The sequence below is a fragment of the Sphaeramia orbicularis genome, chromosome 16, assembly GCF_902148855.1.
Source record: "Sphaeramia orbicularis chromosome 16, fSphaOr1.1, whole genome shotgun sequence".
In the NCBI taxonomy this organism is placed as follows: Eukaryota; Metazoa; Chordata; class Actinopteri; order Kurtiformes; family Apogonidae; genus Sphaeramia; species Sphaeramia orbicularis.
In genome coordinates, this window is record NC_043972.1 from 19292194 (window position 1) to 19563481 (window position 271288).

Sequence of the window (271288 nt, forward strand, 5' to 3'; positions counted from 1 at the left end):
ACTACAGATCTAATTAGAATCAAATCTGACTTTAATAAATGAGTGATTAAGCCTGAATTATTAACGTTTCAGCCGGCAGTGACAGTTTCCTTTTTAGTTTATGGCGGGAAAAAAATCACTTACTATCTTATTACATCCTATTATACATAAGATATGAAAACTGACATGATTTTTACTCAAACTGGAAATAGCAAGAATATCCCTAAATTCTGGGTTTATTATAAAATCTTTCTGATATATACAGCCATCAATTACTGTCTATAGACATCATTTTCGCCCTCCTGCTGTTTTTGACCCAATTCAATATTCAACATCTCTAAATTAATTTAATGGCTTTCCAGATTTAACATTGAAATCAAGGTCAATGTAAAGTTATGTCACAGTTTCCAACATTTTTCTTGATTTGACTTATACTGGTGGATCCAAAATTTTATTTCAACAGTTTAGGCTCAAATTTGACCCAGAACACTGAACCACTGAGGTTCAGTGGACAAAACTTTGCACTTACATTTTGACATATTATGGGTCACTTCATCCAATTCATCAAATTTGAGGATAAAACATGTAATTTAATTTATTGGTGTTTTGACAACTATAAAATCTTGACCCAACCTAATACGTAAGGATTAAAAAAAATAAGGGCTCCAAACTTTTATTTTGAAAACCAGCATTCATTCAGTAAGCTAAAAGAAAAACAATTATCCAAGTGTCTGCCTTTAAAGTCTCTGAAGTCTTGGAAAATGTTTTATAGCGTTACATTTATTGCGGTATTTATTTTCTAAAAATGGCAAAATACAGAAGCCTTTTTTCCACTTTGTTTGATCCGTTTAGATTGAAATTCCTTAGTATTATTCCTTTCAAATACATTAAATGTCAACCATGCATAGAAAAGTACTAGTTTATGCACATCAGAGATAACAAATTAACAAAATGGAAATATAAAAGATCTAACAAGGCAACACAGACATAAAAGTGAAATTACACTGTGACAAAAAGACATCATAAAGTTTTGACTTCTGCTGTGAAAATGTCCTTTTCTTCTGCTACTACTTTTGCCAGGATATTTTAATTCAGTACACCTCAGTGGTAAATTCTGTACATTTTACTAAAAGTAATACATTTTCCAAATACAGATTTTCATTCCTGTCCTATTAAGTGCTTAGACGTTACAGTTTGTGCAAATACATGTATTAATTTAAAAAGTTTGCAGAATTTTGCAAAAGCAGAAGTGTAAAATCCAGTTTGGTCAGTGTGAAATTAGTTGCATCATCTCACAAACAGAAAGCTGGGAGCTGCCAACATTTCTGTTTTGATTGTGACGTACAATCCACCATTTCGTGTTTATATATCATCATGTTTATACGCTTTCTAACAACCAAACCATTAGGAATGTTTGCATAAGATGTGGCTGATGGCTTTGTTAAAGACCATAAATCATTCACCAATACTTTACATATGAGTCTAAAATTAAAAAAAAAAAGAAGTTTGAAGTTTCCACCATGTAAAAATCCCCTTTGGTTGGTATTTCCACTTTTCCAGTTTGGTCACTTTTGTTGTTTTTTTGTTTTAGTTAACCCTTAATCTTGTTAAACTGCTCTCTTTGTACCATACTCTGTTTTTTTGGATGCACGTTGCTCCTTTCAGAAAGTTCAGCGCCAACAGGAAACGATAGAGACAAGTGGGAACGACATGAAACAAATGTCCTGATCAGACTCAGATCTGGGCATAAATCTATCTTTTAGCGCCTTCTGAACAACTGCAGACTGAATAAACAACTAAAAAGTAAGAAACCCATGAGTATTTTGTTTCCACCTGAACTGCATTAAATAGAATAAACAGCGACTGCAGCAATTTGTCACAACCTGACGTCTTGTTCTTATTAATCATTTCAGCTGATGTCAAAGTCATTGTAAGTGATTTATTAAACATCATCAGGCCCCAAGTTTTATTTACATTTCCTAAAATCAGATTAATATATAATAAAAAAAAAAAAAAGTAAGCACACAAATCTACAGTTATATCTGATTTATTAGTTTAATGCTTTTGTATTTTTACATCCCACTGTTCAGTGCATTTTACTTTATCAAATGGTGAAGAGTAACTAAGTACTCTTTTCTTTATTTGTGTATTGTATTGCTTTGCTTTGCAGCTATGTCCTTGTACACCACTACATCTCAGTTCAGAAAATACTGAACTTTCAAAGCCACTAGATTTGTTTAACAGCTTTAGTTCTCTTTAAACAATCTCCTTCCTGTTCACTGAAAACTGGAAACAGACCAGAAAACATGAAAAGCTGACTTTATAAAGAAATGTGGTTCTGACAGGACAGTAACAATACAAACACGACTCATTCATGATGCATTAATGTAGATTAAACTACCACCAATTTGGAAAATAGTTCAAAGTATATTTAGATGATAATACTTCAGTACGTTTACATAAAGGGGCTATGTGTAGTAGCTTTTAGCCCTTAGCGTTGAGACACTATTAGGTTTTAATCTGTGGTCTTTTTTTTTTTTTTTTTAATCACTGTGTATAGTGTTTTATTGTTTTATGTATATTTATGGAATTTGACTAAACTGTTTCTATCTTATAATTTAATCATGCTTTTAGATGTAAAGTACTTTGGTTTTCTTCATGTGTTGTAATAAACTTTGATTGACTGATTGATTGATTGAAGTATTCAAAAATTACCTAAAATTATCATTAGTGTTTAGAGTAAAAAGTTCTGAAGTTCTGCCAAAGATGCAAATATGTTGGATTGCAGAAATATGAATTAAATGAATTTACACTGACAGGCCGGTGGATTTATGTGACCACTAGAGGGAGTAGTGAGTCATTCTGCTGGTCTCCCATGGTGAAGTAAACTAACACCACTGGGCCTTTGACTAAAGCAGGGGTGTCAAACTCATTTTAGTTCAGGGGCCAGATTCAGCTAAATTTGATCTGAAATGGGCCGGACCAGTAAAATAATAACATAATAATATATAAATAATGTCAACTCCAAACTTTTCTCTATGTTTTACAGCAAAAAACGTTAATTTACATTATGAACAGGTTTACATCTACAAACTGTCCTTTCAAAAGATTTGAATAACATGAACAAACTGAAAAAATAAGTGTAATTTTAACAATATTCTGCCTCAGTTTGTCATTTACACATGTACATTATAACTTACAGATCACAGTGGATCTAATTCACAAAACAATGAGTAACAGGCAGAATATTGTTAAAATTGTACTTGCTTCTCTTAAGACATTTCAGGTTATTCGCTTTTTTTTGCAAAATGATACTTTGTTTTAGTGTAAATACATGAAAATATTTACATTTACAAAGAGAAACATTTGGAGTTGTTATTATTTTTATGTTATTATGATAGTATTTTACTGGTCTGACCCACTTGAGATTGAATTGGTCTGAATGTGGAACCTGAACTAAAAGGATTGTTAATATCTTAGTTTAATTTTTGCATTTCACAAATTCATCCCAAGGGCCGGACTGGACCCTTTGGTGGGCTGGATTTGGCCCCCAGGCTGCATGTTTGACACCTGTGGACTAAAGCATCAGAAAGTGACCAGATGGGATGAGAACCATTAAGAAACAACTTTTAGGGTCAAAGTGAGAAAGTCATAAAAGCTAGGAATACTGTTGTTGTTTTCTCTACATGAAAAGAATGGAGTTTGATGCTGAAATGTCAGTGTTTCTTCTACATGGGTGAGCTTATTATGTGATGTTATTATCTTTGCTAAGTTGCCATCCATGGTTGAGACTTTTATTTCTATTGACAACACAAACTATACAGAAAACTGAGGTGATTTATGGTTTAATTGTGGCTGTTTTCTGTCTAACCGAGCTAAGCTAACAGAGCTATAATGTAAACTATCAGCTGATGCTGATTACATTATATCAGAAACATAGAAAACTGAAGAGAAAAAGGGACTTTGTTTTTTATCAAATGTATCAGTAACTGAACATAAACCTTGAGTCTCCATCCACTGTCATTGATCCAACTCCATGGGTTTTACAGATGAATCAAAGTTGTACAAGATGACAGTGTTTCCACGGTAACTACAGAGCCCCTGAACGTCCAAATGGGTCATATCCGATGACAATGAAAAGATGAAAAACTGTATTTTACACCAATTATTTACATGGATTGATAGGATTAGTGGTTCAACAGGTATTAAACAGTTTACATCAGTGGATTATTTTGGTTAAAGGTGGATGTTTGGTTCTTCATGGGTTAACATTTTTTGGGGTGTTTTTTTTTTTTTTTCAATGATGATGTGGATTGGAGACAGGAAACAAGAGTAAAGAGATGGGTTATGACTTGATGACTTGCAGCAAAGGTCAAAGGTCATCCAGGCAGGAAGTTGAACTAAAGGCAGAGGAGTTCTTGGTCTCCAGCTGCAGTGGAGGAAGTGCTGAGATCATTCACTTAAGTAAAAATAGAAATAGTATAAAAGTACTCTCTTATGAGAAAACATCCTGCTTAAAACCCTAAGTATGTTAGCATCAAAATACATCTAAACTACTGAAAATAGAAGAACAGAATGACCACTTTCAAAATAAACCATATAAAAGTATTTCATTAATGTGCTCATGTTGAAATTTTCTACTAAAAATAGGCAGCTGTAAATAAATATAAATGTAGTGGAGTAAAAAAAAAACATAAAAGCAGTCTTTGAGATGTAGGGGTATAGAGGGATAAAGCTGCAGAAAATACAGATATTCATTAAAACCTGTACTTAATGAAATGTACTTCAATACAAATTCTTCCACCACCAGTTTCAGACCACATTTAAGCCTTGAACTATTTTCATGAAACTGAAAAATTTAGAGTACCTCATCTTTTTTTGGAAAACGGAGGCATTTTTGGGAGGGATTTACAAGATAAATGTGAAAAACCTTGTTCATTTTGTAAGATCATTATGTTTTTAATATTACATTTTAATCTGCAAAATGACTGGAAGTTGTAGCTAAAGCTAAAAGATAATTGAGGGCTTGATGTGTAATATTTGTCTGGAAACACAAGGCCGTGCGGGAGCAAAGCAGCATAAAAGAGATATAATTCAGAACAATGACAGGAAAGAGGTGCAAAGGTTTTAACACTTCTCTCCACTCTGATATTTTCTTGTACACTCCATTTCTTGTACACTCCATTTTCTACAAACAAAACAAACATCTGAAATACTGGAGTCAAAAGCACAGGTCACAAGTCAAATAGGATGGAAACTGTTGGTGGGATTTTTATGCTGTGCACAAAAATAAACAACACACTTTCATTCAGCACAAAAAGAAACTGAGGTAGAAATTCCTTATGAAAAGTCCAGTGTTGCATTCATAGCCTTTATATAATCACACTTTCACCTTGTCATGTACTATTTCAGAAATTAACCCTGTATTTTCATGCTGTTTATAGAATGTTTCCCATGATGCACTATGTTTAATTTGTCTTACTTTACTGAGTTGAAAACACTGATATAGATATAATTCAACTTTTTCCTCTGCAGTAACATCCTTTACATATGAGGAGTTCTGTTCCTCTCATTGCTCTTGCTGTTTTTCCAACTAAAACTGAGTCACTACTTCAAATCCAAACTCTTACACTGCAAGTTAGGAATGATTTAGTCTACTTTTTATTTTATCTTCACAACTAAAATTATTTCACACTCTGAACCATGTGTTAACACTATACAGGGTGAGTCAGAAAAAACGCTCTTTCCATTTAAAGAAATTGTACTGCTAAAACGGAAACACTGATTTTTCTTTTGACCATACAGTCATATTGATGTGGTTATTGAGCATGTCTGGTGATGTAGTCATAGATTTATTGCATTGCATAAGAGAGAGAAGGTCCATTGTTTATTGGGCACTGAAATACCTGCCAACACAATGTATGCCACAGTGAACAAACTTGAAATTGACAACAATTACAGGAGTCGGGGCTTTGCTTTCACACTCAGGACATAGGCCTACATGACAGTGCCCAGGGAGTTTTCATCATGGCAAGACCACAGCGATTGCAGGTATTATTTCCTCATTGAGTTGTCTGTTTGGGTCAGGAGAGAGAGTGACCACCTAGATCCCCGGACTTGACCCCCCTTGATTTTTTCTTGTGGGGGTATCTTAAAAACCGTGTGTATCAGACTGTTCCACAAACTCTTCAGGAACTCCGAAATCGCATCACGGCTGAAATCCAAGCCCTACGACGAACACGAATGGCGAGAAGAGCTGTGTTAGAGATGCGACAACGAGCACAGATTTGCATCAATCTGAATGGTAGCCAGGTTGAAGGTCGTGCCGGACGATTTCGTTGAGACAAAACATTTTGATGGCGAGTAAACATGCTGTAATGGTTGACAATTTCAATTTCATTCACGGTGGCATAAACTTAATAACCATAAATCAATGATTCAATCACCAGACATGCTCAATAACCACATCAATATGACTGTATAATCAAAAGAAAAATAAGCATTTCCATTTCAGTGGTACAATTTCTTTAAATGAAAAGAGCGTTTTTTTCTGACTCACCCTGTATTGAAAGAGAACACTTCTGACATATTAGTGTTTCTCTGCAGAACATTTTGTGCCTTTCAGTTTATTGAAAGTACTTACTTGAACCACCTCAGAAAGAACAAGTTTGAGGATATACGTCCACTGTCGCTGCATCAGGGCCTGAAATCCTGAGACATGATGATGACTCTCGGCTGCCAAAATCTGATCACTTCATCCTTCAATCCAAAAGAATTTTTAAGGTTATTTCAAGTCAATGTTTCTTAGATATCATTTACATTTATATTCAACATATCATTTACATCTAAACACAAGTGGTGCCAGGCACAACAAACCCCGCCCCTCGCCCATATTGTAGCTTATTTTGGCATCAATCCAGCTGATGTCATCATGTCTATGTGTGTGGTGATGTCACCATATCAGTTGCCTCTATATATGTGCCAAGTTTGAGGTACACTGAAACAAAATTTGTGTTTTTATAGATATTTGAAATTTTGGCCATTATAAGTAAATGGGAGAAGACTTTTTTTTTTTTTTTTTTAATTAATAAAAAATGTGAACTTTGACCTACTTTTCCCAAAATGTAAACACATCTATTCTGGGTCACTGGTAATCTGTAAACCCAATTTGGTCTGAATTCAACCAAAAGTTTTGCTGCTACAGACATGCAAAATGTTGCCCAATATAAGTAAATGGGAAAATAAAAAGATTAAAAAAAATAATTCATAAAAAATCTAAACTTTGAGCTACTTTTCCCAAAATATAATGACATCTAGTCTCAGTTACTGGTAATCTATGATTCCAATTTGTTGTGAATTCAACCAATAGTTTTGCTGCTAGAGACATTTGAAATTCCACCTATTATAAGTAAATGGGAAAAAAAATGTATTAATTAAAAACTCATTGAAAAAAATTTTAACTTTGACCTACTGTTCCCAAAACGTAATCAGATCTATTCTGGGTCACTGGCAATCTATAAACCCAATTTGGTATGAATTTAACCAATAGCTTTGCTGCTAAAATGTTAACAAACAAACAAACTGAACCAAAAACAATACCCCTTGCCTCCCCTTTTTTTTTGGGGTGGGGGGGTGGGGGGGGCAGTAACAGGCACCATATGACAATAATCACATCTAAAAAGATAACAGAATAATCTTTAGTCCCATTATATAATTGAAGATGTCTGGTTTTACATGCATAAAACATTGTTTCTCCATTGAATTCTGAAGGTCCATTGAATTTATTGGCATCGATTTAGACAATAAGACCTACCTAAGATCTATGTTCAGTCACATGCCTCCACTTTTCTTCCATCATAATCTGTTATGGCCACAAATTTGAGGACAGCGTAACCTTGACCTTTGACCTCAAATACAAATGAGACAAACAGATAAACAACCTTATTGAGCAGTAGATGCATCTAAAAATACAGTACTTTTTTTCAGCAAACCCTTCAGTTCTAACTCTTTATTACGCTGTCTGATTAAGCATTAATACTTTGTAAAGAAAAAGTGCAAAATATTTGAAAATTTCTGCAAATGTAATGTTTTTTGGAGATTTTTTTTTTTTACAGCCATTTCCACTTGCACTTGACCTTTAAAAAAAAAACAAAAACAATTCCTTCTTTTATTTTACAATGCACTGTATAAAATACTAAACACAAACATACCCAGTGAAAAAACAATTATTTTATTTATGTTACCCATATATTTGCATACACATACTCTGAAATATATTAACATTTAAGATCTTAGATATAGTGAATACAAATATCCCCAAATCCATGTATATTGTCATATATGTGCAAGATTATAGAACACTCCCTAAATAATTTCTGCATTCATATGTTACACTATCAGATCCATGTACTGTACAGTTAATAAATATGGCCTATTTCATTCATTTATGTCTTGTGACCGTCATTCTCCAAACCCTGAGCTAACGTGTCAGTACAACAGCAACATAAAGTCTGCAGAGTTTAAAGTGCACATGGAATATTTAAAAATATTAGCTGTTTGATATCATTGCTTTATAAAATCTGGAAATAGCTCATGAATGAAATAGTACATCCAGATTAACTGTTGAATAAATACAGTATGTCGCATGACTTTATATCCCCTCTGAAACAGTTAAAACTGCAGTTACCCAAAGGCAACATGGGAAAAAAAAAAATTAAAATACAAAAACTGAACCTCTAACTGTAACGATGAGCATCCATCCAGATTGTCTGTTAAGGAAAAAATAAAAATAAAAACACATTCCTTCAAAAGAAAAGGCTCACAAGAATAACATAAAACAGATTGATATTTATAAAACCTTGAGGATTAAACTGTGCTTTCTCTGAATATCTACAGAAACGGCCACTTTTCACTGCATGCTGTAGAAAATATAAAGTGGTTTTCTGCCTGCAGAAAGTTTTCTTCTGGCAAGCAGGAGGTTTACAGTTTTGGATTTCCCTTTTCAGCTTTAAATATGTGAATATGTCCGCGAGTTACAGTAGATGCAGGACAAGGGCTTTATTTTATGGCTACTATTTTTCAGCTAGCGAGACAGTATCTCCAAAAATACATTGTTTAAACATTACTGTAAATGGCAGAACTATCAAAACTGTCCTTAATCATCAAGCTTCGAAAGCTTTTTCCTTTAACACGGGCCTGATGTTCATAAAGGAGCAGTTTCAACATTTTGGGAACATTATTTGCTTAGAAGATGGAAAGAAATTGAGTAAAACAACTGTAAAATCTCTCTTTTAAGGTTGTTTCTATCACCTTCTTTATTGTATTGTTGTGCCACATTTATACCATCAATTTGCTGATGTATTTTGTGCAGTGACGTGATGAATTAATGACTTCTGTGCAGTTTCCAGCAGCTGAACTTGTGTGACATAACTTCTTTCTTTAGAGTCAGAACAGGTTGGCTGATCTATAACTTGAACACACATTACGAATTTTCTGTATTTAGGAATCTCTTGATCAAAATAATAGCGCAAGATGCTATGGCACCAATGCAGATCCACCACTTCCTTTCTTACCTTTCACAATAAGAGCCATAGAGACGTGCACTATGTCATCAAACCTGGAGACTACACTGCACTACAAGACTGGATTTGAGTCATTCAGAACATTTCTCTGAGAGGTAACTCAATAAAAAAACCTACAGTTTAATACATGTCCTGTTTAAAAACATGTATTTATGGTATTATCATTACATTCTAGTTGAATAGACCATAAAGTAATTTAAGTAAAGAGGACATGACACCATTAACAGGCCATCAAATGAAAAAAACATAGAAACACAGAAACATAGGCCTAGTTGTTTTTAGATACATTATGTAGATTTGCTAAATACTGTGTGTTTAATAAAGGGTTTTTGGTGAAGAGACTCTCATTCTCCCTGACTGTTCACTGTTTGACACTGTGGACTTTCCTGAACAGTCATTTTTCATCTCAATTCCCAAAATGTTGAACTATTTCCTTAAATAAACTGGATTTTTAGATGCAGAGTTGTATCTGAACACAACAGACCATACATAAAAATGACCATGGCAACATTACGTTTTCCCCAAAAGTGAAGCCAGTGTGTCAGTTATTGCAATTCTCATCGCTTTTTAATCACACCAAGTCAAATATACATACATCAGATAACTTTTTAAAACAACCAGACAGAAATAATAACCTGAACACACATCAGCCAGGTGAAATCTACCTAATAAGACAGGAATCACCATAACTGTCTGTGTAATAGTGTGAACTAGACTGGATCAGCCGGAGGGATGCATATGATGGTGCCATTCTGAATTCTGAAAGTGTTTTCAGATTTTTTTTTTACATATCATTCCTTTTAGGTGACACAAAAACCTTTTGTAACCATGTGTTTTAAATCAGGGCAATCCAGAGTTTTGTCAAGCAAAAGTAAGCATAAAAGTAAACAAGCAACTTAACCAAGTCAGTCTAACTAACCTTTCACACATAAATAATAATACCTTTCAGATTACAATCGATAATTGTGATGAATAGTTTACCAACGAATGCACTTTCATTTTTAGCACCTTACATTTTTATGTTGATACATTTTATTATTTAAGTAAAAAAAGGAAATAACCAGCTAAAAAATGGTAGAAAGAGAGATCATGCTTTCTGAAAACTGTGAAAAATACCTTAAGATTATTGCTTCCTCTTAGTATTTCCTCTTACTGATTCCTTTTACTACTCTTACTTTCCTTCTTGCGCAACAAAAATTAAATCGAAAGCTGTTCAGTTGTAGTACTATATTCATTGTGAATATGCCTGTCATGTCATTAAATATCAGGGGTGCTTTAATGTATTTAAAATTATGATTTTATAAACTTTATTGCGAAATAGTGAAAATTTACACCACCATAAGTGCTGTCATTTTGTTTTGCAGTTGATGTAGTGAGAAAAGAAATCAGTTCAAATTGTAGATTAAATTTTTTGCCCATATCAAGCAGCATTATGTAGAAAATGTATTTGCTCTTAAGACAATATTTAATAATAACTGGAAAAATAACTGATCTTGAACAATCAATTACAACAGATTCTCTCGGACTGATCCAGTCTGGTCACTTCAAATAGGTGTCATTTCTGACCTATAATGCAGCCAACCACCAGGAGGCGGTCAACACATTTTGACTTCACTTTCAGGGAGCTACCGTGTCCATCTTTATATACTGTACATCATATGATTCTTGTCGGCCCTTCTGAATAGTTATGGCTATTTAATAATGCACATCATCGCTTCTCAGTGAAACCAGCCGCTCTGAGGAGGAAACACTGGGAAAAAAACTGTACATTGCTCCGTCCCTTGGTAAAATTTTTCAACTCTCCCTAAAAGTAAACAAAGAAGTTTAACAACAACCTCCATGACAAAACAGATCAGATATTACAGAACAATATAAATCACTACTTTATGTGCTTTTCTAGTCAACAAACTGGAGAGACAAAGGTGGAGACGAAATAGCAAAGACACACACAGACGTTTCCTTTTTGTTGACGCGGTGTCTCCACAACAGAACAGATAAGAAGGGAGAGGAATGATCAAACGTCTGTTCTTTGAGCTCTGAAAAGAGTGCTGTAAGTCTGCGATGTGCTTGTCACCACGTTGACCAGTCACACGTGAGATTTGACCTGTGAGGACGGGTGTTACCTGCGTGACTCCTCTCGAAGCTGCCGAAGTGTAAAGCACTCACGTGGACAAATTGTGCTTCCACACCCAAATGCAAAACAGTGTCACTACACCGCTGTGCTCATCTCCCAAACAAGTGAAAGTCACAGTGTGTCGCTGTGTTTTGTGTCCCCGTGTGCACTGTGCGCTCTCTCCTCTGCCCCACCTGCCCCGGAACTTGCCTATTTGTACAGCAGTGGGATCTGGCTGTTGTGACAGTGGTTGCGGCTCATCTTGCTGTCCGCCGGGTACAGGTTGGACGAGTTGGAGAATGAAGGCGGTAGGGAATGATTGTCCGTGGTGGGGTTGGGGTATCCGGGCGGAGGCAGCAGGGACTTGGGATCCTGCTGGGACGAGGGCAGCGGGGCGTTGTGGTTCTGATTCTGTCCTGTCGAGGGTCGGCGGCGGTTACGTAGAGCCTGACGCTCAGCCAGCTGGTTACGCAGCGCAGATACACGTTCTTCTTTCTGAGGACACAAGACAAGACTTGGTTGCAGACATGACAAAACCTGGTGTTGCTACACTAATCCTTAACCCTGTAAAGCACAGGTGTCAAACTCCGGTCCTTGAGGGCTGGTGTCCTGCATGTTTTAGAGATTTCTCTCTTCCAGCACACCTGGTTCAATTAATGATCAGCTCATCATCATGCTCTGCAGAAGCCTGATAATGATGTAACAGCTTCCAGGCCTGATGGAAGAGGGAAGTATCTGAAACATGCAGGATACCGGCCCTCAAGGACCTGAGTTTGACACCCCTGCTGTAAAACCTGAATCATTAAATCATTGACAGAAAATTCCAGTTGTTTGAAATTAGAGCCTTTATTGGTCCTTCTGAACAACCAAAAAAAAAAGTTTTTTTAAACATCAATTTTAATGTGTGAGTTTCAATTTTGTATCATATTTGATCTCAGTGCTCAAACATTATCATTTTTGAACAAACAAAAAACCATAATATAACACAAATATGTCTAACAAATTGGTAATTCCTTTTCAAATTTGGCAAAGTTCTGCCTCCTTTCTCCTTAATGACAATCTTGTAGTGTCACTGGAAAGGCCTCTGGTGAACAAATTCCTCCCCCCTGGTGGATTATCCATGTATTGCATGTATCTAATTGTATATATCAAGTTTTTCAAGAAAAAAAGGACATCACACTGATCATGTGAAGAGCTTCAAAACTCATGTATCAAATATGACACGTTTGGCGTTATAGGGTTAAAAGAGCATTAGTCTGGGTGTTTTGACTAAGGCTGTTTTACACATTTAATCTAGATTCTGATTTATTCTTCCCTGATCTGGTATTTATAATCTCACCATTGCCCATCGACAAGGGATGAGCAATGTGCATACTTCTGGCATCAGATAATTAAAATGTAGTGCTAATATACCTATATCTACCTTATATACATATATATAAGTGTATTTTTCACTGCATCTGGTATTCACTATAAACTAATATCAACACTGCATATTATAGTTTATTGCAAATATGATGGATATATATGCATTATTTGCTAAAACAATAACAAAATAATACAGCATAATTCTTAAATGAGAATTAGTCCGGGCCCCCTCGGTTCATTTTTGATTTCCAAAGAGTGTTATAAGCAAACTCAGACCAAGATATCCCTTAACGCTATTGAACAGATCTAGAGCCAATCAGACATGGACACAGACAAAAGCATCTGACCTGTCTCATATCAGGTAAATAAATGGTTGTGATTAGCTTTATTCGATCTACCCTCAGTGGAAATCAGTTTTAATGCAGTGCCAGACTGATGTGCCGGCACAAATGAACAATTGCTCCCAGGCAGAAGTATCTGGTCCGCAGGCTACAGATGACACATTTGTGCTTGATTGTGTTTGATTAAAGTAATCAGTACTGAAGCTCAAAGAGGCTATGATGTAGTTCATTTAGAACCTCTACAGGTCATGCCTAACATCGCCCATTAGCTGTTCTATAATCACTATAAATCACAGCTTCTTCATTATGGAAGCACACAGAAACCAAATGTGCAGTAATGTAATGATAACAATCTCTTTTCTGCTGAGTAATGTAGATATTCAGAGATATTTAGCATTGTGATTCCCAAGCAATACAACGATGCAAAGGAAACACACAAAGAGATTGTTCTGATTGGTAACAATTAACTGGATATCAGTTAACAGTGCAATTGTGGAAGTAGTGTTCAATTATAGTGGTTCTTGTTTTTGCTAGTAGAAGGCTGTTGGAAGCTGTTTTAATTTTATAATGCGAGTAAGTGAGGATACTGCTCAAGCATCTTCTTTCATTACAATATGGGACCAGAATGAGGAACAAATGATGAGTGTGATTTACACGTCTATGTGTGTTCAGACCTGGTATTAACTTGTGCCCTCAATGATCTGAGCTGTATGTGTATGCAGTGAGCATACACTGAGATCTAATCAGACTAACCTCAGAGTTGGTTTGGGACTTATTCTTTAAACAGTGAACAGATTAAAGAAGTAAGGGATGGTTATCATTAAGATGGTTTTATCAGTGCTACCTCTCTTATCGATACTTTTGTTGATCTAATGATTTAATGGTATTCTTAATGGTCAAGGTCAAGGTAAACTTTATTATCCCCAAGGGACAATTTGTTCTACAGCCAGCAGTATCACACGGACAACAAACCAACAATAAATACAATAAATAATCCATTAAAAACAATAGCACCAACATTACAAAGAATGGTTCGTATTTTAGGTTAGGCTTAGGTTACAGTTTAAATTGTGAGCACAATTATTTGCTTTATTTTCTCATTTGTAGCTTATTCTTATATAATTAATACTTAATTAATGCTCTTTATTAGGAAAGTTCAAAAGTTAAAAAAAAAGGAAAGTGTAAAAGCATCGTTTTAAATTAATGAATTATTTATTGTATAAGAAAATAGTCTTGCATTCATCATTTACAAATATAAAACTGAATGCAGGGTTGTCTGTATTATGACAGTGGTTTTCTTGCAGCTCCCTGATCTCTAAGCCTCCTGACCGACAAATCAGATGTTAATGCTTTGATCATTTCACATTAACCCTTTATCGGGCAAGTGACTATTTTTGGTTATTTCCACACACATTACCAGACATTGACAGCAACAGTTCCAGTGAGGACAGTGAGTCAACAATCTCAGGTCCAGTGTGGTCTACAGGGTCTGTAAGGTCCACCTCTGCATAAACAGTGAGTGTACCTGCTTTGTTAGGTACCATGAAGTAATGGTACTAATGTAAGGAATGATGTTCAAAGGGATAATGTGGATGTGGACAGGGGTCTGGATCCGCACTTAATGCTGGTCTAATGCTCTAAAAGTGATGTTCTAACGCTCTAAAATACATGTTCCTTTCACCGTACATGTATTTTTCTTGTATTTTTTTATTTCTGTTTCTTGGAATTATTATTTTTTGTCACATATAGGCAAGGAACCAAATACAGTAACTTCACTGACCTTTATTTTCTACATGACAATAAATTTTTTTTTTTAATTTCACAAAAGTAATAAAGTCTTGTTTTCCTCCAATAACATACTAAGGTCTTTGATTGTTCTATAAAGGGTTAAATTCATGATTCGACCCATAACAAAGAAAATCAGTTGCTGCTAATCACTTTTAATCATTGATTCTTGTTTATATTTGTCTTTCAGGATGCTAGTATTGAGGTACATAACATAAACAAAGCAACTGTTCATTTCTCCATCTCGTACTTGACACATTTTCACTAGATTTTATGACAGATAATAGTCACGTTTCTGCCCAAATATGTAAAAGACTTGTTGAAATGGTCAAAGTTCTCCTACTGACATTGATGGTGGATTGATTCCTTTATATCAGCTTTTCCAGTGAGTAATAGGCAAGAAAACCTTCCACCTTAAAAGCTGCTGGTAGCCTTTAAGCTGCTCAATGAATAAAATGTGAAAATTAAATAATGTAAAATCCAGTCTGGTGAACTTGAAATCTATACTTTACAAGCTTACAGATGGGCTTGTTCATTACGTATGGAGTTGGGAGGTGAGATCAAATCATAAGTAATCACTGGAGACGTATGTGTAGATGCACTTTAAAGCCAGGTGTGAACAGATGCTGTAGAAAAAGCAGACGTTAATGCAGTGTGAAGACAGTGGAGGTGGGAGGATGTGTAGATTTCATGGCTACTTATTAATTATGCTTTTGTCAGCTTGGGTCTCTGGTTCACACTAGATATAATTCTGGGTCCCACGTTCAAAATATTTTAGAGCCCTAAGCCAAAAATGAACTTGTGAACAGCAAACCAATTTAATTGAATAAAGATGAGGATATGATTTGTAAGAACAAATAGTTTCTAATCATGAAATTATCACCTAAATCCTAATTCAGCACAGTGTGTTCATTTGCGAGGTGTGAAAAATTAAAACCGCAAATACGCCAACTCATATATTATCATTACACATGCGCATACATTATGGGAATGTGTACTTTCGATGTATATCAGTCTGTATAATGTGTCTGCCTCCAGGCTGAGCTGAAAAGTTAATGTGGAAGTGTAAATATTATGTGTTGCATTCAAATGTGCATATATTTCCGATGGTATGTGGGTTTTCACCTCCTGGATGATCTTCTGCAGCTCCCGGTTCTCTCTCTCCAGCTGTCGGGACTTCTCCTCGTCATTGTTGTTAGTGGACGAGCCAGTTTTCAGGGTGTCCTGCTGCTCCGACTGCCATTCCCCACGGGTGATCAGACGCCGCATCTGGACCAAAATGAAAAAAAAATTAATTAAAAAAAAAAAAAGATAGGACACAAATGCAGAATGAATAATGCACCCCATGATACATAAACACTTTTAGCCAAATCTGTCACACTTGTCAGAAACTTAAAATGTTATTGCAACTGGAAGAGAATTTAAAGATTTGATTATTTCTTTTTTTTTTTTTTTGTTCGGTGCTGTGCCGTTCCCACTGTGCACCTCAAGAAATAGACATTTAAGCAGTAGGGATGATATTGTGATGCTTCTTCCTGGGAATTTCAGTTAATGAAGGTTGAGTTTCTGTAGGTGGCACTGCACGGCAATCACGAACATTAATGCTTCTATTAAAGATGAAGAACACTGTGGCTGCTGTCTGACAAGTAAAGAGTCCGTATCTACCACATACAGGGATCCAAACAATAAAAAAAAAGACTACTGTCATTTGCAGAGGTGGGAAGTAGAGTTTTCATGCAGACTTATTTATGGATACGGCGCATTTATTCCTTCTGGGAGCTTTTTACTTTTATTCAAAACAAGCATCTGCACTTTATACTCCTTATGTATTTATTGGGTTATTAGTGCTGTTTTAATCAAAATTAAAACATATTTCAACAAAGTGGAAGCAACATGAATACAGAAAAGATACATATGACAAAATAACGAGACAAAGCAATATGAATAAATAGATGTAGAAGTCCTAAAAAGATGTAGGATAACAAAAATTACAAAAATGACTATATATGTATAACAAGACACAAATGTAAAATATGTAACAAAACATATGATGTAAAGAAATGTGACAAATTAAAGATTAAGGCAAACAAATGTAAAAGATGTAGCAAATTTTCCTTAAAAAAATGTAACAAGACATAACAAAATAAAAACTATGTTAAAGATGTACAAAGATGTAAACGACATAAGAAAACAAAAATTATGTAAAGGACATAGCAAGATGTAAAAGATGTAAAAAAACAAAAAAAAAAACAAAACAAAAAAACAATTATGTCAAATATGTAACAAAACTAAATGGAATTAAATGAAGGATGTAACAAAATGTAGAAGGTGTAACAAACATAAAGAATGCAACAAAACAAAAATTTGTGTGAAAGATGTAATTAAACAAAAGTTATGTAACAAGATGTAAAAGATGTAAAAGACCTAATAAAACAAAAATAACATAAAAGATGTCACAAGATATAAAAAGACAACAGAAAACTAAAGAATGTAAAAAAAAAAAGTCAAAGATGTAAGAGAACAAAAATGATGTAAAATATGTCATACAATAGATAAGATATAAAAGATGCAAAACAAAAATAATGGAACATTTCTTACAAAACACGAAAGGCAACAAATATAATGTACAATACATAATATGTAACAAGGTGCAAAAGACAGCAAAAGTTACAGAAGAGCTATATAATGAGATGTAAAAGAAATAATAAGACAAACTTAAATTACCTGACAAAATATAAAGGACATACGGCAAAAAGGTTAAAACTGTAACAATAGAAAATGCAACAAGAGGAGCTAACATGACCTAAAAAGATGTAAAAGTCAACAAGACCTAAGAAGACAAAAATGATGTTTAATGCATAAAAACACATAAAAGATGGAGCAATGAAACAAAAAGCAATGAAACAAGAACGAGACACATATTTGTATTCTCTTTGATTCCATGATGTAGTGCTTATCTCGCTCCTTTTCTTTAATTTAATGTCATGTTCTTTTCCTGTGTATTATAAGCTTGCAAATAATGTCCTTCAAAGCCCTACTTGTGACATTTATCCTTTTAACATCTTTCAAAGCCTGGAATTTTTCCATTTTTCTGCAGTAAAGAAGATGAGTCACTACATCTACTTCCACCACAGCCTTTTGTTCCTGCACTTCTGCTGGAGTAAAGAATGTGTGTACCTTTTCCACTTGGACTCATTCATTGTTGCGACCAGTCTAATACTGCAGAGCACATTTTGTGAGTTTATAATGCAGAACGTACAGAGTAAAGTTCCAGAGTTGGTTCGTTTTCGTGCTGCATGCAGAGCAGGCTGGACTGAGTCAGGAAAGAGCCTCACATAAAAGCTGGCTGCCGTCAAACAGCCATGTCCATTCAAGTCCAGCCAGAATGTTTTTCAGCACTTTTTCATTCCAATAGAATAGTTTGAACAAGTTGGTATTCGCTAATGTGTGTGCATTTTAAGCCTGCTAGTGATAATCTGTATCAGTGGGGTTTTTTTGCCTCTGCCTAGCAAGCCCGGATTAACCATATGGGCAACTGGGCAATTGCCCAGGGGCCCGCGACCTCTGAAGGGCCCTGGGTAGCTCGGGCATAACGAAAATATCTGGTTATCTTTTGCTTATAAATGAAACTGTCCGCTGCCCGGAGCCTTTGCACTGCACAGAAACCCTGCTCCTGCTGTCTGTGACTGTGAGCTGAGACCCTTTCCTCATTGGTCAGTCCAAAAAGCGAATCAGCGGTGACGCAAATCAACGTGTGTGCACTGAGCAGGATGTGAGACGTCAAGAACTGCGCAACATACGCGACGTACGCGAATCAAAACATTGCAAACATGGAGAAGCAGCTAAGTGGAAGCGCCAAACGAAAATTAAAAAAGGAGAGGGACATTAAAAAAGCTGAAAATTGGCCTTGACAAGAGGCTATAGTGGTGCATTTGTAGTTCTTCGAGCATTTACACATTTGTACATCAAAATGCATTTGATGATAGTTAGATATTGAAGTATGGGGTATATTTACATATATTCCTGGAACTTATTCTGTATTTTGCCAGATTATAGGGATCCTGGGGTTGTGATGATGGGCCCTTGAATATTGTTGCCCAGGGTACAATGAAGTATTAATCTGGCCCTGCCGCCAAGGAATGACGGAGGTTACGCTTTCATTGGGGTTTGTCTGTTTGTCTGTTAGCAAGATACCTCAAAAAGTTATGGAGGGATTTTCATGAAGTTTTCAGGAAATGTTGATACTGGCACAAGGAACAAATGATTACTTTTTGGTGGTGACTGGGGGGGGGGGGGGGGGGGCTGATCTGCCTTGGCGGAGGTCTGAGCTGTCCAAGTGCTTTTCTAGTTAATTACTTTGGTTGTTTTTGTTCATTTTGTTGCTCATTTTCTCCATGTTATTTATTATTTTGTAGATTTTCTTATTTGTTTTCTTCATTTTGTTCATTTTATTTATTATTTTACTTGTTTTTGTTCATATTCTCGTCTTTTTTCCAATTTCATTCAGTTTGGGGCTTATTTTGTTCATGTTACTTATTATTTTGTTGATATTTTATTCATTTTTGTTCCTTTTATTCATTACTTTTGGCTGTTTTTGTTCATTTTGTTGCTCATTTTCACTTTTTTTTGTTTTACATAATTTTAGTCTATTACATCCTTCCTTTTTCATGTTATTACCTACACCAAGTGTAACGGTGTAGGTTAGGTTTTCAACAGGGTTTGCCTGTCTGTTAGCAAGATAACTCAAAAAGTTATAGATGGATCATGAATTTTTCAGGAAATGTTGATACTGGCACAAAGAACAAATTATTAAATTTTGTTGGTGTTGGGGGTGGGGCTGATCTGCCTTGGCAGAGGTCTGGGCTCTCCAAGTGTTCTTCTAGTTTTTTCATAAAACTTCCAATAAGACATCTTTGATCACAGTGAATGTATTGAATTCATAAAGAAACATGAAAGAAATGCATTAAAAACAAAGTTGTAATTTATCTCTTTTTGAAACACCAGGTTTAACAATTCATGATGTGGCTGTAAAATGTCACAAAATGTTAATTTATGCACACATTCTCCTCCTCTCATGATTTATAGTGAGTGTTAGGCCTAAAGTGAATTAGGTTGTGGTGATTTGTTATTCTTAAAAAGTGGGTCCCTGGAAAAACGTAGGGAAACACTGCTCTATATGAGTGAGTGTGTGTGTGTGTGTGTTTGTGTGTGTGTTCAGCTGCAAAGTTGTGTTGTGCTGAGTAGAGAGTCGCTTTCACTGTTTGACAAATATGAGAGAAATAACTGATGACAAACACATGAAGAATTGCATTGATCGCACAGACAGACTGGGGATATCCTCATTAGACGGACTGCTTCAGAAAACGTTGATGGCAGCAACTTGACAACTGTGGGGTCAGCTTTAAAAGATCTTGTGAAAACTACTTTTTCCATAGATGTTTGATGAGAGAATGAATGAATGATCTTCATTTAAAGTGTGTTTTTCACAGCAGATCAATTTTTAAGACGGTCCACAGACACTCACATTCTGTCATTCTACACTTTAAAATGTTTTTTTGTTTCATCAGTTTTCTACATTTTAATTTGATGCAACTTATCAAAAAGATAAATGTCGGTTCAGGCGGTTTGCATCTAAAACCAGTTTAAATTCCTACACTAGATCAGACCATGAAAGTGAAAAGTGACTGAACTTTATGTAACAGTCCTGCTTCATTTCAAATTGAATCTCCTCCCTATCTTAGACATTTAAAGCAGTTTCATGTAGTATTAATCTATGTAGAATTTCCTGGCTCTCAACAGCAGGGGGAAGTCACATACCAGTAAAGGCTTAGAACTACCAAAACCACCAACGAACCACCTGTATGTATCCACAGACTGTATCACTCACTGAATAAAGTATAAAGCTCATTGTTTACACACATTTGTATTATAAAATCATCAAGATTTCTGCTTCAAACTAAATAAAGGCTTATTTTGACAGTCGCTCATAACACTGGGTCTTATAATCTTCCTGTGCTGCATCAGCTGATAGTTTACATTAGAGCTCTGTTAGCTTAGCTCTGTTTTTAGACAGAAAACAGCCACAGTAAAACCATAAATCACCTCCACTTACTGTACAGTCTGTGTCGTCAATATCTCCGCTAAAGATCTGTTTGGAATCGTCCAAACAAGGTCAGAACAGTCACAGTTTAGTCAGTTTAGTAACCGTGGAGCAACCAATGGCAACTTAGGAAAGATAACATCCCATAATAACTTCATACCTTCATAAGCCTCATAATCAAACTCACCCGTGTAGAAGAATCACTGACATTTCAGCATCAAACTCTTTTTTTTTCATTAAGAGCTGTGTTCAGTGGTGAAAATCACAACTATTCTTAACACTCTAAGGATAATTTTATGTCACTTTTACCCCTTGGCAGCAAGGTTATAATAGTTTTGGATTTTTCATAATAGTTTAGTTTTATTTAGTTTTGACTTTTTTTTCTCTAATTCAGTTAGTTTTAATTCGTTTTTAGAGCAGGTTTGCTAGTTTTTATTAGTTTTTGTTATTTTCTAAATGCTTAGTTTTAGTTTAGTTTTAGTATTAATTTTAGTTTTGTCGTATCTTTTATCTTCTTCGCCGTCGTATTCAAATAAATCCCAGACAGGACTCAGCTGTTTTCTCCCAACTTTAGTCTCCATGTTTCCAGGTAGAGTGGGGACCAGAAAATGACTGTAAACCACAAGTGACCACAAGTGACGGACCGTTTAATATCATATGGTGCCAGCAGCTAAAATTGCTTGAGGGAAATAAATCGATTTTATATCAATCCGACACTGACAAAGACGAAAACAAAGGGAATTTTATCCATAATTTTTATGTTTCAGTTAGTTTTATAAGCACACAACACAGTTTCAGTTAGTCATCATTTTTTTCTTTTAATTATGTTTTTTATTTATTTCAGTTAACGAAAACGTTTTTTCAATTCTAGTTTTCGTCATTTCGTTAGTTTTCGTTAACGATAATAACCTTGCTTGGCTGAGGGGTACTGTAATCGTTTTGTTGTCTGTCTGTCTATTCAACAACATAATTGCATCATCTGAAGAATGCATTGAGAAATCTGCACCAAATTTTATACTGTGGATGCATCTTGGTATGGAGCAGAAGCTTGTTGAAAATGGATAACCTTGACCTACTTTTTCAAGGTCAAAGGGCCTTGTGCCTTATGCAGTTATAATATCTGAGTACTTCCAAATATAAATATGTATGTAATAAGTTTTACACAAAGACAATCTAATCTAAATTATAGGGCAGTAACTTTCAACAGAATCTTACACTATATTTGGTTGAGGGGTATTAAAAGTGCGCAGCATGTTATGGTTTAATATGCAAAAGTAGAAACACTGCATATAGCCTGTTTAAAGTTACAGTTCACCTCCCCAAATGATTGAACAGAATAAGTTCCTTGATACAATATGCAAAGTCATTATCACTGCACCTCAAGCTTAGTTCTGCCCATGTTAATTGCAGAGGGTTACAAATTAAACTGGATAGAAACTGGGGGCCAAAAGGAAATCATCCTACGTTTTGACATTCCATTAAACCATAAAGACCCAAACATCCACCGTCGACCAAAAGATTCTACTGATCTAAACTGTTGATCCACTAATCCTATCAATCCATGTAAATAATTGGTGTAAAATACAGTTTGTCATCTTTTCATGGTCATCAGATATGACCCATTTGGGCTGCGTAGAGGCTCCGTAGTGAACATGGAAACACCGTCATCTTCTACAGCATTAATTCACCAGTAAAACCCATGGAGTTTGATCAATGACAGTGGATGGACACACTGTGTTTATGTTCAGTTAATGATAGATTTTACTGAAAAAGTCACTTTATCTTCATTTTTTTGTGTTTTGATACAATAACCTTTGAATTCACTCTGACCTTTTATGAACATCTACATGATCAGTCAATTAAATATAGGAAAATAGATGATTTTCACATGGAAAAAAATGAAAAATTCAGAGGATAATATTATAATGAATTGTGATAAATCACTTTGGAAAGGTTAAATAGAGAAAAACGTATTTGGGAACTGACATAAAAGTTACATTGGGTCTTTATGGGTTAAAGGAAACTTTGGCTCAACATTATTCTTTCCTTTGAAGAGACGATTCTGAAAAGCATCCATTTGTTCTTTTTTTTAGGAGTGCTGAGTTGAGACAGGTGTATTTTCTTTGCCTTTGTAATCAAGAGTGGAAATCTGACTTCAACTTGAAGAAGTGACGAAAATACAAATGCCTGCAAATACTGCTGTCATATTTATTTCTGCAAAAAATAGTTGCCCTGCCAGTTCTTTTGTGAACGTGCCACTGCCTTGATCGCTCCATCTTGACTGTCTGACTCAATGCCAGTGACTCTCAGTATGTGAACATATCTTTAAAAATAAATTGGGAGGCCCCGGTGTTGACGAAATACAAACAAGCCAGAGAGTTTTTGAGAATAATAATAAGAATAAAAATAATAACAACAGATTCAGCTAGACATTTGTCTGCTTTTAGCACAGCACCAAACCCAATTATGGAGACAGGGTCTTTATCCCTTGGTTTGTGTATTTTTTGTTATAACAGTTTGTTGATCTGTGGTCAGTTGGTTGTGGTCTGTGTGTATGGACTGTATGAATAAGCTACAAATTAATTGGCCTTCTGGGATTAACCCTCAAGGACCTAAACAGCCAGTGGCGATTAAAAGCATCAAGTGATATAAAATGTTTAATATCTTCTGAAGCACTAATCCTATCAATGCATGCAAATACTTTGGGTAAAATGCAGTTTTTCAGCTATTCAGTGACACCACATATGGCACGATTGGACGTAAAAAGGCTCTGTAGTGAACGTGGAAACATCATGTCATGTTCATGCGCAATAAATAATGCGAGATATTTCCCTAAAATGCACTAAAAACAAAGTAATGAGCCTGGTCTGAAAATATATTGGGCAAAAAGTCACCTAATTTAACATCTTTGGAATTGGTTACTTCCCATATATTCAGTAAATTAACAGAAGCCACTTTTTTCTTTTTTTCCAACCCATATAAAACACAAGATATGTAATTCTCCGTCTTTACAAGAACTCTTAACCTGTTTATAATTGCAAAGGTAAAGTGATTCTATAACACAGTAACACTCCTCATGTTCCTGTTCCTGGACTGTAGGACACACACACACACACACACACACACACAGTTCACATTGCACTTTACCCTTTGCACAGACTCATTCATTCATTGCCTCCGCCAAGGAATGGTGGAGGTTATGTTTTCATCGGGGTTTGTCTGTCTGTCTGTTTGTTTGCAAGTTAACTCAAAAAGTTATGGACAGGTTTGGATGACATTTTCAGGAAATGTTGATACTGGCACAAGGAAATAATGAGTGCATTTTGATGGTGATTGGAGGGGGGGGGGGGACTGATCTGCCTTGGTGGAGGCCTGTACTCTCCAAGAGGTTATGTTTTCATTGGGGTTTGTCTGTCTGTTTGTTTGTTTGACTGTTAGCAAGATGATGCAAAAAGTTATGGACGGATTTGGATGAAATTTTCAGGAAATGTTGATACTGGAACAAATAATACAATTTTGGTGATGATGGGGGGGTTGTTTGTCTGTCTTTTAGAAAGATAACTCAAAAATTTATGAAAGGATTTTGATGAATTTTAAGGAAATGTGGATACTGGCACAAGGAACAGATGACTAAATTTTGGTGGTGATTGGGGGGGCAGATTTTTTGTTTGTTTGTTTGTCATGCCTGTTAGGAAGATAACTCAAAAAGTTATGGAAGGATTCTGATGAGTTGATGATTTGGTGGTGATGGGGGGGCTGATCTGCCTTGGTGGAGGTCTGTGCTCTCCGAGTGCTTTTCTAGTTCATTCATTCATTCATTCATTGCACAGACTCTCTAAACACTCTCTTGCACTGACTCCTTGTGGAAATTTAAAGTAGTGATACAGCTGGAAGCTGTAAATTTCCTTATGGGATGAATAAAGTATCTATCTATCTATCTATCTATCTATCTATCTATCTATCTATCTATCTATCTATCTATCTATCTATCTATCTATCTATCTATCTATCTATCTATCTATCTATCTATCTATCTATCTATCTATCTATCTAGTTATTTTACCTTTCCCATTGGCTGTGTACTCAGTGTCTTTGTGAAAACATCTGTTGACCTTAGTTTTACTCCACTAAAAGTGTACGCATCAAGTGTGTGAAGTTGTCAGTCGTGTGTCAAAGCACCTTGGGAACAAAAAGCACCACCAGAGTGATGTAGGCAGAGAAGACGATTGCCAGAGAGGCGAAGGCGAAGGAGGCATCCTGCTGCGAAGACAGAATCATCGTCACCGGAGCCGTGATCAGGCACAACACCTGCCGGAGGAGAGAGATGCACCGTCAGAGAGCCACAGAGGAAACACAAGAAGAAACAAAGGAAGAGGAAGAAGTGCAAGAGAAAGTACAGAGAAAGCAGGGGGGGGGGGGGGGGTTGAGTAGAGGAGGAGGAGGAGAAGAAGTCAGGAGAGTGAGAAGGGAGGCGAATCACATCCATAAAAGCATTAGGCATCTGTTTATCATTCCGGGGAGGGCTCCCATGTGAAAACAGCATTAAAAAGTCATGACTGATGTGGAAACGGCACGCTGACAATCACCACATTGTCATCTCATCAAGACCTGGAGCTCGGAGCTTAGCAATGAGGAAGCAGCTCTCTTTAAAGACACCATTAACTATTGACTTCATTGCTAAAGTGAATTGTGTGCATCATAATGTGAAATGTTAGCAATAGGATTGTCTAACATTATGGAGTCGTGTGATGGACTAAGTGTGTGAGTTCTCCCAGTCATTTAACGCCTTCATAAATAAACATGAATGATTGATCGACAATAACTGCTGCTGGGTGAATCTGAGGTAGAAATTGATTAAAATGCTTCCCCTATTTTTGTTTTGCATATGTATCATCACATCTGAGAGGAGTATTTTGTCCAAATACTCAGGGAATCTGCACTGCTAGATCTTATTAACTTTTAAAAAGAAAAGAAGCATCTTAATCAGATTATAGCTCAAACAAACATTATGAAGTAAAGGAGTTTGTCATTTATTTGTGCATCACAAATTACAAATTTACATGTAAAAAAAACAAACAAAAAAACCTGCGGGAATCACATTTGTTTCTAAAAAAGTTGGCAATCACTGGTGGCGATTATATATAATGAGGTAATTACACAGTTTCTGACCCTAAAGTATCCTGTTGTTCACATGAGCTGTGTTTCCATATAATTGTCAAGTGAATCTGAAGAGAACTTTGTGAACCTGAGTCTCACAAAAAACAGAAAAAAAGGATATTTCCATTAACTGATTTAGAGTGAATGAACAAGGCTGCATGGTGTCAGAGGCTGGAGACAAAAGCTTTATGGCTGTAATTACCAGAGTAGAACCAGTCAAGCACTCTGTTCTTGTTTTCCATCAAAAATGGCTGTGGAGTTTTGGACATGCCCCAATATCACTACCTATTGGACTCAAACTTTAGAGGCTTTGTCTAAATTTTTTAACAGACAGCTCCCTTCAGACCAGTGGTTCCTAACCTTTTTTGGCTCATGACTCCATTTTAACATCACAAATTTCTGGCGACCCCAGACATTCAAAACGGAGACAGTTTTTTGGGTTTTTTTTTGCTAAAATTAATTTATTTTTGATCATGTAACAGTTTGCTGTACTATGTTGCAAATAAACGTTAATTTTAGATGATATTTAGTCTATATAAAGTATATTATTATGGACGGAGGCAGAAAAGCCAGGTGTAGATTACTGCACAAAGTGAGAATTTTATTTTCCTTGGTCAGGATATGTACAGTCAGTCCAGCTTGGATTTACAAGGCTGACAATTAATACTGAGAAAACAATAACTCAAACTATGAATTATGAAAGAGCTGCAGCATCTGAAACTGACCACAATGTGAACAACTGATGTGTGGATTTGTTACTGGTATTATTTGTTATAGGTATTATTTGTGCGAACGTGGTATACGATATTTTATTCATGCTTTCTTAAATTCATCATTTCATAGGTCTTATGTATTTCATTATTGTGTTTTTTTTTTTTGTAGTTTTGTTCGTTTTGTTTTTTTTCTCTCTTCTGCCCAGTTTACTCAGTTCTGGTTGTAGTTACTGTTACCACTATAATTGTCTCCATGGTTGCTACTGTTTGTATTGCTGATACTTTCTTGTGAGGGTCTTCGCCACCTTCTTCTCTCTTGTTCTCTCCCCTTCTTCTACCCCCCCCATGTCAGGTCCGGCCAGGTCAGGTTGAAATGTGGTTCAACAAAACTCATAATAAACACAGCAGAATATCAAAGGGCGCTTCATATACTTTATGAAGTTACCCTTGACAAAGCAAATTTGTTAAGCACCAAAAGGAACCAGACTACCATTTTGCTGTTAGGACGCTGGACAAGACAAGTAGAAAAAAAAAAAAAAAAAAGTAGTGTGAGATACTCCCTGGCAAAATGTCCAAATAAAAGAGGATACACAAGCAAAGGTGTCAGAAAAATGGGCAATGATGACTGGGAGTACAGTTGGTGTCGGCTGCTGCCTTATTGGTATAGACAGCCGCTTGTCAGCCAGCTGAGCCCATTAAAAGGACAAAAAAAAAAAAAGAAACCGACCACAATGAACATTTGACAGATAAACAGTACCACAGTGCTTCAGTTTCAGCTACAGAGTTTGTCATGTCTTTAATGTATTGGGACTGTCTCTCTCAACTCACCATATAGTTTTTTTTATTAGTAATTATTCTTTTTATTTTAATCAATTACAAGAAATTTCAGGTGACCCTATTTGAATTCCAGGCGACCCCACATGGGGTCCCGACCCCAAAGTTGAAAACAGGAGTAGACCTTAGTACTAAACAGTGTTGTTTTGAGGTTTGTGACACTACTGCCCAGAAGCCTTATTTTGTTAAACTGCAACAAAAATCCTCCAACTCATCAGGCTCTGTTGAAAGACAACACATACATTTGGAGAAAATCTAATTTTCACTAAAAGATAATGTAAAGTTATTTTACTCAGTTTGGCAGCCCTTTATAGATTACTTTAATATTAAGTAAGTCTGGGCAGCCCCCCCCCCCCCACACACACACTTTTTTTTTTTTTTTTTTTTTTTTTTTTAAATGTGTGTGCGTACATGTGAGTGTAGGTGTAGTCTTCTTGTTCTCACATCACATATACTGGATACTGTATATGACTTTTTATATTATCATTGTTCTAATTTCAGTAAAAGATTTTTTTTTTTTTTAAATGGCTGTGGAATAGTCTGGTCTCATCCCCCCATGTTACCTTCTGTTACTACCAGGTAATAGACCAAATATAAAGATGGACGTTGTAACCTCCTATGTGAAAATGAAGCCAAAATCCTGCTGTAACAGAAGCCGCCATGTTGACATGTGACACAATTTGTGCAGCAGAGACAGGACGATATGACATCTGCCTGACAACCACCTAACTGGTTTCTGGATGCATGTGATAGTCAATACACATGTCAGTCATCCATTTTTATGACATGCTATCTTCATGATTTCCCCAGCTCTATTTTTTGTTCCATGTTTTCTGCCAGGTTTTTCATGACTTCCTTGTCCTCTGTGTTGTCCCACTTCAGTACACCCTGTCCTGTCTCCATCAGTCTCCTCCTTCCTGGTCTCACCTTCTCCCCTACAGTCTCCAGACCATTATCTAAATATACCAATGACCTTAATTTTATTTCCCCTCCAGTACGTCATCATCTACATCCATATATGCCCATCCTCTATTCCTTATGTTTCCCCTTGTGTTTCTGTTTCTGGACTTTGACACAGTCTTTTCACTTGGCCTTCGATATTAGTTTAGCTTTTATTTAATAAATCCTTTTAGTCCTCGCATCTGAGTTTGCATCTGGGTCCTCCACTCTTTGCAAACCTGACAAAAATAATGAACAAGACAAAAAGATTACAGTCACCTTTGAGACATTATACTGTGTATTTGAAGGTTTTTTGGTTTGTTTTAATTCTATAATATTACATTGACTGGCATTGACATGTTTTTGGGGAGTGGTCACTCTCTCCATCCGTCCATCCATCCATCCATCCATCCATTGTTATTCCATTCCATTTCATTTTAATTTGTCTAAGTGAGTGTGAAAGAAAGAAAGAAAAAAAAGATAAAAAGAAAAGATAGATAGAAAGAAAGAAAAGAAAGCAATCCATACATTCATCTATCGTTATTCCATTCTATTTTAATGTGTCTAAATGAGTGTGGAAGAAATCCAGCCATCCATCCATCATTATTTTCTCTTAATGTGTTTGAGTGTGAAAGAAAGATAGAAAGAAAAGAAAGAAAGAAAGAAATCCATCCATCAATTATATTTTATTTTAATCTAAGTGTGAAAGAAAGAAAGATAGAAAGAGAAGAAAGAAAGCAATCCATCCATCCATCCATCATCCATCCATCCATCCATCCATCATTCTATTCTATTTTATTGTGTCTAAATAAGTGTGAAAGAAAGAAAAAAGAAAGAAAGAAAGTAGAGTATAAAGAAAAAAAACCAAGACACAAAGAAAGAACCTGTTGAAAGAAATAAAAGCAATAAAGTATCAGAAGAAAAGAAAAAATACCTGTCTGTCCATCTGTATTAGGTAGTATGTTCTATAAAATGTGCAGTTAAAAACAAACACATAAAACATTTTTCTTCTGTTGATTAAAAGACAGAAACGTCAGCTGAAGTGACAGAAACACCTTTTTCACCTCCAGACGTTTTACATCCATTTGAAACTTACACTGTGTCAGAAATGTCAGCAAATGGCAGTGGGTGTTTGTCTAAAGTGGCTAAAATGAGCATAATGGCAGCTATTTGAATGGAAAGTGCATCCTAGGTGCTGCCGTTTAAGATGATTCACTTGCTATTAAGAGCCACTGGAAAAAAAAAAAAAAAAAAAAAACTATGATGGTTGACATGCCACTGTACTTTAGCGCTCAAATGGATACCTTTACCTGGAACTGGGCGAGGTAATAGCACTATACACAGCTCTGCGTATGTGATCTCAAACACACATAAGATAACAATCTACCATTTCCTCTCTTTGCATATCCCCAGTGCTACAGCGCTGTAGAGCATTCAGGTACACAATAAAACTGTACTTTAGGTGCAGGAAAAGTGTGCTGCTTACTATACTTTATAGATTTTATTCATTTATTCCACCTGGAAGTCCAATTGAGAAAAAGTTTCCATTTTACAAGAGCTATGAGTGCTAGTATCACAGCAGCACAGCATCAAAATGTATGATTCATTCGAAGCAAGCTACTTTTGCTGGCAGCAATACGATTTGGACAGAAACGTGTCCGGGGATCTGCATGTTATAGAATAAAATCTCAAGGCACACTTGTGGAAAAGCCTGAATATTTTACCAAAAGCGTATTTCTGTCTCATTGTACCCCTATCGGTAATCCCAGCGTTTCATACTATATCATCAATATGTGATGCTCTGTGTAGATACCGTTGTGACCATAGTGAACTTCCTCCAGGGATGAAAAAACATTTTACTTGAGCCTGACTCTGAAATCCGACTAGCTGACAATCATCAGTGAACATTTTTTTTAATCTTTTATAAGAGCCAAGGAAATATTTTAATGAGATGTGCTGTCAGGTTGAACCAGTTATCGACTCAAATAAGAAAAATACCCCAACAGAGGCGTGAAAGGAGGATTAGGTTATCTATGAATCCCATTAACTGTTATCAACAAGTTCCCCCAAGAGGATGGCGCTTTTAAAATGTCTTCAAACACTGGTTTAAATTATGCAAAAAACACTGGATTATGTAATAACTTGACGAAATGCAATACGTTTTCACTTCATTCCGCAAGAACCAAAGTTATTATTGTTAATGAAAACTAGCAAAATAATGAAAACTAGGTCCGAAAAAAAAAAAAAAAAATTATATTCAGTCAAGTAAAAAATTAAACGAAGTTTAAACAGAAATATGAATGAGCTGAAACTGTAAAGAATGAGAGAAATGCCTTTTGTTGTTTGCGGTTTTATCATTGTTTTTCGACTGGATATAAAATAAATCAGCATGAAACCTCTTGTGCTTAACACATCATGATATTACTCATCTGTGTTGTAAAAGCGTTCTGTACATTTTCAGTATATAATAGTGATGTGTGTTGAATACGTTTTTGAATCCCTGACAAATAATTGTAATAATAAACTGTAGTGGAATTTTTTTGTTCCCTTTAGACATTTATTCTGCATTTTATGGTCGAGAAATCTGGTCTGTGCACTGGCAGTTAACAGTTTTGGGTCCTAATTCAGGAGGCTCGTTTTGCAATATAGCATAATACTTACTGAAAAAGCAAACTTGAGTCCTTAAAGGGGTCATATTTTGCTAAACTCACTTTTATTAATCTTTCGTTCATTTATTTTTGTATTTGGACCCTAACAGTTCAAAAAGTTTGAATTTGAACCCTCCAGGTGCTGCAAAGGTATCTTTATTTTCACTTTGGCAAAAATCAAGTGGATTTCTACAACCCGATTCAAATCCTTCATTTGTTACGTCTATAACTCGTTATGTTACGACATTTACACATATAAGGTCAAGACCTCTGACGAACATTTCTCCGAGTACGACATAATTGTTTGTCAGCAGCAGCAGTTGTAGTCCATGCTGGAAATATGTCCAAACTTCAAGCCAATTATCTAAAATGTTCAGTTGTTGGTTGTATTAATGAACATAAGTGGCTGAACAGAACAGAGCAGCACAGCCAACAACCTCGAGGGGGTGGGGCCTGAAGTGGCTCATTTGCATTTAAAGGGCCAGCGCTCAAAACAACCTTTCTGGTGTCATTACTCAGAAATAGGGTTGAAGATGGACCTGTGGAGTTGAATTAATGAAGAATTCAGGCCCAAGCGTAGCATTTACAGTTTATGTAGACCACAGGGAAATGTTTGAAAATGCATAATTTCATTTTTTAAAAAAAACAAAATATCACTCCTTTAAGGTGAGTAAAACCTCTGAAGATGGTGAGAAGGACGGCATGCATTGCAGCTATAGTGAGGAACATTGTTCTGTCCTCCAATAGGCTCAATAGTTATCTGTAAGTAATGGGATATTTACAGTGACGTGACGAGTAAAAAACAATTTGCAATTACTGCAAATAGAGCACAATTGTAAACAGGAAAAAAACTGAAGTAAACCTAAAGAAACCCACTTTAAAACAATTAAAATTAAACAAATATTGACAATAAAAAGCATCAATCAATTGCATTTTGTAATATTAACATCTTTGAATACATTTCTCTGCATTTGTACTTCATTTGTACATATTGTGGCTGTTATCATGAAATATGACAGCTGTACTTTTAGCAGCTCAATCAGCTGAACAGTGAAAAACCTGATGCTTTCCGATGACATTTTTGTGGTGCTCTGTCAGAAGACCTTGCAGTGACCAACCTTGCAAGAGATTAAAGCGTAAATGAGTTTTTCAGGTCCACTTTTGACATGAAGTCCCTGAGTCTGGCTGTATTCACATAAATATGATAAAAAGTTGACCCTCTGATCTGAAGTCCCTGAAATTGGTTGCATTTGCGAGATAAATACAATAAAAATCGGACCTGGTACCGTGAAATTTAATTTACTTCAATTGGGAAGAAAAAATAGAACTTGTAAAGGTGAAAAAGTTTTGTCACATTCTAACATAATATGGTGTTTTTACATAATGAGCTGTTTCACTGGTAAAACATGATAAAAACCAGGAAGCAGGTTATGAACACCATAAATCTGTGCATCCAGACGAAGTAATCACACAGGCAGCGGTATTGATTAACTCCCAGCAGATACACAACAGCCATTTTGTGCCATGGGACACTAAAAACCTGATTTATTTTCACTTGAACATGCTACACCGTGCTCTTTGCAGAGGAAGCAGTAAAGCATGCAGCGCGGTCCGGAGGCACAAGTTTAAGTGTGACAGTGTCGTTTCTTTTTCGGACTCACAGCTACGTTGTAAATAGCCATCCCCACGGCGCGGTGGTCATTGATCTTCTCGGTGGAGACAGACTTGGTCTCGTAAGCCAGAAATATGCCCAGCAGCAGGAGCAGACCCTTGTAGCCGTAAACCACACCTACAGAGGAAAAGAGGCAGAGAAAGACGATGAAACACTGGAGGCACAGGATCCCCAGCCTTGTTTGCATTCATTAAAATACGGATGTTTTTAAGGCAGTGATAATGAAAGTAACGAGGAGTCACCACATACTGTGACTCTATTACTGCAGCGTCGACAAGATCTTAACATGGCATCTCAGCGCACAGCCGGTGTGACTGATTATCTGCTTTTACTAACATCGATAAACACACGAAAGCACATTCGCTATTCACGTTTATTAGTGTTTTAGTTGCATGTGTGCTCAGTTTACTGTGCTGTGGGAAGAGGCAAAGTGTTTTTAATAAAAGCACTTTGGGCTTTTAAAGTGAAGAGGGAGATATATTCTTGTTTGTTGCACATTAAAAAATACAACTGTTATTAAAGATAAAACATAAAAACACAACATAAAATAAAAAGATTCTTGTATGCATACAAATAACTACATGTCCACCATAACCATACTACAGGGTGTGTAAAAAAAAAAAGTAGACTCCCAGAAAAAAACATACAGCATAACAACATAACATAAAACCAAAATGTGACATTTTGAAAATCTGGTCAAGGGTCAAAACACAGTAATGTCCTGTCAGAGAGCGAACTTTAATTGATTGCCATTCCAACATTTATTTCAATATAAAGTAGCTCCTTGTTTTGGATAATCCCTTATGGTCTAACTAAAGCAAAAATGAACTTAAAAGTAAAAATGTGGGTCATTTAGCAACACTAATCTGTAAAATTGTCTTTAAAATATCCCGTCAGAGAGATCTCAAATATCGTGTTTTGACCCTCATATGTGTTTATTGACCATGTAAATCTCCTTTAATTGACACCAGTGTCCTGGGTCAGTTTTCACGCTTCAGTGAACAACGCTAATTTGAATTGTGCAAAATAAAAGTCTTTTTGCGCGTGGAAGAGTAAGGGTTAATATGAGATCTGTCGCCATGGATGACAAGTTCCACTGGTCTTTTACTTTAACTGATTGCCATTCCAACGTTTATTTCAATATAAAGTAGCTCCTTATTTTGGACAATCCCTTATGGTCCAACTAAAGCAAGAATGAATTTAAAAGTAAAAATGTGAGTCATTTAGCAACACTAATCTGTAAAATTGTCTCTAAAATGTCCCGTCAGAGAGATTTCAAACACCGTGTTTTGACCCTCATATGTGTTTATTGACCATTTAATTCTCCTTTGATTGACACCAGTGTCCTGGGTCAGTTTTCAAGCTTCAGTGAACAACGCTAATTTGAATTGTGCAAAATAAAAGTCTTTTTGCACGTGGAAGAGTAAGGGTTAATATGAGATCTGTCGCCATGGATGACAAGTTCCACTGGTCTTTTACTTGGGTACATAAAACAGGAAAAAAATAACTACATTGTTTTTGCATTTATTGCCATTTTATCTGTTGCACTTTGGTAAAGGCATCCGGAACCAATTTCTTTGTAACTTGGAGTACAATGACAATAAAGCCTATTCTCATTCTCATTCTATTCTCACATGTTAAACCCCTACCACTGATACAAAGATTTCACACATCAGTGAGAAACTGGAAAATTCATAGCAAAATTTGTTCAGTGAGTTAAGATTTGGATTTACAGTTAAGGATTTTAATTGGAGGCACACATTTCCAGCACGTTTAGTCTTTCACATGGGCCCCGTTCCTTGCCATGCAAATTTGTGCCCTCCTCAACATATCTGCGTGGTTATTGGTCTGTTTCTAACAAATGAAATTACCAAGAGGGAACACCCAGATGATGCAAGGAATTACATAAGCTGACTGAAATATTTCTAATTTCAAATAGCTCAAAACAAGTTTAAAGAATCCTCATTAACAGCATTAACCCATGACAGACTCAAACCTGTCATCAATGTGAAATCTTTGCATCGATGGTAGGGGGTTAACATGTAATTATTTTTTTCCTGTTTTATGCATGTAGGTAAAAGACCAGTGGAACTTGTCATCCATGGCGACAGATCCCATATTAACCTTTACGCTTCCATGCGCAAAAGACTTTTATTTTGCACAATTCAAATTAGCGTTGTTCACTGAAGCATGAAAACTGACCCAGGACACTGGTGCCAATCAAAGGAGAATTACATGGACAATAAACACATATGAGGGTCAAAACACAGTATTCGAAATCTCTCTGGTGGGACCTTTGAGAGACAATTTGATGGATTAGTGTTGCTAAATGACTCACATTTTTACTTTGAAATTTATTTTCGCTTTAGTTAGACCATAAGGGATTATCCAAAACAAGGAGCTACTTTATATTGAAATAAATGCTGGAATGGTTATTATTTTGCACAGTTCAAATTAGCGTTGTTCACTGAAGCATGAAAACAGACCCAGGACACCGGTGTCAATCAAGGGTCAATAAACACATATGATCAGATTTTCAAAATGTCTTTGCATTTTGGTTTTATGTTGTTTTTTCTGAGAGTCTACTTTTTCTGATACACTCTGTATAATTAGGACTGCAACTGTTTTCATTGTTTAATCTCTTGATTTTTTTTTTTTTTTCTTAGTTTAGTTTAGAATATGCAACAAGACAAAGCAATCTTACTTAGTCCTTAGAAATAAAACAGGTAGTAAGAAGTCATGGGAAAAAAACAACTTATACATATACATGACTTCATTTGCTCATTCGAAAAGGACTGTGAGGAAATATAATTTATTTAATCCCACCCCTTCTCTATATAACAGTCTATCCTTTAGCTTCCTATCAGCATAATATATGAAAAGTCAATTCCCTTAGATCTTTTCTAAGTAATTAACCTCACTTAATCATCTTCACATACACATACACCCATATTGACATACCAGAAAAATACATAAATAAATAAGTACATACACACATAAATCCTAGATTAGTTTACTGAATCAGTGATTAGTTGTTTGGTCTATAAATGTCAGAAAATGATTTTTAAAAATGCTGATGAGTGAGGACAGTTTACTAGTATTTCTTGCTAGCCTCAAGTAATTAATCATTTCAGAGGTCTCAGGTAAATTGGACAAGTCTGTGTTTTGTAAAATAAATTTCATTACAAATTACCTGCCCTACTTTAATCAAAATCTTTCACCTAATTTGAGGTGGGATATCCAATATTTTTTTTCTCTGTGCATTTATTTCATGGTTGATTTTAAAAAGTTTGAAGTTAAAGTTATTCAGGAGGCCCGTGTTGCATTAAAGTGTGAGTAACAACTGAAAATACATCTGAAATCCCTCAGAGGAGCGACACCTCAAAAGATGATGAGATGGATGAGATGCATGACAGCTACGGTGAAAAGCATTTTTCTGTCTTTCAACAGTTATCTGTAAATGGTGCTCATGAATGTGACCTCAGGGAATAATGCCGGTAAATATGAGTAAAAAGAAAACTTTGCTGATCCCATGTGATTGCACCACATGAAAAACGAGGGATTAATTTCTAAATCACCGTGGTTTACAGGTTATACTCATCTCAAACGAATAGGGCTAAAGACACATTTGTTTTCTTCTTTAACATGTGACTGAAACTACATCCACATTGAGGATAGTTATATTTCAGCAAAGTGGGTGGATATCAAGAGGTTTAAGGAGAGTGTTTTATACAACACTTCACCTGTAAACCTCCAAACAACTGTGTCTCCATTACCTTGACTCCTCCTGAATAAATTCCAACCTGTGCGCATGTATGTACTTTCGATTTTTTCCTCTTCAACTCATTATTCAGCAGGATAAGGAGGAACATAAGTGTCATGGGAAGTATTTCATTAACGCTAAACGCAGGAGCTGTTGTGTCACGGCTCTGATTAAAGAGCAGCAGCATGCTACCTAAAATCACACACTGGGGTTGGATTACACCACCTTTGTTCGGTTCACTGTAAACAGGCAAAGGCGGAATAATGAGGATTCTCTCGACTTAATGGTGATAGAGAAAATTCTTAGTCTAAAAAGGCCTTTTGAATGAAACTGTCATAGAGGTAGAAAGCCATGAATTGTAAAGCTAAAAGGTCAATTTTGTAGAAAACCACTCAGGACAAAGAAAAGAGAATTGCAAAGAAAAGAGAATATAACTGAAAGAGAGAAGCTGGGAATAAAAGGGAATCTGAGACTGAAGACGTTTGACACATCTTCAGACCGGCCATTGTTTCTTTATACCGCCTGATATTAAAGCACCAGCTTTTCTTCTCTGAGAAAGGAAATGCTATGGGGCAATGGCCCAGTTTGTGACCCACATTATTATTTGAATTTCAGCACCATTATACTTTCATAAGAAAGACAGCAGAGAGAAAGAGAGACATACGGACAGAGAAAGAGAAAGACTGACTGCGTGGGCTGAGAAAAAAAAAAAAAAAAAAAAGAAGAGAGGAATGAAATGTTAAAAGGGTGGGGGCTGTGAGGGGGCTGCGATATGAGGACTGTTTAATTCAGAGTGAATGGCAGTGACATGTGCAAGTGTGCATATGTGGTAGCATATGTGTCAGAAGATATTCCAAACCAGAGCAGGGCAGAGTGATAAAGAGACAGATTGAGATAAAAAAGGAAAAAAAAAAAAGAAGCGAGAGGACAGATACCGAGCCACGTGTTCATCTTCTCTGAGCTGCAGTGCTCCAACAAGGGCTGAATCAGGACATCCAAATCTTCTTTAGGGGCCTCTTTGGTGAACTTCTACTCATAGGAAGAAGAAGGAAGAAGAGAAAAGAAGGGATAAAAGAGGGAGGGAGAAAGGGAGAGATAATAAGAAATGATGAGACAGCAACACACTGGGGATGGAGGCAGGACTGCACCGTAAGCACAAGCCTAACTGACTGTGTGGTTGATCCCCTCGGGTAAAGAGGTCGTCTTCCACAAGTGAGTTATAGATGGCTGAATTAATAGTATCAGATATTCAATAAATATGAAATATAGCTATTCAGAAAGTCCATATTAGCCTTTACTGGAGATAAAAGTCAAAGTGCAGAACTTAGAACATCACAAAGCCACATTTTCACTCCTTCTTACATTTACTACACACCACAGAACAATGAAATGTTGTTAATTCATGCATTTTGAAGTTGATCTTGAACATAAATATTAGCTGTTCATGTTACAGATGTGTGAATAGCAGTTATATGCACAGGCAATGTGCTTATCTGCAGATAGGACAGGATGGGTAATGAAAATTAACATTCTGATTAATAGCGGATGGGTTGAGGGTGTGAAGTAATACATGATTAATGAGGGAAACATGAATTACATTGTTAGAAAATGTGAACATATTGTTTTCTCCTAAGGGGGCAGTTTTTATTCTCAATAGTTAAGTCACAGACATGAACTAAATTGCCATCTTCCTTCATCCTAAGCTCAATTTTTTTTTTTTTTCATGTTATACGGCCATGATTTGTGTGCAGTCTCTCAAAATGGCATCGTGATAACATATATGTCAATAACTACGATTCGATTTGGACATTTATCCTCGATATGGACCCATCTAATATCTTATCATGCAGAGGAAATGGTAGATTTTGATGATTAAATTTCAGATGGCACCAGCAGGAAAATATTTGCACCAAAGTAAACATGTAGTAAAAAAAAAAAAAAAAAAAAAAAAACTCTACTGAAAGTCTTTGCTGCATTTTAATGTCATTTTCAGATGCCAGGGATTTTCCTTCTCTGTCAAATATTTCGACATCCTTTTTAGAATGTTCTTGTCAGATGCTAAAGGGTTTATGGTGCCATAATCTCCTTATTTCTTCACAAACCTTAACAAATGCAAGTTTCTGATTTAACAATACATGTGGAATTAAAAAGATAATCAGTAAATTATAACTTTTAATACATCGGCATACATCTGTCATCACTTGTTGTTGTTTCACCTTAGTATTTTTTAAGAATTTCATGCTAAACTCCCAGTAACTGCATGACATTTAGTTATGTAAAGTCATATCTAATATACATATGGTTTTTCCATCATGTGTCATCTCTACATGCAGTAACTTTAAAAATCTGAGCCTAAAAATAGCAAAGAACCTATTTATTCCATTCTCATTTTCAGGATATCCTCTGTGTGGTGCATTGTCAAATTTTAATCTGCCATAAATATAAATATTGATTAATAAGATCAATATAGTATATATTACCATTAGTTTGCAGGTTATTTTAAAACTTATTGCACTTTCCTCGTCTGCTGATTATGTCTCATCTGCGTTTAGCTCCTGTAACATACAATGATTTCATGTCTACATGTGAACTGCCTTTTTCATTCCTCTGAAGTGTCCTCTGTCTATTTACATTATCTATGCTTCACTTCTTGCCATTTGAGCCATTCTTTTTTTATCTTATCCTTCATCTTTGTCCTTTTTTTTCCCATTTCTGTCTGCATTCCCCTGAACCAGCTTTGGATGTTGTTGTTTTATTGATGTTTTAATGGCTAATTTAACTTCTGGCCGAGGGGCAACCATTGAAAATTAGTCATTTGATGAATTTGCACTGTCTTAAAATAAATAAACAAATAAAATAAACTGTTCAAAGACACCGTTTTATAAATGGTCTATCTTTTATGAGTTTCATGGTTTCGTCTCGGCTGTTTTACAACAAAAACTCCACAGGGCACCTTCTCTTCTGTTAAATCATCCCTCAGAGCTAGAATGTGCGGCTAAGAAATACTGGATGTGGCAGGAGTTTAGTGATCTCAATCACCTGAGTGGTTACCATGGTGATGGTGAGAGGTAATCTCTTGAATTATGTTGTGCATATTCATTGATGGATATATGGGTACATTTCTGTGCATCCATCCCCTATTGTTATTATACTGGTTTGTTCTGTTTTTTTCTTGACTTTCTTCTTTATTTAAACTGAGACTCTAACAACAGAAGGAGGAGCGAACTGTACAAAGAAAACAAAGAAAAATATTGATTAGTGATTTTAGGCTATAAATACCCTTGATTGGGCTGTCTAATAGAGATTAACATGGAATTCAGAGCTGAATTCCTCCCCATTCGGTACACAATGTGTGTTACCAGCAAGGCAAGGCAGACAGAAGCCTCTGCTGAATGTGCTGAGGTAAAATATATGTCACTTGTTTTTAAATAAACCCAAAAATACAGCAATGTCTAAAGCTCCTTATACTGTTTTTAGAACTGAAATTTCAGCTCTCGTTAAGACTCTAAGGCTTAGCTGGAGGTAAAGCAACATGTAGAATAGGACATTTTTGTCTATGTTTAGATGTAAAACCTGTCTAATGGAGTTTTTACAGAGACAAGGTCTTTACACACCTGACATTCTTTTTTATGTTACAACCCATAGGCGGGTTTATATCTTTGTGGGTGTGTGTATATGTCTGTGTGTGAGCGGATTATGTTTTGCAGGTGTGCAGCCTAAAGTCATCCACGGATTGGACCAGCCAGCCAGAGGCGGACCATATATGTAACAGAATCTGGGGCGGTCCTCCACTTCCAACCCCATGTGTCTTCGCCTTCTTTTTGTTCGTGAATGTAGCAGTAGAGGTGAGCTGCTGATTTCTTTGCCTTGTTTTCTCCTGTTTTCCGTAAGTTGGCAGGTCAGACTTTGTATTTTCTGTTCCTTTTCTTTTCCAGATCAGCTTCGCTTCTTTAGTTAGTAAAGTTATGTTTGTTATTTTGGCTTTGGCCCACCCCAAAGACCAAACTGCCATTCTGTTCGAGTTTTGTATTATATGTCTTTGTATTATGTTGTAAATAAATCGCATGTTTAAGTGCACAACCCACGTCCTGGGGGTCTCTCTGTGGCTTGGGAGTGAGGGAAAGAGGGTGGTTCATTCATGCTATGCCCTAAGGTCCCCTAGCTGGGGCATAACAGATTACAAATCAAAACTTTTTTTCAAACAGCTGTTCAAGTCGTGAGTACTTTCACATAAAACCTGGACATTTCATACCAACATTAGATAGATAGAGGCTACAGATGAGACTCCAGGTGATGTTGAATCCATTACTATTTCTATTGAATGGCCTGGTATGAGTATATTGGAATCTTTTATTGGAAAAAGTGTCACAAATATGACCATCAGTGAAAATAGCTTTAATGCAGGGGTCTCAAACTCATTTTCTTTCAGGGGCCACATTCAGCCCAATTTGATCTCAAGCGGGCTGGACCAGTAAAATGATAGCATAATAACCTATAAATAATGACAACTCCAAATTTTTGTCTTTGTTTTAGTGCAAAAAAACCCAATTAAATTATGAAAATACTTACTTTATAAACTATCGAAAAAAACAAAACAAAACATGTAAATAACCTGAAAAAACTGAAATTTAAATTAAAAAATTAAGAAAATTGAGTGCAATTTTAACAGTATTATGCCTCAACTTATAATTTCTACATGTGCATTATGGATCGGATCTACAAAGACACTAAACACTTAGTAACAGGCAGAAAATAGTTAAAATTGTGCTTAATTTTCTTCAGACATTTCATATTTGTTCAGGTTATTCACATTTTATTGTTACAGGACAGTTTGTAAATGTAAATATTTCCATAATTTAATGTTATTTTTTTGCACTAAAACAGAAAAAATTTGAAGTTTGTATTATTTATAGGCAGAATGTAATATTATTTTTCTCACATCAAATCGAGAAGAAAATATGGAGTCATTATTTCTTGCAGGTTATTATTATATTATTTTACTGTAGATCAAATTGGTCTGTATGTGGAACCTGAACTAAAATGAGTTCACCAGCCTTGACTGTGCAATTTTTGCACTTTGTTAATTCATCCCACAGGCCAGATTGGAACCTTTGGCAGGCCGCATTTAGCCCCCGGGCCGCATGTTTGAGACCCCTGCTTTAATGCAATATATTTGTGGGGTAAATATTTATTTTGTCTCCTTTTCAGACAGATCATCAATATATGTCCAAACGTTTCAGACAATATTAAGCATGCCATTCAACTATTTTACACATAACATTGCAGTATGGATAGTATTGATTGATTCATAGCATTACTGTTGCTAGGCTAGTCTCTTTTATGGTGATCCTCTAGCATCCGTCTGCACTAAAAGTGTTCAGCTGGTGCAGAAGTCTATGTAATGTGTATGCTGCTGAGGTTGCAGATGTCTAAGCAGTAAACCTATTATTACACAGATGTTTTGCAGAAGCTACAATACAAAACAAAAAATTAGATATCTTTTATGTGAATATATTCACAACGATACTATGGTGAAACATACTCAGCTATGTCAGTCCCATAGTCTTAATAGGAAACGCTACAGCTGTTAGAGATGTATGCACAGTTGGAAGACGTGGAGTGGTGTTTACTTCATTAATGAGAACATTTATTTCATGTTTCGTCTAGCTACTGTTTAAATATGCAGCAATTTTATTTTAGTTAAATAACTTCAATAAAAGCCATCACACCAGACTCTCAGCTCTCCAGAAACCTAAGAAAAACACTGTTAATTTGGTTATAACTCGCCTGCATTTTACAAGAGGTGAGAAAAATTATGATTCAGATTTTGATTCTGTCTCAAAAGATTTCCCAGCTCTTGTTGGAAGTTGGATATTCGACTGACATTGAGTTCAAAAGACCTCAGTCAGTGGCCACCCATCTATCCTGTGTGCTGACAATGTTAATACCCTGCTACACACATACTCAAATAACAGGGGTTACATCAAGCCTACAGTGACTGCGTTTTATGTTCATTCATTAAAAAACGTGGCAATTGCAGTGAACAGAAGGTCTGCAGTGTTTTAAGCTCATTGATTTAATACGGAGTGACAGTGGGCTGCTGAGAACTGGGGTTACAACATTATTACAACAGTAGAAGACGCTCATGGTGCAGTCGTTTTGTTTATGTTCCTCTATTCATAAAAGTGGCAAAAAAAAAGTGATGTCTGCATGCAGTGAACATGAGCATCTTTCATGTTTGCCTTGGTCACCATCTCTACCGACTTTAGAAACTTACAGACAAAAACAAAGAGCTTCCATCATTATTACGTGATACTTCTGTCAGTGCTGTTATTGCAACATGCAGTTAGAATTTGGAATGTAGACGGATAAGCCAGTCAGTACAATACACACTATAATGAAGCCTGGAAAGGACTAAAAGCATCATGTCCACGCCACATTGGACTTTTTTTAAATAGCCATTTTCCTCAACACCCTTTTTTGACCTCTGTTAGAAAATATTTCTGTCACACTAGAACACTGAAAATGACCCCAAACTGCAGCAAGCCATAGTTAGTGTTAGCTGTGGACACTGTGAGCCTTTCAAATCACAATAATGGTTACTATTAATTTTGCATGCAGCAGATACAGAGGCTTTAGCTTGTCATGATGTTGAGTAGAAACAACAAGTTAACTTATAAGCTTAACTTAAAGGTAATAATTTGGGTTGTTGAAGCACTTTCTACTCTATAATATATAGTGTGTTCATTCTGTAATCTGTTCTTCACCACAACATAGGAACGTGTGTCCATCTCCAAACGTGTCAGTAATGACTGCAATCTACTATAGGCCACATTGGACTTTTTTTAAATAGCCATTTTACTCAACACCCTTTTTTGACCTCTGTTAGAAAATATTTTTGTCACACTAGAACACCAAAAATGACCCCAAACTGCAGCAAGCCATAGTTAGTGTTAGCTGTGGACACTGTGAGCCTTTCAACTCATAATAATGGTTACTATTCATTTTGCATGCAGCAGATACAGAGGCTTTAGACTGTCAAGATGTTGAGCAGAAACGACAAGTTAACTTATAAGCTTAACTTAAAGGTAATAGTTTGGGTTGTTGAAGCACATTCTACTCTATAATATATAGTGTATTCATTCTGTAATCTGTTCCTCACCACAACATAGGAACATGTGTCCATCTCCAAATGTGTCAATAATGACTGCAATCTACTATAGGCCATATTATGCCTTAAACACCTCTGTGACCTATATATATCCTATGTTTCTGCCATGGTTGTGTTTCAAACATAGACATATACAGGTGCAAGGTCACTGCACAAAGCAACAATATGCAGGTATAAACTGAGATGTGATGCCATTGTTTCTTCATCTCCTAATTTTCCCTGTCCACAGACTGTAGACACACACAAATCTCTATTTTAGAGTTATAAATTGCTGCTTTTGTGTGGATGACAGGCCGAAATGTAGATATAAATTTCGTTTTGCAAAATATCTGTATTAGTGTGGACAGGGTACTAAATCATGGGAGCTGAAAAATGATAAGCGATTCTGAAAATTTGGGATCCCAACAACCCTGCCAAGAAGCAAATGTAAAGATTTGAGCCATAAATTTTACAGTTACATTACAGCTCTTTACTGGGATTTGTACCGAGACATGATATGAATCCTCAGTTTAATTTCTGGTCTTTGAGCATGAGATGAATCAGAGCGAAAGAACATTTGCACAAATGAGGCCCAGTGTCTCTTTGCTGCGTTATTGACTGATGACGGCGGCTGCGGCATCTGTGCAAATGGGCGATGACACACAAATTATCTCATCTGTCTCTCGTACTCTACCTCGACCGTAATGTGCAGAGGATCCACAATCTGCCAGATCATGAGTGACAGGAAGTCGATAGCCAGCAGCACTCCAACTGTTGCGTAGAGTTTCCACGGCTCCAAGTGTTGCTGTGGGTTTAAACACACACACACAAACACACACAACAATCATCACTATCCAAGGGCATCACGAGCTAGTCCACAAACAAAGACAAACAACCAGGACAAATAATATGACAGGCGTCCTTGTGATTTCTGGATGACTGGGCACGAATTGTCTTTCAGAATGTGTGTGTGTATATATGTGTGTGTGTGTGTGGTTGTGTGTGTGTGTGTGTGTGTGTGTGTGTAAAAGTCAGTGTGTCCAAGTGTATTTTGAGAGCAGTGGGCGTTGTGCGTGTTTGTGTGCAGAAAGCAGCAGCAGCAGCTATATTTGTGCTGCCACCTGAAATCATCATTTATACACACATACACACACATTACGACAGTGTTTTTGTGTGGACGCTTTCCGACTCAACCAATATCAACTCTATTATTCTTAACTTAAGCTATTATGGGAGCAATACAGGCGTAACGGAAAAACAAGCTGCAAAAATGAGCTCTCCTCTTACTCAACCCTCTCGCTCCACACATCTTTTTTATTTTCGACCACGGCGGCTTTCTCCCAGCACCTCCAACATAGTAACAACCATTCAAGCATGCAATGGCTGAAACTGAGAAATAAAATAAAGAAGAAAACACATTACACACAGAGCCGGGCGCCTCTTCAGTTGATTCGCATGAAAAATGATTTGAGAAGTGTTCATTCTTCCCTCGATTTCTCAGAGTTTCTTTAAATACTCACACATAGCTCTCTGGCAAATTGCCCTTCTGTGGACATGAAGAGAGTTGAAAGTCAACCCGATTCGTTGTGCTTTGGCTCAAATAATAAACCCCCGGAAGGTTGGATTTCTGCATAGAACTTTAATACTCATCCATATTCATAAATATCCCATAAATGGCTTAATCTTATTCTTCTGATTAGGTCTTAGAAATTCCCACAACACATCACAGTCTGGCAGTATCTTTCTGGCTCCAGGATACACTATCGTTGAGAGGAGGCAGACGTACATACATAACACCAAACACATTTGCTCTTAAATGTATGAAAATGCAAAATAAATCTGATGACGTGGGCATTTGGCGTCTCAATTTCAATCTGTGCTCATGTGTAAAGTACAGTATCTATGTCGGTATGTGTCCACCACCCTCATCCCTGTACTCTCACTCTGACTCTCGGCAGTGAATGATGCCGAGCTGGCCTCTTAGAAGCTTATTCTACCAGAAAGCCCGCGAAGTTTCTAACTATTTTTTATCAGGCTGCACCACACATGCTGCGTGGCCTTGCCTCCCTTTTCCATTCCTTCTCTCCTCCCCTGAGATCGCTGAGAGGCTTATCCTCCCTCCCTCACTTCCTCCCACCCTGCCTGACTGACTGCCTGCCTCCCTGTCTGTCGACCTCCATCCATCCTCCGTACCTTCTTCTTCTCCTTCTTCTCGTCCTTCTTTGTGAAGAGAGTGTGGACCCACCAGATCTTGGTGAACATGCTGCCGTACGCCAGACTGAAGCCGAGGCCGAGCAGCCAAAGTCGGAACTGGAGGAGACGAGAGAACAGGAGGAAAGGATGTTAGAGGTGGTGGTAAAGATGATAGGAGACGGCAAAAGGAGACAAGATTGGACTGTAGGTGACAGGACAAGGGTGAGGAGAAAATAAGGGAAAAAGAAGAAGGCTAGAGGAGATAAGAAGATGGGAAATGAGGTGAGGAAAAGGAAAGAGATAAACACACAAAGTGGAGTTCGACAGCAAAACAGGACAGTTGAACGCAAGCAAGTGAGAAAAGTAAACACGACTTTATTTATTATAAGATATTTCACTCCAGGTGGAAGCACAATGTGCTCCACAAACTGTGAAGTATAAGCTGCAGCCACACAAAACTGGACCAAAAGTGCAGAGATTCTCTTTTATTAAGTGCCAAGAAGAAATGCGGAAAAAAGAAAAAAGGAAAGGGACACATAAGGAAAGGGAAAAGGTAAGGCCAAAGAAAAGGGCAATGATAGCAAAGAGGCAAGGAAGAGACATGAATACAATGGAAAGGGAAAGAAAAGGATGTAATGAATAAATAAAGCGAGGAAATGACAGTAAAAGGAAAGGAAAGGGCAAGGGACAGACAGGAAAAGGGAGAGGAAAATGAAAACAAAGGAACCACACAGAGGACGGATCTGACAGGAAAGGAAAGGGAAATAGAAGAAGGTGGAAAAGGGCAGGGAAAGGAAAAGCAAGATAAACGGGAAGAGGCAAGGAAGTGGCAAGAATCCAAAGGAAAAAAGGAAAGAGTAAAAGGAAAAGAAATGAACAGAGAGAAAGAAAAGACAATATATGGGGAAAGGAAAGGAAAGGAAAATAGAAGAAGGTGGATATTGGCAGGGAAAGGAAAAGCAAGACAAATGGGAAGAGGCAAGGAAGTGGCAAGAATCCAAAGGAAAAAAGGAAAGAGTAAAAGGAAAAGAAATGAAAAGAAAAGAAAAGAAAAGAAAAAGAAAAAAAAGGAAAGGAGTAGTGGAAAGAAAACTTATGGGGAAAGGAAAGGAAAGGAAAGGAAAGGAAAGGAAAGGAAAGGAAAGGAAAGGAAAGGAAAGGAAAGGAAAGGAAAGAAAAGAAAAGAAAAGAAAAGAAAAGAAAAGAAAAGAAAAGAAAAAAGAAAAGAAAAGAGAAGAAAAAGAAAAAAGGAAAGGAGTAAGTGTGAAGGCATTAACAGAAACCAGAGAGGAGAAGGAGACAGAAACAGTGAAGGTGAGATAGTCAAGGTGGGTGATGCAAAAAAGGTAGATGATAAGACAAGATGCAGAGTGCAACCAAGAGAGGCAGAGAGAGATAAAGTGGGTTTGAGGAGATGTGGAGATTGCAGAAACATAAAAATGAGTCAGAGCTGAAGGTCAGAGGAGACAGAAAGAGGAAAACCGGACAGAGACAAAGAGCAGGAAAATGACAGAATTGGAAATCTCCCCCTCACCTTCACAACACAAAGACTCAACGGGTGACAGAGAAATACTCCCACCCCTCATTAGTGCAGGGCTTCCATCGCCTCTGCTGTTCTGGCTCTAGCTGATCCGGTGTGAGCCACCGAGTGCCAGAATACTTTCAAATACTTCACAAATATCTGTGTTGAGCCAGTGTACTTGATCACCCATAAAGTGTACGTGTTTAAAATCCTGAAGCGTCCACTGATTGGTTTGCAGGTGTCAGTTCAACAGAGGCAGAGGATTTTCAATTATCAGGGCATCATGACTAAAATCAGCTGCAATTTCATATTGGCGAAACTGACTGATGTAATGGAACACTATGAAATATTTGTGGCAGAAAGCATCATCTACAGATAACAGCCTCTTATCTTATTTTTTCCGATGCTAACATATACATATTGTTACCTGATTTAAATATTATGGTCTTTTCATGTGGTTGACTGTTGATGGCACCAAATCCCCTTTGTCAACAATAGGTTTAAAGGGGCTATCTATATTATAAAAGCTAAGTGGCCCCTGTGTATGTGTGTGTGTGTGTGTGTGTCTGCTTTATAACTGAAAAACTGGAGAGAACTAGCCTTTGCCTTTTGCAGTACTTATATATTTTGGGTCATGGATCAGACAGGCCAAAACAGCTTATTGATACGGCCAATACTTTTTGAGTTATGAGTTGTTTTTAACATTACAATGGGCTTACAGGTGGCCTGCAGATAAGTCCATTCACAGCTGCAAATGGGGAGAGGGGCGCTGGATCTGGATCAACGGAATCACTGGGTCACAACGGGAGAACCAGGTTCGGCTGTGATCACACACTAACAAGGTCGGTCTGGTTCTTACTGTGGCCTGGTTCCACTCCGCCGATCCCCGATCAGACCCGGCCTGTTAACATTTCCCTCCGGACCACCCCCGCTCACTGTAACATGGTGACGGACCATTCTGTGCAGACTCTGATGAGATGGACCGGAGTTGAGTGGATCCGAACACAGAACAACAGTGGGTCGCAATAAAAAAATCACATGCAGTTCTGCGTAAAAGTCCACGTCGATGTCAATACAAAACTAAATGAGGGCCATTCTATTTCTTCCTAATCTGTGTGTTACAGCAGTTAGATTAGTCAAGTTATCAAGTAATGTGAATGTGATGACATCTTACAGAAATGATGTAAAGACCTTTCAAACACATATAGAAGGTAACTATGAATGCATTCTTTCCTGTTACTTTTGATTTCAATACAAAACAAAATGAGGGCCATTATATTTTTCGTAATCTGTGTGTTACACCAATATGCTTAGCTCTGCTCCCCATTTTATCAACTCTACTGCTTCTAGAACCTGTGGATTCCCACGGGTCAAGGCGCTAGTATGTACTATTTCTACTTTGAATTATTTTTTAGAATTACCTAAAAATATGGTTAGATTGAATAAATGAAAAAGTTCTGCCAAAAATGCCACTATATTGGATTGTAAAGATATGAATCAACTTCATTTACAGTGCTGGGTGGATTTACATGACCACTAGAGGGAGTAGTGAGTAACTCAGTGTCCACTCACAGTAGAGAATCACTACAAAACAACATTTTAGAGTCAAAGAAAGTGATAAAAGCTAGAAACAATATCCATGGTTTCACCAGTGGACACAGCTCTGAATGAAAAGAATGGATTTTTAGGATGGAATGGCACCGTTTCTTTTACACAGCTGAGTTTCATTATGAGGCTTATGAAGGTATAAAGTTATTATGGGATGTTATCATTTCTGAGTTGTCATTTGTTGAATCCACAGTTCAGACTCAACTGTGACAGTTCTGACTTGGTTTGTTCAATTCCAAATAGATCTTTAGCGCAGTTATTGAAAATCCAAACTGAACTGAAAAATGAGGTGATTTGTGGTTTTACTTTGGCTGTTTTCTGTCTAAAAACAGAACTATCATGTAAACTATCAGCTGATGCAGCATGTGAAGATTTTAAGACGTAGTGTGATCGGGCCTTTGTTGTTGCTGGACCCAGATTATGGAACAACCTGCCTTTGTATATTAGACAGGCCTCCTCGTTGCCCATTTTTAAATCTCTTAAAACCCACCTGTTCTCCTTGACTTTTTAACACTCTTGCAATGTTGACATTTTGTTTTGGTTTTCATATTTTAACTTGTTTTATTTATTTGATTTTATCGTTTCTTAATGCTTTTATTAAGTTTCTTTATTGTGCTTTTAGTCTTCTGTACAGCACTTTGGTCCACTGTGGTTGTTTTAAAGTGATTTATAATAAAGTTGGATTGGATTTGGAGTGACTTAAAATAAGTGCCTATGAGTTTTAATTTAAAGAAGAAAGCTTGAGGACACCAGAATACAGATGGGTGGAAACTGAGCTTTAAACTCTATTCATTGAGTGATGCAGTCTGTGGACACACAGTGTTAATGTTACTTGCAGCTATTTCATTACAATGAAATGAATCAGTGTATAAATGAATGTGATATGGATTAGTGCTATTATACTGAGCTACCTCTAAGTGAAAGGTTGTGAAAATTTAGAGCAATATACGGCAAAGGGCTTTGTTATTGTTTAAATTGAAAGATGCTTTGCTGCATGTATTAACTGTCTGATAGTATCTTTTAACAGTTGATTACATTGTCTTACTTTCCATGGTGCGTGTCTAGTTTTGTTTAAAGTTTGTCTGAATAATACTGTCTTATATAATTTTTTTCCCACCATCGTGTTGCTCTTTCTGATTTTACTCTGCTGTGTCTGTGCTAATTTTGAATGTCATTCTGTTGTTTTACTGGCAAATTCAACATCTGGCCAAGGGATATCAATTGAAACACACTGACACATACGGTATTATTGACTGATGAGCACTGAACCTGAATAAATAAACAGATAAAGCTGTATGATCTGAAATCCGAGGAGAAAATTGCCATAATTGTGTGCTGTCTAAAGCTGAACAGTGATCGATAATTACAGCTAAATTTACGACCTACCCGAATGAAAACAAAGTCAGCTCTCAGGGGTACATTTTCTACACCTGAAAACAGAGTCCGCAAGGGGGTAACATTCTTGTTTCCTCTCAGATCACTTGAATTACAAGATACTGAAAGGTAATCATTGAATTTTTGAAACTGAAAAAAGCGTCACTTTCATTATTTTAAATCATTACAGCCATTTTTTCATTTTCTACAAGTTAACATGTTACTGTAATCACATTAGATTTTTAGTAACACAGACTTTTAACAGCTTACTTTTCCTATATTCAATCACATTACAAAGGCTGATCATTATGTAACTTTCATTACAAAAGGTTGTCAATCACCTGCAAAAATGGTGAATACAAAAAAACAGCCAAAGTGCCTTCTCATGGATGCTTTATTCAGGTGAGAGAACTAAATTGTCAGTAACGTCTACTTTTTTCGAGGTGGGATATTTGCACATTAGTCCAATTTTGTTGCATGAACGGACAAGAATGTCAGAGTGCAAACTGTGCCCAGAAACAGCTATCCATGGTGAACACAACACCAGATCTGCCAAAGCACCTGTGAAAGCATTATGCAAAAAATAAAACTGGAAGTGAAAAACCTCCAGACCCAGAAAGATCAAGCTGAGCCGACCCCAACCGAGCAGCAAAACGTTGATTTACAACAGGCAATAAAAGCAGAGATGAAAACACCTGTGGCATAAAAGACAGAACTGGGATATGCTTTTCTTTTAGGATATGGATATGTGCAGATATATGTAAGGTTTACTGTTGTTTAATGTAATGATGATGAAGTGAGCAATGACTTTTTTGAGTTACAATTAGGGCTGTCAAAATTAATGCTTTAACACAGATTAATCCATCATCATGATTAATCTGATTAACAATTTTAATGCAATTAACCCATCTGCAGCACAGAATGACTCTGCCAATGACGTCTCTGCCAACACATTTCAGCAGTTTGTCCAAGTAGAGTTATCATCACACATACACAAATGGGCTGGTAGTGACAGGCAGCAGAACCAACCCATAAAGATGGAAGACGCTAAACAGCACATTGGCCCTCTGGATGGAAATATAAGTGCAAAAAAAATAAGATGGAACAGTTGTTTCAAGTTGTTTTGTTGAAACTGCTGAAGGTGTTTAATAAAAATGCATACTTAGCACCATTAAAAATTCACAATCCGAACATGTGGTGTAATTTCCAGATCTGATTTGCTCAGGTGCCTATTTTGTATATGTTGCTCGCAAGATGAGTAACACAGTTAACAGCTGTATTTTTTTCATTTCTGACACACGTGAGGTCAGCGTTTAGACCAGGGGTGGCCAACCCTGGTCCTGAAGAGCCACAATCCTGCATGTTTCAGATGTATCCCTCTTCCAGCACACCTGACAATCGTTATCAGGCTTCTGCAGAGCTTGATGATTGGCTTATCATTTGAATCAGGTGTGTTGGAAGAGGGATACATCTTAAACATGCAGGATTGTGGCTCTCCAGGACCAGGGTTGGCCACCCCTGGTTTAGACTAATCCCTTAATGTTGGACATTGAGTCGAATCTCTTGTACAGAGTCACGCTTGACTGGTAACTTTAGGTGTGGTCAATAGCCGATACAAAGGCAGCTTAAAATGCCACGACTTATGACACAACAGACAGAACATGCCATTGGCATGTTACGAGCAGGTCTGAGCTGTGGTGTAGTCGCTTGCCATCTGCGCTGTATAGTCAGTCGTCTGAGTGCTAGATCGGATAGGATCCCCCAGGACAGTTACATGCGTCGTCACTGTACTGTTTGTTTGGCAGCCAGAGGTGGACACACCCGATATTGAATGATTACACTTTCAATTTCTGAGTACCTGTATTCAGTGACTGAATAAACATGTTAAGCTGATAAAAATTTGTCCACAATCTATTCTCTAATGACCAATGCTTCCCTCTTTAATGTGAAGGTAACCCCAAACCAATTAATAATTTTAACAATTTTAATTTTAATAATTTTACTCCGCAGATCACAATCTGCGGAGTAAAATCGTGTAACAAATTGTGTGTGGAGATAAAACAAATAGCAAACATAATTCAGTTTAAAAAAAGATATGAAGAAATGATTCTTGAGAGGTACAGTATTTAATAATGACAATGAGGCCTGTTTGTTTATGGATGATGTACTGATAAATATGCTGTAATTCTTGAAGAAAATGGTTGAATTGTTGAGTCTGTTTGTATGACTGTACTGCCATGATCATATTGTTGTGCGTAATTCAGTTACTGCATTAAGTATTTGTTTTGTAGTATTTGTTCGATGTTAAAATTAGGAAAATAGTATTGTTTGATTCTTGTATCAAGTTAGTGATAAAGGTGTAAAAGCACTGAGGAAAGTTTATACTTCTTCCTACTCCTTTTCGACCATGAAAAATTCAGACTTGTATGTGCTTGAAGATAGATTCTGTCCATTTAAATGTTTTATTTTGTTTTATTTCATTTTATTTTGTTTCTTTGCATGTTTGAAATAAATAAATAAATAAATAAAATAAAATTAATCTAATGTATTTCCAAATATACATATTTTTCTGACCTGTGTTTTTTTTAATGGCGCTAAGTATATATTCCCTTCTTTCTTGAGTCTGTTTGCTCATGCAAAATGAAACACGATTAATATAGATTAAAAATGAATGATACTTAATTGTGATTAATTGAAATGAATCCACAGCAACCCTGTGATTAATCTGATTAAAAATTTTATTGTTTGACAGTACTAGTTACAACCCAAACACTTTATTTTATTCTATTATCATTTATCTGTATTAAAACTTAAAAACATCACACAGACATTATCCTCAGTTCACCATAATAAGAGATGCCTGAAAACAAATTCTTTTCATTACTTTTTGTATTACTACTGAGCAATTAAAACTATTTTATGTGTATATTACAGTAGACTGGATGAGCTTATTTCCAACTACTCTGTGCCACAACACTTGTCACAACAGGGATGGCATTTTGTTTTTTGGATTATCAATGCAAGAGTGACCTTTTTTGGACTGAATGGGTACCATATTGGAGTGCTGTAACCAGGTGTTCTAATAAACCTCATTTCCCCTCCGCTGTTACCTGGCAGACGACAGGGAACTGCGATCTATGGACGTGGTGACCATCAATCCCCAGCGGAAAAACTGCAGCCAGAGCCATCATACAGCCAACTGCTGTCATGTTGTTCAGGTACGGCTGAGAGTTCTGAATGTACCTGAAACACAGACACATTCACAAGGACATAAGCAAACACATTCAGAAAAAATGTAGGACACTTCTTCTTATAAGATCAGTAAGTTTTATTACAAATCCAGTAGCCTTTATATCCTTTATATTAGTGTGCTAACTGCCCTCATCCTGTTACATTACTGTCTAATTATCGCTTTGTTTGGTTATAAAAAAGAAATGACTGCATTAAAAATCATCTCCCTCTGGCTTCTTCCAGATAATTTTGCTCTGTCATCTATTTGCTTCACTGGTTGACGACGTGTTCATAACTTATAGTTGTTTTGTTGGCCTCAATCAGTTGATGAGTTTGTAAACTTGGAGTGTTTTCCTCTGGGTTTAGTTTCTTTTCATGCTGAAAAATCTAAGTGAAACAGAATGCATCACTAAAAACCACATGAGAACATTCACTCCTCTTGAATCTGGGGCTGAGCTAGAAAAGTAAATACAGGAAGAAGGTCCTGCTTTTTGGACATGGATGTATTAAGAGAACTAGTTACTAAGAAACTCAGGCTTGTCGTCATTTCCCCCTGTAACCTAAAAATCCTTTTCCCCAAAGACCGCAATGATAAAAGAGATGTCTGTAAAACTGCTGACAAGACACCTACAACTGCAAACACTCAAATATTACTTTGTATACAGTTTAATCTCCTTATTGGCAGCTACAAACAATGGGTATTTAACCCATAAAGACCCAAACACCCACTGGCAACCAAAATCATTTACTGATATAAAAAGTTAAATCCCTGTTGATCCACTAATCCTATCAATACATGTAAATAATTGGTGTAAAATACAGTTATTCATCTTTTCATGGTCATCAGATACGACCCATTTGGACATTCAGAGGCTCTGTGGTTACCATAGAAACACCATCATCTTCTACAACATTGCTTCATCAGTAAAACCCATGGAGTTGGATCAATGACAGTGAATAGAAACATCTGATTTATGTTCAGTTAACGATATATTTTACTACTACATATTTTATTGTTTTTGATATAATAACCCTCAACTTTAATTTGAGCTTTTATGAACATTACATGATTAGTTAATTAAACACAGGAAAATACCTAGTTTTAACTGAAAAAAAGCAAAATACAGCAGATAATATTATAATAAGTGGTGATAAATTACTTAAGAAAGGTTAAAAATAGAGAAAAAATAATTTATTAACTGCCAGAAAATTAGGTCTGGGTTTTTATGTGTTAAACTTCAGATGTCAAAATCGGCGACCTGGCAGGTTGTGACCCCAGGAAGACGCAGGTGAGGCCAGTGACTGAAATGTTGGTTCACATGTGCATTGGACTGCAAAACATGGAAGTAAACCTGGAAGGCAGAAAATGTCCTATTGTGTGCACCAGTGATAAACTTTGAGGTTTGTCCAGTTCTGTTAGTACATCCATGGTCCCACATGCAGAAAATTTTAAAACAATACAATCAGGTGCATCCTTATGTTTAGATTAAGCCATTAAGATCTATATTATAAATACAAAAATAGTAGGACACATCATATCTACAGCTTGTAGATAAAAAAGATGAAAAAGATTTTTAAAAAATGTTCATGTCAGTTGTTAATTATTGCAATAAACCTAAAATCAATATGTCTTTTATCATTTAAAGCCTTTTTTTTTATGAGTGAGAATCTAAAAAAACAGGCAGTTACTAGCAGGTTAAAAGGATAATTTATGATCAGAACATGACAAATGTGACAGAAATCAAAAGGTAAGACATTAAATAAAATTGGTACTCACATTTTATAGAGTGTGAGTGACATTAAGTAAAAATCTGAAGCACTTTGTAAGCATAGATGACTGTATATACAAAATTACTATAAAAATTCAATACAAATCTTTACTGCAGTGCCAATAATGGGAATAAAAATTTACATTATTTGCATTACATTTACATTTATGCATTTGGCAGACGCTTTTTTCCAAAGTGATTTACAGGGGAAAACCAATCAAATCAATCAATCAAATTTTATTTATGTAGCGCCAAATCATAACAAAAGTTATCTCATGACACTTTACATATAGAGTTGGTCAAAACCAGACTCTATAATACATTACAACATGTATCATTATGATTTTGTAGACCAGCCTCCTGTTAGCAACGAAACACCTGAATTCAATGTGTCCCAATACTTTTGTCAACATAGTGTATGACATCCATTAAAAACATTGTTAAACCTAAGTATAATATGAAAACTTGTCTCCTACAACCTAAAAAATGGGAGATATTTGTGAGGATTAACTAAAGTCAGTGGTTAAATGTAAACACACACACACACACACACTTGTAAAAATTAAAACACAAACATCACTGTTTCTGGTTGTTTCTTGGTTAAAACATATATTTGCTGCTTCTGGGTCAAGATAAAACACACCTGACCATTTCTGACAAATCCATACTCATGATATGATGTTTATGGACATATCACTTTAATATTACATTTCATTGTGCACATGATAAGGCCTTCCTCACCCACTCACTCACCCACGTACATTGTTTTTTTTTTCCATTTTGAGAACATATGCAGTAAGAGAAGTTTGAAAGAATCTCAGTATTAGTACATTTTAGAGAGTTAAAGATAATCTACAGTCCAAAAAGTCAAAGCTCAGCTCTGCTCTGCGGCATGAACTCATCCTTCTGCAGATATTTCTTATTCTGTCATCCCATTGAAATGGCCTTGCATTGCCAGGAGGCCACATCTTATTTAGTGTATGCATTTCCTCACACATAAACACTAATTCTGCTCACAAAGTAACACACATCAACACATACACTCTCACTCACTGGCCTCAATCCCCCATTTGCTACTTCTGAAGAACCTTTAATACCGTTATGTGCCATGTGACATTTAATGCACTGTGGGAGTGTGTTAGTAATGGGGAATGTGCATTTCTTTATGCATTATGCACCATTTCTTATAGCTTTCTTGAACTGTGTTTGATTGAGGCTGATTTTCTAAATAAAACTGACAGTTTGGACTCCTTTTAATGAATCTTCTGTTCGCATTTTAAGTGAGTCCAAGGGATGTCTCTGATGACTAAAACTGACAGTGCACCAGTTGTTTGGTTTAAGACCCCAAGTCACCTCTGGTTTTTTTTTTTTTTTTTTGTCATTTTGACAAGCAACAAACAAGTGTGAAGCTATAGTCTGGACACGTTTGGTGACCGTCGCCCTGCATCAAAACAAGACCCGTAAGGAAAAAAAGAGCCCCTGTGTTTACTTATCTTCTAGTGCCACAAAGAGCTTAAGAAAAAAAAAATAATTTAAGTATTCTGTAATATTTTAGGAGGACATTTGGTCTGCAAATAGCCTGATTAACCCTCCAGTGTGCCTGAGACAAAATGAGTTGTGGGACCTCCAATTTATGTGATTTACGTGAAGAGGCAATATACAAAACATTTGTAGGAACCTGGGTTGGGAAAAACAGTAATTTAAGAATATGCAGCATGCAAGCAAAAGATAAACTGAAAAAACTGAATTAAAAATATAGGACTTCAAAAATATATTTTAACAGGCAGGCTTTCAAACTCATATTCAACTTCCTATTACTGTGGAACTAAATTACTAAACAAACTTATAATGAATTAAATAATAATTAACTGCACTGAACTCTGAGGAACCCCTAAAACACACACAACTGGGTTTTAACTCTATTTGACTTCCTTGTGAAATTCATTCACTGGCTGCCTGCACGGTAACCATGGCAACCATGCTTTCATACCCATCATATGTGTACATAATTTTCCACCAGCAGACTGATTTTTATTGTAGTTCAGATTAGAAATGATCATTAAAACTACCCATATTTTATTGCTCTCTTAGAAGCAGACCTTGACCCACCTTCAACCTTTTCAACACAGCTTTGAACTTTTCATGACGCTGCTAAGAAGACATTTTCAGATTTATACTGGCAAGTCTGGTTCAACAAGAAATGACCACCGGTTTTACGTAGACTGGAACAATCCACGCCAAAGAATTCAGTTGATATCACTAATTATTGTGATAAATGTTATATCATTTCTTTCTTTGCTTTTGGTTCCTCAAAGTTGATGTTTGGACATGTGTGAACGCTGAAAAAAACAGATGCATTTTTGTTATTGTAGTTGTAAAAAGATGCAACAAGGTAACAGTGACACGAAAGAGAAAATGAGATCAAAACTATGCAAAAGGACATAACGAGATGAAAAAAACATAAAAGTAACATCATGAAAACTATGTAAAAGATTAAATGAGACAATGAAAAATACAATATGGAAAGGCAGTATGAACAAGGAAATAAGACAAAAGTAGTGATTTAGTGCATACAAGATTTAGTATTTAGTTTGTTTTTTAATGTAAGGTCTTATCCCGAAGGACAAAAACAATATACAAGATGATTGTGGTATTAAACTCTCCTTTATGGTCAGAGCACGGCAGACATCAAAATATACAGAGTAAAATTTAGCAAAACAAAACAAACAAAACAAAAAACACTGAAGTATTTGGACATGCTTTCCCTGAGAATGTAAAGAAAATAAACCTTACCAAGAAAAGAAAAGTGGAAATAAATAATGTAAATAATAATAAATATAATTATCATCATATATAAAATTATATCACCATAATAAGTAATATTGTTTTATTTAGCACTAGCTTTAAATGATTTAATGATGATGGATGGATGATGATGATGATGATGATGATGATGACACCCGATGATGGGGTTTTTTTGTTTGTTTTTTTTTCTTTTTTCAGTGATTTTAAAATTAAGCAAACCACAATAAAAACTCATTACCTCATGCACTGTTTTATTAGAGAAAACTCTTCCACTCTGAAAACAATGTCCACTGGAGATGAAATCAATTAGTGTCACAGTACAAAACTAAGAGTTGAAAAACTAATACAACAGCTGTAAAAAGCTCCATTTTAATATGCCAGAGGATTATTTCAGCACACTTTGTCTACCAGAGACAAAAACAAAAACATAGTCAATCAAAAGCTAACAAAAAAAAAACCAAAATAATTCCAGTTCCACAAAAACATCCTAATTCTGCTGGACAAATATGTATGTCTGTGGTGTTGAATTTAATTTGTTTTTTTCAAAAATCTCTAGGATAAACAAATGTAGTTTTAGAAATGATCAAAACACAGTTAGATCTGGAGGGAAGCAGGAGTGTATCAATTACTAGAATGAAAATGGAAAAGGGCAAAAGGAAGTCACTTTGCTGAAAAGTGGTGAGGGCCACTACTTTTCAGATGAAAACTGTTGTAGATGGTGTTCAATATATGTGATAAATATGAATGTAAATATGTAAATGTACATAAAAGTACATTATAAAAGTACATAATTCAACAATATACACAGTTGCTCGTAAAACTGGAGTAATATATTTTTATCTCTCTCATGAAATGATTGTGACATTGTCATTTATTCACAAGTGTAACAGGGACTCAGTATGTAATCATTGCACCTGGCCAAAAGTGATAATTGATGTATATAAATAGAACTAATAAGAGGAATGTGTGAAAAATAAATTATTCTAACTTGCATATACCATATGCCATGTCATTTGTAAATATGGTAATGCAGACATACCAAAAACTGTGTGTCTGAAAGTAAAACTTTTGGCTCTAAAGCTTGTAAAGCCTTTAACCTGGTGATAACGCATCCCAGCCCACAACAGTTTTATGGTAATTTCCAGTTTTTTTCTTGCAGGAATAAAATGACAAGCAGCCACCTTCATATAGAGTCAATGGGCAGCAATAACTTGTTTTGTCCTCCAGTAGAGGTGGAACTTAATTGCACAAGCTCCATGAGGTTGTTGGGAGATAATTAATGTTATAACTTTACATATCCAGACAAAATGAGATGATACCACTAGTGAAAAGTAAAAGTCATAGAAGTGAGGAACACAACTGAGACTTGAAACGGTGTCACAAAGTCGTCTCAGTTCATAAATTGCTCATTTAAACCTGCAACTTCCTCTGGTCTTTAAATTGGGCTGCCATGTATTTCTGTAGCTTAACAAGGCAGTCGGTGGCAAAGTTGTTTTATAAAAACAGCTTACTGCATAAATTTGATTTGATTTGATCTGACTCATAGTGTTTTGGCTGCTGAGAGCAGCCGTCGGTGAAGCTGCGTTTGAAACATAATCAAAGCTGGAGGAGGGCCTGACTGGCACGCAGGAGCCAGCCAGATACTCCCAAAGGAACAAACCTCTCCAGCTCTCCACAAACTCCTGATAAGCTCATGGACTTATGGGACGTTAAATCATTTTGACCCAGGTCAAACATAAAAATACTGTGTTAAAAAGACATCAGAGATGTGCTGCTTCTGCTCCACAGACATGTATTAAGCTTAGAAATCCTAGATCAAAAGGCATTTTTTAAAGGAAGTCTATTTGCATTTGGTCTAGGGCTAGGCTTAAGCTGTGACAATGAAACCAGCTGCTAGATCTCAAAAACCACGCCCAAGTCACTAACTTTGCACTCCCTAAACGCAAGAAGCAGCGTTTATATTAACCTCTAAACAGGGAAGGATTTTCACTTTTAATTTATTTATGTGACTCACTATATTTTACTTTCAGAAATCCTTCACATTCAGCCACGGAGCTGCCCAGTCCAACCTCACAGACAGAGCATCCTTTTAGGAGCAGCTGGGGGCTGTTAAACCATGTCATCTTTAATCACTATTGAAGTTTTCTGAGCTACTTCGACAGGTGACTTTCATGTCACAGTCACAGTGTGTTTCTGACCTCTAGGACTCTGCTCATGCCCGGCTTAATAAATCAATCAATCCTCATTAATTTCTGCTTTTTTAAATCTTTTTAACCTTGCTCTTCGGTAGGCAAGTTTAATTTGATTTGATGATTCGTGATTTTTGCTAATGTTTCTCAAAAGGACAAACAAGAACAAAAAACTACAATCAATTATACTCCAGGGTTTCTTATAATTTACCGTAAAAAGTTCTAACACAGACTCGTCACTGCTGTCGTCTCACTGAAGAGGTTAGATTAGTTTTATCCAACATATATGACAACCAGTGAAACAAATACATGAAAAAATAATGAATTAAAACATGGTGAAAGATTAGCATTTCTGTTGATTTTATAATATTATAACTTGTACTTTATTTCTGAAAAGTGTTTAAAACCACAGGCCTTTGTGAAATAAACTATGCACAAGCTTAGATTTATTATGTTTTCTTATATTTATTTACCAAGTTGGTAATTTTAGTGCTTAATCTTTTCAATATTATCAGAAGATAAACGGCTCAGCTTTCATCAATTTCCAATTTCTGTGCTTGCTGGAAGTCGACCACAAACATTATCCCTGCACCATCTCTTCTGTTGTGTTTCATTAACTCACTGTCATTCAGCATTTGGAGAAGATTTATTTCCTTTTTTTCAACCTCTTTTTCATTCCGACATTTTCTCTGCATTGACTTCTTAAAAATTGGCTTTGTGCTGTTAACAGTTTTTCACCCTATGAGCTCTTTTATGGGTTAAGATGATTTGTACATTCCCTTTTTTTTTTAAACCAGATCCCAGTGTTAACTGTAAAGCCCAGTTCAGAACAAGCAATCAATAGCTGCTTTTCCATTGCACATCTGCGCAAAATTTTACCCATATTCACTAAATGTCGGAAAAACACAGAAGCGTGTAATGTCGGTTTTTCCATAAAATCACAAATGCGATAATTTGTTTATTTATTATCGCGAGATGACATGAGAAATCATTCCATAAACATGGTGACAAACATAAATATCGTGTTGATTTACAGATATATTCATTATTATTATTATACATCACTCCTCTATCCTGTCCTAAATTAAAAAATGATTTGGTTTCCTGGTGTGTCCACACATACGCAATGTTTCTTTTAAAACTCTTCTTCTTTGCTTGTTGTAACGTCCATCAACATCCGTTTTTTTTTCTTATTCATGTGACTAGTCGCGGTAAAAGGTCTTTCCACTGCAGTTTTGCATGATTTACCATTTGCGCTGTGCCCGAAAAACCACCTCTTGCCAGCGCAAAAACTTTTAATCAAAGCGAAACCATTAGGCAAAGCAAGGCAAGGCAAGTTTATTTGTATAGCACATTTCAGCAACAAGGCAATTCAAGGTGCTTCACACAGGACATTGAAATAAAAGAAACAAAAAGAAACACATTTAAAACATTATAAAAGAAACATATAAAAGGTGATCAAAAACAGCAAGCAAGAAAACAACACATAAAATCAAATAAATAACTAAATAAATAAAATACAATAAAATAAAATAAAAATAAAAACACACACATATTAAAGTAAAAGTTGCAGTGCGGAGTTTCAAAGAGAATATAATATTAGGTAAATTTTTATGCGCAAGTTATATTCACGCAACTTGAGGGTCAATGGAAAAGCAACAATTAAGAAAAGATTTAGAGAATGTTGCACGTAAAGGTTGCAGAGGAATAAACTGACCTGACTCAGCTTGACTCAAACTGATGCCGTCTATAGCAATTCAGCTGAGAAATGGTGAACAGCAATAAAATACCCTACCTAATATCTTCAAATACCTTCAATATAGACTGTATTTGCTCTAAATATGTCTAGGCTTTTATTTCTCTCAGGTGCAGAAAGTGCCAGTATGTGTTAGAAAAAGGCCTTTATTTCTATTTTCCTGTGTTTAACAATAAGAAATTGCTCTGTTTAGTACAAAACCTCATTGGGATCCACTCCCATTTGTGCTGAAATATGCTTTTAGAACAAACACATCACTCAACACTTCCTACCTCCAAAAGTTTGAAATTAAAAGTCCTCCAGCTCTTCGGTGGAAAGAAACCATTCATTTCTTTGCATGTCTTTTCTTATGCAAACTTTCATCTGATGCTTGTAAACTTCTACAATTTACAGTTTAGTTTAGATGCTAACATCACACAAAGCTGCAACTTTATGAAAACAATTTAAACTTCATAACCCAATCAATATTTAAAGGAGTGATATTTTGCTTTTTTAATAAAATTATGCATTTTAAAACATTTCCCTGTGGTCTACATAAACTGTAAATGCTATGCTTGGGTCTGAATTCTTCATTAATTCAACTCCACAGGTCCATCTTCAACCCTATTTCTGAGTAATGACACCAGAAAGGTGGTTTTGAGCTCTGGCCCTTTAAATGCACATGAGCCATTTCACACCCCACCCCCTCCAGGTTGTTGACCTTGTTTCTTTGTCCCGTTCATCCACTTGTGTTCGTTAATATATAATGGATTAGATTTATATAGCACTTTTTCTATAAACGCATACTCAAAGCGCATACAGTGGATCCATTATTCATTCACTCTCACATTCCCCCTCTGGTGGTGGTAAACTACATCTGTAGCCACAGCTGCCCTGGGGCAGACTGACGGAAGTGTGGCTGACAATCTGCGCCTATGGCCCCTCCGACCAGTACCAAACATTCACACACATTCAGTCACCAGTGTGAGTAGCAGCACTGGAGGCAAGGGGGGTGAAGTGTCTTGCCTAAGGACACAACAGCACATGGACAGAGCAGGATTCGAACCGCCTTTGGTTATTGGACAACCTGCTCTACCATCTGAGCCATGGCGCCCCCTAATACAATACAACCAACAACTGAACATTTTAGGTACTTGGCTCGAAAGTTTGGACATATTTTCAGTATGGACTACACCTGCTGCTGCTGATAAACAATTATGTTGTACTCGGACAAATTGACCTTATATGTGCAAATGTCATGACGTAACTAGTTATAAACGTAACAAATTAAGAAGGAATTGTCAGTCAGTATTCTCTAAAATATCTGGACCACATCTCTGGAATAATCTACGACCTGAACTTCAATCAACATCTTCATCATTATTTAAAAAGCATCTGAAAAGGACTCCAATTCATGAAGAAATGTAAAGCTGTATATCATTTGATTTATATTTGATAATTTGTAATTTGATTTGTATTTTTATTGTTTTTACTTTAGTTTATTATTTCAGTTACATCTTATTTTTAATTCTTTTTTTCTTTTTTTTCCCCCGTGTATTGTTTATTTCCAGGGAGGTATTCACATAAGCCTTTTTTGGCTTCTATCGTCTCCTGCACAATGATGCTACTTGTTTGAATGTTTTTGTTTTTTTTTATTTTTCTCTTGCTGTTTTATAATGTGCAAGTAAATAAAATAAAATTTAAAAAAAATTAAAACAGGTTGTAGAAATCCACTTGATTTTTGCTATAATGAATATAAAGATAGCTTTGCAGCACCTGGAGGGTTCAAACTCAAAGTTTTTGAACTATTAGGGTCCAAATACACAAATAAATGTACCAGAGACTAATAAAAGTAGGTTTAGCGAAACATGACCCCTTTAAGGAATGTAAAGAGATCAAATTCAGGATTTTGAGAAAAAAACAAAAAACTTACAGAACCAGAACCACCAGCCTGACTAAAACAAACCTGTTGGCTATGATATAAACACCAGTTCTCATTTCCTGCTGGTAAACTTACCGGACATTGCTGTTGTAGATGTTGAAGGTTAGACAGACGATGCCGAGGAGGATGCCGAGGCCAGCGAAGACAGACACGGCTGCAAACAGCTTCTGAGACAAATATCTATACTCTTCAATCACTACGGTCCGATCCGCTGGAGGACCAGCACCTGAATAAAAAACAGAAAGAGTAATGTGCAGTTAGTCTTTTATTTTATTTGATCCTTTATCTTTTACTCTTCCCACTCAGCTCCCACTCTGCTGTATTAATGGACTGATAGAAGTCCAAATTACAGTTTTTGACAACTGGGTTTAAAGCTTGAATGGTTTAAAATCCATCTTCAGTGGGGTATGTATTTCTTCCTGACCTTGCAGACAGTAGTTTTAAAATAAAAACTCAAATAGAAGTATGGAATTTGCTCTTGAAGCTCTTAGTGATAAATTGAAGTGTCTGGTTCAAGGATCAAAGAAGAATCTGCTTTGAAGAGATTTACACAGAGACAAGGATTTAAAGTCAAAACTACGCAGAAAGTATCAAACTTACACTACAAATTTCATAACAGCTGCATTTGGTTCCAAGTGGACTTATTTAGCATGGATGGTATTTATTTATTATCATGTTTCTTACATTTTTGTAAGCAGATATGGTAATGGTTCAAAATGATGAACAGAGGGCCAGTGTTTTCACTACCATTATTCATCATTGTCAGGTTTGTGGTAAGACTACAGGGACGCAATAGAAAAGTTTGTCTGAACTGACTGACAAACATGTTTTAAAGGGGTCATATTTTGCTAAACCCACTTTTATTAGTCTGTGGTCCATTTATTTGTATATTTGGACCCTAATAGTTCAAAAACTTTGAATTTGAACCCTCCAGGTGCTATAAAGCTATCTTTATATTCAAAAAGAGAGGGATGGTATAAGTTAAGGGAAATGACAAATTTTAAAATCCAAAGATGTCGAACCCAAAGAAAAGATTATGTTTAACAAATAATGGTGTAAAACTATGGAACAGACTGAGTGTGGAGCTGAAACAATGTCCAAACATCAAACAGTTTAAAAACAAATACAAACAAATGATTTTTTACAAAATACAGAGAGGAAAGAGCTTAAGGAAGGGAATCCACTTGTTTTTCAGAGTGGAGCTTTGCCACATATGTGCTGACAATATTTAGTTTAAATATGGATATATGAATATATTACTATTGTACTTTATAGGACAATATTGAATATTATATGTGTGTATATATATATATATATATATATATATATATATATATATATGTGTGTGTGTGTGTGTGTGTGTGTGTGTGTGTTTGGTTTTGTTTGTTTTTTAGTTTTATTAATATCTGAGTGATGATACTGATATGATAATTGTAAGTGGGTATTATTATATTAGTGTATATAGGAATAAGGATGTGTGATATTGTTATATTGTTGTTATTATTATATTGATATTCATATAAAATCATGATTGCTATATATAGATCATAAGGAATAGAGAATTGAGGGTAGGAGTATATAAGTTTTTACTTCTTCCTACTTGTTTTTGAGCATGTTTAATTTCATTTATTTTATTTATTTATTTTTTTTCCTTTTGTTTACTTAGCAATCTTTTATGTATCATTACTGATACTTTGATGGTTGATTTTGTTTTGATTTCACTGTCTTTATGTTCAAAATAAAGATTTCAATTAAAAAAAAAATTCTGTGAAAATATGTACAAACTTCGAGACGCTTACCTAAAATGTTCAGTTGTTGGTTGTATTAACAAACACAAGTGGCTGAATGGGACGGAAAGCACGGTCAAGAACCTGGAGGGAGTGGGGCGTGAAGTGGCTCATTTGCATTTAAAGGGCCAGCGCTCAAAACCACCTTTCTGGTGTCATTATTCGGAAATAGGGTTGAAAATGGACCTGTGGAGTTGAATTAATAAAGAATTCAGACCCAAGCATAGCATTTACACTTTATGTAGACCACAGGGAAATGTTTTAAAATGCATAATTCCATTTAAAAAGCAAAATATCTTCTTTAAAGAAACCACAGTCCATCTTGTCTGACTGAATCCACCCGATGCGGTCAGAGTTTCAAATTTTTCCTTCAGATTCCTAAACCTTGTATTACTGAATATCAGAAGGGAAAGGTAACATCTGCTTACTCAATTAAGTCTGTTTATATTCTCCTTAAACTAAATTGTATTCCTTTATCAACTGTTATTTATTAATTTTATCTTAATACAACACTCTACTTGGCTTTTTTTGTGTCATTTTTACTATTATATTGTCATGTTGTGTGTCACTTTGCACGAGTATTGGTGTGTTATTGCTGTTGCTGTTGTCTCTCTGGGGACAAATGAAGTTCTGCTTGACTTGGTTAGACCACTTGGGTGCAGTGTCTGAGCTGATGAGTCAGAAAAAACTATGAGGATTATCCCTGTATGAGATGTGGGTTTTTTTTCTCGAAATAAGCTTTTTAAAAGTTGCATCATGGGTCATTAGTAATGTTAATGTTGCTTCAATCTGTTCATGGTGATGCTTTAGTGTCTGTCAGCACTAAAGAAATAAAGTCAATGTTGGCTTGTTCATCTGCATCCATTTCTACATGAAAGCAGAGGAGAAAACGCAAATGCAAAAGAGTGTTTGTTTTCTCTTTTGTTTCTATTTTCTCTTCTGCATTTGCGTTTTCTCGTTTGCATTTGTGTTTTCTCTTGTGTTTATTTTCTCTTTTGCAGTTGCGTTTTCTCTTTTGCATTTTCTCGTGTCCATGTTTTCTCTTTTGCATTTGCGTTTTCTCTTGCGTTTGTTTTCTCTTTTGTATTTCTGTTTTCACTTTTGCAGTTGTGTTTTCTCTTCTGTGTTTGTTTCTCCTTTGCGTTTGTGTTTTCTCTTTTGCATTTGTGTTTTCTCTTTGCGTTTGCGTTTTCTCTTTTTTGTGTTTTCTCTTTTACATTTGCATTTTCTCTTTTGCGGTTGTGTTTTCTTTTTTGTGTTTTCTCTTTTGCATTTACATTTTCTCTTTTGTGGTTGTGTTTTCTCTTTTGCATTCGTGTGTTCTCTTTTGTGTTTCTGTTTTGCAGTTGCATTTTCTCTTTTGCATTTGTGTTTTCTATTTTGCGTTTATGTTTTACACTTCAGGGCCACTGTACTCTCTGGACCTTCATGATCATGAAGCGAGTTCAACATAACTTTTTCCATTGTCTGGTTTGACAAAGCTTCAAATTTGTAGTCACACATAACAACATTGTCTGGTGCAGACTTTTGAACTTCAAATACAGTGAGTATGTTTACATGCACACTATCATTCCAAATATAATAATGACAGGTTTTATGTAAAATGTACATTCTGTTTGGATATTCTGAATAAGGACTTTCTCCAAATGGAGCATTTTCAGTCTCAGACATGTGGGATATGTTGACTTTATTCCGGCTTCATGCAAATTCTTTGGACATGTATACAGTACATTTCGAAAAAGAATCTAATTTTCATGTTTTACTGCAAGTTGCAACACATGGGCCCTGATTACACTGAGCTGGAATAAAGACAGAAATCCTCTCTGGTAGAGATAGATGATGAAAGAAAAATCCAACTATCATCTGAACAAGCAAGAGACCTCATGTTAAAGATTATGACACAGAATATCAAGAGGTTTATAGATCTGAACAAACATCCAAAATCCTTTTTCAAGAAGGAACATCTGAGTGAGTCAATACAGTGGAACATCGACCACTAGTGGAAAACTTTGAATAAACTATATTGAAAAAAGGAATATTAGTGGAATACTCATTTTGATTTGTCATGTAAACAACTGAGCAGTGTGAGAGTAAAACCAAACCAAAGCTGCTGTATACCATGTAACAAAAACTTCAACTTTAGTTTGAACTTTTGCTGAGGTCACAAAGGTGATTATCAGCACCGGGTTTCCCCTCTCTGGTTTTGAGTGAGTTCATAAAAAGCGGGGGTGGATCAGGAATAAGGATGGGTCTAGAGCTGTGCATTTCCCACAGAAAAACACAGATGTGAGGAATTTATGGTTGGTCTAAAAGCAACTGCTGCTGCCAAAGTGAGGAAAGAAAGCTGGTGACAAACTCCACACTGGAAAAACATGTGACTGTACACTGCACATGCTTCACTGCGTAAACAGAGACTGATTGATCATCTGTTTATTATGGGTACAGATAATGAGGAGACAGCACACAAGCAGGGAAGTGGTTGTCACATTCACATGCATACTTTTAGTGAATTAAATCATGTCCTTCTGCAGTTCTATAATTGCACTTACAGTCATATAAATTGTGCATCGCAAGTTGGCATAAATTATATGTCCTTAAAGACACATTTCATTCATTTAAATTCACATTCCTGTTGAAAAAAGCCAAAGGTCCACCTTGTTCTTAGAGTAAAGGTCAGAGGACTTACATAAATGCATTCAGATCGATCACCACTGGGAATCTACCCTGCGTCACTGTCACTCTAAAAGGCTTTTAATGTTGGAGAAGGTGTGTCTGTTTACCTTTAAAGATCTGCTTCTGTCTATTTATATACAGAGATCTTCTAAACATTTCCCTACATTTACAGCCCACTGCAGTGTGGAAAACATTCTCAGATCAGTAAGTTCAACGAACAGAGAGTCATAGCTTCACTGGTCTTAAACTCATTTAATACAGAAATAAATGTTTTCACAGCACAGATGTAGAGAAGCCTGCTTATCATTATATTGTGTATGTAAACTAACAGCACACACCTCTACCACCTGTATGAAATTTAGATTCTGCTCAAGCACAAACAAAAAGAAAAAAAAAAAAAGCATTTCTGGACTATTACCAGCGACTCATAGTTAAATCTAAATGCCACCAATTATTACGGTGTAGTGTGCAGATAAGCAACTTTGGTGTTAATTAAGAGCTTGAGTGTTAGGGTTCAGTGATGTAAACTGCCTCCCTAATTATTCATGCTTGTATTGCTTTAAGAAATCCTCAGTGAGGAGGGTTCAAAGAGGGGCAGATGGACAGGGAGTCTCTTTTAACGCTCAGCAGCCTCTGACGGTCTGCCTGTCTAAATCCGCGCCTGCCTGCAGACATGTGTGTGCAACAGACTGTGTGTGTGTGTGTGTGTGTGTGTGTGTGTGTGTGTGTGTGTGTGTGTGTGTGTGTGAACTCTTGAATATGCATTCTCCGACAGCACGTGTTCAGTAAACATATGTAAGGCCAACATGCAAATGCAAAGCGAGTAAGTGCTGCGTGAACTCATATGTGGGTGCATATGAATGAATTTACATGTATATAGTATCTATGTGGGTGTGTGTTTGTGTGAGAAGGGGGGGTGAAAGAATGTGTGTGCATGTCAGAAGGGGAGCAGCGCAGCAGTGTCGGAGCGGCATGAAGCTGATGTGTCACATGTCAGAGGAAAGCGTCAGAGTGTCACCCCCTCGAGGGCCGCAGGGTGTCAAGACGCCCATCATGCTCTGTTTAGATACTTGTCACTGGAGCCACGCAACCAAACGAATCTGCTGACATCTAACTGAAGAGCGATTCTGTGAAGTTTGTTTCAATGTAAAGGATAAAGCTGCTGTCTCTGCGTTTCCATTTATGTCAAAAAATATCCTAAAGTACAACCATTTATAAATCAAACTGATGTTGAAAAATTGACTGAAGTTTTTATTTCTTACTCATTTTCAAGGCCCTCAATTTCAATGCAAACCTTCAACTATTAGTTCCTTTTTTTAATGTCTTTAATATCTTATGGATGAAGGGTATCCAGACACCGATCATACTCTGATTAAGTAATTGTCACTGGAGCTCTGCAACCAAACTGTAAATAATCCTGCAAATAACTACTTTGAAATCACTCTCAGTCTATGCAAATTTTCAGTGTATTTGCATTATCTTTGCGTGTATTTTTTGAAAGAATGAATGAATATTTTATTACAGACATATAAAAAGAACAATACACCACCAACAAAAGCAAATACTCAAGGCAAATAAACAACATAATACATCCAAAGAAGAAATATATAAATTTATACAACATAAATAATTTTAGTGTTATTTACATCTCAGAAAAGGAGTAAATGACATTAATAATTCAATAGTTGTATCAGTTTCATGAAATCTCAGAGTAAAAATAATTATGTTAACTACCTTTAACCATGACCTGACATGACATGATTTGAATATTCAAGGGCTTTCAGTAAAATATTGGCCCAAGGTACAATAATCAAAGTAAACCGCTGCAATGCTAATTTTCCACTGAACTCAATGAAGAAGAATAAGATGCAACACCAATACATCAATGAATACAATAAATTATTTCTGTTGAAACAGCTGTTTTTATTCAGGTGAATTCAGACCCTTAATCACAATTATGGAGAATAACTCACTTTTATTTCATATGAATGTATAGTTAATATCATGTGAGAATTGAGAAAAAATCATTTTAAAAACAGCTCTATTGAAAATCCTTAAACATCACTGAACCATTTGCTTGCATTTGAATAAAAAAAGAGTTTCTCGGAAGTTTGTTTCAATATACAGGATTAGACTGGTTTCTCTATTTTTTTCATGTAAAAAAAAAACATAGAAAAACCATTTACAAACCTAAAAAGATGCCTTTGTCTCAAGCTGACTCGATTACTGCAAAGCACTTTTCACTGACACCAAGAGACTTCAGCTCATTGAAAACTCAGCTATTAACCAGAACTAAGAGGAGAGAGTGCATTACTGCAGATTTAGCTGCTCTGCACTGGCTTTCTGTAACATTTAGGATTGATTTTCAGGCCCTACTCCTTAGATACAAAGCCCTTAATGGGCTAGGACCAGGCTAAAATTGCTTACTCCCTTGCTATTTGCCTTCAAGAACATTGCAATCATCTGCTGCTGGTTTATTGGAGGTTCCCAGCAACAGCTGCAAGAAAATCAGGGATCCAGCCTTTGCCAATTACGCCTCAAAGCTGTAGGATATAGATATGAAGGAAGGCAGCTTAAAGGAAGCTAAAAATGTATCTCTACACTCTTCACTAGCTTTAAACTAATTAATTTTGACAACATTTCTGACAAAATGTTGCAATTTACTTCATTTTAAGAATTCTATTTTTTACCTTTGGATTTTATCTTTGATCATACATATTTAATATCATCTTGATTTTACATTTTAAAGTAAGAGTTTACTTCTGATCTATTTTCATCTTGTGTTACATTGTTTATAGCACGTCATACATGTTTTAGACTCATTCTATGACTATTTTATTGGGAATTCTGTTCATGTATTTTCTTTTTTGTAAAGCTGCATTTTTTAAAAGGTGCTAAAAAATAACAACATGAAAATCATTATCAATACATTAAAGGTGCAAAGTTAACAAAGAGTGTTGCAGAGCCAGTTATTTCTTCTTCCTCTCCTGTATTTCTTCAGGCAGTAATTCACAACAATATACAAAAGTTACCTGACGTTGTTAAGGGACACAAACATCAATATTAGAGATAAAATCAAACATTTTCGTTTCACTTCATTGTCCACTATAAAAAAAGTAGATCACTAAATTGTACTTTAAGTTAGGGCAGGTATTTTGTTATTATTACGCATTACACCTATTTTATTTTTACCAACATGCGTCATGTGACTGTTTTTGATCACACACCACATGCAACTGTTCATAACAGTGTTTTTTTATTTCTACATTTACATAGTTAACACATAAAATTAACTTTTTACAATCATAGTAGGGCAGGGTGAATAATTTGTTACATGATCTCCTTTTCAGAGGGTTTATGCTGATGGTATCACTAAATAACAGTAGTCCACTTTTTGCAACTCATTTTTAATGGCTCTAAGTATCAGTGCTTACATTATTTTGCAGTGTTGCATAATACGCTGTTAACATTAACTTTACTAGGATAATCTTGGTGATTCCTTGGCATCTTTTGTGCAACATGTTACATGTAAAGTTTGTTCTGCAGCAGAAGAAATTATGGCTTCAGACAGCCAAATGAATAATTGTGAATTCCTGGTCCAGTTCTGATGTCCAACTGGCAGTGAGTCTGATTTACACAGATGCTTTAGACTTACAGTGAAGTGCAACACATCATTTTGGCTCATTATAAATCTTGGACCAACAAATTAGGCCATGGTGTCAATGTACGTGATTCATTATATATGCATTACAAATGTATGTACAGTTAAGAAAATGTGGGTTAATCTTTATTTTAATAAAGTGCTGCAATAATATAGTTCAAAATTATGCAAAAATGCAGTTACTAGTCAGATAACACCAAAAAACGCCTTCACATATAACTTAAGCCATCCAAAACTAGAGGAAAACTTATAATGGTCTGATTGTAACTTACCTACATTTTATAAGGAGTGAGAAAGTTGTGCTTCACGTCATGGATCTAACTTGCAACATTTTCATATGATTATTTTTGTCAGTTTGCCCAGTCCTACCTGAGAAAAAAAAACCTCAAGATGTGTGGGTGCTGGTTGGTGGTTAAATAATAAAATGCAATCTGAACATATCACCTTTGGCTGAGTGAAATTACAACCACCATAAACCTCAAGCTGACTTTAGTAGACCTAGAATTTCTCTCACATGCCACCAGACCTGCACAGCTGTAGAAACAACTGTAATGACTTTGGTCGTTTTATGGAATTTACTGTCAGAAAAAATAGAGCACTGCCAGTTTTATGTGTTGAATCATCTCCATTGTGCACGAGATGTACGAATGGAAATGTTTCTCCATCTGTTCAGTTCATATATCCACTGTATTATATGACAGCAGGCAGCATATGGTGATGTATTTAAAAGTAACACAAGTTTATTCACAGAAGTCAAACAAACATACTTGTTTTTGCAAAACCAAGTTAACACGCGCCAAGTGAATGTCGTACATGAGTGTAGACACTGCGAATGAATGTATGTTCTGTCCATTCACTCACTGTATTTGCACCATTTAAACACTTCTCCGTCCTTGATCAAGGAATCAGGACAGGGTGTTGCCATGGAGACCCGGCTCTATAACAGTTGCCACAGCGATTAGAAGCAGAGCGGAGCTGAAGTGGTTGTTAAGGCGACCGCGAAGAGAGTGAGAAAGTGAGTGAGGGAGAGATGGCTGGTAAACACACGGGAAAACAAGCAGAGGGGTTAAGCAGAAAACACCCAAGTGTGCTCCACCCTGTCAGCACGGAGCAAGTCAAAAAAACAGCTCCAGAAAGCAGGAAATTACTCATATCCTCTCAACAAGTAGACATCACATGAATGTCTTTATTTAGGGACAGTAAAAATGAATGATGACAAATGAAGCAGGCTGAGAAGTCGGCAACACAGCCTCATCACCTCTGACACTCGGCTCAGCGGTCAACACTGAGTCGACTAAAGATCTGGCAGCTGGCCTTGTGAAGGACATGTTTCCTACATGTATACAGGTCAGCCGTCCCCCCGCTGCTCACACTGACCTGGAATCAGCACTTCTTCTGAGTTCAGTTAAGCCTTGGCAACAGATCATTTCCTTAAAAGCCTAAAAAAGGTGGCTCTCCACGGGCCAGCACAGCGTACAGGATTGATTAGTGGCACACTCGGTCCAGACACAAGTGTGTCACCTCTCCAGGGAGGAATGGGACAGTAAACAACCACAGAACTGGTCTCGGGCGATGAGGCAAATCAACACTAATAGGCTTTTACATCAAACTAGAATATGAACAGCAGGACTTTATGGCCAAAAGTATATGGATGCTCCGCTTAAACAGTGGCTATGATACCACACCAAATGGACAGATCCTGACCAAGGATTTTCCCTTTAACAAAAACTAGCAAATAATGAAAACTAAGTGTGAAAATCAAAGGCACAATATGAAGCAATTGTGCTTGTGTTTTTGTTGACTTCTGTTGACTTCAGCTCATTCGATTTCTCTGCTAACGGCAGGCTCGTTACGCCATACACCCATTCTGTGTGGATGGACTTGATTTTTTCCCCCACAAAAATCCTTAAGCTCTGCTTCTCCACAGTGGCAACGATATGTGACGCTTGTTAGCTTAGAGCTAATCGACCCCTAGCATAACTCACAACACAAGACAAACTATGGAAATGCACAAAGATAGGCAAATGTTACATACTGAACTTCAACTGACATAAAAATTATGATTTGAAACTGTATTCTGTGTTTACAAAACTAAATCAAAGTCTACTGACTACAGATGCATCATGGATAGACTCTTATGGAAGGAAAATGTCACATTTATTTTAGTACTTGTACCATTTTGGCAGTTTAACAAGCAAATAAAGAACCATGGCATCTCCTGCCTCTCTTGCCCTGGAAAAAACCTCCTGCCTGCTGGTTTGGTACCTACCAGCCTAAATATAGTCTCACCTGTGTCCAACCTGGCCAGAGCCTTAAAACCACTGACAAGTGAAAAATGACCTAAAATAATTATTCTTATATTGTAATATAACTAATTCAGACTCAAAATTCCTGACAACAAAATGAGAACAAAAAATAAGTACACGTCTCTAATTATGCCAAAAACAATGAATAATCCCCCCAAAATTAAAGAAAACGTCTTATTTATGTCATATGCTGTTCAACATACTGATTTGAATTTTGAGTAACCAAACCATCTACACTTGACTTATGATAGAAAATGTCTAAAAAGACCAGAAGTGCCAGAACTTTCATAGTGCAGGTCAAGTTTTGGGCAACAAAACACACATTTTTCTTAGAAATGGAATAATGGTTCCCTTATTAACTCCTTGTAATTGGAACCTGTTTTTTTTTTTTTTATTTTATCTCCACTTTCGAGGCTAAATCTGAATTTTCTGCTGCCAAGTGGCTCCTGACCTCAGCCTCATCCCACAGCATGAGATTAAATGAACACTGACCGGACTTTTTCACTCAACATCTATGCCTGACCTCAGTGACGATCCTTGAGCTGAGTGGGAAGATACCCACTTGATTTATTCAACTCTGGCTGAGCTTCCCTCTCAAACTCAATGTTTACGTATTTGATTAATACAGCATAAGTATTGACGTTACTGATGCTCATGTAGTCGCCTGAAAACCTTCAACTAAGATTTTGGCTCCTTATCGTCACAGACTTTAGCCAAAACAATTGTACGTTAAACAGTCTCTTGACATTTCACCAATGAAAAGTTCCCATTTGTAGGAGAGAACTTTAATGTTAGAAGCAACAGCATGGTTAAGAGGTAGTGTTTGGCTACAAAAGAAAGGCTTTCAGTGTTTGGTCTGATTCAGACAGGATCATCTCCCTGCCAGGTGGTTCTGAGGTTTGGATGAGGTCGCATCCATCCACGATTGTCAGACTGGTGGAAAGGTTTCAGAATACAAGATCAAATGGTTGGATTCAACATTTACATTTAAAAATTTTTGCAGCAAAAAGTAGGCCTTAAAACTGCAGTCACAATGTGAAAACACAGCCCTTCCTTCTGTAGCTCTCTCCTCTTGGTCCAAATCTAAAGACTGAAAATAAAGACAGACGAACCTGACGCTGTTTCACAATGATGTGCAAAAGAGAAGACTCTTTTCCAAGCTGAGTAGAGCAGTAGTGTCATGTATGACTGAATCTAAACAGTGATTGGAAATATTACAGCTGCCAGTTGTGCATTTAACCCCTACCTGTCCCTGTCTGAAAACACCTGTGATTAGACAAATCTGCCTCACAGGGTAGATTTTCAACAGCCAGAGTCCACAGAAATGGACAGAATTCTTATTTCCTGTCAGACCATTTGAATTACAAAATGCTGCAGTTTTAACTTTACTCTACCAGTATATAATAGTGCATCACCTAAGCACTTTTGCACAACACACGAGTTGAAGAAACAAAAAACTCTACTGAGATTTCTCGACCATTCTGGAGAGAAATAACACCATATAAGTGACTTGTTTTTCCTGAAAATAAGCTTTTTTAAAAAGTGGGGAATTGTCTATCATTCACAAAATTGGAATGGTGAGTTTACTTCATCAATTAAAGCTGCAGGAGCTGAAATAAGGGAGAAAAATGGCATATTTTGAAAAACACACTTTCATGCTGCAGTTAGGTCCTTTCAGACTAAATCAATAGACTAAATATAACGGAGATGCTACTTTTGAAAGTTTTTATTTTAAATGGAGCTGTGGATTCATGTCTGGTTCAGGTCTGCCTGGATCTGATCGGTGATTGATTATTACAGCTGTCTATTGCACATTTAATCCCCTATCTGTCTACAAACATCAGCCTAAATATGGGTCACATAAAGGGGTAGAATTATTACATCCTCAACACAGAGCAATTGGATTACAATATAATGAAAAGCAACTTTTTTTGCAATTCTTTTTTTTGTTGCTTTTATCGGAAATTTTGCTCCGTGAAATCAAGCACTACAGATTTCTCGGATATCTTTTGTGTTTTTTAAGTACTATCTAAATATAGGACTGACACTCAATGATGCACAGATTAGCACTGTCACCTGTCAATAGGGTTTTGATCTCATTGCCAACTGGCATGGATTCTCTCTGGGTATTACAGCTTCCTCCCACCATCCAAACACATGCACCTTAATAGGTTAACTGCTCAATCTAAACCACCTTAGAAGTAAATGTGAGACTGAATGGTTGTTTGTCTGTATATGTCAACCCTGTGATGAACTGGCAGCATGCGTGTACCCTGCCATCACCTGTTGGTAGCTGGAAAAGGCTCCAGCACCGCCATGACCCTCTCAAGAATTAAGTGGTTTATAAAATGAATGAATGAACAAATAAGGACAAAATTAGGCCGAAATGCAAAGAATTCAGTCAAATAACATTAACAAAAAAGCCACCTAAGACCTCCATAAACCTTGGGAAAACCCTGCATGTAGTCATTGCTGTAACTAGTCTGAATATGGTAATGGGTGTATTTTTGGTGTCTAAACATTACTGGGCATGTGATGTACTGTAGGTTCTTGTCAGTAAGTAACTCCTTTGTGATGTCAACATGTTTTTTTTTTTTTTTGGTTTGTGTGCTCTTGCTGACTCTACTGGAGTTTTTAACACATGTTAGACAGTGTGTGTAATTTTGGGTGAGCGTCAGCAGCTAAATAACTAGCTTCACGTAAACTAGTGGTTAGGCAAAATGCAGCATGATTACATATCATTTAGACAGTAAGGAAGTCTAAATAAAGCCCCGCCGAGGAGGTCTAATGTCAAGGAAGAAAAGATGTGATGATGTTGACTCACAAAGTGACAGACAGACATAAATTCAGACTCAGGAAGCTGAGTGAAGGCAGTGTCATGAACTCCATCTTACCTATCCAAACATCATTGCCAAACCAGGAGAGGTTCTTTTGGGAGCTGTCATAGTAGCCGATCTTCTTATAACTGCCTCCTGAAGGTTTAGGAAGAGAGATATAAAGAATCAGAGAGACAAACAGTGCAAGACGCAGAGCATTGCTTGTGTAAAATTATTCTTGGCTTGTGTTTGTGGGAGATTATCCTCCCAAACAGTGCAATAAAACTTGACAGAGCAGATAGAAATTTAAGCAACCACCTTTCAAAGATAATTCCTACGCTTTCACGTTAATGAAAAGCAGCAAAATACAATGAAAGGAAGATAAAAGGGATGAGAAGGTGCATAAAGAAGGACAAACAAAGAAGTACCAAGGGGAGACGGAGGCGAAAAAGGGAGGGGAAAAAAGGAGCTTATGTAGCAGTCTTGACCAGGAATACTGATGAGGTCCCACGGTGATTCAGAGATTCAAGTCAGGTCGTTTCATTGTGGATGTCAAATTACCTTGACGCCACAACCGGAAATATGAGACAGAATGTGAGGGGAAAGGGGACGGATTATAAATTCTCATCCTTTAGGACGCCAAAGAGAACAGAGGTAGAAAATAATCCTCAACCTTATCCTGCGCCGGGAAACTCATTAAGTCACTGGTGACAAATAGGATGCCATTTCCAGAAACAGCTTAAAATGAGGGCTTGTGCCCAATTAGACCTGGGCGTCAAGTCAACACATTACTGTTCAGAGACTGTTCACATGTGGAATTAAAAAGAAAAGACTGTGAGACCAGAAACGGCAAGGCTCTCCTGAGAAATGAGCCGAGAGAAGAAATCGATTGGCACATTCAGCTATGTTTTTTTTTTTCTTCCTAGTCAATGAGTGACATTTACTGCCCAAGCCAGATCGTGCAATCCAACATCAGTAGAAGGACAGTGTGGGAGCGTTTTACCTTGTAGCTGTTCGATAAGAGTCATGGCCATCCTGGAGCCCTGGGCGTCAAACACCACCTGCCCCTGAGAGACAAAAAGGAGAGGAGTGTGTGTTTTACGGCGAATACTTCAACATGTTGTCTTCTGTATATACTTATATTCTCATTACAAGCAGCTTAACTCATGATTTATTACACTTAAAACATTCAGGTGAGGTACTTTCAGATGTAGCTTTGAGAAGAAAAGGAGGCGAGAAGAAGCTGAGGTAGCTGAGCTTGTTATTTTTCTCAATTTCATGCAAGGATATCGTATCTGACAGCAAAGGGATGACAGGAAATGAGGAGGGAGAGCGATGGGAAATGAATGCAAAACAGGTCTGCGGTTGGATGCAAACCAGGGAGATCATGGTTAACAGTCAGCACCTTAACCTTGGTAAGCTTTTATATGACTACACACTAACCATAGAAAAACACAGAATCTCAGCCTAGTGAATTTTACGCCATGAAGCATCCAATAATTTCCTGAAAATGTAATTAAATTTTGCACTTAAACTGATAAAAAATGTATTAAAACCCAGAAGGGCGCTTCAAGGATGATGTATTTTTGTAGGTTAACCTGGGACTTAGTGTTACCCAGGTTCAGCAAAAAGCCAGAGGGGTTTTTAATGGCCTTTGGATTAATACAGAAAAAAGCTCTTGAATGAAATTTTACAATGATCTACACAGTTGATGACAACATTTATGATATTTGAAGCATAAAAATTCAAATATGAATAGTAGAATGCTATCAGAGGTGGCAAAAATAAACATTTTCTTTACTAAAGGTACTGATACTTAGGTAGAAATTAAGAAAAGTGTAGAAATACTGATTGTTTATTGCAATAAAAATGAAAAAGTACAGGAACTATAAAATGTAATCTATGTATAACTGTAAAACTTAACCATGTCTTTCCCACTTTTTTTTAATTTTCATTTTGCTGGTTTATTTATATAATGTTGTGACAGCCAATGTAGGAACAAAATATGCACTAAATCACAAAAGGTGAGACAAAAGTATGAAAAATCAGCAAACTAATGCTTTAATCCATATTAGGCTCTGACCCAAGACCTCATTTGACAGTGTTAAAAAACCCCCACCATAAATCTAAACATAATCTAAACAAATTTGGATAAAATCTTTGTACTTGGATTTGAAATGGAACTAAAACAGTCTTTTGTCAAAATGACCTGAAGGAACTTGACGACATCAAAAATGAAATGAAATAAAATTGAAAATATCCAGCATCGACATGGTAATTTTATCCCATTAAAAAGTTGTCAATTATTTATACTTAAAGGACAGGGTGGCTCTGAAAAAACTGCTGTAAACGTAATAAAAGAAAACCTCACAGTTCCAGACTTACAATGTTATGATTTTCAGTTTCAGTAAAAGTCATCCTGGTTTTTATTTTAAGTGTGGTAAAACACACAGTTCACTTCTTGTACAATAACTTTTCCTCCAACCTAATGTAACTTTGAATAGTATAGTCTGTAACCAACCTGTGTATACAGACAAGATTGTATGTTGAGTTTGATGATGTTTACAACCTCTGGAGTCTCATATTGACACTTGTTCAGCAACAAAATTCATGATTGGAACATTTACCTGCATAATTTATGTTGTAAAACAAATCATGAAAACCACAGACCTTATTAAAGCAATTCAAGGTGTTAAGTGGAGCTTCAAAGCTCTTTACTATTTATCCCAGAGGTGGATCTTTTGCATGCCAGTAATTATTTTTTTATCAGTGAAATATGCAAATACAAGTCTTAAAAGCCTATCTAATGCTGTTGGTGCTTCAAATAAGCAAAATATGAGTATATGCATTTGAGATGTTTTTACTATGACAACATTGCCAGATTGCTCATTCTGTCCCCATGGAATTGTTGGATCTTTTATGCATGTTGTATGGGAATGTCCAAAATGATATCTGTACTCTTGCAAAATGTCCAGGGGTACAATTATGAACAGACCTGGTTTTACATCTAACTAATGACTCACTCTCTCCCTTGCAAAAGTAAAAAATAAAATCTAGCTGCCTGGTCTTACTGCAGTTAAGAAGATTCTAGTCCAGGATTAGAAACCTCCTCATGACATTTGAAAATCTCAGTGGTTTTGGAGCTCCTTGGATATTTCTTGCCTGGAGCTATTATCAGCAGGAGTCAATAATATACAAATAAAAACAGCTGTAATATGAACAAATTTAATATCTAAGTTTACTTTTGTGTGGACTTTTTTTTTTTTAAGTCATAATAACCCGTGTACATTTCTATTTCTTGAAAGTTTTTCACCCTGTTCACTTACTGAAACTCCCTCAAACGAGCTGGTGTTGAGCGCCCTGTAGATTTCAGATGTGATGTCGTGGTTGTTGTAGTTGAAGTCCTCCAGGCGTCGGCCCTTGGCTTTCAGCGGCTCCACCGTCTTATTGAGGGCGAGGGCAAGAGCCCACACGGCGTCGTACGCCAGAGGGGCTTCCTGAAACCCTCCTGTTTCTTCAGGGTTTTTCCCACCAAGACGTGACATCAACGCAGCCAGAAACTCCTGTGATGTCTGAAAGAGGAAGAGACAAAATGACCTTCAGGTTGTATTTTTAAGACTCCTACGGGTCAGCATGGCAAAAAAGAAATGAGATTAATCATGTTTTGTGTCACTGTCTTGTAGTACATGTAAAGTAAAAGACGGTGAGCTGTCAGGATTTTAACTGTTAATTATTTAGCTGTTAATGTCTTTCAACATAAATATTTATTCACTTGATTGTAAAATAAAGAGATTTGCAGAGTTGAGGACCACATGTATCAGAACAAGCTGGATTAGCCTCTAATTTCCCTGAATAAACGCATTTTTCAAACATAATTTCTAATGCTATTAATGCAATTAGCATGGATTCCTCAAAAGACATATCTAGTGGACACTTTTAGTAACCTTTCAAAATTCTGAAGCCTGACTCCAAATACTTTTTTAGTTGTTAGATTTTTTAGGTTTAGCCTCAGAGCAAAGTATCATCAGTTATGGAAAAGTTTTTCATTGGATCAGGATGAAATGTGTCCTTATTTCTAATGTTTATTTTTATATCTGCAATGAAGACTTTTTCATAAAATATTCAAGGAAATTGGGAAAAAATATACTTTGCACCTTTGTCAGTCCTACAGATTGTCAGTGGGTGGTACCTTCATGGATGCACCCACTGTACCTCTTTACTAGGATATATATCGCTTATAGATCCTGGTATACTTAAAGTTTTCTGTTATACTTAAAGTTCTAGCCAATATGAACCCTGCAGGACGAATATGAACCAAAAATGTATACAGATACAGTCTGAGAAACACTGCTCATTTGTAACAAGAAGTTAAGTTCAGGGCATTTTCACAACTAAAAATCCAAACTAAGGTCCAAACCATGTTTTTTATTCATTACCTTTCATCCAGTTAGTTTTACTTTCAGTATTGAGAACAGTTCTGTGAGATCCAGACCAAGACTACCACTTTGTGGTCAGACCAGAGACTGGTCTGCTCTGTAATATGGTGCAGAGAAGCTTCGACTTGTGCAAATTTGGTTGGGGTGAAATAAAATAAAAATAAAAAAACAGAATGAGGAGGGTTTCAAAGTGCTCTTGATTGTAACATTGCTCTTTGTCTTTTCTAAGGACTGGGTTCTGAAACAATAAGTCTTGAAAGTGCTTACTATTCATAATGTTAATAACTAATAATTATACTAATATGTACAAGAGTGAATCTCTAGCATGCGTTCAGTTTTAGAAATGAACAGAAAAAATAGCCCATAAACTCTGCTTAAATACTTTTATTTTGTCTCATTTTAATGTTTTCACGTCTTGAAGCAAAGCTATGATTTAAAAAAGCTCATATATGTGATCAAAATAATACTACATATGGATGCACAAATTCATTTTTGTTACGATTCATAGATGTATTGTGAAATGGGTCAGATAGTTTGTGAATCTTAAAAAGTAGGTCTTCAGAAAAATAGTTTGGAAAACACTGCCTTAGAGAACATAAACAGAAACTCAACAGGACTAATTTTTCTTTGTGTGGGGTCAAAATATGGGTTATTCAGATGTATTTAACGAGATCTGTCGTTGTCAAATGTATATACAATACAAAAGAATTAAAAGTATTAAAATTACAAATTGCATGTCAACCAAATCCAGGGAAAAATAAGCAATTGGTGAGGCTCAGAATACACATAGAAATGATGAAATGAAGATATTTAGCTCCGACATTCAGCTGAAAAGACTGTACTCTACACTAATGAAGCATTGGGATACCAAGGCTCCATGAATGTAATGGAAACGTACAACATAAACTGGAAAATAGTGTGAATTTTAGGTGAGATGGCATGGAATGACCCACATGTGAGACTTGTACAGTTGTATTCTGTTGATGTAAACTAAAAAGCTTTGTGCTGTGTTGGTTTATCCTTCCACGGTGCAATGCAAAACTCTCTAAGAGACTCTATTAAACATCCTCACTATATGAGTGTGACATTTCACACGAGTACAATACATCAGCATGCTCGAGGCTGTGAATTAAGAGATGAAAGCAAACAAACGTGGCACCAGACTGTTCGTCTCCCCCCTATTTAACTAGAAACGTTATGTAATAGGTGATTTTTAGCTTTATGCAAATATGTTTCTCACAAGAATCCTGTTTTTGTCGTTAAACCAAAATAAACATACATATAGATGAAAGCCGGGATGCACGAGGTGTGATGAGGTATTATTGTTACCGATCATCAAGGTGTCCCCTGTGGATTCTCGGGGGCCAATTAGGCCTACACACTCCCAATTCAGTTCTGTCAGATTCATCTCATTGAAATTCCACCTTGGCATTTGGCATTTAAATCTGCCACTACCTGCTGAAAACTAGCTGACAATGTGATATAGCAGACCCTGCAATATTGGCACACTGGCTTCATCTCAGCGCTCTATCTAGAAGAAATACGCCAATTTCAAACTTGGGAATTGAATTTGAATAGACTGACTACGAACGGGAGTTCTGGCTGTAATTCTTATCACCCGTCGAGCAGCACGTCAACAGCTAAATCAGCAGGTAGTGGCAGGTGCTGTATGAATATAAACAACAGCTGCTGATGAAGTGTGAGAGGGAGAGACAGAGGGGGAAACAGGGGGAAAGGTGGGAACGAAGAGGGGGGAAAGGAGAAGGAGGCAAACAAGAAGAATGAAAGGATGAGCCACGGAAGAACGGCAGAGTCTGAGAAGGTCGAACAATGCCAGCGACGGAGACAGGAAGAGGCGGTTTAAGAGGATTAGAAAAGGTGAACAGAGGAGAGGGAATGAGAGGCAGACGACGATGACTGGCACCTGAGATGGAAAACAAGGAGGGCGAGGCCAAGAAAATAATGAAGGGAGACGTTTTGAGGGGTCTCATGTAGAGATACGCAATGGAAAAATGGATATGGTTCTCTTTGTGTCTTTTTGACAACATGTCCCATGAAAAGATGACTCTCATGGGTTCCGACTGTAGATAGGACTGTTTACAAAACACATCTAAGATACTGTAGTTTTTAATAAATATTGCTCAGATGGTAATAAGATTGGGTACTTTTGTGTCACCAACCAAAAAAAGTTGAAAAAATGTTGGTTGTTTGATACTAATTCCTACACGTAGTGAGTAAATGTCATCACTTTTGTGTAGGAGGTAAACTTTGGAATTGCCTGCCCCTCCCAATAACACAGTGTCCAACATAAAACACTTTTAAAACTCACTTAAAGCAGTGGCTCCTAGAAAACCACAGATGCACTTACTTTTAATTGACATACATTTCATCATACACTTTTTCTGTTAAGTTATATGTAAATATAGAGGTGAATGTATAGGCTAATGCCCCTGTGATCATCCTATGTCTATTTGTTTTTTTTTTGTTTATTATTTGCTTGTTTTGATGATGTCTATGTCATCACAATGTCCAAACATCAGACAGTTTAAAAACAAATACAAACAAATGATTTTTACAAAATACAGAGAGGAAAGGGCCTGAGGGGGGAATCCGGTTGTTTTTCAGAGTGGGGCTTTGACACATATGTGCTGATAATATCTAGTTTATATATGGATATATGAATATATTATTATTACTATATAGGACAATATAGAATATTATATGAATTTATATTATATATGTATAGGTTTTTGTTTGTTTGTTTTTTTGTTGTTGTTTGTTTCATTTTTTGTTCTTTTTAGTTTTTATTCATATCTGGTAGGAAAAGTTATAAATGGGTATTATCATATTCGTGTATATAGGAAAAAGGATGTGTGATATTGTTATACTAGTATTGTTGTTGCTGTTGTTGTTGTTGTTATTATTATTACTATTATATTAATATTCATACAAAATAATTGCTATATAGTGATCATAAGGAATAGAAATTGAGTGTAGGAGTACATACGTTTTTACTTCTTCCTACTCCTTTTCGAGCATGTATAATTTCATTTCATTTGTTTTATTTATATTACTATTATTACTATTATTATTATTAGTAGTAGTAGTAGTAGTAGTAGTAGTAGTAGTCATATTTATTTATTTATTTACTATTACTATTATTATTTGTTTGTTTATTTTGTTGTTTGTTTGCTATCAGTCATTTTTGTACCAGCACTTATATTTTGTTGGTTGATTTTTGTTTTGATTTCACTGTTTACATGCTCAAAATAAAGATTTCATTCATTCATTCATTCATTCATTATGTGTATTTTTACATTTTTAATTCATAGCGAATTAGTGATGTATTAATGTTGGCTGTTTTATGTCTTGTTTCTGTCACCTGCCTAGGGTCTGCAGGTGAAAAGTAGTTATTTTTACTAATTCTGGCATATTTACATGGGTGTTTTTTTATACAGCAATGTTCATAAATTAAATAAATACATCGGTGTCAGGAAATTTTAGTTGATTCTTATGCTGTGAAAATGTGGAAGAGTAAAATGGTAGGGGAAAAAAAAACTTAACTGCTGTGTGTGAATAAAGATGTATTGAGTTGGAAGATAAAACTGTAGATTTGTATGATAACAGGTAATGCGATTTTCTTTTTGTCAAAATGAAAAATTGGTATTGAAGAAAGCATTCTTTGGGAACTGTTATCAAGCATTTTTCTAACTATTCTCCAGCCCTGAACAGCCAAGTACAAGATGAAAAATAAACCTCAAAATATGAAACACCTGATGTGTTTCAATATGAAGATACATCTCACCAAAATTTCTCCAACGCACAAATTACATGTCAGCAAGTTATAGTTTGGAAAATATTCAACTGTGGATCTTCTTTTACAGAAGTTAGAGACAACATGTACCTTAGAACAACTTCTGAAAATTCCATTAATGTCATGAATTGTTCAAAAGTAATGATTGATTGAACTTACCTATGTACCACTTGTTTTTACATTAAAATCAGCATTATGGCTCATTTTTATTTCAGATTCAGCTTAGATTTTGTATAGTATTTTGTAGGTCTAATGGTGTTACTTTCTGAAAGTATTAAGTAAGGAGGCACAGTGATTATTGACATATTGACATTAGTAATCATGGATACTATTAACTATGGATGCACTAAAACTGATAAACAATACCTAAGTTAATATCCATATCTTTTTTTTTTTATTTATTTATCCACCTTTATGTGCAGAGGAGACAGAAATCTTCATTTTATATATAGTCTTTGAGCTTTTAATCACACTATCTACTGTATATCAGAACATATTCAATTATACAAATGCATGTAAAACATATATAACACAAGAGATAAATATCAGCTAGTGCCATCTATGAAAAGACATGTTTACATTCCAGTGCTGAGTTACATTTGTAGAGATATTCCTATTGATAACTGATGTTTGGAGCCAACGTGCATTTGCAGTAAAAAATGAGTGTATATGAATAATACTGTATTTCCCTCATACACATAAATTAATCATGTGGGTCTCAGGAGGATGAAGGAAGAAAAACAGAAAGGGTTTTGGTCAAATAAATAATGTTTTTGGGGACACAGATGCTGTTTTGTTGTGCACTAGTAGACTTGAGGGATTATATGCTATGCACATTTGATGTTTTTTAACTAAAAACTGCGCAGTTGTTTTCAGATAAACTATCACCACTATAGCAGACTTTAGGGGTTTAGGGGTTTTTTTGTCATTTTTTATAAATGTTATATATACTTCTGGTAGATTAGACTCTTCAGAGCAGGTGGAACCACTTTGCTCATATCAAAAAGTATTTTTTATTTTCTCTATCTAAATGCTTTGGGTCATGTAAACACACATTTTACACTTCAGTGGGAATCTCTAATCGGAATCATTTCAATGTTGTGGGACACAGTTGAGGAAAATCATGCTTCACATGGTAAAATTGCCCATTTAGTGCATTGATGGATTTACTTTTAGGATCTGACAATGAGAAAAACCTTGAAAAACACTGAATACTCCCTGCTTTATCAAAAATAATACACTGTGTCATTCTCCAATAAAGATTTCCCACAAAGTACTACAGTTTTATGAAAGACTATTGATTCAGAAGATGTGGATGGTGGATGCTTTGTCTTTCTGTGAGCTGCAAAGTAAGCTGATGCATTTTACAATATGCAGCTTTGAGAAAAAAACATGAGATCCAGTAGTAGTAGTAGTAGTATTTCAACAGCGGTATCCACTGTGGGTAAACAGAATACTAAAATATAACGCTATAACAATGCAAACAGAAAAGCGAAAGAGAAGACATCACAGTGCACTGTCAGAGACTGTTGAGGTTCTAGCAAGTGCAGTGCAGAAGCAACACCAGCAGTGAAAAATCAGATAACAGGCTTGAAAATCTAGAGACAGTGTGTATTTTAATTGATACAGCTGCTTTAAGACAGAGATCTCCGCAGTGCAGTGTTCTCTACTCAGCTTTGAATCCAACTCTTTCTTTTAAAATATAGTTACACAGATGTTTTTGATAGAAATCACTAAGATTCATCTTGAAATACAATAAAGCCACTTGTAGATTATTAATTACTAGTCAGCTACTAAATTAAAAGGAACTATTTTCAGAGTCCATAATTGCTTCAAGTAAAAGAAGTTGAAATTCTCAGATTTAAGCTTCTTCAAAGTGAATATTTTCTGTTTTCTTTCCTCCTCTGTGACATGATCTGACTATGTTTGGTTGAGGCTCTAACAAGACGTTTGACGATGTCATCGTGTGCTTTGGTAAACTGATTTTCTGACATTTTAATCATTAATCAAGAATATAATCATCATTAGTTGCAGCCCTAATCACTTGTATCATCAGCAGAGGTTTCAGGAGCCTACACACCCTTTTCACCGCGTACCATCATACAAACACCGACCGTTATCTTATTATGTGCCTTTGCTTTTCAACAGTAATGAGAAAAACTACAACCAGATGGAAACTGCACATGTTTCTCTCCCCTTTATGTTTATCAAACGGCGGCACAGACTGATTTATTTTTTTTCTAAAGAGAGATTACGGTTTTGAAGGTCTTGCTCCTTTTTCCCCTCTAATTTACATTGCTCATGCATCCAGGAGATGTACAGCTTTCATATTTATTTTCAAAAGAAAGATGTCTTACACAGACTTCCAGGGTGCTCTGTCCCATTATAAGCCTTAGGTGCAGCATAAACTCCTTTGAGACCACACCTAAGCCAGGTTTATGTAAAATCAATGCACAGAACATCCTAAATAAACATATTTTTGTTGGCGTTGTTTATTTAGTAGCAACTTTTGCTTTTTAGAAATTTTATACACGTGGTACTAATAATGGTCCAATATGTGTGTTATTTAACTGAAAACTGAACACTTCAGTCTTCTACAAACTCATGCCATGTACACATGTACCTGGGTATCTGGAAAAACACATATTGTCTCATTTTTGCCACATGACAACTGGTTTAGGTCACTAAAAATGATTATTTCTCACAACTCCGGCTTAAATGGAGATGTTGGCAGACTCATGCTTGTGTGTGTACAGGGTGAAACAGAGTTTTAGGGTCCCAAACACCACAGTATGCGATAAAAACTGCATGTTGTTGATGCACATGACGTTGTTCATGACCTGAAAACATTTCTGAAATCTATCTGGTGTGTACAATGTTATTAAATATCTGTTCATACATGGCCTTAGTGAAAATGCTGTAATAGTCTAAAATTATTTAGTCAAATTGCACATCACACAACCCCTCCCTCAACATCTAAGCCCCAAGAAACCTAGAGGAAACCCTGGCTTCCATTTAAAAACAATTTTGAATACAAATACACCTTTATCAAACCAGTCACCGCTTCTGTTTTAACTGGTTTAAGGCTTATAGTGACTCATAATAAAAACTATTGGGATTGAGCAATATGTCAAATTAATCGAGCTCTGGAAAATAATGAAAAAGTCAAAATTGTGAAATCAAGATCAGTGCTTCCTCTCAACACATTTGTTTATTTGCTGTAATTCATCCATTCTGAATTTGTTTGCTCAGTCACTGCCCGTCACCACAGTTTAATTTGATTTAATGTCATTTTCATTATGCTTTATTTTTGTTGTTTTTTTTATTGATACTGCACATATACAGCGTGTTAGTTTGTACTTAAATATAAAATCATGAAAAATCTTTAACACAAAAAATAATACATTTTGGCCTTGTTGTCTGAGACACTTATTTTTATTATTCTTATTATTTATATTTCACTTCTTTAAATATCACTTTTAATTGTTTCAGGTACCATTTGATCCCATACTTCATTTTTTATTCTGATTATTATTTTATTTTTTCTTGCTTGTTTTGCGTGTAGATGGAATATCCTGCGCTAACGTAGATGGGGGATGAATCTCATCAATGTTTATCTGGACACAGCAGCGGCAAATCGAGTGAAAGAAGCAACAGAATTAATCAAAAGAAATAGAAAATTGCCTGCTGTTAAAGATAAATGTCAGGTGAGAGTGGCAGGTTTTAGACAGTTGGAGCAATGCTGGTTCAAATTAAATGTCACGTTTATCAAATCAAACTGACAATTTATCTCTGCTTCGTAACTCACATACATTAAATTACTTCCATTATTAATTCATGTGCGTTTTCTGGTCTTTTTCAAATTATTTTTTTTTTTCGCTCCCACCCATGAAGCCACTTTCCTGTAATGACAAATTGCAATTTTGTGATGAGTGAAAAACAGAGAAAGTGAAACATCTCTTGTTTTCATCAGATCAGAGGTTTAATTAAATCGACTTTATACGTATCACATCACTTGACAATTTATCACACATTTTATAGCTGTCATTGTGTTTTTGTTTATTCATTTTAATCAGTTAATTTCTGTTATTTATGGTTATTTTGATGTTCAGTGATTAATTAGTTTTAGTTTACCTATTTATTTTTTGTATACTTTGAACAATGTTAGTATAAATCAGTCTTCCTGATATGTTCTGATAAAAAAGTAGATATTATGAGAATCAAATTGTAATATTTTGAGTGTAAGAAATACTACAAGAATACAAATAGAGTATTCATTCACCAAATATTACAAAAGAAAAAACTGAGGAACAAAACATTTAACTTTTATGAGGGGAAAGCCTCTTTCATATCATATTATAAAGTTGTAATATTTTGAGTAAAATAAGTCATAATATTGCACATATAAAGAAAAAAGTGGCGAAAAAATTAGAAAAGAGAGAAAAATGAGAAAATGAGAAGAGAAAAAAATCTGACACCTTGAAACAATATGACAAAAATAAAGTCAGAGAATTTAAAGAAAAGCATAGAAAAATGTAAAAGAAATGTTCCCATTTTTATGAGAAAACAGTAAACAATATAATATCAGAATGAAGAACAGAGACGGATGTCAGAATATTACAAATTTATAGAGAAAAAAAATGGAAATATTTCAGAATGAAAAACTCCCACTGACATTGAGAAAAAGTAAAAAATATTCTGACACTTAGGTCATAATATATTGAACCAACAGGCCGAATGTTCAATTATTTAATCCTACCTGTTTTTCAATGAAAACTATGAACATGGAGTTTGCGTGTTCAACTGTTCAGTCTAAATTGACAAACGTTCACCTGATGGTATAGGCTGGGACAGGCTCCAACACCCCCACGACTCTCTCAGGGACTAAACTGTTCAGAGAATGAATGAATACTATGACTTACTTGTTGAAATATTTGATTTTTTTCCAGTTGCCCCACTAGAATCCGTACACGAACGACCTTGTTTGGATTCGAAATGGAGGTTTTTTTTGCCAAAAGGTGACAATTTTGGTTCCCTGATCAAAGCATACTTAAACAGATCCCCCTGACCAGCTTTGAACTCAGTCAGGGGTCTCTTTATCCTCACCGTGTATGACCACCTGTTACTCATGCTTAATATCTGTTTGATATAAAAGCAATTTTTATATAATGCTGTGAGTGCAGTGTTTGTGCACTCTACCAGGTTGGAGACTCCGCGGACGGTCTCGGGATTCAACATGACGATTTCAGTGGTCACATGTCCCTCCACGGCCTCCGTCATGTTCTCCACAGTGCAGTTGATGGCAGGGTCTTTGATCTTGAACCAGTTGTCTGCGTACCAGCCAATCAGGAACCACACGTACTTCTTCCCATAGAGCTTCTCCTTAAACACCTGCAGCGGCAGCAGCAGGGAGGGAGGGAGTGTATGATAAATAAGCATGAAGACTAGTATTCCCTGAGATGAGTTGAGAGGGTTGTATCATCGGCAAACAATGAGATTCATTCAGACATTCAAACAGCTCATTACGAAGCTCAATTTCTGCTAACAGCCAGTCAGTTTCAGTCTGTTGGGATCAATCAAGCAGGAGAAGATACTAACCTCACAAAACACCTTCCTGGCTTCAGTCTCATAAAAAAGCCCCACAATGATTCTTGCATCCTGGCGCTGCATAAAAAAATAAAGACAAAAAAAAAAAACTTGCTTAGTTACATCAGCAGCAGCTTCACAACAGCACAGCGTGATGTGGCAGCGCAGCGTGCCGAAGTTCCTGCTGCTTAGCAGGACAGCACACACGCTGCTGTTCAGGAGTTGCTAATTAGCATGGCGCATTAATTTCCTCTATCAAATCGCCTCTATGCTAATGGTATGGCATGCAGCTGTAAGCAGAGGGAGGAAGGGGGGGGTGGAAGGCAGAGGAGGCCAGCAGCTGAGGTGAATTTTTAATCAAAGCACCTTGAGGTTCTTGACAGCGACAGCCGGGTCGGTGAGGAAACTCTGGCGAACGCTGATCTCGATGCCGGCCTCTTTCACCCTCTGCTCCAGATCGTCCAGAGTCTGAGAGATGAAAGGAAGAGGACAGACAGGCAGAGGGGAGAGGGTTAGAGAAGCAGATGAACACAGAGAGAGAGAGGCTGCTGAGAAAGACAAAAGGAAATGTCCACAGAGATTCATAAGAAAAAAACTGTGTATGAGACTCCAAGAGAGGGACAGGCGGTGGAGGGGGGTATGATAAACCACAGAGGCAGTATGGGAGGAAATAGATTTTTAGACAAAGGATGTGAATGAGAAGAAGAAGAATGTAAAGAAGGAGAGGAAGAATGTTAGAGCGGTATCATTAACCTCCATTACAGGAACCAACCTAGTGCCACGATATCGACCGCCGTGCCTGAGAGGGATGTGTTGCCTGATCAATAGTTCTCACAACCAATATTCGGACAAATTACTGCAAAAATCCTCCATAAATCCCAGGGATTGATGAGGTTGCTTACAGGAATATAGAGAGGCAGAAACACAGCACCAAAAACGACAGCCTGACCACAATGACAACACATATGGAAGAGAGATAAAGGATTTTCTCCTCCATCGAAAGGCTTAAAGGATGAGTCTAAGTGTTTCAGTGGAGCACCTTAAGCCGAATTAACGTAAAAAGACATTTATGCGACATGTGAGAATGAATGTATAACACATGTAACGCAGAGCACATCTATTCACATAAGCCTCAACCATATTTGGTTCTGCTTCTTGCCCATGTGCACCATGTATGGATGTACAGAGGTTTTATGTACATATTATTTATTTTAGTTTTTCAGGAGTAATTCCTGTAGGTGTTCACAATTGCAATATATGATGAGTGAGGATATAATGAGTTTGAAGAGTAGAAACATGTAGCAAAGTTATAAAATAAATGTAATAATTTAGTATAGAATATGAGGAAGAAACTTATACTTCTAATCAAAATGTTGTTGAGTACAATGGGCTTAGATCTGAATTGTACGGTTGCCGACAAGGGCCAAACACATTGCAAGGGCCCAATGCATCTCATTTAGAGAAAACAGCTGAAAGCTCAGAAACGATGCAAATTCACAAACTCAAACAAAAGTCTAAACAAGGTACAAAAAAAGGAATGTGGTGCAAATGAAAAAATGCGCCACAAGACACAATAACACATGAGTAATCATCAAATGCTCTGCAAATAGAGAAACAATGCAAAGCACAAAACGTTTCAAACCAAGAAAATATCTGCAAACGAAAAACGCTGCCTAACCAGTCACTACAACAGAAGTGCTCCAAACCTGTAGGGGGCGCTGTCAGCAGAACAGCTCAATGCAGAGACACACAGGATGGAGAGAGAGAGATGGAGAGAGAGAGTTTGTGAATTTGCATCGTTTCTGTACTTGCAGCTGTTTTCTCTTGAGATACATTGGGCCGTTGCAATGTGTTTGGCCCTTGTCGGCCACCGTAGAACTCTTTATAGTAAAAAGCTTATATGTAGAATACCGATTACATTAATTTGACAGATTTTTTAATATGTCTGCAAAGCTGTTAGACAGTTGTCTCTATGTTCAGAATGGCTTCATTCATGAGAACTGTTTTTGACAACTTCTGCAATGTCGCATTTTCCCATCAAATCATTGTGTGTCATTCTACACAACCTGTGTTTGCCATGTCTGACTGTGATCTGTCACCCATACTATGGCAAGGGAAATATTGTTGGATAAAACATTGCTGGAAATCCATATTTTAATTCAACTTAACCATATAGCACCAAACATATATTTGATACATGACTTTTGAAGCCCTCTACATGATCAGTGTGATTTTTTTTTTTTTTTAAACCTGACGTATACAATCAGATACATGCAATACACGGATAATCCACCAGGGGGGAGGAATTCATTCACCAGAGGCCTTTCCAGTGACACTACAAGATTGTTATTAATGAGGAAGGAGGCAGAACTTTGGCAATTTTGAAAAGGAATTACCAATTTGTTAGACATGTTTGTGTTATATTATGTTTTTGTTTGTTCAACAATAATAATATTTGAGCACCTGATGTATCAAATATGATACAAAATTGAAACTCATACATGGAAATTGATATTTGGGAGAAAAAAAAAAAAAGGTTTTGGTTGTTCAGAAGGACCAATAAAGGCTCCAGGAATTTTCTGTCAATGATTTAATGGTTCAGGCTTTACAGGATGAACCTGAGAATTTAGCAGTTTCAGTATTGAGTGTTGTTATGAGGTCATCACCAGTGGGTTTAGAGCTTCTGTCTGGTAGCACTTATCTTCCATAGATATCTTATGTAGTTCAGCATTCCAGCGTTCAACCTCAGCCTCAAACAAGAAGAGGTTGGAATTATGATATCAACACTGTCAACAACAAAATCAACTTCTTTTACGTTCTGGATTCTTTACTGTGTGAATAGGGCATTTGTACATGTTGCTGTGATGCAGCCTCCGACTACAGCGCATCTCCTATTCAGTCACATGACCTGCTCTGTGTTACTAGGAACTCGGTAAGTATTTCCACAGATGGTCATTGCACTTAAAAATAACTTTCCAATGTGAAGCTGCTGTCTAGGTGATCTTATGAGCACTGACGTCTGTTCATGTTGATGGCTGGTGGTGCACACTGACTGACTGAACAGCAAATTATCAAATAGGTTCTGTCTTGATAAATCATTCAAATAAATTTTGGGTTTACATTCTTGTCAGTCTTCTTCAGACAACTTTCTGTGAGCCAACAACAGTAGTATTACACAAAAATCACTCGCAGTAGCTAGTAATGAATTAATGCAGTGATGCAGACTTAACTTTGTATCCATGGCAACAATAAGTCAGATTGTGGGCGCCGCAACCAAAAACTGCTGCCTATGGACACAGGCTGTTAAATTGATGTTTTGGGGATTTTTCAGCATTAATGCCCACCAACAATAAACTACCTAAACGACTTTGATGAAGTAGGTAAAATAGCTGCATTACTTATTTAATCTATAACAGGGTATTCAATCATCTATAATGATCACATTTCAAAAGGAACACCTGCAACAACTGGATATTCATATTTTGGCTTAGGTTAGGTTAGCCACAGTGGCTGGTTAGGTGGCATAAAGACATCTCAACAGAACTAAAACTGGAATCTAAAGTGATCTGATGATTACACAGAGTTCGTCTGTCTGTGATGAAAGCTGCCTGAACAAAACAGTTCTTCAAATGGACCTGACCAAAATCTTAGTACAACAATATATTTTGTTTTACCTATACTGCATCATATTTGCAAGCATCTGTTGTCAATATAACATACTTTCGTTTAATCTAAAAAAAAAAAAAAAGTTAATTACTAAAATAAACTTTTGACTACAAGTATAAGTGCTGCCAATTTTGTAAGGATATATTATGATAATAGTGAGAAACAATATGAAAATAAGTATTAAAATAAAATAATGAAATAAACTTTTCTTCATATACTGTCAAAGCTCCCAAACAACACTCAATGGTAAACAGCACCTGAACCCGCTGAAAACCCAGAGATAAAACCAGAAACAACAAGTGGTGCCAGGCACAACAAACCCCGCCCTTCGCATATATTGTCGCTTATTTTGGCATCGATCCAGCTGATGTCATCATATCAATTGCCTCTATATATGTGCCAAGTTTGAAGTAAATTAAAACAAAATTGATGTTTTTATAGACATTTGAAATTTTCCCTATTATAAATACATTTATTTTTTATTTTAGTTTACCTTTATTTAACCAGGAAAACCTCACTGAGATTAAAAATCTCTTTTTCAAGAGTGTCCTGGCCAAGACGGGCAGGACACAAATGTGAGAAGACAAAGATTTAAAAAATTTGAACTTTGACCTACTTTTCCTAAAATGTAATCATATCTATTCTTGGTCACTGGCAATCTATAAAAAACAAATCTGGTATGAATTCAACCTATAGTTTTGCTGCTACAGACATTTGGAATTTTGCCCAACATAAGTAAATGGGGAAAAAATTTTAAAATTCGTAACAAATTTAAACTTTGACCTGCTATTCCCAAAATGTAATCAGATCTATGTTGGGTCACTGGCAATCTATAAACCAATTTGGTATGGCTAATGATGTTAATTTTGTCTTCTGTTTATGTAATAATACTGTTTTCTTTTTTTCTTTTGTTCAGACAAGGTATAGTTTTTAGGTGTTACCTGCTTGACAGTTTTGACTGTGACTCCGGTCATCCGACGTGCTCCGACGTGGATTACGCTTCTGAGGTAGACTGGAGTCAAAACTGTCAAGCAGGTAACACCTAAAAACTATACCTTGCCTGAACAAAAGAAAAAAAAAAGAAAACAGTACAATTTGGTATGAATTCAACCAATAGTTTTGCTGCTAGAGTATTAACAAACAAACAACCAAAAACAATACCCCTTGCCTCCCCTTTGGCAGGGTAACAAATGGAAGAAGATTAAAGGGTACTGACTGAGGTGAACACTTCAGTGGTCTGCTGGATGGTGGCAATGCGGGTCCACTTCCACTTCTGAAAAAGCTGCACCCTGGTGGGGTTGTGGAGGGTGGCGGATGGATGCGTGCGGAAGAAAGTGGGGAAGCGCTGGCGGTTGGACAGAGCTGGGGAGCTGGAGCCGTAAGAGAGCTGCAAAAAGACCAGATAAACATGAATAAGGCAAGAATTCTAGAAAAAAATATATACTTCTAAATGTCCTTCCAGGTATCAGTAGTAAACAGACTTCAATCAAAATCTATTTAAATCAGGACTCTCTTGTTGTTTTCCCTGCGCTCTTTGATGGCGACTGGTTCAATCAGAAAACAACACAGACACACATACACATAGAAGAAAAGCCAGCAAAAAGACAGAAAAACAGACAGGCAATCCCTGTCCACATGTCTGGTTTCCTCCCTCTGTTATTTCACATTAAAAACAGAGCAAGCAGGGTTTTCCCATGAATACACTGCCATTAAATTGGATTCTGCTATTACAAGTTATTATTGTTGCAAACAGTAGCTCCTCAGATCATGTCTTTCTTTCATTTCGGATCCATATAATTTTAATTCCGTGCCACAATTCCCATAAAAATAACCCCCTTGTAGTGGAGCGGAGGCTGCCTAAGATGTGGGTCCAAAGCAGCAGGGGAGGGATGCTGAAAAATGCCAACAGACTGTTCCTCTAACAATTAGTTTCACACTGACAACTGGAGATAAAATCCCCGACAGGTTTCCTTTAAAATGAGCAATGTGACGTTTAGGGAACCATTACTGATACCTTGTCTCCAGGTGTCATCTCGGCCCCATTACCTGCTCAGCCCTGGGATGCTCACCGCTGCGAGTGAATGTGGGGATGGGGGCGGGGGGGGGGGCCTTCATGATGGATGTCAAATGTCATGTACAATGTAAACTCCCTGCAATAACAAATCCCTGTGGGGAGACGAAGGCAACGGTGCAATAGAGAGGACGCTGCACAGGAAGTGACAGCTGATCTGGGTGCAGCATGGAGGAGCTCACATCTTATCAGTAGGTGACATGTGCTCAACAAAAGAGTACATGGAAAGAAGCACCTGCACATGCTGATGTGGGGGGTTACAGGGTCAATTTGTCCCAAATTACAAAGACACACAATCTTTATTTCCATTGATGGAGCCGACAGTTAGACCTGGATGAATGTCTCACACAATGGAGGCACATGGGAATCTGTGTGTGGGGCTCACACCATTATAAATCACATTTATGAAAGTAGTGACAGCATCTATTCCCAGGAACACAGTCTTTTGCTCTGTATAGTTTTACCTGGAACCAAAGGTGGGCAGTATTTAAATTTAATGTGTTTAAACTGTATCTCTAAATTAGGGCTGTCAAAATGAACGCATTAACAGGGATTAATCCATCATCATGATTAATCTGCTAAAAAAAAAAAAATTCAATCAACCCATGCAGTGCAGGATGACTCTGAATGTTTCTGGCAATGTATTTCAGGCAGTTTGTCCGAGAAGAGTCACCATCGCACATGTGCAAATGGGCAGTTGATAGTTGGTAGTGACAGGCAGCAGAACCAGCCCATAAAGATGGAAGATGCTAAACAGCACGTTGACCTGGATGAAAATATGAGGACAAAAAAAAAAAAAAAAAAGAAGACAGAACAGTTCTTTCATGCTGTTTTGTTAAAACTGTAATAAATGTGTTACGTGCATATATATATATATATATATATATATATACCCTTCTTTCTTGATTTCTGTTTGCTCATGCAAAATGAAACGTGATTAATACATATTAAAAATGAATGATATTTAATCATGATTAATCAAAATTAATCCACAGCAACCCTATGATTAATCTGCTTAAAAATTTGAATTATTTGACTAATTTAAACACTTCAGTATTGTGTCATTTGTATTTTGCCTTGTGAAGAAAAAAAAAAAAAAAAAAAAACAGAAAGTGGATTTAAATGTAACTTTACCACCAGTGTTTATCCAACTCCACCTATTGCATGATGCTTAAAATGGCAAAAAAAAAAAAAAAAAAAAAGGTAGAGGTGGAGAAGATGAAAGTCTGAATGTACAGGTGTGGTTGTGAGTATGAGCCGGGTAGAAGGAGGTCAGTGTCATTCATATATGCAAAACAAGTCAAGTTCATACAGACAGACAGAAAGACCGATAGATTCCGATGCGAGTCCAGTGTTTCTGAACAGAGAGATGTAACAGCTTCAGATCAACCTAGTTTTTTCAGACTCCGACTGACGGACAGATGGACTGAACACCTCTGATTAGACGGATTAACGCTGATTTTTTTTTCCTCTGTTCCAGCATCAAAGTGTATAACGATTTTCAAACATCCCATTTTCACTTTTAAAATGCAGATTATGTGTATCATCACCAGCACTGATGAGTTTCATCACAAATCCCTACTCACACGGGACTAGTCGTACCTGTGGACCTTTGGTAATTTGCAGTAATTGCAGAGCTCATCTGTGATCTTAATCCTGTGGAAATCCAGCCGGGTCTGTAATTTGTAAAGTTAAAAATCCAGTGCAAATTTCCTCCCATATTTCAGCGAACACAGAGGTCCTGTGATAATGATATTTATGTGAATCAGCCTCTGTGTGATATGTTGGGATCTGCACAATTTTTGTTTCCACTGTGCATTTATTCAGCCTATTTTCTGGTTGAAGACTATGGCGGCTGTGCCACTGATGATAAATGAAAGTATTACAAGTGTTTTGAGTGCAAATTCTGCAGGCTCATGTGGTAATACAGCATGGGTATTCATTTAAAGGCCAAACTTGAAAAGGAAACTCAAAAAGAGAAACGACATCTCAAAAGATGAGATGGTTGACATGCGTGACAGCTACAGTAAGGAACATTTTTCTATCTTTCAACAGTTATCTGTAAGTGGTGAGCCCGCTCTTGACATCAGAAGGTTGAAATAACGTCAACACATTTGAGAAAAAATCAGACTTTACTTATTCCGCATGAATGCACCATATGAAACAGACGTACTGTATGCGCTTCATTTCCAAATCACTGGTAGTCGACAGGTTACACTAGTCTCATGCCATGAAGGCTTTAGTCTTATAATTGAGTTTACAGCTCAAAAAACACTTTTTTTTACCATTACTTGTTAATTCCCATCATCCTCCTATATCTAAACATTCTCCACTGTTTTACTTTTTAGAATAAAGAGAACTATGAATGAAAAAGTCCTTTTAAAATAGTGTCCTATGAGTCACCACCTCTGGAGAAACAACAGATTTGCTTCTTTGAAACATGGCTTCATTCTTAATTTCCAGTTTTCTAACATAACATTTTATTTTCTGGGAGATGCATTCATTCTTTCTTTTCAGTGTTTGTGTTCAGGGCTGTAAATTGTCACTTTCAGTTTGTTTTAGCATATTTTTATCATTTCAAAATATATAAGTGCTCATATCAGAGTCAATTTCTAATACAAGCATTTTTTATATTATATTTTTATGCATTTGCAGTTTGTGCCACCATACTTTGTCTGCTGGTTCTAATGTGACGCCAGTCATAATTGAATTTTAGTTAATGATTAATTGTCATACAAATAATTGATATTAAAATGTGACTTTTTCTGTTCATTTTATGCCACTATAAAAGACACCACATCAGTATATTTGTATAAATCCATTGCACATAAAGAAGCAAAGGAGCAATTCATTACCGTTCAGTACTGGAACAGTTAAACAAAAATTGCATTTGTGTTTAGACTTTCAAAACAAAAACTGCACAGGGAACATTTGACATAAATCCAGTCAAAACTGTGGAAAATGATGAGGTAATTGTGATGAAATTTGACATTTCTGTTAGTTTCAACCACCTGTTTTTATACAGCTGAATGGGGACAATACAATAAAAGAGCAAAATAATTGCACTTAGCTTATATAACTATGATACGCTGATAATGTCAGAGCTATAACTGGCCTACAGTAGAGGCAAATGCATATTTGAATTACAAATCCCATTTATAAAATATCCAGTACTGATAGCATCTATTCCCCCAAAACAATATCTTTCTTATGTGCAGTTTTCCCCTGGAACTATTTCCTGCAGCCAACAATTTTGGCCTGTTTGACAGAAAATCATCTGTAGATTGTTTGCAGTTATGTTATTCAGATGGCGAGCGGGAGTGAAAAGCAGAGCTGAAGAGATGGAGGAAATGTGCCAGTTTATGAAAATATTACAAGTGAAAGGTACAAATACTTGAATATGTTATGAATAGGAATGAATTTGCAACTATACTCAAAGATTTGTCAACTATCAAAACAGTATAGAGGCCACTAACTCCAGACATCCTTCTACTGACTGAAGAAAACAAAAGAAGGACGGAGATGGGAAACTTTAGAGGTTCTTGCATGACTGCGGTAACAAAGCGGTCCACAATGACTGAAGTTTGTTTTCACCAGTGAGTGACTTTTCTTTTAAAGCTATACTGTATGATGTGGCATTTTTACACTTTTCTCTTGTCATCTTTAAATGCTCCTAATAAGCGTGTGTCAAACTAAAATGTAAAAGAAATCCACCAGGTATTGAAACTCAAAAATGTTTAATTCTCAAATATTTCTGATAAAAGTCTGACCAATCATTTGATTCGGTCCGAATGAAATAATTGGCCGAGCCTTGCTGATCCTCCTGTCAATCATCCATTACCGCCGTCCCACATCTGATATGGGTACCTCTGAACCTGACGTTCCACTGGCGCTGCTTCTCCTGTCACTGACCGCCGTCTCCTTTCTAGGGATGTGAATGGATAGGACTCAAATGCACATGTTGAAGGGAATTATGAACGGATTTATGAACAGAAACAACAACCAAGGGGAACAACCAGAAAAACCCCGATTGCAGCAGCCAGTCTGGTGAATCAAGAATGGAGATGAAGTCCAAGAGTCCGGTGTCAGCTTTTATGACCGTGGGACTCATACACGTACATGGTGTCACACAATGTAGGATGATGTAGGATGATAAATGTATGGACTACGAAACCTCAAATGTCCATGGAAAATTTGCAGAGGTTTTGTCCTACTTGATATCAATTTCTGTCATGAACCGCAAGTTTTGAATGTTTGCATAAAGCTTAAAAAAATCGATGTCCATTTCAAGTCCACATGTTACCAAGCAGTAATTTGACATTTTTCACCTAAAATTTTTGTCAGACATAATGTTAACCCTTTCATGCATGAATTATGAGAACCACAATCAAGTTTTTTTTTTTTCCTGAGTGTTTTTATTCCTCTTTAGGTGTGAAAAAAAATGAATTTTTATGAAGTTATTTTTCATGGAGTTACAAAAATATCCACTCAGCTGGACATCATGCATTTAACTTTAGAAGCAAAGAAGCATTAATTTATTGATATACTGTGTGAGAACTATGAAATAAAAAACATTTTCAATGCCACTAATCTGATGTTTTCTCACATTTTAACATACTCTAACACTAGTTATTACTCACTTCATGGAGATGATATGCAAAAAAAACAAAAAACTTAAAAAAAAAACAAAAAACTATTAATTACAATCTAATCACAATTACCAATTTTTTTTTACACTCAAACATGTTAGTGCAGATCACGTTCATCTAGAACAGCAAAGTTACAGTGATGGTATGAATGTCAGTGTGTAGAATGATGCATAAGCGTCCACTGTATTGGCTGATATGGAACTAAAACAACAAAATCCCTAAAATACAAGAGAACAGCTGTAGAATAACTGTCCACTGTAGTGACCACTATGTATGAAAGGGTTAAAGTGCTTATAAATACCTACTCATATATGTATAATACATGCATCTAAGTTACTCTGCTTACATGACAGAGACTGTTGAACACCAAATGTGTCCATGTGTTACCGCTTGATCAGACCCATATGCATCTTATTCCTCACATTCAGGCTGCAGCAAATTTAAGAAAAAGTAGTGATTTAGGACTAGTAATGAGTTCAAATGCTGAAATAAGAATGTGATTTTAACAGGTGATGTGATATCTGGTACAGAAGCAGCATACAGGACGATCTAGTCCAATAGGAGCAAAAAAACTAAGGATCGCAAGTTTCGTTTTATAGCAGCGTTCGACAGGGCAGCGCCTCAGGTAAGTTAACGACTCTCAAAGGTCAGATAAAAAAACCACTTAAGATGCAAATCATCACGAAACAAGATGATGAGGAACAGTTTCACAGATGGGAACATATTTCTGAGGATTTAAAATCAATAAATACATCTTTAATGCATAAAGCAGTGTCAGGAACAGCTCTACTCAGACTGAAAACAGCCAACTAACAATTAACTTAATTAAGATCTGCAGTGAGGGCAAGGGTGCATGTGTGGTCTGTAATAAGTATGAGGTAATAAGTGAGAAGGTCTGTTCAGAGGGTCAGAACTTATAAATATGGTCATCACGTACACATCAGGGGGCTATAGACAGGGCATATTGCTATCTCTCAGTTGGTTTTCACCATCCACGTGGCAGGGTCGTCTGCTTATTAACTACTGGAGAGATGCATTCAGGTGTTCCTTGTAAACCCCTGCTCCTTATCACCATTTTAGTTAGAGGGGGTTCCTGATAGTGAATCTAATCGCTGACTTTCAGATGGCAGCGTTTTAAGTCATAATCCATATTCACATGAGATTGGTGTAACCTGGTGATTCAGAAATTAACGCCCTATGTCTTTACTTCATATAGCATCCCCCATCACCAAGACTAAGTTCCGTACCCTGGGTGACAGAGCTTTTCCCATCGCCGCCCCAACCCTCTGGATCTCCCTACCCCTTCACATCCGGAACTCTAACACACTCACCTCATTCAAAAGCCAACTCAAATTTCATCTCTTCATTTCATCATTCGAAAACTTTTTTTTTTTTAAATTACATTTATTTAATTCATGGTTGTGCATTTCATCAGTAAACATTCAATAATCATCAAGTAAACAAACATGTACACACCTGTGCTCGAAAAGGAGCAGGATGAAGAAAATCTTATATTTCCTGCCCCTTTCTAAATAATAATAACCTTAATGGTTAGCCATACACAACTAGCTAGAGAATCATACCGTATAAAGTCAGACAAACCAACTAAATACATCCAAAGATAGTACAAAATGAATACAAAACCAAGTGCAAAACTACATGCCCAGAAAGAACAACACATAAGTAAATATAAACCTGATGAAATGATGCAAAAACATTTTACCAGTCCAAAAGAAGTAAATAAGAAAACTGACTACCTGTTCCACCTCATCCACCCTCATCTACCTTTCCTCATGTGTTTTCTTTTCCGTATCTGTCTTTCTTTTTGCTTGAGTATTTGTCCTTTATTTGCCCTTTAGTATTAACTCTGTATCTGTTTTACCTGTTTGCTGTGTGTTCATCCTTTGGCTGTTTATTGTAAAGTGTCTTTGAGTACTTAGAAAAGCACTATATAAAACTGATGTATTATTATTGTTAATATTATTAGCATGTTCGAATTAGATCAACAAAGTCTGTTTTTCTCGCAAATTTACTGACACCAAATTTGATGTCGAGTCTCGCTATTAGACGACTTGTGAACCTGATGAAAGACAGAAAATGTGCCATACTGCTGCTGCCCTCCATGTAATTCATCTCATTACACTGCAAAAAAGGAATATCTGACTTAGACAAACCGACTTGAATTTGGAATATTTATCTTGAAAGATCATTTTTTTGATTTATTTACTTATTGACACTTAATCTTGTTTAGATTATTTGAATTGTGAGAAGAATTTTTGAGCGACCCCACTTAGATACTACAACTAATTTTAAGCAATATTTATGACAAAACGAGCTACATTGTTGCGGGACGAGCGGGGCGGACACAGTAACTGTTTACCCTCAAGAAATTTTTACTTGTTTTATGCAGTTTTGTCAATACATATCCATCGAGTCATTACATCATAAGACCATAAGAAAAATCTTACTATGAAGACTTGAAACAAGTATATTCTGCTTAAAATAAGAATTTTAGCATTCTGTAATCCTTAGATAATATTTTCTTATTTTAAGAAAATGTAATAAGTGCAATTTTCTTACTGCACTGGCAGATAATTTTACTTGAAATAAGACATTTTAACCCAATAATGACTTCAATTTTATTACTTTTGCACAAAGCTTTTTTGCAGCGTATATTTTGAGATTTTACTCTTCTGAAGAAGTCATGTCTGCTCTTCCAGTGAATATGCTTACATACTACACAATGACATGAGCCTTTTGAATTTCCAACCTTAACACTTTAAAAAAGCTCAGGAAATAGGTTGAATAAATGCAAATAGAACTCAAATTAACAATATGAATCACAGAGACATTGATAATGTTATCACATGACTTCTGTGTTTGCAAAAATAGGAGGTGGTGAACATAACTATTTACAGACAGAGCAGATTTACACTGGACTCAGATCACAAACAACTTCTACAATTATTACAGATTACCAGAGGTTTACAGGTTGTACTAGTCCCAAACAGAGCTAAAGAATTGTACTTCCAGAGCAAGATAGATCAAGATATTTATATTGAACTTGCTTTTGTGTAACTGTTAATTGATAAACTGTGAAGTTTTGTTCCTCCAAACCACAGATAAAGCCAATTTCTACCCTTTTTTGGTAAATTTATTACATTTTTCCCTCCTTCCTCCTTATCAGCACTTCTTGGTAATCAGCTCAAGTTCCTTATGGTTTCTCAGTTTGATGGATTTGAGTGACTGTAAAAAATGCAGAGCAGAGGCAATCTGAGAGATCGTGACGCATCATAACAATGCAGTGAAATATGCAAAACAAGCCATTACAGTAAAGTAAGGCAGTAAAGCAAGACAATAATGAGTCCAAGATATCAAACCCCAGCGTTAGTCTAAAAATAAACGACAAGATGTCTGTGACACTTACATAGTTCTGTTCGGTAAATGGCCCATAATATAGCAGTCAGAATGACAAAGCAGCAACAAAAGACGATGGTTTTTCCCTCTCGGCTACTCATAACTCAAATTTCAACAATATGATGTGACTAAGTTATTTGCACTACAAGTTATCACTGTTCCAAAAACCTTTCTGCACAAACAGTTCTCAGAAAACTCAAGCAATTAACTCAACAATGATTGGCTGTTTGTACTTTACAGTGTCAGCTGGAGACTGTTTGTAAAAGGGGATGGAGCTGTTTAATGTTTTAGAAGTCATTTTCACGCACATTTTCCATACATTCTCTGAAACTCCCACCAATTTATTTTTATTCTGGTGCATTTGGGGGTGGGGGTTGGGGGTATGGATATGGATATATGGAGAGTATAACAATTTCTGCAACTGAGACCATTGTTTCTTAGTTCTTAAGTCTTCCTCACTACATGAAAGAGGAACAACCTCAAAGAAGATCAAATTATGGCACCTTCCATTGTATTATGTGCCTTTTTGCTTTTTATGCATTTTATTACCAATATGCTTCCTCATGTGCACATGTTCAGCCATTCAGTTCCTGACATTATTTTAACACTAAAAGAGTGCCCTGCATTGAGTTACAGTGTAACTCATTTAAAGACCAAGTCAAACAAGGTTTCACCCTTATTCCAGCTTGATATCCTGCCTTTCTATTGATATATCAGCTCAAGTTGTGTCAACTTAGCTCAGCTTTTTGGTGTTTCTTGTGCATAGTGTCGTCTGTGTAGCATCACCTTTGCCAAGATTCCAAGCGAGTCTAAGCGATATTGAGCATGATGCAAAATCTTGCAGAGCGAATACTGGTTGATCCAGAATTGTTGCTGAATTAATACATATTTTCTAGATGGCTCTATCTTGATGACAACCACATATTTTAAGTCTAAATTTCTGTATTCTGCCTGAAAGAAATTGCACTATTATGTTTTATTTGGGAAATATAAATAAAATTTTAATGGCCTGTCAACACCGACATGGATATTTTTCTAAACAGTTTTTTTCCCTTTGTTGTTGTTTTTTTTTTTTATATGCCCACATGACCTCATCCATAATGCCAGTCCGGTCCATCTCCCTAAGGTATCCATGCTGACCTTGATCTCCTGCAGGTCATGCACTGATTTATACACAGGGATTTGATGTATCAGGTGCCGCTTCATTACACAAAGCAATTTTAAACATGCAATAATGGGGTGTGATGCCATTGTTTTCCAATCTCTCTGTTTTCCCCTAACATGTGGAAACACAGTTTTAAAAGACCCTCTCTTTGGAAAGTGAAAAATCTACATTTGAACAGAGTTTGTGTTGACAACAAGCCGAAACATTGTAAAACATCCACATTAGTATAGATGGTGCATAAGTTTCATCCTCCATTGTTGCTTACTCATAGCTGAAGATAATGTCCTGTACTTTTTACTGTGTTGCTATGACAAACAGCCACTCTAAGGGAGTTCTGTAGCTACAGTAGAAATGTAGTACACTGCTTCTAAACCGAAGCTCAGTTGAATTAACATGAAGTGAGCTGAGCTGATATTGTAGATATGCAAGGTTAATTTCTTAGTAGAAAATATCACCAAAGTCTGATTTACAAGTGAATCCCATAACAAAACCAAAATCCATTTCGAGCCGGCAATAAAATAATAATGGAAATAAAAGTGAGTAAAAAGCTCCCATGGCAGAAACAGACTAATTGTAGGAGCACACTAAGTTGCACATCGATACTCTCCAAAAACCACAAACAATATTTCTCAATTTTCGGTTTGTCAGCTCTCTCTTAGCCTTGTAGTATGAGATCAGTGCCTGTCTATGGCTTATAGTGCCTTTACAGAAGGAGATGGGGGATCAAATTAACACAGAGCCAAGAGAAGCCGAACAAGAGCCCCTCCTTGATCAGCGTCCAGAAATGGAGGCTGCTTTTGCCTTCGTTGGTGCTCTGATGAGGCTGTTTGACATGCGAGGAGGCTCCTGCAGGCAGAACGCATACAGAAATAATTGAGTGTGGCGGTTAGGAGGTTGTGCCAGTGGTGGCGTGTAGTAAAAGGAGACAGATCCCTTTGTGTGTGGGGAGAATCGACTGCTGGAGTTGAGGGAGTGAGGCGGAAACGGAGAGTGGGAGATGGCAAAAAAAAAATGCAAAGAAGGAAGGAAAGGAAAAGGAAGGAAAGGAGGGAGGAAATAGAGCAGACCAGCTTCAGGCAGCGAGAACAGAGAGCAAAAGAGGAAAAAGGCAAAGAGTCAAAAAGTGGAAAAGAGTTTTTAATGAAGAGGAAAGAAAGGGCGACAAAGACAGAAAGACCAGAAACGAAAAAGAAAAGAGGGGTAGACGCCAACCACTAGAACTGATTGTTCTCGATGACTAATCTCTGGATAAAACTTCAATTATAAGACAAAGCTAATAAGCAGAGAGATGTGAGTGACAGAGAAGCTCATCAAGAGAAGAGAGAGAATTAGATAAGCAAAATAAATTGAGTGCTTACAACACAAAATTCTTCAGAAAAACAACAACAGCAGAAAACAGCTTTGTGTCTTTTAATGATTTAAAGATGTGTCTCACCGTGGTTGTTATAAATCTATTCCAGTGCCCCTTGTGAGGTCAAACAGTATGTTTTGTCCTGCAGCTGTCAGTGCAGCATCGTGTCATCACCAATTAAAGATGCAGTTTGCTGTGAAAAAGTCAATATGGCATTGATTTTGAAAACTTTGTACAGCTATCAAAAGTACAGAAGATCACATGTGGAGCAACATTAAGTCTTCAGCAGCTTCTGCAGAACAATCCAGCACTTTAAGCCACATTTGATTAAATGAAAATGTCTGATGAATTAGTACACAGCACAAAACTAAATAGAAAAGGTCCACTTTCAGCTCCTGTCCTTCCACATACTAAACTAAAACCATCAGCGCTAATGTTCCTGCTGGAGAAATTAATTGGGTTTAGAGTAGGGATGAGAATCACGACTGTCAGTTTATCAGTTCCTTTTATTATTGCTGATGCCTGTTTGCCTGATGCCTGTTTTTTTTTTTTTGTTTTTTTTTTTTGACAGTCACATCAAACTCATCATCTATACAACTGGAAACTGTCACCAAAGAGAAGACACGGTGGAGAGGAAGGGTCCAATGCGTGACTTCACTTCACAGAGAATGAAAGAAAGATAAAGGCAGAGCTTTTCATAATATCTATAAGCCAATCATTTCTTTTTTAGGTTATTTTTTGCCATTTCTGCCATATTTCAAACGTTTATTGTGAAGGTAGACATGAAGGTGATGGTATACGTCAGACCAGGTGACCCACTGGATGTTGATCATTTTAATAAGATGCAGAAACATGGGCTTCAGTCTATAGAACACCATGTATTTAACATTTTAACCAAACAACATATCTGTAGTTGCTTTTCCACTGACCCTCAAATTGCGCAAATATAACTTGTGCATAAAAACGTACCTAATGGAAAAACGACAATTCCGTCAAAACTAATTTTTTGATGAAAAGTTTTTGCGCTGGCAAGAGGTGGTTTTCAGGTGTAGTGCAATTGGTATATCATGCAAAACTTTTTCTGCAACTAGAGTCAGGTGAATAAAAAAAAAAAAAGGATGTTGATGGACGTTACAACAAGCGAAGAAGAAGAGTTTTAAAAGAAACATGATGTGGTATGTGTGGACACACCAGGAAACCGAATCATTCTTTAATTTAGTACGGGATAGAGGGGTAATATATAATAATAATGAATATATCTGTAAATCACCACAATATTTACATGTTTATGGAATGACTTCTCGTGTCATTGTGCAGTAATAAATGAACAAATCATCGCATTTGTGATTTAATGGAAAAACAGACATTACACACTTCTATTTTTTCGACATTTAGTAAATATCGGTAAAGTTTTGCACAGATGTTCAATGGAAAAGCCACTTGTTACTAGCAGCAAGTACTTGGCAATGCAGAAATTAGCAGAACAGACAATAAAGATGACTGACAAAATAGCAATAAAGCCGCCACTTCACTTTATGACTGACAAACCTTTGCAAGTTTGGTGAAAAAATACTGGTTTTCTTGTTGAGCTCCCAAAACTCAGAACATGTTCGCGTTCATTCTAGCCCCCCCTTGTGGGTAACAGGTGGCTAAATGGCAAAAGGCAGCGCTTAAACAAAACACGATTGGTGAAAAAAACATACCCTTACATTACATGCTGAGAGGATAATAATTCCTGCTAATTTTTAATTACCTGTTATTTACACAGACCCATAAATAAAAGTTGAATTTAACCACTAGTTATATGTCGTCTTACCGCTTAAAAGCTACACTCATCCAATTTGAGCGGCTGATAGTACACCTGCACAATTAATCACAAACACAAAGACAGGCTGTCCATTTATATGACAACAGATAGTAATTTAAAGGTCCAGTCTGTGTATGTTGATTCACTAATGGCACGGTGCCTCACATTGATCTGGATTCAGTGACACATGCAACATGACAGTCTGTATAGTTTAAGTGCAAAAAATATAAAAATACACACTCAGGCCACTGTACATCTTAACCAACAAAACAGACTGAAATCTATTGCTCATAATAATTGCAATGTGACTTTTTTTCTCCAAATTGTGCAGCCTGAGCTGACAGCATGACTGTCTGTATAATTAATGAGAAACACTGAGCAAATAGAAAAAAGGACCAATCAATAAAACATCAACGTACCATGTTATACTCAGTTGACGTGTGCATTTAATCATTTGAGATATGCTCTGAAAGTGGCTGCTAGCATGCCACTCTTTTTCTAGTTGGTGTTACAGTTGTTTTTTTGTTGCTGCTGCTGTTTCACCACCTTTATCTGTCGCAGTAAATTGTGTCGTGATGTTACTATCACAGCGAGCTACAAATGACCAACTCCATCTGATATTTCCCAGCGTAGATTACATTTGCTGCAGCTGTGTGGGGCTTGTTTATATGTCACTCATAGCACAATCCATTATCAAAGGATATTATTATCTGTTTATGAGCCACAGAGGGAGAACTTAGCGCATTTGCAATGCATTTTCATCTTTGTTTTGCATTTAAAACATTCAAGTAAAATTAGTAGTGCTATCAAATGATGACAATTTTTAATCGGATTAATCATAACATTGCTGTGGATTAATTTTGATTAATCACAATTAAGTAAAATTCCTTTTCAGTCTACATTAATTGCATTTCATTTTGCATGAGTAAACAGCCTCAAGAAAGAAGGTAATATATATGCAGTTAACATATTTATTAAATGCCTTCAACAGTTTCAATAAAAGAACTTGAAACAACTGTTCCATCTTTGGGTTTTTTTGTCCTCATATTTCCATCCAGAGGGCCAATGTGCTGTTTAGTGTCTTCCATCTTTATGGGCTGGTTCTGCTGCCTGTCATTACCAGATTAACTGCCCATTTGCACATACGTGACGGTAACTCTACTTCGACAAACTGAAGAAAAAAAAGGAATTTCCAGGGACATTCAGAGTCATTCTGTGCAGCAGATGGGTTAATTGCACTAAAATTTGTAATCAGATCAGTCATGATGGATTAATCCGCATTAATGCATTAATTTTGACAGCCCTAAAACTAGCAACGTTTTTGTTTTTTAGGTACATTTTACTTTTTTACTTCTGCTGATTATATGTCTAATGTACATATCCTATCCTATGTTAGAATGTAAAACTAAGCTGCTGAATTTTGACCAGAAAGAGAGTCGATATGACTCAATTCTAAAACCTCTGTGCTGTCTAAAATCATTTTATTGGTTTATAGGCTAATGCTTTGAGCCTAAGAATCCTCTAGATCTGCATTTCCCAAATTGAGTGGGGACCATGAGGAAACATAATGTCACCCACTGGTTTTCAATCATTTTAAAGTCAATAGTTTGTTTTTTGTCACTGGAAATGACCATATTTAGTCAAAAGGGGCAGTGTGACTGGAGCACAAGGAGTCAGAGCCATCTATGAGGGGTCATGGGTGAGCTAATGCAAAACACTAGCTTACTGACTTGGAAAAATGGTAAACATCATCAAACATTGGGTAACAAAGTCATATTACACTAATTACAAATGCAACCTAATAACCACAAGCAAAATGGAGCTTTGTGTTGGGAGAAAATAAGTGTACTTTTCAATAAAGAGAGGCTCAAAGTTTTGACTTGGCAGGTGAGCAAGATTTCAATCACAACCAATGCCTATTGTCAACCTGAGATGTTATTAATGGAGCAATCATTTATAAGGTAAAAAAAAAAATAATGAGATTGGACTGAATGATATAAAACAATTACATACAGTACATAAATAAGATATAAACTAAAATACATACAGTTATATGAGTTTGCAATAATGAATATAAAATGGAGAGATATTTGAAATGTAAAAGATGTAAGAAGACAAAAATGGCTCCAAAGATTGTGATTGTGCATTTAGTTGAAGATTGTTTTGATATTGGAAGTAAAATGTAAATATTATGAAGACATAATGCTATTCAATGATCTCCAATCCAACCGTACAGAAGTATCCTTTAGTACTTCCTGAAGCCCTAAGGGCAAAAGACATCACAGTATTATCTTTCTCATCTGCCTTTAAATTGATATTTTCGTATTTTTTATTGGTTTCAATGAATGTTTTACAGTCATATCTTTTGTTGTTGCTGTTTTTTGCTTTTCTTTTATTGTATAAAGCACTTTCTGTTACACTTGTCTGTAGGAAAAGTGCTAAACAAGTAAAACCTTATTGATTAATTGACTGAACATGAGTCACATATGTGCCTGTTTCCTACTGTTTCTACATAATGTTCAGACTCAAAGATAATAAAATAATTGTATTGAGGCTTAAAACCTATTTTTAGAACACTGACAACTTATAAGGAATCAATAAGCAAATCAATAATAGCACTGGTAGCATACAGTAAAATATAGTTTATAGGAAATCGAAGTAGTTCTTTTATTGTCCACATTCTCAAATGTAATGATTTGTTCTGTTTTTAAGTTGTCTTTCATAGTAAATGAAATGCCTTTGGGGATCCGGTGCAGCTTGGGAAATTAAAATACAATGTGCCTTTTTATTCGTCTTTTTGACACTTTCATGTGGTTATTTCCTCAGGTCTATTGATTACGTGAATAGTCATTAGTAGTAATCCTATGTGGCATGTCTAAATTAATTTGTTTATTATTTTAGAGATTGGATCAAAGTCAACACTCTCAATGGGCAACAGCAAATAAAAAAACAAAGAGATGATCACAACATAAACAAAGCCATTCTTTATGTATAGATAGACATTATTTTTTTAAGAAATAACTAACTAAAGAAAGATGCACCGTATGAGCTGAAAGAAACATCAAACCTAATGACTAAGGCAGCTCTTAGAAATATTTAGAGGAAATGAGAAACAGCGTGGGTTCTGTCTTTGGGTTAAGGAGGCATGAGAAACAGGAGAATGTGGCTCAGGATTTTGCCAAAATTATGCCTAGGTACTATTTTATGCCATTAAAACAGGTTAAAATGGGCCTAACCCATGACAGTAAAGGATGAAATGTAGTAAAAACGTGGGCACATCTCCATCTACATGATTAAATATCTGAAAGAGTGGATGGGACCCTCTGGTGATGTTTAATCCATTACTATTTCTGACCAATGGACTGAGGCAAATATAACCCATTTATTCAAATCTTTTATTGAAGTGTTGCAACTGTCGTAAACCCACATCGCTATCGGCATATGATCTACTTTTCAGAGGGATCATACAGATTGCGTCATTAAAACTACACTGTAAAACGTTCCTGCTCGGCTATAAATCATTTTAAAAGGCACATTTATCAGTGTAATTATGGTATTTTTATGGAAAGACTGGCACTAATCTATGGGTTTGTGGCATTAATATCACAAGGCTATTTTAGTCTTTTTATAGCAATACTTTAGTGTCTGTCTGCACTAAAGTTTTCCATTTTAGTCACCATTACCTTGCAGAGTTTGTTGTTTTGCTGCTGATGAGGAAAAAACTACTATAAGTCTGTTAGCTTCTGAACTCCAACATGTAGTTCGTCTGGTTTACACAGACTGACAAGAGTCATGTTAAAGTGTAAAAACATTTTCGATTCACTATAAAGTCTGGAAAATAAGGCCACAGTCTGTATAATTAAACACTGTAGTTTTATATACAAGACAAGGTGGACTCACACTTACTTTATCTAGACATTTTCCAAAGATTTTATCCCAAAATCATGAAAAATGCAGGGTGTCTAGTCAAATATGGTTGAGCAAAAAGCCATTACACGCAGTCTTAAGAAACAAGAGAAAACAAAAGGAAAACATAGCTTGGCTGTAACTCGCCTACATTTTATAAGAGGTGAGAAAACTGTGAATCAGATCATAGCTCGTGATTCTACCTAAAAAGATCCTCACATGATCTTTTGGCCAAATCGCCCAGTGCTAGTCATTGGTGTGAATAGTTTTAGGTGGGTATTTTGCCCTTTTGTTTTATTCATTCAATACACCCCTGATGTGTACAGGCTTTTTTAAAATTTTTTTAATTCTACTACACAGCTGGAAGAGTCCACACAGACCACACATGACTACTTCCTCCCTGGAAACAAACAATGATTGCAAGCATAAACAATACAACAAAGAACATACATTAGGTTTATTTCAATGGTGTTCAGAGAGTTTTTCCCCTTTTTTCCCTCTGGCTGCCTTTATTTTATTGTTTAAGTAATTAATTGTGTTCCCACTGTGTCAGTTTTGCACAGTATATCTGTTATATGACGAAGAGATCTGACAGGATTTAGATCAGACAGGTTAAAAACAAACCAACAGTTCACCTCGATTAACTCAACATATCATCGCCCAAGGGTGATTTTTATTACAGATCAATGTGACTATGCTTTTCTTGATTAGCTGATCAATATAGTCAACAAAATATCATTAACCCTTTAAACCCATTTGTATCATATTTGCTACACCAGGTTCTGATACCTGTATCTAATCAACAAAATCAATCCTTTCCTTAAAAACCTGTTGTAAATGGCCCGATACCTGTTTTCTGCCCCCTGGTGGATTATTATATAGAGGGTTTTTTTTTTTTCCCTTTTCAATCTACACATTTTGTTGTAAAGTCTTTGGTAATTTTCAAAAAGTTACGTTACAAAGAAAACTTATATTGCTATTCAGTTGAAAATTGAAAAATATTGAAAAAATATTGAAATTATGGTGCCATTCAAGAGAAATAAAAAGGTTGGGAAAAGATTTATATATAAAAAAAAAAAACAAACAACCGGAAATGTTCTATATTTTCAAATGTTACTAATAAAGTTTCTTTTTGTATCTAAAGTTAATGTTGTGAGCGAAAAGTTGCCAAAAACGCTCAATCTATCAAATATGATACAAAAAAATATATCATAAACAAAATGATATGGCAACAGTTTTCATTTGGATTATGTTAAAAGGGCTAATAAACATTTTAATTCCAAAAAAAAATTAATTTTGTGGCCAGTTTTTAATGGGTCAGGTTATACAGGGTTAAATAGTAATAAAAAAAAATATTTAAAATTTTTTTTTTAAAAAAGCCCCGGGGTGACTTTATTTAATAACTTATTTTTCCCCAAATGAACAGTAACAGAGAACTAATTTATTTCATTTTAGCCAAACCACTGCTCTCAGATGTAAACGCAGATCTAAGACACGAAAGAAAATTAAAACAGTAAATATAATATGTCAGAGCTGGAAAAGGGAGTAGGACTGAATGCTGTGATGAATGTTACAGCAAGACGTGTGGGTTATAATAACAGAATGTGCCTTTTTTTCATCCTCCAGCTGTTCAACCTAGAGCTCTGCATACAACCTGACTGATCGCCTTGTGGTTCTGATAGGTTTTTTTCTGGTAGAAACTCTGCAGAATCATTACATTTTCATTGGCCTTAAAGGCACTGTATTACTTTTAAGAATGGTATCCACATCTATGAAAAGAGGAGAGACATTGAAATAAAACTGTACTTTGTGATAAAGCCAAAATTGTTGTCATTATACAAATTTTTATATCAGGCAATATCCATAATTACCAGAGCAAACGCTTTCATTATTTCATTGTGTCTTTGAAGTCAGAGTAAGTTGAAGGAACCAGAGCAGTTGTTGATGATTTTAAATTATTTGCAGAAGAAGAAACCAAGATAAAGCCAGACGAATGGAAAAAATGGCGTTAAAAAATGTCACAAGAAAAAGACACATCTGTTAAGAGCAAAATTTAGACCAAATGAGGACTAAATTATAAAATAATAGACTACAGGTGTGTCTTTGACTTGTTTTTTGTGTGTGGCTTTTGAAATATTAAATCACAATAAATAAAAGAGCAATGTGAGTTCTTATTCCACAAGATGCAACCAACATAAAAGTTGGTTCTTTAGGCTGAAAACATGACAAACACCTGCATGTACCAGCTAAACGTTTCAGAAAATGAGTAAAATTTACCAAAAATAACAAAACATTGAAATTTGTCATTTTATTTACCTGTGTAAACAAAGTAAAACCTATAGGCTGTCTTGTCTGACAACGATAATTACTATAATATGAAATTAAAGTGTAAGAGCCCATGATCTCTGAAGCAAATTATCATGATCTATTCTAAATATTGTGTGGCAGTACATTATACAGATATGATCATTAGCATTGCCATTGTCGTTTTAAGACCCAGTCCTAAATACATGAAGCTTCATTTGTGATGGTGGTCCAAGGTGAGGAGGCGTAAAAGACACTCACCACTATGAGGTTCCACATGCGAGCAGCCTCCGCCACCAGCGTGGAGACGCCGCTGCAGCCCGGCATCAGGACGATCTTTATCGGCTCAGTGTAGAGAAGGTCATACAGCAACTTGGTCGCTTCCCCTGGATCGCACTGCAAAGTGAGACGCATGCATTAGTTTTTTTAAAGATGCAGTGATAGATAGATGGATCAGAGAGAGATAAAGAAGAAAAAAATAACAGGGGAAAAAAATTCAGCCAGCTGGGAAAAAAATAGAGTTGAGACTGACCCGACCCAGTGTCAGTGTCAGGTGTTGATACTGATGTAATCGGACTCATGTCATATAACAGTGTTTCAGGTGCAGTTTGTAAGAGCCTTTGCATGTCCCTCTGAGCTGTACATAGTGGTGTTTTGTTGCTGTTTCAATGCCATTTCTGTTTGTTTATTGATTTATTCAGTGACCGGTACAGTCTCTTTACTCATCCACACATGAACGCACATAGAATTATTCACTGACTGTGTTAAACTTATTTGTATTTACCTTTAGCACCACACCAGTTTCATATCTCTTCATATGTCGTAATGCAAATTCAAACTCATAATGAAAGTCAAATTGATGAATTAACCCTTTGATGCAAGAATTATGAGAACCTTCGTCAAGATTTTTTTTCCTGAGTGTTTTTATTCCTCTTTAGGCATGATAAAAAACAATGTGATTGAAAATTTTTTTAATGAACTTATTTTTTATGGAGTTACAAAAATGTCCACTCAGCTGGACACCATGTGTTTAAGTTTTGAAGCAAAGAAACATGAATTTTAAAACACAATAACAGAAAATTGTGTGAAAACTGTGAAATACAAACATTTTTAATGCTGCTAATCTGATGCTTTCTCACATTTTATCATACTCTGATACTAGTTATTACTCACTTCACGGAGATAATGTTAAAAAAAGACACTTTCTGTTTAAGAAAACTGTTAATTACAATCTAATAACAACTAGCAATTGATTTACACCCAAACATGTTCCTGCAGATCAGGTTTATCAAGAACAGTAAAGTTACAGTAATAGTATGAATTGCAGTGTATGAGGTGGTGCATAAGTGTCCATTGTGTTGGCAGCTATGCAAATAAAACAGCAAAACCCATGAATACACAAGAGAACAGGTGTAGAATAGCTGTCCACTATAGTGACCGCTATGCATGAAAGGGTTAATTAATAAAGCAGCTCAACAGCTCAATATAAACTGTTTTTCAGCTTCATGTTCATTTTCTACCATCCAAAGACATACATTTATAGGTTAATTAGTTAATCTAAATTGCCCATAGGTGTGAATGTGAGAGTGATTGTTTGTCTCTATATGTCAGCCCTGTGATGAACAGGTGACATGTCCAGGGTGTACCCCGCCTTCACTCATAAGTAGCAAAGATAGGCTCCAGTGACCCCCCTGACCCTAGCGAGGATAAAGCGGGGTCAGAAAATGAATGAATGAATGAATATTCATTTTCCAAACAGCTTATCCTCTGTTTGCTTATGGGATGTTGTAGCCCACCCCAGCCTCCAACAGGTGGAGTACATCTTGGACATGTTGGCAGTTCACATGGCTGACAAATACAGATGAACAACCATTCAATGTCATATTCACATCCACAGGCAATTTATATTGACCAATTAACCTATTAAGGTGCATGTCTTTGGACAATGAGAACATACAAACTCCATTCAGAAAAGGCCCACACTGTCTTCACCTCAGATAATCTAAGTTTATATACAACCTGTTATTGAAACAACTTGTTTTTTCTTGTCATTCATTTAAACAATTTCTTTTCTTTTTTTTTCATTTCTTAAAGCAAACATTTCAACACTCACATTTATAGACTTTTCACTTCTTTGTCACAGTTGGAAACTTGACTGGTCATCTAGTATGTACATTTTCATACCATTATTTTCTTTTCCTTTTCAACTTGTACATAGCATTTACGCATATAAGTACAACCCCAACAATGTGAATCAGGAGGTGTGAACATGAACAGGTAATTGTAGTCCTGATTTGGTCCAAAAGCAGCACCCAGTTTAGTTCTTTAGGAGCAAAGATGAGCTGAGGATTGCCAGTTTGAAAGCAAATGTATGAGAAAATGATGTAAATATTTAAAAATACAGAACGATACAAAGAGGTTTAGTTAATTTAAAAATTCGAGGAATCTGGGTTCAAGACCAAGCTGAACACTGTGATCTCTGATCCCTCAGATGACAGTGCATCAACAGCTGTCGTTCATTTGGAGCAGGGGTTCCCACAGTGGGGTACGTGTACCCCCAGGGGTATTTGGAAGAAGCTCAGGTTCTGGGGAAAAAGACATTAAATAAGTTATCATGTACTGAATACAAAATATATAATGACATTTAGCTAATGCTGAAATATAAAACACAATAAATGCATTCATATAAAATTGAAACTCCTGAACTTATTTAATTTCAATATCTTTTTTTTTTATATTATCATTATTGTCTGTCATCTTGTTTAAGTTTTGGTAACATTTTAAGAACATTTCTATTTTATATTATTCAAGATGAGTTTATCTGAGTAATTAAGTAATTATTTTTTGTTGATGAAAGGTTCATTCATTTATTCATGACCATTTAATTTATTTTTCTTAGCAATGTAAGAGGGTGCATTTCAGTTTATATTTTACACAAAGCCTTGTTATAAAGATTTGTTATTTTTATTATATTGAAGTTAAATATATGTTGTAACAAAGTTTTGAAAATATAAACAGACACCTCTGGCACAGGAACAAATTTTGGAACTCATTTTTTTCAATCAAAATTGCTGAAGCAAGAGTTGGGGGTACTTGGCTAAAATAAAAATATATATTTCAGGGGGTGCTCCACTGTAAAAAGTTGAGAACCACTGATCTAGAGGAACCACATTACTGTGGAGAACCTATGTCAAGCTCTACAATGTGGACTTCGAGACATAAAGATACCATTTCAGATTTTACTGAGCCAAAAGGAACTTGTTAATTGTATAAAGAAGCATTGTGGACTTCTCTGGACTCAGGGGCATCTTGGGCTGGACCAGCACTCAAAGGAAACATGGACTGTGCTCAAACCAATTCGTATTCCTGTTAAAAATGCTGTGGAACTTTGAAAAGTGGCTTCACTTTTCCATAACAACTTCAAACAACCTCAGGTGATCTGTCTTCATATTCAGTCGTTTGAATTGGAAGGCTATATTTTCAAATTCTGGCTTTTTTTTTTTTTCCCTTGATTTCCGCTCCTGTATCTTTAATGAAATAATCAAGAGTTTGATAAACATGTGTTGTTATTGTTTTAATGTATCTTTTGAGGGTTGTTTATCTTGTGTGCCTGAATTTATTACTGTACTTTTTGTACGGTGCTTATTCAACATCGTCTCATGTCTTGATCCTGAATCTGTAATAACGTTTGACTGACGTCTGTTGTCGCTGTTATGGTCTCTGAAGTCCCTCCATTCACCAGTGATGTTGGAAGTGATCATCTAAAATAAAGTTGGGTGCTCATGAACACATTCTGCAGCTTGCACTTCAAGTCTACAGCTTATTTTATAGGGTGATTTTTTTGGGGCTGTGCAGATAGCTCTTAAACTAATATTTCATCAAATATTCACTTTGAAAACCTTATGAAGGGCTGTCAATTTGAGCTCTTTGAAATTCTCTTATTGCTTCTGAACTCACTTACTAGTTGATAATGCACACACTTGATTTGTTCAAGTTTGCAAAACATTAGAGGCACCATAGCAATTTGCCCTCCTACACCTTGTTTGAATGTGTGGTCTGTTTAAGCTACAGCTCTAATAAATTGCTGTGGAATACATTTATCTCCAAAATGAAAAAGAAACAGAAGTAACTGAATCAAAAGGAAAGAGGGTGTAAATGAATAAAAAATGAAGGCAAAAATAGGTTAAAGAAGACGGAAGAAATAACGAAAGAAATAACTGTTGGGATCATGGGAGAGAACAGACAGAAAAAAACAAAAAACAACAGTGTCATGAAGAAAATGACACAGAAGTACTGTTGCAGCAAGTAGGAAAAAGTCTGATATGAAGATGGAAAGAAAGGACAAGTCAGGGCAAGACAAGGGCAAGCAAGGGAAAAGAAAAACAGTAGAAGAGAAGAGGTCAGTACTAAAGTATTGGAAAAAGGCCTGGACGAGGCAGACAGAGTAAAATAAGGAACGCAAATGTGAAAAGGAAGGACAAGTGGGGAGAATAAAAAGAGATTTTCCTCAGAAACTTCATGTCTGAACACAGCACACTGTCCACAGAAAGAGACAAAAACAAAGAGAAGAAGCAAAAGTGAGCCCAACCATCACAGCGGCAGCTATCGTGAGTCATTACAACTCTCAAATAAAGTCATTTACAACATGTCTAGATGGCAACGGTGGAGCTGGAATGATCTATCACTGCCCTGTCAGCCAGATTACCAATCATCAGTCGCAGATAAACTGGCCTGACACATCTAATGATTCAGCAAGGAGGACGATATATGCCCCTCAAAACACACAAATACACACACGCTGGGAGAAAACACACTCCAAACGAATGTCACAAGCGATCGAAGCTTGTCTGATGATGGCACGGACCAATATGGCTCCTAATTGGGGTGTTTGTCTGGATGGAAAAATTGTCTCTTTGAGGCAGCCTCGTGATTTTTTTTGAAGTGGTAATGACCACTCAGCAGCGCACAGGAATATGTGCAACAGCCAGGATTCTTTCTGAGTGATGTGTTTTCCATTAACGACAGATTGGGTGGAATTATAGTGGTGTCATGTCATCGAAGGAATAGTCAGGAGCTTTACATGCGCTCAGATAATTCAATCTCAACACTATTAAAGGCAGGACAAAAATCCATTTCTTTATTATCTTTATTGGTATAAATCTGAATCAGCACGTTCTGAAACACTATGATGATTTGATTTATCGGACCCCAGGAAGGACACGTCCACACGCGTGCCCTTAAAGGGACAATTTGTAATATTTTCAGTCCAGACATTAAAAAATTTATTACAATTATCAATCTGAGATCAAATAAGTCACAATTTTTACAAGTTACAGACATCAGTGCATTATATTGCAGAGATACAGTATATTCTGAAGTCAGCATAGCACAGCTAACCAGCTAGCCCTAGCACGTCCTTTCCTGCAACACCACTTTGTACCTCAACAAGCATAGAGAGTTAAATCTTCCAAAAAGAAAAACAGGAAAAGAAAATGCAACTTTAGCATTTCCATCAAATGGAACATGGTTGTGTGGAATCTAGGGTTGCAACAGATCATTATTCCATTGTCAATTAACTCAAGTCATGATTCAAGGTATATTTGATTACATTTGATGAAATAATGATGAAAAAGTATTTCCCAAAGACCAACATGATGTCCTTAAAGGTCCACAATCAAAACATATTCAGTTTACCATTATACTGCAGAGGTGGAAAGAAACCAAAAAATGCATGTTCACATTTAAGAAGAACTTAGTAAAACTTAGAAGAATTTAGTTTTTCCCAAAAAATGCTTCAACCCAGTGAATCATTATCAATTAATTTAGCAGTCAATGGCTAACTGATAGACTGATTAATTACTCCAATTCTGTAAGTACCGGAAGAAGAAGTAGACCTTGTGAATCTAAAACAACCAACAAAAACCTCTACAAAGAAGAAAGAAACCACAACATTTGCCTCCACCGTGTACACATGAAAAATGCCCACTTTGCACGCTTTGAGATATATCCAGAAAAACTCATAAAACAGCATCTTCGCCCAGAAATGGAGACACCTTATCAGTCACATGAGTCAAAGGATCACTATGCCAGAATGTTTTCCAAAATGTTACCATCTCTCATTAATGGGCCCAATAACTCTTAAAAAAAGGCAAAAATCACCTCAAGTTCTTTCATATTTAGTCATTTGTATCAACATTTTTCTAAAGTTATACTTCAAAATATTCATATATCTTGCAGAAAAACAGGTAGTCTAAAAATGCAGCATAAAAAAGTGTTGGAGTGCACAAATCAAATGACATTTCAATCTCAATCTGCAAAATGAAAGTCATGACATTCTTTAACTTCTTGTGTTGTAGTGCACGTTATGCCTGTTTATGTTTGTATCCATGACTTGACATTTCTAAGTGAAAAATGTCAATTTTCCTTCATAATAAGAGTCAAATGGAAGCTGCAATACAACCTGCTTTAATATGCTGTTCTTACCAAATTGTGCAGTACTAAAAAATTAAATGCAATCTTGTCACATGGCTATTTTTGCACATTTACTTGAGGTATAAAAGCATGAGAGGCATGTAGGAAGTCAAAGCAGAACTCTGAGATGCAGATTTGATTTTCCTACCTATCCTTCATACTTGTTCTCAGCGCAGACATGAGGGTAAGTCTTAAATTCAACTTGTAACAACCTGCAGAAACGCTACATCTGCATCTTCTTGGTATAATGCTGTTCATTTGTGGGAGTTCATTTATGATTTTTTTTTACCTCAAAAACTGAGCATGCCATGTTTTTCCTTTCTCAGATGTCAGATCTTCATGTTAAATGTGGTCAAACCTTCCAAACATGAGCTGAACATGTGCAGTAAAAGGACTCAGAAGCGCAGGTTTGAGTAAATCACCATGGAGCCAGCCTTCCCTCCAGCTTCACAGCGCTGACATTAAATAGGAATAGACAACCTTGTACGATGCAAAGCTGAGAGACTGCAGGTTTTCCTTCCAATCAATCACTCCAGCAGCTGATTTCACAGATCAGTTCCTCCTCTCCGGCTGACAGTGTGCTCTCGGTCATCTGTTCAGAAAGCACAGCATATGCACCGAACACACCAATACACCTTTTTCCCTTCAGCTGGCAGTGTAGCACATTTCCCGCACGTACAGCTGTTAACAAAGACAAATATATATATTTATGTCTTCTGACAGAAGCTGAACTGGCAGTATGAGATAAACTCCATCACACAAAGCTATTCTAGTAAAGCGCTGCAATAACTACAGGCCCGGATACGTGCAGAACTCATTCTCCTTAAGGTGTTTGTGGATTTAACCTGTGCATGTCCGTGAAGGTGTTTTCTGTGAATCGCTGCAGAAGCTACCTCAGCTCCAGCTTCAAAACATGGATGTTACTTTGGAAAAGACAACCTCGCACAATGCAGAGCCAAGTGACTGCAGGTTTTCCTTCTAATCAATCACTACAACAGCTGATTTCACAGATCAGTTCATCCCTCTCCGGTGAGCGACCAGTTCTGGGCTGTAGTGTTCAGCTTGAATACCAACCTGTTCCCTGTCGGTTAAAGATCTCTCATGAATCTAACTGCTGTGACAAGCACATAAGTCAAGAAAAGTGTTCACATAGTGTTTTTTCACACACAAAAGTTACAAAGTGGTTTACGTGAACTAGTATTTAGGCTAGGGATGCACCGATACCACTTTTTTCCAGACCGAGTACAAGTACAAGTACTTACATTTGAGTACTTGCCGATACCGAGTACTGATTCGAGTACTTAATAATTCCATTCCAGTTCTTAGTTCCTTTTGTAAATGTGCTTTATTGTCGTTGTCATTAGTCTGACTGGAACAAAGTGCTGCTACTGACATTTAATGTGTTGGAATGAGCGTTTCTCAATTAATCCATCAGGGGGCGCCACTCTGAATTAACCATACTGGACAAATACCACGAAGAAGAGTAAAGTTTTTTGAGAGGAAGAAGAAGAAACTCAGTAATAACAAACATGGAGACGACAGAGGCAACACTAATGAGATACTAATATTGCAGCGTTTTCACTGGTAAGGTTTAACAGCTTAGCTTCAGCAGGAAGAGAAAAGAGAAATGAGTGATAAGTTTCGTTTTCACTTCTGTTGGCAGCGGTCCGCACCGCTCCGTACTCCCGCTGGTATTCTCATTCTGTTTACGCATCCGCGAGCACTTGGTAAATGGATGGAATGTACGCAGAGGATGGACAGAACGCTGCGTCTGAATCTGTCTGTGTCTAACGTTACTTGCAGTCAGCGGTACTTTTATCACTGTCATTTATTTTGAAAAATCTCCTCACTCTTCACACTCCCCACACATTATTCCACCTCCTCGTACCTTCAGCACTGAACTGTGAATGTCACACGGCCGTAAGTGGTATCAGTGCATTTGTATCGGATATCTTTTACGAGTACGAGTACACACACTGAGTATCGGAGCCGATGCCGATACTCGTATCGGTATCGGTGCATCCCTAATTTAGACCCTTGCATCTTCACGCATATTGAGGTGGACTGAAGATGACGTGTTTTATTGTTTGCATGTAGATGTTTTCACACCTGGACAGCAGAGCGATACTGGCATCAGCAAATGTTGGCACTGAGAGTGGATGACTTTTAAACTGCATATTGCAACTCTGAAGGAAAATAATAACTGAAAAGACAGAAATTGCTCCAACTTAGATATTCTATTTACGCTAATGTTCAATTTCACGCTAAGTGATTGGCTATTTTGAGTCTAGCAGTCAGTAGCCCCTTTTACACAGCACTTCTGTTATGGAATATTTTGCCTTTATTCCAGAACGATGTCTGTGTAAATGAAATGGTGGGATCATTTGGTCTCACCCTTACCGCAGCTCTGTAACACCTTTGGAGGTAGTAACAGAGCAGTGATAAAGGTGGGATCATGATTCTGGAACGCTATGTAAAAGGAACACCTCTCGTTTCGCAACCACGGTGTGATGTTTTGACTGGGGTGCCGATACCAATTGTGGGCCCCATGGAAGGTAAATGTTGTGGGCCCTTCAGAAACTGGCATGAAACCGAAACTGAAACTTATCTTTGGACGTCCGATTTCTGGCCTCTATGCCTCTCTTTTACTCTGGAGCTTACACAAAATTTTCACAACTTCTGACCTATATCCACTGGGTCCCCTGGAAATGCTGGGCCCCATGAATTTGTCATGTTTATCCCCCCTTTACGGCACCCCAGCGTTTTGATGATGTGTTGCTTCTGCGACGCCTGTGCCAGGGGGATTTAAAAATGAGAATGGACCGTGTACAGTAAACAAGCATATCAATGCAACCAGAAAGATGTCGAACTGGGGAGACATCGAGATCCGCCAGCTACTGTCACCTCGGGCAAAGGACTCTACGGTGAAAGACTCTGGAGAGGTTAGCAGCACCGTCATGCTCGGGGTATTTCCAACTTATAAGTTATTGATTCCGTAAGGCAGGTCTGCTGTGTAAAATTTCAGCCTGTCTCACCTCTGTTACTCTTTTGTCTTGACTGTGGAAATCGGTCAATGGTGGAAAAAAGGTGGGATCACCATCTCACCTTTTTTCCAGGATCTCTGTGTAAAAATGGCTAATGATTCACAATTATGTATCTGAATATTCATAACTTTTGACTTAGTGTTGAGTTCAACAGTTACATGGTTTCTAATAAAGAGAAAAATAGTTCATTTCAAGGCTATTCACTTGTCAATTTTCCTCCTCCAAACCATTATTATTACTGTGCACCAGCCTTTAAAACAGACTGATTACTAGGCTTGCTTCAGGCAAGGATGGCTGTGTACGAGAATCTTGGGTCAAACTGACCAATGTACATCTATTACAGTTACTACTGTTTTTTTTTACAGTAACACATCATAATTCCATGGCAACTGCATTCAACAAAAACTCACTAATCAGAGATGGTCTTTAGACTAAACTGTCCAAATTTGTTGATTCTATGGGAAGAGTTCATTAAAGTACAAAGGCTAGAAATGGCAAACAGGGGGTAAAAACTGCATATTACAATCAAATTGCTGACTTCCTGTTAGGTCAGGGATGTAGTTTCAGCTTCAGCTTTTGTTGGGGACACAAACAACAACTCCAAAAAAAGATATGAATAAACATTAGCAAAGGTTGGCACTGTCACCTCACAGCGAGAAGGTTTCGATTCCAGTGCAAGCCGTTAGGGCCTTTCTGTTTGGGTCCTCTGTGGGTACTCCGGCTTCCTGCCACTATCCAAAGACATGCACTTTAATAAGTTAACTGGACAGTAACACATGGGCTAAACACTTTGAAAAATGAATGAATGAATGAATGAATAATGCTGTAATTTCCCAGTTCTGGATAAAGTACATCCATCTATCTATCTATCTATCTATCTATTAAGACTGCATGATTAATCAATTTTAAATTGAAATCGGATTATTTAAATATGACAATGTTTAAAAAAGTATAATCCTCAAATCGAATCTCATCTCTCTCATATCTCCAGTCGCCTCCAGGCCATGTCCCTCTGGGCTACCGTTGGCTCCTCCTCCTAACTGTGAGAGCGATCTCCACAGTCTTTGGTCTCCACACACCAGTACAAAAATGCTGTTTGCTAAGGAGAGTGAGAAGTTTGTGGCTAAAAATAGCAAGAGCAACTCAGTTGTGTGGAACTGATACGGCTTCGTAGTTTCAGATGAAGACTAAACCATTCTTCGCTGCAAACTCAGCCTGAAGGCGGTATCAGTCAAAGACAGCAGCACAGCCAACTTATTTCAGCTCCTCAAACTTCATCGCATGCCAGAGTGTAAGGAATGAGTTGCATTGCGGGCTGCACACAAAGACGACATCCCAGCTAAAACACCACCACCAGCCCGAATCAAAATCAAAAATCAAGTTTTTTTAGGAAAAAAAATCAGGATTTTATTATTGGCCAAAATCGTGCAGCCCTATCCATCCATCCATCCATCCATCCATCCATCTATCTATCTATCTATCTATCTATCTATCTATCTATCTATCTATCTATCTATCTATCTATCTATCTATCTATCTATCTATCTATCTATCTATCTATCTATCTATCTATCTATCTATCTATCTATCTATCTATCTATCTATTTATCTATCTATCTATCTATCTATCTATCTAAACATGGCCTCACTTCTTTTTAAGGACAACTTAAAATACCGAGTGAAAGGATGGTTTTGACATAGAAGAACAAGCTTTTTTTCCTTGCTTTTATGTATTCAACTGTCGCAGGTTCTATTTTCTATATGTTAATGCTGAGACTTTTTTATAAAGTTCACATACAAAGCTTTCATTCATAATTAGGACCTCACCTAAATCCCTGCACCTGTTTCCCCATCGGCTGCTCTATTTCTCTAACCTACTGCTGTGTTTTACTGCAGACAAAGCAGTTCATTAATGGTGGCATTTTCACAAGATATATGGTGTGATGATCACAGCATAGATTTTATTTATCCACCCATAAATGTTTACTCCTGCAGGCAACCTGACTGCTTTCCTACTGATGACAGAAAGCAGACTCATTTTGCTTAACTAACATCTGCTGACATTATTTTACATGAACGACCTATGTTGTTAAGTAGCAGGTTGTCATTTTAAAAACAACACAGCTTCTGTCGCTTTCTTCCTGGGTAGTAAAACACTCTTTAGTGGTGGCATGACAAATCACAAAATGCACTGAAACAGCAAATTTAAGTTATTTGTCTATCGAAGCAAATGCAATCAATGAAAATACCTGTTGGATTTAGTCCAATTCTATGAGTACATGCACACCATTATCTAAAAGATGAGATAATATATGTGAGTTTGAACAAATACTGGAAGGGACAATTCAGTCTTTCTAAATTACTATAAGAACATGTCCATGCGATTCGCGTGTTGGTTTAGAGCAATAGTTCAACACTTTTTCAGCTTGAAACGCAAAGTGTCAATTCATCACAAGACTTACAAAAATGACTCATGATAATGTCTCCATTTTGCCTCCATCATCAAAACAATTTTGAATTAATTCTTAAAATGTTACAAAGTCAATCACAGAAAACAAGACAAGGTCACCAACTGCTTTAACACTGATAAGTATTATTAGCAACAACACACCATCACTAACTGACACATGAAACAAACAGGTCAAATGATCGACTAGAGTCAATTTTCCATTGACAAGAATGTGTCTGAATTATTTTTTTCTTTTACAAAGTTTTTATCTTGTCGTCCCATTTAGGTTTTTTTTTTTTTCCTTTTGTTAAACCTTTTAAGTTGTTTTTGTCTGCTTACACCCCTGTAACTTGAAGTCATTTATATCTTTTTTTCCCTACTAATGTCCATACAATGACAATAAAAGTTTTCGAGTTTTACGTGATGTTCATCTTGTTGCATCTTTTATATCATTTCCATCTTGTTTTGTCTTTTACATCATGTATCTTTGATTGTGTTTTCATTTGTTGGATCTTTTATGTTATTTTTGTCTTATATTTTCTACTTCTCATGTAATTTCCATCTTCTTATCTCTTATATCCAGACATCCCTTTTCTCTCTTTTACATTATTTTTGTCTTGTTGCATATTTTTTCACCTTGCTACATCTTTCACATCTTACCATGTTATTTTGTTTATGATTTTGTTGTACTGTTGATGTTGTTTTGATCTTGTTATATCTTTTCCAACTGAAACCTCTCCTCTTCATTTCACATATGACTTCAGTGAGGTCAATATTTAAATTTAAACCCTTCCAGAGAACATGTCATATATTTTACTGTGACAAGCAGTGACCCAATAAAAACAGCTGTGTGAACCGTTTTTGGGTCCTGACCCTACGTTTAGGAAACCCAGGACCAGACACACACTTCTACACGAACCTCATAAACGGGTGTGATTGTGAACATTTTCTAAGGGACGCTGTTGAAACATTTTGTCAAACCCATTGAATATGAATAACTTCAAGTACGTGTAGCTCCTCAAAATTACATTTCATTTGGGAGAAGAAGAATCAGTGCCGCCAAGTCTTTTTCACAACATCTGATAATAAATTAAATCGAGCCTAATGATGAAGGCATGAGAGGCAGACTTGGTGCGTACATACGTACCCACACGCCTGCCTGTCTGCATAAATAGCCTTTAGCTGCCTTTTAAAAGAATCCACAGAATCAGCAGACCTTCATGAGGGAAATACAGATTGACACAAAGATTTTCTTACACACTGTCTTTCCCAAAGGTTGTTTGTGTTCTCTGTCATTGTGTGCTGGCTGACAGCATGCTGAGAAAAAGCTTGTTAGCTTTCTGGTGTTTAACTGCACTCTGATGAGCCGTAAATCATCGCCTACACTGATTATCTCTGAATTATTAAACCAATCCGTCATTACCATCCAGTATAACAGCCTGGAATAGTATCACTAACATCATTTTCATTCCTAAAATCGAAATGAATAAAGTGAAAAATAAGTGAACAAATCCTTCTGCTAGTGCAGTTTAGGACATTTTAGATTCATTTAAGTATTACTTTAAAGAGATAATGTTTGCAGTAGTAGTATATAGTATGTTAAAATAAGTCAGAGTAATATTGCACTGATAAAGGTTACTTTTTTAAAACCTATTCTATGTTTAGTATTTTCTATTGTCAGTTTCATTATTTAATTATCTATTTTCTATTTAATTTGATGACTTTATTAGAGAACTTTTTGTCTTATCAAGAAAATCTGTAGAAAAGGGAATTTCTGTGTGTTTCCAACTTATTTCAGAAGACATACGCTGATCTAACAAAAGATTAAAATCATAATTATTTGGTTTATTTTTGTAATGTTGATTTTTGTGACTGTATTGATCATTTTGCTCATTTTAATTCTCTTTTTTTTGTCTTATTTGAATCTTTGATTATTATGTTAATTTTTGTTTACTTTATTGGTTTTCTTTTTCATTTTTAATAATGTTCATTATTTTTGCAGTTTTTTTATTCATTCTTTGTTGATTTTTGTACTTTTAGTGCATTTTGTTGATATCCATGTCATTTTGTTGATATTTTTACCTCCGCCAAGGAGGTTATGTTTTTGCCAGGATTTGTTTGTTTGTTTGTCTGTTTGTTTGTTTGTCTGTCCGTTAGTGTGCAACATAACTCAAAAAGTTATGGACAGATTTGGATGAAATTTTCAGGGTTTGATGGAAATGGGATAAGGAAGAAATGATTAAATTTTGGTGGTGATCGGGGGTGGGGGGGCCCACGGGGGGGGGCCACTGATCAGCCTTGGCGGAGGTCTACGCTCTCCGAGTGCTTCTAGTTCATTTTGTTTTTATTTCTTCCTTTTTTGGATTTTTTTTTTTTTTTTTTGTTAATTTATTGATGATTAGTCATCTGACTGATTATTTTGTTCATTGTTGTTCATTCTTGAATTCATTTGTTTTTCTTCTCTTTTTTTTGCTCAGCAATCATTTGATTCTGATCACCAAATAAACGATATCGGTTCAATCTTCATTCTTACTGAAGTTTCTTATTCTATTATGGCAGGATGAGAAAATACAAAGTTGTGTGAAGTCGGTCAGAGGAGATGTAGTTTTTAATCAGTGATATTGTGTGTGTTTACATTTAGGTCAGGTATTACATCTAAATATCTGTAACATGTCCCATATAAATCTACTCCTATAATATATATAATATGATAAATCTACTCTACCCAGTGCCACCTTAAGGAATTTGTTAATTCAGCTGAGCAGGGATTAGTTCTGCTAATAATGAAAACAAGCAGTAACATGCAACAAGTGTTGAATATCAATAAACTATTTTGACAATCAGTTATTTTTCTAATATGCCTTAATCTGCAGGGTACATCTTTGTTTTATCTTTTCAAAAGCATAACAGCCTTTTATAAAATGCATTTTCTTTGTCAGACATAACTTCAGTGTTTTTTCACTAAAGAAGCAATCAATCAAAAGCCAAAAATATTAGCAGATAACTAAGGCTGAGCCGATTATCAATGTGCCATGCTCTGTTTCATGATTACATTCTTGTTTTGTCTTGTGTCATGAATCCAGTAACCATTTCCTCTGCTGCAGTGTGCTTTTGGTCCTCCCTAAAGACAAAAAGGGAGTCTTCACCAGAACCCTGCATATCAACTTAAGTCAAAACAACAGAGGCCATGGTCAAAAAAATCAAGTAAAGCTATTTCAAACCAATTTTGGAAACACTTTGTTTTCAAAGAGTCCAAAGAGAAACAACAAACACACCCCAAGACCTGTCACACGGTGGCATCTGAAACATAAGGCAAAACAAAGAAGTTGGTAAATCATCTGAAATTGAGAAAACTGAGAAAAAGAAACAAAAACAAAGAAAAGTAAAGCCCCTTTAAAGCAGCAAACTACCATGATGAGCCTCAAAGGACAGGAATAGAAACACATCTGACTGAATCCTAACAGCTATCAGTAATTACAGCCATTCATTTATTCATTCATTTATTTGTTTTGAGCAGAAAAAAAACCCCAAACTTTTATGTGTTCAAGGAACTAATAGCAGAGCAAATACATTAATAAATAGAGGTGATCAAGACAATATAGCAATTGCCATGTACACAAGTAATAACAAAAAATAAATTCGATAAGTATTGCTCAAAAAGGAGTGGGAAGAAGAAAACGTATTAAATCCCGCACCCACCTCTCATTTATACAACATAACACATTACTTTTGTTTCCTTAATGCATGTCTGAAAATACCTGTGATTAGACAATGTCAGGGTCAGGGGGTAGATTTTCCACCATTTAACAAAGGCCTCGTTTACACAATAATGTTTCACCTGAGATCACAAAATCATTTTCTTTGCCTTGTTGGGTTTACAGAAGAGTGGAGTGGAAACAATCTCCCTTTACATTGGAACGGTGATAGGACTGAAAATGCTAGTATGCATGACAGGTTCGTAGTGGGTGATGTGACTTGGTAGTGATTAATTATTTGACTGATCAGTTGTTTGCTCCATGTTCCAGATATTCTAAATATCTGCTTAAACATGGCACAATAAGCAGTGTGGAGCTATTCCTCTTAGTCATCTGTGAAACAAAGACTTCACTGTCAAATTAGATTGCGAACAATAGAATGCTTTATGTCTTCCACTTTTAATTGCTGTGACCTCAGCTAAATTTTTCCTCTTTATTAACTGCACTCCTCATCTCACTTTTCTGTCATTACAATATTATTACTGTTTTAATTTATTGTTAGTACCTGTCTGTAAAACCTATTTTCTTTCTTGGCGTGTGCTGCTGACCTCTTGGCCAGGTCACCCTTGTAAAAGAAATATCGATCTCAATGGGATTTTACCTGGTTAAATAAAGGTCTAATAAATAAATAAATAAATAAATAAAAATACTTTGTGTTTGTTAAAGTTACATGAAACATAGCCTACAGTGCCACCGGCTGGTGATACAACACAGCCCAGGGGTCACCAACCCTGGTCCTCGAGAGCTACTATCCATGATTGGTGACCCCTGGGATACATCTAAAACATGCAGGATAGTAGATCTCAAGGATCAGGTTGATGACCCCTGGCCTAGATTATTTTTTATGAAACAAACTAAATGTATGTTTGTTTTTTGTGACATTTCAACCATTAGCTGCAAATTCACATCACATTTTATGGAAATTTTGTGTATTTAAGTAAATACCTCTGGGTTTTTTTATGCATCAAGAGCTTACATGTGCATAAAATTTACTTATTTTACTTCTTTTTTTTACAACTCCCAGCAAAAAATTCCTTGTATGTGTTTACATGCTTTGCAAATTAAGCGGACATAGCAATTATCAAAAATATTTTAAGGGTTTATATCAACTGACTGATTGGCTTTGAGCTTCTACCTGCTCTAAACCACTGTTAATATACCAGCCTTTGAAAATCCACATCAGTGGTTGACCTCTTATAAATACCTGACCTATCTTGATCTCAATAATGACAAACATAATCAAGTTTATGAGCAGCTCCTCAGTTACACAATTATGAAAATAATCGTTGGTCACAGCCCTGCAATAAGCCCTAAGACTTGAGGGGCAATATGCATCTGCAGAATCAAGTAGCATCAAGTGGATTGGGGTAGATCATCAGACAGTTCCAGCACCCAGGACGCATGTTACAAACAAAGAAAACACAAGTAGAGTGGCCTGAGGGGTGACATGTGAAGCTGGGGCATAGTACGGTATTGCATCCTAATCCATCAACACACATCTATTAGTGATAGAGTAAGTCACGAGCTGAAAACATTTTCAACCAATACTGGGACTGAATGGTAGCACATGACAACACTGAGTAATGCCTTTGAATTTGAAGGGATAAATACAATTATATCTTCAATAGTCAATTCTGAGAATGATTGTGAAAAGCCTGTGAAAGCAAGAAATGAAACAGGCAGCTGCTAGATTAAAAAGGTCTCTAACTCCACAGTCAAATCCATCAATCACTTCTAACAGCGAGTGTAGTAAATGAAGTGTTTGGTTTAGCAGTAACAAAATGGAAATATTAGAGTTAGAGGAGAAGAAGCACATGCTCTCCCTGACTATATAAAAAATAAAGAAAAAAAACTGAAATCAGGAGTGTTGGCAGGTACACAATAAAGGCTGAGGTATCTCTGCTATTCTTAGAGGTCTGTCTTCTACTGCTCTCTGGGGTCATCACCATTTCCACTTTCATTTCTAGCCCTCTCTGGCTCATGAGGGCGCTTGGATTGACGACACCTGATGTCGTACACAAACACATATTGCACATATACTGTACACACACACACACACACACAAACACACACACAGATCGGTGCAAGTGTGAGCACAGAGCCATAAAAATGCACTCATATAGTGACATACACTCATTCATGACACCGCTGCTGTCGCTGTCCTTGGTGCTGAAATTCCCCGAGCCAATATGAGTGTGGATGTTAACATGCCATTCCAGTCTTTCCAATCAGTCAAACCCAGCCAGGGAAAAAAACGAAGGTTCCTCAAGCTGTGAGGAACTAGGGCTGCATATTGGCAAGAAACACGTGTCATGTTAGAGGGGTTAACATACAATTCCACAATGCTGCTAGCGTTGCAGCAGTATGAGATTTTCACAGCATGATAACCGGCTGTCACAATTTCACGGTGCAACAGTATTATACAATTATCATTCACAGGTCAATCACTGGTGGATTTTTAAAGGCCAACATCACAGTCTGATGTGAGGAAAAGCTGATAGCTGATTAATTGGACAATATCTATCTGATCCCTCGTATGTATGATAGAACCCACATAACTGCAGAACTGAATGTACCTGAATCAAAGAATGAATACCTAAATAACTCTGGTTCATTTTCATCTGGAATGAAACTGAAATCAAGAGAGCAGAAAAGCTGGTGGATATTTGACAACAATAAGTCAAACATTTAGTTTCACCTAACTGCAGTTTGATTGAAAAGAAAAATAAGGATTGAATGTTGTGAAATTCACATACTGCAGAACCTATGTACATAACACATACACAGTCTATTACATATAAGTATACTTAATAGAAGTATCTAAAATTAGACAGTAGGTGTGTTTCCATCCAGCTGTGTTGCATTTCTAATTTGCATATAGCAAACCCATGTGGAAATGGTTAGAGTTTTTACACCTGGAAGAGGTGGAAAAGACGATGTGTTGATAAAAACTAATTGGCAATAGGTGCAACTAAAAGATTTACAACTAAACTAAAGATTTAATAATCATATGTGTACATGTGAAGACCAGTAAGTAGACTACAGTGTTGGAAATAGCAATGAAAAGTAGCCATGTTTGAAGAGCTGTAATAAACATAAGACAATTGCTTTGACAAGAATTTAAAGTATCGTTACATGATTCATAGTAAAGGTTCAACACAGGGGAAAAATCTAAAATACTTCTTACTTCAGCTTCTCATGTAGTACGTTACTGTCAAATACTACATCTAACAGACAAAGGTTTAAGCCATGATGATGAAGAACCATATCTTAAAATTTTAAATTACAGCAGTGGAAGGAAACACATTTCAATTCACATTTTCTTGTGCCTGAAAGTATGCATAATTTGCAGTATAATTGGATGGAAACATGACGAATATGTGTTTTTTGACAATCGATGCAGTGTCACAAAACGTTGCACCACAATGCTGATGTGCATCAACACCTTCTTACAACCCAATGAAGAGCAAGGAGAAGGCACTGGTATCGTAAATCGTAGTTACACTCCAGATTGATAAAAACGAGTGTAAAGAGGGGAAAGGATAAGGGGCCCATGGGAGAGCTTGCACAGCTACATCTTGTAATTTCCTCATAATTATGCCTGGCAACTCACCCTGGGGTTGTACTCCAGTGGACGTGTATGAGGACCAGTGATGAATACTGGTTTCGCCACAGCGGATGGAAAATGTGTCACGGTTGCCAATTAAAATCAAGAGCGGAAGTGAGGGAAGCACCTTGTTTCACCAATCCTCTCTTTCCCTACTGTCTCTCTCCATCACTGTTAATAATTGATCAAAGTTCGCAGTCTCCGCTTTGATATATCCATGGCAACGGCCTGTGCAAAGTGTGTGTATGTGTCTGTCCATGTGTGCAGATCGCACAAAGCTGTAAATAGTCAGATGCTGTCGCCAGAATAGCCAGGGAAACAAGCCGTTCTGCTACCACAGGGCGTCTGCATCCATTAAAAGGACAGGCTGGGATTAAGTGTAGAGCCTCATGAATATTGTATGATGTTGAACAAGCTGAGGACATCGCTTGATACTCCTGAACGTAACAGTCACAAACTGCCGTGTCTGCCCGTCTGTGTGTGTTAGACACCTGTTTCTCCAATCCAAACCTAACTTTAATGCCTCTCTTATGTTTAACATCACTGCTATCCCTCATAAAAAGCGGTACAAGTTCCTCATTACGATAACAAATTAAGGTCATGACTAGCTCCTGCATAATTCTCTCCAGCCTTGATCTTGAGATGTGAGTAAACAGTGAAAGCAGATTTGCCCTTGTCCTAATCTCACAATCAAACAAAGTGTTGGAGATTTGACCAAATGTGGACAGAGTCATAATAAGTGAATGTAAATATCATAGCTCATTAATCCTTTTTCATATAATTGCCTTTCTGCTTCTCTCAGGGTAAGACTCTCATTATTATTCCAGCCAGGTGAAAAAACATTTGCCATCAGAAAGTAAAAACCTCCCTGCAAACACCCTGTAGGAGCAAGAGTGCAATAAATTCTCCTCCTTGACTTAATTCGAGGAATTAACCCACGTCACTCAGACAATGTTAAACCAGCCTTTTTGAGCTGTTCTATTCAAAGGATCTGCATTTATTTCTCAAGCCGCAGGGCGCCTGCGATTCCTGAAGCGCGAGGAGAGATGCTCTCCAATCCCTATGAAATCTGTTCATGGAATTGCTTTATCTTTATGTTTATGGCAGCTACATCTGCAGCTGCCTGCTTCACTACACTTGTAATCAGACGAAACACACATTCACACAAACAATTGATGTATTTAGCATTGGACTGCACAGAACAAGGTGTGCGCTGAACAGAATGGGAATAAGCGTGCAGTGTACCGTTGGATAAATTCACCGTATGAATTTGCACACATATTTTCATAGCACTGAGACCTTATTTGTTTCTGTGGTTTGCTTCGAGAGTAACTGTGTTGCCATGCCAACTCTCTCTCTCTCTTGCGCGCTCCCTCTCTCCTCATTCTGTTTAACAGGATTCCAATGCAGAGCCTCGTGCACCAATCAGAAAAAAGCTCGTAGCAATTTTCTAACCAGTCTCGGTGCCGTTAACCGTTTGGTGCCCCGGACGCTCTCCAGGCGTGAGTCCTGCACAATGATTGATAACAGCCCTCAGGAGAGCAAACACAGGGGAAGTCTTCTAATTGTTTTCACGTGTCTCTGCTCATCCCTCACTTGTCAGAAAAAACTTTCTGAATTAATCAAGGAGCAACGAGGGCCGGCGTATTTATTTACGCTGATAAATAATGTTTGATTGTTTGGAAGTGAATGTCAGCATAGTAGGTGGTAAAGTGGGGCAGTCGGGGGGAAATGAAAAGGATATTGGATTTTTAGTGGTTGATAATGCTGACATTTTAAAATACCACTGTGATTAATGATTGATGAGCAACAAGCAGGAGGTGTGTTTTTTCATTTAGTACTGAACATGCATGGCAGCTGCCTTTGTTAGGCAAAGTGAAGGCTGTTAAGAGGAAGTGATCAACACAATGAGAGCACTTTTTAAAGATTTTAAGTCTTTTCCTTTTAAACAGTGGAAAACCACTGAGAGCGCTGCTTCTTTCCCTGGTAGTTGGAACCGAGCTAGCACAGGTTTGTCCATGTCGTATTATTACAGTCACACTGCTAGGTATCCATTTTTCTGAAAGATAAAGACCTGGCAATCCTTGTAAAACCCAGAAGGTCATTCCATAAAGCCTACTGCTACTGTGAGAGTGTTCCCAGAAACCTTTTCAATCCTCTTAAGATAAAAAAACAGCACAATAAAAAACCTTCTAACCCAATTTCTCTTTTGCAACTTGTAGCCAGAAATAATATAGCTAAGACCTTGCACATTTTGCACAACACAAAAAAACATACCTTTGGGGGAAAAAACACTGTTTTTACTATTTATAGCCATGTGTTGGAGTAAAATGAAGATTTTTCTGTATTCTGCTAAGAACATCTCTCCTAAATTCCAAATACAAATATTGTTATTTATTGCACACATTTGCAAAAAAATGTTGATTGACGGCAAAAATGTAGATTTTTCAGACAACATCGTACTAATGACTGAACATAGCAACATTTTCGTATGTTTCTGGCATGCTCTCCACCTTTGTTTCAGATTGCTGTTGCCTGCTTTATCACATTCCTCAAGCTCCAGCGTAAAGCAACTGAGGTTTATTTGGTGGCTTCTAATCATCCAACCTCCTGAAAAGATGTTCAGTGTGGTTCAATTCTGGAAATTTGGACTGAAATACAAAAACAATTAAAAAAAGATCATTTTTGTCATTTTTATTTATGTCAAACTAATTAAGATATAATTAAGGAACCTAATCTCTACTAGGAGTTTGGAATAGAGACACCACTTGATCAAATTCAATGATCAATCAATATTCATCAATTATTAACGTCCAGAGAAGGAGGTCACATTCAGTAGAAAACCAAAAGATAGACAGGTTATAATAATATTAAATGAAGGAAAGTGAGGATAAAACTGTAATATGCAATATTTGCTCAAAAATGAAGCTTAAAGAGTCAATAATTAATTAAACAGTCAATTCCACAGCGCTCAGTAGTAATGTGTAAGAAGCACTGCACAGGAGCTGAAACTGCCTTAGGTTAGAGTCGAGGTAGAGTTCAGATAAAGGTAAGAGGAAATAAATTGAGTTTGATAGAAAAAAAAAAAGACAGACTGTCATAAGAATGTAGCCAAAGGTTCTTTAACATTCACTTTCCTTTTGGTTAATCATTTGATAGTGAAAAGCAGAGTCATAAAACAGTGGGAAAATAATCATTAAATGCTTAGAATAGGGAAAATTAGTTATTAAATAGTGAAACACAGAGATATGTTGTATCCTCAGAGTGCATGCTGGCATCCAAAAGAATCAATTCGCACCAAAGGATACAAACTATTATTGACAATAAAAACACTGTAAGCAGAACATTTCCACTTAATAAATAACTTAACTGACTTAATCAATCATCCAAAACAACTATTTGTCTGGTGGAAAAGCACCACTGCGCCACTAACTGGTAGGCAAAAATAAATAAATAACAAGAAACACAAAACCAACTCTTATTTTTTGCACTTTAGGCTGTAAAAAAATAAAACAACCTTGTTAACTGGAAGGGAAAACACTAAAATAAGCCCAAATGTGATGGCATGCAGCTCCCAGCACACTTGAAAACACCAGAGTGGGTTACTCCTCCTGATAATGTGAGAGGCAGATCATTATATCCCTCACTGGCTGACACCACACATCACATTAGAGCGCACCTCCTCTCTCTCTCTCTCCTCCACATGCACTCACCATGCTGTCGTAGTGGATCAGCTCCAGCTCGTAGTCGGGCAGGATGTCGCTCCTGTTGTTGACCAGGTCCAGGGCCATCTGAGCTGAGGGCATGCACGCCTGACCGCCGGGCCATCCGCCGCTCATGGGGAACAACGCTCCGATGTACAGCTTCTTCTTGCCTGCAGACGGCCGCGGCCAAAGGAAGAGGAAGAGGAGGAGAAGGAGGATGAGAGACGGCCGGAGGAGCATCGCACGCCCGCGGGCTGCGCGACTCGCCCGCCTCGGACTCTTCCACTTTAAGAGCATGGATCAAAGGTGAGCTGAACCGGAGCGACCTGGCCCCGGTGCTGCAACGGAGTCGAGGCGAGAAAAGTTTGCCGCTTTATTTCACTTTTTAAAAAAAAATGTGCTGCTTTGAGTCAATTCAACACGTGTTCAGGTATCCGGTTCCTCTTAAAAGCGCAACGACTTCAAACGCGCGTATGTTGCGTAATTTGCCAAAGCCGACAATTTGGTCTCAATCGCATTGAAGTAAATAATTTAGTTGTATAATCTAGCACAGTGCGTGGTTAAATATACATGATACGCTTGATATTATCGCTACAAAGTCAAAGTGAGGAGTTTACTTTGCGAAGCGCGCAGCGATCATGCGAGGACGCAAAGCCGCTCATCAGTCAAGTTTCAACCCAAACCTTGCCACCACTCATTTCTCTGTAGTTGCATGCATTTGTCCAGATTTAACTAAACTAACGCCGAGCTTTATGCATGCAAAATTCATAGATATTATCCACTGTGTTCCTTTCCGCTCGCGATTTTTTGTTTGTTTGTTTTTTGTTTTTTTTTAATCAACGCGCAAAATTTGGCACTCGAGTCCGGACATGAACAACCGGGTCAGATGTGTGAGTGTGAGTTGGAGATGGAAAAAAAAAAAAAAAGAAAGAAAAAAAACACTAAGAACTGAGGCTGAGGAAATAGTAGGCTATATCTCCCCTCTTTTACGCATCCGTATTCCAACAGATGAAACGATTTGCCGCGGAAAAGCAGGCGCGCCACAGCTCTGCGTCTGATCCACTGCAGCACCGGCTGGCTGAGAGAGAGTGTGAGGGAAGAGAGAGTGAGCCAGGACAAGTCTGAAATAGAGAGAGAGAGAGAGAGAGGGAGATGGAGAGAGAGAGAGATGGCGAGGGAGGGAGGGAGGGATGGTTGGGAGGGGGCTCTGGGTGAAATCTCCTCAAAGGTTTTCTAATGAGTTACACGCTGAGCTTAACTTCAACAGAACATCCATTCCACCACATCCCCAGTTTGTCGCATTTTGCCTTTGCGTGCGCCCCCCCCTATCACTTTACAGCCCGCAGTTGTTGACCCACAGTGCATCCATGATCAATTATTAGATCAATGCGTCAATAGGGCACTAAATACTGAGAGGTCAAAAGAGGTTATGGGGCTTCTCTGAACCCCCAGAGTCAGATCTGTGTGTTCTGCTTCATGAATTTGGAAATTTGCACCTGTCAATATTAGAGGACACTCAGATATCAGTGTGTTTGTTGGACTGTGGTTTCCTAAATATTCACTACAAACAAAAAGTTAAGGATATTTTTCATTTTTGGGCTATTTTTTTCAGTTGGGATTTTTGCACAGTGCTTTTTTCTTTTTAGGGTGTGAATTGAATTAAAACATTTTTTTAATGACCAGACATAGTTTTATAAACAACTGGCAAAAATGACAAAAAATGACACAAAAAAAAAAAAGAGATATCCTTAACTTTTTGTTTAGAGTGTAGGTCACAGGTGTCAAACATGTGGCCCAGGGGCCAAATCCGGCCCGCCAAAGGGTTCAATCCGGCCCCTGGGATGAATTTGTGAAAATGCAAAAATGACATTGAAGATATTAACAATCAAGGATGTTAAAATCATTTTAGGTCATTTCAATCTAAAAATGATCAGACCAGTAAAATATATCATAAAAACCTATAAATTATGAAAACTGCAAATTTTTTTTCTTTGTTTTTGTTTTAAAAAAGTTACATTACACTAGAATATTTACATTTACAGACTAGTCTTTTACAAAAAATGTGAATATCTGAAATCTCTTAAGTACATAGAATTTTAATAATATTCTCCCAGTTATTAACTGTTTTGTGTATTTTTAGATCCACTGTGATCTCTAAGTTGTGATTTACATGTATAAATAATAAACTAAGGCATAATATTGTTAACATTGCACTTATTTTTCTTAAGAATTTACAGATTGTTCATGTTTGATCATATTAGGTTTGAGTACAATTCGTAGATGTAAATATTTTTATTACGGAATTTTACTTTTTTCACTCAAAAGTTATTATCCTATTATTTATATTATTTTACTGATCCGGCCCACTTCATATTGTATTAGGCTGTATGTGGCCCCTGAACTAAAATGAGTTTGACACCCCTGGTGTAGGTCTAAAATCTGTTACCAGGTCAACACGTGCAAAAACACAATAAATCATCTTCACCCATAAAGATCCAAACATCCACCCTTGACCAAAAACATCTGCTGATTTACAATGTTTAATACCGGTTGATCCACTAATCCTATCAATCCATGTAAATAACTGATGTAAAAGACAATTTGTCATCTTTTCATGGTCACCAGATATGACCCATTTGGACATTCAGAGGCTCCATAGTGAACATGGAAACCCTGTCATCTTCTACAACATTGATTCACCAGTAAAAAGGAGTTGGATCAATGACAGTGGATGGACACTGGGTTTATGTTCAGTTAATATTTTTGATGATTAAGTCGCTTTTCCACTCTGTTTTTAATATAACCCTCAACTTCAATATGAACATTTACTTGATCAATGAATTCAATATATGAAAATACCTGATTTTGACTGAAAAAACTCAAAATAAAGGAGATAATATTACAATAAATGATGATAAATCACGTAAGAAAGATTAAATAGAGGGAAAAATTCATTTGGGAACTGTCACAAAAGGAGCGCTGGGTCTTTATGTGTAAATGTTTGAAGAAGCATAAAACAAAGGGCTAAACAACTGTCGTATGCACCAAAAGGTAAGTGTCTGCTTATTTCAGACACAGGTTTATGAGTGCTGGGTTTAAAACAATGAGTTTGTTATTCAGATGAACTTATATTGATTAATACAGTCGTTCAATACATTTTTGAATATGTCTTTCCCCCATGGAGAAGTAAATATTGAGCTCTAAAACCAATAGTCACTCAAAGAAAATAAGCACTTACTGACTGTCGGTTGAATAAATGAACTGATTTCACTGCTTTGGGATCAATTCCTGATTTAAAAAAAAATCAATTTCAAACAATTTTAATTCTCAAGACAGTTTTTTATATTATATAAATATAAATATATATATATATATAAAATTGGTATCGAAACTGACATTAAATATTGAATTAAACTGTAAACGTATGAAACAGATTTTAATTGGTTAAGGAAATCAGTGTGATATAGCCCAAAGGACAAAGGGAAAAAATGAAATACTAGATACTTAAAGGGGTCATATTTTGCTAAACCCATTTTTATTAGTCTTTGGTACATTTATTTGTGTATTTGAACCCTAACAGTTTGAAAAGTTTGAATTTGAACCCTCCAGGTGCTGCAAAGTAGAGCTGCACTATATATCGTTTGAGCATCGTCATCGCGATGCACGTGTGCGCAATACTCACATCGTAGGACCTGTGATGTAGGAGGCAAATGAACTCAGCATGTTCTCATCTAATTTCAACTCAGGTACCTGACAGACACTGCGCGCAGTGACCCACCAATCGCAATCCCTCTTAATCAGTTTGCCAAATCAGACCACGCCCCTACACACAGAGTGAGTCGCTGGTAACAACATTGAAAAATGAGCAATGAACAAGAGAAAATCACCGAAAATGAAGATTTGGTGCCAAAAAGAAAAGCAACATCAGTTATCGGGAATTATTTCAGCTACAAGAACGATGATATTGAAACACATGTTCTATGCCTTGCAACTGTTGCCACAATAAGAGGAAACACAACTAATTTGTTTGACCATTTATGTTGGTACCACACAGGTATTTCATATCGCAATATATATTGCAGGATTTTTAAAAATTGCAATGTCAGTTTTTTCCAGTATCGTGCAGCCCTACTGCAAAGCTATCTTTATATTCATTTTGGGAAAAATCTAGTGGATTCCTACAATCCGTTTTAATTCCTTCTTAATTTGTTGTGCCTATAACTAGTTATATGTGCATGACATTTGCACATATAAGGTCAAGACTTCCCGCGAACATTTCTCCGAGTACGACATAATTGTTTATCAGCAGCAGTGGTTGTAGTAAAAACTGAAAATATGTCCAAACTTTGAGCTGATTACCTAAAATGTTCAGTTCTTGGTTGTATTAATCAACACAAGTGGCTGAACGGGACAGAGAAGTGCAGTCAACAACCTGAAAGGGGTGGGGCATGAAGTGGCTCATTTGCATTTAAAGGGTCAGCGCTCAAAACGACCTTTCTGGTGTCATTACTCAGAAATAGGATAGAAGATGGGCCTGTGGAGTTGAATTAATGAAGAATTCAGACCCAAACATAGCATTTACAGTTTATGTAGACCACAGGGAAATGTTTTAAAATGCATAATTCGATTTTTAAAAAAAAGCTAAATATCACTCCTTTAAGACCGTAGAGACCTGATCTGTACAGCTGCAGGTTGCAAACTCTTCATCCGAGCCTGGAGTTGTTGAGTTATATAATACAATTTGTTTAAAGGTGAAGATTTTACTGACTTTTCAACGTCTGCAATGTGATGTGCAACCCTGCCAACACATACATTAATATTCTCAATTATCAACACTGTCTTTCTGGATTTTTAATACATGACTCTGACCCTGTTGTTGGTGCCAGTAGCCGAAGATAAATCCTGTAAAATATAGATAAGAATAAATTCTCTTGGGTAAAGTTGAAGAATACACAGTATAATTACCACCTCTAAACCAAAAGTGCAGTCAATATGCATACTGATAAGTGGTATATTTATTTGCCCTGCTGGTAATACTTTACTTCTCTTTGATTTTAAGAGGAGAAAAATGGTTCAGCTTTCATCAATTTCCAATTTCTGTGATCGCTTGAAGTCGATCTCAGATATTATCCCTGCGCGATCTAATCTGTAGTGTTTCATTAACTCACTGTCGCATGGAGAGTATGGACACTATTTTTTCAGCCACTTGGTTTTTCCTCCTCTCCTTTTGCTTCAGAAAGTCTATTAAAGAGTTGTTCAGTGCAGGAGCTCTGTCTTTGTAATTACTGCTACTTTTAATTTAGGGAAGCAGTGGCATAAACCTGTGGGATTGTGGTTAATCCTCCTCATGTTACACTTAAAGGTTAACACATCTGAAGCTTATAGAAAGAATATAGTAATTTATTTTTATAGGCTATATATTTTTTTTGTTTATTCTCATAAAAGTACAATTTTTTCCTTGAAATACTATGATTTATTATATTTATTCTCTTATCTTTATTACTTTTTTCCTCAAAATGTTATTCTCATAACATTTTATTGGAAAAAAATATATAAACCCTACATTGGGTGCTGGTTTCATAAATTTGCTAAGCACTTTATATGGAAAATAAAAGCGCATTGATTCATAAATGATGTGTCTGACAGCCTAAGTAAATGTTGAGTCAATCTGTGACTGAAGCTGAGGGTTAAGTGCCTTGCTTAAGGGCCTTCAGTAGGGAGAGAGTATTTTTAATCATCATTAATGGTTAAGATGCTTTGTGATTTTTTTTTTTTAATCTTTACCAGGGTCTTCACTTTTAGACCATACTTCTGAGACCTCTTTTATAACTTCATTACAATGAGCAATTTTAGGAGAAGGCTTTATGAATATGGACCCAAATGTACTGACATGCCTTAATCCAGCTGTACTTTAGACAAATTTTCAAGCAACTTCATTGTCGGAATAAAATCTTGAGTTTTGATGGCGTTAAAGCCTCCATTATCTGAGATCATTAGGTGTGAAATGGTCATTCAACTCAGTCCGAGTCTTCTTTTTTTTTCATGTTGATCCAGTCTTTTAGAATCACTCAGTTACATTGTCAGCAACCAAACAGGATGCCATAAATATAAATTAAATACCTGATGCACATGTTGGATTTTATCATAAATGTTCTTTTCAGATATATAAGTTTACTCTGCTCTCGTTTTCTGTTTTGTATTTTTGTTTTCTGTTTTGGTTGTAGTCCATACTGAAATTATGTCCAAACCTCGAGCCAATTACCTAAAATGTTCAGTTCTTGGTTGAACAGAACAGAGCAGCCCAGTCAACAACCTGGAGGGGGTGGGGCATGAAGTGGCTCATTTGCATTTAAAGAGCCAGCGCTCAAAACGACCTTTCTGGTGTCATTACTCAGAAATAGGGTTGAAGATGGACCTGTGGAGTTGAATTAATGAAGAATTCAGACCCAAGCAGAGCATTTACAGTTTATGTAGACCACAGGGAAATGTTTTAAAATGCATTATTCCATTTAAAAAAGCTAAATGTCGCTCCTTTAAATGAATTCCATTTTAAAAAGCTAAATATCGCTCCTTTAAATGAATGCAGACCAATTTATTCCCTAGATTTTTTACTTGTCTCCTTCTGCAGTTCAAACCTCAGATAGATGCAGTGCAAACTCTGTATTTTATTCACTAAATCACTAATTCCCACTGTTCCGTGGAGATCGGGATTAAAATAGTTGCAGGAGTTGCAAAATCTTCTGTGACCTCTGACACAGTGTTTTTAAATGGGATAAGGGATCACACTTGAGCCTTTTAAAACTTTTCTAGTCAATGGTAGGCGTTATTTCAGATTTGTTACAGCAGTTTCTCAGAATCTGTGGGTTAAGGTATGCAGATGGAGGAGTTTGTCATGGTTCAGTAGCTTCGACACAGGATCACAAAAAAGTGAGATTTGAGGGAAATTAGTGTTTTTTGACTTTGACTTATTTCCTTTTTATAATTATAATTTCCACTGTGCCGTCAGTTTGTTTCGGACTGGGTAACAGATCTAGCTGGTCAGGTTCTGGGCAGGATCACAGTCCGGGTTAAAATAGAGCCTTCTCCTACAACACAATGAAAATCTTTCTGACAGGAACCCTGAGGGCGAACTTCCCCCATGTGCTTTCACATCACACTAAAAGTTACATACGAGATCACAGCTGGCTTACAAATCTGGCTGGTGGATCCAACCTTTAAATACAGATTTTTTTTTTGAGCATGTACAAACTTTCTCCGTTCAGCAGATGAATGTGAGAAAACCCTCAAAGTGTCAAACTCTGCACAGACGTCATTCTGCAGTCAAAGATTACAGTGAACCAACATTAAAAAATAGTTGTTTTTGAGTGGAAGGAGTCGAAGGGAACGAGTGTTGTCATAATCGCTAAAACCAAAAAGGATCAGATGCAAAAATTTCCCTCATTCTATATGACAGGCCGAGTGCTAAATGTGGTGAACAAAGTAAGATATTTGGGTCACATCATCAGGAAGGATCTATGTGATGGTGACGATGTGCAGCAACAGTGTTGCAAATTTTATGCACAAGCAACTGCACTGTCACGCAAATTTCATATGTTTACGGATGATGGCCTTTTTAGAGCTGACTGCACTCCACTTTACACACTTGTGGTGCAGTTAAGGCTGGGGAATATGGCCCAAAAATTGCATTTATTTATTTATTTTTTCAGTGTTAGATACAGGATTCACTATTCACAAGATGACAAGACAAAACATGATTTGTCGAAATTCTAAGTAACATATGTGAAATATAGAGAAATAACAAAACACTACACTTGTAATGTGTCCATGTACAATATTAAAAAAAAGAAAATAGTTTAATCACAAACAGCAGCTAAAGAAACATATTTGCAATGAATCCAACAGCTTAGAGAAGCACAAAAAATATCTAATTATCATCAGATAATTCCACCTCCGAGGTCTTTTGAGGTAGAATCATGATCCACAACCAGAATCATAATTTTCTCACGTCTTATAAAATGTAAAACTATAAGAAGTTTTCCTTGAGTTTTCTCTGGTTTCTGGAGGTTTGTCTGTGCATGATGGCATTTTGTTGTTTAACTGGAAACTCCACATTTTTGCTTTATCTGGATATTCTGATATTGTGACAATAACTCGATGAATTAAACCTTTGTCCATATTTTCCTGTATAAAGATCTGTGACAGTGCAGTGTTTCTACTAATGACCTCATCTGTGGTCTAATTTGTCCCACTGGAGTTTTATGATGAACCAAAATATTGTTGGTTCATCATAAAGTATCTGTGTAAACTAGACTCACTGCATGTCAGAGTTCAGAAATGGAACGTGCAGCTCACAGACTTACATTAATTCTTCACGGTCTGAAATTGTCATTCCATGTCATTATCTGTTCATCAGCAAAGCAACAATTTGCACAAACTCTGCAGGTCAACCTGGACTAAAACTGAAATCTTTAACATTAAGATATCCCTGTAAATAGACTTATATTAGACTATTAATGCTACAAACTAATAATGCATCACTCCCTGTAAAATGCAGCACTTAGACTGGTTTAAATAAGTGTTTGCTGAGTAGGAATGTTTTGACAGCAATTAAACACTAATGAATAAACATTCCTCTGAAAAACAGATCATATGACAAATTATTATTAAATTACAATTGTGAGATTGCCCATTCGTAATAAATATCTAATTGATAAAATGGAAATGTCATCTTTTAGATTTTTGTTCATGTCATACTAATGAAACCTGATTCTGACTCCAAATCTTTACTGCTATTAATGTATAATGACACAACTTGACAAATGATTACAACATCAGTAATCATCTATTTGCTGAATTCATCAATAATTTTTTATATAATGATGAAATAGTGAATAATGTCCAGTACCAGACTGACATGTTCTTAATGACACCAACTGGTCACAAACCTGTAGCTATTCATGTTTCAATCACATTATGTAAAAAACAACCAGATATATTCAGCGTTAACAGTCTCTGCTAATTTATAGATCATTCCATTTCCACCTCCTCTCTGAGGCCAAGTGCATGAAAATTGTACAGTTGCAGAAACTGCTTTGAGAAATCCACAGAAACCCTGGCAGGCGGTATCAATCACAGCTGATTTCATTTGCCTTCGTCTCCATCTGAGAGGTAAGGAGGCAGTAATGGAGCTGGGAGCGAGTGGACTTGGAGAACACCTGCTGTTTTAACCCAATGTTCACATTCAGCACAGCCGGAGTGACACACTGATATGTGACGCAACCACAGTACATGTGACGCACACTCAGACCTACAGCTGAGGTTTTCTGTTGATAAATGTATCCAAATTCTGCTGTTCAGTCCTGATTATTATGTTTCAATATATTCCCTTTGTTAGTGCTGTCAACCCACTTACTTTATTATGAAACCTGGGGCATTTTGGCTGTGACGCTAGCTGGGTTTCCATTACAGTTTTCTGCAAAATAGAAGCGATATTTCTACAGTTTTGACAAAGTACAATTGCTACTCACAGGTGTTTCCATTGAAAAGTGTTTGGCTTCTGATGTGTGATTCTTGTAAAGTCCTGTCTCGTGACTGGGGTGTAAGAAAGTATCGGTTCTGCAATATATCGCGATATTTCCTTTCACAATACTGTATCGATATTAAAAAGAACTGTATCAATATTTTTAGGTATTTATTCAAATGCAGATATTGTGGAGGTTCAATTGAGTTTTTTGGTTTTTGTTTTTTGTTAATATTTTATTTATTATTATTTAACACTGTTATTAAATAATGGTTGTTACTTTGTTGGGATTGCACAAAAATAATGTTATGATGCTAGTTATGAACTAATAGAATATGAACATTTGAGCAGGATCTTAAACTGTCATCTCTGTAAAATATGATTTAAGTTTTAACACAGGAAAATTTTGTGATACAGCATTAGATCCTGTTGTGATCAAATGAAAATGTGTTTATTTGTGCGTATTTCTGATGTAATTCCATTCTTTGAGGAAATAATCTTTAAAAAAGAAACAAAACCAATTTAAAAATTGCCTTTTTAACAGTATGGTAATATATCGTGATATATCATATCGTGATCATAGTATTCTGATTTGTATCGTATCACCAGATTCTTGCCAATACACACCCCTACTCGTGACATGTCATAATTCTCGTAAAATACTGTATACTTCTCACAAGATGCTTGTTTAAGGAAGTTGGATGTACTAAGTTTCATGCCAAACCTCCACGGTGTTGGTACTGTTGTGTCAGTTCATCTACTACTACTGCAGTGACTGTCTTAAATAAAAGAAGAAGGGAACGTATAGTTGTCCCAAGGCAAAGTCCTTATTTATGGCAGCGGCCACGCAGAATGGATTTCTGGGAGAGAATTGTACATCAGAAATTCACCAACCAGTTGTGGATCCAGAATTTCCAAATGACTCGGGCAATGTTTAATGAATTGTGTGATATTATTGAACCTCTTGCGGCACCAGACTTGTCATACCCTCAGGAAGCAGTTCCTACACAAAGGCGAGTTTCTACCGCCCTGTACAAACTAGAACCTTTTCTGAATCCAGGGTCATAGGTGAGATGTTTGGTGTGAGCAAAACCACCGTGCGCAGATGTGTGAAAATGAACAAAATGGGTTTCTATTACACTTTGGGTTATACTTCTATATTGAAACATCTCAAGAGCCACCTCATAAGAGCATAAAAATGTTTTTGCGATCTGTAACAGTTTTTGCAACATTTCGGTGTTTCCATTACCAGTTTTCTATTGCGCAATTTACATTTTGCGCATTTCTGAGATAATGGAAAACCAGCTACTGACACGATTAAGGTTTGTTTAGGCTTTGTTCAAGGGACTAAACTTCAGCTCCGAAGTGAGGTTACACAGTTTAACTTAACCTTAAATCCTTAAAAATTTTAAGGTTTGAAAATGAGTAGCGCTGATGACAGACTTAAATGACAGAGGCATATGTAATTTCACTGTATTCCCTTCTCACTTAATTTAGTTTTCATCTTGCTTGACTTTAATTTGTGGTAGATTAACTATTCATCCTGTTTGGAATCATATTGAGAGATGAGTGTTGAGTGTAACTAAATTCACAGGAATAGTTTTTTTTATCATTAGAGCAGGTCATCCAATAATCGAAGGGTTGGCGGTTTGAATCCCACTCTGTCCATGTGCTGTTGTGTCCTTGGGCAAGACACTTCACCCTCCTTGCGTCCAGTGCTGCTACTCACACTGGTGTATGAATGTGTGTGAATGTTTGGTGGTGGTTGGAGGGGCCGTAGGCGCAGATTGGCAGCCACACTTCCGTCAGTCTGCCCCAGGGCAACTGTGGATACAAATGTAGTTTACCACCACCAGAGGGAGAATGTGAGAGCAAATGAATAATGGATCCTCTGTATGCACTTTGAGTATGTGTTCATAGAAAAGCACTATATAAATCTAACCCATTATTATTATTATCATTATTATTATCATTATTATTATTATTATTATTATTATTATTATCATTATTATTATTATTATCCTCCAGTTTAATGTCAAAACAAAGTTGTGGGCTAATGGACGAATACAGGGGAGTACATTCATTCATTCATTCATTCATCTTCTACACCCGCTTTATCCTCACTAGGGTCGCTGGAGCCTATCCCAGATACTTATGGGCGAAGGCGGGGTACACCCTGGACATGTCACCACTTCACTGCAGGGCCAACATATTGAACAAACAACCAATCACTCTCACAGTCACACCTATGGGCAATTTAGATTAACCAATTAACCTATCAGTGAATGTCTTTAGGATGGTGGGAGGAAGCCGGATACCCGGAGAGAAGCCATGTAAACACAGGGAGAATGTGCAAACTCCTCACAGAAAGGTCCCTGGTTGTAATTGAACCAGGGGGATACATATTGAAATCAAATCTTCCTAATAGTGAATAACATGCATTTAGCCAAGGTGTGTGTGCTTCTGAACTCTTCTTCATCTATACAAACATGCAAACTGGCTTTTCTGCACATGATCTGTGGGAAGGAGTCCATTTAATATTCCTGAATTATCATGCATCTACTTCAGCTATTGCTTTTCAAAAATGAACTTTGCTGTGCATCATTAGATAGATGAGTCTTTAGAGGATTGTTGTAATAAGTTAACTGCGCAGCTAACTGTCAGTGCAGCCGATTCGCATTATTGACTACACTTTATTCAATTCTCTGCTCATGTTTTTTTTTTCCCCTTCTTTTTTTCACAGTTAATGTTTAACTACTTTAATTGGAATGTAATGTCTCTGTTAAAGTTCTCTTTTCAAAATTACTTATTGCCGCAATTGAGAAGGAGACCATTATTCCTCCAGTCTAAATTAAAAAGCCTCTGTAGTTAGGCGATGGAATATAACTATTATATAACCCTGGTTCATTACCCAAATCTCATTATCTGGATATCTTCATGTAGCAGAGAGCTATTCACATCCAGCTGCTAACAAGCCCCACAGACCGAGGTGAGCATGGTGATCATCTGCTGGCATTTGGCTTCCTCTTCCACCTCCTCATCCCCACTGCCACCCCATGACCCATCCAACGCACCATCAATTATTCAGCCGTGAACTTTATGTGCAGTTTCTCTTGGTATAAGCCTGCAGACGACACATGCACACACAAACACAGGAAAGATGCCACAGAGTCAGCCAGTTGCAGTGTTAACAACCCCCATGGAGGCAAATGCCACATTCAAGCGACCACATTAGCTGTGCCATAGCCTGGAAGCTGCAATGGAGCCATGAGTACTGTAGCATGTTGCGTATCTGCTTTAATGAGGGCCTTGTACTGTATATTAGCCAGGCATCCTTCAGGATAATGGCCTGTTTTCCTCCTGGAGGATGTGTTAGAGGGAAAATACACTTTTGAATTTCCTCTATTTAACACGATTGGTAGCTTAGATTGTCCTCCACCTGCAGACCGTATTTTATTCAGAGAGAAATCCAAATCACTGCTAAAATGGACTAGAAAAAAATATATTGTGTAAAATCAATCAGCCTGTGTCACTTTGGCTGATATTTTGTAGACGTAAGGTCTTTTTGCACTGCTGACGCGACAAGTTGTCCCCATTTTTCTTTGTGCACAGAATATACTATCTTGTAAATAGTATTTTGAAAGCCATTCTTTCAGTTTATCTATCTTTACCAGGTAGAAATTGAATCCTGATAACTGTATCTCTGAACCAGTATTACTATTGATATCGGCATTACACCAATTTATCACTGCCAGCACAAATACTGTCCTCCGAGTAAAAAAAATGCAGTCCATCTAGCAGTGAGGAGTACTTCAGATGACCCCAGATACAGATACATCATTACATAATTTATCCAGCAGCAGCAACATTAAACTCTCCCTTGTTTGTAATACTCTACAGCACAGTAAATTTATCACGCCTGAATATGCAGCTGGAACAGAGCCCGTTAAGTTATTTGTTCAGTGATAAAATAACCTGCCAACTGTGCCAATTACACTGGAGCCTCTGACTTTTTATGTATTTAGTAGTGTATGGTGGCTGAGAAGATCATTTGTGTACTAATGTGCAACAAATGAAACAAACAAATGCAAAATGACTGTAAGATGTAATAATAAACATGCTTTTTCATTCAAACTGAAATGAAAAGTGACACATTTGCATATTCAGATGGGTGACAAATTAACATCAAGTCTGACTAAAATACTGGAAACATAATAAATGTACATGGTTTCACACTGAGCAGTTACCATCCAAATACTGATAAGGCTTGATCATACTAGAATAAGCCTATAATACTTTATTTATACATATACAACAGAAGAAAGTGTAAAAAGACAGAACAATGAGATTATATGAAGTTATAAGTTTATACATTTTGCTTTGAATTTGTTTTTGCATCTTGTGACATATTTATTTCCTTATTTTGGTCTGGTATCGTAATTGTTTTGCATCATTTCATCAGGTATATATTTACCTATGTTTTGCTTGTTTTGTACTTCCTAGATATGTAGTTTTGCACTTGGTTTTGTATTCATTTTGTTTTATCTTTGGATGTGTTTTATTTGGTTTGTCTGACTTTATACAGTATGACTTTATAGCTAGTTGTGTATATCTAACCATTAAGGCTATTATTATTTAGAAGGGAGCAGGAAATATAAGATTTTCTTCATCCTGCTCCTTTTCGAGTACGGGTGTATAAATGTTTGTTCACCTGATGATTATTAAATGTCTACTGATGAAATGCAAAACCATGAACGAAATAAATGAAATGAAAAAAAAGAAAATACAGTACACCTAATGAAAATGAAGAGGCATTTATATAAATAAGAACATAAGTAAAAAAGTGTATTCGCATTTGACTCATAAATTCTGTAATATAAAATGCACAGGGCTGATTTTACATAACATAAAAATGTACAAAGCTTGTTGCTGAAATAGGTATGGAGAGATTACCGATAATGACAGGTATCAACAGAAGTGAAACGCCTCGAGATGTCGACATTAAAGAAATGGCACTGAAATCTCAAGTGGTGGAAAATACCATGGGAATAGTGGTGAAATAGAACGGCCTTAATGCATTTGAGGAGAATGTTAGTCTTTTTATTTCGCATCATGTGGCAGCTTACCAACATTAAGACCCCTTTCAATGTAAATCCACAGAACAATAATGCATATTGTATATCACACACGACAAACATGAGAAGAAATAGTAAATGGAGACTGGAGAAAAGGCGTTAAAATATCTCAAGTTCTGTTGCTATTGGAGTGACGTTAATGCTTTTGATTTGCGGTTAGAGTGGTTTAACCTTCCTCTCATTATATAATTATGAAGTTCAGGTCTTCTAACGCCTACGTTTGGCTTTCATATTTGAGGTAGATTTCAGACTATTCTACTCCTATCAGTACTTCTACCAGAGCCTTTTTTTTTACACTGGTATCTGTCCTTCTGGAGTAAATAATGTGTGTTCTTTTGCCACCTGTGACTGTGACAGATGTACTCGTATACAATGCCAAGAAATCTGAGCTGCTTCTGATTTTGGATCAAGATGTCAAGAGAAAAGGATCCAAGTAACTTTGAAAAAGGGTTCACCGTTGGGGCAGGGATGGCAGCTTCAGTCACAAACGCCGCTCACCTGGCAGGTATTTCACAAAGAACAATTACTAAAGAGACATCTGCATTTTGATCTCTAGGAGAGACAACAGTAAACAGGGAGACGAACTACAATCGACGACGCTCATTTGTTTAGTTTGATGCTTTGCACTAGTGTGATATGTGGGGAAAAACCGAAGTCTTCCTCCGGTGACTGATGATGTTTACGCAGAACGTGATCAGACTACCAGCAGGACAGTCCATCCATAGTTAAAGAGGGATATTATAGAAGGGCTCCAGTGCATAAAGCACTCATTACAAAGATGGATGCACATTTCAAAGATCAGTGATGCAAAACCAAAAACAAACTGGTTTTTACAGAACCTTGGAACATCTAAAATCTAACTTTAAGCCCTAAAATGGACTTTCTGTTACAAACACTGTTCAGCTGACTGGTGTCTCTGGAGGAAAAGTTACTAAATTGACAACTGGATTTTGATCTGTGGGAGAAGCATCAGTAAACAGGGTCACACACTACAGTCGGCAAAACTCATTTGATGAATGCGATGCTTTGCATTAGCGTGATATGTGTAGAAAAACAAAACCCAAAGTCTTCCGCAGGTGACTGAGAATGTTAACGCAGGACGTGATCAGACTGCCAGCAGGACAGTCCATCCACAGTTAACGAGGGATATTATAGAAGAGCTGCGGAGCATAAACCACTCATTACAAAGATGGATGCACATTTGAGAGTTTAGTGATGCAAAACCAAAAAAAACAGAGCTTCAGCAGGTCCTCATAAAGTCTAAAATCCAATAATTTAACTTTCAAAGCTCAAAATGTCTTGAATATGATTTTTAGCCAAGTCTTACTCGACTCCTGTGCAATATTGTCAGTCTGTTTTCATGTTCATTAAGGAGGAAAGTCAATTTAAATTTGACTTTAGGGCATGTATACTCAGATCATTTCTATGTAAGCAGCTGTAAAAAGACATAGAACTAAGAATTAGGAGACATTTTTATTTTACTTTATTTATTTGTATTATTTATTTTATTTTATTAGAGGAGATCTGAGATTTCTCAGTGTAAGGTGGAGGGAAGCCTTGAGAATGGATGAGACTGTGAGGATATTACTTTTATAATTGCCTTATATTTTCATTCATTCTTTTCGTTTTTTGGGGGGGAAATGTCCATTGATACATATTGAAGCTACAAAATCCAGTCAATATGGAACTAATAAGCACTAACGCTAAATTTACAGATTGGTTAGATGTTATCAGAGTACTTTCTTGTTATTGATTATTCTAACATGGAATCTCCTTTCTCCGAAACAACACATAATTCTAAAACTAATGAGTGGAAATTGGCTCTATTAAGGTTACTTTAATGTAATATGGTAAAGTGTGATCTGGCTTGATATCAACAAATGTAGTGCCTGGTTGAAAGAAACAAAACACTAAAATTAGACCAACATAGACTCACATAGGAAATGCAAACATATATACAGACCATCAGTATCAGTCTGTAAGATATAATTTAACTCATGGCCGTGGCTGATATTTGTAATATTAAAATTGTTTCATAAATTAGAATGATTTCATTTGTACTCATTGTGCTCAAATGAAGATTTATTTGTTTCTGTGACACAAATTGCTGGAGAAATAACAACAAAAATAAACAAACAGGAAGTTATTATATCAGCCAAATTGTCATTTTATATCAGTATTGGCCCAGAAGTCTGAATCGGTGCATCCCTAATAGTGCACTGTAAATGGCAAAGACACTTTTGTGCCAGTACTCTAAATAAGGTATAAAATTCCATAAAATGGTCTTAAATAGACTTAATGTTGAACTTGCAATGAAAAAGCAATATACTCCATTTAGTCACACTAATACTCACTTTATATTCTTTCCTTTCATGTGTCTGTATGTTAATAAAATCTAAATCCTTGGAAATTAGTGTGTACTTTTTTCCTCCATCTATATTTATCTGCATTAGCTTTAAATATTTTATGTATCCATTGAACAGATTCAGTGTGTTTCACGTAGTTATATGTGTTTTTTTTATGCTGCAGTGTGGTAACCACGTCAGATGTAATATTTCTTTAAATATTAGTAATACCTGTGCTATGTAAGTACTGCATAATTAAAACCTTGACTCTTAATTATCAGCAGAGTAAAAGCTGTTTTCTGTAAAGTTAGGAGATAATTAAAATATTCACAGCAACTAATAGTAATTTTAACAGTACATTTTTCAGTACTTGTTTTGTTATTGCATCTAGGATATAAAGTTATTCTTTTGACATATTTGATAGTTTTATATTGTAGTTATTGTGTACTTGTATTATGTAGATATGAGATTACACTATTATAAATTACATTTTTAGGTGTCATATTTTGGATACAGAACAATTCTTGTATTAAGTGAAGTGATAAGCTTACAGTTATTTTTTAATCTTGTAATCTGGACATCACAGGTTCAATATTTTGTTCTGTCAAGATAAGAAAGCTTGTTTTCTCGTAAGAACTTAACTTCTCTTCATCTATCTTATCTATTATCTTGAGAAAACAAGCTTGTAATGTCGAGATAACAAATACTTCACTTGTTATTGGGAGTAAAGATCGTTTCCCGATTTTACCCGTAACGTTTCTCAGAGATCAGAGGACCATGGCGGCGTGCATAGAAGGCATCGTAACAACCGTAGCAAATGATACAATAAGCTGAAAATGTCAGATCAAGGAGCACCGATCATCGATCAACACATCAGTCTTTAGTTCAGTCAAGGTCTAAACACCGGCAGAAATCGAAATGTGTCCTGCTGGTGGAGATAACATTCACGTCGGCCCTTGGCAATTATATTGTGATCTTGAGAGAAAATGTCCTTTTCTCATGAAAAGCGCTCTTGTTAAGTTAAGAAAGTGGCCTTTTATTTTCTGGAGAACTAGAATTTAGTTTATGGTAAGGTATGGTTTTCACAATATGAGGAATTTGTCCTGGTATGTCTGTGCAAACAATGAGGAAGATGGAAAAATACTGAGTAGATACAATAAATATACACAATAATAAACAAGTACTATCAGTCGTATGGACTTGGACACGACAAAAACACAGAGTGAAACTAAGACTGAAATATAAAGAGTAGAGAAGTAAAGGAAGCAGAATTTACACTGGACAGTACTGGAGGATATAAACAAAATGTCAGATTTATATATCTTGAGATAAACTAGAAAAGATGTTTTGTCTTAATTTAAAGGAATCATATTTTTGCTAAACCCACTTTTATTAGTCTTTGGTTCATTTATTTGTGTATTTGGACCCTAATAGTTCAAAAAGTTTGAATGTGAACCCTCCAGGTGCTGCAAAGCTATCTTTATATTCATTTTGGCAAAAATCAAGTGGATTTCTACAACCTGTTTTAATTCCTTCTTAATTTGTTACGTCTATAACTAGTTACATCACGACATTTGCACATATAAGGTCAAGACTTCCGATGAACATCTCTCCGAGTATGACATAATTGTTTGTCAGCAGCAGCGGTTGTAGTCCATACTGAAAATATGTCCAAACTTCGAGCTGAATACCTCAAATGTTCAGTTGTTGGTTGTATTAACGAACATAAGTGGCTAAATGGGAGAGAGCACAGTCAACAACCAGGAGGGGGTGGGCCGTGAAATGGCTCATTTGCATTTAAAGGGCCAACGCTCAAAACGACCTTCCTGGTGTCATTACTCAGAAATATTGTTGAAGATGGACCTGTGGAGTTGAATTAATGAAGAACTCAGACCCAAGCATAGCATTTACAGTTTATGTAGACCACAGGAAAATGTTTTAACATGCATAATTCCATTTAAAAAAAGAAAATGATTAACTCTTGATCTCTACATATTCAATCCCTGCTATTCTGGATTTATAAATGGTCTTTTAAAAAATCATTACGATAACACAGATTGAGCAGTAAATTAATCACATGGAACAGGTAGCAAATCCATTTTTTAATTATGGGCTGAAATTACGCAGCATTGGTATGACTTCGATAATATTACAACACATTCAGTCAAACTCTAACATGGATTTATTCTGCGGCGTTGGTCTGAAAGCTGCTTTAGCTTGTTAGGTCCTGATTGCTGCTGATTTGTCTGTGCTCGCTGTGTATCCATGCTGCTGGTATAATGTCAGACAAACAGAGAAAATACCCTACAGAACTGGAAAGTGCAGAATTGGACCTCCACACAAAATAAGCATATTACTGTACAGACACACTGGGTGAAAGCAGACACAGACAGGAACAGGGTATTAACCTTTCTCCCGCTGAGGAGGCAGTAAGTGGGTGGTGATGGCACATGGAGAGGAGCCGAGCCAGAAGGAGGTCAGTACTGAGACAGTAGATGGAAATTTCTATTTAAGGAAACCCTGTTCTCTGCTGCTTTGTTAATTATGTGTTTGTCAAGTCTGTCTGTGACATTTTCAAAGTTTTTATCAGCAACTTAGAGGCTTACTTGTGTAAGACGCATTGGGAAGGCATATCCAGTGTGCAAAAATATATGTTTAAACCCAATTTGGGATAAAGTGTGTGTGCAGCAGTCTGCTTATGTGGATATTCTGCATCATATCTTGTGGTAATATTCTAGGGGAAGGATGCAAAAACTTAATTGAGATGCATTTATTTCCTAAAAAGAACAATAATCTTGTAATTGTGTACGGACAGATCAGCAAATATTGGCATTTATGACTGACGCCGCCTCTTATTTATCTGTTGTGTTACTATATATTCTACATATTCACACTCACAGCTCATCACATTTCGACCTCAAGTTAATCTGATACATATCCAGACAATGCGATGGCCACAGATTCAGCATAAAAACACAGAAGATTGTACATAAACATGACATGCAAATATAAAACAGCCATAAGCATAAAGTCACACTGAAATTGACCAAAACAATTAAGAATATAGACGAGGGGTGTCAAACTTAATTTAGTTCAGGGGTCACATACAGCTCAAGCTGGCTGGACCACTACCATAATAAGTGTGAAAAAGTAAAATCACATTATGAACATGTTTACAACTACAAACTATCCTTTATAAAATGTGAAAAACATGAACAGCTATGTTGTTCTTGTTTCTGCATTGTTGTATACATCTCTCCTATTATGTTGCTTCTATTTTAGTGTTTTTATTTACATCTTGTATCCTGCTGTTGTGCCCTTTATTTGTTTGTCAAAGCACTTTGTAAACTTTGTTTTAAAAGGTGCTATATAAATAAAGTTATTATTATTATTATTATTGTTATTATTATTATTATTATTATTATTATTATTATTATTATTATTACTATGAACAAACTAAAGTTTCTTGAGAAAAATAAGATTTTAACAATATTATGCCTCACACATGTGCATTACAACTTACAGATCACAGAGTTTCCACAAATGCACAAAACATGTAGTAACAGGAGTAATAGTGTTAAAATTACACTTACTTCTCTTCAGACATTTCAGGTTGTTCATATCTGTTCAGGTTGTTCACATTTTTTTTGTTAGAGGAGAGTGTAAATGTTAACATTTTCATGTAATTTTGCTTTTTTACACTAAAACAAACAGAAAAAAATTGAAGTTGTCATTATTTAGAGATTATTATGATAGTATTTTACTGGTCTGAGCTGCTTGAGGTTGAATTAATCTGTATGTGGCCCTGGAAATTTAATGATTTTGACACCCTTGATTGTTAACATCTTCAGTGTACATTTTTCATTTCACGAATTCATTCCATGGGCTGGTTTTGGCCCACGGGTCGTATGTTTGATAGCCCTGATATAGACGATGTCAACAGCCCTTACACCTAAAAGAAACTCCATTTTTCTGACAAGTAGACAAACAAAACTTATATGACCAGACTTCTACTTCAATAAACCTTTTTGACCTATCTAAATATTTTACAGCATAATTATTTGTTATTGCAGTATCCTCCTCCAGAGTAAACTGACCTTCAATAAACCTTCTACAATAAAATCATCTATATCCACAGAACCTGAACCCTGGTCGCCTGTGTAAGTCCACAAACTTCAGTTTTTCCGGCGTAACCACCTCAACCCCTTCCAAATGAGGTTTTTTCTACTTGGCAATGTCACCTATAGCACAAATTGGCAATTTCCAACATCTAAGGGTTTACCTGGACTTTTACCTGTTATGCTGCATGACAAAAATTGATGTTATAGAGGTGCTCCAGGGTAATGAAAACTATAACCAAGGGCTCGTGAGTAAGCAGCAGAATGTGACGACTCAGGAGTGAGAACACGCTCTTAAATCGATGTTAATTAAAGAATTACAAACAGCACTGTATTATTTTTTTTACAGATACTGTGCTTCCTCAGCACAAAATTGAAAAATAACCTCATAAAAACAGAAAAATAACATCAGCTCTTGACAAAATTGTTACTTTGATTACTGGCCTTGGCCAAGAATTTCACAATATCAAGCAATATTTATCCAGTAATAACGTAAAATAGGGGTTTGCTTAAAATCACAGGAGAGAAAAACATTATTTTTCTTCTTTGGGAATGAGAACACTTCAAATTCTAAATTTAATGACATTAAGTCAATCATAAGTGACTGTTTTCCCAGCTAGAAATAAGCACTCCTTGCTTAAATGTGTACTTAATGTTACAGTGGCAAGATTTTGATTCCAGCTATAAAAAAAAAGAGATAAAAAAACAAAAACATTTTAAAGTCAAGCCATGCAAAAGTTGTTTATCCCATTCATATAATTTTTCATAATAAGCATTCAGCATATTGTAATTCATGTGGTGTTAGTGGAAACCAGACTTTCATACATCTAGATCAGTGGTTCTTAACCTTGTTGGAGGTACTGAACCCCACCAGTTTCATATGCGCATTCACACATTTTAACACACACCCATCACCTAATTTCCATCAGGCTACAATAATAATGAATATTTACTGCAAATCAGTGTGACTTCTGCTGTTGTCGAGTGTGTGTCTTGACCTCCGCCGAACCCCTGAGACTGACTCACCGAACCCCTAGGGTTCGATCGAACCCAGGTTAAGAACCACTGATCTAGATTATAGTGGGACATAGTTAAATCACATCGTTTCAGAGAGTTTGTGTTGTTGTTGGCTGCCTTAAAAACAATGATTGATTGACAGGTGGGAGGGGCTAAGAACAAAGAGGGGGAACAGCTCTGCTAAGTGATCATATCTGAGTTGAAGAGGTATTTTGACAAAACGTGCAGCTGGCTTTAACTTTTACGAACCTTTCCACTGGTCTGGATGATGTAACAATGCTCTTGAATCTCTCCATAGTTTGTCAAAGCCTGTGTCTAACTATTTTCTGTAAATGTGTTGATTTTTCCTTCCTGTTTTTGGAACATGACAAAATTCCAAAAAATCCACATATATACATGCACAAAATTATTTGTGATTATTTATTTTTACATTGCAGTTATTTGCTCCGACACTAACTTTTTAATGATATTTTCTCTTTTTTTTCCCCAAGTTTTTCAGATTATCACTCATGTTTTTTATGTGCAAATTGAAAATGTGAATAGATACACCTGGAAATACAACTATTAATCATAGTATAGACAACTTTTTTACTCGTATTTTTAAAAAAAAACGGTAGTGGCAAGGCTCAGATGTGTTTTTAATAATTTTCAGATAACAGTGCTTCTCTACAGCATAGACTATAAACATATATAGATATAAATCATGGTGTAGATACACTAGTCCGTATCTGCTGGAATAAAGGCGGCCATTTCATTCGCAAGATTGTCATTTTCCTTCTGTGTAGGTTCTCATTTGCCCAGGTTTTTGTTCTTCTTGGTAGTTCTTGGTAGAAGAAGAACTAGCAAGAAGTCATTTTCCTTCCCTCTGCTTTGCACAGACAGTTTTGAAAGTCCTCCTCACTCCATGAAAGTTCAACAATCTCCAAGCAGCAACTTACACACTGACAAAGTATTTGACAATGACATTAGGGCTGACCCAGAGGCTTCTTTTAGGGCTCCAAAGCTTCACCACAGCTTTGCACAGTTGAACTCATGTCCATAACTTGATGAATAAATTAGACCATCTCCAATGCCCACTCAGGACCCAAACTCACCAAACAGTTGGGAGGTTAAACATGGGCATCTGCAGGTGAACCCAATCTGAATGCATTTGATGTCTGACACCATGACTTTACAGCAACAGCAGCAAAACACTTTACACAAAGTTGTGCGAGTTAAAGAACACTTTTAGTGCTGACAGACTCTAAAGACTTAAAGACTCACTGTTAAAAGACTTAAAGACCTCTGCTGTCCTAGTGACAGTAGTACTAATGACCCATGATGAAGAGTAGTGAGCCTTGGGTTGCTGGGCTAAAGACGACTCCCATCGACAGAGAAAGGTTGTGTGTGATGGGATGTACCACTTCTGATTTCACTTTAAAGCTAGCGTGATAAAGATTGTTTAGCGTTGACCTCTACGTGGTTACCTTAATGCTCACTTCTGCTCTAAATGACACACCTTTTTATGTTAACACTTTATTTTGCGGGATTTTGTTATTTTAATACCATGGCATACTTTTTACACACATGTTCAACCAAAACTTTTGTCTTACCACCATTTTGTCACGGTGTCCTGCACTCAAGGCAGATTTGATACAATTAAAGGGACGTTATGAAGTATTTCTACCTTAAAATTGTTGTTAGTGTTTAAAAGATTTATGAAGTTAAGATTACAATGCCAATTTATTGTATTGTAAAGATATTAATTGAATACTAGCACATTGACTCATGGGGATCTATGGGTTCTAGATGTGGCTTTTTTTATGCTGTTGTGTATTTGTGCATGCTGTACCACATTTGTCCAGCAGTGACCACCAAAGTGTTCTGGCCATAGCAACATAATTGTAAGGCTATTGTATTCCAAAATTACTAATATCTTCCAAAATATTGGTCCTATAAACTTGTCGTTTTCGCTAGTCTCTTCCTTGACCAAAAATACATAAGTATGCCAAACTGCAGCAGTCAGCTTTTTCTGTATTTTGTTTGAATCCCCAGACACACACACCAGCACAAAGAGGCCACTTGGCTTTTATAATTTGGATATTTACACCAATAGACCGAGGGATTTATGCAATCACAAGAGGAAAGAGTGAGTCGCTCTGCAGGTGAAGAAAACTAACACCACGGGGGCTTTGACCAAAGTGTCAGAAAGTGACCAGATTGGATGAGAACCACGAAGAAACAACTTTTAGAACCAAAGAAAGTGACAAAGTGATTAAAGCTTAAATGACTGTGGTTTGATGCTGAAATCACAATGTTTCTTCTACCCAGGTGAGTTTGATTATGAGGTTTATGAGAGTATAAAGTTAATATGTGAATTTGTTATCTTTGCAAAGTTGGCTGTTTGTTGAATCACACTTCAGATTAAATAGTGACAGATCTGACCTTGTTTGGACGATTCCAAACAGATCTTTAGTGCAGCTACTGACAACACAAACCATACAGAAAACAGTAGTGATTTGTGGTTTTACTGTGGCTGTTTATTGTTTAAAAACAGAGCTAAGCTAACAGAGCTATAATGTAAACTATCAGCTGATGCAGCACGTGGAGATATAAGACACTGTTATTTTGACCGACTGTCAAACAAAGCATCTATGAGTTTTAGTTTGAAGAGGAAAACTTGATGATACCATGATACAGATGTGTGGAAACAATGAGCTTTACACTTTATTCAGTGGGTGATGCAGCTGCGGGTATACTGCATTGATTTACTGGTGGCTTTGGTAGTCCTAAGTGTGTTTTGTTACTAGACTTCCCCCTTTTGTTGAGAGTTTGGAATATCAATACTACACATAACCCCTTGAAAGAAGCACAAATGAGCAAACGACAATGGACAGTGCCAGATACACCTATCATTGGTATCCGTCTGGCTATGTAAGCCTACCCTCTTTTCTTTGGGAGATGTTGGCAGTAAGTAATAAAGTGTGTCTACGGCAAATGAACAAATAATCAGTCTTTGTGGAAACAGGAGTATTTTTCATTCTTACAGACCTCTGATGATTTATGTTCAATACGCTATCGAGTTGTGAGCTTTCCAAGAATTGTAACATGAGTATGATTCAATATCTGGCCAACTCCTAATGTGGTGACATAACTGTGCAAGAGGCTGAGCCCTCCTGCAGCATTAACTAATGTATTCATCGTTGCTGCCAGGGTTCAGATAAATGGTCTGACTGGTGCACGTTTTGACCCTTTTTTTTTCCCAGGGAAGGCTGACTAAGCACATTAGTTCATTTCTAGCAATGACCTGCTGTAAACTCGCACAAGTTCCACACACTGGCAGTATCAGTAAACCTCCTGTCTTCTTCTTCTTCTTCTGCTGCTGGTAACAGTGCACGATGTACCGCTGGACTGCACAGATTAATCTCTGCTTATTAACACTCAGCTTTTCGAAGAATCCCTCTTCATTATGAGCAGGTGCGCGGCAAAATAATTAGCAAAAACAAATACAAACACAGAATTCCCATTAAAATTACAATTAACCAAAGACATGGAGGGCTTGGAGGAGTTAAGTTATGAGAAATGCAACCACCCTAATGATGCTCATAAGCAAATTAAATAGCCTTAATCTTCTTTCTCAGTGCATGGCTTCATAAGAGAAGGATTAGCTGAATACTCAAGGGTAAAAAAATAATGTTCCTCATGCAGCAGACCACTGAGCAAATTGTGTTTTTAATGATCAATATGCATATTCATTTTTTTAACTCTGGATTCTTCACATACTGACATTCTTGAGAACAGAAACATTTCATTTTCCTGAGCTTTTTAATGATTTTAACATCATCATCATCAACCCTCTGGTACATGTACAACCCTGTCAGCACTCCCACTTCCCTGGTGTTTACCCATATTTTACTCTTCTGCCGTTTTCTTCCCACTCAAATGTTTTCCTGTAAATCTCCCACATTTTTAATCTTTAAAAAAAATGTTTTAAATGTTTGACAGTAGCAGTCATTCTGTCCAACTGCACCCACCGTTAAAAGAAGAAGAAGAAGAGCAGAGTGTAGGATAATTTAAGGCTTTAATTGCAGCCATGAATTTATAGATCCCATCAGAGTTATGGGCAGAATGAATGGCCCAGCTATACGGTTGAGTTTATGAATAAAATTAAAATGATTCTCTTGAGTAGAGGTCGACCAGTAGTGGATTTTAAAGGACGATGTAATAACGATTGATTGGAAAAGGTAAAAGCTGACAATATCTAGATGAGGTAAACAAACACACCCACATTTTTCTGTACATCCAGCTGCGATGTGTGTGGCAGCTATATTTTCCTGTAAGAGTTTTATAAAGAATCAATAGTGTTTTCACACAAGCATGACTCTTAAGCATCTCAGAAAATCAGATTTGGACTTAGGGTAAATCATAAAAAAATCAACACAGTGTGCAGACTCCGCAAGTTAATGTGGAGTAAAACCGAACACTTTAGTGCAGACAGACGCGTAAGTATGACTAAAAATGGACAGAAATGAACTGGCCAAGCAATTTAGTGTTAATAACAGTAAATATACAAACTCATAAGGCAGGGGCAGATCTACAAGGCAGTTGGCCCCCTTTCTGTAGAGTCTTACCCTCCAGCTGCTCCCCTAAAGTTTGCAAAAACCAACTTTCCCAATGTCCATGAGCCCCACAGAACATTGAAACAAGCTGTAAATTGACCAAAAGTGACTGAAAAAGTGTTTGATTCTTCTACTCTACTACATCAGAGCTGTGTATGAACACTGGAATAGTGAGTTGATACAGGGTACTACATGAGAATAAATAGCCTTAAAACATTTTTGTTACAGATGCCCCCCCCCCCCCACACCCACCTAGTTTAAGGGCATTTGAGCTGGATTTTTTAACCAAAACCCCAAAGCGTGAAATATTTTTCAGATAATACATAAGTGGATTGTTTTTTTTTTTTTTTTAATTTTTGCAGTCTAAGAACACAAAACCTAAATAAAACCTACAATACACAATGAAACATGTCTTATAGCAAACAAAAGCATTTTCCCTGCGCATGATCAGTTCATGGTCTGAAAAGAATAACATGTCTAGGCACATTAATAAACAGTTTTGCAAATCATATGAATTATGAGTTATATGAATTAAACATGATTTCATCTGACTTTTTTTTTAAGCTTCTCTATTTTGTTTCCCCATAACACCTGAAAAATTCGTACAGTAGAACTAAACACCAAGAAACTACAACCCCCCCAACAATCACTGTAAAATACTGTTACTACGCTGATAAAAAAAAAAAAAAGGCCATTTAAAACTAACATTAAAACATTATCTGACTAGAAAAGTCTTGACAGGGCTGTTATTTAATCTCTACAATCCTTCTGAAAAGTAGATCCTATGCCAAATGGAGATCAATTACAATATAAGATTGTGGTTTAGATGACTTATCAGCCGATATACTGTTTACTATTGCCCATAAAGTTGGAATAACTTTGGTTTCAGACCCATTCCCCTTTTATTCCTATTTATATACGTCTGTAATCAGCTTTGATCACATGTAATGATTACATACTGAGTCCCAGCTACACTTTATCTCTCATGGATAAATCACATTGTCACGATCATTTCATGGGAAAAGGTAAAAAAAAAATGTATTCCAACTTTATGGGCAAAAGTGTGTACATCATCCCCATTCTTCAAACATTTCAACTCTGAAAACACATCATACAAATCTGATACTGACTCAAACTTAAACTGTAAATTTATGAAACGAACACTCGACTGAGAAATAAATACTTGGTCAATTCAGGCCACTGTTTCCATTGTCTCAAAGACCACTGCTGCCCCTCTGTGGTGAGATGATATACTGCAACTTTAGCACAGCCTCCACACACCATATGGTCACCATATTTGGTGTATTTTTAATCTGGGTTTATTTTTGTGGTTTGGATCCTTTAAATTGGATATCTTAATGCCACCACATGCAGTGATATTTTAGACAGTTTAGACAAGACACTTTTTTTCTGACCAACTTCACACACAAACACCTTCTGAGTTGTTGCACAGTAATACAAATGACATCTTCAACACTCATAAGTGACCACATACTGTCCACTGGATCACACAAAGTACAGTTAAATAGGTTTTTTATGATGTGAAAATGTGAAAGTTCTTACCTGTGTAGTTCCTGTCATCTGTAGCAAGTAAATAAGAAAAGAAGAGAACAGGTGATTAAAATACACATACAGTCCAAAACAGAAAAGATAACAGAGCTAAAACCACATTTTACCATTGCATTTCTTTTATTTTGCTGTTAACATTTCAACTCTCCTGCCCTTGTGTGAGTGAGTTCACGAAGGGCAAAAATGTACATGTCAAAGTGATTCCATTATATTCCCCGGACGTTGTTGTCCCGGGCGATGTCCGAGCTGGTATGACTCTTTCATTTATTGTAACGCTCATTCTGAGGTATAGGCGTATAGCAAAGGGCCTTGCCCAAGGGTCCTCCTGGGCCAAACACACGGCTTGTGATGGAGAACATTTAGAAGTTGTTCACCGGGAGGGAAATGATTCAGATACGTTAGCACAGAAAGACTTATGGATTCGTGATAATTAGGCTATCACTCAGGTTTTACAATTTTGAAGAAAAATTAGTGATGAAAGTCATATGCAGCTTTCAGTACCAGTTTAAGGGTATTTGAGCCTGATTTTTTAACAACTAAAAGCCCAAAGAGTGAAATGTTTTTTTAGATGATACTTAAGTGGATTTTTTTTTACAAATTTTTTTCCGTCTATAAGAACACAAAGCCTAAATAAAACCTACAATAAACACTGAAACAGGAACTATAGCAAAAAAAAGTAAAGCTTTGTATGTAGTAAGCGTTACTTTCCCCCACATGATCAGTTCATGTCTGAAAAGAATAAGATGTCTTTGCACATTAATAAACAACAGTTTTATAAATCATATTTAATGTTGCGCAAATATGAATATGCATTATGCATGATTTCTTTCTTCTGACTTTTTTCAGCTTTTAAATTTTGTTTCCCCATAATACCTGAAAAATTCGTACAGTAAAACTAAGGCAGTTCCTCAAAATAAGTATAAAACTAATTAGTAAAACAGAACTGAAATCAAAACTCAAACTGGGATATTAAATAAAAATAAAAACCCATGAAAATCATTCATCCTCATAAAGTCCCTCCATTTCATGTGTTGGTGATTTAATGGAATCTTCATTGTCATATTATAATAAAGAAGATTTACAGTATGTTTGCTATCAGAACAGTGCAACATATCTCTGCTTTTGTTCAAATAGTTTACTATCCAAGTCTGTAAAAGCAACAAGTACAAACATATTTTATAAATATAATTAAGTATAAGACTGGACAAAACCCAGTGAAGCAAAATTATGGAACAGAATCAAATTTTACAATCAAATATATAATAGTTAAATATTAACAGAATTTATTAATTTATTTTTCTGTACAGACTCTGACTGCCCCCTGCTGAAATGTATCTGCTCATGTTTGGTGCAGTCAACTTTCACATGTATCCTCTTTCCCTCCAGCAGGTGGCAGCAATAAACCACTGTACACACCCTGTTTAGCGCTGCTTTTACACAGAGGTATTATGTAATCACCTAGCATGTTACAGCCATACTAGACAAATTATAGGGAGACATACTTTTAGATATCAGAATACACTCTATAGATAGACTGCATCGTTCCGTGGACTTGGTGTAGCTTTTTTTAGACAGTCATATAATTTACTGTATAGCAGGTAACACACTTTAAAAGATTCATTGCAAGTATTCCCTACTCCCCCTCCTTCCTTCAAACAATTCAGTTGAATTTTGGGCTGAAATTGTGAAATAAAGGCACAATTTTGTGTTGCAGAAGCTTTATTTTTACATTTCCTGTCCTAGTTTCAGGTTCTAATAAAATCTTACATGCAACACACACAGAACATAGCAAATCCAAGACTAAATCTGCAGGAAATATCCAGTATTAAAGACAAATATAAGGCCATAAATATAGTGAGAGCCCTTGGAATGTTTTTAGTTTATCTGTTCATGGTCCTTTAATCAGTTCAGTCACATTCTAGGCTGAAGTTATAAAGGAAATGTCTAAAAAAAAAAAAAAAAAAAAAAAAAAAAACATAATTAGGTGTGGCAGAAGCTTTATTTTGTGCCTTCTTATCCTATAAATCACCTGGGGAGCTTTCCCAATTATCTTCAACTCCCTACTGGGCGTCGAAACCTAAGATGAAAAAGATTTTTTTATTTTATAAAAACATACTTCTTGTTGATGAGACAGTAAGTCTACCAGAAGAGATGTTTGTGGTTTAAAGCACTGGTCAGTGGTGGATTACACTCAAGCTATTTATCACCACTCAACATGAATGACAAGTAAAGGTCATTTTCCAGCTTTTATGAGGAAATAACATCATCGCATGTGTACATTTGCAGATCCAAGGATTTATTTAAGGATCTGACATTCTGCTCTTTTTCTATTTATCCATGTAAATTTTCTTTGCAATGCTTTTAACAAAACCTTTATGCTCAAACACACTTATACAGACATCAGAGTATACGCCACAGATACACAAGCATCATCAGATGGGCTTTATGAAGCTGTTTATGACATGAACTTTTAGATTTTTGTTTAATATACGATACGTCTATGTCTACTTTAAAAGGTCTGTGGCATCTTCTTCAGTGATCCCTCTTCATTCACCCAAATACTATCAATACCATAGCAACTTTAGTGGTTGCTATGCCAACTTGTGTGGTAACCAGTTGGCAGCCTCGTCTCTTTCAGTTCTGTGTTTCATCTCTGTGTGTTCCCCTGAGTTAAAACAAAAGGTTCTACATTCACTGCCCCAATGGAATGATATACAAACACATATGAGTCTGTGAGCTCATTAGTAAGAAGGAAGTTAAGGTTATTTTAAATTGTCTAGAAAATAATAACTGGATTTTGGTCCTTGGCCTAGTTTTGCATAATAAGTGCATAATGTGTCTACTCATTTGTGTATGTGACAGTTGTATTTGTCATTTTATATAGTTGGAGTTAGTGCTTTTGCATGCACATACATATTTCAGTTTTTCTCTAATTCTCTATTCTTCTCATTTTCTCTAATATTCTACATAGGCTGTTTACATGTCCAATGAAAATGAATATTCCTCTAATAACCCCATTTTCAAGCAGCCATAAAAAAATATATATAAAATATGTTGTTTCTTCCACTTTATTTTCCACTGGTGGCAGATATTCCACTGTGAGAATTCAGCTTCCTTCTTTTGTTCCATCAAAAAGTCTCTGGGAAAAGCTAATCTTTTCAATATTTTCTCATATCCATAGACCTGTTAATATATCCTGTCATAATATTTATCAGTAGAAGTGTTTCTCCTTCGAACCAGAAATGTGAGCTTTCTTTGGTGCATCCATCCTACAATAGAGAATCTTTGTCTTTACCTCAGCTGACCATAAACAGGAGCTGTGTGTTGAAAAGTGCAGTAAAATGAGCAAATTACTGTAGATTCATTTTCTAAATGTTTCACATGACTAAATTGGAACATACTCTAGAAAAAGGCTCATTTGGAATGTCCAGCAGTAGAATATTAGAGTATATATAATCATGCTCAATGCTGATGCTGATCGATTGGTCAGGTCTTGAAAAGGAGAGTTTATATTCAGTAGTTAAGTTACTATCCACCTGTTTTTATTTCAAATTCGCACATAAAAAAATGTAAGCGGAAACACTGAAAATAAAAATAAAAAAGAAGGTGTGTTCATAAAAGGTAAATAAGAAATAGCAATTAAGTGTGGGTTCATGTGTCGATCAATAAGATGACTGCAATGTTCATTTGTTAACCCCACAAACGTAAGAAACCACAGACGTAATAAAAATTTGCAGCTTTTAACGTAATAATCCCACAAATGTAATAACTTTCCCACAAACGTAATAACAGTTGCCTACCACAAATATAATACCTCTGTAAAAAATCTTCAGTTTCCAACATTTTAATAATGTCCCACAAATATAATACATTAGTACATCACATACATTTAAGTAATGCATACATGAATATTCATACATCTTTCTTTTCCTTCCCATTTATTCTTATCCTTTGAATACTTACCTTTTTAGGATGATCAAATGTTGCAGTTACACCACATGGTACTAATTGCAGATTAATAAGTGTTTAATTACAAATACAAGTGGAGGATTTAAACAGAATGGGCCAAAATGTTGTAAAGGTTTTATTATAAAAGCTTCAGTGTGAAATGGATATTATTTATTCTCATTAATAGAAGCTTATGTTTGAACCATGTAAATAAAATGTCTGGATGTGATTATGATAACAATGGAAAGAGTAGGAGCACACTGTGGGAAGATGAGGTATTACATTTGTGAGAAAGTTATTACATTTGTGGGGTTAACATCACTGAATTGATACAAGAAACAAAATGACATATTAGATGGGATGAGCAACAAAACACCACTATGTATTATGAGCTGCAGAAACAAATGTTACACCAAGGAAGAGTTGGAAACAATGTAATGAGACCGAGACACTTCAGTTCAGGCCACAAAAGCTAAAGGAGCTTCAGGTTTTTGACTAAATCCCTCTCTGCTCCTCAATCAGCAGCTCAGGTAGTATGTTATTGTACTAAATCCTACATTTGGCTGATCTAAGTCAGCCCTTGTGATGTGAATTTATGTTCATGTGTACCATCAGGTTGCAGATATGGTCAGCCATGATGCAGAACGAACAGGCTCAAAGGGTCATTCATACGTGCAGCTATCAACCTTGTAGATGACACTGTAATTTGCAGTTTGTGCTGATATTTGCTGTTGGTTGATGTCTATGTATTACTGCAAGGGTATAGATCAAATTGTCCCTAAGTATAAAAACAATTCCTTGAACCTTTACGTTTTAAACCACAATGACAAGGAACTAACACTTAATATTCACCTTTGGAAATTCACATTTTCTTTTGCTATTAACCTGAAAATTCAGTACATTTGACTGAAAATCTGACAAATAAGACATTTATCATGTTAATTAAAAGATTCATACACATTACAGACACATTACAGCACAACTACTGAAGGCTCACTGAATCATTTGATGAAAATGAAATGTATTATATGTATTTTATTATATATACAGTCATCACCGCTACCAGATTTCAACCCACTCAACCTCTGGGTATGAGACATTGCTAAATAAATAAACTCGTAGTTGCATCCATATTAATGCTTTTAATTGCATGAGCTGCAGAGAAGGGCATGCATCACTCCAGACACACAAAGGCAAATGGAGGAATCTTTAAAGCCTGTCCTTCATAGGGTCTGTTCACCAGATGATAGAAATGACCTAAGGCCCCTATAGCAAGCTTTTATGTGTGTGTGTGTGTGTGTGTGTGTGTGTGTGTGTGTGTGTGTGTGTGTGTGTGTGTATATATATGGCATATATTTTGAAGTCAGGAGTCCATACACAAAAGCCTCCCTTGATGGATACGCAGACAGGCCAGTACTTACTTAACTCAACCTTAAATGTAGGGGTGTAAGAAAATATCGGTTCTGCAATATATCGCGATATTTCATTTCACAATGCTGTATTGATATTAAAAAGTACTGCATTGATATTTTTAGGTATTTATTCAAATGCAGATACTGTGGAGATTCATTTTTGTTTCTTTTTTGTTTATATTTTATTTCTTATTATTGAACACTCTTTTATTAAGTAATGTTAGTTCCTTTGTTGGGATTGCACAAAAATAATGTTATGATGTCAGTTATAAACTAATACAATATGGACATTGAACAGGATCTTAAACTGTGATGTCTGTAAAACATAATTTAAGTTTTAAGACAGGAAAATTTTGTGATATAGCATTAGATCCTGTTCCGATCAAATAAAAATGTGTTTAGTATTTGTGCATATTTCTGGTGTAATTTAATTCTTCAAGGAAATTATCATTTAAAAAAAGAAACAAAAAATTGCCTTTTTAACAGTATCATGATATATCATATTGTGATCCTAGTATTGTGATTTGTAACGTATTGCCAGATTTTTATCAATACACACTCCTACTTAAAGCTATACCTACCGATGTGGCATTTCTCACACCACTTAGCAAAAGTTCGAACATGAACAACCCGCCTCCCTCCAAAGCCCCGCCCCCTTCCCTCTGCCTGAGCTCTGAGGCTCCTCCTCCTCTCTCCTGATGCGCGATGGAAACAGAGGTGGAGATCCGGTCCGTTTTGGCGTGTCCGCGGACCCCTCCCTCAGTAATCAGATGCATCATCCACCTGCCGCGGGCCTGCGGCTCCTGTTCCATCAGTAGACCTGGTCTGTGCAGTACTGGGTCAGGGTCTTCACTGCAGTGCCCAGGGGATGGGCGCGCGCACCGTGAACGCGCGGCCTCCGCGAATTTTCCGTGGACATTTGAAGTTTCATAGTCCATACAATTATCATCCTACATCATCTTACATGTGTGACACCATATACATGTACCTGTATGAGTCTGCATGAGGTCAGCTCAGCTTTATGCAGACCTGTTCAGTCCAGTACAGCTGACTTCCGGACTTTTATCTCCATCCTTCATTCATCAGACTCCCGTTCGTGCCCCTCAGTTATCGTTTCTGTTCATAAATCCGTTTTTTCCCTTCCACATGTGCATGTCAGTTCTATCCAAACACATCCTAGACAGTAGACTGTGGTCAGCAACAGGAGAAGCAGCGCGAGTGAAGCGTCAGATTCAGAGGGACACATATCGGATGTGAGACGGCGATAATGGATCGGATGCTGGACGGCCGTAATGGATGATTGACAGGAGGCTTAGCCAGGTTCGGCCAATTATTTTATTCGGACCGACTAAAATGATTGGTCAGACTTTTATCAGAAATATATGAGAATTAAACATTTTTGAGTTTCAATACCTGGTGGATTTCTTTTACATTTTAGTTTGACACATGCTTATCAGGAGCATTTTAAGATGACAAAAGAAAAGTGTAAAAATGCCACATTATACGGTATAGCTTTAAATGTTATCCGAATGCACTCAAGTTCCTTTTTTTTTTACTGATACTAAAAAATACCAGAGAAGACCTAACAGCACTACATTTTCAGAATTCCTATAACAAACAGGTTTGTACTGTATTTTCACTGTAACACAAACCCTCATCACCCATTCCCTGTGTGCATCTATGACCAATGAAAGGGAACATAAAACTCACCCTCTTGATTCAGATTTCAAAGCATCCATGTATTTATTTTATCAAATGTATAAACTTCAACTAAAACGCTCATGTAAACTTAATGTAAAATACTGTATAAACCCAAGAGGACAGGCATTTGACCTCATAAATCTATTTCTATAGATTGAAAATGTGATATTATACAATGAATTAAGCCTTAAAGGGATTATATGCAGTACTGATATTCAAAAACTATTTCAGCTATCAATAACAGGGTGGATTTCATGGCCCAAAACCCATCCACAGACCGTATCGTTCAATGAATCAAGTTGCTGACTCACATCTGTATCATGGTATCATCAGATTTTCTCCTTTAAACATAAAGCCAGTTGGTCAAAAATAACATTCCCTTATTATTTTCACATGTCAGCTGATAGTTTTACATTATAGCTGTTAGCTTAGCATTAATTTAGTGAGAAAACAGCCAAAGTAAAATGACAAATCACCACCATTTTGTGTCAGAAACCTGCCACAGTTTAGTCTAAACTATGAACAAACAGCAGCAAACATAAAAACATAGCATTGTAAATTTATACCATCATAAACATCATAATTAAACTGCTCAGTGAGGAATAAACACCGTGATTTCAACATCAAGCTTCACTTTGTTACTCCATCTATGCATCAGTTTTTATCACTTCTTTTCTTTGACTCTGAAAGATGTTTTTTAAACTTGCCACATTCTGCTGTTTTGGTCGAAACCTCTTGACGTTAGTTTTCAACACACTGTGGCACCAGCAGACTCAAGGCTACAGTGACTGACTACTGCCTCTAGTGGTCACATGCATTCACAGTGACACAATGGTCCATCACAGTGTATAGATTCACCTCTAAATTCATCACTTCTTTATAATACACTGACATCTGTGGCATAATGTCAGATGTCTGTTTTCTAAATGCTGCGGTAAAATGCTCTTAATGCAGTGGTTTCCAACCTATTTTGGCTCACAACCCCATTTTAACATCACAAATTTCTGGTCACCCCAGACATTCAAAACATTTTTTTTTTTGGCTAAAATTAAGTTTTTTTTGGATCATGTAATAGTTTGCAATACTCTGTTGCAAATAAACATTAATTTTAGACAACATTTAGTCTATATAATGTATATAATTATGGATGGAGGCAGAAAAGCCAGGTGTAGATTACTGCACAAAGTGAGAATTTTATTTTCCTTGGTCAGGATATGTACAGTCGGTCCAGACTGGATTTACAAGGCTGACAATTAATACTGAACAAACAATAACTCAAACTATGAATTATGAAAGAGCTGCAGCATCTGAAACTGACCACAATGAACATTTGAAAGATAAACAGTACCACAGTGCTTTAATTTCACCTTCAGTTTGTCATGTCTTTTATGTGTTGCGATTGTCTCTCTCAGCTCACCATGTATTTTTTTATCAGTATATATATATATATATATATATATATATTTTTTTTTTTTTTTTTTTTTTTTTTTTTATCAATTACTAGAAATTTCAGGCGACCCCATATGAATTCCAGCATCGCAATCCCAAGGTTGAAAAACACTGTCTTACTGTACTCGCTGATTACTGTAATAGTTGTCTGTTTAACAATCAATCATTGTAGGTCAACATTTATTTATTTTTTTTTAATTTCATCATGATGTTGTAATTATAATAAAAGATTAGGTGATTGAAATATCATGACACTAATGATAAGGTATTTTATTGTGTAAAAAGGAAAGCTAAAGGTCAAGTCAATAATAAAACATCTTAATTATCTTAAATGTTTTATTGAAGGCTGATAGTGGATTTTTAAAGGATGATATAATGATGATTAGAAGCAAGAAAAAGCAGATACTTGCATGAATTAACCAATATCATCCTGGGCCCACCACCCACCTTTTTTGGCTCGCGACCCAATTTTAACCTCACAAATTTGTAGCAACCACAGACATTCAAAACTTTTTTTTTTGATAAAATTTGTTTTTGATCATGTAATAGTTTGCTATACTATGTTGCAAATAAACGTTCATTTTAGACAACATTTAGTCTATATAATGTATATTATTATGGACGGAAGCAGAAAAGCCAGGTGTAGATTACTGCACAAAGTGAGAATTTTATTTTCCTTGGTCAGGATATGTAGAGTTAGTCCAGACTGGATTTACAAGGCTGACAATTAATACTGAACAAACAATAACTCAAACTATGAATTATGAAAGAGCTGCAGCATCTGAAACTGACCACAATGAACATTTGAAAGGTAAACAGTACCACAGTGCTTTAATTTCACCTTCAGTTTGTCATGTCTTATGTATTGATTGTCTCTCTCAACTCACCTTTTTTTTTTTTTTTTTATCAATTACTAGAAATTTCAGGCAACCCCATATGAATTCCAGGCGTTGCAATCCCAAGGTTGAAAAACAGTCTTACTGCTTTAAAGGGAGCCATTTCTTTTTTTTTTCTTTTTTCTGCAGCTCCATACTCTACTCTTGGTTTGTTTTGCTACACTCATTATTTGTCATTTGAACCCAGTGTTTGTTTTCCCTTCCATTTGTCACCAGTGTATATACATATTTCCCTAAATCCTCATTTGTTTGCTCTGCTTTGAACTGATCATTTCAAACAGGCTGCAACAGTGAACGCCTCGTTGGCTGTCATTGATATCACAATCTGTTATACTCACTCGCTGCTTATCCAGTAAATAGAAATATACGGGACATCATCATCATTATTTTACCTGCTGCCGCTGATGGAGCAGCCGGTCCTCGGAGGATTATGCTCTGATTGGTTGGCTTGTTTTTTTCCTAGCAACGCCGCTCCACCGTTGGGAGAGCAGGTGTTTGTAATTACCCATCATCCTTAATGCCTTATGGTCTCATTTTTATGCAGCAGAATTTAAGAGAACCTTATTCCAGTGATGAGGACGCAGCATTGTTTTTATTATAATTCAGTTTCCTGCCAGAAAAAAACCCTCTATTTACTGTAATCTTCAAACAATATGTATATTAAACTTTTCTCAATGTCAATTTAATGCTACAGTAGTATACTAGAGTCTTAATAGATGCAAATTCATTCACTGTGCTTTTTTATTGTATTTCTTCTCTTTTTTAATAACATTTTCATGGAAATAGCAGCATTTCTTTTTCAGTAGCTTCAATATAATGTGACATCGTGACTCCAAATCACTGACACCTTATATTAATACACAGTACACACCTTTTTTTAACTGAATTTCAGTGAATCCTCTGTCTTATTTTAGTATTTTTATGGAAAGACTGCAGTTTTTCAATAGATTCCATGTTATGTAACATTGATTCCGAGCTGCAACTAATGATTATTTTCCCTCTCAGTTAATCTGTTGCTTATTTTGTCAATTAATGATAAGCTGTTTGATCTTTCAAATATCAGATATTGTAATTATTATTAGTGTTTTCCCAATTTTCCCAAGATTTCATTATATTCAGGATATTTTCTTGTATTTTCGTACCATTTTTCAGATGGATTTTTGATTTCATTTTAGTATTTTAGTATTAGTTTTATGAATGCATAAGCGCCTTTATTTTTATTTAATCATTTTAGTTTTAGTGTGTAGAGTTTTCCAAGTATTATGAGTTAAAGTCATGATTTATAATGTTAAACAGGAGAATAGAAGAGTGTATGACATCAGAAATGATTGAAAGGTTGAATATTGTGATAGAGCATTTTAATCCTCTAAACTACAGGTGTCAAACATGCGCCCCAGGGGCCAAAACCAGCCCACCGAAGGTTCCAATCTAGCCCACAGGATGAATTTGCGAAGTGCAAGTTAGGGCATTGAACTCAAAAATAATATCATAATAACCTATAAATAATGACATAATTTTTTCTCTTTGATTTTGTGCAAAAAACACTAAATTATGAAAATATTTACATTAAGAAACTATCCTTGAACAATAAAATGTGAATAACCTGAACAAATATGAACAATCTGAATTGTCTACAGAAAATTAAGTGCAATTTGAACAATATTTTTGCCTGTTACTAAATGTTTTGTGCCTTTGTAGATCTGATCTGTAATGCAAATGTATAAATGATAAGTCGAGGCATAATATTGATAAAATTGTACTAACATTTCTTAAATTTTATTGTTCACATCCTTTTTGTTTGGATAATTTGTAAATGTAAATATCGGCATAACTGAATGTTATTTTTTGCGCTAAAACAATCTGGAGTTGTCATTATTTATTGCCTATCATGCTATTATTTTACTGGTCCGGTCCACTTCCAATTAAATTGGGCTGAATGTGGCCCCCGGAAGAAAATGAGTTTGACACCCCTCTCTAAACCATGAACTGTTCCTTTAGTTAGTTTTTTGTTTTGGTTTTAGTTGCATTGCTTTTGGTGTCTTTATTTAGGTTTTGTGTTTATTTTATTTCTGTGTATTTCACTAATTTTGATTTTCGTCTTGCTTTGTGTTAACTGTAAAAAAAAAAAAAAAAAAAAAAAAACCTTCAGCATCTAAATGTCAATACCATGTGCTATCATGAATAGTGGATTCCCCACGGGACATGAAATGCCATCCTGTCATCATTCATTTAATTCCGCTGTAATTAGAGGTTTAAGTGTGAAATCTGTCAGAGACACTCACAGAGGCAGGTAGGTTTAGGCGAGTCCCACTTCCCCAGTTTAGTGCAGTGGCTGCTGTTTCTTCCCTCCAGGATGAAGCCGGCGTGGCAGCTGTAGTGCAGCACCGTCCCCTCTACAGGCGGCCCGGGAGGCTTCGCAGTCACCCGACCGTTCTCCAGAGACGTCCACACCCGAGGACACAGGAGCACTGAGAGGAAGAGTAAAGAACGGGAGGAGGCACAGTTATCAAAAGGTAAATACAGTACATGAACGAAGACGACTGGGTCTTAACTAGTTCAACTAATGACTGATGTTAAGTACGCTAAGTCCTTTAACCTTTTTCTATTAGTGTCCTTTCTTTCTTTCTTTCTTTCTTTCTTCTTTCTTTCTTTCTTAGCCAATCTATTGGTTGAATTCATACCAAATTGGGTTTATAGATTGCCAGTGACCCAGAATAGATCTTATTACATTTTGGGAAAAGTAGGTCAAAGTTAAAATTTTTTATCAATTAAAAAAAAAAAATTCCTTTTTACTTTTGAGCGAAATTTCAAATGTCTGTATCAGCAAAACTATTGGTTGAATTCCTGCCAAATTGGGTTTATAAATTGCCAGTGACCAAAAATAGATGTCATTACATTTTGGGAAATGTAGGTCAACGTTTAATTTTTTTATGAATTAAAAAAAAATAAAAAATTTCCCATTTACTTATGAGCAAAATTTCAAATGTCTGTAGCAGAAAAACTGTTGGCTGAATTCATACCATATTTGGTTTATAAATTGCCAGTGACCCAAAATAAATGTCATTACATTTCGGGAAATAATAATAATAATAATAATAATAATAATACATTTTATTTGTATAGCGCTTTTCTAAAGACACTTTACATAGAGCAGATAAAAACAGAAATCAAACTCATTAAAAACAGATAAAAGCAGGTGCAGAAAGCAGGTATATAAATAAACAGTTAAACATTAAAAGCAATCTTAAATAAGTGAGTTTTCAAAAGGGACTTGAAGGTGTTGAGGTCGGAGCAGTGTCGGATAGAAGGTGGGAGACAGTTCCAGAGGGTTGGAGCTACGATGGAGAAAGCTCTGTAAGGTCAATGTTTAAATTTTTTATGAATTTTCACATCTTTTTTTTCTATATATACTTATAACAGGCAAAATTTCACATCTATAAAAACATCAATTTTGTTTCAATTTACTTCAAACTTGGCACATATATAGAGGTAATTGATATGGCGACATCACCACACGCATAAACATGATGACATCAGCTGGATCAATGCCAAAATAAGCTACAATATGTTAAAGGGGTGGGGTTTGTCGTGCTCGGCACCACTTGTTATACTTTGTTTTAGTTTCAAATGCATAAATATAATAAGGAAGTGTCTAGTTTTAGTTCACTTTGTCACTTGTTTTGGCTTCAGATTTAGTTTTGATACATACAAGCTAAAACAGTTGGATGACAGAATGCATGATATATGTTTACAAAACCATTGTAGTTCTATCAAAAAAACAGAACTAGTCCTTTAATGTGTCAATCAATCTCCAGTATCAAACATTCATTACAGATTCAGGGTCCAGGGGAAAAGACAACACTTTAAAAGAAGAAAACACAAAGACAGTACAATAATAAAAAGAGAATTTTTATAATATGTAAATAATATATAACAGGCAACTGTACCAACGTCTGCAGTGCTGGGAAAGCCGGCAAATAAATACATTATTTTTTAAAACAGCTTGAAAAGTATTGACTGTTGTGGTCATGAACATGTTCCTGCATCATCCCTGTCTATTCAGTAAAACTCTCACAGCATCATTATAAGCAACCTTCAAAGTCTCTGTGAACTACATTTACTAGAATGTGACAAATGTAGATCTTTATATTTTACAGCCATTCATCTTCACATCCATTTTTTATTAAATTATTTAACAAATAATGAAAATGCTCGAGCTGTAGTACACGAGATAAGTCTCAGTTTGTGCTACTTTGTGTTGCACAGACCTGAGAAGGATGTACTTGACTAGGGCGCTTTATTCAACTTCTGCATGTCTTTCATCTACTTTATCAGAGGATGGACTTCCACACACAAAACTGATCCCGTGAGGCCTCATTAGCCAGTCAGAATGCTTCAACTACATGCCGCTTAGAGAAACGTTCAAGACATTCGTGCCAACAAGCTAATGTGGGCCTATATACGTCTATATAGTACACGCTCTTGAACGCATCGTGGTCTTCTTGATTGTAGTTTTACTCTGTCTTGTCTGGTGTTGGACAAAGAGGGTATCACAAAATTTTTGGAGCATTTTCTGATTTATCTGTTAACATCAACACTAGTCGCTTTTCCATTGACCCTCAAATTGCGCAAATATAACTTGCGCATAAAAATTTACCTAATGGCAAAACATCAATTTCGCCAAAACTTTCATTTTTCGATTAAAAGTTTTTGTGCTGGCAAAAGGTGGTTTTTCAGGCATAGCACAAAAGGCATATCATGCAAAACTTGTTTTTTTCTAATTACTATCATCATCAAGTTTAATGTACAAAACATTCATGGCGTACATTCTTTTACATATCAGAATAGGAAGGGGTACAAAGGGCATATCATGCAAAACTGCAATGGAAAGACCTTTTTCCACAACTAGAGTCACATGAATAAAAAAAAAAAAAAAAAAAAAAAAAAAACAGATGTTGACAGATGTTACAACAAGCAAAAAAGAAGAGTTTTAAAAGAAACATGACGCGGTATGTGTGGACACACCAGGAAACTGAATCATTTTTTAATTTAGTTTGGGATAGAGGGGTAATATATAATAATAATGAATATATCTGTAAAGCAACACCATATTTACATTCGTCACCATGTTTATGGAACAACTTCTTATGTCGTCTCGCGATAAATTAACAAATCATCGCATTTGTGATTTAATGAAAAAACAAACATTACTGCACTTCTGTTTTTTCGACATTTAGTGAATATCGATAAAGTTTTGCGCAGATGTCCAATGGAAAAGTGACTAATGTGATATTTCAATAACATTTCCTTTACACAGAAAACATTTTGCCAACTCTTGATTTGGGTTTTACACTGGAATATAAAATAAAATATCCTTCCATTTATAAGTTGAATCACCTTAGAAATGCCAGTGTTATGGTAAGAACCACTCTAGTCATATTATAGTATAAGGTATGTTTTTTTAAAGCCCTTGCTGTGATTCTGGTCTGGCCTGATCTTGGTTTTGGTCTCTACTAGGCCTCACTTTAGATCAAGGGTCTTCAGCTAAAATAGAAAGACGTCTGCTCTCCAGCTCAGATCTGAACATTTACAAATGCAGGATTATGCTTTTAGGCAGATGCAAGCATTGAGAAATTTTACTGAATATATACATTTTCTCAGTTTGTGTGTTTGAGTTTCTGCATCATGAATGATTGTGGGCTTTAGGAAAAGGAACCTCAGGCACAGATGATCACAGTCAGCTAAATGTAAGAATGTAGAAAAATATAGTATTTTATTTTTATTGATTTTGTTTGGCTGTAGGGGGCATACACAATTATTTATTAGTCTCATTTCTTCAAAAACAGTGAGAAAATAACTTTAATATGAGCGCAGTATTGAAAACACACAGAAAACCAGAACTAAAGGCTTCCACAGGCTACAGTCATATTTAGTGTCATGTCTTTTCCTATAACAAACAGAAACCCAAACATTAAATCATCTGACGTGTTGAATGAGAAGACAAGAAAACTAATGCAGTGAATCTCATTTATGTCTGAACTAAAAGACATGGAAGGTGCAAATCTAGGTCACTAAATACTTATTTTGTTTGTAAAAGCTGTTTCTATAAAGTTTTGATTTTAATGACGCTCATATTTCCTGTGTATACTGGTCGTATCTTTATACTGAAACTGAGAATTGCATGTGTGGTCACCATTGCTGCTGAAACAACAAACATAACAATGATTTCCTTCAAGGAATAAGGACATTTTTATTGACTAAGATTTAGAGATCCGACACGCTTCAATTGTTTTCTTCTTTTTCAGTCAGTGTGCATTACATTGACTGGATAAAACATACGTTTTCTAAATAACAAGGATATAAATAATTCCACAAGGATAAAACTATAATGGTTCTTCATCACATCTGAATTTTTAATAACTTTATCTCAGTGATCAACTCTGACAAGGCAGATATGTCACTCTTACATAACATAATAAAGCTGAGCATACATATATTAGAGTCAAAGTTAAATCGTTTCCTTAAAAATTCTCTATGTGGATAAACTTCTTGGCACTTCTTGGGCTTTTGGTAATATGGGGAATTTATTGTACTTGGATCTCATCTTTCTGGAGGCTGTTGAGCAGAAACCAATATTTATCTCCTTTTGAGGGAGGAAGGAAAACATATTTTCAAGAGGAGTTCTTGTTGCATTTTTCTGTCTGTAAACATTCTGCCTTGAACTGAAAATGACAACAACTGGGGAATTATGGTATAGTATCTAGTGACAGTAAATATACAGTAGTGCTGCCCTGACAGTAGAGCTGAGTGCTTGCGGCATGGTATTAATCACAGTATTATATTCAATAGCAATAGTTACATTATATTTGGAAATAAAATCATCACATAAAAGTATATTTCCTCAGTCATCCATTAAATGTACAACAGGCCATATCTCCATTCACTTTTTAAAATTAGAATTATTTCTCCTTAATTAAGATACCTCTATCATCCTAGAGTTGTAAATTGTGGGGTGAATATGTTTTGAAATCAATTTAAAATAATGAAGGACTTGGTGAAAATTGGATAGTTTGATTAGCACTTTAGTAACAGTCACACCTAAGAAGGAATTTCACACCTCTAAAAGATGATAATGAAAAGTTAATTATCTGCAGTGTCAGAACCAAACTATCTTCAAATACGTACAGACATAAATCACTATAGATTAGGACCCCAATAGGAGTACTGAGCTGGCTCCGCTGTGCTCTTGCTATTAACAAGAGAGCGCAGGTACACAGAACGTCAGCCAATGAGAGCGCAGGTACACAAAAGCATCAGCCAATGAGAGCACGGGTACATAGAAACGTCAGCCAATGAGAGCACAGGTACACAGAATGTCAGCCAATGAGAGCGCATGTATGCAGAACGTCAGCCAATGAGACTGCAGGTACGCAGAAACATCAACCAATGAGAGCACAGGTACACAGAACACACACACAAAATAAAAGCCTTATTAAAATGGCTAAATAATGAGTATTAATAAATAAATTATATAACTGCCAAAAAACAAGGACAGGAGGTGGAACTGGGCCAGAGCGCGATGTCCCGACCAATATGGATTCAGTGATTTCCCATCTTTTCAGTGTCATTTGTTGCAGACACAGATCCCACAGTTGTTTTCTTTCTTGGTTGGATCTTGTCCACAGGTCGTTAATGGTTGTCAGGCGCACCTACCATGTTTCACTTCACCTGGCTGTAATTGGTCAGTTGAAGTCTTTAAAAGGAGATTGACCCCTCCCACCTCAGTTTGCCCCTCCCCCCATCCTGACCACTGACTCCCATTTTAAATACTGTTTAAGGCCCTGTTGTTCGTCTCTGACAGACTCAGTGGGTGATTGTAAATTGTATTTTCAGTCTCCTTTTAGAACCCCTAAAAGGGCCCTTTATTGGTTTGACCCCTTTTCATGTTTTTTGTACAAGTTTGTTTTGTTGTTTGCCCAATTTGCAACCTCCGTCCATGCGCTGTTTTTTTTTTACTGTTAATTTTATGTGATTTGTAAATTTAGGTTTTGCTAAACACTGTCAATAATTCAGGTGACCCTTATTTTTTTCTATTTCCTGTTGTGCTGCTATACAGTTATAGCAAACAGTTTTTGTAATAAATAACTCACATACAAATGCAATGTAGAACATCATAATTTTCACCTGAACAGATGCAGTACTTAATTTATAAACTGTCCTTCTTTGGTACTATTTCTTGCTTTTACATCACACCGAGTCCACAAATCCAGCAAAAGGTAGGCACACGGATTACATTTCCTTCAGGAAATATGCGCTAGTTTGATCTGCTGCTTGTTTGTCTTTCCATAACAGACACATGGTGGATAGTAGATATGAAAAATCCATGACTGGTTGAGGCAATAAAAGGATTTTCATTTAAATATTCATACACATTGTGAGTTCTTTTCATTGTATATGAAAACAAGCTCTGGTAATTATTCCTAAACCACACAAGTCTGTTCACACTCACAGTTGTTACATTTTGTCTCTTGATCTAGAGCCTTTGGCGTTGTTTTCAACACTTGAAACACACATTCACCAGATAGAAGTCAGTGTAAGTTCTTATATGATGGAAATTGATAACACAGGCCAGGTTATTTGAAGGTGGTTGGGGGTGGTTATGACAGAAAACCAAAGTCTGTGGAAGTCATTTGGTCCAGACTTTCAGATTGTCCATGACCAATCAACATTTGGTATTTGTATTTATTTACTTAGTTACAGGACAGTGTGTATTGGCATTAGTTACCAATGCCAAAACAAATGGTGTCAGTCCAGATCAAGCTGAACCATTATTTGGTGCATTTCCAGTGAGAAAATACTTTTTGGCAAATTAAGTTCTGTCAGACCAACGGCAGGAAGTTACACAGACCATTGTTATGAAAAAAGTAGAAAAACTAAGGAAAGGACGACGAAGATAAAAATTAATCTAATAAAGTGAAGGCATCGGATGCACAGCAGTCAATAAAATGAGATGAAGCACACGTAGATGGTTAAGACAGGATATTTTAGTCCATTGTATAATTGGGTGAAAGCGAATCTAAGTAGCTAAATATATAGAAAGCAAAAAAATGTGACCCTTAGTTCATATGTTTGTACGTAAACAGCTATAGACACAAAAGACAGGTATGGTTAAGGTTAGGAAAAAGGGTTGGGGAAAGGGCTGAAACAAGAAAGAAAATGCAAAAATAAACTTGGCAGGAAATGGAAGAATCATACTTGTCTTTTGTGTCTATAGCTGTTTACATACAAACATATGAACTAAGGGTCACATTTTTTTGCTTCCATTTCCTGTCAAGTTTATTTTTGCATTTTCTTTCTTGTTTCAGCCCTTTCCCCAACCCTTTTTCCTAATCCTAACCAAGTTGTCTAAATCTGAGCCAAGCTGTAAACACGTCATTATCTAGACATCATTGAAATTAGACCACACAACAAAAAAAGTGCTCTAAATCGAACTACATATAATGTAACACCATCATCCCTGAGAGGCAAGGTTCTGAAATGTTGAATATTGAATGCAAGTAAATGTATTTTTGGTTCACAGCACATGATGACAACACTTTTTTCTGCCGACAGATTGTTGTGTGTTTTTAGTTTAATCAGACTGTGAAGGACTTTAGCTGAAGATGGCATATTGTATGAATAATCAACACTGAGTCTACAGGTTAAAGACAGGCTCATGTATAGCTGCAGTTTGATCATATTTATGGCAACAAAGGATTAAATAACCATTTATTTACAGTCTTGCTTACAGTGAGAAACCCCCACTAAATGATTACCCACTCTGCAGCTCCTTTCACATCATTTATTGTGGGGTTTTCCCTGCCAGAGACTCTGCCTTCATCAGCCTCATTTCCAGTAACAGCAGGTAGCTATTTTGAGAAAATAAACCCACAGCACACCACCTACCCACAACATAACAGCACACACAACAGCAGGGTTAGAGGCTACAGCGCGTAGCATTTAGAAGCGCCAAATATTTGTGATGAGTTGGTGGAGACCAAAACACTGACAAAAGGACAGTCAGTACCAAACAACAAACTAGCATTAAATGGATTCAAGCTGTTTTGTGTTTAACTGTTTTTGTTACTGTTCATAGATATTTATATATATTTTGTTCTAATCTATATTATAAAAGGGAAGTGGATTCTGTTTATATGTGTGTGTCTCGGGCATCACACAAAATCCAGAAAAAGCTGACTGCTGCAGTTTGGCATACTTATGTATTTTTGGTCAAGGAAGAGACCAGTGAAAACGACAAGTTGATAGGATCAATATTTTGGGAGATATTAGTAATTTGGAATACAATAGCCTTACAATCACGTTGCTATGCCCACGACAGTTGACGGGAAGTGCAGTACCACGCTGCATGATGGGAAATGAAGATAAAAACAGGAACAACACATATACCAACTTCAGTCCCTAGATATCGGCATAAATATATTTATTGTCATTTCAATTTTAAAGAATGACTTACCAAACCATTTTTATGTCAGTACTTATAAAATATAGACTCACATCTTTTCCCAAAAGTCAGCTCTCCCCAGCATAAAAGTTACTGATTTCTAGAGGTTTCTAGATGTTATAGATTTTTACACATTTTCCAGATTTACTCTTGACGTCCCTTGTACTTGTAGGAACATTTGGGCATTAAACGTCATTTAACTTAACTGATTTATTGATTAATTTTGCACTTACAAAACATTGATCAAAGTCATGATAAAACAGTAAAGGTGCAGGGAGAGGCAGAAAGCCTAAAATGGTTTGTATTAAAGCCTCCACCTTATAAATACATAAACATTGTAAAAGTTATGAGACTTCCATAGTCCATACACATTCAGAATTCATTTAAAAAAAAGAAAGACAATATAAAATATATATATCTCAATGTGATATCATAACTGATTTCCTTAATATGTCTTAAAGAATATCACTGATGTGCTGTTTCCAAGAACACGTGAAAATTGGCTCCACAATTTGCACCCTCTATACCTAATACAAAACTGAGCTCTTTATGTGACACATTTAGGGAAATGAAAATGTTGATTTTGATGAGTATTGTATCTATGAACTGCAGCACTGGTTACAAAATACAAAATGAAATGCTCAGGCAAGGTATTTTGATTATATTGAATTTTATACATAAAAATACAAATTTAGTAGATATTAATACCAAAAATATTAAGTAAATTTAGTTTGAAGAATAAATTAGCAGAGGAGGTCAATGGCTTAGAATGGGTCTAATCTATCTAATCTCTGTAGTTTGGACAATACTTGAATTAAAAAAGGCTGAGGTTCAGTTTAAGTAAAAGAAAATAATTCAAGAAGGAATTTAGAGGAATTGTTATGTAATTTACGACCCTGGGAATCAACAGAAGGAATTCTTAATATGGAAGATCTTCTGTGATTTCACTGAGGTCTCGGCTCAGTTCAGCCCGCCTAAGTCCTACTTTATCCTTTAATTTGGAAGTTTGCTGAAATCCAAATATCTACATTTTCCTCCTGGGTGTCTGATTGATTTTCTTCTTGATCTGGATTCTGTCCAGAAGCCCTCCTCCTCATCTATAATTTATAAATCCATTGCCTCCCTTACATAACTCCTGATCTGACAACCCATCAGAAGTAGATACCAAAACCAGCAGCACCGTATCCTTCATCTAGAGCATGCCTCAAAGGCCTGACGGGGAAAAAAAAAACGTACCTAGAAACTAGTGACATTTGTGATAGGTACCGATACCCACTTATCATCCACCAATGTTCTGCTTCAATCTAAACTTCACAGATTTGTGGCATAAAATATTAAATTCACTAAAGGCAGTTTTTGTTGTGAACTTCAACCCTTCACACATGAAATAATTACCTCAAGGAGATCTCAAATCACAAAAAGTTGAAAGGATTAAAGTTTTACTCCTTTCAGTTTTTCATTTATCCCAATAATCATCTTGCGTTTCCTTAGGAAATATTTTCTCCTCTATTTAACAAAGAAATTCTGTCCATTCAACTCTCATTTAGACAAAGAAATGTGATGTTTTAGCTGTTTTTGTTTCAGGTGTTTTCCCATTTCACAAACCAATATGAATATGTCTGAAAAGGGCTGTCGTAATATTGCAATTTGAGTTTAAGATTGTCATAGAAATAATAGCAAATTCCTCAACTTTAAACATTTTTGGTTTCATAGTTTAGTACATTTGCCAGTACATTTACTCAAGGTTTTGTCGCAGTATTTTCAGTGTTGTATTAGTATTTCAAAGAATCTAGACCTTGACTTAAAAACTTAGATCCTTTTTTGTGGTGACTTCCAAATGATTTTTTTTCTGCATCATTCTCTGCATGTTACATTTTTCAGTAAATTCATGTATTTTGCTGTATTTCATTGTGTCGATGATGAAAGCTCAGAGTTAATTCAAAAGTTCTTACATCAAAACAGAAAAAAACTGGAGGAAAAAGTGACTTTTTCAGCAAAATATTTTATAATCTACAACTACTGTCATTTGTCAAACTACGTGGGTTTCACTACAGAGCCTCAGAATGTCCCAAATGATCATATTTAGTGTCATTGAAAAGCTGAGAAACTACATTTTCCCTGAATTATTTACATGTATTGATAGGATTAGGGGCTCAAAAGTAAAGGTTTTAGATAGATTCTGTTGTACACCAGCAGCTGTTTATGTGTTAGAGGGTTAAGGGCTGCTATAATAATGAGTTTAAGCCAATATCATCCCACCTCCAAAAGATTTTAACCTTGAGAATGCATTATACCTTCTCAGGTGGGGGGAGGGGGTTCACAGAAAATCATTAACATTATAGTGGAAAGTAAAACAGTACTTTAATAAATTCACTCAGTGTCATGTCTTCAACTGTCCAGAACATATTTAAATAACACAATGTGATAAAGTGAACGCTGATAAAGTGAAGATGATAAACAGATCATAATACAATGTAACATGGCAAAATGAGCATAAGTGTTTCACTGACGCCATAACTTGTTGATATATAAAGTGGGATATGTCTGATGAATATGAATCACACATCAAACTCAGAGCAATTAATCAATTAGTGTTGGAATCAAATTAAACTAACTGTAAAAAGTCTTAGTAGAGGCATTTTTTTAAAAATCTTTTGACCTAAATATATATTTTTTAACTTTTAAGCAACACCAAGTGACAAGGAAACTTATGTACAATAACATACAATATTTATATGAAGTCATCATAATGAGGGAGGAGGGAGGGGGTTGGGGGTTAGGATATAGGCTATAGCAGGCAGTGCACAAAAGAACTAAAATATATGACTGACCAGGCAGTACAGATCAATGTCCTGTCTTGTTTGCGTAAATGTTTTGTGTGTGAGATGTGTATATGTGGTGTGAATGTTGTGATGTGGGCTTCTCAAAAAGTCAGGGGTATGTTTATGTTTATGTTTACGCATTTGGCAGACGCTTTTTTCCAAAGCGACTTACAGGGGAAAACCAATTAAATCACTCAATCAATCAAATTTTATTTATATAGCGCCAGATCACAAAAAAGTTATCTCTTGACATTTTATATATAGAGTTGGTCAAAACCAGACTCTGAGTCAATTTACAGAAACCCAACAGAACAGAGTCATACCCAACAGGGTATGACTAAAGATAATCATTAAGTAGCTGAAAATGAGTGTGAAGAGAAAGGAAAAAGAGAGAAAAGGAAGAAAACATGGGTTAAATAAATAAATAAAAGATAGATAGATAGATAGATAGATAGATAGATAGATAGATAGATAGATAGATAGATAGATAGATAGATAGATAGATAGATAGATAGATAGATAGATAGATAGATAGATAGATAGATAGATAGATAGATAGATACATAGATACATAGATAGATACATAGATAGACAGATAGTTAAATGAGATAAAAAGTATAATTCATCTAAATGTAATGTCATAAATGTTAGTGCCATTCTGGGGTGCCTAAAAAGGGGGATAAACATGACAATTTCATGGGGCCCAGCATTTCTGGGGGGCCCATAGAGCAGTGGAGGGGGTCCAGTGGGTACAGGTTAGAAGTTGTGAAAATTTTGTGTTAGGTCCGTTGTATAATAGAGGCATAGAAGCCGGGACTCGGACGTTGAAAGCATGTTCATTTTCAGTTTTGCTTCATGCCAGTATTAGTAACGTTAGTTATGGACCATACCCCCACCCCCCAGGTATATAACCCTAACCTATACACCCCCCCCCCCCCCCACACACACACACACACACACACACACACACACACACACACACACACACTCCGACAAATGGATAAGATGATACAGAATTTTATAAAGGGCCCACACATTGTTTTCCTTTCATGGGGCCCACAATTACTAGCAGCGCCCCAGGTACCATTGTTGCTGCCCCCACCATCACAGCATTGTTGCCACTGTTTTTTGGGGTTTTTTTTAATGGTGAGGTTTTGACCTACATATGATTTTCCCTCTAAGTCAGTATTTCCAACTGAGAAGCCTAATAGTAACAGTTGCAACGTCGGTCAATACTGATAGTTGAGACAATACCCCATTGGTTCAAATTAATCCAACAAACTAATTCAGGGGTGTCAAACTCATTTTAGTTCAGGGGCCATATTCAGCTAAATTTGATCTGCAATGGGCCGGACCAGTAAAATAATAACATAATAACCTATAAATAATGACAACTCCAAACGTTTGTCTTTGTTTTAATGTAAAAAAAAAAACAAAAAACATTAAATTATGAAAATACTTTTATAAACTATCCACACAAAAAAAAATAAAAAACTTGAAAAAACTGAAATTTAAATTAAAAAACATTTTTTTAAAAATGTAGTGCAATTGTAATAATATTATTCCTCAACTTATCATTTTTACATGTGCATTATGGATCAGATTTACAAAGACACTAAACACTGAGGAGCAGGCAGAAAAATTGTTAAAATTTTGCTTAATTTTCTTTAGACACTTCAGGTTGTTCATAGTTTGTAAATGTAAATATTTTCATAATTTAATGTTATCTTTTGCACTAAAACAAAGCAAAAAAATTTAAGTTGTTCATTCTAGATTTTTTTTTTGTTTACTTCAAGATTTTTTTTTTTTACTTAATTGAAGATTTTTTTGGGGCTTAATTGAAGATTTGTTTTTGCTTAATTGAAGATTTTTTTTGGCTTAATTCAAGATTTTATACTAAATTTGAGATTTTTTTTTTGGCTTAATTCAAGATTTTTTTCCTTAATTCAAGCTAAAATGTTTTTTGTTTTTTTTTTTTTGCTTAATTCAATTCTTGACTGTGGAATTTTTGCACTTGGCAAAAACATCCCAGGGACTGAACTGGAACCTTTGGCGGGCTGCATTTGGCCCCCGGGCCGCATGTTTGACACCCCTGAACTAATTAATCAGACTATTCTGAAAGGATCTGAACATATCTTAACTTCTACAGCCATTTGTAATTTTCCAAAACTTTTATTCATTACAAATTCACAGGCGTGTTAAAATGCGAGACAGCTACACTGCGTTAATGGTAATTGTATTTTCTCTGATTTAAGGCAACATCAGCAGCTGCAGAGATGCAAAGAGCAAGAGACGGAGAAGAATGTTTTCTGCATTAATACTGTGGGGACTGAGCTGTTCTCCCCTGTGATTCAACTCACTGTTAGAACCGGGAAACGTAGTTAAAAAGGGTCTTGTATATACGCACACGTCTGAGGCTAGAGTGTCAGGGTGAATAAATATAATGTGAGACTAATAAACCTAATTTACTCAGCTAAATCTAATTAATACATGTCCACATGCGGTGTTAGTGTTTTGATCAAAATATTGTTTGTGTATCAGGGTAAACCACTAGAGGGTTTAGGGAAGGCAGGGTTAGGCTTTATACATGCACCAAAAAACATAACAGACTCCACATACAGCAGAAACACAAGTAGGACAATGAGCATTCATGTTTTACATACGGTATAAAACTAAGTAAACTGACTGAATAAGGCAGTAAAGACTGAACTATCAGTATCCATTTGGGGTTTTTTTGAATGTGAAGCCTTTTTTTTTTGTTTGTTGAATCTTCCTTCCAGCATGTAAGCACATAATAAAACTCCAATCTGCACATCACAGCTTGTTCTCTTACATAAGCCAGAGACAACAAAAATCCTGCTTTAGAGAATTTACTCCTGGGACGACAAATTTCCTCTGGAGTTAAATACGAGCAGAAAGAACAACAACAGAGAAATAACAGGGATCTGATAGGATAGCAGTGTCGCACTCTTGGTGTTTGCACAGATAGATGTGAGCTGAGCTGAATTTAAATTCAGGGCTTTGCTGTCCTGAAATCCTGTTTGCAGCAAAAAAATAAATAAATAAAAAATACAGTTAACTCTCACAGAAGACATAACAAAACAGGTCAAATCACCTAAATATACTAAAATGCTTCTACTGTTTTGTTAGCCTGGACAAAGATATGAAGGAAGTGCAGACCAAAGGAGCAGGAAATATCTCAGCCGTCTACAACCGCAAATGAAAAATGGATGGAACGGTGAAGAAAATGTAAAATAAAAAAATGATGCAGCAATATTAAAATGTGTTTGTGCTTATAAATGAAATTAAGTTGACCAGTCAGTCCACAAAATATGCTGTGTTCATACTGTATTTTGCCAACTTTTTGTTATTTAGGGTTGTAGTATTAAAGATATATATGGCATAAGTATAGTGTTTGTTTTGGGGGGGGTTTGTTTGGGCTTTTTTTTTTGTTTTTTATCAGATTTCATGTGATTCTTCTGCTATATTAGCCTAGGTTTGGGTTGAAAAGATTCAAGAAAAGCCTAGGAAGCACATTTCTTGTGTTGCAGGACGAAGTAAATCTACTAAAAATCTTCTAAACTGTGGTTGGTGAACGTTTTAATTTCACACATATCATTAGAAGTCATTTTTCCATATGTACATGATAAAATAGTACTGTAGTATTCTAGACTGTTAAGATCATTGATTCTAGATTATCATTTGAAGACCAGTCCAGAGCACAGCTTCATGGGTATCACTAAATTTCTTTTGAATTTTCTCATTTATTTTTTAACATCATTGCAGTGGGCTGGATAAAAGTACAACAGTTCTTTTTAGTGTAAGACGTGTTGCCAGGTCTTTATTAGTCTTCCCACAGACTGTCTTGTTCTGCTACTCACTGGCAACAGGAATTCTCTCACCACTTACACCAAATCAACCTGCTTTGTGTCTAGTCTGGTCTCAGGCTTGACTTGGACCAGTTCGTGTTGTCAAGTTGGTCTTTTCTCCTCCAAGTCTTAGTCTGTGTAGATTTGTTGCTGGTATTATTTGGGCCGTCATTGTTTATGATATTCTGTTCATGCTTTCTTTTCATATATTCTATATCTGTAAATTGGCTTAGAGTCTGGTTTTGACCAACTCTATATATAAAGTGTCATGAGATAACTTTTTTGTTGTGATCTGGCACTATATAAATAAAATTTGATTGATTGAGTGTTTTGATTGGCTTTCCCCTGTAAGTCGCTTTGGAAAAAAGTGTCTGCCAAATGCATAAACATAAACATATTCCTCATTTAATAGGTCTTATTTATTTTATTCTATCTTATTGTAATTTTGTTTGTTTGTTTGTTTGTTTGTTTGTGTTTTCTTTCTCTTCTGCCCAGTTTACTCAGTTCTTGTTCTAGTTATTGTTGTCTTCGCCACCTTCTTCTTGCTTGTTCTCCCCCCTTCACCCCCCCACCTCCCATGTCAGGTCTGGCATCAAAATGTGGTTCAACAAAACTCATAATAAAGACAGTAGAATATCAAGGGGAGCCTCATACTTTATGAAGTTTCCCTTGGCAAAGCAAATTTGTTCAGCACCAAAAGGCAGCCAGACTACCATTCTGCTGTTATGATGCTGGACAAGACAAGAAAAAAAGTATGGTAACACTTTACTTGAAGGTCTAGTTTATAATGCATTAAGCACATATTCATAAGACACTATAATGCATTATAAAAGTCATTACAACAGTTTATGATCATGTGCAACAGCTTATACCAAGGTTAATAAAGTATTATAAGTGTAGGCCTAATGTATTCTAAATTCAGCTTTCATCATGTTTTATACCTCCATACCAAAGTGACAACAGTGTTTGTATGAATAATCTCCAGTCCTGGGTTACAGAACACATTCTAACCATCATAATTCTAGCCAGTTATAAAGACACAGAGAACTGCTGTGACGTGTAGTTTCTGAAACTGAATAATGCCTTATAAACATCAATAATAAGTTACAGGATGACTGATGATATTATAACACAAGTATGATGACGTATGAGCAGTATCTGCTAGCTCTAAGTAAAGTGTAAGTCAAAAATTATACATCAAAGTGTTCTTAATAACTTTATTTTGCAAAAACAAAACATTAAAAGAACAGAGACAGTAAAGTAAAGTAAAGTAAAGCGTTACATGTAGCTTTGTACACAAAAAAAAATGTGACAGCTCTAAATCTTTGTTAATTCAAACACATACTTTTTTTTTAATAAATATGAAATCCCTAAAATAGATGGGTATAGAGACCAGTGACAAAACCTAATAAAAGTTCTCTACCTGAAAAAATAAATTCCTTCACACTGCTTTGGTATGGATATATAAAACATTATGAAAGCTGAATTTATAATACATTATGCCTACACTTATAATACTTTATTCACCTTGGTATAAGTTGTTGTACATGATCATAAACTGTTGTAATGATTTTTATAATGCATTATAAATGCATTATAATGTCTTATGAATATGTGCTTAATACATTATGAACTAGACCTTCAAGTAAGGTGTTACCAAAAAGATTAAGTCTTAGTCTTGTCGATTCACTGTGATCTTGGTCATGGGTCTCAGTTTAGGTCGGGGGTGTCATACATGCTGCCCGGGGGCCAAAACTGGCCCACCAAAGGTTCCAATCCGGCCTGCGGGATGAATTTGCGAAGTGCAAAAATTACACAGAAGATATTAACAGTCAAGGGTGTCGAACTTGTTTTACTTCAGGTTCCACATACAGACCAATGTGATCTCAACTAAAATAACACCATAATATTAACCTAGAAATAATGACTCCAAATAGACTTGGATTAATTATTGTAGATAATTAATTTATCAAGACAGGGTTAGTTGTTTGTTTATGTGCTTTACTAGTTTCAGCTACTTCCTCTAGCCTTCATCAGAAGCATCACAATGATGGTGCTGTGACGTGTCTTATAGGCTGCTCAGGAGCAACAGCACTGTGACGGTTATGACGAAGGCTACAGGAAGTAGCTGAAACTAGTAAAGCAGGTAAACAAACAGCTACCCCTGTCTTGATAAATGAACTATCTACAATAACTGTAACTGGAAGACAGTATGAAACTCTACCAGACTTACTTGGTTAAATGTGAAAAATATAATTTTACATTACACCTATAAATAATGAGAACCCCAAAGTTTTCTCCTTGTTTTAGTGTAAATTATGAAAATATTAACATTTACAAACTATCCTTTAACAATACCATGTGAATAACGTGAACAAATATGAACAACATGAAATGTCTAAAGAAAATTAAGTGAATTTTTAACATTATTCAGCCTGTTATTAAATGTTTCTGATGTAGATTAAAATTAATGTAGATCGGATCCATAATGTGCATCTCTAAATGATATGTTGAGGCATAATATTGTTAAAATTGCACTTATTTTTCTTAAGAAATGTAAGTTTTTTCAGCTTATTCACATCATTTTTGTTTGGATAGTTTGTAAATGTAAATATTTTCAGAATTGAATGTTATTTGCACTAAAACAAAGAGAAAAATTTGAAGTTGTCATTATTTATAGGCTATTATACTATTGTTTTACTGGTCCGGCCCACTTCAGACCATATTGGTCTGTACGTGGCCCCTGAACTACAATGAGTGTGACAGCCCTGGTTTAGGTGGTCTCATCCCCAGCATCAGTAGCTTTAACATATAGTGGTTGTCACGACTAAGGGTGAATTTAAAAAGGTACGGTTTTCCTTTTTTGAGTTAGTGTTTTCCCTGTAGAATTGAGTTTTGAACAAAGCCCTTAAATCCTTTATGTAGAAAAATAATAAGCTTCCAAAGTTGTTAAAAACAGTGTAAGGTTTGACTAGATCATAAGATAAAAGTTCTTTTTTTCCTCTTCACACCAAAGACAAACCCTCATTTAGGGTTTGGAAATTGTCCAAAACAACCTAAAAGTCAAAATTTGTGATTTTAATGGAAATCTTGGTTTGGAAATATGTTGTAGAAACCACACTAGAAAAAGTTAATGGATTTCTCTATTTGCACAATATAAATAAAGAGGGAGTAAAGAGCTGCATTTGGCTGTGAACAATAACTTAATAATAAAATAGCAAAAAAGAAAAAAAATCAAGTGTTTCTCTTTCAAAGGCATCCTGTGGAGCCCTTTTCACATTTTGACACTTAATCACATATTTGTCTTGGCACAAAGGCGTAGAGTGACAGAGTTGGAAAATATTGGGCTTGTCGTGTCATATCACAGATCTACAGTCCACATTAGTATTTTCCAAAGCATGTTCTCCGATGCTTTAAACAGTACCCTGTCTTTAGCTAAATAAATATTTAGTCACCTCTCTCTTGTCTGTGCCACCTTGCTCAGATTTTAATAATGACCTTTCAGCGTACTGTAATTCTTTGGAAACTGGAGTACAATAACATAAAATTAACTAAATCAGCCCTCTTCCACAGCTGAGATCCAAACAATTATAGTCGCAGAAAAAATTATCAGACCACCCTTGTTTTCTTCAATTTCTTGTTCATTTTAATGCCTGGTACAACTAAAGGTACATTTGTTTGGACAAACATAATGATAACAACAAAAATAGCTCATAGGAGTTTAATTTCAGAGCTGACATCTAGCCATTTTCCATGTTTTCTTGATAATAACCAAAATCACTTCAGTTCTTACATTAGTATCTATGGCATTGTACTGACAAAAACAGTGCTTTTAGGCATTCCATGTTTTCTTTTCCATCTGTTTTAGTCAAATGATACACACAGGAGTTAGTACTTGATTGCATAACCATTGTTTTTGATGACTTTTGATGGTCTAATAATTTTTTTCCATGACTGTACATACCTGAACGACAACAAATGTTTTAAATTAAAGGTATCTGCTTATGAACATTCCTCTCCTGGAGGTTGCTTTGGCAAAAATATATCATTCATACTCTCAACGAATACAGAAACTAATTAAAATAAAAACCTAAAACAGGGTTTTAGTTTATGAATTATGAATGTCTGTGCCTGAACCTGCAGTACAGATGGTCAAACCAAACAGATGTAAGAATGTGAACCAAATACATGTATGCAATATGTGACATGAACTCTTTTTAACCCATAGAGACCCAGCACCACTTTTGTGTTAGTTCCCAAATTATTTTTTTCCTCTATTTAACCTTTCTCAATTGATTTATCATCATTTATCATAATATTATCCTCTGTGTTTGGCATTTTTTCAGTGAAAATCACATATTTTCCTATATTTATTTTACTGATCATGTCATTTAATCATCATGCCTAGATTACATTTGAGGGTTATCATACCAAAAACGGAGAAAACTTGAGAAAAAGTGACTTTTTCAGTCAAATCTATCATTAACTGAACATAAACCAAGTGTCTCCATCCACTGTCATTGATCCAACTCAATGGGTTTTACTGGTGAATCAATGTTGTAGAAGAGGACAGTGTTTCCACGGTAACTGTAGAGCCTGTGAACGTCCAAATGGGTCATATCTGATGACTATGAAAGATGACAAACTGCATTTTACACCAATTATTTTCATGTATTGATAGGATTAGTGGCTCTAAAGTTATTAAACATTCTGGATCAGTTGATGCTTTTGGACACTGGTGTATATTTGAGTCTTTATGGGTTAAAGCTGAGGGGCTGATTCTTATCTGTGACTGGGTTCAGGGTCCAGAAAAAGCCTCTTATGGTCTGTTTTGGTCCACTGATCTTATAGATTCACCAAAATGACATCTGTTGCCATATAATTTCTACAATCAGATATCCAAAACCCAAAGATATTCATTGACTATAAAATTATTTAATCTCTTGTTTGAGATTTGAGATGGACAGCATATTATCAAATGGTTAATAGTTAATAGTGAGTTAATAGTTCAGTCTAATCTGTTGATCTATCAGTAGTGCTGGTATGCAGCTCTAACTGAACTGTTCAACTGTCTATTTCTGTGATCCATTAACCTTAGACGACACTGATATTGATAGGATTTCAGTACAAGTTAGGAAACCAATAACAACAGTTCTATCCAGGTTAGTCACTGTTAATAATACCAGATAATAATAATTTGACTCAATTTTAAAGCATTTTTGGATTTTCTGTATGCTGTATGTTTTGATTTAGACACTAACTATTCTATTTTGTCTTTGTAATGAAGTATGTAGTGGCATAGAAAAAAAAAAAAAAACTGATGGAGCTGGGTTAGACTGACACATACAGCAGATGATGAGACAGTACATGGTTATCCCGATGTATTTTCATGCAACAATAAACACAACGTTACCCTGATGATTTATTTACCCATAGGCACACTAGAGATAGACTCTGGACTGTGCATATGAGGGATTTAATGAGTCAAAAATAAGACAGATGTGCTATTTTGGTGAAGAAATATGACTGCAGTTGAAATTTCCCAGGTCAGAATCAAGGATAAAATAGTTTTGGATTTTTCATTATAGTTTAGTTTTATTTAGTTTTGACTTTTTTTCTCTAATTCAGTTAGTTTTAATTCATTTTTAGAGCAGGTTTGCTAGTTTTTATTAGCTTTCATTTTTTTCTAAATGCTTAGTTTTAGTATTAATTTTAGTTTCGTCAAATCTTTTATCTTCCTCGCTGTTATATTCCCATAAATCCCAGACAGGACTCTGCTGCTTTCTCCCAATTTTAGTCTCCATGTTTCCAGGTAGAGTGGGGACCAGAAGACGACTCTAAACCCCAAGTGACGAGAAGTGACAGACCGTAAAGTGTCATATAAATCCAACATTGACAAAGACGAAAACGAAGGGAATTTTATCCATAATTTTTATACGTTTTAGTTAGTTTTGTAAGCACACAATATGGTTTCAGTTAGTTATAATTTTTTCTTTTAATTATAGTTTTTATTTATTTCAGTTAACAAAAATGTATTTTCAATTCTAGTTTTCGTCATTTTGTTAGTTTTCGTTAACGATGATAACCTTGGTCAGAATGCACCTTATAACATCTACATAGTCTTTTCACAGGGGTTTTTGAACTTTTTTCTTAAAATATATATATTGGGATCTTATTTATGTATGTATGTATGTATGTATGTATGTATTTATTTATTTAATTAACCAGGAAGTCCCATTGAGATTAGGAATCTCTTTTGCAAGGGAGGCCTGGCCAAGGTAGCAACCAAACAAAGTCCAAACAACATAAAACACATACATGATACACAATTAACAATAAAACACAATAACAACTATTCAACCATAATGGCATCAAGAAAAACCATGACATCCCTCCTTCACTGCATTCTCCATCTTTGTATCACTTGACAACATCATTAATATCCCTCAGCAAATTTTAGGTTTTTTTTTTTTAGATAATACAATATATAGACATAGGAAGCCTCAGTACAAGAACGTGGTTTGCTCTCACTTAAGCTCGTCTTGAGATGGCATCACTTTACAATGTACTTTCGCATTAGTGCTATAACTGTTGGCAGTGAAATGTCTCCAAGCTTTAGAAAACTGAGAATAAGCACTTGCAGATTTTCACACTTTCTTCTCTGTGTAATTTCGCAGAGACAGCAGTTAAATGCCGACATACAGTAAGAACTGAGATTGTATTTTGTAGCAATGTGGGCAATAAGAGAGGATTTTTATACATAAGGATGGTCGATCAAAAAAAAAAAAAAAATCAAATGAAAGATAAGGAATGTGATAAAAGGGCTTACGGCATTTGCTGTGCTGCGTTATGTCCGTCCATGTGCCATTGGGTAAGCACTTCCTGACCTTGGGCCCGACGATCACCCGGTTTCCTCTGCAGATATACTCGATCTCATAATCCACCGGCAGGATCTGCACACTGCGGATCTGTAATGGAAACACGACGGAGGCAGATTGAGAGGACAGACAGTAATTACGGTGTGATTGATGCTCCCTTATACCAGTTTCCTCTGGTTCGTTCAGACTCTCTTCATCCCATCGGCTCACGGCAGTGTCTGCTGCCATATGGCTCTGACAATAAAGCAGTACTTGAAAGAATATTTTATGTCGATTCTGTGACATGCAATGTGGTGTCACCGTTTGAAATACAACTTCATGAAATCAGAGGGGGAGTAGGCTCCATGTTTCTGCTTTATCTTGACATGTGTTGAGATATTCCTGCGTTCTAGGTTCAGAGTCAGAACTTTTGACATTCTGGTATTTAAAACTACATTTTAACAGGTGCTGCACACGTTTATGAGCTGTAAACAAAAGGAAATGCATCTGTGGTGGTGTTAATAATGATATTAGGTGTGTTTCCGTCCAGCTGCTTTAGAGCATTAGTAAACCTGAGTGGGAAGCGTGAAAACTTAAAAGGTAGCTATGAACAGCTTTAGCAAATAATTCTGTGTTTACATGTGAAGAGCAATAAGCATAGCAACTAAAAAACAGAACTGATAAATGGACAACAGCAACAAAATACCCTCAGATCAGATTGTGTCGCCCACCTGGCTGACGGAGTCCATATGTTTAGTAGAAGGCTATGAATCCGCACCCATTTCACATGAGAACTTAAGCTGTTATAACTGTCCTCAAATCCACCAGACAAAAACAGTCATTTTACATCACAGAGTGCAGGAGTTACTGGTGATCAGAATAATATAAGAGTTTCAGTTTCCATCACAAAGGCCTGTCTGAGGGAAAGGTAGAGCAGTAAAAATATTGCACATAAGACAAGACAAGTCAAGACAAGACAAGTCAAGACAAGACAAGACAAGACAAGACAAGATAGCACTTTTTTCATCCCACCATGGAGAAATTTCCCAGTTAACAGCAGCAACATACAACAAGCAAGTGCAGAGAGAAAGGCGTAGAAAAACCACAAATGAAAATGAAAATACAAAGAAAAATAAGAAATTTTGTATTGATATAAATATTCATTCATTCATTTTCTGAACCCACTTTATCCTCACTAGGGTCACGGGGGTCGTTGGAGCCTATCCCAGCTACTTATGGGTGAAGGTGGGGTACACCCTGGACATGTCACCAGTTCATCACAGGGTTGACATATAGAGACAAACAATCACTCTCACATTCACACCTATGGGCAATTTAGATTAGCCAATTAACTTATCAGTGCATGCCGTTGGATGGTGGGAGGGACATGACAGAACATAAAAACTCCACACAGAAAGGTTCCACCCCCATCAGCGAGTGTTGGAATCAAACCCAGGACCTTCTTGCTGTGAGGCACAAGTGCTAACCACTGCAGCACTGTGTCGCCCATATATTTATATTTATATAAATAAAGAATTTGAATTAAAAATGCAATATTATTTACATATTTGCATCATCATAGCATAAAATTGTTGCCTTTGGCTTTTCTTATTGGCACATTTGTACAAAAAACCCCAGACTAACCCTTTCATACTGTCACATGGCTCAGAAAAAGTTCCCTTGTGATTCTGTATCTTTTTCTATTGTTCTCTGGCCTGATAATGTCACTGAACAGCTCCTTCCTTATGTATCTGAAGCCTCCAAGATATATTTTCAAAGTCGGCATGTTTCGCAGACAGTTTTGCTTCGCAAACTTATGTCAAAGTCATGCATCTGCACTGCTGCAAAGTTGCAGCCAGAGGTAGGAAATAACAGTCTGAAGGCAGGCATCTGTTTTTAGCTATCTGCCTACTTTTTATTTTGACTTTTTTACTCTTTTACTTTGCTTTTTCTGGTTCTTACTTTACATGCTTCTTACATCAAGACTGATTTCAATTATGACCTTCAACTTTTATTATTTGAGTACATTTCAGAGCTTCCACACTTTAATTTTAACTGCTGTAATGTAGTTGAATCAGTGTTTTAAGTGTATCTGTACTGTTGTTTTACTATTTTACTGTACTGTTAATCATTTGTACTTCTGCAAAATCTTGGAATTTCTATTTCTACGTTTTCTATACAGACTAAGAAATAATAAAACAGTGGCATTTTGGCAACATGTAAATAACAGTGTAGGCCTACTTTTCTTTCATACACAAAACTGATCAGAAATCAGTAATGGAATCAATAAAGAATGAGACTGATAAGCAGACTTGATAATGGTCTTGTATTAATAAAATCTTCCTATTCTTTGTTTACAGAAAATCAGGTTCCACTTCTAAAGCGAAAAGGCAGAAGCAAAAGCAAAGTGTCTCCTTGTGTCTGTACTTTACGAACCTGAATCTGTGCACAGCGCTGCGTTGTTATTAGACAGTGAAGGGCATTTTCCAGGCAGTAGCGACACTGCATCAAGATTTACTCAAACTAAGCAATCTGAGATGTGCCTGATGCAACATTTTCCTATTAACAGTACATTTTATCACAATTATGACGTTAATTAGCGTGCCATCAGCTAACAGCCATCTTTGTTAATGTAAAAATCTTTGCTTTAGTTGTATTTTTGATGTGTTTTATGGGACAGGTGAGGTCTGTGTGATTCACTAACAGCAGCCTCTGTACCTGTTCTTGTGTCAGGCCTCTGTATCGGATCCCCCCGTCCCTTGGAGGCCGGATGATGGCACAGCCTGAAAAAGATAAAGAAGAAGAAGATAAAAAAAAAAAAAAGCTGACGAGAGCAGGGCAAGTGGAAGTGTCTCCAGATAATGTAGATATATTACAGCAACAAGATAGATTGTCAATTTAACCCACAACTTCCCCGGCTCACAAATTACCCTTGCTTCATCCGGGTCACTTAGAAATCTCTATGGGGTTGCTTGTGTCCATTAATGCAGACGATAAACACACAAACACACTGGCTGATTCCTGAATGTATGCAGACACAAATGCACACAAATTACCTCCAGCTGATGAATTATGTATGGGCACAACGAGAGACGGAAGAGCGTGGAGAATTATCAGAAACAATAGCCGTCCCATCACTGGATCTGAAACAGAGAGAGAGAGAGAGAAAAAGGTTTTAAGAGAAAGTAGGGAAGTGTGACAGGGGAAAGTGAGGGTTTGTGAGAAACGCATGAGGGAAGCAAAGGATAAAAACATGAAAACATATTCTCACAGTATTAATGCTGTCGTTTCAGACTCTCTCCTGTCAAATTTTTTGACAAAAAAAGCTCCCTGTACCTGCATCTGTGCACAGACAGGATGAAAAGTCCATCTGTCTCAGCTTCTATTTGTATTGACAGCACCGGCTGACAGCCAGCTTCGCATCATTTCCAAAGCAAAGCATAAAAATGTATAAAATGGTTGACGCTGACATTGTTTGCACACTCAGTGGATGCCCACAGAAAACAGTTACACATAGATTCAACTGCAGTTCCTTCATGTCAGGGTAGAAAAGAATCTGAAATAGCAAGTGCAAAGGACATAAAAGCTCTCCACTGCACAGGCAGAGAGGTGCTTAAAGTGTTTTGATAGGTTTTTAAAAGGATGAGCCTGGTTATTTTCTATCCTTACTGTCAACAAAACCTGAGGAAAGACTATCACCAGCAGCGACTTCAGTGAATTACGTGAATTTGGTATTGTCTGCAGATCTAGAAACCAATTTATCTTGTTTATCTGTTCCATAGAGCTCTCCTGTTGTCTGAAAATGATTAAAAACACATCCCTGAGCCTTGTCAGTGCTACCGGGTGACAGGTTCCATCCTTAGGAAACAGATCAAATAGATCCAGTCTAATATTAAATGTCACTTTTTGCAACAAACTTATCTACAGTATTAAAAAATACAGTCGCGGAAAACTTATTAGACCATCAAAAGTCATCAAAAACAATGGTTATGAAATCAAGTACTAACTCCTGTGTGTATCATGTGACTAAAACAGACAGAAAAGAAAACACGAAATGCCTAAAAGCACTGTTTTTGTCAGTACAATGCCATAGATATTGATGTAAGAACTGAAGTGATTTTGGTTATTATCAAGAAAACATGGAAAATGGATTGATATCAGCTCTGAAATTAAACTACTATGACCTATTTTTGTTGTTATCATTATATTTGTCCAAACAAATGCACCTTTAGTTGTACCAGGCATTAAAATGAACAAGAAATTGAAGAAAACAAGGGTGGTCTAATCATTTTTTCCACTACTGTGTACCTTCTTATTTCACTTGACCAGTTTGTTTCTTACTTAATGGTTTGTTTGTTCTGCATTTAACTTACTTTTTATCATCACTTTTGTTTATACTGTCATTCTTGCCTTTTTCTGTAACTAAATTCTCCGACCATAGTATTATCTTATAAGAAATGCAATCAAAATTGTGTGTTGTCATCTAATAAGAATATTTAATACATTTTAGTACTGTTTATGCCCTTTGCAAGGAACACCTTATTAAGCATAAGGGCTATACTGATTTTTGTTATCAATTAAAAAAAAAAATACCAACTTACTAAAAACACTGAATATACCTGTATGTAACACATAAATATTATATGTCCAGCTGCTAAAAATTCCAAATAAAAGTGAAAAAGGCAAGCAAACAACTATTAGTAAGATAGCACATGCTGATTTGATGTTAATGTTAGCTTAATTAAGTAAAATCCAACAGGTCTAAAAGGTCTCCAGTACCAAAATAATGACAAATGAAACAAGGTAGATAAATCCTCACATCTCATCAGTGTGGTCCTGTGGTCGCAGTAAAATTCTGAAGGTCCTGCACATTCAGAGCAATTGAAAGCAGCACCTGTACACTAATGAAAGCAGGTGGCATCTGTCCACACCTGTAACTTATAAACTAAACTACTAAACTTAGAGGGAACAAACATGGGCCGACTAAATGACAATAGACAGGTCCATCAAAAGTTGGATGCCTCACATGTTGAGAAAAACAAAAAAGATAAGATCTGTCCATCAAAAAAGAAAGAGAGAATACCTATGAGGCAGACTTCTTTATGTAACTGTTCCATTTTCCTGGATATTTCACATTTTTGGTGGCATGATGTCTCAGGAAAAAGTACATCTATTCTTTTTCTGTTTAGTCTTTTAAGAATTCAGCCTTGGAAAATGCAGTTATTGCTCTGAAAGTATTCACACACATGTTGCATAGCAATATTTATCAACATAAACATTTGTCTCCTTTCATAACTGTGAGCATTGTATCTTTTAATTTCTCAAATCTTCACATTAGATGACTTTTCCTGACTTCTGTTTGGTTTTATAGTCATTGTATATTCATTACCTGTTCATACCTGTTCTGCTAGCACTGACACTGAAATCACATTCACTCTGTAGGAGCCATGAATGAATTTAAATGTATTTTTGTAGAGGTATGATGTTTTAAGTATTGGGGTTTGTTATTGTTTATGATATTATTTTAGGGTTTTGTGTGATCAGGTTGATGAGGGAATAAGTAGGTCACACACATATGGGTGGAGATGTTAACCCTTTCATGCATAGTGGTCACTACAGTGGACAGTTATTCTACAGCTGTTCTCTTGTATATTCATGGATTCTGTTGTTTTAGTTTCATATCAGCCAACACATTGGACACTTATGCATCATCCTATACACTGACATTGAAAACATTACTGTAACTTTGCTGTTCTTGATAAACCCGATCTAGCATGTTCGAGTGTAAATCAGTTCGTTGTTATTGTGATTAGACTGTAATTAACAACAAAAGTTTTGTTTGTTTGTTTTTTGGCATATTATGTCCATGAAGTGAGTAATGACTAGTATTAGAGTTCACTACAAACAAAAAAATTAAGGACATTTCTTTTTTTTTGTCTTTTTTTTGTCATTTTTGCCATTTGTAAATAAAACTATGTCTGGTCATTTAAAAAAATGTGTTTCGATTCAGTTCACACACAAAAAAGTAAAAAGCGTTGTGCAAGAATCTCAACTGAAAAAAATAGCCCAAAAATTAAAAATATCCATAACTTTTTGTTTGTAGTGTATGTTAAAATGTGAGAAAACATCAAATTAGCAGCATTTAATGTTTTTATTTCATAGTTTTCACACAGTGTATCAGTAAATACATGTTTCTTTGCTTCAAAAATTAAACACATGGTGTCCAGCTTGGTGGACATTTTTGCAACTCCATGAGAAATAGCTTCATAAAAAAATTAATTAATTAATTAATTAATCGCATTGTGTTTTTTTAATGCCCAAAGAGGAATAAAGAAAAAAAATCTTGATTAATGTTCTCATAATTCATGCATGAAAGGGTTAATATAGGTATTTGCTCTTTTTGTTGACTGCTGTTTTTTTTTTATCACTTTAATTATGAGTTTGTGTATGGTATAATGAGTTGATTATACTTTTTTCATTAATAAAAAGTTAAAGTTATTTTTTGTATCGCAGTGATTTTTCTCCTTTAAGCACGTCAAAGGAAAGCCCCATCCTCAGTCTCTCAGTGACTCTTTTTTTGTTGAAATCACTACAAAACTCCACCGTAGGAACTAGAGAATATGCATTTTTTTTCCTCACAAATGAGTGAGTTTAATCCTTGAAATATTACCTACATCTCCTTGTGCATAATTTGCTTTAGTTTTCCCATAATATCCCTAAAACGCTGTCGTATACCATAAAATTGTCAAATATTTTATGCCACCGACCCAGTATTTGGGAAAGCCAAGTCTAAATGGAAGCACTTTACTATTAAATCTATAAATCAACTTTATCTCTCTTAAAAGTCTGGCTGTTAATACATCAGAAATAGTGTCAGAACATATGAGCAAACATTTGTAGCAGAGTAATCCTGCTTTAAAAAGGCATTGTAAAAGCAGGCCACCCGGCTGTCACAGCAGCTGCAGATTCATGAGGATGGAGTAAGTGTGCGCTATATTCACCTACAAAAAGTCCTGAAGGCACTCGAGTCCAAACTGCATTAAGTGCTTGCAGCCACATATGTAGAAACACAAACACTCAACCATCAATGACTGAATCACAGATAAACACACTATATATAGCTGCTCATTTGCAGCTTTGAATAATGAATATATCTTCATGAGGTTGTCGCATATGCATAAACATAAACACGTCCCTACACTTAACCAGGCAAGAGTAGGTTTGTGTGTGTGTGTGTGTGTGTGCGTGTGTGTGTGTTTGGTGAAATCAGGGTGGGGTGGGGGAGATAAAACAGCAAAGCACCACAGAGAGGGAGACAGATGGCAGCGAGGCTTGCTTGTGGAAGACAGACAAACCCTGCCGGATACTTCATTAGCATTATCCAGTGTATTTTTAGAGTTTACTGACGAGAAGCATGCAGGAGGCAGACACCACCACAGAGTGTGTGTTAAGTGTGTAATGTACAGTGTGTGTCCTGTGTGGGAAGGAAGGAGGGGAGGCAGGAGAGGAGGGGAGGGGAGGGGAGGGGAGAAGGACAGCCCAGCAGGAGTCATTAATATCAGTGATCACACGTAGAGCAGGATGAAAGCAGGGAGTGAAGCTCGGACGCAGCTCAGTGTGTGGATGTGACGGCAGCGAGCAGACAGGCAGGAAGGAGGCCAGTCAGCTCGCCTCAAGCTTTAAAAGCAATTAAAGGGACACTCGAGCTATTTAGCCATGTACTTCTAGAAAGCTGAGGGACGGACAAAAGGAAAAAGAGGCAGATTCAACAACCAACTCATAAATCCTGAGTCAATACAGGTGCAACGACTCATGACACTCATATCAGATCTTGGCTTTAGAGTCACGGATCAGATCCCTTTTCGGATCAGTGGAAAAAGAAAAAAAAAAAAAAAGACACTAACACCGTGTATGGGCAGGTTGTGAGCAAGGTTCTAATAGTTTTGGATTTTTCATTATAGTTTAGTTTTATTTAGTTTTGACTTTTTTTCTCTAATTCAGTTAGTTTTAATTCATTTATCGAGCAGGTTTGCTAGTTTTTATTAGTTGTTTTTTTTTCTAAATGCTTAGTTTTAGTTTAGTTTTAGTATTAATTTTAGTTTTGTTGTATCCTTTCTTTTCTTCTCCATCGTATTCAAATAAATCCCAGACAGGACTCTGCTGCTTTCTCCCAACTTTAGTTTCCATGTTTCCAGTAGAGTGGGGACCAGTGGACGACTGGAAACCACAAGTGACGAACAGTGAAGTGTCATGTGGTGACAGCAGATAAAACTGCTTGAGCGAAATAAATCGATTTCGTATCAATCCGACATTCTCAAAGACGAGAACAAAGGGAATTTTATCCATAATTTTTATATGTTTTAGTTAAGTTTTGTAAACACACAATACAGTTTAAGTTAGTTATGTTTTTTTTCTTTTAATTATAGTTTTTATTTATTTCAGTTAACGAAAATGTTTTTACATTTCTAGTTTTCGTTATTTCATTAGTTTTCGTTAACGATAATAACCTTGGTCGTGAGCTTTGAATCAGTAAAACCAGCCACGGTGATGTATCTTCATGTGTCTGTGTCATAATAGAATAGAATAGAATAGAATAGAATAGAATAGAATAGAATAGAATAGAATAGAATAGAATAGAATAGAATAGAATAGGGGCAACATGGTGGTGCAGTGGTTAGCACTCGTGCCTCACAGCAACCTGTGTTCGATTCCAACACCAGTCGATGGGGGGTGGGACCTTTCTGTGTGGAGTTTGCATGTTTTCCCTGTGTCTGCATGGGTTCTCTCTGGGTACTCCGGCTTCCTCCCACCATCCAAAGGTTAAATGGTTAATCTAAATTGCCCATAGATATGAATGTGACAGTGATTGTTTGTCTCTACATGTCAGCCCTGCGCTGAAACTAAAGTTGGGAGAAAGCAGCAGAGTCCTGTATGGGATTTATTTGAATTTGACGAAAAGAAGATAAAAGATATTAAAAAAACTAAAACTAAACTAAAACTAAGCATTTAGAAAATACCGAAAACCAATAAAACTAGCAAATCTGCTCTAAAAACTAATTAAAACTAACTGAATTAGAGAAAAAAAGTCAAAACGAAATAAAACTAAACTATAATGAAAAATCCAAAACTATTATAACCTTGGTGCAAAACAGTTTAAAAGAAAAGTGTAAAAATATATACAGAATAAAATGAAGCATGTCAACCAACCAAGAAACAGTAGAGATAAATATATATATACAGCACTTTGACCCTGGTTGGACACTAAGCATATATGTTAAATATATATCCTTATTTGAGGTATTGTCACTGCAATGTGTTCAGTACCTACAGTATTGCACTTGGGTAAAACATGCTGCTAAATCTGGAGGTTCAGGCCTGCTGTGATGCCTACACACTATAATGGTTTGGTCCACCACCCTTTTCCCATCATCATTATATTTTACGGTGAAGCTGAAAAGCTCCCATACATCAGACCTTTTCAACACATGCCTGTCTGTCAAGTGCTTTTAACACATCATCACTTACTTCTACATCTACATCTGTTTGCATCAGCTCAAACTTAACATGTAGGGAACTATTAGATTACCATTTACCGACGTCATGTTATCATGTTATCTGAGATGTACATCCATTCATACAATCAATCATCTCTGTTTACATAGGCCGCCTCTGTAATGTACACAGCACAGGAGGGTGACAAGTCCTTTCTAGAGTAGTGATGCATATATTTGAACAGAATCACAGAGCGTCAGGCGGCTATAGCATACTGATGCTGTTCTCAAAATGAAAGGTTAAGATCCAAAATGGGTCACAGTGATGTTTTTAGTCACAAGTTGTCAGCGTAAAATACATAACAAAAATATGTACAACAGGTGTTCCCAAAGCGGGGTATGTGTACCCCCAGGGGTACTTGGAAGAAGCTCAGGGGGTACTTGAGATTTTTTGGGAAAAATACATTAAATAAGTCATCATGTACTGAATACAAAATAAACAAGTGGTGCCAGGCACAACAAACCCCACCCCTCATCCATATTGTAGCTGATTTTGGCATCAATCCAGCTGATGTCATCATGTCTATACATGTGCTGATGTCAGCATATCAAATGCCTCTATATACTGTATGTGCCAAGTTTGAAGTAAATTGAAACAAAACTGATGTTTTCATAGACATTTGAAATTTTGTCCATTGTAAGTAAATGGAAGAAAAAAAAGATTTAAAAGAATTCATAAAAAAAATAAAACTTTGACCAACTTTTCCACAAATGTAACTACATCTATTGTGGGTCACTGACATTCTATAAACCAAATTTGGTATGAATTCAGCCAATAGTTATGTTGCTACAGACATATGAAATTTCGGCCATTATAAGTAAATGGGGGAAATAAAGATTTTAAGAAATTCATTCAAAATTTTACCTTTGACCTATGTTTCCCAAAATGTAATGACATCTATTCTGGGCCACTGTCAATCTATAAATCCAGTTTGGTATGAATTCAACCAATAGTTTTGCTGCTAAAGTGTTAACAAACAAACTGAACCAAAAACAATACCCCTTGCCTCCCTTTTGGTGGTCGGGGTAAAAATGAGAATTAATGCTGAAATATAAAACACAATAAATGCATTCATGTAATAGTTTTAATTAGGGATGCTCCGATACCGATACCAGTATCGGGTATCGGCTCCGATACTCAGTGTGTGTACTCGTAAAAGTAATCCGATACAAATGCACCGATACCACTTACGGCCGTGTGACACTCACAGTTCAGTGCAGCAGGTACGAGGAGGAGGAATAATGTGTGAAGAGTGTGGAGATTTTTCGAAATAAGCGACGGTGATAAAAGTAACGCTGGCTGCAAGTAACGTTAAAGACACAGACAGATACGGACGCAGGTTCTGTCCGTCCTCTGCGTACATTCCATCCGTTTTCCAGGTGATGGAGGAGACAGAGAATACCAGCGGGAGTACGGAGCGGTGCGGACCGCCGCCAGCAGAAGTGAAAACGAAACTTATCACTCATTTCTCTTTTCTCTTCCTGCTGAAGCTAAGCTTTTAAACCTTACCAGTGAAAACGCTGCAATATTAGTATCACATTAGTGTTACCTCTGTCGTCTCCATGTTTGTTATTACTGACTTTCTTCTTCTTCTTCTCAAAAAACTTTACTCTTCTTCGTGGTATTTGTCCAGTATGGTTAATTCAGAGCGGTGCCCCCTGGTGGATTAATTGACAAACGCTCATTCCAACACATTAAATGTCATTATCAGCACTTTGTTCCAGTCAGACTAATGACAACGACAATAAAGCACATTTACAAAAGGAACTAAGAACCGGAATGGGATTATTAAGTACTCGTATCAGTACTCGGTATCGGCAAGTACTCAAATGTAAGTACTCGTACTCGTACTCGGTCTGGAAAAAAGTGGTATCGGTGCATCCCTAGTTTTAATGTCAATCATCTTGTTTAAGCTTTGGTAACATTTTAAGAACATTTCTATTTCATATTATTCAAAATGACTTTATTTCAGTACCAAAGTAATTCTTTTTTGTTGATGAAAAGTTCATTTATTAATTAATGACCAATTTCTTTATTTTTCTTACCAATGAGAGGGCACTTTTCAGGCTATGTTTTGCACACAAAATGTACTTTAAAAATGTGTTATTTTTTATATATTACAGTTAAAACATATGTTGTTATATATATATATGTTTTGAAAATATAAACAGACCCCTTTGGCACAGGAACAAATTTTGCCTAATTTTTTTCAATCAAAAATGCTGAAGCGAAAGTTGGGAATACTTGGCTACTTGGTACTCCACTGTAAAAACTTTGAGAACCACTGATATACAGTAACTGTTTAACTGAAGCATTCAAAAAGTAGAGGAGAGGCCTCAGTCATTATGATGTAACAAGGTTAAAACGAAAAATGACATAAAACAGGTAACAAGAAAACAGTGACATTAGGCATAAAAAGACAAAAATTATGTTAAAGACAGAGCAAGATGAAAAAGATTACATTTACTCATATTTTTGTATGTTTAGGTCCTGAGGAGACAAAGTCCATTTTGTGGGTCTTGAGCCCAAAAACAACAGGAACCAGTACATTCTATGCTACTTAATGTATGCGGGTCTTTCACACAATTAAAGAGAAGAGTCAGATACCGCTTGTTGCTGCTTTTCTTGTGTTAAACTCAGTTACAAATATTGTGATCCCTTCATTACCTGAAACACACATGGATCACAGAGTGGTTATAGTCCTTATGTTCAGATATGGGTCATTTCTTATCCAGAGGTGGAGGTAATGACCACATACTACAGGGTGTATATCATTGTATTTTGACTAATATACTACCAATTACAGCCAGGTACTTATTCTTACTGCTGGGTGATAAAACGATCCTTATTATCTCTGCACTATCATTTTTCATTATTGTGCTAAAATTGATGATCAGTTTATGCTTTGTCTTTAGGGATTGTCTCCTTTACATTATCAGCAAAAATGCTTGGAAATGTTTCACTGTTTTGTTGTTTTACTAATTTTCACTCATTAAATGTTGATGTTGAATAGCTGTTTTATCATTATAATAGTTTGTAATGATTTACCTTTAGATTTATGAAATTCTCTGATCATAAAGATGAGTTTAAATGCACAAATAACCGTCTTTTCTGTCATTTTCATGTTGTTGAATAAGAACTCCAATTGCAGTGATGTTTTGTTGCTTTAATGCTGTGAAAGTCAAGGTACGCTTTATAATTTATTCACTGAGGCACTAAATCACAAAACCAGAGCCTACAGGTGTTTTTACCATAATATTCAGCTTGTTGCATCATTTACAAGCTATTCAAAACTGAAAATAACTGTCTGGTTTCTTCAACTTCCTCTCAGGCCCAAGAAATAAAGATTCGGTATTTAGTGTGACCATATCGCCTAGGATTATTTTAGTCTTTTTTTAAACTGTGAGCAACTGTTCAGCTGAACAAAATATAAAATATTAGAATTTTGACTCTAAGGAACCCTCAATACAATATTATTATGATACAATGCTGGTGTTACAATTGAGTGATTCTGCTACTTCTGATACATTTTACATTTCCAGACAAAATACTGGGCATAATGTCTGTGTCACTGAAGAATAGAAAACACCCCCAGAAATGAGAAAAGCAGAAATTATGCAGTATATTTTCATCAATAAATCATGGCATCGCAGATCCCGTGGCATGGTTGAAGGGATCCTGGTCAACCTGGTGTGGTCGTAATGTTTTATTTTTTTTACTTTCTATGATAAAATAACATATCATCCAGACCATATAGATAATGGCTCTAATTCATTATGGAAAGCACTGCAACACAGGAAAAAATGACCCATTGAATTAACTAAAAGCCTCACAGTAAAGGTCATCAACTATCTGGTGCAACTGGCAGACAAATAATGTACCCACAGGCAAATACATGCATATTAGGTTTGACTTTCAGTGATATGATTATCTCAGAGGTGCTTAGAGACCTGCTGTAATGTTGAGGGGCAGCAAAAGTATAACAGACGCTGTATTGAATCAATTGTATCATTCACTTTAGGTAAAAATTTAACTGGATTTTGATGTATTTAACTGAAATATAGGAAAAACCTACATGTGCATGAACCCTTCAGTAACAGTGAGGAATAAAATAAATTGTTTGGTTGGCTTATTTCCTATTACATAATGATTACAGTTGGAGTTTTGTTGTTTTCTAGTGCACCATCCATAGACCTGTCCATATACTGTCAACTGTCATGTATTTTAATGTGGATGCAGCAGAAGTGTGAAAGAAGTAAAGGATAACAAGTGAAGTTAAACACTACATATGCAGTGTTAAAGAACACAAAGCATTGTTCAAATGACAAAAAAACTGGTGTAAAAAGATGTGAATTGTAATTCAATGACAGTATGATATGATATGTTTTTTATTCATCCATCTCACAGCCCTATCCTGACTATAAACTGGTCTTTTTCTCCCTGCATGTCTGCTTTGTCTTTTAACTCCACTCTTCTAGTTTGTAACCCAAACTTTCTGGTAAAAAATATCACCGTCTCCATGTCCAAGTAAAGATAGGCCCGATGACTCACTGTAGTTATTTTTGCAGACTTAAAAGACTGTAAACGGCGAGTTTCTCTGCCAGCTTCTTACTATAGAAGATAAATTGCCAAAGTTAGAAACATTTCAGTTGTTCAACACTCATCCAACAACATGCAAGGAAAACCCAGGAATAGACTACTGGAAGAAACAGCCATCAGAGCCAAATGTTTACTTACTGACTCTAAAAACACATTATTATTATTATTATTATTATTAGTCAGAAAAATAAACCAATTGTTGTAGGAAAGTTACTGTTAATTTGTCTGCTTCTTTCAACATGACAAAATTAATCTCTGATTTTTTATGATAGTTTTAATTGTGGCCCAAAGCAAAATGAAGCCAATAAATAAATCCATTTTTTAAAACTATACAGGATAAATTTGATGCTTTAGATATGCTGGTGGTAATTAAAGCAGAAACAGAAAATGATGTAAAGCTGTTACAGATATAAAGTCCCAAAGTCATTAAAAACTGGACTGATAGAAAAACATCAGTGAGATATGACACACAGTATAAAAACCTCAGGGATCCACAAGTCCGTAGTCAATAGGATTAAGGTTAAGTGCGTTTGAATCAAATTGTGATGACAGTTGAGAAATTGCTGCCAGTTCATTGTAAATCAATTCAGCACTGACGAAGCAGATTCACTCAGTAAATGTTAGCCGACGGGGTTTTTGTCCAACAAAGTTTAAGTTAGATTGTTTGTCTTTGAGATTTAAAGATTAAAGCTTCCTCTACTGAATTACAAGTGGGGTTTTCAGTTCAGACATGCACACTGTTATGATACCTCTTATGTGTCTCTACAACCAGGAGCATGTTATGCCACAGATGTTACTGAATCAATCAGGATAAAGTTTTCAGCTTTTTGAGGGGGGTATTTTGACACCATCATTACTGAGACACAAAAAAACAATCAATCAAAATCAGGTGTTAAAAGGAACAGGAAATATCTGGTTTTGAACTGTTCAACTTCAGAAATTAATTAATTAAATGTAATTAATTATGGCCTACTTATATATTTATACATTCTAGGTTTTTACTTATGAGAAAGAGATGTCACTTTTATTTTTTAGTTGTGGGACATTGACTACATCATTTAAGCCCAAACGTCTAAAAATTAGTTTCAACAGTAGAAACCCAGTTGCCCCCGGTGCCACAATTCCATCTGTGTCGCCATGGTAATGCTACACAACACTTGTAGCAATATACACATGCTATCCATTCATGTAACCAGAAGAACATCAACTAAAAGCTCAATGAAATCAATTGTCGGAAAAGAGAACATAACTCAAACAACAAGCTCTTAAATGGACAATTATCTAAGTTACCAGTCTGAGATTAGGATATGAACAATCGAACAATGAACAATTTAATAAAACAAGAGACAAGTGTGACAAACTTTGCAACGCTAAGCTAACACTAAGCAGATTCAACAGTACATGTATGCGTTCTCTATCACTAAAACTCACTAAACTACACAAAGAAGAGCAAAAATAAAGGTGAAATTATTAAGAGATGATAAGCACTGTAGTTTTACTTTGGCTGTTTTTTGATCATAACTTGATTTTATATGAATGAATCTTCTGCTATCAGCTAATCCACTGTTGTGTGTTCCACTGAAATGATTCCCACTAGAAACAAATAGGCCCTAAGCTGTTAAGTCTTACTGATGAAAGCAAATTTTGACACAGCTTTAATGGTGAAGTATGTAATTTTAAGGTATCATTTAATGTAAACTTGAAACTAGAACTTAAGACAGAGCTAACGTAGAGTTGGTGCAACAAGCAGCACATGATGTCTTCTCTCCTAAAAGTCTATTCTCAACATCTGAGCAATGATTCCTTAAGATTTCCACATCAGACTTGTAAAACTACATAACAGATCAGTGCTGTCTCATATATTATTTAATTTCGGTTCAACTGAAAATAAAAGGATTTTAGTAAACATCTAAGGTTGCAGACATACAGTAAATGCTTTCCCAGATTGGTTTCTGGGTTTTGGTTGTGAAACCTGGTATTTTCAACATGACACGTGGAGGAGTGGTTTTATGACAGGAAATCAAGCTTTTAGACACAGAAATAATTTTACTCTGTTTCCACAGGCTCAGAAACAAATGGTACTTGGTTGTCCTGAAACACAACTGTATACATTTTAATTTACAAAAATCACAGTGAAATCACTTAAGCACATTGTTTTTGTTTAATTTGTTTTTTTTTTTTATCAACTTATAAAAGATAATTCTGCAAACTATTTCATTAGATAATTTGAAGTCAATGGACTGAAACTTTAGCTGTAGTTTTACATTTCTGATTTAGGTCCCATGATTTTAAAGTAAATGTGTTTAAAAATCTAAAACCGGTGGAGTATTTTTAAACAACAACTGAAAAATCTGCAGTGTAATTTTCACAAGTTGTTATTTCAAAGGTTTATGTTCAAGAAACCACTTCCAACATGTTTTACCATATTATTCATTCAGCTATTATATGAGGTTTCAATAGCTAATAGATTGAAAAACTGATGGAGGGTCCCTTTAAAGGCTAGTTCAGCACCACAGACAGTTCCTTAAGACCCCTTCAGGACCATTAACAAGGTCTTTGCAGCTCAAAACAGCAGCTAAGAAGGCATCTTCCATCTGTCCACACTGATAATAACATAGGCTTGTTCCTTGTACATTGGTCTAATCTATTTATCTTGTAATGTGTGAGTTAAAATGTCACCAGTTAGTGATGGTGTGATTGCTTGCCTACAGACGAGACAGCTTCTTCACAGCTATAAAACCAAATTAAACACAAATGATCAGAACAAAAGTGGATTATTTTACTGCTGACGAATCTGGTGTCCCAAAATCCACTCAAAAAGTGGTTAGGGTTGCAGATCTCTGACATATATTACAATAATTCTAGAATCTAATGTAAGCACGAAAAATGTTTAAGATGGTAACAAATTTCATATACAAATACATAATCTAGGATGCTTAAGATCATTTCAGATCCCTTATTTGGAGCCTTTCCCAACAAAATATTAGTATAAGTGACTGTTTAATGTTAAATAAGTGTATATGAACATACATTTCTGCATCTCTCTTAACACTAAAGCCTCTCAATATGCTTTTAAAAGTGTTTTATGTGGATAGCAGTGTTTTCATTTGGTAGAAGCCATAGGCATTGGCACAGGTATTTTCAATATGTGTGATGGGGCTCTGTTATACTGTTGTTTACCTTTTCTGAAATATGATTCACACAGAAGCCAGCCTGCCTTTTGGCTACAAAAAGTACTGTTGTCAGTTTCAGTTCAGTTCCTTTCCAAACAAGCTTTAAGAGGCTTTAAAACATTAAAGCATCAAGAAGCACAGAAAATATTATAGACTCTGGAACACCAAATTATAATCAACCAATCTACTTTTACAAAACTGGTGGAGTTGCCAATTTGAAGACTGGTTTAGCACCAAGGACAGCTCCTCAAGACCCTCTTCAGGACCACAGACAGCTCTAATATTTAACAAAAACAGTCAGAACAAAGGTGGAGCATTCTACTGAGCCAATCCAAAAGTAGTAAGGGTTCCACATTTTGGATATTTTCTACAATCCTTCTATAATCTGTTGAAAGCAAGACAAAATGTTTTAGATGGTAGTGAACTTCATAAATCAAACTGTCATATAAACAGCAATTCAGATCCCTCAATTGGAGGTTCTTTCAAAAAAATATTAGTATAAATGATTTCTTGTGTTAAATTCATTTATATAAACGTAATATTTCTGCCGCTCTCTTGACACTTGACACTAAAGCCTCTCGTTATGCTCTTAAAATGTGTTTTGGCTCATGTTGACAGCAGTGTTTACCATTAGGTAGAATGACACAGACATTTCCAATATGTGTGAAGGGGCTGTTTTATATGCTGTCATTTACCTTTTCTGAAATGTGATTCACACAGAAACCAACCTGCCTTTTGCCTGCAGAAAGTACTATTGTCAATTATTTTCAATTCCTTTCCAAACAAGCTTTTAGAGGCTTTAAAACATAAAAGCACGAAGAAGCACAGAAAATATTATAGACTCCGAGACACCAAATAAGAAGTCAACCACTTCACTTTTACAAAACTGGTGGAGTTGCTGCTTTGAAGACTGGTTTAGCACCAAGGACAGCTCCTCAAGACCCTCTTCAAAACCACAGACAGCTCCAGTATTAAAAACAAATGATCAGAACAAAGGTGGAGCATTCTACTGAGCCAATCCAAAAGTAGTTAGGGTTCCACATTTTGGATATTTTCTACAATCCTTCTATAATCTGTTGAAAGCAAGAAAAATGTTTTAGATGGTAGTGAACTTCATAAATCAAACTGTCATATAAACAGCAATTCAGATCCCTCAATTGGAGGTTCTTTCAAAAAAATTTTGGTATAAATGTTTTCTTGTGTTAAATCCGTGTATATAAACATAATATTTCTGCCGCTCTCTTGACACTTGACACTAAAGCCTCTCGTTATGCTCTTAAAATGTGTTTTGGCTCATGTCGACAGCAGTGTTTACCATTAGGTAGAATGACACAGAGAATTCCAATATGTGTGAAGGGGCTGTTTTATATGCTGTCATTTACCTTTTCTGAAATGTGATTCACACAGAAACCAACCTGCCTTTTGCCTGCAGAAAGTACCATTGTCAATTCAGTTCAATTCCTTTCCAAACAAACATTTAGAGGCGTTAAAACATAAAAGCACGAAGAAGCACAGAAAATATTATAGACTCCGAAACACCAAATAAGAAATCAACCACTTCACTTTTACAAAACTGGTGGAGTTGCTGCTTTGGAGTTGCCGCTTTTAGCACCAAGGACAGCTCCTCAAGACCCTCTTCAAAACCACAGACAGCTCCAGTATTAAAAACAAATGATCAGAACAAAGGTGGAGCATTCTACTGAGCCAATCCAAAAGTAGTTAGGGTTGCACATTTTGGATATTTTCTACAATCCTTCTATAATCTGTTGAAAGCAAGAAAAATGTTTTAGATGGTAGTGAACTTCATATATCAAACTGTCATATAAACAGCAATTCAGATCCCTCAACTGGAGGTTCTTTCAAAAAAAAATATTAGTATAAATGATTTCTTGTGTTAAATTCGTGTATATAAACATAATATTTCTGCCGCTCTCTTGACACTAAAGCCTCTCGTTATGCTCTTAAAATGTGTTTTGGCTCATTTCGACAGCAGTGTTTACCATTAGGCAGAATGACACAGACATTTCCAATATGTGTGAAGGGGCTGTTTTATATGCTGTCATTTACCTTTTCTGAAATCTGATTCAAACAGAAACCAGCCTGACTTTTGCCTGCAAAAAGTACTATTGTCAATTCAATTCAATTCCTTTCCAAACAAGCTTTTAGAGGCTTTAAAACATAAAAGCATCAAGGAGAAAAGAAAATATTATAGACTCCAAAACACCATATAAGAAGTCAACCACTTCACTTTTACAAAACTGGTGGAGTTGCCACTTTGAAGATTGGTTTAGCACCATGGACAGCTCCTCAAGACCCTCTTCAAGACCACAGACAGCTCCAGTATTAAAAACAAATGATCAGAACAAAGGTGGAGTATTCTACTGAGCCAATCCAAAAGTAGTTAGGGTTGCACATTTTGGATATTCTCTATAATCTGTTGAAAGCAAGAAACAAAGCAAGACCCTGTTCAGCACCACAGAAAGCTCTAGTATTTAACACAAATGATCAATACAAAGATGGAGCATTCTACTGCTGGAAAACTGGTGTCTGCAGAAGTGGTTTGGGTTGTAGATCTCAGACATTTTCTACAATCCTTCTATCTATTGAAAGCCAGAAAAGTGTTTGAGATGGTAGAAAACTTCACGTATAAAACCTTTTATAAAATATGATTCACACTCAGGATAGTCTTTCTGTTGCCTACAAAAGTACTATTGTCAAATCAGTTCAATTAATTTTCAAATAGACTTTTAGAGGTTTTAACACATTAAAACATCAAGTTGCACAGAAAATATTGTACATGCAGAAACACCCTTTGAGAAGTCAACCGATCCACTTTGATCAAACCGGTGGAGTTGCCCCTTTGAAGGCTGGTTTAGCACCACGGAAAGCGCCTCCAAACAGTAATCAGGACCACAGACAGCTCCTCCGGCCCGCATTCAGGACCACAGACAGCTCCTGGACATCCACACTGACCAGTAGACGTTCATCCCACTGACACCACACACTCCCTTAAACGCCTCATTGTCGGAGACTACAATGTGCGCTGACCCGGTCCACTTCAGCACCAGAAACTGAGACAGTAAACCCACCCTGCACCCGGGGCTAATGCTCACGCCCGCTCTGAGCAGGCCCACGCCGGGACACACATGAACTTAACACTCATATGCTGTGTTTTGTGCATGGCTGAGCACGAACCACTGAGACGTGAGGGTCACAGTAAGGGTGCCACCAACCGTATGCTGCCGGTAGTTACGTGTCGGCTGTTGACGAGGGAATCCGTGATGGCCTGTAGAGGAAGGCCGACCATATTAACAAGCTCGTATATATGGGATATGTATACCCCCACCACCACCACCACCACCCTCCCTGTCCCTCCCGTTTTATTATGAATGGCTGTGAAAAGTAGCTGAGGTCCACCAATGTGGCGTGTCATCTGCTCCAGCCGGCTGCAAAAAAAAAAAAGCTGCAAAACCAAACCATCCAACCTGTCTTAAAACACAGATGGGATGGATGGTGGTGATCTTTCTCGCAAGAACACAAACATAACCGGCCTGTCGAGAATGTATGGCCTGTGCATACAAAATGAGCAACCGAGCAGACATCCATCTAGATTATTTACATGGGAAACGTTTGATTAAACAGTCAAATACTGCGACCTCCGGTTAATAGTAGCACATATCCCCCTGAAGCAAAGCCGTAGCATGTGTATACTTACTATTAGTTTCGATGCGTTCAGTCAAGATAACAGTGCGTCCTCCGGGTGGGACCCGTCAAGGGGGGGAAAGCCCAGGCTCAGATTATTTGGTAGAAATATACATCTTTTGCAACGATATTATGGCTATACTTATTATGGCTCTAAATGTGCAACCTGCTCCGAATGGTACAAAAAAAAAACACAAGACACGGCTCTTATTCGGGCTTTTTCCGCGTATTGCATCTGCGCATGGCAAAGGTAAGAAATGACAAAAATCCATAGAAAAAATATACATGCACTATATACAAATGCAACCCAGGGAACGACGAAACACCGATTCACCACACTCCCCTCCTTTTTTTTCCCTCTCCCCCCTTCTTACAATCTGGAGCTAATTCACGACGTCATGATGGAGACGCACCGTGCGTAACAGTCCTTCTCTCACGCATTTATCTGATTTTTTTTTTTCTCCCCTCCTCCTCTTCCTCTTCCTCCTCCTCCTCCTCCTCCCCCTCGTCCTCCTCCTCTTCCTGCTGCTCAAGATGAAGCGGGTCTGGGCCCACCACAGAAAAAAAATAATATATATATATCATAATGAATCTTAAAAGGAGGCTTTGGATTTGTGATAAGCTCGCAGGATTTATCCCACCGTGAATAATGACATGACGGCAGGCACAAGGGGGACTCGACACGGGCGGAGGTGCGGATATGGCGCTGTGGCATTAACAGTCACTACATTGTTAAGCCTTTCTCTAAAGCCCTGTGGAGCTTAAGTCAACGAAGCAGCAATCAGTCATTTCTACAACACTGGTCATCTATCACATCACTAGTCTTTCCTCTATCGCCCTGTTGTGTCTTTTTTTCTCCTCAGCTCTTCTTCTGACATCTATTCTGAGCTCATTCTGCTTCATATTTATACTTCTGCTGAATTATTCAGGTCTGAATGTGGAAGACATCACCACTCCTTCTGCCTTCAACCCACTGCTGGAATGGAACTAAGTACTTTTACTCGTGTATTGTACTTAAATGTGTGCAATTGTGATACTTTATTGGGGTATTTCCATTTTCTACTCTGTTACATCCCACTCACAGATATTGTACTTTTTACTCCATTACCTTTACTATAAGTTACTTTGCAGATTCATATCTTTAACCCTTTCATGCATACTGGTCAGTACAGTGGACAGCTATTCTACAGTTGTTTTCTTGTATATTCATGGATTTTGTTGTTCTTTTCGTTTTGTTTTGTTTTTTTGTTTTGTTTTGTTTTGGTTTTTTACACATATGTTTATCAGAGTTTTAAGACACTACATATCTTTTCTAGCATGAATTGGTAACATTATGTAGATCTTTCCTGAGCATAAACCCCCAGAATCACAAGCGTTACCCATAGTTTTCACACATTTTATCAGTAAATACATGTTTCTGTGCATCAAAAATTAAATGCATGGTGTCCAGTTGAGTGGGCATTTTTGCAACTTCATGAAAAATAGGATCATAAGAATTTTTTTTGTTTTTGCATTACTATTTTTTTATGTATTTTTTAATTTTTTTTTAAATTATTTTTATTTTATTATGATTTTTTAAATGTATTTTTCAGAAGAAAGTTTTCAGTCACATTGTGTTTTTCATGCCTAAAGAGGAATAAAAACACTCAGGAAAAAATTTTGATTAAGGTTCTCATAATTCGTGCATGAAAGGGTTAATATGAATTAACCCTTTCATGCATGAATTATGAGAACCTTAATCAAGATTTTTTTTTTTCCTGAGTGTTTTTATTCCTCGAGGCATTAAAAAAACACAATGCAATTGAAATTGTTTTTATGAACCTATTTTTCATGGAGCTGCAAAAATGTCCACTCAGCTGGACACCATGGATTTAATTTCTGAAGAAAAAGAAACGTATTTACTGATAAACTGTGTGAAAACTATGAAAACTATGAAATAAAAACATTTTTAATGCAGCTAATCTGATACATTAATACTAGTCATTACTCACTTTATGGAGATAATATGCAAAAAAAAAAAAGTTAAAAAAAAAACAACCAAAAAAAAAACCTTGTTAATTACAGTTTAATAACAATTACAAGCAACTGATTTACGCTCAAACATGTTAGTGCAGATCAGGTTTATCAAGAACAGTAAAGTTACAGTAACAGTATGAATTGCAGTGTACGAGATGGTGCACGCACTGCAAAAATTAAAATCTTACCAAGTGTATTTTTCTCATTTCTAGTCCAAATATCTCATCACACTTAAAATAAGACATAATCACCTAAAGAGTAACTTTTTTTTGATTAATTCCAGCAAAAAAAAAAAAAAAAATTTGCCAATGGAACAAGTAAAAATTATCTTGATAAGATTTCTTGAAATAAGATTTTCCAGATCTGTTGTCTATAAATCAGTTCTCATATATCAGTGAAAAGTTCCTCTTTCGGTGATTCTGTCTTATTGTAAGTGTGATGAGATATTTGGACTAGAAATGAGAAAAATACACTTGGTAAGATTTAGATTTTTGCAGTGTGAGTGTCCACTGTGTTGGCTGATATGGAACTAAATCAACAAAATCCATGAATATACAAGAGAACAGCTGTCCACTGTAGTGACCACTATGCATGAAAGGGTTAAAAACCAACTTAAATGTTAAGATGAGTTACTACTTTTTTCAGCTTGAGACCCAAAACATAAAATTGTTGTCTCTTCAGAACCCAAATTCACCGAAATGTATAATGAATTTAGTCATAATAATAACACCACTAATAATACTCGTTCTGCATTTTACATTGCTTTCATCTTGTAGCTTTTATGTTGTTTTTATCTTGATATGTCTTGATTTTTAACATTTTTTCTTCATTTTTCATCTTATGTCATTACTTGTTTTTAGTCTGGATGTTTCTTTGATATCATTTTAGTTTTTCTTTTATGTACTTTTCTATCCTTTACTGTTAAGTCTTCTGCCTTTTATTTGCTTTTATGATGTCAACATTTATAAACTCTGTTATTTTAAGGCACATTATATTATTGTTGTGTTTTTTTTTTTTCCTGAAAATGGGCAATGCAATAAAGTCAACCCAAACTTTTCGAACAGCACATGGATCATGTTATAGATTCAGCCACTCAGCAGTGTATACATTAATTAGAATGAGCCCCATCATTACTGCATTACCAATCAATAAATGTAATCCTGTAGTTTGTCCAACACAAACTAGAGAATGTTTCCTTTTAAACTGAGTCCAATACATAATGTTTTACTCTCACACTTCTTCTGCTACAGCCCTAGGGTTCCAGGATTTTAGAAGATTAAAGGTGAAACAATCAAACTGTCCTCAATGTAATGTAATATATTGTAATCAATTGCAGTTATTATTCAGAAAGTAGCACTTTGAAAACACTGTCCCAAAGTATATTTTAACTTTACTTTTACTGTCCTGTCCAATGAGTCCAAATCATTCAGTCCAATCAGTCATGAAGTTAGTTTAGTTACTTTTCCAACTGAAGAACTACTCAAGTATTCAATACCAGAGTTCTGAAGTACTATGTTACAAGTAAAAGTCATACCATCCAATTTTTTAAATTCAAAACTGACATTACACATCAGTATGTATCTGTATTTTGTAATAACATACATGGATGAATTCTAATTACTGATACATTAATGCGCTTATCACTTTTCATCTCATGGGGAGCTGGTAATTTCCCACGCTGTGATCAATAACGTTTGATCTTAATCTATAATAATACATTTGCATTTATTTGAGGGTTAGATTTTGTGTTATTAAACCAAATTAAAGTTAAAGCATTTTATAATGACAAGAGTAATTGTATAAAGAATGATTTTCTTTCTATCTAGCTTCTATTGTATTGTATTGTATAGCTACAACATCATGTATTTTGTACCTTTCATACAGATAGAATGTATGTGCATATGTATGTGTGTGTACACTTGTGTGTGTATATGTATATTTATAATTTTATGATTTTTTTTTTACCACTCCCAGCCTGTGTCTTACTTTTTTGTTTTAAAAAATGAAAAAAAAACAAAAAAAAAAAACAATGAACACGTATTTTAAAAAAAAAGAAAAAAAGAGCAATTAAAGTTAGTAAATTGACTGTTCTTTGTTACGTTCCACCACTGCTTGTCATCCCTTTCCTATCCAGTAAAAATCAAGTGTACAAACTGTTACTTTTATGGGCTGAATGTCAAATTCTGCTCCATCTTAAGATTAATAAACTCTTTAAACACTTTGTCAACAAAAAGCTGAATAAATAAATTTTTAGAGGCGTATGGTTCTCACAAACATGATCTTATAGACTATCACACATAGTTCATGTAGTTCAAATGAGCTCAACTCTAAATATGTCCAACAGTAAATGAATGAAAAAACATGAGTAAAACACTGAGGAACCATTTAACAGATAGTACTTGCACACTTGCAGAAACTTGACTCAAAGCTCAGTATATCCCATCCATGAGAGTGGATCTCTCCCACTGTGGTCCTCCCCAAGGGTCCTCTGTTTCCCACTGGGTTTTTTGGAGTTTTTCTTGCCGAGAAGAAAGGTCGAAGGACGGGGAATCCATTTGCTTCACCGACTGTTTACTAACTGATTACTTGACTGTTTGTTTATTTTCACAGGGTTTTTTTTATCAGTTCAACAATTTCTGTAAAGCCATGAGGTGACTTTGTTGTGATATGGGCTCTATAAATAAAACTGAATTGAATATAAGCACTTTTACGTCAATAAAGCATCTAAATATTCCTTCCATCAGTGTACATCACATCGTAACACTTTCATTTGTAAGCCTTTAAATATCAAGTTGATGTAAATGTGAACCACGAGCCAAAGAATTATGAGGTGTTTTATTGATTATAGTAATGACGATGCATAAACTGGAAACTGTGACATCCTGACAATTTCACAAGTAGTTTAAGTCATTAAAAGGGTGAGGACAAAACTGTTAAGACAGCAGCGAAGGTGCGAGATGTTTCTGAGAAACAGCGTTAATTAGGATTTAAATATTAACAGTAAACAGTGGAGATGCAGAACATCTGTACAGCAAATTTGTACAATTAAATATTCAAATCGGCAACACATGAAACTGTACATGTCGATATTTTCCAGCTTTGTAATAATTACATACATTTACAAGTCTTCTCGACTTCATTGTTTTCTTTTTCTCACACTTTGACAATCAAAGTACATTATAAAAGAAAAAAGAGCACTGAAAAGGAAAACAGTTATATAGTATGTCTTTACGCTCGTCATTCTAACAGTTTTAAAAAGCATAAAAAGGGCAAGAATTGTTCTATAAATGGCTCAAAAAAAAACTGTTTGCAACAAATGACTTGTCACTAGATGTGTTCTGTGTCAAGGCACACTTCAACCTACAATAAAAAAATAAAGAAGCAAAAACAAAACTAAAATGCTTTTGCAGCAACAAAAATATCCACTTGTACCAATGTAAACAATATCAATATAATAACAGCTCAGGAAAGGCTTCTGCAGCACCAAACTACAATGCACTGACAGATAAAACAAGAAAAGGAGTCAGTTTCCATGTTGCGTCAGTGTTTGTTTATCATATAGCCCTGAATACATGTCATAAATGTGTAGGAGTGCATGCTGTGTTTCATTCTTGCCATCATTCCAGGAATTTTCAAAAAACGCATTCTCCTGTGCCGAAAAAAGTAGCTCTACTTTTCAGCACGATACAGTAAATAAATACATGAAATGTGAATTCAGACGTGCGCCCTAGAGAAGCGTTTTTGTCATTTTTCCCTTTACTTGATGACTCGGCGAAGAGAGACCCCTCCACCTTAAAGCGATCTGACTCCACATGACTGAAGGGGATTGTTTTCATCAGTCGCCCCAAATTAGATCAGCGATTAGCCTGGGAAACCAAAAGAAAGGAAGGGAGGAAGCGATGCCTTTCTAAATATGTCCTTCCAAACGGAGCCATTTGATCTCGCTTCTTAGTTCTTTCATGCTTTGAGGGAGTGGATATACAGGACAGTAAAATATCACTGTCCTGGAGGGATGTCAGTAGTGTTCCAGCTAAGTCGCAACATGATCAGTGTTATCAGTCAGAGAATGTGTGCTTATATACACTATGCAGCATACATTTACACCAGCTCTGTTTTAAATAATTCACCACTAATTCCACTATTTTCATAATGCTTTAACATCTGGCTTTTGCCCTGTTGGTCTGACAACATGAGACACTTTAAAAGGGTAGTTCATATTTTTTTTAAGCGTGGCTGCATGATGGTGCATTTAACTACAGAGCATGGCGGTCAGTACAACTCTATTTTGGAGAATTGGATAAGAGTGGTGATAAAGAGGCTAAACAACGTATTGTTGTGGATGCAAGCAGCAGAACGTTAAAAACTATGAAAAGATTTTTCTTCATGACCAATATTGATATTTATCACAATATATAATTTGACAAAGCTGCCAAGTTGGAGAGGATCTAGAGGGACTAAAGCCAAAGTTTGTGTTATTTTGCAACTTCTATGTTCTCAAGTAAAGTTACTGCTTTGAGGAGTGTGATATAACAGCTAGTTACCAGTGGGAAAGGGATCTTTGATGACAAGGTAAAGAGCTGAAAATGCTTTAAAAGAAACATACGCTTAAACTGATATTGATTTTTTTTCAAGTGGGTAAATTCTGTTTTGCCACCACTGCCGTCCACTGCAGTGCTTTGTTTATCTTCAACACCAGTACTCCTGTCTACTTCATCTACTAAACTGACTACAGAGAAGAACTTCATGGAAAAGCACTGCAATAAATCCAAAGTAACCCTTTAAGACACAACTCTGGAGCTCAGTTAAGTGTGATAGACATTATGTACCTAATCTGCAAGTTTTAGACGGAATTTTTAGTCATTTAGTTGGGAAAATGCAAGTTTTACAAGTTGCAGCCTTGGTTAATACTTTGGCTCTTTGCAGTTTAACGTTAATTTTATTTTTGGAGTCTTAGATTAAAAACTGCACAGCTGTTGTGTCTTCTCACAAGCTGAAGCTGCGGTGATGCGCCTTGTAGAACTGCTGTTGGCGCTCTTTAGCGGTCGTTTCAGTCAGCTTGTCTCTTTTTTCCTTCACTCCACCTTTCTCTTTCTCCCCATCATCCCCAGTTACGCTCCCCACATCGCTGAGGTCTCCGAGGTGCTCGATGGAGTCGTATTTCTCCAGGTCGGAAGCGATGGTCTGCAGGCTGAATACAGAAAGGGAATCGGATCCCGCCCGCTCCCTCTCCTTTTCGCTCTCCTTCTCCTTATATTTCTCCACCAGATCGATGGCTGCATCCACTCGATCCTTCATCATTGAACCGCCACCGCAGGCCCCGCCTTCTTCCTGAACTCTGATGTCAGACTCCGCACCAACAGGGGGACTCCGCCCTACACATATGCTCAGCCGCCCCCCCTCAGCTTGGTCCTGCCCCCTCTGGGCGTGGATCTGCTCGCTGATCTGCTCCAGGTTCCGCAGGGCGATGGAGTAGCGGGTCTTCACTTTGGCCACATGCTGCTCCAGCTGCAGCACTTTGGATTTGTGCTCCTGGAGACACAGAGGACACAGAAACTTTTACCATCTGTTTCAACATTGATTTACTGCCAGCAGAAAAAAAAATTAGACAGTGACCTCAAGTAAATCTATAAAACACAGCAGGTTTCTGCCCAATCAGCAGTATGCTGCCTGCCAGTGAACTCCAGGAGCCTTCATTCCTCTTTTAATAATGGGAACACTGTAAGTGACCGGAGGTTGGTCAACATGCAGCAGTGGGTATGCCTATGTTTATGTAATAGTGAGTCACACATGTTGGGCTAAATAAACACCTGAGACATCTTATATACAAACAGCATTTCAATCTTAAAGGATTTCCTTCATCTCTGGTGTCACCATTAACCACTTGCTACATTAATGAGGCTCCATAATATTCCAGTAGCAATGGAAATAACAGCCCAATCTGAATAAAACTGCTTCAAATGGACAATCAGACCGCCTCAATCAGAAGGAATTTCCAAACAGGTTGAGAGCAGTGGTGAAAACATTGGATAATCTGTTCAAGAGGAAAATGGGGCCTAGCTAGCAGTAGAGCTGCGCAATTAATCAAATGGCAGTTGCCATCTAAGCCTTTGCAAATTACATAAGAACAAAAGGACACAATTTAGAGGTCCAGTGTGATACTTTGGATTCAGTGAAACTGAACAGAGGGGGAGTTAAACAAGCAGACATAAAGTCTCTGCATATTTTGAAGTATTGTGTTTTTTCCACTTTAAGTTTGTATGCTTGAGATGAGATAAAACACATTTCCAAATTATAAATAGTGTGCATTTTAAAATGACAAACAAATAAATAACCTCAAATGATGGCAATAGGACTGCTTGATTGAATTGTGTAGCCCGTAAAGATATTTTGGTTAAGACTGTGTTATGCAGTAAGGTGTAAGACTCAGATAAATTTTTGCAGTGGTCCTGTAATTGTAGCCATCCATATTTTGATTGTGTTAGCTGCCTATTTTTGTTATTTTCTTGATGTCAACATGATTTTAATCAGGATGAGGAAATATTGTCCGTGTCTTTAAAGAAAGCAGACTTTTTATGTCGGGAGAAAACATCGCCTGTTCATGTTTGTGCAACCAACTAAACAACAAATAAGTCATCATAAATATCTGTAGACCAAATAACAATTAATTTAAAAAAAGCTAACTGTCCATGCATTTTCAAATGTTACCACAGATTATACCCCCAGGGGGTTTTCATTTTCTCTGTGCATTGTGGGCCGTGAACAACTAGAATTTAGTTTATAAATGACATTCAATATTTGATTAGAAACAGTTTTCAATTACAGCACACAAAGGAGAAAAGCCTTGCGGCAACAATGCTCATTACTGGACACTTTAATGGGAAATTACACTAAAGTCACTGGTACAAACAATGGACATCTGTACCTGAAACATAACAAAAGGCTTCACTCAAATAAACAGGGTCTGGGACTGTTTTACCTCCAGTATGTGGTTGAACTGGGCTTTGAGCTCAAAGTATGGTTTGGACTTGAGGATGACTCTTTTGAGGGACTTCTGCAGCATCTGGACGCGGGCCTCGGCCTCCTGACAGGCGTGGGTGACCCGCATGTGCTCCCTCTCACTGCGGAGTCGCTCCTCTTCAGCCTCGTTCACCTGTCGTATGCACACAGGAGATCAGTGAAGGAACAGAAACCTGATCCAGACACAGACCGGACTGTGCACAGTCACTCTGTAAACCTAGTGTCTTCAGAGCAGATCTGAACATCTTATTGATTTCTGTTCTGGCTCTTAGCTGCATTTCTGACCCTTCATTCCCCTGTGAGTCTGTACAAACCTGAGGCTACTGTGTTGTTCAGTCCATGTACCTGAGTATTGGTTTTCCACTACAGGGACTGTTGTGGTCAGGACACTGAAAGACCACTCTGAAGAGATAAGGCTGCTGAGTCAGAATCATCTTCAAGTAGATTTCTATCCAGGGGAATAATAGCTGTTTGAGCACATACTGAGGACAAAGCCTTTTGAGAATAAATGAAAAATGCTCATTTTTCAAACAAACAGAATAAAAAACACAAATCAACAGAAGATATTGAAGGGGCTGGAATCTTGACAGGTGAATAAACTCCCTCAAAGAACCAAACCAGATCATTGTTTACTAGAATAGAATGGCAGAATTTCATTCATTCATTATCTGAACCCTCTTTATCCTCACTAGGGTCACGGGGGGTGCTGGAGCCTATCCCAACTACTTATGGCTGAAGGCGGGGTTCACCCTGGACATGTCACCAGTTCATCGCAGGGCTGACATATAGAGACAAACAACCAATCACGCTCACATTCACACCTATGGGCAATTTAGATTAAGCGATTAACGTACAGTATCAGTGCATGTCTTTAGATGGTGGGAAGAAGCCAGAGTACCCGGAGAGAACCCACGCAGACACAGGGAGAACATGCACTGCGCCACTGTGTTGCCCTGTAGCTGTTTAGCTCAATAGGAAAGGCAATGGACTCTAATGCGGTAGACCTGGGTTCAATTCCCAGTTTGAGTGGTCATTTTCAAATTTTATTATATATGAAATAAATATTAAACTGAAGTAAATGTAATACAGAGGGTGCTTTCCATTCCAGAATACAACAAACTCTACAGATGTTTTTAATGTACCTCAAATAAAGTCAACAACTACAAAATAAGCATAAAATCTTGAGATTGTGTTGTCACGTGAACATCAGTAACTCACATGTTTTGGTAATTATTCAGATGTAAGAGGGGGTCTTTAAATGCATGCGAAGGACATGTTTTTAAACCATACACCAACAACTTTCAATTTGACCTCTTAAGGCCAAAGAGAGGCTGAACATTACAGAGAAAATAAAGCACTCCATCAAGACTTTTTTTTATGCCCGAAAACTAAGGGAGCAATTTTTGAACAAAGACAGAGGAAACAGACAGTATTCCTGTGAAAGAATATGTAATAATGGATGTTTGTGTGATGGGGTTTGTGATAGGAATGATAAATAAATAATTAAATAGTAAATTACATTCTTAACTGCAAGTTTATCTTTAAACAGAAGTGTAACCAGACAATTACTTGTTTATTTAAAGGAAATTTGAGGTTGAATTCCATTACTTTTAAAATGTTTCTTCTACAACTAATAAACATGACCATTATTCCAGAATAACTATAGTTTGGTTCTTATATGTCATCAGTGGATACGATTTCCTCTTCCTGTACTTTGAAAATGTTCAAATACGACTCAAAGAGTCTTCCAGCAGTGATAATCATGGATTGATTGAACATATCCTGATGAACACCTAACTGCTTATCACTTTTTTCCTCAATGTTGCTCTGTTTTCCATTTTTGTACTTGCAGAAGATGCATGTTCCTCAGGTCAGTAACTTCATCTCAAGTTCACTTGGTTCAGTTTCTTGTCATCTTAACACCAATATTTTGCAACATTCATGTCTTGTCCTACTCTGTTACCTTGGAGGTAGCGTGGTTGAGCATCTCCTGCCAGGTAGGATCCAGGGTGTTCTTGCCGTCAGCCATCAGGCCCTGCTCTGCTACGTAGACCATCTCCCTGGCTGCTGTGTGCATTGAAACAGCTCTCTCGTAGCTCAACGCTGCCTTCTGGGTCTCCTGCTGCGCCTACAGAGTGCAGACGACCATTTACACAGCTGACTCGAGTGGGATGTGACAAGGACATGACTCCCTGCTCTGGGAAGTCCAACTCTAATCACTTCTGTCAGACTGGATTTGTGTGATTTAAACTGCTTTAAGTCAACCAGGCCATTACACGTAGCATCAGGTAGGGCTGCAATAATAGAGAGTTCTCTAATACTTTAATAGGAAATCAAACACAGCTACTGCAACTGGAGGAAGACACGTTCAGATGCAGTGATACTGACCTTATTATGCACGTAGGGTACTTCCCACATTTTAATCCACATAAATAACCATGTCCCTGCTATCACTTTCATGCCTCGGCTCCTGTTTGACATTAATCTCTTTCCTCATGCATAAAATATCTTCCACACAGTTACGTCTCTACATTTGAAATTTGTGGATCAAAAGTAAAGCGTGTCATGTACGGACAATTGTAATCTGGAGTGGGGCTGGGACTGGGATTTCTCTATTTATTTTTGTCTCCTTGATCTTCACTTGCGATCCGGACATTGATGTTGGTGAACAATCTTTAAAGGAGTGATATTTTGCTTTTTTAAATGGAGTTATGCATTTAAAAACATTTCCCTGTGGTCTACATAAACTGTAAATGCTATGCTTGGGTCTGAATTCTTCATTAATTCAACTCCACAGATCCATCTTCAACCCTATTTCTGAGCAATGACACCAGAAAGGTCGTTTTGAGCGCTGGCCCTTTAATGCAAATGAGCCACTTCATGCCCTGCCCCCTTCAGGTTGTTAGCTGTACTGCTCTATCCCATTCAGCCCCTTGTGTTCATTAATACAACCAACAACTGAACATTTTAGGTAATCGGCTCAAAGTCTGGACATATTTTCAGTATGGACTACAACCACTGCTACTGATAAACAATTATGGCGCAATCGGAGAAATGTTTGTCAGAAGTCTTGACCTTATATGTGCAAATGTAGTGACATAACTAATTATAAAATGTTACAAATTAAGAAATCCACTCGATTTTTGCCAGAATGAATACAAAGATAGCTTTGTAGCACCTGGAGGGTTCAAATTCAAACTGTATGAACTATTAGGGTCCAAATACACAAATAAATGTACCAAAGACTAATAAAAGTGGGTTTAGCAAAATATGACCCCTTTAAGGATGTCTGAATTCCCTTAAGTGCTCCAAAAGGGCGGCTGGAGAAAATATAACCGAGCATACACAGCAGTATCCTTCACAGGCAACTTTTTGGGATTCAGACCTTTGATCATACAGCAAATCATAGCGCACTGTCGGTTTTATAAGAGCCACGGTAGGACTTTAAAATCGAAAGCTTCCCTTCATTATGAGGTTGTATTGTTGCTTAAAATGGACAGATGAATTATTGACCTTAAAAAGTTAATCATAACTTTACATGAACACTGATGTGACAGAAGTTATAAGAGGTTATAAGATGGCTTGTTTTCATAAATGATGTGTCTTGTGACTAAAACTGTTAGGAAATCATTGAGCTAGACTCAACTAACAAGCTAAATAGCTCTCATCTTGAGTTTGTAGATGAGGCAGTGGCACATTCACATCCTGACTCATCTGCTGCTACAGCAACAGGACACTCTTCCTCCGCCTCCTTTGCCTTGTTACCTTCATCCTTTTTCTATTAGAAAGTGGTTCTTAGATAGCCTTATATAGCCTTGAAGTCCTGCCTTGGTGAATTAACCAGAAAACTATTGTCAAATGTCAAACACAAGAAGCTCTGAATCCAGTGCACTGTGTCTCTTTTTGTTACTCAAACAAAATGTGCATATGCAAAGTCATAATTGAAATCTGCTGCTTGAATGATAAATGTCATATTATTTTCAAGGATGTTAATGCGTGATCAGAATGAGAGCTTAATAAGTTTAAATAATTTTATTTTTGATAAAAACCTTTTAGAGATGCAGCTCATGTACAAACCAGTAACTAAATTTTCAGTTTACAGCATAAAACAAAAGGGAGTCAGTCAAGCTAACGCACATATGAAATATATGGATAACATGTTACTTTGACGACAGTGAGCTTTATTACTTTAAGAACCTGCACTGAAGGGACCCAGGAGAGACAAGGATGAATAGAAATGACCAAATATGACGAAAAATAAGTGATGATGTTGAACCAATAAAAGAGACAAGAACAGAGGTGAACAGGTTAGGAGCTTTAACTAATCCTGTTTTCACTGTATTTCACTGCATTTCTACCACAAATTAAACAGAATTAAAACCACTGGTAAAACTATTAAGACTTACAACACAAAGAAACATGCAACTTCTGTAATAATGCTATACTGTGCTACAATACTGCAGGACACTGCAGCACAATGGGGAACGAAAAAGGGAATCAAATTACAATCCCTGATGGTCCAAAACAGACAGAACCTTAAACTAGAAAAAAAAAAAAAAAAAAACAGAGGGCAGTGTGTTTCTGTCAGCTGTTCTGGCTCTTGACTCTGGTGCCAAATGTTAGAAAAGTCAGCAAGACTTGTCTTCATCTGCTCCTGATTCCTGTCTGGTGACAGCAGCTTCCAAACATTCAGTGAGGCGATTTTTAACAGCAGTTTGATCTGAGCAAAAATTATGTTTCTTTGTCTTTGTGGAAATCTGATATCAAAGTAGATTATTAGCTGAGGGATTAAATGGAGTGTGGTAGATATAAAACATGACTGACAATGTCATAATTCAGTGTGTGGTAGGTGCAGACTCTAAGTAGTGTACTGGAAAATGAGGGATTTATATTACAAGTAAAAAGCTGAGCTGTAATAAGAGAAAATATCATAAGTAGCAACATCCACAAAAATATTACATGCTGAAAGTGGATTCATTAAGTTCCAAGCAGTTTGTTTATTTACTGTCTCATACATTTTTCTCTTAATTTTTGCATTTATTTTTAACTTTAAATATTTTTAGATATTTATGCTTTATGTGTAGAGGGAGAAAGAAGCACTGTTTGTGTGTACCTCCTTTGCAAGGCGGCGAGCTTCATAATATGGTCTTGCTTTCTCAATACAGCCCCCAAGTTGAGAGCTCTGAGCATTCAGTTTCCTGGCAGACTCTGTGAGGATCTTCCTGTACCCGGATCTGGCATCCTAAATGGACACAGCATGAAAAAGTCTAGATTAGATTTATCTATAATGGGATGATGACCGGTAAGATTTTACAGAGGAAGCTGGAAGTGAGGAATCAATTCACTTAGTGGAAAACTACCAACACCATATACATTTTCCATTTTAAGTGTTCTCACCATATGCTTCACAGATATTAAAACATAATTATGATTGACTAGAACCATCAGGGTAGACCAGTCAGGTATTAAGCAGGTAAGACCAACTGAAAAGTAATTCTCACACATTTCCCATCATCTCAAACCTAAATGTACAGATGAAAAGCTGTATTTTATCTTGTAGCCGTGCACTCACATCCAACTGTAGTTCCAGTTTGTTGATTTCTGCACTGGCTTCATTGAGATGCTCCAACTCTTCCTGTGGGATAATAATAAAGAAAATCACCTTTTTCAGTGGTTGAAGGTAATAATCTGCTCAATATTCATTGGTTACTTCATTTAGTTTCTAGCATTTGACTGCTGTCTAGGTTCCAGCATTTTGAATTCATTTCTGGAAAACACAGGCATCACATAAACATTCATAATTTCACATCACTTAGGTAATTATTATTGTTTTATTACCATGCACAAAAAATATGGAATAGCTGAGTACATAATACGTAATTACTAGGTTAAAACTTTCAATTATTAGATCTGGGTCATTTACTGCAGTAAGTTCTGATGCTATCCAGAATTATTTTACAATGATCTGCCATAGAAGGGGAACAAAAACATTGTCAGATTTTATACAACGGATAATACAACAAGTGTAAAATAAAACAGCTGTTTAAACTCTACAGTTTATGGAAAGAAAGTATGTGTACCTATTTCAGAATGGCTGTGACCGAACTAATCATTTGGTTTTATTTATTTTCAATTTGTTAATAAATGCTCAAACTATCCAAAATGTCATCAAAAATCCATGCTTAACAGCTGAAAACAGATTTGTGTATTAGAACTATGTTGTTTCTTCTTTTCTCTTTCATCGTGTGATGATATCTAAGACGTATCTAGTAGACAAAACTGTATCTGTAAATAAAACTGGATATAAAATAGCTGCAGCAACACTGAAGATGAAATATTAATAACTAAATGATAGCTCATAGAATCATATCTGTTAAAGAAACAAAAATATTTCAACTGCATCTCGCTGATAACACTTCTATACTTTTAAGTCAGATTCTTAATGCAGAAAAGCTTACATTATTTCATATTGTTGCATTAGTACTTTTACTTTAATAAAGAAGCTAACTATATCTTCCATCATTGCCCATGTTTGTCCTTTATCTCATCTTCTCACTGCTTTAAAATGTAATGATGTTGTACTTATTTGAAAAAAAATTAAATGAAAAAAATAAGGCACAAATATTATGGCTGCAACTAACAATTATCATCAGCAGCTGATAGGCTGTTTATTGTCTTTACAAAATGCATTAAGATAACTTTCTCTACGGCATTGTCATTTGTTTCACCCCTAAAATGAAAGTTTTACCTTCTAAAGACAAGACTAACAGAATAAAGCAGCTCAAAATCTGAGCGCAAATTAATCATTTATCAAAAGAGTCGACTATCAACCTTTTATTGACTGAGTAATCCTCCCTAAAGTACAGCTTGAAGTGACTGCACTTCACAAGACTATGATGATCCAGTTTATCAGTATGATCCAGATCATCAGTATTGATCCAATAACTAGATATAGGCCTACACAGATTACAAAATGGACTATATCCACAGCCCCACTACTTCCTGAACTTCAGGTGGGTCCTTTATTTCCTGTCTTTCACTATTGGACACACTGAGTAATCCAGGTGTGCCTACTGCTTCTTGTTGTGACCACTGATTAATTAGAAACACTTGGATTGATCAGTGTGTCCAATAGTGAAAGACAGGAAATAAAGGACCCACCTGAAGTTCAGGAAGTAGTGGGGCTGTGCATATAGTCCATTATGAAATGAACAGGACAAGCAAAACAAAATACGTTCAAGTGCTATCAAATCAGGTGTCACCAACACTAATTAACAGAGGAATATTTTCATAAAACCATCTATTTGAACAAAGTATGAGGAGCACAGTTAGCTAGATAAAAACAAATTTTTGGCTGTTGTTTTTCAGCACATTTGTATCCTGGCTACAGGGATTTACTCCCATTCAGTAACAAAGTCTGTGTCATAAGGATAAGGATTTATTTTATTAATAGATCTTATTATCTGTTCATTAGTGTTAACAACCTTAGGAAGTAGAGGCACAGTCATTCAGGTATCTACATTCACTCAACATCTCTGACTGTCTCCTTCAAATGCTTTCATATTATTTACATACAATATACTCTGATCACAAACAGTGAAGCAAGCAAAAATGAGCAATACTTTTCCCATTGCAAATTCAGAGAATCAATAGTAAATCTTTGTGATTTGGCAATTTTACTTCAATTTTTGAGCTTCAAACACACTTTCTTAAAAGTGCAGCTTGAAAACTCCCATGCTGAATCAATTTGTTGAATAAAGTGGTTGCAATCCAAGTTTGTTTATTCCTGGTTGCTGCAGATTTTTAACCTGGCTACAAACAAACATCAGCATTAAAGCCTGGTTCCCAGTCAGCATTCCATTTCAACCCAGGTTTGTGTAAAGTTACTGGATGGGGTCAGAGGTCAAGGCTATCTGCAGGAGACTTCAGCTTGTTTTCACAGTTTTTTCAAGCAATAAAAGTCCCATATACTGCCCTAAAAGAAAGCCTAATTTGATCAAAATAGAGGTCCTGTATATAAATAGGTAAATCAACAGTCATTCTTTTAACGAAATGGTAAAGCTTTAATATGATATGACACTGAGCCTTTTTAAATGACTGTAAAAATCTAATAACTGAGTCATCTGACAATTACATAACCAGATCTGATTCATTTACATGTACTTCAGAAATGCAATAATCGAAAAACCCAAGTTTAGATGTTTCAGCCCATTCTCAGATTTCTTTCAGAGTATGTATGCACATAATGATCTTAGACTCATAATTCCTAATGTGCTCCGCTCACGTCTGACAACATCACTTCTGTTTTCTACAATTTCTTTTTTTTTTTTAATGTGGAGATGTAAAAGAACAAAATAAATCAGAGTAACAGGTATACATGCATGAAGACATTGCCGTATTTCTGAGAAATCCCGGTGTGTTCATCCGATTTCTCAGATAACTACTGTTACCTGATAAACCATATCAGATTATGCTGTTTATATGATCACCTGATTAATCTAATTCCTGAAATTGGATAATACAAATAACAACAGTTTATTATTTCTTCTTGAATCTGCCTATTTCTTCTTTTTTAGGATTTTCTGGTTTGAGAGTCTAATCTTAAAAGATTACTGTTGACCCATAATCTTCTACACCTTTACCCTGAACATTTCGGTTGAATTAATGCCTGCTAATGGATTTTTAAAAAAGTTTAACACGGGATACCACTGTGTCTCTTTTTCTTTCCTCATGATTCATGGTGAATGTAAGGAAGATATAGATTTTGCACTGTGTATAAATGTATTGTGTGTATCTGTGTTGGATTTAAGAGTATGTACAAAACCTCAATATTTTTGTGGCAGAGACTACCAAAATGAAAAATAAGAAAAAGTCGTGCTGATTGATGTAAATATACAATACCTAAGAAGTACATCTGATCAGCACACATAATTTATATATTTTACAGATATAATATGTTGATATACCTTCTGGTTGTGGTTGATAGATTTATTTTTATGATGTACAGGGAAAATGCCAGAAACATAAAACTTAAGTGTTGCAGTAGACACCTGATGTTAATATGATGAATGAATGAATCATAATCCACTTTTCTTAGAGGACTGGGCAACCCCACCACTGCAATCTAAACACCTAAAACCTGGGGAAAACCCTGGGGCCATAATACACAATGTTCTTTCACTAAAATCAGAAAATTGACAGTAAAAAAAATACTGTTTATGTAAGAATGGTGTCATGGTGTCACAGCCAAGGTATCAATATCAGTGCATCAAGCATTTATGAATAATACTAAGGTTTACTTGAACCACTGTCTTTAATGCAAATTGTCCCACAGGGCCATTATAGTATTCACCTAATCTACTTCACTCCATAAATTGGTAGAACTAAATTAGGGGCATTGAGTACATTCAGACTTTCCAGAAACGAAACTTTGTTACCCAAAGAAGAAAAAAACTAAACATCAGAGCTACAAAAAAAAACAAAACAGCTACAATAAAGCTGTACACATACTTTTGGACACAGTGTGTATCTCATTTGAAGGTGTATTTAGTTGTTTTTCCTACCTGAATTCTAGGATCCAGTTCCTCTTCATAAGGACTATGTAAATGCTCTTCAGGACTAAGTGGTTTCTTAATCTCTCCTTCCTCCTCGCAGGTGTCTCTAAGCGTAGTTTCGGCTGTTGTTTCGTTAGTTTCGGCAGCCTTAACCTCCGCATCTCCATCCGGGATTACGTCCCTCCAATCGCCCGTGTCTGACTCTCCGGAGCCGGCGGGGCTCTCACGCAAATCCTCTGGTTCCATCTCGGGCCTGAAAGTAGCGATGGTTAAATTTTCTTCACCGGTGACAACTTACAATTGAAACCGGGTCCTGTTAACGACGGGGATTGTGGTTCAAGACAAAAATGAATTAGAAAGTATTTTCAGTGTTGGGTTTGCACTATTTTACCAAAAACGACACAACTAGCCTAGCCTAGCGTGCTAACAGGCTAATGCAGTTGGTTAGAATTTGACCATCAATTTGGAGCACAGAGATAAGAATGAATCAATGTCATGAGATAAAAAAATAAATAGAGTCCCATAACTGTAACCCTCCATCACTCTGTTGCTCCATCTCTTACAGGTTCTCCATTACTTCAGTTAGCTAGGCTAGCTAGCTAGCCCCTTCAGTCTCACATCATCGTTACAAATGAAGTAAACAGATGAGCTGTTAGCATAAGGACAGATGCGGTACACAGTTTGGCCCTGCAAGGCTACCGTAGCCAACACTTTCACTAAAACATTTAAGCATTAAGATATATTAACAAACAAAACATCACTAAAACATTTAAGCATTAAGATATATTAACAAACAAAACAAAACAGTAACAACCCTCAAAGCAGAAGGAGTTAACAATATGTCATGATGGTTCTCACTTATTTTACATTCATAAAATCTTAATCTTGAATTTGTTACCCCGTCATATTGCAGTTATAGCATATTTTCAGTTACTTTCTTAATAACAGTTTTCTTTAAAGTAACTCAAAATTATGCATCAGTGAATAAACTCATCAGCATCATAGTGAAATAATTCAAACGTGTGCATTCTTAAACACTACTTTGCTACTTTGAATCTCCACTTTTATGCATATTTCTGTCATGGAAATAAATACCTTTGCCTTTAATTTCCTTTTCCTTTCAATCTCCACCTATATTGCATTACATTCTCCAGCGACATGTTATGATTTTAAATAGGTACCCTTGAGTAAAGAAAAAATAATAATCAGAAATGCATTACTTACTCTTGACATCAAGAGTGACAAACGTGCATATATTTGTGCCATTTGAAATTTGTACCACCTTTCTTGGAATCTAACATTTCAGGTCAGTAGTCTGTTGATGAAAATAAACTAAGGACAAATTGCTGTAATATTGTGCATTTTTTTTATTCCAAAAATATAAACACACAGATGTTGTAGCTTCGCAAGCTTATAAACCTGCAGGTACAATGAAAAATGCTTAAACAAAATTAATCAGACATTAAAACCTGGAAGAACCGATTTCCATAGAAGACAAAAACAATCAAAATTAAACATAGATTATACTGCAATCATGACCTGTCACCACCACCATCTGCAACCATACCACAGATTATACATTTACACTTGTACCAGACTTAAACAGTTAAGACAAAGTTACCAGTAACTGCAAATAATTTAAAACAAAAAGTGGCAAATTAGGTAATTGCATTGAATGCATTAATGAATGTCATGTGCACTAGAAGCATCATAGAAAAATAGATCTCTGTATGTTTTACAGCAGGTTTGTCTCACAAACTGTTTAGGTGTTAAGAAATATTTTTGGAATAATGAAAGACACCTGAGTGGTATTGGCAGGAACCGCTACAGTGGGAAGAGGACAATCCATTCTGCATTATCAAACACAGGAAAACTTTTCATTCAGTCAAACTAATCTGCAACGGCATTGCTCTTTGGTCTGGAAAAAAAAAAAACTCTCCCTAACTCACATTTAGAGAAAAGTTGCTTAATTCAAGGGGATCAGCTCCAGGTGGGATCATACTGGGTCCATCCTGGAGGAGGGGCCAGGTAGATTCTCCGTCCTTTGGAGATAAAACTGACCACCCCTCTGTATCCTGCTCTCGGGACTCCAGACTTTAAGTCTTCCATGATCCCCAGGTGTTTGGCCATGACTTTGAAACTGTCCTTACTGGAGTACTGAAGGCGGAAAGGCCCCAGTCCTTTCAGCTGTCCCTGTTTCACATCTTCATATGTGACAACAGGAGCACTGTAAACCTCCTTCTCAAAGTTCACTCGGTATGTCTCCTCCTTCAAGTAACTTAGGTCTAACTTTGTAAAAGGCACAAATTCAGAGTTCAGTTTAATGTACTTCAGGTACTTATCATAGAACTGACCCAGGCTCACACCCTGCCGGCCAAAGGTTAAAGTTCGTGAGATCTCTGGGCGGATACAGGCACGGTTACGGCGCTGCTCTGGTTGACGCATCCAGTCGTCCCAGAACGACGCAGGCCACTTGGGCTCCAGCTCCTCCCACAGCTCACTGAGGAGCATCCAGCCCAGACCGGGAAAGAAGTCAGTCCGGTAGAGCAGGTCAGCCTTTCCCGGATCTACGTATCCGTCCCTGCCGTTGTCATTCCAGGCTGACGCACACCACAAACTAGGGTCAGATTTCAGGAGAGGGTGCATGGCTCGGAAGTACTCAAAGAAGTCTGGCGCCACCTGGAGTCAGAGAAAAGCATTTCAGTTTGTAGGTTTTTCTTTAAATGCATTTTTCCATGCTTATTTTGAATGATCATAAATACTGTCATGAACCTGAACTAAGAACTGCAGGAAAATAAAGGATCAAAGTTCATATTTTATTTGGACCACTTAAAAAAACTAAACACATTCTTTCAATTGAATTTTTAGCTGTGCTGACTTTATCCTACCAGTTAAGGATTAATGGGATTAAGAACATTTTAGAGAATTTCATTCATTCTCTCGAAATCCTTAAATAATGCTAGATAATAATGGTTTATAAAAGAGCTAATAAAAGAAGCTGAGTACATATCCATTGTTGTTTAAGGAGAAGACCTGCACTTTTAGGTATTATACCAGCCTGTCTCCATTATGAGAGTTATTTGCTACTTTGCAGCGTGTTATTATCTACATAATGGCTCGGGAGGTGCAGTAACACAGTTTGTTCTAACACTGTTTTTATACAAACAAAGGATTTGTAAGTAAGAAAGGCAGGATACCTGTAGGAATTGTGTGTATCAGCTTTTAGAGTTTCACTTCAAAAACAGTAAAACAATAGAAATATTTAATAGATTTTAAGGTAAATAAAGAATCTTGCTTCAGAGAACGAGTATCCAGACAAAACAACATTTCTGCAGTGGGAGGTAAATGAAGCTTTGAAAGTCAATACAAAACCAGAACTCATTTAAATATTAACATTTCACATGCTGAAGAGTTGTTTGTTTAGCTGTCCCTGACACAGAACGATGTGTCACTCTTTATGTAACAGAAACACTTCACTGAAGGAAAGGAATACATCTTAGCTGGTTTGGCATAGTGTTAGCATAACACTCAGAGCTGGCATTCAGGTTCCACACTGGCACATTATCTCAAGAGGAGAACAACAGACATGTCAGAAATGTCAGAGTTATGCTGTGTGGGTTTTGCATGAGCTGCTTTCGGCCAAAAAAAATAAACATAACGTGCTGCGCACTTTTAATACCCCTCAACCAAATATAGTGTAAGATTCTGCTGAAAGTTACTGCCCTATAATTTAGATTAGACTGTCTTTGTGTAAAACTTATTACAAACATATTTATATTTGAAAGTACACACGTTAAATGGGCAGACGGACGGACAGACAGACAGACGGACAACAAAACAATTACAATACCTCTTGGCCGAGGGGTAAAAAACTGAATATAAACGTCAATATAAAATATCCATGAAGCGATTTGTCTGTGTTTGTCTGTTTGTGCACCAGTGAAACAGAAAAGCGTTAATATAATGAGAACTTTTCTCATGTGACCTTTACAAAAGAAGCATTTTGCAGTAGAAAGCATACTTTCATTTAGTATTTGATCATTTGTATGTAGTGTTCAAACTGATGAGATCTTAAACAGGTGCCCACACTCCCATTGATCCATTTCTATTGACATGTACGCAGTTTGAGGTCCAGTGAACCTCCTGAGCTGGAACAAAGGTAAGTCATAAAAAGGTCTTTGTCATGAACCATGAAACTAACCATCTTCCTGTGGCAAAGAAAGTAAATGAAGCCTTGATGGCTGGTGCAAACAATTCTGACAGATGTTCTGACTTTAGATGATTAGTTAGAAAAGAAAAAAAAAAAAAAACTGTCTAAAAGCAGCAATAGAACAGACTGTGTTACTGCAGCCTCTGAAGCTTCATTTGCACAACACTGCACTGCAGGAAGTAAAATATCGGTATCATAAAGGTGCAAAAAAGACAATTAAAGGAAGACAGACAATTATAACTGTTAAAAGTGTCAGTCTGGTCTTTAAAGAATATGGCAATGTTCTGAAACTTTTGACTGGAAGTGAATCAGGATTAGGCAGTGTATCAAAACATATCAGTATATTTGGTATCATTTTATAGAGTGTTTTAGAGATACCATTTTTATAATATGTGGGTTAGGGCTAGGGTTGTACTGTTACTCACACTGCTTTCTAAGTTTTGTAGAGAGTTTGTGTTCTTATATTGAAGCAACATACTTCACCACAAAATGTTGTCCCTTATGTTCAGTTTAAAATACTACTTAGATTGTGCTATGTATTTAAAGGTTCAAATGGATCCTGATACTATAACGATACAGTTTGTTAAGTCTTCATCTTATTGTATCTTATATTAGGGATAGACTGATGAGAAGAACATCTTTAAAAATGATGAGTCTTAATTGTTTTGTAATTCATTTTTCAAAGGGCTTGGATGTGGTCTGGATTTCAGACAATATTTTACTTTCATGTTGTTTTTATTTTTATTTAAATTGCATTTAACCAGGAAAGACTTAGATAGATAGATTTACTTTATTAATCCCCAAGGGGAAATTCAAAATACAAAATATGGTCAACACTCCACAAAAACAGTCATGCCACATCAACAATAAATAAATAAATGCAGAGTATAAGTGGCTAAGAATAAATTAGATTAAAAAGTAGAATAAAAGACAAAACTTGAGATTAAAAATCTCTTTTACACAAGCATCCTGTGTCAAAAGGTGGCAGGATTCATGGTTGTTATAGTTAAAAGTTCTTTTTTCATATTCATATAAGTATTTTCCCTACGTTTTTTTTTGGTTTTTTTTTTTGGTTTTTTTTTTTGAAGACTGAAAATCGCATGAGTGGTGGGGTTTGGGCATCTTCTTGCAGCAATATATTATGTTTTTAATTACTTTTACATTATTTTTATCATATTTGTGCAAAACATCAAAAAAGCTTAAAAACAAAACTTGCAAGGAAAACCCAGTGGGGACCAACTATAACTACTAGATCGGGAGATTCTCTCCAGATTTTAGACTAATTTGCATTATGAGCTGCCCAAAATCACTTTGGTGCTGCACCTCAGCTTCACAGTGGGAGGAAAAAATAGTTACATATAGGTTAATTCCACTGTGAGTGCCCTTGACCACGGTACTGATTAAGATCTGGAGTTGGTACCAGAGCGTCCTCAATGGCAGCTCCCTGTTCATAATGTGTGCTAATGCAACATACTGTGTGCATTATGATGGGTAAAATGCAGAGACTGGATTTCCCCTTTGGGGATAATAAAGCGAGTTAACCCTTAAAAAACCCTGTGATATATGGATAAATGAATTATTCTTTAGCAGTATCCCTGTCACAGCACTATATGATTGGTTAGATGTCATGACGGAAAGCCCATTAATACTGAAATGAGAAAATAATATCTTCAAATCAATGTGGCAACAGACTATCCATAGTTAAAATGTTACTGAACTGTAGTTTATGTGGTTAGTCAGCTTTGTGTGAGACTTATTCTAAAAGTTCTCTGCAAGATTTGCATGTTTCATACACTATTTTCAAACGGATTCAAAAGTCAAATGTAATTGGACGTTTGTTTGTTTTTTGTTTGAGGAAGTGGTCAGCATTGTCAAATGTCATTTCTAACTAATGCAAATGTGGCATTGGTGGAATTTTTTTCACCAAATGGAAATATTATGTAACAGATGAAAAGAGGCACTGACACCTTCTTGCAGTATGTCAAAGGGTTTACTAAACTGTTCTTCTCTCCTCCGACACCGGGGTGGAAAATTATCATGTGGTTGACACACAAGATGAATGAATTTGTACTGATGTGTTTATTTGAAAAAGGGACACTAAATCTGGTTATAGACTGCTTTAACTTTTTAACTGTCTTCATTAATTATGCAATTACTAAAACTCTTAGACTGTTTAACCACCAGGGAACACCCCTGGTTATGGGTCTCAATTATTAATCATTATAATCGCATTGGCCCTTAAAAAATAGATATAACTCTTGTGTGTAGTCGTTTTTTTCCATCTCAAAGCTTTTTAGCTCCTCCTCCTTTGCCTAGCCCTACTATGTACACTGAAAGGATTCATCTCTATATGGATCAGTGAATCATGTAAAAGCGTTAATTGGAGCATGTTAATGGAAAAAGGACTGATGTGATGTACTGTACCTCCAGGTCATCCTCTACTACCACCACAGAGGAGTAGGACAGGGTCTTGAACACTTGGTTGAGGGCCCAGTGGTAATGTCTGGAGATCTTGTAGTAACCCTGAAACTTCTTGTGCTCTGGCCGGACTGCGATGTCTGACAGGTCCGGCTGTTTCAGATGAGTTACTTTGCTGCCATACGAGCGGATGACCTCAGCTGTCTCAGCGTGGCCACAGTCTTGACTCACTATGATTGGATGGAGCTCTGCTGAAGGCCGATGCTCCAGCAGTTTGTCCAAGCAACGCCTCACAGTAACCCTGTTACAGGCAATAACCAGGATTGGGATGACAGGCGGGCGGGAGACGACCTTCGGTCTGTTTCTGTTTGACGGCTCCCACAGTGAACGCTGACTTAGGATCTGCAGTAGGATTTTTTTCTGTCTTTCCAGCTCGACTTCAAACGTGTCTACCATGCGGAGCACGTCTGCCACCACGTCGCTGGTGGGCTGTACCACTGCCTCCCCCTGGTCCCCAGCCAATTCACCTGGCTGGCTGGGGGGAGGTCTGCTCCACAGCAGCAGAACCAGTATAGCGTTCCAGGTGATGAACAGGAACGTCCCACAGAGAATCAGAGAGCTTCTCTTGCGGATCATGGCACATAAACTGAAAGGGAGGTTGGATCGGGAGGACAGGGTCTGAATGGGGAGATGTGTCCTTGTTACAGACAATAGGAATGGGATATGGGAAGGGCAGCTGGTGTGTCATCACAAGAGCATGATCACAGACACAGAGTCACACTTTTTTGGTTTGCTTTGCTGAAAAAGTTATTAGGATGCAATGAAGATGAGGGAAATATTATGAAAGTGGGACTCATCTTGGGATAAAGATGAAGATTCTCAACATAAAACATCCTTTTGTACCTGAAATTACAAGAACACAATGCACAGAAATGTTCAAAAGATTATGCAATAAGTGTAACTATTAATAGGCAATAAAGCAAGAACCTGACATTTGTAAACTCATTTATTAATTCATAAAAACACTAAAAAATTTCCATCACAAAAATTTAATAATGAAAATTAAAAGGGGACATTTACCAGAAAGGATAAAAATGTAAGTCTTGTACTTTTTACTCCACTACATATGTCTGATAATTTTAGATCCTCCTGCAGTTTTTCATCTCCTTTCTGTCCAATGAAAACTAGAAAGTGTGTTGATTTTTTAATGTTTGTGATAAACTGAAGGACAAGGCGTTCGCTTTATGGGTGGTGTTTCAGATCATACAATATGATACAGACACTTTATTGATCCTACAGGAGTTATAGCAACGGCAATCACGTTCAATTATCACCATCACTCTGCGATTAAAACAATCTAAGATGACAAAAAAACACTCCAAGATTAAAAAAAAACAAAAAAAAAAGGAATACAAAAGAAAGGAATAAAGGAATAAGAATATATACACTTGTAAAAATAAAAAATAACATTTGCATGGTACATTTCACTTTAATAATATGGCTTTTAATACAAGCTCTGAACTTTAGAAGCCTCTTTTTTTTTTTACAATCACTTAAACAAAGCAATCAATAGAACTTGATCAGAATACACTGAAAACACATGTTTGTCCTAAATCTTACTGAACTGAAATAGTTAAAGAACTGTTTCCCACTGATTTGCTGTTAATAGATTAATCGATTCAGGGGCGAACCTATTTGAGCAACGATTACTGGGTTGACATCAGAACAAGAAGTCACATTACTAGAGCAAATGAAGCATGTGAGGACAAAATAAGTGGTTTGTAATGTGACTTCATTGGATGTGGTAAGAAGTTGCCATATGTCAGATCAGAACCGATGATTCACCCTCTGCCTCTGATCGATTTTTCTATCACCTGTGGCTGCCTCGCCGAAACAGGACACTTTTCCGGACTGAAACGCGACTGTAAACTGTAGATTTCACCTGCCTGCCCCCCCCTGCTGGTGCTCACAAGGGGTCAGAGGTTTACATATCTGGACCGGAGCTCGAAGACGAGCCTCTAAAACGAGCTCTTACCCCGAACGTGCGTCCACTTCTTCTCTCTCCTGTTGTGACCATTTCTTTCTTCGCTGTTTTCCTCGAATGACAGTAAAGTTACACGACAGAGTCTCAAACGCAGCGTCCAAGTCTTCCCTCACGGTGTTGAAAGAAGTTACGGTTGCTTAGTTTTTTTCTTGTTTTTCGTAAGACTGAAAAAGCAGCGGTAGGAGGAGGAGGAGGAAAAAAAGTAACACGACGACTTCCTGGTAGTGGGGGCGGGGTCTGCACACCGGAAGTCCCGCCCTAACTGTCACCTTGAGAACTTACGCAATAACTTGGAGCATGTTTTCCTCTGCGGGGCTAATTATCACACCGCAGGCTTTGATGGTTGCCATTGTCTGCCTTCACACATCATGCATGAAAAGACAAAGTGGAGCACCAGGCCAGACGCACTGGCGGATCCTGGCCCTGGTCTACAGCTAAATATAAACCTGGATTCAAAGGGTGGCCTGGGGGGTCCTCCTCTTTCAGCACATTCAGACTGTCAAACTCTGCACTTCTGCATCTGGTCAACTCTGATGCACCAGTTTGCAGCGTTTTGAGAAAATCCACTTTGGTCAGAAAGGAAACAGAAGGGAAAATTTTTGTAAGTCAATAACAATGGATAGAACCTCAAAGTAATGAGACACTGAAGCAAAATAGTGAGAAATTTGCCAAAAATAATGATAAAACTTTTTAAATATGGACTATATTTCAAAAGAACTATTGCAAAATAGGAGTTTGTTCTTAGAATATCAAAAAGAAAAATTTTAGCAAAATAATTCAAATGTTTGTACTTGGTATCGAAAAAATAATGACAAACTGTGGCAAAATAATAAGAAATTTGTTAAATTAATGATAAACCTTTGCTAAGTAATCTCAAAGTTTGGATTGAGTAAATGAAAATAGTGACAAAGTTTAGTAAAATAATCTCAGTTTGGACTTGGTTTTTGGACAGTTTCATTATTTCATAATAATAAGAAACTCTTGTAAGATGAAGGATTGAAAGTTTGCACTTTCAAATGATCTGAAACCATTGCCAGATATTCTCAAAATAAAGAGTTTGTACAGTCCAGCAGACTCAGAGTCACAAACTTCTTTCCGTTTGGAAATGGCATTACAGCAGCTACTCTTCTGACATTATTCTTAACTGTGACAAAAACCACGTCATAGACACACTACAAAACTCCAACAAACAAAAATAAAGGACATTATAACCCATATAGTACAATGAAAACACATACAAACAAGACAAGCTCTTAATATGATCTGATTTCTTCCTAATGGAGAGAATCAAAACAGAATTGTTGAAATATGTTCTGAAAGCAGAGAGGGAAGTGTAATGTAAAACAGTTTCATTTCAATTCAGGAAGTGAAATACTGAGGAACTGAAAACAGGAATGAGTCGTGGCATGGATGCAAAAAGATATGTGAAAAATGTTTTATGGTTTGCATTATTTTTGTTTAGAAGAACCTATAGTGTGGCCTTTCTTAGGTAGCTATTTTGATTTAGATTTTTTTTTAATCAGTATTTTGACATGTACAAAATGAATCACCCTCAAAGCATACATCTCTATCTTTTTCATCTTTGTTGTCTTCTTCTCTACCTGTAAATCACATGTCTGTGCAGGTGGCATATAAATAAACTTGCTCTTGCTCCAGTATTCAATAATTGAACTGAGGAGTATATTTTGCTGCATGAGTTGCAGAGAAGGGCATGAACTTTGCATCAGTCTCAAGAGACAAAGTCAAATGTGCTCTGGTTCAGTGGAGGAGACTTTAAAGCCTCACGGTGTTCACCAGATGAGAAAGATGGCAAAAACAACCAACCTTAGGACCGTGTAGCAAGTTTTTTAGATCCAAAAATGTCCTTGGGTTTAATGAAAGATGCAGTGGCTTGTTCAGGTATCTAAATACACTTCTTACAGTCAGTGACATTTATAGATACTGACTCTAAAAATACCACAGTGGGGCCTAATAACTATTTTGCCTTTCAACAACATGAGTCAATAATAATGTGTCCTTTAATGATTGTCAACAGAAAACAGGTGATAAGCACATCAAAAGTGGGATATTTATGCACCCAGTTCTGTGTTTTACTGATATTTAATAGAGGTGAGATGCGTCTAAGGAAAAATACTTTGCTCCAAGTAAAGGACAGATAGAGGTTTTAGGTATTTTGACTTTATTCCTGTGTTTATTTTTCTAACAACCTTTTACTTTGTCACACAAATATCTGTACTATTACTGCTTACATTTTCAAAACAGGCTTATTGCTTTAGCTTTAATGTATTTGAGGGGAATTAAGAGTTATTTTTGTATTGCACACCTTCTCAAAATCAAGACCAATTTCAACCTGAATGGATGAACAATAACATAAAAAAGATGATCCTTTGGTGAATACATTTACGCATTTCACACATGATAAAAAAAAAAAAAAAAGATAAAACAATACTGAAATCATGTACATTGTGAAAGATTGAAAATAACAGAAAAGACATAAAAATGAAAAATGTGTAAATATTGCACAATGAAAACGAAGCAAAAGAGTAAAGAATAAGAGCAGGTCTACTTTGAGTACATTTCAGAGCCTGTACTGTTTCACTTTTACTCCAGCAAGAAGTTGAGTTGAATCAGTGCTTCTACTTGAGCCAAGGAAGTGTGTATTATTACCACCTTTGACATTTAGGAGTAGTAAGATATTTATACTGGAGATGGCAAGTGCAATTTACACTTGAGTAAAGTGACTAAAATGTGTTTTGCTATAAGATTTTGACTTTTTTCTTTTCACTTGGAACATTACACTGAAAAAATCTAAATCTTACCAAGTGAATTTTTTTTTTCATTTCTACTCAAAATATCTCATCACACTTAAAATAAGACACAATCACCTAAAGAGTAACTTTTCAGTGAGATATAAGAACTTATTTTTAGACAACAGATCTTGAAAATCTTATTTCAAGAAATCATACAAGATGATTTTCACTTGTTCCATTGGAAGATTTTTTTTCTTGAATTAAGCAAAAAAAAAAATCTTGAATTAAGTCAAAAGTGTGATGAGATATTTTGACTAGAAATGAGGAAAAATATGCTTGGTAAGATTTTGATTTTTTGCAGTGTAACACTAGGTAATGGTACAGTACTTCTGAAAGTAAGAAAAGACAGACGTCACCGTCTTTATTTTTTGGAGACAAGTACCTGTATTTGCAAGTGAGGAGTGAAACTTATTGAAAACATATACTAATATGCTATGTTAAATTCCACCAAATGATTTCAGCTTAGTAAATGCCATCATATAGACCAGGTATGTAATTAAATGCCAGTAAACATCATGACAGAAACCTCTAGTGGTTTTGTTTGTGTAACTTCTTAACTACAAGTACAGTAGAGTGGTCTGTCTGAAACATGAACAGTCCAGTCAGATGTGTCCACTAGCCTTTCATCATAATAGCTTCAGTCAGTTCACTCAATTACTAGCAGCTGTGTCCAAAAATTAATTCTGTAAGGTTGCAGTGACATTGACCTTTGATTGTCAAAATCAAATCAGTTCTCCCTTGTGTCCAAGTGAATGTTTGAGGGACTGGTTGTGTCCAGTTTCACTCATTCCCTCTTCTTTATGTAATAAACGGTCAATATTTCAGACACTTGACGATTTGCATCACAGCTGACGGCTCCTATAACTAAAATGTGCCTCATTGCATTGTGGGATTGTTAACTTAAAGGAGTGATATTTAGCTTTTTCAAATGGAATTATGCTTTTAAAACATTTCCCTGTGGTCTACATAAACTGTAAATGCTATGCTTGGGTCTGAATTCTTCATTAATTCAACTCCACAGGTCCATCTTCAACCCTATTTCTGAGTAATGACACTAGAAAGGTTGTTTTGAGCGCTGGCCCTTTAAATGCAAATGAGTCACTTCACACCCCACCCCCTCCAGGTTGTTGACTGTGCTGCTCTGTCCCGTTCAGCTACTTGTGTTTGTTAATATTAACCATTGAACATTTTAGGTATTCGGCTCAAAGTCTGGACATATTTTCAGTATGGACAACAACCGCTGCTGCTGATAAACAATTGTGGCGTACTCGGAAAAATGTTCATCAGAAGTCTTGACCTTATATGTGCAAATGTCGTGATGTAACTAGTTATAGACGCAACAAATGAAGAAGGAATTAAATTGGGTTGTAGAAATCCGCTCGATTTTGGCCAAAGTGAATATAAAGACAGCTTTGCAGCACCTGGAGGGTTCAAATTCAAACTTTTTGAACTATTAGGGTCCAAACACAAATAAATGAACCAAAGACTAATAAAAGTGGGTTTAGCAAAATGTGACCCCTTTAAAATAGCATACATGCCACGGTCACTAACTTTCATATAACATACAAATTTGCTCATCTTGACAAAATGATTTCAGACACAACCACTACATTCATAAGAACTGACAGATATGAGGTCAAATTAAATGAGCTTGACCTTTGACTTTTAGCCACCAAATTTGTTTTAATTCATCCTTACATCTAAGAGAATATTTGTGGCAAGTTTTGTAGTGTTGTGTCAAACAGGCCAGGGATATTGTATTTTAAAAGTTAAGTTGGACAGATAGACAGACCTTAAATAACTAAATGTCTTATTCAGTAAACCGGAACCAAATGTCAGCTCTATCTGTCAACGCTTTTAGCTGTCAATAAAAACCTGCATGGCAGACATGGACAAAGAACTTAATCACATGTCAATCATAACACCCACACCTTTAACTATGTAGAACTTTTAGCCTTGATATAATAACAGGGGGAGTTATATAAAAATTCACCTCTGTAAAGTCGTCATGAATGTGGATATTAGCTTTAGAGAGCGAACCTGTTTTTGTACCGGCTGTGAACACATGTATTTTTGCTGTACAGTTGGACATTTTATCATAAGGATTCTTAAGGAATGACTCCCTTTTTGAGTCAGTCTCAAGTGGACAGTCAAGAAACTGCAGCTTTGGACTCTTGGCTTCACTTTTTTATCCCTGGATGTTGCTGCTGTTTAAACAAAACTGAAATTAAGGCACAGTTTACACAACAACGCTCTTGGGTGAAAATATTTTATCAGATGTGCCTTTTGTTTAGACGGCAACAGCATTTTTGGGGGTTGAAAATGCAAAAAAAAAGTGAAACCACCTTCTACAGTGGAAGTCTCAAAAACACTCCATTCTTGCGTCACTGTCTAAAGGGTTAAAAAATGCAAAACTGCGTTTTCTCGTCGCATATAATTTCACATCACAGGCACGCACCAGTACAGGAAAACATGCTGGATTAATTCCCTGTGACGGACCTTTAAGTTGCCCTAGCCGCTCTAATTTACATCCAAGAGTCGTTTCAGCAATTGTCACGAATCCTTATAGAGAGTAGTAGAGAGCAGAGAAGGCACATTAACTACCTTCAGCAAATTACTGATGCACCAATTACAGGAAGGGAAGTAGAAAGGTTCTACGCAGGCGCTTGGTCTTGGTGGTGGTGATGCCACCTAGTCACCTGGTGTACATACTACATTGATAAATACAGGAATTTTTTGTACCGGCTGGGAACACATGTATTTTTGCTGTAAAGTTGGACATTTTATCATAAGAATCCTTAAGGAATAGCTCTGTTTTGAGTCAGCCTCAAGTGGACAGTCAAGGAACTGCAGCTTTTGACTCTTGGCTTCACTTTTTTATCCCTGATGTTGTTGCTGTTTAAACAAAACTGAAATTAAGGCCCAGTTTACACGACAATGCTCTCGGGTGAAAATGACAAAATATTTTATCAGATGCCTTTCATTTAGATGGCAACAGCATTTTGAGGGTTGAAAACCCCAAAAAAAGTGAAACCACCTTCCACAGTGGAAATCTTAAAAACACTCCATTCTTGTGTCATCATCTAAAGGGTTAAAACCGCAAAACTGTGTTTTCTAATCACGTAGGGTTTACATCACAGGCATATGCCAGTATGAAAAACAACATGTTGGATTATTTCCCTGCGACAGACCTTCAAGTTGCCCTAGCTGCTCTAATTTACATCCAAGAGTCGTTTCAGCAATTGTCACGAATCTTTATAGAGCGTAGTAGAGAGCAGAGAAGGCACATTAACTACCTTCAGCAAATTATTGATGCACCAATCACAGGAAGAGAAGTAGAAAGGTTCTACGCAGGCGCTTGGTCTTGGTGGTGGTGATGCCACCTAGCCACCTGGTGTGCATACTACATCAATAAATAGGAAATTTTGCACTTTTGTGTGTCCATCTGCATGCAGAGTTTTCCTCCAACATACATCTCAAAACGCAGAATTAAAAGTGAGAATGCAACGTCACTTTTGCATTTACGGTTCAGATGATAACTGTTTAAATGTAGCCTAAGTAGAAGTACAAACACAATACACTTTCATTCTCATAGAGTGTAATATTACTTATATTGTGCAGATATACATTTTAACTTTCAACAACATATAAACCCTAACTAATGCCTGTGTGATCATACTATCTTAAAAGGAAAGGACAAACTTGTCTCAACTGGATATTTCTACATCTGCTCTATTTCAGTCAGATTCAGATCATAAAATATTAACTCAAATGAAAATTACAATCTGTTCCCACTTTGAATTTAAATAAATGTGCATACAGATAAAGTATTCAAATCACATTTACTCAACTTAATGTCAAAAAGCCTGTTGGATTATTAAGCAGAATATTCATGTGGCAGCAACTGGTGTCTTTCTACATTCCATTATCAATTTCACAAAAGGATCATCATTGGGTCTGATGACATATACGATAAGGTGGCCTCAAATTTCCATCTGAAATGGTTCCTGACATTTGTATTTCATTTCAGTGCTCGAGTATAATGTACTTGTACTATCTTTTTCTTACATCAGCAGTTCCACTCTGATCTGAAAACAACTGGTTTTCCGGGTGAAGTCCAAATGCTGTTTGTGAAAGTCAAGTAAAGTCAATAAATATGCTTCGATCACGCTGTGTGTTTGTGTGTTCAAGGTGCTGAGGCCTTGGACTCAGTCAGGTCTGTCCTCTGTGACCTTGTTTTCAGAGAAGCAGTCATCAAGGAAGTCAGCAGGACCTGAGATTTGTCCATTTACCTGAAAGAAGAAGGTGAAATAGTAAATATATGAACACCATTTCAGTTTCCAGGTGATTAAAGTCAGCTTTGATACTAATCCTATTCATTGTAGTGCATCCATCCCCTTTTTTTTAAAAATGTTTTTTGTTTTGTGTTTTCTTGACCTCCATGTTTTAAATTTCTCTCGTATTTTGTGCTTTTTAAAAACACCAATTCTTTAAGCTCAAAAACACCCATTTCCATCCCGACAGTTTTAATAGAATTAACCTTTTATTGAGTTCACATTGCTCTTCCCGTCACATGCCTACATGAGCCAAATCATGTGTTATAACTGCACGTACCAAATGCTGTTCATGTGCCGTGACTACTACTCATTTTACAATATGTACTCACTGAGATTTATTTTTATTTTAACAGTGGTTATGAAACATATTGAACTGCTCTTATGGTCATAAGGTCATCTCATACAGAGAGATATGTTTTTGCCTACATTTAGACTGAAAAAAATGAATAGAATAAAGTGGTGCTTACTTAATTAAGGAGCACACCTCATCAGCATCATTGGCTTTAAAACTATTTTATGAAAGATGACATCACATTAAATAGAACTGTCTCAAACTACTTTGAGTGGAAAGACGCCAGAGCTGTAAAAGTACAGTTAAAGTAAAATCACAATTTTGTAACTAGGTTTATATTTGTGAAACTGCTTTGAGTTTGTGTAAATGCAGATGAGCAATGACTTAAGACAGTAAAATGGAAAATTAGAACAGACAAAATTAAAATGCGGCAACAGAAATTAAAGCTAAGGTATCAGCATTGAATATTTTTATAAAAATACCTGACCTGTGAGTTTATTTTAATTCTTTTACAGTAGGGTCAAAATAAACCATTGGTTTCACTTCATATATAAAATATCACCTAAATACTGTTTATCTGACTATACTAGACCCCAGAATCAGAAGATGGTGAGTTAACCTTTAGTGTAAAAAGCTGCCATTCAAAGACAAATCTATTCTTCAATTTTCTGAAATAACATCAAACTTTCTTAAAATACCAAATAAAAGTAATCTCCTTCTTGACATTTATGTAATAACTAATAATGTTCTGAGACTAGGTTAACATTACGCTGTGTTGGTTGTGTTTCTGGGTGACTTCAGTTTTTATCATGATAGATAGATAGATAGATAGATAGATAGATAGATAGATAGATAGATAGATAGATAGATAGATAGATAGATAGATAGATAGATAGATAGATAGATAGATAGATAGATAGATAGATAGATAGATAGATAGATAGATAGATAGATAGATAGATAGATACTTTATTGATCCCGGGGGAAATTCAAGCTGGATGTGTTAATGCTCACCTGGACTACATCGTCCTCCCTGCTGCTCACATCCTGTTGGCACAGCTGCGGGCTGTTGGACTTGCACAACACCGCCAGTTTGTAGAGCATGATTTGTGACACCAGAGAAGATAATGACACACAGGTGCTCTTCAGTTGTAACCACAGGAAAGAGGGGATCTGACCTGCTTTCTCCATCAAACATGTGGAACTTAGGGACACTCTCAAAACTCCATGTGGAAAATCACTGGCCCGGTGAATGGAAAATGCGTAACAGATATGTGCAGCAAACTTTTCATTCTGAATTTTCCGAATCATTTGAGAGCATTTATCTGTCCCAGGAAAGTTAGGTGTCAGTTTGCGCGCCAGCTGACGCATTAGTGCGTTTTGGACACTTGAGTGCGCGTCCCCTGCGTCCCACAGTCTGGGTTGCGAAAGTGTCTGACACACTTTATCCACGGTCACAGGTTCTTTCTTTCTCGACACGTTTCCGTCCACTCGTGTATAAGCCACGGCTAGTCTTCCCACCACAACCCGCTCTCCGTGGAGAAAAGCCTCCCACGCTGACGCCTGCTTGGAGCGGCTGTGTTCCGCGGCGGAGTCGCGCCCCGTTCCGCCGGACAACCCGAGGCTGTACGCCGAGGCTGCAGGCCGCTTGGACGGAGAATTCCGGGTCCAGATATTCCGCCGACACCGGAGGACAGCAGACAGGGCAGAGGCGGAGGGGGTCGAGGCCATGGTCGATAAAGTCCACGGTCAGGAGCCCGGGTTGTTTTCTTCTTTCGGACCCAAACCTCAGTCCGACTCAAAGGACGAATAAAGGCTCATTTGCGTAAGGAGGAGGGGGGGGGGTGCAGGAGGGGGGGGGGTGCAGGAGGGGGGTCTCCTCTGACCAAGTCCACCCGACCATATTTGCCTCGATCATCCCGTTTCTGGACGGTGGGTGGGTGTGTCCTTGAGGTCAGAGTATGCAAATAACTTAGAGTTCTTCCAGTGCAACTCTCAGTCCTCCTGTGAGCCTTGATGGAAACATTACAGAAAACTGGGACTATAAATAAATAATACTTTAACTCAAACAGTCTGTCAGTTAAATATGTGTACCTTATTGAGCTATGAATTTGTCAGGGCAAGTTTGTGCAGATATTCATCACATTAAACTTATTTGATGGTTTATGTTACAACAATGTGGATTTATATTCACTTGACCCACATTTATTAAACCCACTTACTGACTTTGTTAAAAAAAAAAAAAAAAAAAAAAACCTTCCTATTTTTATTTGATACTTGACCTATAGTGGCCAAAATATGATCACCCTCCTGCATGCATTCTAATGACCTCTTTTTCATGCCTGACACATTGACCTAGTAAGGAATATGCCAACTCACTGTCGAGTCAACAGTCTGGAAAGAACCACAGGCTCAACTCCATCTCCATGAACAGAAACATTTTTATATTTGGGGTGAAAACACCCGTTTGCGATAAATGTCACATGGTGTATTTCATCCAGATTTGCACTGATATTTTGCCAAGATCTTGTATTAAGTAAGTAAATTTTATTTATAGAGCACTTTTCACAGACAGAGTCACAAAGTGCTTTATCAAATAGAAATCAAATCAAATTTACAGAAACCAACAGAATCCTCCAGGAGCAAACACTTGTGACTGGTGACAGTGGCGAGGAAAAACTTCCCTTTAACAGCAGAAACCTGGAGCAGACCCAGACTCCTGAAGGATGGCCGTCTGCCTTGACCAGTTGGGGTTAAAGAGAGAGAGTAAAGGAGGAGAAAAGAGAGAGCAATAGAGATAGAGAGAGACTGTGGGAGAGTCAGGCCACTGTGTAAAGTCTTCTCCAACACACCCTAAATGGTCTTTAATGTGGTTCAGGTCCGGACTGTGGTGCTCAGTCCATGTGTGAAAATGATGTCTCATGCTTTCTGAACCATTGTTTCATAAGTTGAGCCATTCAGTATATTCGGGTGGTCAGCTGACCTCATTTTACGGACGCATAACATTGACCCTACACTGTAAGCCCGGACTTTGCATTTACTAAAATGCTTTAATTACAATGTACTTAAATGATTTAAGTTTTATTACATTACTTGAAAATGTTAAGTATATTCTCCTAATTTGTAGACATAGTCGAAAATACGAAAAAGTTTAAGTTGAATGGATTTAAATCACTAAGTTTTAGTCATGACCACACCTTTTTATCTCTGCATTGCATTGTGGGTATTGGGCATGTTGTTGAAAATGTGTGGTTTTTCTGTGCAGGGGTTCAGCGGGGTTGTGGTGTTAGTACTAATTTGGACTTAATGTGTGTATGGCAGTGTTTATTGGCCTTTTTGTGTTTGTTTTTGTGTTTTTGTAGAGCTGCACCGTGAGTCAGAGCCATAGGAAGAACAATGGCTTTACTGTTCCTTTAGACAAGGATGTGTTTCATGAAAATATTTTTACCTTGCTAAAACAAAAGTACTTCCTGTACTGGTAAATTACAGTGAGCTATCTTCCTACTTAACTTCAATCCATGTTGCAATATATTAAGTTGAATAACTTCATGAAGCACTTTATGCTGCAAAAGATTTTAATTTAAATCAACTCAGACTGAGTTTAATGTGCTGATGATACTAAGTTAGTGATTAACAAAAGTAATTGACAATGCAACAAATTTTAAGTTAAATTAACTTGGCAATTAGTTTGTTGTACTTAAAATAGCATTTCCACTCAAATCAAGCATTTAAGTTTAATACACTCAAGTTGTCATTACTCATTACTTAAATTTTTTAAGAAAACCAGTTTACTCAAATTTTTTAAGTAAACTAAACTTATCTGGTAATACAGTGTAGAGCTGATCAACTGAACCGACCCCAGATCATAACACTGCTCTGACAGGGTTGTACTGTAGGCACTAGGCATGATGGGTAATCCATCACTCTGGAACAGGGTCAGTCTGGACTCGTCAGACCACATGACCTTTTTCCATTGAAACACAGTCCAATCTTTAAGCTCTGTGGTTGTTGAGGAAATAAGACGCTCCTCACAGCATCAGTTGGAGGTACTTTAACTGACCTTTGACCCCTGCCCATATCAGACCTTTCCCACTGTCTTACTTTTCAAGCTCATTGCCTTCAATCTTAGAAACAATGACCATATTCAATGCCCAGAATGTCCATTATCATTTTTTTTTTTATCCAAACCAAAGTGAACTGCACAATGTTTTACCAAGTAATTTAAAGAAGGAATGTATTATGTACTTCTTCAGATACTTACGCAGATGGATGTATTTTACATAATGTTTAAAATTTGGCATCTAAAATGTGATATTGATTTTACCAGTTGTCGGTTTCAGTGAAGACTAAAGGTCAGACCTATTTCAGCTCCTCATTTCATCATAGACATCATAGACACTACATGATACTATATAATACGTGATACTAATTCAATTGGTGGTGTATGCTCTGACAAAGTGTTTTGAACACCATGTCAGAGGAATTTATGAAAGAGGGAACCCTGAAAAGGAACTCAACCTTTAGTTTATCTTACAATATTAAATAATCAACACATTGGTACATGTAGATGTGAACAGGAAAGTGCAATCTGAAAAAGAACTAAAGCTGTCAGATAAATGTAGTGCAGTAAAAAGTATTTACCTCTGAGATAAAGCAGAGTTGAAGGTTAAAGCTGCAGAAAATAGAAACACTCCACTGAAGTCTATGCATGTCAAATGTGATAGTACTAGGTCACGTTCCACCACATGTCCATAAATCTTTGGTCATTAAAGGTTGGATGTTGGACACAGATCCTTTTGTAAAACTGTTGGGTGACCTACTTCTGATAAAAATGCCATGAGCATTTAACAACACTCGTCCAGTCCAACAGGTTTGTTCCTCACACTGTGGACAATGTCCTGTTACTGGTCTGTTTACACCACTAGAGGGATCAGGTAACCAGAGAAACCAGACGGGGCACAACAGGGTTCCTGGATATGGATCTGAATTCACCAGGATCATGCAGAGTATACAGATACAATGTCATGTCGTGTGTGAAGGATCAGCTGATACGATGATTTTTAATCTGGCAGTTATATTCTAAGCAGTAACATGTAACTTTTATAAGATCATTTTTATGCAATATATTTTAAGGGTAATTTTTTTTTTTTTTTTATTCACTCTGTTTAATGTATTTCTAAATTTCCTCATAATTATTAGGATGAAAATCAGTATTATTTTATTTATTATTTTGGTTTTAATGTCATATTTTGTTATATTGTTGTTTTATATTATTCTTTCCAATTACTTAATTTTTAGTATAGATTATTTTCTTTGTTTTTTCATAAATATATTTCTCTTTTCCTATTCTGCACTTGGGCTTGCTATGAGATACAATGATTGGTATTTTACTTTATATTCTGAGCAATAAATATGTGTTTTTGTTGTAAAACACCATACTCCATTTTATTTCATTGTTCTTTTGGTTTTATTTTGTTGTTAAAATATTTTTTATCTCCTTATTTTCCTTGTTTTCCTAAGTTTTATAATGATAGTCTTGTGTTTTTGGTTCTTTTCATACTTGATTTTGTCTTAATGTACATTTTTTCACTATTTTTGAAGTACAGTATTTTTCTGTGTTTCTTTGTTTTCAGCATTTAGACTGTCACTGATTGATATTTTACTTTAGTTGTATTAATTCTAAACAATACTGAACCATGTATTCATGGATTTGGTTTTACGTTTACTGTTATTTCTGGCTCTGTTTATGTTTTTATTAATTTTAATGGCAATAACCTTGCCTGATTTTTGTCTTTTATTGTTATTTTTATTCAGTGTTAGCCAGGTATTATCTTCAAAAAATGACAAAGTATGTATAACAATTCAAAATAAATCCATCTGTCCATCCATCCAGTTTCTTAATACATACCATATACCATTACATTTATTTTTACTTGTGCTATTTGTCATTCTTTGTAACTTGTGCCTTAAAAATAAAGTTTGACTGACTGATTTATGAAAAATGTTCACTTCTATTCTGTGCTTTTCCTTGTCTTGTTAAACATTTTGTGGCCCTGCTTTAGAAAAACACCATATGTAGTTACTCATTGTCACAAACGTGTTGAATCCATCTTAGTCTCTCAGCAGTGTTTTATTTCTCTGATACACTGAGTGAAATTCATTAAAGAGAATATATACAAATATATAAATCATATATGTCTATTTACAATGATGCGGTTCAATATAAACATTGTTACAACTACAAAACCTGAACTGCATGTTCAACCTGAAGTGAAAGTACTTATGACTTTTCTTCACAGAGTTTAGTGCATTTTTGGTATTTACAGCTTATTATCATCATTACCAGTAATAATATCTTAGGATTTCACAGTAATAATACACATCTCATTATCAACACAAATGTAAGTTATGACTGTTTCCATCAGTGGCAGAAGAAAAATGCAGATGCTTCAGTACAAATACTAATACACTGAAAATATGCCAAGATAAATAGAAGATCTGCCTTCAAAGCTTGTTTAAGCAAAAGCATGTATAATCAACCCAGTGTAGTTAAAGTGTGAAAAGTCAAAACAGAACAGTTCCTGTCAGTGTTTTACCATGAGTGTTCCACTATGAGTCAAAGTTCTACATCCAAAAACTTATACTTAAGGTATGATGCACTTCTGTGTGCTTAAGGTTGAACTCTATTGATTTACTTTATAAACTGTTGGTAGTTGAATCTAATCAATGGATCATATTCTATAAGATCATCATATGTTTGTATTGTCACTGTCCTATGAGAAGCATGCATCTAAAAAGTCATCTTTTCATGATTTTTGAATCCAAACTCATTAGCTGTATGTAATAGTACTAGTGCATTGACTCGTTGGAATCCACGGGTTCTAGATGTGGGTCAAAACACGGTATTGGAAATCTCTCTGACGGGACATTTTAGAGACAATTTGACAGATTAGTGTTGCTAAATGACACACATTTTTATTTTTAAGTTCATTTTTGCTTTAGTTGGACCATAAGGGATTATCCAAAACAAGGAGCTACTTCATATTGACATAAATGTTGGCATGGCAATCAATTAAAGTTCGCTCTCTGACGGGACATTACTGTGTTTTGACCCATGTGGTAGTTTTTTTTTGCTGCTGTGTATTCATGCATGCTGTACCGCATTTGTCCAGCAGTCACCGCCAAAGTGTTCTGGCCATAGCAAGGTGACTGTAAGACTATCATATTCAAAAATTGCTAATATCTCTCAAAATATTGGTCCTTTCAATTGCCGTTTTCGCTAGTCTCTTCCTTGCCTAAAAATACATAAGTATGCCAAACTGCAGCAGTCAGCTCTTTCTGGATTTTGTGTGATTCCCAAGACACACACATGCACACAGAGGCCACTTGGCTTTTGTAATATAGATAACACTGACAGGGAACATTTTACTCTAACTTTTCATACTTCATGTACATTTTGCTGGTAATACTTGCAAATTTTCACTTACATTAGATTTCAAATGACAAATGTAATGGTGTAAAAAGTACAATAATCACCTCTGAGATGTAGTGACATATTAGTCTAAAGTGGCATAAAAACTGTTGATACTCAAGCACCTTAAATGTGCATTTAATGCCGGACTCGAGTAAATCGTTACGGTCCACCACTGGTTTTCTTCATGTGCAACTTCATGTCCGTCCTTCATTTTTTTTTGACTTCGTTGTTTGATGTGTCCCAGTGCTTTTAGTTTTCCCTTCACCATAACATGCCCCGATATTTGAAGTCTGTAAGGAACAGAGAGAGGAAACAAGAAGACCCTGTTCTTTTGTCCATATACTTTGTCCTGTGGAACTGTTTACCCCTGGTTCTGCTCCAGCACAAACAATGGAAGCAAGCAGCTGGTGGTTGTGTTTTTCTTATACATCTTTACTAGCACAACCATTTACTGATATCTCTATCAATAAACAATGTAATATTTATGAGAGTTTTCATTTTGGATTAGTGAATGAGTCTACCTCAAAGCAGGATAAACATAGTCTGATACTGACTGAATAAACATATTCCTAAGTATGTAACTCATGGTATCTGACAGTAGTCGCTTTTCCATTGACCCTCAAATTGCACGAATACAACTTGCGCATAAAAATTTACCTAATGGAGAAACAACAATTTTACCAAAATTCTCAGCTTTTGTGCTGGCAAGACATGGTTTTTCGGGCGTAGCACAATTGGTATATCACGCAAAACTGCAATGGAAAGACCTTTTTCCACAACTAGCCAGATGAATTAAAAAAAAACAAAAAAAAAAAAAACGATGTTGACAGATGTTAAAACAAGCAAAGAAGAGTTCATCAGGAAACTGAATCATATTTTAATTTAGTATGGGATGGAGGGGTAATATATAACAATAATGAATATATCCGTAAATCAACACAATATTAACATTTGTCGCCATGTTTATGGAACAACTTCTCATGTCATCTCGCGGTAATAAATAAACAAATCATCACATTTGTGATTTAATGGAAAAACCGACATTACGCACTACTGTTTTATCAACATTTAGTAAATATGAGTAAACTTTTACGCAGATGTCCAATGGAAAAGCCACTAGTGATGTTTTAACCCATAAAGACCCAAACATCCACTGTCGACCAAAACCATCAACAAATCCAAACTGTCGATCTGTTAATTCTATCAATCCATGTAAATAATTGGTGTAAAATACAGTTTATCATCTTTTCATGGTCATCAGATATGAGCCATTTGGATGTTCAGAGGCTCCACTGTGAATGTAGAAACACTGTCATCTTCTACAACACTGATTCACCAGTAAAACCCATGGATTTTGATCAATGACAGTGGGTGGAGATGCTTAGTTTATGTTCAGTTCATAATATATTTGACTGAAAAAAGTCACTTTTTTTTTTAGCAGTTTTCTGTTTTTGATATAATAACCCTCAACTTTAATCTGAGCTTTTATGAATATCTACAGAATCAGTTAATTAAATTTTGGAATATACATGATTTTCATAAAATAAAAAAAACACAAAACACAGAGAGTAATATTATAAATAAATGGTGATAAATCCCTTAAGAAAAGTAAAGTATAGAGAAAATAATATTTCAGAACTGCCACAAAAGTCGCACTGGGCCCTTATAGGTTAATACTTACTACCCACATTTGAGACAACGTCCTACTTTTTGATTCTGATGGGAATACAAGAAGTTCAAGATTATACTTAGGTGTCTGCTCAGTTAATCAAATCCCAATCATAATAGCAGTGGCATTTTAGGAGGATTTAAGGCGATTTAATTGCAGAAATGGAAAAAAATAAACATTATCTCTGTGCGTTTTCATTGACAACCAAGCACATAGACTCATTGCAATATTACCCGCAATAACTGCAATATGAGCGTTTTCATCAAATTGTGCAGCCCTAGTTTTTGGCCAAACACAATTTTTTTTTAACTTAAAATTAATGGAAGAAAATGTAAATTTAGGCACACTTTCATCCATTATGTGAATAGTAGGCTGACTGAGATATAGCTGCAGGTGCATATGAGAAATAGTTTAATATTTTACCTGTTTATTTGAGTGAAAAGGCTAAAACTGAAACATTACTTAACAGACTCAAGCTCCTTTCTTCTCAGATTTTTTTGCATTTCCACTCAATAGAAAGTGGATATAAAAGCCGCTCAACACAGGTGAAACTTTAGTTCTCTTCTATGCATAGTACTATTTACTTAGTGAGGGATTACATTCAAATACAGTGCATTGTTACATTCTTCACATGCTGAAAGCCTGACCTGTCACCTGCAAAGTCTACTCTATTGTGTGTGTGTTGATTTTACAAGCTTGACACGATATCGTACTGTACGTCGCCTACAATGAGCGTCATACAAGAACATTTTAGAATTCACAGCTGAACTTTCAGGTTTTTTTATCTATGATTTGTATGAGTTGTCATGTGAGATTAATCAAATGTTTGTAACTTTAGAATATTGTGGAAATGATCAACATTAATGTGATGAATGTATGTGTGTAACCTGCTGCATTAAACTGAATGTAACCAAACTGGGTGTAGAGGGTTTGCAAGCTCAAAGTTACTTTAAAGTAATGAAATATATCAGAATTTAGTGCAAAATAGAAGTGAGAATTACACTAAACTACTTATGAAAGATTCATGCAATTAGTTAGCTGTGTTTATACAGTAAAAATGCTATAAAACACTTGAATGTAACATTTAAGAACACAATGTTAGTACAAGTTGCTCTTGCATGAGTCCCAGTGTCTCATACAAACATAAGCTTTGCCAAACATTTGGTTTTTAGCTTTGAAAAATGAAAACTCTCATAAATATATTCTATGTTGATGTGAAAATAAGTAAGTTGGTTGTGGCAGTAAATTCCCAAGAAAAAAAACACACACAAGAAAACCAACTGCTGACAAAATGTTTGATTCAGACACAAAGAAATATTAGGCTCAAACTGAGGATAAAACAACTCAGATATTTCAAGAAAGACGTCATAATAAAAATGAGAATAAAGGTGTATCGCATCTCTTTGGAGTAATTACTTTACTGTCAAGTAACTTAATGAAACTACAACTTAAAGGTTTTATTTGACAATCACTTAACATACAAAACAAATGCAGCAAACGTTTAGAAATATACAAAAGTACTGACTTTGTTAGAGGTTTTGGTAAACTCATTTTATCTCTTTCAAACTTTAACATTAGTAGGGCATATCTTTATTTCTTTATTTATTCATTATTAATTCTATTTGGTTTGTTGTATACTACTAACTACTCCCCTGGCACATTTTTTCCTCTTTGGTGTTACTTTTTATGTTCATTTTATTTGCATTGCAGTGTATGGAAGAGGATTATGGCCACTGGGGAAAAAAATTAAAAAATTAAGGTACAATGTGTATATTTTTAAGTTATTATCTGAGAAAAAAGTCAGAATTCAGAGAAAAAAGGCAATTTCTGAGATTTTTCTCATAATAATAATAATAATAATAATTTTTTTTTTAAAAATATTGGACCTAATTTTTTTTTTTTTTTTTTTTTTGCATGAGTGGCCCTAATCCTCTTCCGTAGTAGTGAGACTGTTTTTTAAGTAATATTCTAATTATCAAGCACTAATAGACTGATGCGTTTTAGGTAACTGGGAATTTTGACTACTCTCATAATAATTTTGTCTCTTTTTTGAGTATTTTCTCGAAATTTTACCACTTTATGCTCGTAATATTATGACTTTAAAACTGAAATATAATTTTGTTGAATCCTCAGTGGCTCTAATACTCAGTAGGGGTAAACCGGATCAGTATTCATAACAGAACCAGTTTCTTCATGGTCTCGGTCCACCCGGTTGTCCTTGCACCGTATGGTTCCCTCCAAGAACAGGCCTTGTGTGAAGTGTAACATGTGGTATGATGACAAAAGCCAGAATCCCCACCAGCATCAGGGCCACGGTGATAGTGACGATGGAGGCCACCACCGCATAGTAGCAGCGGTCCGAGCGGAACAACCTCCGCAGACGACCCCGGACCTGGTTGGGTGGTCTGCCCACGTCCACCACGGTGGTCGGGGGCATTCCCTGCTCCATGGCGTTCAGGTGGACGTCATCACCTGCTGTCACCTGGCTGTTCTTGACTGGCAGGGAGAGGGAGTTGAGTGTTGTGGGACTGGTGGGACTGGTGGGACTGGTGGGGGGTAGGCTCTTCAGGACCAGCTTCCCTTTGCTGCGCTTGAAGCGGATGGAGAGGGCGCGGTGCATCTCCGGGGGAAGCTTGTCGATGATGTCCTGGTTGTTTCCGAGCCGGGGCAGGTCCTTTCCGTGGCGGAGCTCCGTCACCTCCCGGCACACGGGGCAGGACAGGCTCTTGAGCTCCACGGAGGACACGTTGATCCGCGCCAGACACTCCAAGCAGAACGTGTGTCCGCATGCCAGCAGCTTTGGAGTCTTGAAGATGTTGTCATAGGAACAGAAGCAGATGGCGCACTCGGTGTCATCCACATCATCCTCAGGTGGTCTGGGTTTCTTGCGGTCGCTCTCCCCCTCCCTCCGGTCTCGTCCCCGGGCCTCCTCGCTCCGGCCCCTCCTCCTGGGCTCCCCCTGCTGCCGGTCTCTCCTGCGGCCCCGGTCTCCTCTCTCTGAGTCGATGCTCCTGGACCTCCTGGCCCTGGTGGGCTTCTCCGGCTTCTTCCAGTTATCACCCTTGTTGCTCATTCTGGGTTTGACATTTTGGACCGGTCTGCGGTTGGAGTGTCCATCTGGTCCACGTCTGTCACTCATGATGGTGGGATGATGTTAGAGGTTTGGTCTGCACCGGGTCCCCCACAACACCTGTGGAAAGGAAAACCACAGGTAAGTTTAACGTATAAAGTCCAGCTTGTTATACACTGTAAACCCCAACAAGTTAATGTAACTCAAAAAAAATTGTTGAAACTGATTACATCGAAATTTTAAGTAATGTTGCCTTAAAAAAATTAAGAAATGAGTAATGAAAACTTGAGTGTATTAAACTGAAATGCTTGATTTGAATGGAATTGCTATTTTAAGAACAACACACTAAATGTCGAGTTAATTTAACTTAAAATTTGTTCCAAAGTCAATTGTTTTGTATAATCATTAGACTTAGTGATGTGACGTTCACGAACGAATCGAATCTTTTGAACGGGTCTTTGAAATGAACGATGGGAACCGAGTCTTTGTAAAGAGCTGTTCATTTTTTTTTTAAGGAGGGAGTGTCCGATTGCCTGTCAATTTAGCGTCACTGGGGAGGCACTGGGCAGGAGGAGAATGTTCGAGCAGGAAAAAAAAAAGAGTTTACACACATTTATTGTTTTTGTTTTGAGGGAAAATGCACAACAGGTGTTCAGGTATTTAAGTAATTGCGGTGATTAATCACTGTTTTGTTTTGTGCAATTTTTTCCGTATGTTTACACACATTTATTGTTCTTGTTTTGAGGAGAATAAAATGTTATTTCATAAGAAAATGTTTTATTTTCTTCTTCATTTTTAGGCTACAGACTAGTCCACATAATGTACCATGATGTTTTTTGTCAAATTCCAGCATTTGCCTAATGTCACCTCTCATGTCATGTATTTAGCCCACACATTTGAACGAACTATTCTTTTTTACGGTAAGATAATATTTACTGCCGCGCCAATTAAACACCTTTAAAATGTAATGTCAATCATCACATGTAGCCTATTTAGTCATTAAAACATTGGTGTTTCAAAATAATGCAAAGCACATAAAAGAGCCAGTGTTTTGAACGGCTCTTTTCAGTGAACGGCTCCTGATTGAACGGCTCCCTTCAAAGAGCCAAAAGTCCCATCACTAGTACAAAGTCCAGCTTGTTATACACCATAGGTGTCAAACATGCGGCCCGGGGGCCAAATCCAGCCCCCCAAAGGGTCCAGTCCGGCCCTTGGGATGAATTTGTGAAATGCAAAACTTACACTAAGATATTAACAGTCCTTTTAGTTCAGGTTCCACATTCAGAACAATTCAATCTACAGTGGGCAGGACCAGTCAAATACTATCATAATAACATATAAATAATGACAACTCCAAATTTTTTTCTTTGTATATGTAAATATTTTCATGTATTTACACTAAAACAAAGTATAATTTGACAAAAAATGTGAATAATCTGAACAAATATAAACAACCTTAAATGTCTTAAGAGAAGTAAGTGCAATTTTAACAATATTCTGCCTGTTAGTAAATGTTTTGTGTATTTGTAGATCCACTGTGATCTGTAAGTTATAATGTACATGTGTAAATGATAAACTGAGGCAGAATATTGTTAAAATTACACTTATTTTTTCAGTTTGTTCGTGTTATTCACATCTTTTGAAAGGATAGTTTGTAGATATAAACCTTTTCATAATGTAAATTTACTTTTTTTGCTCTAAAACATAGAGAAAAGTTTGGAGTTGACATTATTTATTTATATATTATTATGTTATTATTTTACTGGTTTGGCCCACTTCAGATCAAATTTAGCTGAATGTGGCCCCTGAACTAAAATGAGTTTGACACCCCTGTTATACACTGTAAACCCCAATACGTTAATTTAACTCAAAAAATAGTTGAAACTGATTACATCTAAATTTTAAGTAATGTAACTCTAAACCTGTTGCCTTAAAAAATTTAAATAATGAGTAATGAAAACTTGAGTGTATTAAACTTAAATGCTTGATTTGAATGGAATTGCTATTTTAAGTACAACACACTAAATGCCAATTTAATTTAAGTTAAAATTTGTTCCAATGTCAGTTGTTTTGTATAATCATTAGACTTAATATCATCACTTCATTGGACTCAATTCCAAGTTGATTTAAATTCAAATCTTCTGCAATATGAATTTCTTTGCATAATATATTGTAGCATGGATGGAAATTAGGCAGGGAGTTAGCTTAACCCTTTCATGTATAGTGGTCACTATAGTGGGCAGCTGTTCAAAGGGGTTCTCTTTTATGTTCATGGGTTTTGTTGTTTTAGTTCCATTTCAGCCAATACAGTGGACACATCATCCCATACACTGCAATTCATAGCATTACTGTAAATTTGCTGTTCCAGATAAACCTGATCTGCAGTAACATGTTTGAGTGTAAAAAAAAAAAAAAAAAAAAAAAAAAAGCTAATTGTTATTAAACTGTAATTAACAGTTTTTTGTTTTTGTTTTTTTTTTTTAACAAAAAGTTTTGGGTTTTTTTGGATATTATCTCCATGCAGGTATTGTTGAAATGTGAGAAAACGTCAAATTAGCAGCATTAAAAATGTTTTTTATCTCATAGTTTTCACACAGTATATCAGTAAATACATGTTTCTTTGCTTCTAAAATTAAAT

General features: G+C 36.3%; 5 protein-coding genes across 5 annotated transcripts in view; all 5 read right to left on the reverse strand.

Annotated features, from left to right (window-relative positions):
• Window positions 1–8193: 8193 nt before the first annotated feature.
• gabbr1a (gamma-aminobutyric acid (GABA) B receptor, 1a) lies at window positions 8194–222186 on the reverse strand. The gene is made up of 24 exons (XM_030157135.1): window positions 221753–222186; window positions 203770–203856; window positions 203432–203496; window positions 200686–200824; window positions 178947–179132; window positions 167253–167270; window positions 138966–139126; window positions 116188–116322; window positions 96473–96643; window positions 91957–92058; window positions 91603–91668; window positions 91204–91395; window positions 81081–81326; window positions 78758–78821; window positions 77833–77910; window positions 64587–64737; window positions 53951–54083; window positions 46337–46453; window positions 44838–44948; window positions 37929–38022; window positions 33220–33347; window positions 25447–25575; window positions 16293–16436; window positions 8194–12168 (listed from the first exon to the last, which is right to left on the reverse strand). Exons 2-24 carry the CDS (start codon window positions 203846–203848, stop codon window positions 11884–11886), a joined length of 2994 nt encoding a protein of 997 aa, XP_030012995.1. The 5' UTR covers window positions 203849–203856; window positions 221753–222186; the 3' UTR covers window positions 8194–11883.
• A 4387-nt stretch (window positions 222187–226573) lies between these two features.
• sh3bp5la (SH3-binding domain protein 5-like, a) lies at window positions 226574–240572 on the reverse strand. The gene is made up of 6 exons (XM_030157136.1): window positions 240336–240572; window positions 236345–236407; window positions 235886–236014; window positions 232736–232900; window positions 230732–230905; window positions 226574–229284 (listed from the first exon to the last, which is right to left on the reverse strand). Exons 1-6 carry the CDS (start codon window positions 240570–240572, stop codon window positions 228739–228741), a joined length of 1314 nt encoding a protein of 437 aa, XP_030012996.1. The 3' UTR covers window positions 226574–228738.
• A 1097-nt stretch (window positions 240573–241669) lies between these two features.
• Window positions 241670–249216, reverse strand: mgat1a (alpha-1,3-mannosyl-glycoprotein 2-beta-N-acetylglucosaminyltransferase a). Its single transcript, XM_030159037.1, has 3 exons — window positions 248990–249216; window positions 246961–247857; window positions 241670–243005 (listed from the first exon to the last, which is right to left on the reverse strand). Exons 2-3 carry the CDS (start codon window positions 247588–247590, stop codon window positions 242307–242309), a joined length of 1329 nt encoding a protein of 442 aa, XP_030014897.1. The 5' UTR covers window positions 247591–247857; window positions 248990–249216; the 3' UTR covers window positions 241670–242306.
• A 6185-nt stretch (window positions 249217–255401) lies between these two features.
• On the reverse strand, window positions 255402–258373 carry LOC115436457 (uncharacterized). The gene is made up of 2 exons (XM_030159350.1): window positions 257452–258373; window positions 255402–256100 (listed from the first exon to the last, which is right to left on the reverse strand). The coding sequence occupies exons 1-2, from the start codon at window positions 258166–258168 to the stop codon at window positions 256017–256019; spliced, it is 801 nt and encodes a 266-aa protein (XP_030015210.1). The 5' UTR covers window positions 258169–258373; the 3' UTR covers window positions 255402–256016.
• A 9097-nt stretch (window positions 258374–267470) lies between these two features.
• The window catches only part of rnf183 (ring finger protein 183), a 14255-nt gene continuing 10437 nt past the window's right edge, over window positions 267471–271288 (reverse strand). The window contains exon 2 of the mRNA XM_030157049.1: window positions 267471–268770. Within this exon, the coding sequence (XP_030012909.1) occupies window positions 267772–268719 (948 nt within the window). The 5' untranslated portion in view covers window positions 268720–268770 and the 3' untranslated portion in view covers window positions 267471–267771. The remainder of the gene's footprint in view (window positions 268771–271288) is intronic.

Coding starts and splice junctions, on each gene's coding strand:
- gabbr1a (XM_030157135.1), bottom strand. CDS start 203,848: ATGGGACGGCTATTGTTTCTGATAATTCTCCACGCTCTTCCGTCTCTC. Junction 200,825..203,431: donor GAGGCCTGACACAAGAACAG/GTACAGAGGCTG, acceptor TTTCCATTACAG/ATCCGCAGTGTGCAGATCCT. Junction 78,822..81,080: donor GCTCGTTTGAGGGAGTTTCA/GTAAGTGAACAG, acceptor TTTGTCTCTCAG/GGGCAGGTGGTGTTTGACGC.
- sh3bp5la (XM_030157136.1), bottom strand. CDS start 240,572: ATGGAACCAGAGGATTTGCGTGAGAGCCCCGCCGGCTCCGGAGAGTCA. Junction 232,901..235,885: donor CTCGCCGCCTTGCAAAGGAG/GTACACACAAAC, acceptor TGCACTCTGTAG/GCGCAGCAGGAGACCCAGAA. Junction 229,285..230,731: donor AGTTCAACCACATACTGGAG/GTAAAACAGTCC, acceptor CTGTGTCTCCAG/GAGCACAAATCCAAAGTGCT.
- mgat1a (XM_030159037.1), bottom strand. CDS start 247,590: ATGATCCGCAAGAGAAGCTCTCTGATTCTCTGTGGGACGTTCCTGTTC. Junction 243,006..246,960: donor TAGTAGAGGATGACCTGGAG/GTACAGTACATC, acceptor CTCTGACTCCAG/GTGGCGCCAGACTTCTTTGA.
- LOC115436457 (XM_030159350.1), bottom strand. CDS start 258,168: ATGGCCTCGACCCCCTCCGCCTCTGCCCTGTCTGCTGTCCTCCGGTGT. Junction 256,101..257,451: donor GGGAGGACGATGTAGTCCAG/GTGAGCATTAAC, acceptor TTCTTCTTTCAG/GTAAATGGACAAATCTCAGG.